Source organism: Somniosus microcephalus, chromosome 18 (genome assembly GCF_052327205.1).
Source record: "Somniosus microcephalus isolate GS21.2 chromosome 18, FLI_Smic_1.0, whole genome shotgun sequence".
Lineage (NCBI taxonomy): Eukaryota > Metazoa > Chordata > Chondrichthyes > Squaliformes > Somniosidae > Somniosus > Somniosus microcephalus.
Genome location: NC_141004.1, coordinates 6319632 through 6522131, shown reverse-complemented (window position 1 = coordinate 6522131; position 202500 = coordinate 6319632). Strand labels below are relative to the sequence as shown.

Sequence of the window (202500 nt, the reverse complement as noted above, 5' to 3'; positions counted from 1 at the left end):
GTGGACGCCGCGGGGAATGACAGCCTGGGACACGGTAGGACCGCCTCATAGCGCCGTGCCACCCCAGCCACACCCCAACAACGGCCCAACTACCGCAGCAGTGTCCCAAGGCCAGACAGCAGTGCCCCAAGGCCAGAAATGCTACTTCTGTGGCCAGGCAAAACACCCCAGAGCGCGCTGCCCGGCGAAAAACGCGATCTGCTCGGGCTGCGGGAAGAAGGGACACTACGCTAGCGTCTGCAGGGCCAAAGCCACCCCGAACCCCAGCAGCGCCGCGTGTGGGCCATGCGGGCCGCCATCTTGGACCTCCCCGGCAATGTGCGAATCACCGGTACAGCAGCCATTTTGGACGCCTCCAGCCACATGGGGATCATGGACGCCACCATCTTGGACGACAGCCGGGACGCAGCAGGCCCCCGACACCGCCTCATCTGATACCCGCAGCGACACACCGACCCCTACGCTGGCATCCGTTACACTGGACCAAGCGAGACCGCACCAACTGGCCAGTTCCACAATGGACATTAAGGTAAATGGTCACGATACAATCTGCCTTTTTGACTCTGGGAGCACGGAGAGCTTCATCCACCCCGACACGGTGTGGCGTTGCTCTCTCCCAGTCCTGCCTGCGCAACAGCGGATTTCTATGGCCTCCGAGTCCCAGTCGGCGGACATCGGCGGCTACTGCGTGGTGACACTCGTAGTAGACGGGACCGTGTACGATCATTTTAAACTTCTGGTCCTGCCTGACCTCTGCGCTGCCGTCCTGCTGGGGTTAGATTTTCAGTGCCACCTTAAAAGTGTTACGATGGCGTACGGTGGACCCCTACCCCCACTCACAGTCCGCAGCCAGCAGCTTCCAAATTGCCCGCCGCGCACCAGGTGCAACCTCTCCACACTCAGAGTCACCCCCCCACCACTGTTTGCTAACCTCACCCCCGACTGTAAGCCCATCGCCACAAAGAGCAGGCGATACAGTGCCGGGGACAGGGTTTTCATTAAAACCGAAGTGGAGCGGCTCCTGAAAGAAGGGATTATTGAGGGCAGCACCAGCCCCTGGCGAGCCCAGGTTGTGGTCGTTAAGACCGGCGAGAAGCAGCGCCTGGTCATCGACTACAGCCAGACAATAAATCGCTACACCCTGCTGGACGCCTACCCACTCCCCCGTATAGCTGATATGGTCAACCAGATCGCGCAGTACCGCGTCTTCTCGACCATTGACCTGAAATCAGCGTACCACCAGCTCCCCATCCGCCCTGAGGACCGCCAGTACACTGCCTTTGAGGCAAACGGCCGCCTCTATCACTTCCTTAGGGTTCCCTTTGGCGTCACCAACGGGGTCTCCGTCTTCCAAAGGGAGATGGACCGGATGGTAGATCAAAATGCGTTGCAGGCCACTTTCCCATATCTGGACAATGTGACCATCTGCGGCCGTGACTTGCAGGACCATGACGCAAACCTCGAAAAATTCCTCCGCACCGCCCAACTCCTAAACCTGACATATAACAAGGAGAAGTGCATATTCCGCACAAACCGCCTCGCCATCCTTGGCTGTGTTGTGGAACACGGAGTCATCGGCCCCGACCCCGACCGGATGCGTCCCCTTATGGAACTTCCACTGCCCCACTGCCTCAAGGCCCTGAAGAGGTGCCTAGGGTTTTTCTCCTATTACGCCCAGTGGGTCCCCTACTATGCGGACAAGGCCCGTCCGCTGATCAAGTCCACCTCTTTTCCCTTGACGGCAGAGGCCCGCTTAGCCTTCCACCGTATCAAGGAGGACATTGCCAAAGCCACCATGCACGCAGTGGACGAATCCATCCCCTTCCAGGTGGAAAGCGACGCGTCCGACTTTGCCCTGGCCGCTACCCTCAATCAGGCGGGGAGACCCGTGGCCTTCTTTTCACGAACCCTCCAAGGCCCGGAGACCAGACACTCCGCTGTTGAGAAGGAGGCCCAGGCGATTGTGGAGGCTGTGCGTCATTGGAGGCACTACCTGGCCGGAAAACGATTTACCCTGCTCACTGACCAGCGTTCAGTTGCTTTTATGTTTAACAACAAGCAGAGGGGCAAAATCAAAAATGACAAGATCTTGAGGTGGAGAATCGAACTTTCCACCTACAACTACGAGATCTTGTACCGGCCCAGGAAGCTAAATGAACCCCCGGATGCGCTATCGCGTGGCACCTGCGCCAGCGCGCAGATCGATAGACTACGGGCCCTCCACAATGACCTCTGCCACCCGGGGGTCACCAGGTTCTTCCACCTCATCAAGGCCCGCAACCTGCCTTACTCTATTGAGGAGGTCAGGACCATGACCAGGAACTGCCAAGTCTGCGCTGAGTGCAAACCGCACTTTTATAGACCAGACAGGGCCCACCTGATAAAAGCCACTCGCCCCTTCGAGCGCCTGAGCGTTGATTTTAAAGGGCCTCTCCCCTCCTCCGACCGCAATGTGTACTTCCTCAATATTATTGAGGAGTACTCCCGTTTGCCTTCCCCTGCCCGGACATGACCAGTGCCACGGTCATTAAATGTCTGAACAACCTCTTCACCCTGTTCGTCTTCCCCAGCTATATCCATAGCGACCGGGGCTCATCGTTTATGAGCGACGAACTCCGTCAGTACCTGCTAACTAGGGGTATTGCCACAAGCAGGACCACCAGTTACAACCCCCGGGGGAACGGACAGGTGGAAAGAGAAAATGCGACAGTTTGGAAGGCCGTCCTGCTAGCCTTAAAGTCTAGGGGCCTTCCAACCTCCCGCTGGCAGGATGTGCTCCCCGATGCGCTCCACTCTATTCGGTCACTGCTCTGCACTGCCACTAACGCCACCCCTCATGAGAAAATGTTTGTCTTCCCAAGGAAGTCCACATCGGGGACATCGCTACCGCCATGGCTGACGTCCCCAGGGCCGGTCCTACTGAGAAGACACGTGAGGACCCATAAAACGGACCCCCTGGTCGAGAGGGTCGACCTCCTCCACGCCAACCCCCAGTATGCTTACATCGCATACCCGGACGGGCGGGAGGACACAGTCTCCATAAGAGACCTTGCACCCTCGGGGGCCGCAGTAACCCACTACCCACTACCACCCCCCCCCACGATCCGATATCCAGCCCCAGCAGACGGCAGGCCTGGGCCCCGCGACCCGCTCGACATCTACGAGGACGACACGCCTGTGCCACAGCCTACGCTGGACTCGACGCCGGAAGCTTCACTACCCCTGCCGTTGCCACGCCGATCACAGCGGCAGACAAGACCTCCGGAGAGACTCCAATACACTAACTTTTAATACACTTCACCCCGCCGGACTCAATTTTAAACAAGGGGTGAATGTGGTAAACCACTGTTTGTATTCCTGTTTGTATTCCACTGTGTACATGCCTGGACATGCCTCGGCTGACTCCTCCCACAGGTCCTAGTATAAAAGGTGACTGCTCCCCAGCCCTTTGTATCCTGGACCGGTCGACCACTCGAGGCAGACCTCCATTCTGTTGTTAATAAAAGCCTTTAGTTACTCTTCTAACTCTCAGTCTTTTATGAGTAATTGATAGCGCATCACCCAGAATAAATTTCACACTAGGAACAACTAAAATTGAACAAACCACTAACTACACATACTTGGGCTTAAAAATCAGCTCTACGGGAAATTTTCATCTGGCTGTGAATGAACTGAAAGAGAAAGCTAGAAGGGCTTTCTATGCCATTAAAAAATCAATCCAAATAGAAATCCCAATTAGCATTTGGCTCAAAAAATTTTAATCAGTAATTGAACCAATTGCACTCTATGGCAGTGAGGTGTGGGGACCGCTAACACAAGAAGAATTTGCAAAATGGGACAAACACCCAATTGAGATCCTACATGCAGAATTCTGTAAAAGTATCCTCCGGACTCAAAGGAAAACCATAAACAATGCATGCAGGGCAGAACTAGGCCAATATCCATTAATAATTACTATCCAAAAAAGAGCCACCAAATTTTGGAAACACCTAAAAATGAGCAACCCCCACTGCTATCATTACGAAGCCCTGAAATGCCAAGAGAGGACCATAAAGAAGAATACCCTCAGTCAACTAGTCCTGGGACTCAGTGAAGTAACTACTAACACTACTAACAATAACCAGCCCCAGGGCAGTGACATCGTAGCACAGAGAATTCGACCCAACACAATTGTCACTAAGCAAAAGGAAAAATACCTGTCATATTGGGCAGAAACAACAAAAACCCAAAACAAACTCAATTGCTACTTGGCCCTAAACAGACAATACAACATGGCTGAATACCTGACCATGGTAAAGGATAGCAAACTGAGAAAAACCTTGACAAGGTAGAGACTTAGTGAACATAGCCTGGCCATCGAAAAAGGCAGACACAGACAGACCCGGCTGCCAAGAGAGGACAGGATATGCTCTCACTGCAGTCAAGGAGCGGTGGAGACAGAGAGGCACTTCCTCACAGCTTGTGAAAAACATCAGGGCATCAGGGAGAATTTCTACCAAAAATTCACAAAAATATGCCCTGAATTCAGAAATTTGAATGACGACCAAAAACTCCCATACCTACTAGGGGAACAGAGAAATTGTGTAACCTTAGCGGCACACTATGTTACAGCTTGCCATAAACAGAGGGACAACCATTAAATCTAAGAAAAGAGTATATACAAATTATACGAATGTATATTTATACACTCGGGGATATATCCGTTTATACACTGTATGGATAGATCTGCGTTTATGTGTTCAACCATAAATGTTTTTCGATGCTTTGGTAACATAACATAAGATGTACCTTGTCATGCCAATAAAGCGATTTGAATTGAATTGAATTGAATTGACAGAGAGAGAGAGACACAGAGAGGGAGAGACACAGAGTGTGAAAATGAAATGGTCTTTTAAAAATATATTAAAAGTGTAGTGACAACATCAGGCCTGTAGAAATCCTGGAATGTCAGTTCTGAGCTGAACCTAACCAGGAATTGACGAGCTGGTGCTAGCCCAGGATGCGGAGGGTTAATCCGAACGCGGTGCAATCACCAGGTACTGATTATTGTTTTGCAAAGTCCACTCGCAGCGACTAATAATAGCCTGATAATGGAGAGCTACGGCGATAGCAAGCAGTGAGATCACACGCACTGGCACGAATCACACACACACTCCACAAGCTCAATTTAACTTCACACATGAGGGGGAAGACTGTGGAGAGCCCAAACCGTCAGTCAGGCAGCACAGCTTCTGGTAGAGGAGAGGACAGTGTCCAACCTAAGATGGTGATGGTGGTTTACACCCATCAGGGAAGGGGGCTGGATGAGAGGACAGCAGGTGTCTTCTCTCTCTCTGTCTCTCTCCTCTGCTGAGGTGCCGAGTCTTGCTTGGATACGGTCCACGTGAACCCCGACAGTGAGGGTCTGTGCAGCGTTCGAACAATCCTCTGCTCAGCCAACGTCCACAGATGTACTTTATGGTGGGGGGGCGGGGGGGGCGGGGGGGTCATAAGAACATAAGAATTAGGAGCAGGAGTCGGCCATTCGGCCCCTCGAGCCTGCTCCGCCATTCAATAAGATCACGGCTGATCTTTGACCGCAACTCCACTTTCCTGCCCGACCCCCATATCCCTTGATTCCGTTAGTGCCCAAAAATCTATCGATCTCGGCCTTGAACACAATCCTGGGGTAGAGAATTCCAAAGATTCACAACCCTCCGAGTGAAGAAATTTCTCCTCATCTCAGACCTAAATAACCAACCCCTTATCCTGAGACTATGCCCCCTGGTTCTAGACTCTCCAGCCAGGGGAAACAACCTGAGCATCTACCCTGTCAGTTCCCCTCAGAATCTTAGATATTTCAATGCGATCATAAGAAGAAATGAGAGCAGGAGTGGGTCATATGACCCCTTGAGCCTGCTCCGCCATTCAATAAGATCATGGCTGGTCATCGACCTCAACTCCAGTTTCCCGCCTGATCCCCATATCCCTTGATTCCCCTAGAGTAAATTAGTTTGGTGGGTTTATGAGCATGTATATTCTGTGGTATGAAAATACTCATCCTTGTGCTGAAATCCCTCCACAGCTTCGTCCCCCGCCCTATCTCTGTAACCTCCTCCAGCCCAAACAATCCTCCGAGATCTCTGCACTCCACCAACTCTGGCAATCCCTCTAAGAATTGTATATGGGTCAGGAGCAGGAACCCGGGCTGATTTCACCCCTCCTTAATCCCAACCCCTCGGGCACTGAGGCCAATTATAGCGCCCCCTACTGTCGACCGAGGCTAGCTGACAATGCAAGCCTTGGACCAAAGCTGGGATCTTCCTGGACTCTATGAACCAGTCCTACACCAATAGTGGGTTTAAGAATCACACTGCCTCACATGCTCCTCATTAATTGAACCTGGGCCAAATACTGAACAGGAATCTGCAAGGAAGAACTATGGAGCCTGAGGGATCTTTAAACCCCCAGGAAGAAGCAGCCAACTACCCACCCCCCCTCCCTTCCCCATCTTCCAAACTCTACTCTGCTGCTCCATTCAGGGTCTGACCAATGACCTTCATCCTTGCTCAGGATTATCAAAGGGGTTTGGCAAAGTTAATCTGGTCAGGTTGTTGACTTTGGAGAAAGGCTTGCATTTCTATAGCACCTTTCCCAGCCTCATAAGGTCCCAAAGCGCTTTACAGCCAATGAAGTACTCTTGCAGTGCAGTCATGGTTGTAACATAGGAAATGTGGCAGCCATTTTTGTGCACAGCAAGCTCCCACAAACAGCATTATGATAACGACCAGGTAATCAAAAACAGCTCATCCAAAGCTCTGCTGCCCAAATCCTATCTAAGTCCAGTTCACTCATTAGCCCTGTACTCACTGACCTACATTGGCAATGCCTCAATTTTAAAATCCATGGCCTCACCCCTCCCTATCTCTGTAACCTCCACCAGCTCTCCAACCCTCCGAGATCTCCAACCCTCCGAGATCTCCGCACTCCTCCAATTCTGGCCTCTTGTGCATCCCCGATTTTAATCACTCCGCCATTGGCGGTCGTGCCTTCAGCCGCCTGGGCCCCGAGCTCTGGAATTCCCTCCCTAAACCTCTCCGCCTCTCTCTCCTCCTTTAAGAGGCTCCTTAAAACCTCCCTCTTTGACCAAGCTTTTGGTCACGTGTCCTAATATCTCAAGTGGCTCGGTGTCAAAGTTTGTTTGATAATCGATCCTGCGAAGCACCTTGGGACGTTTTACTATGTTAAAGGTGCTGTATAAATGTTATTGTTAATTACCAATCGGGAAAGGGTGGGAAGGATTACGAGAGGGGGGGTCAGGAACACCACTTAACTTCCTCCTAAAACAGGAAGCTGGGTTGGATGTGAGTGCACTAGAGAGGGTACAGAGGAGATTTACGAGGATGTTGCCTGGGCAGGGGAATTTTAGCTATGCGGAAAGATTGGATAGGCTGGGGTTGTTTTCTTTGGAACAGAGGAGGCTGAGGGGAGACTTGATTGAGGTGTATAAAATTATGAGGGGCCTGGATAGAGTGGATAGGAAGGACCTGTTTCCCTTAGTGGAGAGATCAATAACCAGGGGGCAGAGATTTGAAGTAATTGGTAGAAGGATTAGAGGGGAGTTTTTTTTAAATCATTCATGGGATGTGGGCGTCGCTGGCAATGCCAGCATTTATTGCCCATTCCTGATTGCTCTTTGATACAACCAAGTGGCTTGCTCGGCCATTTGAGAGGGCAGTTAGGATTCAACCACATTGCTGTGGCTCTGGAATCGCATATTGGCCAGAAAGGCGGCAGGTTTCCTTCTCCGAGGAGAACTTTTTTTTCACCCAGAGGGTGGCGGGGGTCTGGAACTCACTGCCTGAAAGGGTGGGAGAGGCAGAAACCCTCATCACATTTACAAAGTACTTGGATATGCACTTGAAGTGCCGTAACCGACAGGGCTACGGGCCAAGAGCTGGAAAGTGGGATTAGGCTGGAGAGCTCTTTTTCAGCCAGACACGATGGGCCGAATGGCCTCCCGCTGTGCTGTACATTTCTAGGATTCAGCGCTCCCTCTCAGTCCCAGCAAAAGTCAAATCTTAATCCTGAGACAGACACACAAACTTGAAGCTGATCTTCACAACATTAATCACAAACCCTGCCCAGCCGAGGGAACCCATTCACATCGGCAGAAAGAACTCTGCGCCGGTCGGAAGGGAAATGTTTGAGAAGAAACAGAAAGCAAGGCCCGTTGCACACACCCATTGCAGCACTTTGATAAATCCCAGCGGCTCTTTTAAGGGACCGATGTCCAGTTTAAACGCAAGGCGTTTCTGAAATGACAAAGAAAACAGTTTCAATAAAAGGATGAAAGAAATACGCCTCAAAAAATAAAGTTTTTTTAAAAACAAAAAGTTAAAACTTTGCAAACTCCCTGCAGCGTGTCTCTCACCTGAAGTGCGGCCGCTTCCATTCCGTGAAGCTGCAAAACTTATTTTCTTTCTTCCTCTTGTGTGGATCGCAGCTCCTGGCCAGAGAGAGAGAGAGAGTTCAGGGAGACATCAGGGGTCCGAGCACCGCCAATAAACCGTGGACACAGAGCTTCTGAATTCCTGCAACTAACTGAACATCTCCAAAAGCAGTGGCAGCATGTGACTACTAGCAGAAACTGACGCCCAGCAGGGTGTAATCGACCAAAACTCGAGCTCATCTTCCAAATCTCAGAGTCAAATCCAATTTAAAAGGTGGGATATTAAAACCTCTCTATGTGCGGCAAAAAAAACCTTCAAATATCCACACACACCAGGGGATCCCCTGTAAATACTGACACACTCCCGGGGACCCCCTGTAAATACTGACACACCAGGGGATCCCCTATAAATACTGACACACTCCCGGGGACCCCCTGTAAATACTGACACACTCCCGGGGACCCCCTGTAAATACTGACACACTCCCGGGGACCCCCTGTAAATACTGACACACTCCCGGGGACCCCCTGTAAATACTGACACACTCCCGGGGACCCACTGTAAATACTGACACACTCCCGGGGACCCCCTGTAAATACTGACACACCAGGGGATCCCCTATAAATACTGACACACTCCCGGGGACCCCCAGTAAATACTGACACACTCCCGGGGACCCCCTGTAAATACTGACACACTCCCGGGGACCCCATGTAAATACTGACACACTCCCGGAGACCCCCTTGTAAATACTGACACACTCCCGGAGACCCCCTTGTAAATACTGACACACTCCCGGAGACCCCCTTGTAAATACTGACACACTCCCGGGGACCCACTGTAAATACCAACACACTCCCGGGGACCCCCTGTAAATACTGACACACTCCCGGAGACCCTCTGTAAATACCAACACACTCCCAGGGACCCACTGTAAATACCGACACACTCCCGGGGACCCCCTGTAAACACTGACACACTCCCGGGGACCCCTGTAAATACTGACACACTCCCGGGGACCCCCTGTAAATACTGATACACTCCCGGGGACCCCCTGTAAATACTGACACACTCCCGGGGACCCTCGGTAAATACTGACACACTGCTGGGGACCCCTGTAAATACTGACACACTCCCGGTGACCCCCTGTAAATACTGACACAGTCCCGGGGACCCCCTGTAAATACTGACACACTCCCGGGGACCCTTTGTAAATACTGACACACTCCTGGGGACCCCCTGTAAATACCGACACACTCCCAGGGACCCCCTGTAAATACTGATACACTCCCGGGGACCCCCTGTAAACACTGACACACTCCCGGGGACCCACTGTAAATACTGACACACTCCCGAGGACCCCTTGTAAATACTGACACACAGAGCGGGATTAAAGTGAGTATACCTGAACAGAGTGTCTTATTTGGGAATTCAGTGAAGAGGGGGAAGGAGTTGCTGCTTTTTGCCTCCACTACTTGTAGTGCTTTGTGTTACAGGTAGATATTTAATTTCAGTACCCTTAATTTAATCTAGATCAAGTAAGTAGTCAAGAAACTACACTGTAAACTAAGTTACCTAAATACAAAATTTAATTAAATTGAATTAAATAAAACAAGGTCATATAGGGATGGCAGTGCAGGCGGTGTGCCGCAACTGCAGCATGTGGGAGTTTGTGGAGAGCATTGTGATCCCGGACAACCACGTTTGCAGTAAGTGCCTGCATCTTGAGGAACTTCAGCTCAGAGTGTTTGAGCTGGAGTCTGAGGTGCAGACACTGTGGGGCATCAGGGATGGGGAGAGTTACCTGGACACTGTGATCCAGGAGGCAGTCACACCCCTTAGGTTAGGTAGTGGTACAGGTCTGGTTAGTGGTCAGGGACAGGAGGGTGTGACTGCAACTCGGGCAGGTAAGGGGACCCCAGGTGCAGTGCTGGAGGAGCCTCAGCCTTTGCCCCTGTCCAACAGGTATGAGGTTCTTGCTGCCTGTGTGGATGAGGGAAAAGCCTGCAGGATGGATGAGCAGACTGACCATGGCACCATGGTGCTGGAGGCCATTCAAGTGGGGGGGAGTGAAAGGGAATGTAGTTGTGGTAGGGGACAGTATAATCAGGGGGATAGACACTGTTCTCTGCAGCCACGACCGACAGTTCTGAAGGTTCTGCTGCCTGCCCGTTGCCAGGGTTAAAGACATCTCCTCGCAGCTGGAGAAGAACTTGGAGTGGGAGGGGGAGGATCCAGTTGTCGTGGTCTACGTAGGAACCAATGACATAGGTAGAACTAGGAATGAGGTTCTGCTGAGGGAGTTTGAGGAGCTAGGGTCCAAATTAAAAAGCAAAACTTTAAAGTTAATAATCTCTGGATTGTTACCTGAGCCACGTACAAATTGGCATAGGGACAAACAGATTAGCAGTTTAAATGCGTGGCTCAAAGAGTGGTGTGGGAGGAAGGGGTTTCAGTTCATGGGGCACTGGCACCAGTACTGGGGGAAAGAGGGAGCTGTTCCGACGGGACGGGCTCCACTTAAACCAGGCTGGGTCCAGTGTCCTGGCGAATCGAATAACTAGGGCAGTAGACTGGGCTTTAAACTAATGAAGGGGGTGGTCGTGGGACGATTCAGGAAAGAGTAAATTTAAAAGCAGCGAGAGAAATGTCAAGGCTCTAGAGCAGAGTAGAGTTTTGGGTAAAACTAAACAGAGTGGGTCAGGAAGGGACAGAGAGTAACAAAGGGAATAAGGCATCAGTGACTGAGGTGACATCAGGGGAAAAATAGAAATAAGTCAAAGCTAAAGGCACTATATCTGAATGTGCGAAGCATTCGCAACAAAATAGATGAAGTAATAACATAGATAGAAATTAACAGGTTTGATCTAATAGCCATTACGGAGACATGGTTGCAAAGTGGCCAAGGTTGGGAACTTAATATTCTAAGATACTTAACTTATAGAAAGAGATAGGCAAAATGGAAAAGGAGGAGGGGTAGCCCTGATAATAAAGGATGGGATAAAGACAGTAGAAAGGATCTTAGCTCCAAAAATCAAGACGTGGAATCAGTTTGGGTGGAGCTAAGAAGCAGCAAGGGGCAGAAAACATTGGTGGGAGTTGTTTATAGGCCCCCAAATAGTAGTTGTAATGTAGGGCAGAGTATAAATCAGGAAATTAGAGGCGCATGTAACAAGGGTAATACAGTAATCATGGGGGACTTTAATCTACATATAGACTGGGCAAACCAAATTTGTAGTAACAGTGTGGAGGACGAATTCATGGAATGTATGCAAGATAGTTTTCTAGATCAGTATGTTGAGGAACCAACTCGGGAACAGGCTATTTTAGATCTAGTATTGTTGTGGTAAACCACTGTTTGTATTCCTGTTTGTCCTGTTTGTATTCCACTGTGTACATGCCTGGACATGCCTCGGCTGACTCCTCCCACAGGTCCTAGTATAAAGGTGACTGCTCCCCAGCCCTTAGTATCATGGACCGGTCGACCACGCGAGGCAGACCTCCATTCTGTTGTTAATAAAAGCCTTTAGTTACTCTTCTAACTCTCAGTCTTTTATGAGTAATTGATAGCGCATCAATTTTATTAACAACATTTTTATAATGGAGAAGATCCTCACACCAGCATGCCTGGACTTAGATCATCGGGAGGCGGACTCATCCACCAAGTTTACTCACTGGCTTAAGTGTTTCGAAAAATTCCTGACCGCCTCCGAAGCAATCAAATCGGACGAGGACAAACTGGATGTCCTGACCTCCAAAGTGAACCACCGAGTGTACTCGGTCATCCAAGACGCGACCTCGTACGCGGACGCTATCAAGCTCCTCAAGGACCAGTACACGCGCCCAGTGAACGAAGTGTACGCCAGGCACCTCCTGGGGAGTCGTAAACAACAACCTGGGGAATCGACCGTGGAATACCTTCAGGCACTGTCTGTGCTTGGCCGGGCCTGTGGTTGTAAGGATGTAAAGGCCGCCGTGTACACAGAGGAACTTATCCGGGACGCTTTTGTAGCGGGCCACAGATCCAATTACACCCGACAGCGACTGTTGGAGCAGAGTAACCTCGACCTCAACAAGGCCTCTGAACTCGCACTATCGTTGGATGCAGCCTACCAGGGCATGGATGCCTACTCCTCTGCACCGTGGACGCCGCGGGGAATGACAGCCTGGGACACGGTAGGACCGCCTCATAGTGCCGTGCCACCCCAGCCACACCCCAACAACGGCCCAACTACCGCAGCAGTGTCCCAAGGCCAGACAGCAGTGCCCCAAGGCCAGAAATGCTACTTCTGTGGCCAGGCAAAACACCCCAGAGCGCGCTGCCCGGCGAAAAACGCGATCTGCTCGGGCTGCGGGAAGAAGGGACACTACGCTAGCGTCTGCAGGGCCAAAGCCACCCCGAACCCCAGCAGCGCCGCGTGTGGGTCATGCGGGCCGCCATCTTGGACCTCCCCGGCCATGTGCGAATCACCGGTACAGCAGCCATTTTGGACGCCTCCAGCCACATGGGGATCATGGACGCCGCCATCTTGGACGACAGCCGGGACGCAGCAGGCCCCCGACACCGCCTCATCTGATACCCGCAGCGACACACCGACCCCTACGCTGGCATCCGTTACACTGGACCAAGCGAGACCGCACCAACTGGCCAGTTCCACAATGGACATTAAGGTAAATGGTCACGATACAATCTGCCTTTTTGACTCTGGGAGCACGGAGAGCTTCATCCACCCCGACACGGTGCGGCGTTGCTCTCTCCCAGTCCTGCCTGCGCAACAGCGGATTTCTATGGCCTCCGAGTCCCAGTCGGCGGACATCGGCGGCTACTGCGTGGTGACACTCGTAGTAGACGGGACCGTGTACGATCATTTTAAACTTCTGGTCCTGCCTGACCTCTGCGCTGCCGTCCTGCTGGGGTTAGATTTTCAGTGCCACCTTAAAAGTGTTACGATGGCGTACGGTGGACCCCTACCCCCACTCACAGTCCGCAGCCAGCAGCTTCCAAACTGCCCGCCGCGCACCAGGTGCAACCTCTCCACACTCAGAGTCACCCCCCCCCAACTGTTTGCTAACCTCACCCCCGACTGTAAGCCCATCGCCACAAAGAGCAGGCGATACAGTGCCGGGGACAGGGTTTTCATTAAAACCGAAGTGGAGCGGCTCCTGAAAGAAGGGATTATTGAGGGCAGCACCAGCCCCTGGCGAGCCCAGGTTGTGGTCGTTAAGACCGGCGAGAAGCAGCGCCTGGTCATCGACTACAGCCAGACAATAAATCGCTACACCCTGCTGGACGCCTACCCACTCCCCCGTATAGCTGATATGGTCAACCAGATCGCGCAGTACCGCGTCTTCTCGACCATTGACCTGAAATCAGCGTACCACCAGCTCCCCATCCGCCCTGAGGACCGCCAGTACACTGCCTTTGAGGCAAACGGCCGCCTCTATCACTTCCTTAGGGTTCCCTTTGGCGTCACCAATGGGGTCTCCGTCTTCCAAAGGGAGATGGACCGGATGGTAGATCAAAATGCGTTGCAGGCCACTTTCCCATATCTGGACAATGTGACCATCTGCGGCCGTGACTTGCAGGACCATGACGCAAACCTCGAAAAATTCCTCCGCACCGCCCAACTCCTAAACCTGACATATAACAAGGAGAAGTGCATATTCCGCACAAACCGCCTCGCCATCCTTGGCTGTGTTGTGGAACACGGAGTCATCGGCCCCGACCCCGACCGGATGCGTCCCCTTATGGAACTTCCACTGCCCCACTGCCTCAAGGCCCTGAAGAGGTGCCTAGGGTTTTTCTCCTATTACGCCCAGTGGGTCCCCTACTATGCGGACAAGGCCCGTCCGCTGATCAAGTCCACCTCTTTTCCCTTGACGGCAGAGGCCCGCTTAGCCTTCCACCGTATCAAGGAGGACATTGCCAAAGCCACCATGCACGCAGTGGACGAATCCATCCCCTTCCAGGTGGAAAGCGACGCGTCTGACTTTGCCCTGGCCGCTACCCTCAATCAGGCGGGGAGACCCGTGGCCTTCTTTTCACGAACCCTCCAAGGCCCGGAGACCAGACACTCCGCTGTTGAGAAGGAGGCCCAGGCGATTGTGGAGGCTGTGCGTCATTGGAGGCACTACCTGGCCGGAAAACGATTTACCCTGCTCACTGACCAGCGTTCAGTTGCTTTTATGTTTAACAACAAGCAGAGGGGCAAAATCAAAAATGACAAGATCTTGAGGTGGAGAATCGAACTTTCCACCTACAACTACGAGATCTTGTACCGGCCCGGGAAGCTAAATGAACCCCCGGATGCGCTATCGCGTGGCACCTGCGCCAGCGCGCAGATCGATAGACTGCGGGCCCTCCACAATGACCTCTGCCACCCGGGGGTCACCAGGTTCTTCCACTTCATCAAGGCCCGCAACCTGCCTTACTCTATTGAGGAGGTCAGGACCATGACCAGGAACTGCCAAGTCTGCGCTGAGTGCAAACCGCACTTTTATAGACCAGACAGGGCCCACCTGATAAAAGCCACTCGCCCCTTCGAGCGCCTGAGCGTCGATTTTAAAGGGCCTCTCCCCTCCTCCGACCGCAATGTGTACTTCCTCAATATTATTGATGAGTACTCCCGTTTCCCGTTCGCCTTCCCCTGCCCGGACATGACCAGTGCCACGGTCATTAAATGTCTGAACAACCTCTTCACCCTGTTCGGCTTCCCCAGCTATATCCATAGCGACCGGGGCTCATCGTTTATGAGCGACGAACTCCGTCAGTACCTGCTAACTAGGGGTATTGCCACAAGCAGGACCACCAGTTACAACCCCTGGGGGAACGGACAGGTGGAAAGAGAAAATGCGACAGTTTGGAAGGCCGTCCTGCTAGCCTTAAAGTCTAGGGGCCTTCCAACCTCCCGCTGGCAGGATGTGCTCCCCGATGCGCTCCACTCTATTCGGTCACTGCTCTGCACTGCCACTAACGCCACCCCTCATGAGAAAATGTTTGTCTTCCCAAGGAAGTCCACATCGGGGACATCGCTACCGCCATGGCTGACGTCCCCAGGGCCGGTCCTACTGAGAAGACACGTGAGGACCCATAAAACGGACCCCCTGGTCGAGAGGGTCGACCTCCTCCACGCCAACCCCCAGTATGCTTACATCGCATACCCGGACGGGCGGGAGGACACAGTCTCCATAAGAGACCTTGCACCCTCGGGGGCCGCAGTAACCCACTACCCACTACCACCCCCCCCCACGATCCGATATCCAGCCCCAGCAGACGGCAGGCCTGGGCCCCGCGACCCGCTCGACATCTACGAGGACGACACGCCTGTGCCACAGCCTACGCTGGACTCGACGCCGGAAACTTCACTACCCCTGCCGTCGCCACGCAGATCACAGCGGCAGACAAGACCTCCGGAGAGACTCCAATACACTAACTTTTAATACACTTCACCCCGCCGGACTCAATTTTAAACAAGGGGTGAATGTGGTAAACCACTGTTTGTATTCCTGTTTGTCCTGTTTGTATTCCACTGTGTACATGCCTGGACATGCCTCGGCTGACTCCTCCCACAGGTCCTAGTATAAAGGTGACTGCTCCCCAGCCCTTAGTATCATGGACCGGTCGACCACGCGAGGCAGACCTCCATTCTGTTGTTAATAAAAGCCTTTAGTTACTCTTCTAACTCTCAGTCCATGATACTAAGGGCTGGGGAGCAGTCACCTTTATACTAGGACCTGTGGGAGGAGTCAGCCGAGGCATGTCCAGGCATGTACACAGTGGAATACAAACAGGACAAACAGGAATACAAACAGTGGTTTACCACAATTGTGCAATGAGAAAGGGTTAATTAATAACCTTGTAGTAAAGGGGCCTTTAGGGAAGAGTGACCATAATATGATAGAATTTTATATTGAGCTTGAAAGTGATTTAGTTAAATCTGAAACTAGGGTCTTAAATCTCAACAAAGCAAACTACGTAGGAATGAGGGGCAAGTTGACTATGGTAGATTGGAAAACTGCATTAAATGGTATGACAGTAGTCAAGCAATGGCTAGCATTTAAAGAATTAATTCATAATTTATAACAAATATATATTTCTTTAAGGCACAAAAACCCCACAGGAAAAATGGTCCAACCGTGGCTAACAAGAGAATTTAAAGATAGTATTAGATCAAAGGAAGAGGCTTATAACGTTGCCAAAAAGAGCGGTAAGCCTGAGGATTGGGAGGAGTTTAGAATTCAGCAAAGGAGGACCAAGAAATTGATAAAGAAAGGGAAAATAGAATATGAGAGTAAACTAGCAAGAGACATAAAACAGACTGTCAAAGCTTCTATAGGTATGTAAAAAGGAAAAGATTAGTGAAAGTAAATGTGGGTCCCGTATAGGCTGAGACAGGAGAAATTATAATGGGGAATAAGGAAATGGCAGAGAAATTAAACAAATACTTTGTGTTGTCTTCACAGAAGAAGACGTAAAAAACTTCCCGGAAATAGTGGAGAAGCAAGGGTCTAGCGAGAATGAGGAACTGAAAGAAATTAGTATTACTGTAGTTAGAAAATAGTGCTGGAGAAATTAATGGGATTGAAAGCCAATAAATCCCCTGCACCTGATGGCCTGCATCCTAGGGTTTTGATAGAGGTGGCTGTAGAGATAGTGGATGCATTGGTTGTCATTTTCCAGAATTCCATAGATTCTAGAACGGTTCCCGCAGATTGGAAGGTAGCAAATGTAACCCCACTATTTAAGAAAGGAGGGAAGAGAGAAAATGGGGAACTACAGACCAGTTAGCCTGACATTGGTAATAGGGAAAATGCTAGAATCTATTATTAAGGACGTGGTAACAGGGCACTTAGAAAATAATAATAGGATTGGGCAGAGTCAACACGGATTTATGAAAGGGAAATCGTGTTTGACAAATCTGTTAGAGTATTTTGAGGTTGTAACTAGCAGAATAGATAAGGGGGAACCAACATTTCCCAATCTCTCACCATTTAAAAAATACTCTGCTTTTCTATTTTTCCTACCAAAGTGGATAATTTCACATTTCTCCACATTATATTCCATTTGCCATGTTCTTGCCCACTCACTTGGCCTGTCTATATCCCCTTGAAGCCTCCTGGCATCCTCCTCACAACTTACAGTCCCACCCAGCTTTGTATCATCAGCAAACTTGGATATATTACATTTGGTCCCCTCATCCAAATCATTGAGGTAGATTGTGAATAGCTGAGGCCCAAGCACTGATCCTTGCGGTACCCCACTAGTTACAGCCTGCCAACCCTGAAAATGACCCGTTTATTCCTAGGGCTGGATTTTGATACTGGAGGCGTGATGGAGGCGGGACTACAACTTTCGGGGTTGTAGTCCCGCCTCCATCGAGTTCTGGCCAACCCACACGATTTTCACTTGATTGACCTTGTTGACCCCGCCCAGTGGGTTCAGCAGGCGAATTAAGGGCCACCCGGCAACAGGTGACGTCACAGATTGACATTTCATCTGTCAAGACCTTTTGACAGATGAAATATCAGCGTTTGACAGCTCTTTGAAGCTGTCAAACACTGACAATCTGTACACTAAGTTAATTCCTTCCTCTCAGAATGATTTAGAGATCTCTCCAGAACAGAAAACTGAATGCTGCAACTTTTGACAGCTCGCGGCCATTCTGCTTTCTGTGCCGGTGAGATGAGGGACTCCCAAGACCTGAAGGAAGGAAGCCTGCATTAGTAAGTAAAGGTAAGTAAAACTTCTTTAAACACTTTACACACACCAAACACACTTACCTCTTCACTCAGGCACCCATCACTCACCTGAACACCAGACATCTCGACCCCTCCAAGCCCTTCAACCCGACGGCCCGCCTCGCTAACTTGGCGTGGTTTGGAGCCGTCAGGAATCCCACAGTTCAGGAATAAAAATAGGGATTAGGCTAAAAATTGTCACTATTCCCCTTCCCGCCTCGGGGGGGCGGCTCCCAACACAGGTCGGGTATCCGCCTCCTTTTGAAACTGGCATGGAGGCGGGTTGGGGGTGGGATGGGTTCGTGCCCCCCAATTTCGGGATTTTAACCCCCCACACGCCTCCAATCCCGCCTCCACGGCCCAATGAAAATCCTGCCCCTACTCTCTGTTTTCTGTCCATTAACCAATCCTCAATCCATGCTCGTATATTACCCCCAATCCCATGAGCCCTAATTTTGTTTAATAATCTCTTGTGTGGCACATTATCGAATGCCTTCTGAAAATCAAATACACCACATCCACTGGTTCCTCCTTATCTATTCTGTTAGTTACAACCTCAATAAACTCTAACAGATTTGTCAAACATGATTTCCCTTTCATAAATCCACGTTGACTCTGCCCAATCCTATTATTATTTTCTAAGTGCCCTGTTACCATGTCCTTAATACTGTAATAGATTCTAGCACTTTCCCTACTACTGATGTCAGGCTAACTGGTCTGCAGTTCCCCGTTTTCTCTCTCCCTCCTTTCTTAAATAGTGGGGTTACATTTGCTACCTTCCAATCCATGGGAACCGTTCTAGAATCTATGGAATTTTGGAAAATGACAACCAATGCATCCACTATCTCTATAGGCACCTCTTTCTAAACCCTAGGATGTAGGCCATCAGGTCCAGGGGATTTATCGGCTTTCAATCCCATTAATTTCTCCAGTACTAAATACCAACACACTCCTGGAGACACCCTGTAAATACTGACACACTCCCGGAAACCCCCTGTAAATACTGACACACTCCCGGAAACCCCCTGTAAATACTGACACACTCCCGGGGTCCCCCTGTAAATACCGACACACTCCCAGGGACCCCCTGTAAATACTGATACACTCCCGGGGACCCCCTGTAAATACTGACACACTCCCGGGGACCCCCTGTAAATACTGACACACTCCCGGGGACCCCCTGTAAATACTAACACACTCCCGGGGACCCCCTGCAAATACTGACACACTCCCGGGGACCCCCTGTAGATTGTGACACACTCCCGGGGACCCCCTGTAAAAACTGACACACTCCCGGGGACCCCCTTTAAATACTGACACACTCCCGGGGACCCCCTGTAAATACTGACACAATCCCGGGGACCCCCTGCAAATACTAACACACTCCCGGAGACCCCCTGTAAATACTGACACACTCCCGGGGACCCCCTGTAAATACTGACACACTCCCGGGGACCCCCTGTAAATACTGACACACTCCCGGGGACCCCCTGTAGATTGTGACACACTCCCGGGGACCCCCTGTAAATACTGACACACTCCCGGGGACCCCCTGTAAATACTGACACACTCCCAGGGACCCCCTTTAAATACTGACACACTCCCGGGGACCTCCTGTAAATACTGACACAATCCCGGGGACCTCCTGTAAATACTGACACACTCCCGGGGTCCCCCTGTACATACTGACACACTCCCGGGGACCCCCTGTAAATACTGACACACTCCCGGGGACCTCCTGTAAATACTGACACCTTCCCGGGGAGCCCTTGCAAATGTCTGCAATCTCCTGGGACACCCTCCCCTCACTCTACAATGATTGGCATTCACGGGGACCCCTCAGCCCTAACTTCCAGAAGACAGACAGAAATAAATAAATTGTCCTCATTGTAGCAAGTGTTTATTTTTAATTAGTAATCGCTGTAAGTGTCCAAACTGCAGTTTGTAGTTTGCAACCGCCTGCACCCTTGCAATCTGGACCCTGGCGTGTGGAACCTAATCACTTCAGTCCTCCTTGTGTTTATATATCACTCACAGGTTTGTCCTGTTTGACTCCTGTAGGTCTGGAGGTTTTGAAGGGCTGTGGCTGGCACTGTTAACTCATTGGTGGATGAGTCAGAACTCCGAGATCTGTTAGTTTCAGTAACTGGAGAAGAAAACTCGGGGACTCCTGGTTTAAAGCAACTGAATTAACGAGCTGGGAAATCACCAAAGAAAGAAATCTGGTGATCTCATGACATACTGGGAGCCCCCCACAGACAACAACAACAACTTGCATTTATATAGCGCCTTTAACATAGTAAAATGTCCCAAGGTGCTGCACAGGAGTGTTATCAAAATAATTTGTCACCGAGCCACATAAGGAGATATTAGGACAGGGCACCAAAAAGTTGGTCAAAGAGGCAGGTTTTAAGGAGCAACTTAAAGGGGGAGAGAGAGGCGGAGAGGTTTAGGGAGGGAATTCCAGAGCTTAGGGATCAGGCAGCTGAAGGCACGGCCGCCAATGGTGGAGCAAGCGATGGAAATCGGGGACGTGCAAGAGGTCAGAATTGGAGGAGCGCAGAGATCTCGGGGGGGGGGGGTTATGGGGCTGGAGGAGATTACAGAGATAGGGAGTGGCGAGGCCACGGAGGGATTTGCAAATAAGGATAAGAATTTTAAAATCGAGGCGTTGCCGGTCCGGGAGCCAGTGTAGGTCAGTGAGCACAGGGTGTGATGGGCGAATGAAACTTGGTGCGAGTTAGGACACGGGGCAGTGAGCACAGGGGGTGATGGGTGAACGGGACTGGGTGTGAGTTAGGACACGGGGCAGTGAGCACAGGGGGTGATGGGTGAACGGGACTGGGTGTGAGTTAGGACACGGGGCAGTGAGCACAGGGGGTGATGGGTGAACGGGACTGGGTGTGAGTTAGGACACGGGGCAGTGAGCACAGGGGGTGATGGGTGAACGGGACTGGGTGTGAGTTAGGACACGGGGCAGTGAGCACAGGGGGTGATGGGTGAACGGGACTGGGTGCGAGTTAGGACACGGGGCAGTGAGCACAGGGGGTGATGGGTGAACGGGACTGGGTGTGAGTTAGGACACGGGGCAGTGAGCACAGGGGGTGATGGGTGAACGGGACTGGGTGTGAGTTAGGACACAGGGCAGTGAGCACAGGGGGTGATGGGTGAACGGGACTGGGTGTGAGTTAGGACACGGGGCAGTGAGCACAGGGGGTGATGGGTGAACGGGACTGGGTGTGAGTTAGGACACGGGGCAGTGAGCACAGGGGGTGATGGGTGAACGGGACTGGGTGTGAGTTAGGACACGGGGCAGTGAGCACAGGGGGTGATGGGTGAACGGGACTGGGTGTGAGTTAGGACACGGGCAGCAGAGATTTGGTGGAAAATGGGAGGCTGGCCAGGAGAGCATTGGAATGGTCGAGTCCGGAGGTAACACGTGACTCGGATGATGGTTTCAGCAGCAGGTGAGCCGAGGCAGGGGCGGAGGTGGGCGATGTTACGGAGGTGGTCTTAGTGACGGAGAGGATAATAAGATAGAGTGCGGCGGTGATGCACTCCATGACCAAATAGCTCACAGAATGTGACCCGCGATGGTGAACTGCCATCTGGATGAGGGATTGGATGGGATCTGGTGCGGCTTTGGAGAGGAGGGGAGAGACTGGAGAAAGCAAGCTTTCTGTTCGATAAAGGCCCAGGTGAAAAGGTTTTGTTGGGGGACTTTCCTGCTGTGCAAAACCAGTGTTAATAACAGTAGGTTTAGTTCAAGCCTCACTCCAGAGACTTGAGCCTATAATCCAGGCTGACACTCCAGTGCAGTGTTGAGGGAGCGCCGCACTGTCGGAGGAGCAGTACTGAGGGAGCGCCGCACTGTCGGAGGGGCAGTACTGAGGGAGCGCCGCACTGTCGGAGGGGCAGTACTGAGGGAGTGCCGCACTGTCGGAGGGGCAGTACTGAGGGAGCGCTGCACTGTCGGAGGGGCAGTACTGAGGGAGCGCCGCACTGTCGGAGGGGCAGTACTGAGGGAGCACCGCACTGTCGGAGGGGCAGTACTGAGGAAGCGCCGCACTGTCGGAGGGGCAGTACTGAGGGAGCGCTGCACTGTCGGAGGGGCAGTACTGAGGGAGCGCTGCACTGTCGGAGGGGCAGTACTGAGGAAGCGCCGCACTGTCGGAGGGGCAGTACTGAGGGAGCACCACACTGTCGGAGGGGCAGTACTGAGGGAGTGCCGCACTGTCGAAGAAGCAGTACTGAGGGAGCGCTGCACTGTCGGAGGGGCAGTACTGAGGGAGCGCCGCACTGTCGAAGAAGCAGTACTGAGGGAGCGCTGCACTGTCGGAGGGGCAGTACTGAGGGAGTGCCGCACTGTCGGAGGGGTAGTACTGAGGGAGCGCCGCACTGCCGGAGGGGCAGTACTGAGGGAGCGCCGCACTGCCGGAGGGGCAGTACTGAGGGAGCGCCGCACTGTCAGAGGGGCAGTACTGAGGGAGCGCTGCACTGTCGGAGGGGCAGTACTGAGGGAGTGCCGCACTGTCGGAGGGGCAGTACTGAGGGAGTGCCGCACTGTCGGAGGGGCAGTACTGAGGGAGTGCTGCACTGTCAGAGGGGCAGTACTGAGGGAGCTGCATGTGGGAGCTTGCTGTGCGCAAATTGGCGGCTGCGTTTCCCTACATTACAAGAGTGACTACGGGGTGATCTTGCCAGCCCTGGGGAGGCGCGACTGCCGGGAAAATGGCAGAATTTGGGGGCGGGTGCCCAAAAATGGCAGAATTTGGGGGCGGGTGCCCAACCCGACTCCATGCCATCTTCCCAGGAGGCGGATAGCCATCCCGCACCGGTTCCCGTCTCCTTGGAGGTGGGAAGGGATTAAAGTCTATTAACTGCCTGTTAACAGGTAGTTAACAGGCAGAAAATAGGATCATCCCCTTTTTGCCCTCACAAGTGCGGGCTTCCCGACGGCACCAAAACCCGCCAGCTCAGCTCAGCGAGTACTGGGTCTGCGGGGGTCGGGAGGGGTGCAAAAGTGTGATGTGGAGGTGAGTGATGGGTGCAAGTGTGGAGAGGTAAGTGCAAAGTGTTAGTAAAAGTGTACTTATCTTTGTTTCTTCCTGTAGACTTCAGTCGGTGGGTATGAGGAGAGTCTCGGACCTCCGTGTTACAGATGAGAGATGGCCGTTACATTCTCAGATGCAACAACCATCTCATTTCTGTAAAAGAAAGAAGTTTGATGAGCCATGAATTCAAGACCTCATCAAACTGCAGAGATTGTCAGTGTTTGACAGCTTCACAGAGCTGTCAAATGATGACAATTCATCTGTCAAAAGTTTTTGACAGATGAAACGTCATATGTTGACATTCTCTGCAACCGGCTTTCCCTTAATTGGCCTGCTGAGCCCGCTGGACAGGCTTAACAAGGTCAATCAAAGGAAAATAGCGTGGGTTGGCCACAAATCGATGGAGGCGGGTCATCGACCCGACAAGCAGCAGTCTCGCCTCCAATGCGCCCCCATTGACAAAATCGCCCCCTACACTTCAAAAGTACTTGATTGGCTGTAAAGCGCTCTGGGACAACCTAAGGTTGTGAAAGGCGCTGTAGAAATGGGAGTCTTTCTTTAAAATTATGAAGCGGTTTGATAGGGTAGACATCGAGAAGATGTTTCCACTTGTGAGAGAGTCCAAAACTAGGGGCCATAAATATAAGAGAGTCACTAATAAATCCAATAGAGAATTCAGAAGAAACCTCTTTACCCAGAGAGTGGTGAGAATGTGGAACTCGCTACCACAGGGAGTGGTTGAGGTGGTTGAGTGATTTCCACCATTTACAAGGCACAAGTAAGGAGTGTGATGGAATACTCTCCACTTGCCTGGATGAGTGCAGCTCCAACAACACTCAAGAAGCTCCAAGACAAAGCAGCCCGCTTGATTTGCAGCCCATCCACCACCTTAAACACTCACTCCCTCCACCACCGGCGCACCGTGGCTGCAGTGTGTACCATCTACAGGATGCACTGCGGCAACTCGCCAAGGCTCCTTCGGCTGCACCTCTCAAACCCGCGACCTCTTCCACCTAGAAGGACAAGGGCAGCAGGCGCATGGGAACACCACCACCTCCAAGTTCCCCTCCAAGTCACACAACATCCTGACTTGGAATATATCGCCGATCCTTCATCGTCACTGGGTCAAAATCCAGGAACTCCCTCCCTAACAGCACTGTGGGAGCACCTTCACCACACGGACTGCAGCGGTTCAAGGCGGCGGCTCACCACCACCTTCTCAAGGGCAACTAGGGATGGGCAATAAATGCTGGCCTTGCCAGCGACGCCCACATCCCAGGAACTAATAAAAAAAAGAATAGCATTGATGCATGTTAAGGGGAAGCTATATAACACACGAGGGAGAAAGGAATAGAAGGATATGCTGATAGGGTGAGATGAAGAGGGGTGGGAGGAGGTTTGTGTGGAGCAGAAACACCGGCACGGACCAGTCGGACCAAATGGCCTGTTTCTGTGCTGTACATTTGATGGTTCGGGAAATCCAGCAAGGAATGGAGTAAGTGCGCCACATGGTGGAACACAATAGTATAACAGCAGCTGGCAGCTCTTGTCGAGTTATCTCACTGATCAGCCCTCGGTGCTGATCCATCTCCTCGTCCCGGCTGCTTTATGTTTCTCCTTCCCTCCTCTGCCTTGGTTATTCCTCGGATAACAGATGAGGCCTTTGCTAATCCCACCTGGAAGCAGCGATGGGACAAATCAGCGATGGGACAAATCCTCGGCGTTAGATTTTCAGTCATGAGCTGTACCTGAAAACGGGCAGCTGGAAAGTGGGAGAGCGTGAGCTGAGTGTCAGCTGTGGCTCAGTGGGCCGCACTCTCTCTCTCGCTGTCTGAGTCAGAGGGTTGTGGGTTCAAGTCCCACTCCAGGGACTTGAGCACAAAACCTAGAGGTGCCGTCTTTCGGATGAGACGCTAAACCGAGGCCCCGTCTGCCCTCTCGGGTGGATGCAAAAGATCCCATGGCACTATTTTGAAAAAGAGCAGCGGAGTTCTCCCCGGTGTCCTGATCAATATTTATCCCTCAATCAACATCAATAACACAGATTACATAGAAACATAGAAGATAGGAGCAGGAGTAGGCCATTCGGCCCCTCGAGCCTGCTCCGCCATTCAATGAGATCATGGCTGATCATCCAAATTCAGTACCCTGTCCCTGCCTTCTCCCCATATCCCTAGATCCCTTTAGCCTCAAGAAATATATCCAACTCTTTCATGAATATATTTAATGAACTGGCAGAGAATTCCACAGGTTCACCACTCTCTGGGTGAAGAAATTCCTCCTCATTTCAGTCCTAAATGGCTTACCCCTTATCCTTAGACTATGACCCCTGGTTCTGGACTCCCCGGCCATCAGAAACATCCTTCCTGCATCTAGTCTGTCCAGGCCTGACAGAATTTTATAGGTTTCGATGAGATCCCCTCTCAATCTTCTAAACTCCAGTGAGTATAAGCCCAATCGACACAATCTCTCCTCATACGTCATTCCTGCCATCCCAGCTATCAACCTGGTGAATCTTCGCTGCACTCCTTCCATGGCAAGAACGTCCTTCCTCAGGTAAGGCGACCAAAACTGCACACAGTATTCAAGGTGCGGTCTCACCAAGGCCCTGTACAACTGTAGCAAGACATCCTTGTTCCTGTACTCGAACCCTCTTGCTACGAAGGCCAACATACCATTTGCCTTCTTAACCGCCTGCTGCACCTGCATGCTTACCTTCAGCGACTGGTGCACAAGAACACCCAGGTCTCTTTGCACTTCCCCTTCTCCCAATCTATTGCCATTCAAATAATAATCTGCCTTCCTGTTTTTGCCACCAAGGTGGATAACCTCACATTTATCCACATTATAGTGCATTTGCCATTTTTCTGCCCAATCACCCAACCTGTCCAAATCGTACTGGAGTTTCACGACATCCTCCTCACAGCTTACCCTCCCACCCAGCTTTGTGTCGTCTGCAAATTTGGAGATATTACATCCAATTCCCTCGTCCAGATCATTAATATATATTGTGAACAGCTGGGGTCCTAGGACCGATCCTTGCGGTACCCCACTAGTCACTGCCTGCCACTCGGAAAACGACCCGTTTATTCCAACTCTTTGCTTTCTGTCCGCCAACCAGTTCTCTATCCAAGTCAATACCTTGCCCCCAATCCCATGTGCCTTAATTTTGCACGCTAATCTCTTATGTGGGACCTTATCGAAAGCCTTCTGAAAGTCCAAATACACCACATCCACTGGTTCTCCCTTATCTATTTTACCAGTTACATCCTCAAAAAATTCCAGTAGATTAGTCAAGCATGATTTGCCTTTTGTAAATCCATGTTGACTTTGTCCGATCCTGTCACTGCTTTCCAAGTGCTCTGCTATTACATCTTTTATAATGGACTCTAGCATTTTCCCCACTACCGATGTCAGGCTTACCGGTCTATAATTCCCCGCTTTTTCTCTACCACCTTTTTTGAATAGTGGGGTAACATTAGCTACCCTCCAATCCATGGGTACTGTTCCATGTTTATCGAGTTCTGGAAGATGACCAGCAATGCATCTACTATTTCTAGGGCCACTTCCTTAAGTACCCTGGGATGTAGATTATCAGGCCCTGGGGATTTATCGGCCTTCAGTCCCATCAATTTTCCTAACACCATTTATCCTACAAATACTGATTTCTTTCAGTTCCACCCTTTCATCAGACCCTATGTTCCCCGGCATCTCTGGGAGGTTATTTGTGTCCTCCTTTGTGAAGACAGAACCAAAGTATGTATTTAGTTGGTCTGCCATTTCTTTGTTTCCCATTATAAATTCCCCTGATTCTGACTGCAAGGGACCTACGCTTGACTTCACCAATCTTTTTCTCTTCAAATATCTATAAAAGCTTTTACAGTCAGTTTTTATGTTCCGTGTTAGCTTACTCTCATATTCTATTTTCCCTTTCTTAATTAATCCCTTTGTCCTCCTTTGTTGAATCCTAAACTGCTCCCAATCCTCAGGATTATTGCTATTTCTGGCCAATTTATATGTCGTCTCCTTGGATCTTATGCTATCCCTAATTTCCCTTGTTAGCCACGGTTGAGTCACCTTTTTTGTTTTATTTTTATGCCAAACTGGGATGAACAAATTCTGTAGCTCATCCATTCGGTCTTTGAAAGTTTGCCATTGCCTATCCACCGTCAACCCTTTGAGTGCCATTCCCCAATCAATCCTACCCAACTCGCTCCTCAGACCATCGTAGTTTCCTTTATTTAAATTGGGGACCCTAATCTCTGAGTCAACTACTTCATTCTCCATCTTAATGAAGAATTCGATCATATTATGATCGCTCCGACCCAAGGGGCCTCGTACAACAAGATTGCTAATTAATCCTTTCTCGTTACATAATACCCAGTCTAAGATGGCCTGATCTCTGGTTGGTTCCTCGACATATTGGTCCAGGAAACCATCCCGTAAACACTCCAGGAATTCCTCCTCCACAGTATTGTTACTAATTTGGTTGGCCCAATCTATATGTAGATTAAAGTCACCCATGATGACTGCTGTGCCCTTATTGCACGCTTCTTTAATTTCCCTTTTAATGCCATCCCCAACCTCCGCCTTACTGTTTGGAGGTCTATATACCACTCCCACTAATGTTTTTTCCCCTTAGTATTTCTCAATTCTACCCATACAGATTCCACATCATCAGAGCTAATATTCTTCATTACAATTGTATTAATCCCTTCTTTAACCAGTAATGCTACCCCACCTCCCTTTCCTTTTTGCCTATCTTTCCTGAATATTGAATACCCCTGGATGTTGAGTTCCCAGTCTTGGCCATCCTTGAGCCACGTTTCCGTAATCCCAACCAAATTATATTCGTTTACCTCTATTTGCGCAGCCAATTCGTCCACCTTATTACAAATGCTCCTCGCATTAAGACACAAAGCCTTCAGGCTTGTTTTTTTAACGCTCTTAGACCTATTAGAATTATTATTTACTGTGGCCACGTTTGATTTAAACCGTTGATTTCTCTGACTGCCACTTTTGTTTTTCTCCTTCCTATCTTTTGCTTTTATCCCTGTTTCCCTTTCCTCTGTCTCTCTGCTCAGGTTCCCAACCCCCTGCCATTTTAGTTTAACCCCCCCCGAACAGTGCTAGCAAACCTCCCCGCAAGGATATTTGTCCCGTTCTGGTTCAGGTGCAACCCGTCCAACTTGTACAAGTCCCACCTTCCCCAGAAGCAGGCCCAGTGATCCAGGAAACTAAAGCCCTCCCTCCTGCACCAACTCTTTAGCCACACATTCATCTGCTCTATCCTCCTATTCCTATACTCACTAGCACGTGGCACCGGGAGTAATCCAGAGATTACAACCTTTGAGGTCCTGCTCTTTAATCTGCTACCTAGCTCCCTAAATTCTTGCTGCAGGACCTCATCCCGCTTCCTACCCATGTCATTGGTCCCAATGTGAACCACAACCTCTGACTGTTCACCCTCCCCCTTCAGAATGCCCTGGTCATTATCACATTGCTGTTTGTGGGAGCTTGCTATGTGCAAATTGGCTGCTGCGTTTCCCACACTACAACAGTGACTCCACTTCAAAAATTACTTCATTGGCTGTAAAGCACTTTAGGACAGTCCTGAGGCTTTCTTAATCAAGGAGAGGTGCTGGATGGGTAGCAGTGGTGCGAGAGTGAGCGGAGGTGAACCCTTCAGACACTTTGGGCTGGATTTTTCCAACCTTGGTGGGTCCGGGGCGGGCAACGTCCGTGTCGTGTGGGGACCCCACATCTGTCTCGATCCCGACCTCCAATAAGATTTTATGATGATTGGGCTTGTTAAGCCCCGCCCTGTGAGGTTCCTGGCCAATTAATAGGAAGTGGGTCTGATGACATCATTTGATGACGCGTCATCAGCCGGTTTCCTTAAAGGGACCACGGCCAACTTTAATTTGACAGTTGTGCTGTCAGTGTTCTACAGCATTGAGGTGCTGCAAACACTGACAAGCACTGCACAGAGGAGCAGGGCTACACCCAGGCTCTCCCAAGACTCCCTCCATATGCTTATGGAGGGAGTCACAGCACACAGGGAAGTCCTCTTCCCTTCCCATGGGCAGAGAAGACCTCCCCTGGAGATCAACACAGCCTGGCTGCACATTGCAGAGGAGGGCACATGCAGGGATGTGGTCAGGAGGACCTGGGTGCAGTGGCGCAAACCTTTCAATGATCTGAGTAGATCACGAAACGTTAGTACAACGCCACACTCAACATCATCCTGCTGTGCCCATCACATCCCCATCACTCTGCCTTCCCTACCCTACTCCTGCACATCCTTACTCACACAAACTTACCTTGCACCTCCACCCATCCCTCTCTATCTACATTATCACATCCCCATCTCACTAGCCACCCCTCACACTCACCCTCATCCTAGTCCAATCATACCAACTAACAACACACAAGGGTAGGCACTTGGGTGTTTTATCCAATGTTCATATAAAGTTTCTGTTAATGTGCTGTCAAGCATTGAAATCTTTATTGTCACCACTTTGCATTCTTGGACAGATTTATGTGCACCTTTGGAAGTGGCTTAGTGAGTTGCAGTGAATGGTGAGACATAACGGTACCCCCCGCAATGGCGATGAGTGTGAAAGGAATGGCTTGGGCATTGTGGGGATGCTTTATGGTGTTGGTGTGGGGTGGTGCCAACCTGGCGCATCATGTGACAGCCAGGGTGTACAGCGTCAAGTGAAGTAAATCTGGCCATGGTGAGGCCATCCCTGGCCTCCCGGGCAGCAATCGGGTGCTGATGCCCTGTGTCCTGTGCAGCATCAGGTGACTGTGGAGAAGGTTGGTGTTGTTGTTGGTGCTGCTGGTGTGCCTGGTGATGCTGGGGCTGATCGTGAGATTTTTTCAAGGGCACCGATGCTGATGGAATAGATGGCAGGTGAGGTTGAGATGACAGAAGCAATCCGTCAATGTTGAGAGAGGTTGTTCCAAGGAGGTGACAGTGGATAGAGAGATTACTCCAAACACTTCAAAAGTGCATAAAGCTCAAAGGTGGGTTCCAAATACTGAAGGCTGAAGCTTCTGAGAGTGGAAAGTGACCAGCTGTGAAATGGTAGGTTTTAAACCACTTTTGCAGCTGTGACCCTAATGTAACAAATGGAGAGTTGTTCAAAGAACCCAACATACTTACCTGGCCTGATCCCCGAGCGACAGGAATCTCGTGGAAAACTTGGGAAAATGCTTTGTACCTGGTAAAATGGTGATTAAATTGCTTTAAACACCCTCTTAACCAGCACAATCGAATGACCCGCCGCTTAGTGCCGGGTCTGCAAAGCGCAGGCAGAGCCGGCACTGGGGAAACTCACAAGGAGGCGGGTTTAGAGCAGGATACCGCCCCCTTCGTCAATCTTTTGGATTTTGACAGCTGACCTGCCTCTGAACCCGCCCTCTGAGCGCTGGCAAAATTCAGCCCTTTGAGTCCCTTACTGTCTGTCTCACACTGTGAACGGGGGTCGAGCCTTTACTTACCCCTTTCCTCATGATAGCACAGCTGAGCTTTATCCGTCATCGCAGGAGTGTCCACAATCCACCACTGGACACCTGCTTCTCATACTAATTACACAGATAAGGAGGCTTATCTCCATTGCTCAATGGGACTCTGGCCAGGGAGCTGGCAAATTCAGTTCTCTGGCCTCTCTGGTTTGAGGGGAAATCCTGCTCCTGATCCTCCACAATTCTCATCCTCATGTACAAATCCCTCTGTGGCCTCGCCCCTCCCTATCTCTGTAACCTCCTCCAGCCCCACAACCCTCCGAGATCTCTGCGCTCCTCCAATTCTGGCCTCTTGCGCATCCCCGATTTTAATCGCTCCACCATTGGCGGCTGTGCCTTCAGCCGCCTGGACCACAGCTCTGGAATTCCCTCCCTAAACCTCTCCGCCTCTCTCTCATTTAAGACGCTCCTTAAAACCTACCTCTTTGACCCAGCTTTTGGTCACCTGCCCTCATATCTCCTTATGTGGCTCAGTGTCAAATTTTGTTCGAGAATGTTCCTATGAAGCGCCTTGGGACGTTTTACTACGTTAAAGGCGCTATATAAATACAAGTTGTTTCCTGCTAGAGTGTGCACTCAGGTGGACGATCGGTGAGGATTGGATCGGCCTCAGCTGTGATACCAACCTACTCGCCAACCTACTCGCCAACACTCACCGCCAACCGACTCGCCACAACTCACCGCCAACCTACTCGCCAACACTCACCGCCAACCGACTCGCCACAACTCACCGCCAACCTACTTGCCACAACTCACTGCCAACCTACTCGCCACAACTCACTGCCAACCTACTCGCCACAACTCACCGCCAACCGACTCGCCACAACTCACCGCCAACCGACTCGCCACAACTCACCGCCAACCGACTCGCCACAACTCACCGCCAACTGACTCGCCACAACTCACTGCCAACCTACTCGCCACAACTCACCGCCAACCTACTCGCCACAACTCACCGCCAACCTACTCGCCACAACTCACCACCAACCGACTCGCCACAACTCACCTGCCAACCTACTCGCCACAACTCACTGCCAACCGACTCGCCACAACTCACCGCCAACCGACTCGCCACAACTCACCGCCAACCTACTCGCCACAACTCACCGCCAACCTACTCGCCACAACTCACCGCCAACCTACTCGCCACAACTCACCGCCAACCGACTCGCCACAACTCACTGCCAACCGACTCGCCACAACTCACCGCCAACCTACTCGCCACAACTCACCGCCAACCGACTCGCCACAACTCACTGCCAACCTACTCGCCACAACTCACCGCCAACCTACTCGCCACAACTCACCGCCAACCTACTCACCAACACTCACTGCCAACATTCACCGCCAACCGACTCGCCAACACTCACCACCACCCTACTCGCCACAACTCACCGCCAACCGACTCGCCACAACTCACCGCCAACCGACTCGCCACAACTCACCGCCAACCTACTCGCCAGAACTCACCGCCAACCTACTCGCCACAACTCACCGCCAACCTACTCGCCACAACTCACTGCCAACCTACTCGCCAACACTCACTGCCAACATTCACCGCCAACACTCACCGTCAACCGACTCGCCAACACTCACCACCACCCTACTCGCCACAACTCACTGCCAACCTACTCGCCACAACTCACCGCCAACCTACTCGCCACAACTCACCGCCAACCTACTCGCCAACACTCACTGCCAACATTCACCGCCAACACTCACCGCCAACCTACTCGCCACAACTCACCGCCAACCTACTTGCCACAACTCACCGCCAACCTACTCGCCACAACTCACCGCCAACCTACTCGCCAACACTCACCACCACCCTACTCGCCAACACTCACCACCACCCTACTTGCCACAACTCACCGCCAACCTACTCGCCACAACTCACCGCCAACCTACTCGCCAACACTCACTGCCAACATTCACCGCCAACACTCACCGTCAACCGACTCGCCAACACTCACCACCACCCTACTCGCCACAACTCACTGCCAACCTACTCGCCACAACTCACCGCCAACCTACTCGCCAACACTCACCGCCAACCTACTCGCCACAACTCACCGCCAACCTACTCGCCAACACTCACTGCCAACATTCACCGCCAACACTCACCGCCAACCTACTCGCCGCAACTCACCGCCAACCTACTCGCCACAACTCACCGCCAACCTACTTGCCAACACTCACCACCACCCTACTCGCCAACACTCACCACCACCCTACTCGCCACAACTCACCGCCAACCTACTCGCCAACACTCACCGCCAACCTACTCGCCAACACTCACCGCCAACCTACTCGCCAACACTCACCGCCAACCTACTCGCCACAACTCACCACCAACCTACTCGCCAACATTCACTGCCAACCTACTTGCCAACACTCACCACCAACCTACTCGCCAACACTCACTGCCAACCTACTCGCCACAACTCACCGCCAACCTACTCGCCAACACTCACTGCCAACCTACTCGCCACAACTCACCGTCAACCTACTCGCCAACACTCACCACCACCCTACTCGCCACAACTCACTGCCAACCTACTCGCCAACACTCACCGCCAGGCACAAGTTTGAAGAATGGGCAAAGCACCAGAATAATCTCCACAAAAAATGGCCGTTCCCAGCAGTTTGAAGGCATTAAACACAGGAATAGGCGAGGGGAGGAACTGAGTGGCAGCAGTAAAGGGACAGCTGTCTGCCTTTAGAATACTCAACAAATCGCTCTGGTACTTCTGGCTTAACAGTGCCTTGTCTCCATTTCATTTAACAATAAATCCACTCTTGCCATTCCTATTGGACAAGTGTGGATTAATTAAGGAAAGTCAGCATGGATTTGTTAAAGGCAAATCGTGTTTAACTAACTTGATTGAGTTTTTTGATGAGGTAACAGCGAGGGTTGATGAAGGCAATGCGGTTGATGTGTACATGGATTTCCAAAAGGCGTTTGATAAAGTGCCACATAATAGGCTTGCCAGCAAAGCCCATGGAATAAAAGGGACAGTGGCAGCTTGGATACGGAATTGGCTAAGTGACAGGAAACAGAGAGTAGTGGTAAACGGTTGTTTCTCAGACTGGAGGAAGGTATACAGTGGTGTTCCCCAGGGGTCGGTTCTAGGACCACTGCTTTTCTTGATATATATTAATGACTTGGACTTGGCTGTACAGGTAACAATTTCAAAATTTGCAGATGAAACAAAACTTAGAAGTACAGTGAACAGTGAGAAGGATAGTGATAGACTTCAAAGGACATAAACAGGCTGGTGGAATAGGGGGACACATGGCAGATGAAATTTAACACAGAAAAGTGCAAAGTGATACATTTTGGTAGGAAGAACGAGGAGAGGCAATATAAACTAAAGGGTACAATCCTAAAGTGGGTGCATGAACAGAGAGACCTGGGGGTATATGTGCACAAATCGTTGAAGGTGACAGGGCAGGTTGAGAAAGCAGTTAAAAAGCATACGGGATCCTGGGCTTCATAAATAGAGGCATAGTGTACAAAAGCAAGGAAGTTATGATGAACCTTTATAAAACACTGGTTCGGCCTCAACTGGAGTATTGTGTCCAATTCTGGGCACCGCACTTTAGGAAGGATGTGAAGGCCTTAGAGAGGGTGCAAAAAAGATTTACAAGAATGCTTCCATGGATGAGGGACTTCAGTTACGTTGATAGACTGGAGAAGCTGGGGTTGTTCTCCTCAGAGCAGAGAAGGTTGAGAGGAGATTTGATAGAGGTGTTCAAAATCATGAGGGGTCTAGACAGAGTAGATAGAGAGAAACTGTTCCCATTGGTGGAAGGATCAAGAACCAGAGGACACAGATTTAAGGTGATTGGCAAAAGAACCAAAGGCGACAGGAGGAAAAACTTTTTTATGCAGCAAGTGGTTATGATCTGGAATGCACTGCCTGAGAGGGTGGTGGAGGCAGCTCTCAATTGTGGCTTTCAAAAAGGAATTGGATAATACCTCGGGAAAAATTTGCAGGGCTATGGGGAAAGGGCGGGGGAGTGGGACTAGCTGAAGTGTTCTTGCAGAGAGCCAGCACGGGCGCGACAGGCCAAATGGCCTCCTGTGCTGTAACCATTCTATGACACTATGGAGAACTCCACTGCACTACTTTGAATAGAGACAATGGGATCTTTTACGTCCACCCGAGAGAGCAGACGGGGCCTCGGTTTAACGTCTCAGCCAAAAGACGGCACCTCCGACAGTGCAGCACTCCCTCAGCACTGCACTGGGAGTGTCAGCCTAGATTTTTGTGCTCAAGTCTCTGGAGTGGGACTTGAACCCACAACTTTCTGACTCAGAGTTGCGGGTGCTGCCCACTGAGCCACGGCTGTCGAGGCAATGAGCCATTGTGAAGTTGCACGCCAGTGACTTCATAGATAGGGAGCACTGGGCATGGCTGATCTTTCACAGAAAGCAAATATGTCTCGTGGATTGGACCTTGGGTAAAATCAACCAGCACAATTGCCCACAGCCTCTTTACGCATTCCAGCAATCCGTCGATCAGTAAGTGATTGCTAACTCTACATTTTAACTTCCGCATGAAAGGGACAGAGATCAAAGCAACCGGGGAGAACTCCCCTGCTTTTCTTCGAAATGCCATGGGATCCTTTACGTCCACTCCCTCAGTACTGCACTGGACGTGTCGGCCTGGCTTATCGGCTATTGGCGGAAGAAACATACAGGTAGGAGAAATAGTTCTGTTGTAGGCAGATCCAATCCATTAGGCTTGGGAAGCTCTACCCCACCTCTTGTAATGGAAACATCCATTCTTTAGTGGAGTCCGCTCCATATTTTGTGATTGATCCACCCCATGTTTTGTGAGGCGCAGCCATTCCTTCAACAGATTGTTTCCACATTTTGTAACAGGCGCAATAATCCAATAGTTTCTGTAGATTCAGTTCCATGTTTTGCGATAGATCCATTCCGTACTTTGTGCAAACTGCAATCAGCTGGGTGATTGATACAGTGAGTGAGCTGGGACCAAAAAGTTGAGAAAGACAACAACAACTTGTATTTTTATAGCGCCTTTAATGTAGAAAAACGTCCCAAGGTGCTTCACAGGAGCATAAATCAGACAAAATTTGACACCGAGCTACATAAGGAGATAATACGACAGGTGACTAAAAACTTGGTCACCGAGGTAGGTTTTAAGGAGCGTCTTAAAGGAGGAGAGCGAGGCGGAGAGGTTTAGGGAGGGAATTCCAGAGCTTGGGGTCCAGGCAGCTGAAGGCACGGCCGCCAATGGTGGAGCGATGGAAATCGGGGATGCGAAAGAGGCCAGAATTTGAGGAGCGCAGAGATCTCGGGGGGGTTGTGGGGCTGGAGATGATTACAGAGATAGGGAGGGGTGAGGCCATGGAGGGATTTGAAAACAAGGATGAGAATTTTAAAATTGAGGCGTTGATGGACCGGGAGCCAATGTAGGTCAGTGAGCACAGGGGGTGATGGGCGAACGGGACTGGGTGTGAGTTAGGACACGGGGCAGTGAGCACAGGGGGTGATGGGTGAACGGGACTGGGTGCGAGTTAGGACACGGGGCAGTGAGCACAGGGGGTGATGGGTGAACGGGACTGGGTGTGAGTTAGGACACGGGGCAGTGAGCACAGGGGGTGATGGGTGAACGGGACTGGGTGCGAGTTAGGACACGGGCAGTGAGCACAGGGGGTGATGGGTGAACGGGACTGGGTGTGAGTTAGGACACGGGCAGTGAGCACAGGGGGTGATGGGTGAACGGGACTCGGTGCGAGTTAGGACACGGGCAGTGAGCACAGGGGGTGATGGGTGATGGGTGAACGGGACTGGGTGTGAGTTAGGACACGGGCAGTGAGCACAGGGGGTGATGGGTGAACGGGACTGGGTGTGAGTTAGGACACGGGGCAGTGAGCACAGGGGGTGATGGGTGAACGGGACTGGGTGTGAGTTAGGACACGGGGCAGCCGAGTTTTGGATGAGCTCAAGTTTACGTAGGGTGGAATGTGGGAGGCCGGCCAGGAGTGCGTTGGAATAGTCGAGTCTAGAGGTAACAAAGGCATGGATGAGGGTTTCAGCAGCGGATGAGCTGAGGCAGGGGCGGAGACGGATGATGTTACGGAGGTGGAAATAGGCGGTCTTGGTGATGGAGCGGAGATGTGGTCGGAAACTCCGCTCAGGATCAAATAGGACGGCGAGGTTGCAAACGGTCTGGTTCAGCACAGTAATGAACACCCATGCACAATAATTTAAACTTAAGTGTTTTGTGTCATTGATTCATTAGCGATGCCGCCAGCCTGAGCTTGCTTGCTAAAACTATTCTGGGTTTCTGTCATGAACTACTGTTAGGAAATGAGACTCTGCGACTCACAGTAATGGGCTGTTAACCAGAGGGAATGAAGGATATTCTGGCTTGGCTCAGTAATAGAACAGCCCTCTTGTTCAAGCCCCACTCCAGGACTTGCGTGGATAATCTCATCTGACACTTCTGCAACAGACACGATGGGCCGAATGGCCTCCTTCTGTGCCATAAAATTCTATGACATCAGCGTGGTACTGTTGGATGTTGTCTTTTGGATGAGACATTTAAACTGAGGTCTCGTCTGCCCCCTCAAATGGACGGAGAGGGTTCCACCGCACACATATCTCTCAACCGACATCACTAAACCCCTTTAAGACAATTGGCAAAAGAACCAAGGGGCAGGTGAGGAGGATTTGCTTTCAGGCCTATGGGGGGGTGTATGGGGTGTGGAACTAATTGGAGAGCTCTTTCAAAGAGCTAGCACAGGCTCGATGGGCCGAATGGCCTCCTTCGGAGCAGCATGATTCCGTTTCATTGGCCATTTATCTCATTGTTGTCTGTGGGATCTTGCTGTGCGCAGGTTTGGTTGCCGGGGTTCCCTACATTCCAGCAGTGACTACACTTCAACAGTACTTCATTGGCTGTAAAGCACTTTGGGATGTCCTGAGGTGATGAAAGGCGCTATAGAAATGCAACCTTTCCTTTGAGCCCTCGGGACCAGGTAGATGGACCAGTGTGGTCTGTTCCAGGCCCGTGTCGAAACAGCAAGTTGTCCCAGTGGATGAACGCACCACCTGGCATGGAACTGAGCCCCACAGGTGGGATCTGATCCCCGGTCTGTGCCGAGTTAGTCGTTCTCTGATTGGAGGGGGCGGTGAGAAGGGGCCCCACAACTGGCCTGTGGGCCCCACAACTGGCCTGTGTGCCTCAGGACCAGGGAGGAGGAAATCAGCCAGGGGAAGGTGGGCGGGGGGGTCAGTTACTGAGGGCTATCCAATGCTGCAGAATGTGCACTTGGACAATGGAAGACAGCGTGTTATATCCAAGTTTGCTGGCGACACTAAGTTAGGAGGTACGTCAAGTTGTGTGAAATATAGAAATTTACGGCACAGGAGGCCATTCGGCCCATCGTGTCTGTGCTGGCCGAAAAAGAGCTATCCAGCCTTATCCCACTTTCCAGCTCTTGGTCTGTAGCCCTGCACGTTCCGGCACTTCAGGTGGGAGGAGGGAGTTGCAATGGGACATCGACAGACTAAACGAGTGGGCAAAACTGTGGCAGATGGAGTTCAATGTGGGCAAGTGTGAGGTCATCCACTCTGGATCCCAGTATGACAAATCAGAATTTCTTTTTAAATGGCAAGAGACTAGGATCTGTGGAGCAGCAAAGGGAGTTGGGTGTCTACGTATACAAATCGCTAAAAGCTAGTGCACGGGTACAAAAAGTGATCAAAAAGGCTCATGAAATGTTGGCCTTTATCGCGAGGGGGCTGGATTACAAAGGGGAGGGAGCGATGCTCCAGTTGTACAGAGCCTTGATCAGACCAACACCTGGAGTGACTGCGTCCAGTTCTGGGCCCCGCGCCTCAGGAAGGACATACTGGCCTTGGAGGGGGAGCAGCCCAGATTCACCAGAATGATACCCCGGGGGCTTACATTATGAGCATAGGTTTCGTAGACTTGACTTGTATTCCCTTGGAGTTTAGAAGATTGAAGGGTGATCTAATTGAGGTGTTTAAAATGTTAAAAGGATTCGACAGGGAGAAACTATTTCCTCTGGTGGGGAGTCCAGAACAAGGGGGCAGAACCTTAAAATTAGAGCCAGGTCATTGTGAAGGGAAATCAAGGAGCAGTCTTTCACACAAGGGGAAGTGGAAAATCTGACACTCTCTTCCTCCAAAAAGCTGTGGATGCTGGGGTCAATTGGAGCTTTCAAGACTGTAATGGACAGGTTTTTGTTGGGTGAGGGTATCGAGGGATTTGGAGCAAAGGTAGGTAAATGGAGTTGAGGTGCAGATCAGCCATGATCTGATTGAATGGCGGAACAGGCTCGAGGGGCCGAATGGCCTCCTGCTGTTGCTGTGGGCGTTGCTCGGTGATACTGGGCTACAAGGACCAGGTAGACCCCCCCCCCCCCGGTTTGATCACTGGACCGAGTTATCTGATCGACACCAGGGAATGAGTTGGGCAACAGGACTGAACATCGCTCTCCAGTGGCCCCTGCCCGAGAGCGGATGTGCGCGGACAGCACGCGAGGACAGGGCTCGACTGTGATGGCCTCCCGTGACGAATAGCCCATCGGTCACGCGCTGTCGAAGCTTATGCAGAATGGCCGCGTGGAGCTGGTACCAGACAGCAGCCAGGGTCTGTGGATCCGTGGCCCAGCCAGATTCAGGCCGCTTCAGCAGACCCTGGCGGAGCGGACGATTTTCCTGGAGGGTTAGTGAGCATGACTCAATGACGACAGGCGAGACAGGAAGATTGTTCGCTTGTTTTCTGTTAATACGGAGTCTACTGATTGCCGATTACAGGCAGAAGAAGCCTTGGATTAATCTCCAATGTCATTGTTTCCCTGAGTATCGTACCGAGAGGGCTCAGCCTCGCATCGTTCCAATGCTGGGGGTGCTGGAGAACAATCCGAGTCACAGGTAGCGAATGAGAAGCAGCTGTATGTACGCACAAACCTAATTTAAATCAGAGTTTAAACATTTCCGATGAGGTTACGCGCACAAAGGGGTAGATCATGACTTTGTTCAATAGTTTAAAGGGGTGTTAGCGAGTCAGCAACTGGTTTTGCATCACTCCCCATTTTTATTGCCATTAAATGATTCTATTTCCATTTTGTTTTACACTATTGCACCAAATCACACTCTGCCCCAGGGAGTCTGAACCTTGAGTCTCTCTGCTCTTTAATAATGAGAAGGTCCGCCCAGTTTTCGGTGTGATTTCAGACACAGCACACTCCTTCGAATGACGTGGTAACGAAATATAAAGTCACAGCACGACAGTGCCACTCTTTCTCATCACATCCTGTGTCTCGTCTTCAACATCCAGGCCTCAGACATCTTGAGGCTTCTGAACAACACCAAGCCTAGAGACAAAAGCACTCAGTTACTTCACAGCACATCAACCAATAATAAAGTGTGTTATTATATAATATATACAGGAGCGTTATACCCAGTGACGCACGGTGTGTTATTATATAATATACTAGCTGAAGTGCCCGGCGGTGCCGAGGGTCTTTTGAGGGCATGTTGTTGGTGGAAGAGAGAGAGAGAGCGACTTGGGGGGAAGAGAGAGAGAGAGCGACTGGGGGGGAAGAGAGAGAGAGCGACTGGGGGGAAGAGAGAGAGCGACTGGGGGGAAGAGAGAGAGCGACTGGGGGGAAGAGAGAGAGCGACTGGGGGGAAGAGAGAGAGCGACTGGGGGGAAGAGAGAGAGCGACTGGGGGGAAGAGAGAGAGCGACTGGGGGGGAAGAGAGAGAGCGACTGGGGGGAAGAGAGAGAGCGACTGGGGGGAAGAGAGAGAGCGACTGGGGGGAAGAGAGAGAGCGACTGGGGGGAAGAGAGAGAGCGACTGGGGGGAAGAGAGAGAGCGACTGGGGGGGAAGAGAGAGAGCGACTGGGGGGGAAGAGAGAGAGCGACTGGGGGGGAAGAGAGAGAGCGACTGGGGGGGAAGAGAGAGAGCGACTGGGGGGGAAGAGAGAGAGCGACTGGGGGGGAAGAGAGAGAGCGACTGGGGGGGAAGAGAGAGAGCGACTGGGGGGGAAGAGAGAGAGCGACTGGGGGGGAAGAGAGAGAGCGACTGGGGGGAAGAGAGAGAGCGACTGGGGGGAAGAGAGAGAGCGACTGGGGGGAAGAGAGAGAGCGACTGGGGGGAAGAGAGAGAGCGACTGGGGGGAAGAGAGAGAGCGACTGGGGGGAAGAGAGAGAGCGACTGGGGGGAAGAGAGAGAGCGACTGGGGGGAAGAGAGAGAGCGACTGGGGGGAAGAGAGAGAGCGACTGGGGGGAAGAGAGAGAGCGACTGGGGGGAAGAGAGAGAGCGACTGGGGGGAAGAGAGAGAGCGACTGGGGGGAAGAGAGAGAGCGACTGGGGGGAAGAGAGAGAGCGACTGGGGGGAAGAGAGAGAGCGACTGGGGGGAAGAGAGAGAGCGACTGGGGGGAAGAGAGAGAGCGACTGGGGGGAAGAGAGAGAGCGACGGGGGGAAGAGAGAGAGCGACGGGGGGAAGAGAGAGAGCGACGGGGGAAGAGAGAGAGCGACGGGGGGAAGAGAGAGAGCGACGGGGGAAGAGAGAGAGCGACGGGGAGAAGAGAGAGAGCGACGGGGAGAAGAGAGAGAGCGACGGGGGGAAGAGAGAGAGCGACGGGGGGAAGAGAGAGAGCGACGGGGGGAAGAGAGAGAGCGACGGGGGGAAGAGAGAGAGCGACGGGGGGAAGAGAGAGAGCGACGGGGGGAAGAGAGAGAGCGACGGGGGGGAAGAGAGAGAGCGACGGGGGGAAGAGAGAGAGCGACGGGGGGAAGAGAGAGAGCGACGGGGGGAAGAGAGAGAGCGACGGGGGGAAGAGAGAGAGCGACGGGGGGAAGAGAGAGAGCGACGGGGGGAAGAGAGAGAGCGACGGGGGGAAGAGAGAGAGCGACGGGGGGAAGAGAGAGAGCGACGGGGGGAAGAGAGAGAGCGACGGGGGGAAGAGAGAGAGCGACGGGGGGAAGAGAGAGAGCGACGGGGGGAAGAGAGAGAGCGACGGGGGCAAGAGAGAGAGCGACGGGGGCAAGAGAGAGAGCGACGGGGGCAAGAGAGAGAGCGACGGGGGCAAGAGAGAGAGCGACGGGGGGAAGAGAGAGAGCGACGGGGGGAAGAGAGAGAGCGACGGGGGGAAGAGAGAGAGCGACGGGGGGAAGAGAGAGAGCGACGGGGGGAAGAGAGAGAGCGACGGGGGGAAGAGAGAGAGCGACGGGGGGAAGAGAGAGAGCGACGGGGGGAAGAGAGAGAGCGACGGGGGAAGAGAGAGAGCGACGGGGGGAAGAGAGAGAGCGACGGGGGGAAGAGAGAGAGCGACGGGGGGAAGAGAGAGAGCGACGGGGGGAAGAGAGAGAGCGACGGGGGGAAGAGAGAGAGCGACGGGGGGAAGAGAGAGAGCGACGGGGGGAAGAGAGAGAGCGACGGGGGGAAGAGAGAGAGCGACGGGGGAAGAGAGAGAGCGACGGGGGAAGAGAGAGAGCGACGGGGGAAGAGAGAGAGCGACGGGGGAAGAGAGAGAGCGACGGGGGGAAGAGAGAGAGCGACGGGGGGAAGAGAGAGAGCGACGGGGGGAAGAGAGAGAGCGACGGGGGGAAGAGAGAGAGCGACGGGGGGAAGAGAGAGAGCGACGGGGGGAAGAGAGAGAGCGACGGGGGGAAGAGAGAGAGCGACGGGGGGAAGAGAGAGAGCGACGGGGGGAAGAGAGAGAGCGACGGGGGGAAGAGAGAGAGCGACGGGGGGAAGAGAGAGAGCGACGGGGGGAAGAGAGAGAGCGACGGGGGGAAGAGAGAGAGCGACGGGGGAAGAGAGAGAGCGACGGGGGAAGAGAGAGAGCGACGGGGGAAGAGAGAGAGCGACGGGGGGAAGAGAGAGAGCGACGGGGGGAAGAGAGAGAGCGACGGGGGGAAGAGAGAGAGCGACGGGGGGAAGAGAGAGAGCGACGGGGGGAAGAGAGAGAGCGACGGGGGGAAGAGAGAGAGCGACGGGGGGAAGAGAGAGAGCGACGGGGGGAAGAGAGAGAGCGACGGGGGGAAGAGAGAGAGCGACGGGGGGAAGAGAGAGAGCGACGGGGGGAAGAGAGAGAGCGACGGGGGGAAGAGAGAGAGCGACGGGGGGAAGAGAGAGAGCGACGGGGGGAAGAGAGAGAGCGACGGGGGAAGAGAGAGAGCGACGGGGGAAGAGAGAGAGCGACGGGGGAAGAGAGAGAGCGACGGGGGAAGAGAGAGAGCGACGGGGGAAGAGAGAGAGCGACGGGGGGAAGAGAGAGAGCGACGGGGGGAAGAGAGAGAGCGACGGGGGGAAGAGAGAGAGCGACGGGGGGAAGAGAGAGAGCGACGGGGGGAAGAGAGAGAGCGACGGGGGAAGAGAGAGAGCGACGGGGGAAGAGAGAGAGCGACGGGGGGAAGAGAGAGAGCGACGGGGGGAAGAGAGAGAGCGACGGGGGGAAGAGAGAGAGCGACGGGGGGAAGAGAGAGAGCGACGGGGGGAAGAGAGAGAGCGACGGGGGGAAGAGAGAGAGCGACGGGGGGAAGAGAGAGAGCGACGGGGGGAAGAGAGAGAGCGACGGGGGGAAGAGAGAGAGCGACGGGGGGAAGAGAGAGAGCGACGGGGGGAAGAGAGAGAGCGACGGGGGGAAGAGAGAGAGCGACGGGGGGAAGAGAGAGAGCGACGGGGGGAAGAGAGAGAGCGACGGGGGAAGAGAGAGAGCGACGGGGGGAAGAGAGAGAGCGACGGGGGGAAGAGAGAGAGCGACGGGGGGAAGAGAGAGAGCGACGGGGGGAAGAGAGAGAGCGACGGGGGGGAAGAGAGAGCGTGACGGGGGGGGGAGAGAGAGAGCGTGACGGGGGGGAAGAGAGAGAGCGACGGGGGGGGAAAGAGAGAGAGCGAGAGGGAAGGAGAGAGGGAAGGAAAGAGAGAGAGAGGGAAGGAGAGAGAGTGAGGGAAGGAGAGAGAGAGAGGGAAGGAGAGAGAGAGAGGGAAGGAGAGAGAGATAGGGAAGGAGAGAGAGATAGGGAAGGAGAGATAGAGAGGGAAGGAGAGAGAGAGAGGGAAGGAGAGAGAGAGAGGGAAGGAGGGAGAGAGGGAATGAGAGTGAGAGAGAGGGAGACAGAGGGAGGGACAGAGAGAGATAGAGAGGGGAAGAGAGAAAGGGGAAAGAGTTGGGGGAGCAAGGGGTGGGGGAGAAGGGTGGGGTGGGAGAAAGGGGTGGGTGGGGGAGAAAGGGGTGGTGGTGGGGGAAGGGGGGTGGGGGAGGGAAGTGGGAGGGGGGTGTGGGGGGGGTGTGGGGTGGGGGGGAAGGGGGGAAAGGGAGGGGGGGAAGGGAGCGGGGGAGCAAGGGGTGGGGAAACATGAAACTTAAAGTACTTATAAAACATTTTTGGTAAATCTTTCTAACATACACTTTACAACCTCACCAATCTTTTTATTAAAAAAGAGGTCCTCACCTACAGTGTGTTGTATCACAAACAATGGCCGCCGCTTGCTTTTCAGTTGGAAAGATTATGCCCCGCCCACACAGTCGATTGTCTGTCTCGGTCACCAGGACCCGATTTGGAGCACAGATGCCCCACCCACTCTATGTTCCTGTACTAAGATGGCCACGCATGCACTCTGTTACACACTGAATCAAAATGGCGTCGCACTGAAACTTTTCGCCCTCCTTGACAAAGATGGCTGCCATTAACCTGGGGCTGTCAGCAGAAGAAATTTCCTCAGCTGCAAACACAGGATCTTCAGATTATTATTCGGGGCTTGCGACCTACCCCAGTTGCTTATGAAGCCTCCCCACCTTCTGACCCCGGGAATGGAGCTGAGGCAGCACACCCTCTCCCCTCTGCCAGTGTTTGTCTCTGTCTAGGCCGGGAGCCTGGGTCTAGAGTTGCACTGCTGGCAGTTGGAGAAGCCTAGGCCCCGGGCCTGGAAAAACGGTGAAAGGTAGGAGAATTATAGAGGTTAGAGAAAAGATTTACAAATTAATTCACTTTTTTTAAAAACAATTTGTGTTTTAAAAGCAACTTTTTTTTTTGCTGGAAATGTAGATTTGAAAAGAAACACGCAGAAAGTGGGAAAAAGAAATGAAAAGTTTGGAATCAAGATGGCGGCGACTCACCTCGGTTCAGAATGATAAGGCCCGCCCACACACGCACCGATTGGTCAACCATCAGGTCACTGAACTGTACGATTGGTCAATCATCACGTCATTCAACTGTAGGATGGCCCGCCCGCACACACAATGAACCCGCCCCCACTCGATGCAAATGAGCGGATAATGAGAGGAATTTTGAACATTTTTTGGATACCGTCGGCAAAATTTTTGTCCGACCGTCGGCACAATTTTTGTCGGAGCAAAAAGTAAATACACCTACAAGAGTCCCCTAATGATGAGATTTCTTTTGATATAACATATGCGTAGGTACGCTCTATAACTTTTGATTGTATAGCCGGCCAGAGAGACAGAAAGAGAGACAGACAGATAGACATATCCTTTTATATATATAGATACAGGAGCGTTATACCCAGTAACACACGGTGTATTATTATATAATATATACAGGAGCGTTATACCCAGTAACGCACGGTGTGTTATATTATATATACAGGAGCGTTATACCCAGTAACACACGGCGTGTTATTATAGAATATATACAGAGTGTTATACCCAGTAACGCACAGTGTGTTATTATATAATATATACAGGAGTGTTATACCCAGTAACACACGGTGTGTTATTATATAATATAGAGAGTGTTATACCCAGTAACACATGGTGTGTTATTATATAATATATAAAGAGTGTTATACCCAGTAACGCACGGCGTGTTATTATAGAATATATACAGAGTGTTATACCCAGTAACACACGGTGTGTTATTATATTATATACAGGAGCGTTACACCTAATGACACAGTTTGCTATACATATAATAACATCAGCTTGCATTTATTTGACACCTTCAAGGTCGAAGAACATCCCAAAGTGCTTTAGAGGTGCGCACTCTGACAAAAACTAACAGTGAGCCAAGAGAGGGAGCTATTAGGAGGGGTAACCAAAAGATTGGTCAAAGAGGTGGTTTTAAGGAGGGTCAGAGGTGGAGAGGTGAAGGGAGAGAATTCCAGAGCATGGGGGCTAGGCGGCAGAAGGCACGGCCGGCAATGGTGGGACAAAGAGAGGGAGAGATGCACAATGGTAGAGAATCAGAGGAACGGAGAGTGTTGGGAGTTTGTAGGGCTGGTGAACATTAGAGATAGGGAGGGGCGAGGGCAGAAAGGCGTTCAAACATGGGGATGAGAATTTTAAATCTGAGGCATTGGAGGACTGTTTAATAACTTTCAAAAGGGAATTGGGTAATTGGATAAATACTGGGGGTAAAAATTTTCAGGGCTATGAAACTAATTAGATCGCTCTACCAAAGAGTTTTGGATGAACTCAAGTTTACAGATCGTAGAAGATGAGAGACCGGTTACGAGAACATCAGATTAGTCGAGTCTGGAGATAACAAAAGCGTGGATGAGGGTTTCAGCAGCAGATGGGCTGAGGCAGGGGCGGAGACGGGCGATGTTACGGAGGTGGAAGTAGGCGGTCTTTGTGATGGAGCGGATATGGGGTCGGAAGCTCAGCTCAGGGTCAAATAGGACGCCAAGATTGTGAACACTCTGGCTGAACTGGAGACAGTGGCTGGGGGAGGGGGATGGAATCAGTCTCAAGGATATAGAGTTTGTTGTGGGGGGGAGGTGCGGAAGACCATGGCTTCGGCCTTCCCAATATAACTAATAGCCCCGTGAGGCAGTACGGTCTTGTTCACCTTTCGATGATCATGTTGTTGTACTGGAGTTCCCGAGTTACGTCTTCCATCTCCTGCTTGAGCTGCTTCATCCTGTTGGCAATTAAACACGTTCTAAATGAATCACCTTTTCAGCACAAGCTTCGGAACTTCAAGAAGCTGGACCAAGAATGACCATGAACCTTTCTCGCTCTGCACACTTCAAAGCTGTGTGCGCAACTGCAATATTTTGAGACAGTATAAAATAAAATGGTGCTCTTTTTCTGCCCTCCTAGACGATCAATGTCCTGACATGCTGCTCCAGCTTGTAGGACATGGTGATCAAGTTGGTGCAATTTTCCACAACTGGCGTCAGTACCGTGCAATGGGCTGTAACTGGGGTAGGATTTTTTCTTCCTTTCCCCACTGCCTCCATGAGACGGAGTGGCCTCTCCTTTGATTTGGTAAATTGTCCGATCGGGAGCTCTAGTCTCCAGTTAGTGTCACATCCGACAACACAGGGCAGGCTGCAAACGTACACAAGTAATGTGAGACGTGTCATGTGGCGAGTTTGGGAGGAACAGGTGACTCTGGACCTCTGGTTCCCCAAAGCTCTCCCCCACTGGGGGTTTTCCTCACATCATGTCTGGGTCTGTTGGAGACTCATTGATCGAGATTGATCGCTGTGATTGGTCAACAACTTCATTACTATTGTATCATGCGATTGCCAGGATGGTAGAAGGTGAACTAGGTAGACCTTGGTCTTTTCTTGTCTATGAATACAATGCGGTGAAATCGGTTTATGCCAGTAGCGCGAAATGGGCTCATAGCAAATGGGCAGCCGGTTTTACACCACGCCCAATCTACTTTCCACTGTCGTTCACAGCACGATAGTTCAAGCTCATTTTGGAGACTCGGCAGGGAAATGGAGCTGAGCCCAAGATCAGGCCAGCCATGATCTTATTAAATGGCGGAGCAGGCTCGAGGGGCCAAATGGCCGACTCCTGCTCCTATTTTTTATGTTCTTATTCACTGTCGGTTTTACGTGGTTTCAAATGAAAAAATCTCGGCACTATTTTTCAAGTCAATGGAAAATAAAAACTGGCGCGGAGTAGAACGGGCTTCCGATTCGCTATTGCCCGTTTCGTGCGACTGAACTAGACCAATTTCACCCCCAAAATATCTACAAACGCCCCACTGCTCTGAGGTGCAGGCTGTTGGTGTGCAGCTGTGGGAAGGTTTGCTATTTTAAACTCAAGTCTTTTAGTGAGTACAGTGGCACAGTGGTTATGTCACTGGACTAGTAATCCAGAGACACGAGTTCCAATCCCACCACGGCAGCTGGGGAATTTAAATTTAAATAAACCTGGACTATAAAAGCTAGTATCAGTAATGGTGACCATGAAAACTACCAGATTGTTGTAAAAATGCCATCTGGTTCACTGATGTCCTTTAGGGAAGGAAATCTGCTGGTCTGGCCTATATGTGACTCCAGACCCACAGCAATGTGGTTGACTCTTAACTGCCCTCTGAAATGACCCAGCAAGACACGCAGTTGTATTCAAGAAGGCGGCTCACCGCCACCTTCTTGAGGGCAATTGTTGGTGATGCCCACATCCCATGAATGAATTAAAAAAATTGATAATCAGCCTGCAACATGTAGAGAAACAGGTGTCAAACGCAAAGCACTTTGAGTGAGGTGGTAGGTGCAGATCAGGATCTGCTCCCTTGGGATAGAGGGGAAAACTGGAAGGAATAGCCCCACTCCCCCTCCTTCCACCCAAAGAAAGGGGACGGTCCACCTGTGGCTCAGAGGGTAAAACCACCAGCTGACGTGATGCCGACCATGAAAGTCTCAGGCTGCGACCCTAGTCCATGCGGAGGGAGCTGATCTCAGTAGTCCGTGGGTACCACAATTGGCCTTGCTGCCTATGGTTTGGGTGTGGGGGAGGGAATAACTGGCCAGGGTCCCGCATCCATCAGTGCTCTCCCATCTCACCAGCTGGAAAGGGTGTGTGGCGGGTCAGCGGGCGAGGATGCGGCTGTGATACCCCTCCCTACCGTGGATGAATAGTTTCTCGCTGTCTAGGCTCAAGCATGAAGAGCGGCCATTGGGGCGAGGAACTATGGGAGATCCTCCTTAGAGCAGAGACGGTTAACGGGAGATTTGATTGGTGTTCAAAAACATGAAGGGTTTTGATAGAGTAGAGAGGGAGAAACTGTTTCCACTGGCAGGAGGGTCGGTAACCAGAGGGCACAGATTTACAATAATTGGCAAAAGAACCAGAGGGGAGATGGGGAGAAAACCTCTTACGCAGCGAGTTGTTGTGATCTGGAATGCGCTGCCTGAAAGGGCGGTGGAAGCAGATTCAATAGTAACTTTCAAAAGGGAATTGGATAAATACTTGAAGGGAAAATTTGCAGGGCTCTGGGGAAAGAGCGGGGGAGTGGGACTAATTGGAGAGCTCTTTCAAAGAGCTGGCACAGGCACGATGGGCCGAATGGCCTCCTCCTGTGCTGTAAGATTCTATCTTTAGATCCCTAACCAGCGAGAGGGGGAGAAAATTAAAATGAGTAAACTGGAGGGATTGACTCGGGAGAGAAAAGTTGACAATGGTGCACAGACCCCTACAGGACACAAGACGAGAGGATAATTCTGTTTTATATTAAACTAGCTGAAGTGCCCGGCGGTGCCGAGGCTTTTTCGAGGGCATGTTGTTGTTGGAAGAGAGAGAGAGAGCGACTGGGGGGAAGAGAGAGCGCGACTGGGGGGAAGAGAGAGAGCGACTGGGGGGAAGAGAGAGAGCGACTGGGGGGAAGAGAGAGAGCGACTGGGGGGAAGAGAGAGAGCGACTGGGGGAGGGGAGGGGAGGGGAGCGGAGGGGGGGAGGGGAGCGGAGGGGAGGGCGGGAGGGGAGGGGGGAGGGCGGGGGGGAGGAGGGGAGGGGGGGAGGGGAGGACGGGGGGGAGGGGAGGGCGGGGGGGAGGGGGTTGAGGGCAGGGAGGGGCGGGGGGAGGGGAGGGAGGGGAGGGGGGGAGGAGGAGAGAGGAGGGGGGAGGGGAGGGGAGGGAGGGGCGGGGGGAGGGGAGGGGGGAGGAGGGAGGAGGAGAGAGGAGGGGGGGTGGGGGGGAGGGGCGAGGGGAGGAGGGAGGAGGAGAGAGGAGGGGGGGGAAGAGGAGGGAGGGGGGGAAGAGGAGGGAGGGGGGGGGGGGAAGAGGAGGGAGGGGGGGGAGGGGAGGGGAAGGGGGAGAGTCCCCGAGCCCCCTGATCCCCGTCCCCCCAAACTCCCGAGCCCCCTGATCCCCACCCCCGAACTGCCGAGGTTGGCCCCCCGCCTTCTCTCCCCCCCCTCCCCACCAACCCCCGAGGCTCGCCCCCCCCCCACCACCAACCAAGCACCGAACTCCGGAGGCGCGATCTTCCGAGCACCGGCCTCCTGAGCTGGCTTCAAGACCGCCGATCGCGAGACGGCCGGCGGGCCCGGTTGCCAGGGTAACCCTTGACGCTCACCAAGCCCCGCCCCCCGGCCGAGCCAGAGGGAGACGCCGCGTCTCAGCTGCTCCTGCTGCGCGCGCACCCTTTAGTAAGGTAGCGGTGCTGGGCTGAGGCCCGCCCCTCCAGCCTTTGACTGCGGCCGGGAGGTGCCTAGCTCGGGCGTGGGTGCGGAGGAGAGGCGGAGGCTTCGAGGCCTACCTGGAAAAACGGGGAAAGGTAGGAAAATTAATGAGATTAGATAAGTTAATTACTTTGTAAATATTTTTTTTTTAAAACAATATGTGTTTTAAAAGCAACGTTTTTTTTTAAAGACGCAGAAAGCGGGAAAAAGAAAGGAAAAGTTTGGAATCAAGATGGCGGCGACTCACCTCGGTTCAGAAGGATAAGGCCCGCCCGCACACGCACCGATTGGACCGGCGGCACACGCCAGCAACCCGGCGTACGATTGGTCGAGCTCGAGGTCACTCTGTCGCTAATGAGCAGATAATGAGATGCTAATGAGCGGAATGTTAAGGTTTTTCGGATTCCGCCGCGGGCGCGATTTTAGCCCGGACGAAACGTAAATACGCTTAAAACCGTCTCGGAAGCGTAAGCTTTCTTTGGAGGTAACGCGCGCGTAGGTACGCCCTGTAACTTTTGAGCGCATAGCCCGCCAGATGCACACGCGATGACAGACAGACAGATAGAAGGACAGACAGAACGACCGATTTATATATATAGATAGATTGGGAAACATTCTGCACAAAATTCCCCACTGCCTTCAGCCAGGAAACTCCCTGTAAGCAGTCGGTCCCCACCTGATTGTCATTTCCAGACATTTCTGTTCGGAGGATCCAGTGGAAGGCGGTGATTTGGTCACGGATTGTTCTCCTTGGAGTCTAGCAGCTCCCAGGTCTAATATCTGCAATTCAGAAAGAAGGAGCAGGTTTGGGAAGGATGTCCAAATAAGGAAAATGAACAAGACGCCTCCTAAGCTGTGAAAAAACAAGACTTTCTTCGAAATTCATCCTCGTTTATGTAAAATTACATCAAGTCTACAGCCCAGAAACAGGCCATTCGGCCCGACTGCTCCGTGCCGGTGTTTCTGCTCCACATGAGTCTCCTCCCACCCCTCTTCATCTCACCCTATCAGCATATCCTTCTATTCCTTTCTCCCTCATGTGTTTATCCAGCTTCCCCTGAAATGTATCTATACTATTCGCCTCAACCACTCCCTGTGGCAGCGAGTTCCACATTCTCACCACTCTCTGGGTAAAGAAGTTTGTCCTGAATTCCCTATTGGATTTATTAGTGATGATCTTATGTTTATGGTCCCTTGTTCTGGTTTCCCTCAGAAGTGGAAACACCCTCATTACATCCACTCTATCGAAACCCCTTCATAATCTTGAAGACCTCTATCAGGTGCACCCCTCAGCCTTCACTTCTCCAGTGAACAGAGCCCCAGCTTGTAACCTTTACATATCTCTCTTCAGCCTCGGCCCTCCCTACCTGAGCAACCAGTGCCCCCTCTCCTGTGCTTGCTCCCTCCGCTCTGCCTGTTACTGTCTAGGCCACTCACTCCCACCACTTTCTCCTCAAATCCCTCCGCCTTGCTATCTTGCTCACCATTTTGAAAACCCTGCTCAAAATCTGCCATTATCACACCACGGGACCCCTCCCTTAACTCTCTCCTCCTAATGCTTAGAAGTCTGTCTGAGATGTTCTCTATGTTAAAGAGGCTAAAGAGGTACTAGTTGTAGATGATTCTGATGTGCCCAGGCAGGAATGATAGGACCTGGGCCTTCGAGAAACAGAGGACACAGATTTAAGGTGATTGGCAGAAGAACCAAAGGTGACATGAGGAAAAACTTTTTTACGCAGCGAGTGGTTAGGTTCTGGAATGCACTGCCTGAAAGGGTGGTGGAGGCAGATTCAATCGTGGCTTTCAAAAGAAAATTTGATAAGTAGCTGAAGGAAAAATATCTGCAGGGCTACGGGGAAAGGGCGGGGGAGTGGGACTAGCTGAGGTGCTCTTGCAGAGAGCCGGCACGGGCTCGACGGGCCGAATGGCCTCCTTGCGCTGGAACCATTCTATGATTCTGTTTTTTGTTGGTGTTGGTTCGATGGATGAACATTGGCCCGGACACCAGGGGAACACCTGCTCTTTGTCAAAAAAGTGCAGGAATCTTTACATCAACTTGGAGACGGGGCCTCGGTTTAATGTTCCAACAGTGCAGTGCTGCCTCACGGAGGCATCAGCATAGAGAATATCCCATTAACTCCTAGATCTTGAGTGGGGCTTGAACCCAGACCTTCCCAACTCAGAGGTGAGAGCACGACCAGTGAGCCAAGCTGACACCAGTGGTTCAATATCAGGGGCAACTGGTTTAAGTTATACTGGGTTTGAGTTTTAAAACTTCAAGCTTGAAAAGAGGAAGAGACGAATGGGAGGTGGTTCAATATAATTCTATGATTCTAATGCAGGACCACAAGGAAAGGGCGGGGGAGTGGGATTAGCTGAAGTGCTCTTGCAGAGAGCCGGCACGGGCTCGACGGGCCAAATGGCCTCCTTCTGTGCTGTCACCATTCTATGATTCTAGGTGAGGAGTTCCACAGTTTGGGGGCTAGGTGAAATGATGAGTTACTATAGGAGACGGTCCAAAAGTCTTAAGAACATAAGAATTAGGAGCAGGAGTGGGCCACATGGCCCCTCGAGCCTGCTCCACCATTCAATAAGATCATGGCTGATCATCGATCTCAACTCCACTTTCCCGCCCGATCTCCATATCCCTTGATTCCCCAGAGTCCAAAAATCTATCGATCTCAGCCTTGAATATACTCAACGATTCAGCAACCCTCTCAGTGAAGAAATTCCTCCTCATTTCAGCCTTAAATGGCCGACCCCTTATCCTGAGGCTGTGACCCCTAGTTCTAGACTCTCCAGCCAGGGGGAAACAACCTCTCAGCATCTACCCTGTCAATCCCCCCTCAGAATCTTATAGGTTTCAATGAGATCCCCTCTCATTCTTCTAAACTCTAGCGAGTATAGGCCCAATCTACTCAATCTCTCTTGACTTTACCAAATTGAGAATGCAGGGGAGTTTGTAGGACGGGATATTTGGAGCGTAAGGGGAACACGAGAGGTCAGGGAGCCGTGACCATAGACGTATCAATTAAAGAGAGAGCGAGAGGCAAGGAAGTTTGCAGTGGAGAGAGCGAGAGGTTGGAGGCTGGAGATTACACAGGGATGGTCAATCAGGTGCGAAGACTTTTAATTTTTATCCTGTCCAGGAACGAGCCAGGGATCTGGATAAACCTCTCCACATTTGGGAGCAGGACTCAAGTTTTTTTTGAAGGAAGGAGAGGCGCCATTATTCTCACCGTCACTCGGAACAGTTCGAATTCCATTGATGCAAAAAGAAAATCAGGAGATTTACAGAAAAAATATAAACCGTTCTGATAAGGTCGCCAACTCTGGCGACGTATTCTTGGAGGTTTCATCACATGACCTCCTGCCTCACTGACGCACTGGTTGTCATCTTGCTAAATTTTATAGATTCTGGATGGTTCCTGCAGATTGGAGGATAGCAAATGTAACCCCGCTATTTAAGAAAGGAGGAAGAGAGAGAAAACAGGGAACTACAGACCTGTTAGCCTCACATCAGTAGTTGGGAAAATGCTGGAATCTATTATAAAGGATGCAATAACTGGGCACTTAGAAACTAATAGTAAGATTGGGCAGAGTCAACATGGATTTATGAAAGGGAAATCCTGTTTGACAAACCTACTGGAGTTCTTTGAGGATGTAACTAGTGGAGTAGACAAAGGGGAACCGGTAGATGTGGTGTATTTGGATTTTCAGAAGGCCTTCGATAAGGTCCCACACAAGAGGTTGGTGAACAAAGTTAGGGCACATGGAATTGGGGGTAATATTCTAGCATAGATTGAGAATTGGTTAACAGACAGAAAACAAAGAGTAGGGATAAACGGGTCTTTTTCAGGATGGCAGACTGTGACTAGTGGGATACCGCAAGGATCGGTGCTTGGACCCCAGCTATTCACAATCTATATCAATGATTTGGATGAAGGGACTAAATGTAACATTTCCAAATTTGCTGATGACACAAAGCTAGGTGGCAGTGTCAGTTGCGAAGAGGAAGTGAAGAGGCTTCAAGGGAATCTCGACAGGCTCAGTGAGTGGGTGAGAACATGGCAGATGGATTATAATGTGGATAAATGTGAAGTTATCCACTTTGGTAGAAAAAACAGAAAGGCACAGTATTTCCTAAATGGTGAAAGATTGGGGAATGCAGATGCTCAAAGGGACCTGGGTGCCCTTGTACATGAGTCACTGAAAGTGAATGTGCAGGTGCAGCAAGCCATTAGGAAGGCAAATGGTATGCTGGCCTTCATTACAAGAGGATTTGAGTACAGGAGTAAAGAAGTCTTACTCCAATTATATAGGGCCTTGGTGAGACCACACCTGGAGTACTGTGTACAATTTTGGTCTCCTTACCTAAGGAAAGATACACTTGCCATAGAGGGAGTGCAACAAAGGTTCACGAGATTGATTCCTGGGATGGTGGGACTGTCGTATGAGAAGAGATTGAGTAAACTAAGCCTGTATTCTCTTGAATTCAGAAGAATGAGAGGGGATCTCATTGAAGCACACAAAATTATTACAGGGCTTGATAGGGTGGATGCTGGGAGAATGTTTCCCTTGGCTGGGGAGTCTAGAACCAGGGGCCACAGCCTCAGGATAAAGGGTAGGCCATTCAGGACTGAGATGAGAAGAAATTTCTTCACACAGAGGGTGGTGAATCTATGGAATTCTCTACCCCAGAGGGCTGTGGAGGCTCAGTCATTGGGTATATTCAAAACAGAAGTCGATAGATTTCTGACTAGTAAGGGCATCAAGGGATATGGCGATAGGGCCGGTGAATGGAGTTGAGGCAGAAGATCAGCCATGATCTCATTGAATGGCGGAGCAGGCTCGAGGGGCCGAATGGCCGACTCCTGCTCCTATTTCTTATGTCTTATGTTCTTACCCAGTCGAACAGCCTTTTTCCCCCATCTCCAATATTTTGATAACTATTAAATGAAAAAGAAAATGAAAAAAACCCCACAATTTTTGTCTAAAAGTCCCTCTGATTTTTCTCCCGGGTTTTGCTCCCAGATGTGTCCTGGAGATTAATCGTCAATTCCTGGAGACTCCAGACCAATCTCTGGAGGAGTTGGGAACCGTAACTTCAGACCTGATTAAAATATTGAGGAGGCTCTCGATGCCGTAATGTCACTGCCTCTTTGTAGTTCTGATGTCCAGGCCGTTCTTTTATTTTAAGCAAAAGAAGTGGTTTTATTAATTTCCTCTCTAACACGGGATTTTGAAATCGAGGCACTAAAGTACCTCGGCTACACTTCCTGTAGAACTGCTGTAACCGATGGGTTTATAATAATACATCATTTGTGAACTTCCCGAGAAAAATAGGAACCTCATTGTTAAAAAATATTTAGTGTAAACATTCTGATCATTCTTTCATTTAAAAAAACAAGCTTAACTCGGTCCCAGTTAGGACATGAAGCTCTGTTAACTTCACAGCTCCACGGAAAGGAATGATTTATTTCTGTTATGTGGGAAACTACGGCTGTGCCTCTGAGGCAGATGTTTTGATGTTGAACAGTTCACTGTTTAAATTCATATTTAATGTTTGCTGGACTCCAAATAAACACACAACTGATCCAAGGATAATTCTGGTTTCACTGTGAAATTCCAATAGATCCAAACCACTTCCCATTCCATTCCTACAGCGCAGGAGGGCTGGTCCAAGTATAACATTTTGTCTTCTGGTAATAAAACTCTCTCACCTCTCATTGCAACCTTTCCCGTCTCTCTCCCTCGGTTTTATACGACATTTGTACGCTTAACTTCCCTCAGCCACTGCTGCTAAGCTCTGGAAGACAGATTATTATCTGAACGGCAATAGATTGGGAGAAGGGGAAGTGCAACGAGACCTGGGTGTCCTTGTGCACCAGTCGCTGAAGGTAAGCATGCAGGTGCAGCAGGTGGTTAAGAAGGCAAATGGTATGTTGGCCTTCGTAGCGAGAGGGTTTGAGTACAGGAACAAGGATGTCTTGCTGCAGTTGTACAGGGCCTTGGTGAGGCCACACCTTGAGTATTGTGTGCAGTTTTGGTCGCCTTATCTGAGGAAGGATGTTCTTGCCATGGAGGGAGTGCAGTGAAGATTCACCAGGCTGATACCTGGGATGGCAGGAATGACGTATGAGGAGAGATTGGGTCGATTAGGCTTATATTCACTAGAGTTTAGAAGAATGAGAGGGGATCTCATTGAAACTTATAAAATTCTAACAGGACTGGACAGACTAGATGCAGGAAGGATGTTCCCGATGGCGGGGGAGTCCAGAACCAGGGGTCACAGTCTAAAGATAAGGGGTAGGCCATTTAGGACTGAGATGAGGAGGAATTTCTTCACCCAGAGAGTGGTGAACCTGTGCAATTATCTGCCACACAGGGCAGTTGAGGCCAATTCATTAAATATATTCAAGAAGGAGTTAGATATATTTCTTAGGGCTAAAGGGATCAAGGGATATGGGGAGAAAGCAGGGACAGGGTACTGAATTTGGATGATCAGCCATGATCTCATTGAATGGCGGAGCGGGCTCGAGGGGCCGAATGGCCTACTCCTGCTCCTATCTTCTATGTTTCTATGGATACACTGTCCCCTATCTTCCACTCCCTGCCTGTTCACTATGCAGGAATGAAGACTTATCATGCCATTTCGCACTCATTATTTTCTGGGACCTCAAACCTATGGTGGTCTTCACCTCCCTCAGCTTTCCCTACCTCCCGTCCAAATTCTAGTGCCCCAACCAATCAACCACCGCCTTGGCCAAGATGAGCTAACTCAGCATTGACCAGGCATTTACCAGAAACCTCCTAGTTTGTTGGGAGTCAGTACCACACCACAACACTGCCTTTAACCACTCATACTGGAAGGAGTAAACACTGAAAACTACCAGAAGTTAAAATTTTTAATCTGTAAAAAGATTTAATTTTCCTGTCATAACACGCCCGCCTTCAGACAGGACGTCCCTTTAATCCGTCCTTTCAAACGGCGTATTCAATAGGGTCACGAAACGTACCTTGTTCAAATGAGCTTCGTAGTTCCCCAGCTCCTGACTCAGGCTCACACACTGGTTATTGAAGGGCCTCAGTTGTTTCCTGATGTCACCAGTTGTCCTGCAAAGTGCGGCTGTGATTACAAATCCAATCGAGACCTTCGTTCACCATCCCTCATTATCCAGCTCGTTATTCTCTCTCACCTTTTTTTTTTTTTTTAAATGCCAGGTTTCCCGGTCCCTAGCTGTGGGAGTTTTTATTTTATTCATTCTCGGGATGTGGGCGTCGCTGGCAAGGCCGGCATTTATTGCCCTTCCCTAGTTGCCCTCGAGAAGCTGGTGGTGAGCCGCCTTCTCGAACCGCTGAGTTTGATATAACTGAGCGTCTCGCTCGCTCGGCCACTTCAGAGGGCAGTTCAGAGTCAACTATGTTGCTGTGGGTCTGGAGTCACATCTAGGCCAGACCGGGTAAGGACGGCAGATTTCTTTCCCTAAAGGACATTCGTGACCCAGTTGGGCTTTTACGAAAATCCGACAGCTTCAGGGTCACTTTTACTGATCCCAGCGTTTTCAGATTTCCAGATTTTTAAAACTGAATTCAAATTCTCAAACTGCCCTGGTTCTCTGATTGGTCCTGTAACAGAACCACTTCGCTACTGTGTGACAGGGATTGTCTCCCAGGCTGGTCCTCTTCCACCAATGGCACAGCGAGTACCTGAGCCATGTAGACCGCGATGGTCATCTAGCCCTGGTCTGCGGCGAGTCATCTCATCTTAGCTGGGGCAGCGATAGAAGTTCTACAGTTGGGCTCAGCACCCATGGGCCAGGGAGGGGAAGCTGAACTCGAGTGCCATCTCCTGACTGCCACCCAGTGACTCGACTGGAAGATGTGTGGGCATCAGGCGACGACAGGCTCAAGCTTCACTACACTGCTCTCCACCAGCAAGTGGTCTGCTGACGTACTGTTAAGGACAAGGTACCAGAGGGCACCCAGCACCCATGGAACTGGAGTCAGCACCCTCAGGAGAGATGGGGAGAGTTAGGACCGCTGGGCTGACTCTGTCTCTCCATTTGTTGCTCGATTTTAAAATTCTCATCCTTGCAATCAAATCCCTCCATGGCCTCACCCCTCCCTATAACTGCAACCTCCTCTACAACCCTCCGAGATCTCTGCGCTCCTTCAATTCTGGCCTCTTGAGCATCCCCAATTTGAATTGGTCCACCATTGGCGGCCGTGCCTTCTGTTGCCTGGGCCCTAAGCTCTGGGATTCCCTCCCTAACCCTCTCCGCCTCACTCTCCTCCTTTAAGATGCTCCTTAAAACCAACCTCTTTGACCAAGCTTTTGGTCACCTGCCCTAATATCTCCTTATGGGGCTCGGTATCAAATTTTGTCTGATAACGCTCCTGTGAAGTGCCTTAGGATGTTTTACTATATCAAAGGCGCTATATAAATGCAAGTTGTTGTTGCTCATCTTGAATTTAACATTAACGCTCTGCAGTCACACAGTCCAGTGTCTCCCCAACGATGGGATATTCTGGCCTTCTGAAGCTGCAGAGAAAAGCAACCTCTTGTTCATGGGCTTTTCAGAATGGATGAAGATGTCTTCTCCCGTGCCCAAGCTTGCTTGGAACATCAGAGAAATGCAGTGGGCTGTAAATGCTCTTAAAAATAAATAATCAGGAACAGACTGCACCAGTTGGTCGCTTATCCAAACCAGGCTCAGCCTCTGCCCCGAACGGCCTTTGATCACCTCAACTGGCCATCGGCTATCGACCAGCTCTCAGACACGAACCCTAAACCAAGCCTTAGTGACTAACCCCAAGCCAACCCATAGTCACTTACCAAATGGTTCTCAGTTACTCCCCAACTGCTCCTCAGTCACTTACGTCAACTCTTGGCCACATAACCCGACCAGCCCTTTGCTAACGACCCTAACCAACCCTCAGACACTTATCCCATCTGGGCAATCAACCACCTAGCCCAACAGGTCCTCCATCATCTTCTCTGACTGGCTGTCTACGCAAACCGGCGCTCAGTCACCACGTGTCGGCCGGTCTTGGTTACCCACCTCATCCAGTCTGTGGTCAAGGCCAACAGCTTCTGATATTTCTGCACACAATCTTCTCTGACTAACGTCAGCACTTTCTTCGCGTGAATTCCCATTTTGATCCTGGAATATCAAAAGAATACGAAGAAGGCAAGATGTCCCGTCCAAAGAATGGACAATACAAACGCAGGTGAAGGTGCAAAGTTCAGAGTTCAGGACACCAGCAAATTTGGATAGTGAGAAAGACAAGTTGAGATACATTACATAGGATATACGGCACAGAAACAGGCCATTCAGCCCAACCAGTCCATGCCGGTGTTTATGCTCCACTCGAGCCTCCTCCCGTCTTTCCTCATCTAAATCTGTCAGCACAATCCTCTATTCCCTTCTCCCTCATATGCTTGTCCAGCCTCCCCTCAAAAGCATCTATCCTATTCGCTTCAACCACTCCCTGTGGTAGCGAGTTCCACATTCTCACCACTCTCTGGGTAGAGAAGTTTCTCCTGAATTCCCTATTGGATTTCTTGGTGACTATCTTATATTGAAGGCCTTTAGTTATGCTCTTCCCCACAAGTATCCACTCTAATAAAATCTTTCATAATTTTATACACCTCTACTAGGTTTTATAAGATAATGTTTTGCCGTCTTAAACACCTTATTTAATCTAAATCCATCTGTTCTTTACTTCTGCAGCTCCCACAAGGAAGGCAGATAAAGCAAGGCAGTTATGTTAAACCGTTTATAAAACACTGGTTCGGTCTCAGCTGGCATATTGTGTCCAATTCTGGGCACCACACTTTAGGAAGGATGTCAAGGCCTTGGAGAGGGTGCGGAGGAGATTTACTGGAATGGTGCCGGGGATGAGGGACTTCAGTTACAGGAGAGACTGGAGAAGCTGGGGTTGTTCTCCTTAGAGCAGAGAAGGTTAAGGGGAGATTTGATGGAGGTGTTCAAAATTATGAGGGGTTTTGATAAGAGTAGAGAGGGAGAAACTGTTTCCAGTGGCAGGAGGGTCGGTAATCAGAGGACACAGATTGAAGATAATTGGCAAAAAATCCAGGGGGAGAGATGAGGAGAATGTTTTTCACACAGCAAGTTGTTGTGATCTAGAATGCGCTGCCTGAAAGGGCGGTGGGAGCAGATTCAATAGTAACTTTCAAATGGGAATTGGATAAATACTTGAAGGGGAAAAATTTGCAGGGCTCTGGGGAAAGAGCGGGGGGTGGGACTAACTGGAGAGCTCTTTCAAAGAGCCGGCACAGGCACGATGGGCCGAATGGCCTCCTCCTGTGCTGTAAGATTCTATGAAGCTGCAAGTGACCATTTGGCAGTGCCACTCTGCCACTGGCTCTGCAGATTGGCAAGGTTGCCGTGGGTCACCTTGGCTTCAGCAAGAGAAAGAAGCAGCTTCAATTCATACAACACCTCACTGATCTCTCACAAATATCCCAAAACACTTCACATAGTCAGAAATGCAGTAATATGTTATGTAGGCAAATATGGCAGTGACTTTACACACAGCAAGATCCCACAAACAACAATGCAATGAATGACCCGTTAATCTATTTTTAAGTGGTTGGTTGCAGGAAAAATGCCATTCCAATAATTCCATGAGATCTTTAATGTGCAACTGAACCACCAGAACAACCTTGGTTTAGCGTCTCATCTGAAGAAAGGCCCCTCCGATAGTGCAGCACTCCCTCAGTACTGCCCCTCCAACAGTGCGGCGCTCCCTCAGTACTGCCCCTCCGACAGTGCGGCGCTCCCTCAGTACTGCCCCTCTGACAGTGCAGCGCTCCCTCAGTACTGCCCCTCCGACAGTGCAGCGCTCCCTCAGTACTGCCCGTCCAACAGTGCGGCGCTCCCTCAGTACTGCCCCTCTGACAGTGCAGCACTCCCGCCCCTCTGACAGTGCAGCACTCCCTCAGTACTGCCCCTCTGACAGTGCAGCACTCCCTCAGTACTGCCCCTCCGACAGTGCAGCGCTCCCTCAGTACTGCCCCTCTGACAGTGCAGCGCTCCCTCAGTACTGCCCCTCTGACAGTGCAGCACTCCCTCAGTACTGCCCCTCCGACAGTGCAGCGCTCCCTCAGTACTGCCCCTTCGACAGTGCAGCGCTCCCTCAGTACTGCCCCTCTGACAGTGCAGCGCTCCCTCAGTACTGCCCCTCCGATAGTGTGGCGCTCCCTCAGTACTGCCCCTCCGATAGTGTGGCGCTCCCTCAGTACTGCCCCTCCGACAGTGCAGCGCTCCCTCAATACTGCACTGGGAGGGTCAGCCAGGATTTTTGTGGTCAAGTCTCTGGAGTGGGACTTGAACCCACGACATTCTGACTCAGAGGTGGGAGTGCTACCCACCGAGCCAAGCTTACACTTTTAAACTGACATGGGACAAATTATAAAGCAAACTTACTTCTCAAATTTATGGATTTGCTCGTCATTGTACTGAAGTTCTGAAAACACAAATATTGGATGATTAGACCACTGCAAATGCCAATGCTTAATTCAAGCTGAGCCTGCCTCTAATGTAGGGATCATTAAACCCGCTCCCACTGCGACCATCCATTGACTGGGAGGGCGCATTTTTCTTTTTTTTATTTGTTCCTGGGATGTGGGCTTCATGGCAAGGCCAGTATTTATTGCCCACCCCTAATTGCCCTTGAGAAGGTGGTGGTGAGCCGCCTTCTTGAACCGCTGCAGTCCGTGTGGTGAAGGTGCTCCCACAGTGCTGTTAGGGAGGGAGTTCCAGGATTTTGACCCAGCAACGATGAAGGAACGGCCGATATATTTCCAAGTCGGGATGGTGTGTGACTTGGGGGGGAACTTGCAGGTGATGGTGTTCCTGTGCGCCTGCTGCCCTTGTCCTTCTAGGTGGAAGAGGTCACGACTTTGGGAGGTGCTGCCGAAGAAGTCTTGGCGAGTTGCTGCAGTGTATCTTGTAGATGGTACACACTGCAGCCACGGTGCGCCGGTGGTGGGGGGAGTGAATGTTTAAGGTGGTGGATGGGGTGCCAATCAAGCGGGCTGCTTTGTTCTGGATGGTGTCGAGCTTCTTGAGTGTTGTTGGAGCTGCACTCATCCAGGCAAGTGGAGAGTATTCCATCACACTCCTGACTTGTAGATGGTGGAATGGCTTTGGGGAGTCAGGAGGTGAGACACTCGCTGTAGAATACCCAGCCTCTGACCTGCTCTTGTTGCCACAGTATTTATGTTGTGTGGGGGTTGGGTGAAAACCAAGTTTAGGTTTGGCGTTACACCCCGCTCCCCTCCCCCACTGTCAAATAGCCCGCCGACTCATCTTACACAGGTTCCCAAGTGACACTTGGACGAAGTGAGCCAAGGGCAACCAGCGTCTGTGGAACTGTCGCCCAGTACGAGCTCGCGCCTTCAGGGGCAGTTTGGGAAGGCAGAACTGATGCACGGAGCCGAAGACTAAATGAGAAATGGTTGTGAGAAAGAAAGACTTGCATTTCTATAGCGCCTTTCACAACCTCAAGACGTCACAAAGCGCTTTACAGCCAATGAAGTACTTTTTTTGAAGTGTCGTCACTGTTGTAATGTGGGAAACACAGCAGCCAATTTGCGCACAGCAAGCTCCCACAAACAGCAATGTGATAATGACCAGATCATCTGTTTTAGTGATGTTGGTTGAGGGATAAATATTGGCCCAGGACACCGGGGAGAACTCCCCTGCTCTTCTTTGAAATAGTGCTGTGGGATCTTTTCCGTCCGCCTGAGAGAGCAGACGGGGCCTCGGTTTAATGTCTCATCCGAAAGACGGCACCTCCGACAGTGCTGCACTCCCTCAGCACTGCACTGGGAGCGTCAGCCTGGATTTTGTGCTCAAGTCTCTGGAGTGGGACTTGAGCCTACGACCTTCTGACTCAGAGGCATGACCGAAGGGTATGGGCGCCAGTAGGCTTGGTGCCCAGTTGCGGCCGCTGGCCGTGTTTGACACTGCACCACGTCTCCAACGTATTACCCAGCAATGCATCAGCTCCTTACTCATTCTCAGTCGGTCCCTTCTGAGCTGGTGGTGAACAGCAGATACTTTCTCCAGTAAAACTTCCACTTTTCCAATTCTATAAAATAATTAGACAACACAAATATTAATTATTCTTCATTCACAGATCTTCCTCATCTATTCTATTCATCCCTTCATTTCCTCCTCTCCTCCATGCTAGGGACCGACTCTATGACCACTCGGGCCTCAACCAAGTTCCCATTCGCCGTGTGCACGTTTAGACAGCGAGTGTCAGCCGGGTTATCGGAGCGTCACAGCCGAGCTCGACCCTGTCCTCACCCAACATCGACACACAAGCACGTCTTCATGCAATCAAAGAAAGAAAGAACTTGCATTTCTATAGCGCCTTCCACAACCTCAGGATGCCCAAAGCACTTTACAGCCAATGAAGTGCAGTCGCTGCTGTAACGTAACCAATTTGCGCACAGCAAGCTCCCACACAAACAGCAATGTGATAATGACCAGATCATCTGTTTTTAGTGATGTTGAATGAGGATAAATATTGGCCCAGGACACCGGGGAGAACTCCCCAAGCTCTTCTTCAAAATAGTGGCCGTGGGATCTTTTATGTCCACCGGAGAGAGCAGACGGGGCTGCGGTATAATGTCTCATCCGAAAGACGGCACCTCCGACAGTGCAGCACTCCCTCAGCATGGCACCGGAGTGTCAGCCTGGATTTTGTGCTCAAATCTCTAGAGTGAGGCTTGAAACCACGACCTTCTGACTCGGAGGCGAGGGTGCGACCCACTGAGCCAAGGCCGACAGCTCCAAAAAAACAACCAGCTCTAAAAATAAATATGTTCTGTTTAAAAGTGGAGTGAGCTGGCCATGTATCAGTAATATTGTTAAGAAATTCACTTCGATCTGTAGTTGTTTGTTTCTGATTGCCAATCCATATTGTTGGCTGTAATACAACAGCCTGCATCATTGTTGGATTGATTGAGAGCACTTTGGGGGCAATTTTAAGTTTGTTCGTTCATTATGCGCCCCACCCAACTTTGCCTCCGATTGACTTTAACGGAAAGGTAAGTCGGGTGGCGGTGAATATCAGGCGGCTATTTCAGTGTCGCCCGCTTAACACCATCTCCCAAAGTTAAGATGAACCATTTGTCTTAAATATTCATCTGAATCTGACGTCAATTGAACTTGTCAAACTGTAACCTCCTCCATCGCTTCTCACTCAGCCTCTACGCTCCAGCCCACTGGAACTCCCTGCCTCGTCCCCTCCTCCTGCGGACCTCCTTCACTGTTGCCAGGGAGACCAAGGACCTGGTTTGAAGCCCAATTTGCGCCACACACAGTACCGTGGAATACTGTGCCGGTTTGGGCTCCCCGTTACAGAAAGGCGCTAACGTCACGGAGAGCGTCCAGTGATGCCGGGGATGGGAGACTAGAGCGGGGCAGTGGGATTAGTCTGGGATTGATACAGGACTATGGGGAGAGAGCGGGGCAGTGGGATTAGTTTGGGATTGATACAGGGCTATGGGGAGAGAGCGGGGCAGTGGGATTAGTTTGGGATTGATACAGGACTATGGGGAGAGAGCGGGGCAGTGGGATTAGTTTGGGATTGATACAGGGCTATGGGGAGAGAGCGGGGCAGCGGGATTAGTTTGGGATTGATACAGGGCTATGGGGAGAGTGAGTGGGGCAGCAGGATTAGTTTGGGATTGATACAGGGCTATGGGGAGAGAGCAGGGCAGCAGGATTAGTTTGGGATTGATACAGGGCTATGGGGAGAGAGCAGGGCAGCGGGATTAGTTTGGGATTGATACAGGGCTATGGGGAGAGAGCAGGGCAGTGGGATTCGTTTGGGATTGATACAGGGCTATGGGGAGAGAGCAGGGCAGCGGGATTAGTTTGGGATTGATACAGGGCTATGGGGAGAGAGCGGGGCAGTGGGGTTAGTTTGGGATTGATACAGGGCTATGGGGAGAGTGAGTGGGGCAGTGGGATTAGTTTGTGATTGATACAGGGCTATGGGGAGAGTGGGGCAGTGTGACCCAGATTGCCATAACATGAGGAAAAAACTTAGAAAAATATCAAACCAAAAACACAGACATCCAGAAAACGAGGAATTACGCCTTACTTATTGTCAGACACTAACACAATACAGAAACACACTCAGAACCAAAAAAGAGCAATATATTAAGAATACACTCAGCTCCATTGAGGAATCCATTGATTCCAATTGTTTCTGGGACAACTGGAATACATTACACAAAAAACAACACGACGAATTGGCCATTCAAAATGGAGACACATGGGAAAACCACTTTGAAAAATTATACCAGAAAAACACACTAAGGCCAGAGCAACACCAAATATGCAAAAAACTGGAAAAGCTCGAAATGGCCATAAAAGATAACCAAAACCCGCTAGACTCCATAATAACAGAAAAAGAACTTTTTGAAAAACTCAAGGACCTGCGACCAGGAAAAGCTTGCGGGGCAGACGGCATACTAAGCGAGATGATTAAACACACAGACGATAAAATGAAACTGGCTATCCTAAAACTCTTCAACTTGGTTCTGAGTGTCGGTTACTTCCGTGATATCTGGAACAAAGGACTCATAACGCCCATATACAAAAGTGGGGACAAAGTCGACCCAAATAACTATCGAGGCATCTGTGTAAACAGTAACCTGGGGAAGGTATTCTGTAGTATCATAAACAAAAGACATAAACTTCCTTGAGGAGCACAATGTCTTGAGTAAAAGCCAAATTGGATTCCTGCCAAACTATAGAACATCAGATCATATCTTCACCCAACAGACCCTAATCGACAAACACGTTCATCAAAACAAAAGCAAAATCTACGCATGCTTTATAGATTTCCAGAAGGCTTTCGATTCCATCTGGCACGACGGTTTATTCCTGAAACTTATCGAAAGCGGGGTAGGGGGAAAAACATATGATGTAATTAAATCAATGTATACAAACAACAAATGTGCAGTTAAAATTGGAGACAAACAAACAAAATACTTCCCACAGGGGCGGGGGGGTGACGCAGGGCTCGCCAATCTCACCGACACTCTTTAATATTTACATAAATGAATTGGCAAAACTACTTGAACAATCTACAGCACCCGGCCTCACCCTATACGAATCTAAGGTTAAATTCCTCCTCTATGCAGATGACCTGGTTCTGCTGTCACCAACTAAGGAGGGTCTACAGCAGAACCTGGATCTGCTGGAGTCGTACTGCCAGACTTGGGCCCTGACAATAAATCCCCAAAAAACCAAAGTCCTTGTGTTCCAGCAAAGATCCAGACATCAGGGACCCAAAATAAATTTCACACTAGGAACAACCAAAATTGAACAAACCACTAACTACACATACTTGGGCTTAAAAATCAGTTCTACGGGAAATTTCAAACTGGCTGTGAATGAACTGAAAGAGAAAGCAAGAAGGGCTTTCTATGCCATTAAAAAATCAATCCAAATAGAAATCCCAATTAGCATTTGGCTCAAAATTTTCAAATCAGTAATTGAACCAATTGCACTCTATGGCAGTGAGGTGTGGGGACCGCTAACACAACAAGAATTTGCAAAATGGGACAAACACCCAATTGAGATCCTACATGCAGAATTCTGTAAAAGTATCCTCCGGACTCAAAGGAAAACCGTAAACAATGCATGCAGGGCAGAACTAGGCCAATATCCATTAATAATCACTATCCAAAAAAGAGCCACCAAATTCTGGAAACACCTAGAAATGAGCAACCCCCAATGCTATCATTACGAAGCCCTGAAATGCCAAGAGAGGACCATAAAGAAGAATACCCTCAGTCAACTAGTCCTGGGACTCAGTGAAGTAACTACTAACACTACTAACAATAACCAGCCCCAGGACAGTGACAGCGTAACACAAAGAATTCGACCCAACACAATCGTCGCTAAGCAAAAGGAAAAATATCTGTCATATTGGGCAGAAACAACAAAAACCCAAAGCAAACTCAATTGCTACTCGGCCCTAAACAGACAATACAACATGGCTGATTATCTGACCATGGTAAAGGATAGCAAACTGAGAAAAACCTTGACAATGTACAGACTTAGTGAACATAGCCTGGCGATCGAAAAAGGTAGACACAGGCAGACCCGGCTACCAAGAGAGGACAGGATATGCTCTCACTGCAGTCAGGGAGTGGTGGAGACAGAGATGCACTTCCTCACAGCTTGTAGAAAATACCAGGGCATAAGGGAGAATTTCTACCCAAAATTCACAAAAATATGCCCGGAATTCAGAAATTTGAATGACGACCAAAAACTCCCATACCTACTAGGGGAAGAGAGAAATTGTGTAACACTAGCGGCACACTATGTTACAGCTTGCCATAAACAGAGGGACAACCACTAAATATAAGAAAAGAGTATATATAAATTATATGAAAGTATATTTATACACTCAGGGATATATCTGTTTATACACTGTATGGATAGATCTGTATTTTTGTGTACAAACATGAATGTTTTTCGATGCTTTGGTAACATAAGATGTAACTTGTCATGCCAATAAAGCGATTTGAATTGAATTGAATTGAATTGATTAGTTTGGGGATTGATACAGGGCTATGGGGAGAGAGCAGGGCAGTGGGGTTAGTTTGGGATTGATACAGGGCTATGGGGAGAGAGCGGGGCAGTGGGATTAATTTGGGATTGATACAGGGCTATGGGGAGAGAGCACGGCAGTGGGGTTAGTTTGGGATTGATACAGGGCTATGGGGAGAGAGCGGGGCAGTGGGATTAATTTGGGATTGATACAGGGCTATGGGGAGAGAGCAGGCAGTGGGATTAGTTTGGGATTGATACAGGGCTATGGGGAGAGAGCGGGGCAGCGGGATTAGTTTGGGATTGATACAGGGCTATGGGGAGAGAGCGGGGCAGTGGGATTAATTTGGGATTGATACAGGGCTATGGGGAGAGAGCGGGGCAGTGGGATTAATTTGGGATTGCTCCAACAAAGAGCCACACAGACATGATGCTGTAATCCTCTATGGTTCCAGCTCCTGAAGTAAACGGTGCTCACGTATTATCCTCATGATGTGCGTCATTCCTCTTGGACCATTCAACTGCTATCAGATCCAGTTCCTTCTGACTGCTTTGAACACTGTGGGAGGAACTACCCAGGAAATCCAGCGCCTGCAACACAAGATAATTAAACATACACTTTATATATCGTGGGTTGGCCCTGCTGAATGGAGTGATATTTCAGTCTCCCAGGGCAGGTACAGCACGGGTTAGATACAGAGTAAAGCTCCCTCTACACTGCCCCATCAAACACTCCCAGGGCAGGTACAGCACGGGTTAGATACAGAGTAAAGCTCCCTCTACACTATCCCATCAAACACTCCCAGGGCAGGTACAGCACGGGTTAGATACAGAGTAAAGCTCCCTCTACACTGTCCCATCAAACACTCCCAGGGCAGGGACAGCACGGGTTAGATACAGAGTAAAGCTCCCTCTACACTGTCCCATCAAACACTCCCAGGGCAGGTGCAGCACGGGTTAGATACAGAGTAAAGCTCCCTCTACACTGTCCCATCAAACACTCCCAGGGCAGGGACAGCACAGGTTAGATACAGAGTAAAGCTCCCTCTACACTGTCCCATCAAACACTCCCAGGGCAGGTACAGCACAGGTTAGATACAGAGTAAAGCTCCCTCTACACTGTCCCATCAAACACTCCCAGGGCAGGGACAGCACGGGTTAGATACAGAGTAAAGCTCCCTCTACACTGTCCCATCAAACACTCCCAGGGCAGGTGCAGCACGGGTTAGATACAGAGTAAAGCTCCCTCTACACTGTCCCATCAAACACTCCCAGGGCAGGGACAGCACGGGTTAGATACAGAGTAAAGCTCCCTCTACACTGTCCCATCAAACACTCCCAGGGCAGGTACAGCACGGGTTAGATACAGAGTAAAGCTCCCTCTACACTGTCCCATCAAACACTCCCAGGGCAGGTACAGCACGGGTTAGATACAGAGTAAAGCTCCCTCTACACTGTCCCATCAAACACTCCCAGGGCAGGGACAGCATGGGTTAGATACAGAGCAAAGCTCCCTCTACACTGTCCCATCAAACACTCCCAGGGCAGGTACAGTACATCCCCCTGGTACATTAACTCTTCCATTGTGTCTTCTAATTGTATTTTGAATAACCCAAACGCTTTTGTCTCTGCCTGGTGGATCATTCTCTCTCTCTCTCTCTCTGAGTAAAGGATTGTTCTGATATCCTTTCTAAGTTTCATCTCCATTTACCTTCTTTGCTTCTACTTTCCTGATTTACTTTGAGGTAGTAAGAATTTACTTTCTCCATCCTTCAACGAGATTCCCCCTTAACCTTTCTGGACATAGGAACAGGTGGAGGCCATTCAGCCCCTCGAGCCTGTTCCACCATTCAATGAGATCATGGCTGATCTGTATCTTAGCTCCATTGACCCGCCTTGCTTTCGTAAACCTCGATACCCTTGTCTAGCAAAAATCTATCAAGCCCAGTTTTAACATTTTCATTTGACCCCCAGGCTCAACAGATTTTTGGGGGAGAGAGTTCCAGATTCCCACTAGCCTTTGTGTGAAGAAGTGCTTCCTGACATCAGCCCTGAATGGCTAAGTGTGGAATCTGGAGATACCCCAGTGGTACAGAGCAAGGGGATGAGCTGAGGCAATAATTTCCCCAATAGCCTGGGCTCGGGAGATGGGTGTGTGTGTTGGAATTGCTCAGCTCAGCATCTTCATACACCAAAAACGAACGATTGACTCACCGACTGCAGTTTAACATGAAGGTCACCCACTTCCGTCGGATTCATCGGAGGCAGCGGGCCATATCTGTGGGGAAAAGTTTCACGATTAATATACTGACTTCCTATCAGTGTTAGCCGTGACTCAGTGGGCAGCACTCCCGCCTCCGGGTCAGAAGCTCGTCGATTCAAGTCCAATTCCGGACACCTGAGTCCATAACCTAGGCTGCCACTCACAGTGCAGTACTGAGGGAGCGCCGCACTGTCGGAGGGGCAGTACTGAGGGAGAGCCGCACTGTCGGAGGGGCAGTACTGAGGGAGCGCCGCACTGTCGGAGGGGCAGTACTGAGGGAGCGCCGCACTGTCGGAGGGGCAGTACTGAGGGAGCGCCGCACTGTCGGAGGGGCAGTACTGAGGGAGCGCCGCACTGTCGGAGGGGTAGTACTGAGTGAGTGCTGCACTGTCGGAGGGGCAGTACTGAGGGAGCGCCGCACTGTCGGAGGGGCAGTACTGAGAGAGCATTGCACTGTCAGAGGGGCAGTACTGAGGGAGCGTTGCACTGTCAGAGGAGCAGTACTGAGGGAGCGCTGCACTGTCGGAGGGGCAGTACTGAGGGAGCGCCGCACTGTCGGAGGGGCAGCACTGAGAGAGCTTTGCACTGTCAGGGGGGCAGTACTGAGGGAGCGTTGCACTGTCGGAGGGGTAGTACTGAGGGAGCGCTGCACTGTCAGAGGAGCAGTACTGAGGGAGCGCTGCACTGTCGGAGGGGCAGTACTGAGGGAGCGCCGCACTGTCAGAGGGGCAGTACTGAGAGAGCTTTGCACTGTCGGAGGGGCAGTACTGAGGGAGCTCCGCACTGTCGGAGGGGTAGTACTGAGGGAGCGCTGCACTGTCGGAGGGGCAGTCTTTCAGATGAAATATTAGATCGAGGCCCCATCTGTCCTCTCAGGTGGATGTAAAAGATTCTATGGCATTATGTAGGATTAGAGGGGAGTTGAGGAGAACTTTTTTCACCCAGAGGGTGGTGGAGGTCTGGAACTCACTGCCTGAAAGGGTGGGAGAGGCAGAAACCCTCATCACATTTAAAAAGTACTTGGATATACACTTGAAGTACCGTAACCGACAGGGCTACGGACCAAGAGCTGGGAAGTGGGATTCGGTTGGATTGCTTTTTCGGCCGGCACAGACACAATGGCCTAGAAATTCAGTATAGCCACGTTTGGGGCGCTACAGCCGGGCAGCCGCTAAAGTTTGCGCCCGGCGCAACTTCGCGCCACCTTCGCCGATATTCAGTGGCATCGCCCCAAGAGGTTGCTGCTGCGCTAAAGCAGGCGATGCACGACTATCATTAGGCGCTAAGCCGGCGATCCGGGGCGCTAACACCGAGGATGGGCGCAGCGCAGGTGCGGCGAGTTGCTCAATGAAGGCAGACACGCTGGCGCTGGTCAGCTCTTAAAGGGGAAGGGTCGACTTGTTTGGCTGCCATGCCCTGCACACTGCAGCCCTGAAGCAAGGCCTGACCATTGCTGGTTCATCAGTTCCACGCCCTGGACCATGGGGAAGCCCGCTATTCTTCCAAATCCGATTGCACGCTCTTGCTGCTTGTCCAGGGTCATGGGGAAGGAGATGTACTGACGTCTCCTTCTGAAAAGGGCATTGTTCACCTGGCGGATGCAGCAATGTACCGCGAACTGGGAGATGTTGGCAATGTCCCCAGTAGCGGATTGGAAGGAGCCAGTGGCATCGAAGTTGAGAGCCACCGTCACCTTCACTGCCACCGACAGAGACGTCCTGCTCCTCAGCTGTGGCTGCAGATCTCTGCGAAGCAGGTGGCAGATCTCAGTGACCATCTCCTTTCTGAATCGCATCCTCCGAACACACTGCTCCTCAGACATGTTCAGATATGAGAACTGCTGGCGGTATACCCTGGGTGGGTAAGGCCTTCTGTGCCGACGCCTGTTGGCCAATCTCCGTCTGGCCATGACTGGCACTCTCTCACGGCGTCTCTGATCCCTTTGAATGCAATGCAGAAAGCCAACGTTTCCACCCATTGCAGCCCCCATTATATGTGGCGACTCAAGGCTATGGCACTGAAAGTGAAATCCAAGTGCAAAGCTCTGGCCTGAAGCCACAAGTACCTGTGCAAGCGCAGAGTCAAAGCAGAAAGCTCTCTGCCTTTGTCTCTCTCCAAATATCCGTCTCTCACACAGAGGGATTGGCACAAAATGGCTGCCACTTATACTGCAGGAGGAGTCCCCTTTAAATAGCGCCCCCCGCGCCCCGCAGCGACCGGGAACCATTCCCCTCTACCAGTGGCTGGGGGCACCAGGCGCAAAGAAGGGCGGCGCCACTGAATTTCCGGTTCGGGGCGCACAAAGGGCGTTGCACGATGAAATGACGTCAGGATCTGCGCGCGCAGCTGAGCGCGCGCAAAGGCTTTGCGCCGCCGCTAAATCTTTACTGAAGTTGGGGAGAGGCGCAGATCGCGCTGCGCCCGGCCGCTAGCCGCCTAGCGCCACACATCTCCTCCTCCTAAGGCGCTAGCGGCTGGCGCAAACAACTGAATTTCTAGGCCAATGGGTCGAATGGCCTCCTTCTGTGCCGTAAACTTCTATGATTCTTCGAAGAAGAGCAGCGGAGTTCTGGTGACCTGGCCAATATTTATCCCTCAACCAAATTCACTGAAAAAAACTGATGATCTTGTCAATTATTCCATTGCTGTTTGTGGGATCTTGCTGTGCACAAATTGACTTCCGCATTTCCTACATTCCAACAGTGACTACACTTCAAAAGTAATGACTTGGCTGTAAAGCGCTTTGGGACGTCCTGAGGTCGTGAAAGGCGCTATAGAAATGCAAGTCTGTCTTTACTCCTTAAACAGTACGTACGGACACTACCACAAAATACCTGCTGGTGGCGATGCTGAGCTCAGCTGGAAGCTCAGCCAATAAGCAAGGGTTAATTGTAGAGATATTAGTGAGCAGCACCGGCGGAATATACAGAGCCGCTGCTGTCCGTGGCACAGGCAGTTCCTCAGTGAACTCAGCCCCAATTCGTGTCCGAGAGAAAGGTCTACCCAGGAGTGGAGTTATTTTCTCTGCTGCTCTCCTAGAGGTGCGGACTGTTGCTGGGACACTGCTCCGCCAGACTTCAACACCTGGCCAATGGGCCAAGGTACAGGCGTGAGCCTAGAGAGCGAGTGTCGGCGGGATGTTGGACAGTGGAAGGCACCACACGCCTGTACACACACACTCACATGTGCGCACACACACACACTCACACTCGCACACTCGCAAGCGCACTCTCACACTCGCGCACTCGCACACTCGCACACTCGCACACCGCAGCAGGTGGTCACCGGCAATGTTCCCGTGAAGTTGTGCGGCCGAGCAGCGCTCTGGAACTCCTGCGCAGGCCTCTTGCCGGCTTCGCAATTTGTGCATGCTAAACAGCGGAAGCAGCATGCTATAGACAGGGCTAAGCGATCCCACAATCAACAGATCAGATCAAAGCTCTGTAGTCCTGCCACATCCAGTCGTGAATGGCGGTGGACCATTAAACAACTAACGGGAGGAGGAGGCTCCATGAATACCCCCATCCTCAATGATGGTGGAGCCCAGCACGTGAGTGCAAAAGACGAAGCTGAAACGTTTGCAACCATCTTCAGCCAGAAGTGCCGAGTGGATGATCCATATCAGCCTACTCCTGAGGCCCCCATCATCGCAGAAGCCAGTCTTCAGCCAATTCGATTCACTCCACGTGATATCAAGAAATGGCTGAGCGCACTGGATACAGTAAAGGCTAGGGGCCCCGACAACATCCCGGCTATCGTGCTGAAGACTTGTGCTCCAGAACTAGCCGCACCTCTAGCCAAGCTGTTCCAGTACAGCTACAACACTGGCATCTATCCGACAATGTGGAAAACTGCCCAGGTATGCCCTGTCCACAAAAAGCAGGACAAATCCAATCCGATCAATTACCGCCCCATCAGTCTACTCTCAATCATCAGCAAAGTGATGGAAGGTGACATCGACAGCGCGATCAAGCGGCACTTACTCACCAATAACCTGCTCACTGATGCCCAGTTTGGGTTCCGCCAAGACCACTCGGCTCCCGACCTCATTACAGCCTTGGTCCAAACATGGACAAAGGAGCTGAATTCCAGAGGTGAGGTGAGAATGACTGCCCTTGACATCAAGGCAGCATTTGATCGAGTGTGGCATCAAGGGGCCCTAGTAAAATTGAAGGCAATGGGAATCAGGGGGAAAACGCTCCACTGGCTGGAGTCATACCTAGCACAAAGGAAGATGGTTGTGGTGATTGAAGGACAATCATCACAGCCCCAGGACATTGCTGCAGGAGATCCTCAGGGCAGTGTCCTAGACCCAATCATCTTCAGCTGCTTCATCAATGACCTTCCCTCCAACATAAGGTCAGAAATGGGGATGTTCACTGATGACTGCAGTGTTCAGCACCATTCACAACTCCACAGATAATGAAACAGTCCATGCCCGCATGCAACAAGACCTGGACGACGTTCAAGCTTGGGCTGATAAGTGGCAGGTAACATTCGCGCCACACAAGTGCCAGGCAATGACTATCTCCAACAAGCGAGTGTCTAACCATATCCCCTTGACATTCAATGGTGCTGCCATCACCAAATCTCCCGCCATCAACATCCTGGGGGTCACCATTGACCAGAAACTTAACTGGACCAGCCACATAAATGCTGTGGCAACAAGAGCAGGTCAGAGGCTGGGTATTCTGTGGCGAGTGTCTCACCTCCTGACTCCCCAAAGCCTTTCCACCATCTACAAGGCACAAGTAAGTAGTGTGATGGAATACTCTCCACTCGCCTGGATGAGTGCAGCTCCAACAACACTCAAGAAGCTCAACACCATCCAGGACAAAGCAGCCCGCTTGATTGGCACCCCATCCACCACCTGAAACATTCACTCCCTCCACCACCGGCGTACCGTGGCCGCAGTGTGTACCATCTACAAGATGCACTGCAGCAACTCGCCAAGGCTTCTTCGGCAGCACCTCCCAAACCCGCGACCTCTTCCACCTAGAAGGACAAGGGCAGCAGGCGCATGGGAACACCACCACCTCCAAGTTCCCCTCCAAGTCACACACCATCCTGGCTCGGAAGTATATCGCCGTTCCTTCATCGTCGCTGGGTCAAAATCCTGGAACTCCCTCCCTAACAGCACTGTGGGAGCACCTTCACCACACGGACTGCAGTGGTTCAAGAAGGCAGCTCACCACCACCTTCTCAAGGGCAATTAGGGATGGGCAATAAATGCCGGCCTTGCCAGCAACATCCACATCCCATAAACGAATAAATAAATATTAAGAAAAATTAAAACCGTGCTCGTACGGAAATTTGAATGGGCCGCATAGCCCCTTAAAGGGGCCTCGCACGGAAAAAAAAATTAAAGGGCGCCCACAGGCAGCACCCGCCTCTACCGCCAGCAAAGGCCCGGGGAGCCCAGGCCCGGCCGCCCACCTCTCCACGGGGCGCCCGCTACAGGCGGCAGCAGTGAGGCGGCTCCACCCAAAGCCACCTGGTGAAGCCCGTCCATCGCCCAAGGCGTGGACCCTTGAACCCTTCTCGCGGACTCCCGGTGGAGAACCCCTGAACTAGACGGATCTTGGTCTTTGTTTAGCAATTATTACGTTCCGGATTGGGAATGAAAACAATACTCACAACCTCTGAATTCTCATCATGGCGCTCCTGCAGAAACCCAGCTTCAGATTCAAAGTTGTAACTTGCTGAAGAGTCTTCCTGCATTCCTCCTTCAAAATCGCACTGCGAAAATCAATCAATCATTGACCTATCCATCAATCAATCAATCAACAGAACTGTCAATCAATCCATCCGTCAACGAATCTGTCCATCAATAAAGTGATCGTCAGTCTATTACTAAATCTATCAACTCGTCCATCAGCCTGTTAATCAATAAATCTGTCAGTCATCCCGCCAATGGATTGAAAAGCCAGATGGCCAGTCAGTGTCCAAGGTCCAATTTTTAATTGCTCAGGATTAAGATTTTGAAACCGGTTTTAACGTACAGCCGGAGACCCGAATAGCGCAGTTACATTGTGAATCACAAGATAGTCACAGAGGAGGAAGGCCATTTGGCCCATCTTAATCCATCCATTCGGAGAGAAACTACAATCTCCCTCATTGTAGCATCCAATTGTCTCTTAAATGATCCCGGGGTTGTTGCCTCCACTAGAGTGTGTGTGTGTGTGTGTGTGTGTGTGTGTGTGTGTGTGTGTGTGTGTGTGTGTGTGTGTGTAGAGGAAATTCCTGATATCAGTTCCAAAATTACCTTTTAATAGTTTGAATCAGTGTCCTCTCGTTCTACTCCCGCAGTTTAATTTAAAGCAATATTCTGGGTTAACTTTTTCGATACCCTGAACCATCGTATGCCCCTCTATAGAATCCCCGCTCAGACGCCTCCTCCCCAGGCTGAAGAGCCCAAGTTTCCCCGGTCTTCTCCCATCTCGGATCCGGACACTGGGATGAGCCTCGTTGCTCTGCCTCCAGTGCTTGACTGTCTCTCCAGCTTCTTGGCAACCAGAACTGCACTAATTGTTCAAGCTATAGTCCAACGAGAGTGCTATAAAGTTTGATCCAAATTAATTTGTGTCAGTGTGTGCCGAGACAGCGAGTGTCAGCGGGCTATTTAAACATAGGGAGGCATCACAGTCACTGTTCCCTTTCCGCTCTTGCGCAGCCGGCTTTTAAATGGGAAAAACCGCACACGTACCGTATTTTGAATGGGCCGCGCAGAAAAAAAAATGAAAGGGAACATTGATCACAGTCAAACCTGATCTCCTCACCAGAACTCCACCCACAAGAACTTCCCAAGCAGCGATCACTGCAGTGCAGTCGAGAGCGGGAACCCTGGCTGATTTTCACCCTCTCTAACCCAGGGGCACTGTCCCAGTCACAAGTCCGGCCGAGATTAGCAAACTCAGCAAATAGAATCAGACATTTACAGCACAGAAGGAGGCCATTCGGCCCATCATGTCTGTGCCGGCTGACAAAGAGCGATTCAGCCTAATCCCACTTTCCAGCTCTTGGTCCGTAGCCCTGTCGGTTACGGCACTTCAAGTGCGTATCCAAGTACTTTTTAAATGTGATGAGGGTTTCTGCCTCGACCACCCTTTCAGGCAGTGAGTTCCAGACCCCCACCACCCTCTGGGTGAAAAAGGTTCTCCTCAACTCCCCTCTAATCCTTCTACCAATTACTTTAAATCTCTGCCCCCTGGTTATTGACCTCTCTGCTAAGGGAAATCGGTCCTTCCTATCCACTCTATCGAGGCCCCTCATCATTTTATACACCTCAAATCAAGTCCCCCCTCAGCCTCCTCTGTTCCAAAGAAAACAACCCCAGCCGATCCAATCTTTCCTCGTAGCTAAAATTCCCCAGTCCTGGCAACGTCCTCGTAAATCTCCTCTGTACCCTCTCTAGTGCACTCACATCCTCCCTGTAATGTGGTGACCAGAACTGCACGCAGTCCTCTGGCTGCGGCCTAACTAGTTCAAGCATAACCTCCCCGCTCTTATATTCTATGCCTCGGCTAATAAAGGCAAGTATCCCGTATACCTTCTTAACCGCCTTATCTACCTGTCCTGCTACCTTCAGCGATCTGTGGACATGCACTCCCAGGTCCCTCTGTTCCTCTACACTACTCAGTATCCTACAATTTATTATGTATTATCTTGCCTTGTTAACCCTACCCACAGCACAGATTGAACATCCAACTCAGTTGTTCTCTGGTCCTTATGGATCGGTACCACAGACCAGGCAGTCGAGCAGAGCCCTTGTGGAAGCACATCCGGATTATTTAAAGGCACAAAACCAGTTGAAAAGACTTGACTATCCGAACACTCTCCGGGCCGGCCTCCCATCTTTCACCCTCCATAACCTTCAGCTCATCCAGAACTCTGCCGCCCCATGTCCTAACTCACACCCAGTCCCGTTCACCCATCACCCCCTGTGCTCACTGCCCCGTGTCCTAACTCACACCCAGTCCCGTTCACCCATCACCCCCTGTGCTCACTGCCCCATGTCCTAACTCACACCCAGTCCCGTTCACCCATCACCCCCTGTGCTCACTGCCCCGTGTCCTAACTCACACCCAGTCCCGTTCACCCATCACCCCCTGTGCTCACTGCCCCGTGTCCTAACTCACACCCAGTCCCGTTCACACATCACCCACTGTGCTCACTGCCCCGTGTCCTAACTCACACCCAGTCCCGTTCACCCATCACCCCGTGCTCACTGCCCCGTGTCCTAACTCACACCCAGTCCCGTTCACCCATCACCCCCTGTGCTCACTGCCCCGTGTCCTAACTCGCACCCAGTCCCGTTCACCCATCACCCCCTGTGCTCACTGCCCCGTGTCCTAACTCACACCCAGTCCCGTTCACCCATCACCCCCTGTGCTCACTGCCCCGTGTCCTAACTCACACCCAGTGCCGTTCACCCATCACCCCGTGCTCACTGCCCCGTGTCCTAACTCGCACCGAGTCCCGTTCACCCATCACCCCCTGTGCTCACTGCCCCGTGTCCTAACTCACACCGAGTCCCGTTCACCCATCACCCCGTGCTCACTGCCCCGTGTCCTAACTCACACCCAGTCCCGTTCACCCATCACCCCCTGTGCTCACTGCCCCGTGTCCTAACTCACACCCAGTGCCGTTCACCCATCACCCCCGTGCTCAATGCCCCGTGTCCTAACTCACACCCAGTCCCGTTCACCCATCACCCCCTGTGCTCACTGCCCCGTGTCCTAACTCACACCGAGTCCCGTTCACCCATCACCCCCTGTGCTCACTGCCCCGTGTCCTAACTCACACCCAGTCCCGTTCACCCATCACCCCCTGTGCTCACTGCCCCGTGTCCTAACTCACACCGAGTCCCGTTCACCCATCACCCCCTGTGCTCACTGCCCCGTGTCCTAACTCACACCCAGTGCCGTTCACCCATCACCCCGTGCTCACTGCCCCGTGTCCTAACTCACACCCAGTCCCGTTCACCCATCACCCCTTGTGCTCACTGCCCCGTGTCCTAACTCACACCCAGTCCCGTTCACCCATCACCCCCTGTGCTCACTGCACCGTGTCCTAACTCACACCCAGTCCCGTTCACCCATCACCCCTTGTGCTCATTGCCCCCGTGTCCTAACTCACACCCAGTCCCGTTCACCCATCACCCCCTGTGCTCGCTGCCCCGTGTCCTAACTCACACCCAGTCCCGTTCACCCATCACCCCCTGTGCTCACTGCCCCGTGTCCTAACTCACACCCAGTCCCGTTCACCCATCACCCCCTGTGCTCACTGCCCCGTGTCCTAACTCGCACCCAGTCCCGTTCACCCATCACCCCCTGTGCTCACTGCCCCGTGTCCTAACTCGCACCCAGTCCCGTTCACCCATCACCCCCTGTGCTCACTGCCCTGTGTCCTAACTCGCACCCAGTCCCGTTCACCCATCACCCCATGCTCACTGCCCTGTGCCCTAACTCACACCCAGTCCCGTTCACCCATCACCCCCTGTGCTCACTGCCCCGTGTCCTAACTCACACCCAGTCCCGTTCACCCATCACCCCCTGTGCTCACTGCCCTGTGCCCTAACTCACACCCAGTCCCGTTCACCCATCACCCCCTGTGCTCACTGCCCCGTGTCCTAACTCACACCCAGTCCCGTTCACCCATCACCCCATGCTCACTGCCCCGTGTCCTAACTTACACCCAGTCCCGTTCACCCATCACCCCCTGTGCTCGCTGCCCCGTGTCCTAACACACACCCAGTCCCATTCACCCATCACCCCCTGTGCTCACTGCCCCGTCTCCTAACTCACACCCAGTCCCGTTCACCCATCACGCCCTGTGCTCACTGCCCCGTGTCCTAACTCACACCCAGTCCCGTTCACCCATCACCCCCTGTGCTCCCTGCCCGTGTCCTAACTCACACCAAGTCCCGTTCACCCATCACCCCCTGTGCTCACTGCCCCGTGTCCTAACTCACACCCAGTCCCATTCACCCATCTCCCCGTGCTCACTGCCCCGTGTCCTAACTCACACCCAGTCCCGTTCACCCATCGCCCCCTGTGCTCACTGCCCCGTGTCCTAACTCACACCAAGTCCCGTTCACCCATCACCCCCTGTGCTCGCTGACCTACATTGGCTCCCAGTTAAGCAACACTTTAATTTTAAAATTCTCATTCTTGTTTTCAAATCCCGCCACAGCCCTCGCTCCCCTCCCTATCTCTAACCTCCTCCAGCCCCACAACCCTCCGAGATCTGGGTGCTCCTCCAATTCTGGCCTCTTGCGCATTCCCGATTTCCGTCACTCCACCATTGGCAGCCGTGCCTTCAGCTGCCTGGGCCCTAAGCTCTGGAATTCCCTCCCTAAACCTCTCCGCCTCTCTCTCCTCCTTTGAGATGTTCCTTAAAACCGACCTCTTTGACCGAGCTTTTGGTCACCTGCCCTAATATCTCCTCATGTGGCTCGGTGTCAAATTCTGTTTGATAATCGCTCCTGTGAAGCACCTTGGGACGTTTTACTATGTTAGAAGGGACGATACAAATTATTGCTGATCCCTTCACCCAACAACAACAACTTGCATTTGTATAGCACCTTTAATGTAGGCGCAGAATCAGAAAAGCACTGCAAAAAAGGGCTTGCGTCAGTTCTACGGCTGTACATGTCGAATTTCACCAGAGGTGTGGGGCCCAATCACTGACTGTGATGTAGTTCTGTGCTGGGCTTGTAATGAGGTCACAGCACTGCACAAGAGAGCATCGCCACCGTTCGCTACAGGAAAGTCACGAGGGCACAGTTGCTTTTCACCTTCCACAGATACTCACATCATCCAGTATATGCCCCGCAGGATGAAGTCCTGACATTTCATCAGGGATTGTGTGATTCGCAGCAGCTGGTGAACCGCACCAGTCACTGTCTGAAATACAAAACACACACTCAGCAAGTTCAGGCCGAACCAGCGCTCGCGCAGTAACTCGAGGCTTGGCAAAATGCTCTTTATTTTAATTAATCTTTTGCAATCATCAAAGAGAGAGATGTTAGTGATGAGGAATGGAATATTTACCCCATTTCCAGCACACAAGCACCTCATCAAACACTCCCGGGGCAGGTACAGCACGGGTTAGATACAGAGTAAAGCTCCCTCTACACTGTCCCATCAAACACTCCCAGGGCAGGTACAGCACGGGTTAGATACAGAGTAAAGCTCCCTCTACACTGTCCCATCAAACACTCCCAGGGCAGGTACAGCACGGGTTAGATACAGATTAAAGCTCCCTCTGCACTGTCCCATCAAACACTCCCAGGGCAGGTACAGCACGGGTTAGATACAGAGTAAAGCTCCCCCTACACTGTCCCATCAAACACTCCCAGGTCAGGTACAGCACGGGTTAGATACAGAGTAAAGCTCCCTCTGCACTGTCCCATCAAACACTCCCAGGGCAGGTACAGCACGGGTTAGATACAGAGTAAAGCTCCCTCTCCAACTGTCCCATCAAACACTCCCAGGGCAGGTACAGCATGGTTTAGATACAGAGTAAAGCTCCCTCTACACTGTCCCATCAAACACTCCCAGGGCAGGTACAGCACGGGTTAGATACAGAGTAAAGCACCCTCTACACTGTCCCATCAAACACTCCCAGGGCAGGTATAGCACGGGTTAGATACAGAGTAAAGCTCCCTCTGCACTGTCCCATCAAACACTCCCAGGGCAGGTACAGCATGGTTTAGATACAGAGTAAAGCTCCCTCTACACTGTCCCAATAAAGGGCCTCCGCCTCACCCTGCAAGACACGCTCCCTTTCTGTACCTGCGCCCAAGTCCATTCCTCACACCAGCCATTCTGTGGCCAAATTAGCTCAGTGCAGAATTCGGGGCCATTGTGACCCACCTCAACATAGAGGTAACCCAAAAGTATTTACAGGCAGTGGAGAGGAAGGGGACTCCAGCCCATCGGTCTGGGCTGGATTAGGTTTCGGGTCCCTGTGATGAAAGGCCTTTGTCCAAACCACCACCCTGTCCCCTCCCCTTGCGCCCCTCCGCACGCGCCCCTCCCCTCGCGCCCCTCCCCACGCGCCCCTCCCCACGCGCCCCTCCCCTCGCGCCCCTCCCCTCGCGCCCCTCCCCACGCGCCCCTCCCCACGCGCCCCTCCCCACGCGCCCCTCTCCACACGCTCCTCCCCTGCTCCCCCTCCCCAGACCCCATTACAAACTAAGTTACCTTTGCGAGGTTTGCATCGTTGATTATATCAAATTTCGGAGGGAACATAGGCACCTCAGCTGTGAACAGAGTGGACAAGAGAATATTGGTGACAAAATAAGGACCTGAATCTCCTAGAATTCTTTTGCACCGGACCAACTCAGCTCTAAAGTCCCACTCACTTACATCACACACAAAGTGATGTCTTTCCACGGGATGTACATTAATGTAAACAAACAGAAAAAGTTCACCCAAACACGATTTTCATGACAGCATTCTTTAAAGTCTGCTTTACATAGTTATTAAAACAAAAATCCCACTCCAGAGACTGGAACACAAATCTCTACTGAGAGAGCGCTGCACTGTCGGAGGGACAGTACTGAGGGAACGCCGCACTATTGGAGGGGCAGTACTGAGGGAGTGCTCCACTGTCGGAGGGGCAGTACTGAGAGAGCACAGCACTGTCAGAGGGGCAGTACTGAGGGAGCGCCGCACTGTCAGAGGGGCAGTACTGAGGGAGCGCCGCACTGTCCGAGGGGCAGCACTGAGGGAGCGCAGCACTGTCCGAGGGGCAGTACTGAGAGAGTGCGGCACTGTCAGAGGGGCAGTACTGAGGGAGCGCCGCACTGTTGGAGGGGCAGCACTGAGGGAGTGCTGCACTATTGGAGGGGCAGTACTGAGAGAGTGCTGCACTGTCGGAGGGGCAGTACTTGGGGAGCGTCGCACTGTCGGAGGGGCAGTACTGAGGGAGCGCCGCACTGTCGGAGGGTCAGTACTGAGGAAACGCTGCACTGTCGGAGGGGCAGTACTTGGGGAGCGCCACACTGTCCGAGGGGCAGTACTGAGGGAGCGCCGCACTGTCGGAGGGTCAGTACTGAGGGAACGCTGCACTGTCGGAGGGTCAGTACTGAGGGAACGCCGCACTGACGGAGGGGCAGTACTGAGGGAGCGCTGCACTGTTGGAGGGGCAATACTGAGGGAGCGCCGCACTGTTGGAGGGGCCGTTTTTCGGTTGAGATATTAAACCGAGGCCTCGTCTGCCCTCTCGTGTGGGGTACGGGAGTTCTCCCGATGTCCTGGCCAATATTTATCCTTCAACATTTCCAAATTAGGTTCAGTGAGAAAACAGGCATGGGAGAGGCAGCAAGTTAAATCCAGAGGCTGTATCTACACATTACGAGCGGGCAGCGAGGAGTGAACCATCCCCAGCTCAATCTAAAATACTGCTTTGTTCTGTAACTTCCTCTTGCATCTTCAAAGGCTTCGCACAAAAGGACCCGACGTTTTCACGGAAACTTTATCGAGCCTGATCACTACGATGAGAAGGTGCCTTGAGCTTTTGAAATCATCACCACGACTGAATCCTGAACTGAAGCTGGAGCCTCAGCTCGCTCAAACTGGGCAATGGGGAGCCCCTGCTGTAACTCACTCCAGCGAAGCAAACATAGAAACATAGAAGATAGGAGCAGGAGTAGGCCACTCGGCCCCTCGAGCCTGCTCCGCCATTCAATGAGATCATGGCTGATCATCCAAATTCAGTGCCCTGTCCCTGCTTTCTCCCCATACCCCTTGATCCCTTTAGCCTTAAGAAATATATCTAACTCCTTCTTGAATATATTTAAAGAATTGACCTCCACTGCCTTCTGTGGTAGAGAATTCCACAGGTTCACCACTCTCTGGGTAAGAAATTCCTCCTCATTTCTGTCCTAAATGGCCTACCCCTTATCTTTAGACTGTGACCCCTGGTTCTGGACTCCCCGACCATCGGGAACATCCTTCCTGCATCTAGTCTGTCCAGTCCTGTCAGAATTTTATAAGTTTAGAAGCAGCCACTTACGCTCTTTGTACAGGACTCCAATGGGCGCCTTGTGCTCCGCGCTCACCAGGATGATGGGCCTGTCCTCCGTTGTTTTAGGTAGAAATTGCACCTGTTGAGTTAACTGCAGCGCCAAGCAATGGCCCTCGTAAATGAACTCTTGATTCTGAGAGGAGATCTCAGTCTGTCTGAGAATCGCGTCCATCAACAGGCTGGTTCTGCGAAAAACGAAGGCAGGATTTTGATGCTGAGATGATGAGCGGACCGACACTAACCTACCCATCTCTGTCTCAACTCCTTGTCTCTACATATTTTAATCGATGCTTTTATGGTTATTGCTGCTCTCAACAGTCCTATTGATCTAACAGGTTCTTCCTTTGCTCTGTATCCTCCCTGTATTAAAATCACATCTTCAACTTTAACTCATTCTTTCCCAGGGCCTGTGGCACTTCTCATCTCCCTCCTATAACCTATAGACTTTGAAAACTCAAGTTTTGCATCCCTTAATCAATACCTCATCTCTCCTGCTCTACAGGCCTTGGCCCTTTCATCACAATAGTGACCACACTTCAAAAGTACTTTATTGGCTATAAAACGCTTTGGAATGGCCTGAAAGGCGCTATGGAAATGCAAGGTCTTTCTTTCTTACTTGTTTTCTCTAGAATGGATATTGGGAAATGTTAATATCTCATAACTGTGAGTAATCCAAGAGGATCTCAATAGTAAACGAAGATGGGAACAAGGCTATAAATCTAAATGCGGGGGGGGGGGAAATAGGGGGCTGTACCAATATGCTATGCTGTGCATCCTGACATCTGATGTGAGAGCACCTTTGGTAAATATCTATGTCGCTTCTTCGGCAGCACCTCCCAAACCCGCGACCTCTACCACCTAGAAGGACAAGGGCAGCAGGCGCATGGGAACACCGCCACCTCCAAGTTCCCCTCCAAGTCACACACCATCCCGACTTGGAAATATATCGGCCGTTCCTTCATCGTCGCTGGGTCAAAATCCTGGAACTCCCTCCCTAACAGCACTGTGGGAGCACCTTCACCACACGGACTGCAGCGGTTCAAGGAGGCAGCTCACCACCACCTTCTCAAGGGCAACTAGGGATGGGCAATAAATGCCGGCCTTGCCAGTGACGCCCACATCCCATGAAAGAATTAAAACAAGTGTAGGTGTGTGACCTTTGGACTGATGGGCAGTCTATGGTTAAGGTTTCAGATTCCAGGCGATCAAGCCTATAACAACAACAACAACAGCAACTTGCATCTATATAGCGCCTTTAACATAGTGAAACCAACAAATGGTCTTTAGTGACTTTAAGAACATAAGAAATAGGAGCAGGAGTCGGCCATTCGGCCCCTCGAGCCAGCTCCGCCATTCAATAAGATCAGGGCTCATCTTTGACCTCAACTCCATCTTCCCGCCCGATCCCCATCTCCCTCGATTCCCCTCAAGTCCAAAAATCTATCGCTCTCAGTTTATTAGCCAGTCTGCAGAATACAGAAAGAGCGAAGTTACCCAATTCTAGAGAACAGGGAGACTACAAAGGTTTGAGAATGCCCTTCTCCCACGGTCTGTTCTAACAGAGAACAGCCTCGCCGACTATAATTATATCCAGCCCGTTTCTCCCCTTATCTTATTTTTAAACTAGCCTCCAGGCCCCTGTGCTGATTAGTTTTCAGCACTTCATTATTTCCAAGAGTTAATTACACTCTTTCCCGAGGACAGACGCTCCCCCTCTCCACCTATCAGAATTTAAGGGGGAGAAATTCGGTATCGCCCGTTTTGGGGCGCTAATATCGGCCGGGCGCAAAGTTTAACGCCCCGGCGCTAATTATCGCCTCTGACTGCAAAATTCGCCTCTATCGCCCCTGGAGGTGATTTGAGCGTTAAATCAGGCGCTACACACCTCTCTTAAGGCGCTAACCTCGGGGAGCCAGGCGCTACCTCAGTGCGCTAGCAAAGCTCAGGCGATGTCCGTTACCATGGAAGCCAGACAGACTGGCGCCGTCTTGCTAGCCAGCCACTCCCTGCTCATTGCAGCCTTGAATCTAGGCCTGGAGAGACCTCTAAAGCAATTGGGGGAAAAATTCAGTATCGCCCCGTTTGGGGCCATTATTGGCCGTGCGCAAAGTTTAGTGCCTGGCGCTAATTATCACCTCCGACAGCAAACTTGGCTTTTATCGCCCCGGAGGTGATTGGAGCGCTAAATCAGGCGCTTCACAACTGTCTTAAGGCACAAAGGCCGAGGAGCGAGGCGCTACCTCAGAGCGCTGGCGAAGCAAGGAGGGGCAAATCAAAATGAACCTGCAAAGTGCTGCTCAGTACCCAAAACTCCTTCACACAGCGTTGAATCTCTCCAGAAGTCTCTCTCTCTCTCTCTCAGAATGCGTGGTGCAAAAATGTCACCGACAAAAAAAGGCAGGAAGCGGTCGCCTTTAAATAGCGCACCCCCAGTCCCTTTCTGACAGCAAAACGCTCCCCTCAACCTGTCGTTGCTAGCGGTAGGCTTACGGTAAGGCAGGGGGCGCCACTCAATATCCGGTCCGGGGCGCTACCGGGGCGTTGCACACTCAACTGACGTCACAATCTGTGGGCGCAGGACATCGTGGCGGTAGTGTTTAGCACCGCCGCAAAATGTCCAGTTAATTTCGCGAGCGGTGCAAACATCGCCGCGCCCGGGCGCTAGTTGCTTTGCGCCCCATTAGCGCCCTCTTAAGGCGCTAACGGGAGGTGCAAGCAACTGAATTTTTCCCCCAATGGATGCACTAATGGACAGGCCCAGGGAAAGAGCTCGGCACTTAGGAACCTCAAAAGTGGTGCTGAGGGCCAAAACTCCTTAGGACAGCGTTAAATCTTTCCAAACTTCTCTCTCCCTCTCAACCTGCGTGTACCAAAAATTTTGCCGACAAGAAAAGGCAGGAAGCGGCCACCTTTAAATAACGCTCCCCCAGCCCCTTCCCGACTGCAAAACGTTCCCCTCTACCTGTCGTTCCTAGCAGCAGGCGGAAAGGCAGGGAGCGCGACTCAATATCCGGTCCGGGGCGCTACTGGGACGTTGCATGCTCTACTGATGTCACGATCTGCGGGCGCAGGAGATCGTGGCGGTAGCGTTTAGCGCCGCCGCAAAATGTCTGGTCAATTTCGCGAGCGGCGCTAAAATCGCCGCGCTCTGGCGCGAACTTCCTAGCGCCCCATTAGCACCCCTGGAGGTGCAAACGGGAGGCGCTAAGCAACCGAATTTTTCCCCCTAAACGTTTGTTTATCTGCCACCGATGTGCTCGTTATAATCTCATTCGGACCTACGTGCTCCTTTCTGCACGTTGATAAACAGCACAAGGCTATAAATAGTTAATTTGAAGAATTCTCCATTTTGTAATATTGTAATATATCCAGAGGTCAGGATTTCAAATGCCACCGTGGCAAGTCATAGAATCATAGAAAGTTACAGCGCGGAAGGAGGCCATTTCGGCCCATCGTGTCCGCGCCGGCCAACAAAGAGCGATCCAGCCTAATCCCACTTCCCAGCTCTTGGTCCGTAGCCCTGCAGGTTACAGCATCCCAAGTGCACATCCAAGTACTTTTTAAATGTGGTTAGGGTTCCTGCCTCTACCACCCTTTCAGGCAGCGAGTTCCAGACCCCCACAACCCTCTGGGCGAAGAAATTTCCCCTCAAATCCCTTCTAAACCTTCCACCAATTACTTTAAATCTGTGCCCCCTGGTTTTTGACCCCTCTGCTAAGGGAAATAGGTCCTTTCTATCCACTTTATCTAGGCCCCTCATCATTTTATACACCTCAATAAGGTCTCCCCTCAGCCTCCTCTGTTCCAAGGAAAACAGACCCAGCCTGTCCAGTCTTTCCTCATAGCTAAGATTCTCTACTCCCGGCAACATCCTTGTAAATCTCCTCTGTACCCTCTCTAGTGCAATCACATCTTTCCTGTAATGTGGTGACCAGAACTGCGCGCAGTACTCTAGCTGAGGCCTAACTAGTGTTTTATACAGTTGAAGCATAACCCCCCTGCTCTTGTATTCTATACCACGGCTAATAAAGGCAAGCATTCCGTATGCCTTCTTAACCACCTTATCTACCTGGCCTGCTACCTTCAGGGATCTGTGGACATGCACTCCAAGGTCCTTTTGTTCCTCTACACTACTCAGTGTCCTACCATTTAATGTGTATTCCTTTCCTTGTTAGCCCTTCCCAGATGCATTACCTCACACTTCTCCGGATTGCATTCCATTTGCCACTGTTCTGCCCACCTGACCAATTTATTGATATCTTCCTGCAGTCTACAGCTTCCTTCTTCAATATCAACCACGCAGCCGATTTTAGTATCATCTGCAAACTTCTTAATCATACCCCCTATATTCAAGTCTAGATCATTGATATATACCACAAAAAGCAAGGGACCTAGTACTGAGCCCTGCGGAACCCCACTGGAAACAGCCTTCCAGTCTCAAAAACACCCATCAACCATTACCCTCTGCTTCCTGTCTCCGAGCCAGTTTTGAATCTAACTTGACACTTTGCCCTGGATCCCATGGGCTTTTAACTTCATGACCAGTCTGCCATGTGGAACCTTATCAAAAGTCTTGCTAAAGTCCATATACACTACATCAAACGCACTACCCTCATCGACCCTCCTTGTTACCTCCTCAAAAAATTCAATCACGTTCGTCAGACACGACCTTCCCTTAACAAATCCGTGCTGACTGTCCTTGATTAATCCGTGTCTTTCTAAATGAAGATTTATCCTGTCCTTCAGAATTCATTCAAATAATTTCCCCACCACCGAGGTTAGGCTGACCGGCCTGTAATTACTTGGTCTATCCTTTTCTCCCTTTTTAAACAAGGGTACCACATTCCTCCAGTCCTCCGGCTCCACACCTGAAGCCAGAGAGGATTGAAAAATGATGGTCAGGGCCTCTGCAATTTCCTCTTTACTTTGCTTAACAGCCTGGGATACATTTCATCCAGGCTTGGGGATTTATCCACTTTTAAAGCTGCTGAACCCCTTAATACTTCCTCTCTCACTATGTTTATTTCAGCTAATATTTCACACCCCTCCCCCCGATAGCAATGTCTGCTTCGCCCCTCTCCTTTGTGAAAACAGACGCAAAGTATTCATTAAGAACCCTACCGACGTCTCCCGCCTCCACACACACATTACCCTCATGATCTCTAATAGGCCCTACCCTTTCTTTAGTTAGCCTCTTACTATTAATATATATTTTTTTAACATTTTTGGGGTTTCCTTGATTTTACTTGCCAAGAATTTTTCATGCTCTCTCTTTGCTTTCCTAATATCCTTTTTAATTGCACCCCTGCATTTTCTGTGCTCTTCTAAAGATTCTGGAGTATTTAGCCCTCGGTATCTGTTGTACGCCTCCCCTTTTTTCTTTATCCTACCCTGTATGTCCCCAGACATCCAGGGGGCTCTAGATTTGTTAGTCCCACCTTTTTTCTTTAAGGGCCTATATTTGGTCTGAACCCTCCGGATCTCCTCCTCGAATGCCTCCCACTGCTCTGACACTGATTTACCTTCAAGTAGCTGTTTCCAGTCCACTATGGCTAAATTCCCTCTGAGCTTAGCAAAATTTGCTTTTCCCCAGTTTAGAATTTTTATTCCTGGTCTATCCTTGTCCTTTTCCATATCTACCTTAAATCTAACAGAATTATGGTCACTAGCACCAAAATGCTCCCCCACTGATACGCCTTCTACCTGCCCAGCTTCATTCCCTAAAACTACGTCCAGAACCGCCCCCTCTCTTGTTGGGCTTGGTACATACTGGCTGAAAAAAGTTCTCCTGGATGCATTTTAGGAATTCCGCACTCTCTATACCCTTCACACTAATTTTATCCCAGTTAATATTGGGGTATTGAAATCCCCTACTATTACTGTCCTATAGTTTTTGCACTTCTCAGAAATGTGTCTACATATTTGTTCTTCTATCTCCCTCTCACTGTTTGGGGGTCTGTAGTACACTCCCAGCAGTGTGATCGCCCCTTTTTTGTTTTACAATTCGACCCATATGGCCTCGTTTGATGATCCCTCCAACATATCATCCCTCCTCACAGCTGTAATAGTTTCTTTAATCAATACCGCGACCCCCCCTCCCTTTTTACCTCCCTCTCTATCCCGTCTGAAAATCCTGTAACCAGGAATGTTGAGCTGCCATACCTGCCCCTCTTTCAGCCACGTCTCTGTAATAGCCATAATATCATAGTCCCAAGTATCTACCTGTCCCCTCAGCTCAGCTGCCTTGTTCGCTATACTCCTTGCATTGCAGTATATACCATTGAGTACTGGCAAACTTCCTTGTTGACTACTATCGAGCCCTTGATTCCTCTGTCCTTCCAATTTACTTTCTACATTTTTGTTTTCCGAGTCCAGTTTTTCTTCCCTCCCAATGACTCTATACTTAGGTTCCCATCTCCCTGCCAAGCTAGTTTAAACCCTCCCCAACAGCACTAGCAAACCCTCCCGCGAGGATATTGGTCCCGTTCCCGTTGAGGTGCAACCCGTCCGACTTGTAGAGGTCCCACCTCCCCCAGAAACGGTTCCAATTCCTCAGGAATCAAAAGCCCTCCCTCCTACACCATCTCTCCAGCCACGCATTCATCTGCTCTATCTTCCTATTTCTGTACTCACTAGCACGTGGCACTGGTAGTAATCCGGAGATTACTACCTTTGAGGTCCTGCTTTTTAGCCTCTTTCCTAGCTCCCTAAACTCTGCCTGCAGGACCGCATCCCTCTTCCCACCTATGTCGTTGGTACCGATATGGACCACGACCTCTGGCTGTTCACCCTCCCCCCTCAGAATGCCCTGCAGCCGTTCAGTGACATCCTTGATCCTGGAACCAGGGAGGCAACATACCATCCTGGAGTCACGTCTGTGGTCGCAGAAACGCCTGTCTGCTCCCCTGACTATTGAATCCCCTATCACTATTGCTCTCCCTCTCCTCTTCCCCCCACCCCCCACCTGTGCAGCTGAGCCTTCCATGGTGCTGTGGACTTGGCTCTGGCTGCACTCCCCAGAGGAACCAATCGTCCTCACCAGTACTCGGCACCGAATACTGATTGGTGAGCAAGATGGGCTCAGGGGACTCCTGCACTACCTGCCTGGTCCTCCTCTTCTGTCTGACGGTCACCCATTCCCTCTCTGCCTGCACACTCTTAAGCTGCGGGGTGACCACCTCCCGAAACGTGCTATCCACGTAGTTCTCAGCCTCGCGGATGCACAGCAGTGACTGCAGCCGCCGCTCAAGCTCCGTAACCCAGTGCTCAAGCTGCTGTAGCTGGCGACGCTTCCCGCACATGTCATCGTCCAGACCACGGGAGGTGTCCAGGACTTCCCACATGGTACAGGATGTGCATTCCACGGGTGTGAGCTGCCCTGCTATACCTCTAATTAACAGACTATTTACTAACCTAGCTGGAATAAACTTAAAATTTTAAGAAAGCCAAGTAAAAACACACCAGATACTCACCAATCAGCCCCCTCTTTTTGAACGTTTAGTTTTTAATCCCGGCTCTTAATTTAAACCAATGTCCAAGATAATGAGAGAAATACTGACCAACCAATCACTTCCCTGCTTTCCTGTGATGTCACTCCTTGTTTTTGTTGTCGGGTCGGCGGCCTCCGCTCTCGGGCCTCGCTCTGCCGCGCTCTTTATATCCTCAGGCTCCGCTCTTGCTCCCTCTCCGGTCCGCTGCCTCCGCTCTCGGGCCTCGCTCTGCTGCGCTCTTTATATCCTCAGGCTCCGCGCTCTCTCAGGTCCGCTGCCTCCGCTCTCGGGCCTCGCTCTGCCGCGCTCTTTATATCCTCAGGCTCCGCTCTTGCTCCCTCTCCGGTCCGCTGCCTCCGCTCTCGGGCCTCGCTCTGCTGCGCTCTTTATATCCTCAGGCTCCGCGCTCTCTCAGGTCCGCTGCCTCCGCTCTCGGGCCTCGCTCTGCCGCGCTCTTTATATCCTCAGGCTCCGCTCTTGCTCCCTCTCCGGTCCGCTGCCTCCGCTCTCGGGCCTCGCTCTGCTGCGCTCTTTATATCCTCAGGCTCCGCGCTCTCTCAGGTCCGCTGCCTCCGCTCTCGGGCCTCGCTCTGCCGCGCTCTTTATATCCTCAGGCTCCGCTCTTGCTCCCTCTCCGGTCCGCTGCCTCCGCTCTCGGGCCTCGCTCTGCTGCGCTCTTTATATCCTCAGGCTCCGCGCTCTCTCAGGTCCGCTGCCTCCGCTCTCGGGCCTCGCTCTGCCTCGCTCTTTATATCCTCAGGCTCCGCTCTCGCTCCCTCTTGGGTCCGCTGCCTCCGTGGGAAACTGAATTCAGTTTGTGGGCTGGCACCAGACAGAATAACCGGGAAAACTGCCAGATTGTTGAAAAAAAAAACAACTGGTTTACGAACGTCCTTCAGGGAAGGGAATCGGCCACACCTCTACCCGGTCTGGGCCTACATGTGACTCCAGTCCCACACTACATGGCTGACTCTTAACACCCTCCGGGCAACTAGCGATGGCCAAAATATGTGGCCTTTTGCAGTGTCACCCAGATTCCGAGGACAAATATATAAAAAAAATGTCAACAACTCCATTACCGCTGCATCTTGCGACTATCAGGATAGCAGAAGGCAAACTAGACGGACTTTGTCTTTTTATCATCCAGCAACTCCTATGTATTATCATATTTACATAGAAGCCTGTTTAGCAAGCCGGTTTTCTCATTGCTCCATTTATTAGTAGGTTGTGGTGGAGTACAGTAACCTGGGCCAACTAAATGGGTAAGGGGGTCGAGTCTCACCCTCAGGATTTCACAGCAATGCGCTACACTGGAGCAGAGCTGGGCTATGTGTATCTATATATATAAAGCGGTTTGTCTGTTTGTCTGTCTGTCTGTCTGGCCGCTATACAATCAAAAGTTATAGAGCGTACCTACACATATGTTATATCAAAAGAAAGCTTATTAGGGGAGTCTAATAGGCGTATTTACTTTTTGGTCAGACAAAAATTGTTCAGACAGTATACAAAAAAGGTTCAAAAAACGGCAACATTCCGCTCATTAGCGTTGAGTGATGTGATGGTTGACCAATTGTATAGGGGATTAACCTGATGGTTGACGAATCGGTGTGTCACGGCGGGTGTTTCATTGCGTGTGTGGGCGGGCCTAATCCTTCTGAGCTGAGGTGAGTGGTGGCCATCTTGATTCCTAACTCTTGATTTATTTTTCCCACTTTGTGTGTGTGGAGGGGATTTTGGGAGCGAGTTGAGGTGGGGAACGATTTCCCCGGCAACCGGGCCCGGGCCTCTCTCACAGCCTGTAGCCCCTCAGGAGGGCGGGGGTGGGGGGAAGAAGGTTTTCCCCGGCAACCGGGCCCGGGCCTCTCTCACAGCCTGTAGCTGCTCAGGAGGGAGGGAGGAGGGTTACCCCGGCAACCGGGCCCGGGCCTCTCTCACAGCCTGTAGCCGCTCAGGAGGGAGGGAGGAGGGTTACCCCGGCAACCAGTGGTGTCTCACTCTCCCCCCAGTCTCTCTCTCTCTCTCTCTTCCCCGTGCAGCCCAAAAGCCCGGGAGAAGAGGGAAGCGAGCAGGTGAGCGGCGGCGTCTCACTCTTCCCCCCCAGTCTCTCTCTCTCTCTTCCCCGCGCAGCCCGAAAGCCCGGGGGAAGAGGGAAGCGAGCAGGTGAGCGGCGGCGTCTCTCTCTCCCCCCCATCACAGCGAAAGGCGTTCGTCTGCCGCCCGGCCAACCGGGTCCAAAGGCCCGCCGTGTTAACGATGAGGAACCCCGGGCTCGCTTCGGAGCGATGGGCACCCAGCCTCCCGATGTCGGACTGACTCCGTTCTGGTACCGGAAAGGAGGGAGAGACAGGGGGAGGGAGAGGGGGAAGGAGGGAGGGAGGGGGAGAGGAGGGAGGGAGGGGGAGAGGAGGGAGGGAGGGAGGGGAGGGAGAGGAGAGAGGCAGGGAGGGAGAGGAGAGGGGAGGGAGGGAGAGGAGAGGGGAGGGAGGGAGAGAGAGTAAAGCAGGGAGACACAGGGGCAGGGAGAGAGAGAGGGTGAGGGAGGGAAAGAGTGAGGGGGTGGGACAGGGAGGGAGAGCTCGCCTTCTTCCTGCCTTCCTTCCTTCCTTCGCAGGGGTCGATCGGGCCAGGCCTGAGGCGCTCCTCCCCCCCTCTCTCTCCAGGCTAATCCCGAACTAAATCCACCAGTCTCTCTCTCTCTCTTCCCCCCCCCCCCGTCTCTCTCTTCTCCCCCCAGTCTCTCTCTCTCTCTCTCTCTCTTCCAACAACAACATGCCCTCAAAAAACCCTCGGTACCGCCGGGCACTCCAGCTAGTATATATATGTGTGTATAAAGAGCGTGCGGAGATAGCGAGAGGCGAGAGCGCGAGAGAACACGGGCGAGCGAGAGAGATAGAGGTACTGAATGGAGGTCTCCTGTCCTCCTGGGGTTGGAGGGGAGAACCCCAAGGACCAGCCGGCCCTGGATTGTCATTTGCCCAGCAGCCCGAGAGGGGCCTGGGAAATAGAACTAACTGTCGACTTGCCCAGGGGATTGAACATCGTACTGATGCTGAAACAGGGGGAGGCAATTCATTATAAACAAGCACAAGATAACCATTCAGATGTTCTATGATGATAAACGTATGAAAACTGCAAACCACGTTCATCATAAGGAGGGCTTGAGAAATACGATGAGTTAAAACATTGTCCTCTCAGCTCAGGGACTTGGGATCGAAAATGTCACACAGCACAAAATTAGCACTGATTTGCATAAATTGAACACTTGTCTAGTAAAGGTTATTGGTCTATAATTGTGACTGATGCACTTTCTTAAGGCAAAATAGAAGGAACTTTACGTTGCATCTAACACATGCTGTACCTGAAATGGGAGTGCTCGATACAGTGTAAGGAATAACTGTCCTGAAATCTACCAGTGCTATACTATTCCACCACAGACCCAATTCATGTACAAACCGGGGTCAAGCAAGGCTGTGTCATCACACCAATGCTCTTCTCGATCTTCCTTGCTGCAATGCTCCATCTCACCCTCAGTAAGCTCCCCGCTGGAGTGAAGCTGATTTACAGAACAAACGGGAAACTGTTCAATCTCCGTCGCCTCCAGTCCAGATCCAAGGTCGTCCCATCCTCTGTCGTCGAATTACAGTATGCAGACGACGCTCGCATCTGCGCTCACTCGGAGGTCAAACTCCAAACCATCGTTAACACCTTCACCGAAGCGTACGAGAGCATGGGCCTTACACTAAACATCCGTAAGACAAGGGTCCTCTACCAACCTGCCCCCGCCACACAGTACTGCCCCGATTATCAAAATCCACAAGGCCTTGGACAACGTGGACCACTTTCCATACCTCGGGAGCCTACTGTCAACAAGGGCAGACGTCGATGACAAAGTCCAACACTGCCTTCAGTGTGCCAATGCAGCCTTCGGTCGCCTGAGGAAGAGAGAGTGTTTGAAGACCAGGACCTCAAACCCAGCACTAAGCTCATGGTCTACAGGGCAGCAGTGATACCCGCCCTGCTGTATGCCTCAGAGACATGGACCATGTACAGCAGGCACCTCAAAGCACTGGAGAGGTAGCACCAATGCTGCCTCCACAGGATCCTGCAAATCCATTGGCAGGATAGGCGCACCAACGTCAGTGTTCTTGCTCAGGCCAACATCCCCAGCATCGAAGCTTTGACCACACTCGATCAGCTCCAATGGACGGGCCACATGGTCCACATGCCCGATACGAGACTCCCAAAACAAGCGCTCTACTCAGAGCTCTGGCACGGCAAGAGAGCCTCAGGTGGGCAGAGGAAACGCTTCAAGGACACCCTCAAAGCCTCCTTGAAAAAGGGCAACATCCTCACTGACACCTGGGAATCCCTGGCCCAAGACCGCACAAAGTGGAGGAGAAGCACCGAGAAGGTGCCGAACACCTCGAGTCTCTTCGCCGGGAGCAAGCGCAGGCAGCGCAAGGAGCGCACGTCAACCCAAGCACCCCACCCGCCCGCCCCTTCAACCACCGTCTGCCCCACCTGTGACAGAGACTGTAGGTCCCGCATTGGACTCATCCGTCACCTGCGAACTCATTTTTTAATGTGGAAGCAAGTCATCCTCGGTTCCGAGGGACTGCCTAAGAAGAGGATTATTGATTTATCTTTATATTTCAGTAATGTTAACCTATAACCTCTGACTGTCAAGCAAGGAAGTTTGATGCTCTTCTGTTTAAGTCAATTTAAAGTTCCACTGGGCTGTTGGACTGGGGCTGGAGCTGCAGCAATGGTCAGCTTCAGGATGAAATCAGGAGGTTTGATTAAAGACGAGCATTGAATCATTTGCTAATATTGGGGGGGTGGGGGAAACTGCTAGTTCCGCAAAGGAAAACATCTGGGTATACATCATCCTTCTTAACTGGGGTTTCTGTACAAGCAGGAGATTGACTGGAACGGAAAAAAAACAAAGGCAGACTGATCATTAAAAGTTTCACTTGGTGCAGTAGCAATTACATGTAACGAGTGAAACTATCGTTAAGATAACAAAGTTGGGGAGTTGAGCCGGTCGATGGGAAAAGGAGCTTGTTAAGTAAGGAAAACTGAAGGTTTTGATGAGGGAAAAGTCAATTAAATTCTCCTTATATGGAGTTGTATTTTAACTTTTATATCATTGTGTAAGGCAGAATTGTGTGGATTATTTCATGGAGGGAGTGAGAGAAATGTATAAAAACTGGCGGTTTATAATGAGTATTTGAGATTCGTAAAGACCCAAGATACCGAGCTCAGAACTGGAACAACTTTCAATCCCTCTACAAACAACGTGCCAGCTTAGTTATGTCTTTTAGGTCAATGTCTAAGTAACTACTACATGCTTAATGAAATGATGACAACTGATATTCAATGTTTAAGAGCCTTATTGATTTGAGCTTGGAATTATGAATATGATCCCCTCTTCTAACAATTGGCAAGATTAGAAATAGTGTCTCATTCATCAGCACCGACACCGTTACCTCAAATATGGTGCAAATTCACCCAACGAAAGGAGCGGTAAATTCAATGAGTCCACGCTCCCACTGGGGCGGTGGTGGTGGGGGCAGGGTGGGGGCTGGTCTCTATGGTTTGAGATTGGGTGACAGCGACATGGCACCAATTCCCTGTCCCTCGGCCCATCGAACACATCTTCCCCTTGGGAGTGCGGGAATCAGTGAATTTACACTTCAGGGAAAAGAGGAAAAGGCACCGGAGATCCAGAGAATGAAACAGAGACCCTCTGGGCGGACTCGAGACGGTTTCTGAACTTACTATTATTAAGTCTAAAGAGGAGACAAACAAACAGGGAGGCTTACGTGTTGTAGGAGTGCACGTAGACTTTGTGCATCGTGGCTTGCTGCAATGAGAAGATGTGGACCACGGTTCTGTGGAGGATGTCATTGGCTTCTGCAAAAAACTGGTCAAATCCCCAACATTTGGCCTGGTCAGCTTCTAGGATACCGGCGAGGATGGGAACTAAGAGGGCCTTCAAACCCCTGGAGGAAGATAGCGAAGGGGGAAAAGGAACACAGCAGATGAGTTATGCTGGTCTTTGGTTGATAACCTCTGCAGCTACCAAACAGAAACAGAGGCAAGCACAAGACCATTAGAATTAGGAGCAGGAGTCGGCCATGCGGCCCCTCGAGCCTGCTCCGCCATTCAATATCACGGCTGATCTTCGACCTCAACTCCACTTTCGCGCACTATCCCCATATCCCTTGATTCCCCTAGAGTCCAAAAATCTATCGATCTCAGTCCTGAATATACTCAACGACTGATCATTCACAGACCTCTGGGGCAGAGAATTCTAAAGATTCACAACACTCGGAGTTGAAAATTCTCCGCATCTCAGTCTGGTGACTGTTCTGCACGGGTAACAGAGGATTTAACGAAAGTTCCTGTTTGACCTTGACTTTGGTCACTCAAGGAAGCTTTTCCAGTAAATGTCTGTGGAACTGTACCCCAGTGAGAGTCAATGTGTGTGTGGAACTGTACCCCAGTGCGACCAGATTTAGGAACAGCTTCTTTCCCAGGGCTGTCATCCTACTGAACTCCACAAATAAACTCTAAAGCCTGCACATCTGCCAATGCACTTTATTATGGTTATGTTTATGTTAATGTATTACAAGCCAAATGTATGTTGAATGTTTAAATGTCTTAATCTAAATGTACACTCTCGGGAGCCGCAAGCCTACATTTCGTTGTACTGCACTTGTGCACTAACAATGACAATAAAAGTTGATTTGATTTGATTTGATTTGTCAGTGTCTGTGGAACTGTACCCCAGTGAGAGTCAGTGTCTGTGGAACTGTACCCCAGTGAGAGTCAGTATCTGTGGAACCCGTACCCCAGTGAGAGTCAGTGTCTGTGGAACTGTATCCCAGTGCGAGTCAGTGTCTGTGGAACCCGTACCCCAGTGAGAGTCAGTGTCTGTGGAACTGTACCCCAGTGAGAGTCAGTGTCTGTGGAACTGTACCCCAGTGAGAGTCAGTGTGTGTGGAACCCGTACCTCAGTGAGAGTCAGTGTCTGTGGAACTGTACCCCACTGAGAGTCAGTGTCTGTGGAACCCATACCCCAGTGAGAGTCAGTGTCTGTGGAACTGTACCCCAGTGAGAACCAGTGTCTGTGGAACCTGTACCCCAGTGAGAGTCAGTGTCTGTGGAACCCGTACCCCAGCGAGAGTCAGTGTCTGTGGAACTGTACCCCAGTAAGAGTCAGTGTCTGTGCAACTGTACCCCACTGAGAGTCAGTGTCTGTGGAACCCATACCCCAGTGAGAGTCAGTGTCTGTGGAACTGTACCCCAGTGAGAACCAGTGTCTGTGGAACCTGTACCCCAGTGAGAGTCAGTGTCTGTGGAACCCGTACCCCAGCGAGAGTCAGTGTCTGTGGAACTGTACCCCAGTAAGAGTCAGTGTCTGTGCAACTGTACCCCAGTGAGAGTCAGTGTCTGTGGGACTGTACCCTAGTGAGAGTCAGTGTCTGTGGAACTGTACCCCAGTGAGAGTCAGTGTCTGTGGAATCCGTACCCCAGCAAGAGTCAGTGCATGTGGAACCTGTACCCCAGTGAGAGTCAGTGTCTGTGGAACTGTACCCCAGTGAGAGTCAGTGTGTGTGGAATCCGTACCCCAGTAAGAGTCAGTGTGTGTGGAACCTGTACCCCAGTGAGAGTCAGTGCATGTGGAATCCGTACCCCAGTGAGAGTCAGTGCATGTGGAACCTGTACCCCAGTGAGAGTCAGGGATTAGGCTAAAAACTGCCTGTTAACTACCTGCCAACTGAGCCTCACTGACGCTTCAGATCATGCTCTTTGATCCTTATCATTCAGATCAGATCAGATCAGATCAGCCATGATCTCACTGAATGGCGGAACATGCTCGAGGGGCTGAATGGCCTCCTCCTGCTCCTGTGTTCCAGTGCTTCTTGTGGGTCGTTTGCAGGACCACATCTGGCTCCGTTTCCTCATTATGATCAAATTCAGACCAACCCAACGCACTCTAATAGGAAACTATAAAAATCCAGTCAGCTGCCTTATCAAAGGTCAGAGACGGAGGGTGATTCTGCTAATTTAAGACCCATCTTTAGAGGACTTACTGCGAGAGCCGGCAAGTGATTGGCAGCTCATTGCTCCACTCCACCAGGCCACAGTCTCTGTGCTGAACTCCCGCAATCGCTCCCGCCGGCTTCTCTGTTGTGATTTTATACCTGGAATTAAACCATTGAGATGATAAAGAGCTGGCCAATCTCCGAGATAGAGAGATGGGATGGCTGGGAGACAGGAGATGGGGTGGGGAAAGAACAGGGTGGGATAGAAGGATGGGTGAGGGGTTGAGTGGGATAGGTAAAATGGGATTGGATGAAAGAACAGGAAAGAAAAAGACTTGCATTTCTATAGCGCCTTTCACGACCACCAGACGTCCCAAAGCGCTTTACAGCCAATGAAGTACTTTTTTGAAGTGTAGTCACTGTTGTAATGTAGGAAACGTGGCAGCCAATTTGTGCACAGCAAGATCCCACAGACAGCAAGGTGAAAATGACCAGATAATCTGTTTTTAGTCATGTTGATTGAGGGATAAATATTGGCCTGGACACCGGGGATAACTCCCCTGCTCTTCTTTGAAATAATGGCCATGGGATCTTTTACGTCCACCTGAGAGAGCAGACGGGGCCTCAGTTTAACGTCTCATCGGAAAGACGGCACCTCCGACAGAGCGGCACTCCCTCAGCACTGCACTGGGAGTGTCAGCCTGGATTTGTGTGCTCAAGTCCCTGGAGTGGGAGCTTGGACCCACAACCTTCAGACTCAGAGACAAGTGAGCGACCAACTGAGCCACAGGTGACACCATAGGGTGGGATAGAAGGATAAAAAAAAAGGGATGGGAAAAAGGAGATAGAGAAGATGGAATGAAATGAGATAGATGTAATGGGATTGGATACAAGAATGGATGGGATGAGATGGAATGGAGAGGGAAGACAGCTAAAGATGAACCGATAGATCGGAAGATTTGTGGATGGAAAAATGCCCTGATTAATATAAAGAGATGCAAAAACGTTGCTGAGAGTGACGTACATCATCTCCTTGTTCTTGCGGGGTCCCCCGTATGGAATGAAAGGCAGACTGCCGGTCGCTGTTTGGTAAAACGTCACACCGATGCTCCACAGGTCCACGGTGACACCGTACGCCTTGTTCTGTGGTTTCCGAAGTACGGCGCGTTCATACATATCCGGGTGCTGCCGAGACGCAAAGTCAAGCCAGTTAATGTTTGGAGATTGTGGTGGGAAGAAAAGTCATTTCACAATTCAAATCGCTTTATTGGCATGATAAGTTACATCTTATGTTGCCAAAGCATCAAAATACATTTATGGTTTAGCACATAAACGCAGTTCTATTCATACAGTGTATAAACAGGTATATCCCTGAGTGTATAAATATACATTCGCATTGTTTATATATATTCTTTTCTTAGTTTACTGGTTGTCCCTCTGTTCATGGCAAGCTGTAACATAGTGTGCCGCCAGTGTTATACAGCTTCTCTCCTCTCCCAGTAGGAATGGGAGTTTTTGGTTGTCATTCAGATTTCTGAAATCAGGGCATATTTGTGAGAATTTTTGGTAGAAATTCTCCCTGATGCCCTGATATTTTCCACAAGCTGTGAGGAAGTGCATCTCTGTCTCCACTACTCCCTGACTGCAGTGAGAGCATATCCTGTCCTCTCTTGGCAGCCTGGTCTGCCTGTGTCTGCCTTTTTCGATCGCTAGGCTATGTTCGCTAAGTCTGTACCTTGTCAAGGTTCTTCTCAGTTTGTTATCCTTTCAATGTTTCAATGCTTCCCTCCCCCAACCCCCCTCCAATTTTTCTTTCCTTAAGGCACTGACTGTTGCTGGGATATTATTCAATGGGAAATGGCAATCTTCTTTCTGTCTGAGCCTAGACAGGGAATGTCAGCAAGCTATCCAACTTAGGGGGATCGTAGCTGAGACTGACCCTGGGTTCGCCCAATCTCCATGGAGGAGCATTTCCTCAGGAGGTGTCTCTGGCTAGTGAGCAGCAGCGGATTCCCCCCTTCCTCCAGTGGCAGTCAGTTGACATCAGGTAACTTAGAAAAGACCATGGATGCAACCTAGAACCTTCCTGATCTGTATAGCTCCGTAACACTCCGGGTGATGCATTTAACCCCATTCTTTATCAGGAACTTTCTCCCCCATCTCCTGTTGAATCTCCACATGGTCAGTGCCATTGAGCAGCAAGAGTGCACACAGAAAGGCAATCTGTTTGAGGGGCAGGAGAGGGCAGGTGTTATGGTCTCTCAACTTTCCCTTCCGCCTCTGCTCTGCCCCAAGGAAAGGTTCAGGGTTCATCGAAACTACAACAGAAAATGTTGGAAACACTCAGCAGGCCAGGCAGCATCGTGGAGCGAGAAAGATGGTTAACGTTTCAGATCGGTGACCCTTCGTCAGAACTGGAAAAAGTTAGAGATGTAACAGGTTTTAAGCAAGTGTGGGGCAGGGAAAGGGAGGAAATAACAAAAAGGAAGTTCTGTGATAGGGTGGAAGGCAGGAGAGATTAAGACACAAAAGGGATGATGGTGTAAAGCAAAAGGAGATGGTAATGGGACAGGTTAAGAAACAAAAGATGACTCTAGATGAGGTGTAAATGGCGATGGCAGAATCATCAACAGCTGCCACGTGAGAGAAAAAAGAAAATATAGGGGCCGAGGATATAGTCTGTAAATAATGAACTCGATGTTGCGTCCAGAAGGCTGTAAAGTGCTTAATCGAAAGATGAGGTGCTGTTCCTCGAGCTTACATTGAGCTTCATTGGAACAGTGTAAGAGGCCGAGGACAGAGAGGTCTGAGTGGGAGTGGAGCAGAGAATTAAAATGACAGGTGACCGGAAGCTCAGGGTCACGCTTACGGACTGAACGGAGGTGTTCCGCAAAGCGGTCGCCCAATCTGCGTTTGGTCTCCCCAATGTAGAGGAGACCACATCGTGAGCAGCCAATACAGTATACTAGATTGCAAGAAGTACAAGTAAATCGCTGTTTCACCTGGAAGGGGTGTTTGGGGCCCTGGACAGTGGGAAGGGAGGAGGTAAAAGGGCAGGTGTTGAAACTTGAAACATTAACTCTGTTTCTCTCTCCACAATGCTGAGTGTTTCCAGGACTTTTTGTTGTTTCAGATTTCCAGCATCCGCAGTATTTTGCTATTGTATCAGGGCTCAGAGAGTAGGGTTGAAAAGAATTGGAGACAAGATGAGGTAAATCAGGAAACTAAGTTTAGGTGACACCAAACCGAGTTTTTGAAAGCCTGCAGGTTGCAGGAGGAAGCCAAGAGTGAGCTGAGGAACTCCACAGTTTTGAAATGCTGAGAATGAGTTGGGTAGGAGAAGGTGTGATGGGTCTTGATTTCTTCAGTGAGGATTGGAGGGAGGGAGGGAAAATAACAACCACACACCAGAGCACGGGGCAGGTGGATTCCATCTCCTTCCTGGGCAGGGTGTTTCATTTTTCTATAGGTTTCCCATTCAGTGCTGGCAGGAGAGACGGGAATGGGGAAAACTCTTCAAAAGCACGGCCGTTGGAGGGCTCCTCTTGGACCAATGGGAACATTGCTAGACGAAAAAAGACTGAGGTGCCTCTAGTTCTCCTTCTACCATCCTGGTAGTCACATGATACAATAATGGAGTTGTTGACCAATCACAGCGATCAATCTCTATCAACGAGTCTACAACAGACCCAGACATGAGGTGAGGAAAATCCCCAGTGGGGGAGAGCTTTGGGAACTGTTGTGTATGTAATATGTGTGCTACTTTGAACCTATGGACAGGACTGCACTACTTGTAGGGCGTAGTGATACGCAGTACCACTCCTGGCCATAGGGGTATAAATAGTACTGTGGGTACTGATCTCCCCTCAGTTCCCGCCTGTGGGCATGAAGTAAAGACCTACGTATAGTCCCTACCTCCAACCAGTAAAGACCTGTTTTATTGTTACTGATTAAGTCTCAGTATTAATTACTTGAACAACTCACAGATTTAACACTGGCGACGAGTCTGATTCGGACCCTGCGGCAGTCACTCCACGGCAGCTTCGTCCACAGCCAGGACGTTGCAGAGAGGTTTCCACCCTCTCCACCCCACTGGAAGACATCCTGACCTCGGAGCCTCCATCGGCGACCGTCAGCTTCTTCTCCAGCTTGGTGGTGGGTAAGCCGTTGTCTGAGCCGGGCAGCGACGCGACAGGCAGTCGACCGCGTTGGCCGCACGAACGGGGCTGGGGGAGCTGGAGGAATAGGGCGCGAGAGCCACTTCGAGCGGGAGGCGTTTCAACAGAGCGATCGCATCTCCTGATAAGAGCCGAGAGCCGCTTCGCGATCCAGCGATCGCATCCGCTGATAAGGGCCGCACTCGGGCGATCGCGGCGAAGATAAGGGCCGCACTCGGGGGCTGAAGGGAGACGGCGTTGGGGGACGGGTGAAGACCGCCAAGCGCGGGAAAACCGCCATTTTGTGGGCGGAGGACGACGGCAAGAGCGGGAAGCCGCCATCTTGGATAGCAGTAAAAAAAAAAATCTGAGAAATTGCAAATCTACAATGCCTAAACACGGGAATATTAGCACCTTTGATAGTGACCTCGAAGATTGGGCCATATATGTTGAAAGAGTAAAAAATTATTGTAAGGCCAATAAAATCCGTGACCAAGATAAAGCTCTAACATTATTAAATTTAATGGGTGCGAAGACATACGGGAAATTGAAACACCTGTTATCACCAGATGAACCGGCGGATAAGACGTTCGATGAGATTGTTACTGTCCTGAAAGATCATCTAAACCCCACGCCGCTGATGCTAGCGGAACGATTTAAATTTTACGACAGAAGGCAGCTACAGCATGAAAGCAATGCTGATTATTTGCTGGAATTGCGTAAATTAGCGAAATATTGCCAGTTTGGAACGGGACTGACAGAGGCACTTCGAGACAAATTTGTGTGTGGTTTATTTAAACAGGATACACAAAAGCGACTGCTCGAGGAGAATGAGCTGACGCTTGAGAAGGCGGTCACTATGGCAGCAGCACACGAAGCCGCAGCGAGAGGCACGGCAGTAATGCAGCTACGGTCACCGGAGCTCAGTGCACACAAATTGGGTGTGAGTTCTGGCAAATGTTATCGTTGTGGAAAGACAACGCATGATCAGAACCAGTGTTGGTTTAAAAACCAAGAATGTAGAACTTGTGGTAGGCTTGGACATATAGCTAGAGTATGCAGGTCAGCGAAGAAGACCAGCAACAAGAAGTCACCGCAAGGAAAATACGCAAAGGTACACAAGGTGACCGAACAGGAGTCCGATTCAGACGCTAGCAGTAATGAACTGGCTAGCTTAAGCTGTAATGAACTGGCTAGCTTAAGAGTACTCAACGCTGGTAAGGGTGCAGACCTCCAGACAATTTGGGTCACTCTTCAGATAGAAGGAGTCCAAGTAAAACTGGAATTGGACACTGGATCGGCATTGACGGTCATAAATAAGAAAGATTACGGAAAGTTATTCCAACATATTCCCCTACAGGATACGGGGATTATATTGAAAACATACACGGGGCAAAGAGTGTACCCCATCGGGAAAATAGAGGTTGCAGTGGTCCACAAGGGCGAAGACAGTCAAATAATGGACTTATATGTGATATCTGAAGGAGGTTCTCCACTACTAGGACGGGAGTGGATTAGGAAAATGAATATGGGCTGGCATTTCCTACAAACAATAACGAGTGAGAACTCGGTGAAGATAGTCGGCCCAGACTCTGGAACGGATGATGGTAAGCCCAACTCAGGTGCAAAAGACAAAGTTTCAGCACAGAATTCCACTGAGCAACAACAACATAGTTTAACTGTGGATTCTGAGTCTGGCAAGTCTACTGATGTGCCCATTTCTGAGGGACACCGGGCTCGAACTCAACTCCATTTCAAACTACAACAGCAATTAGAACAAATGCTTCGCCGTTTTGAGCAAGAGTTGAATGCAACGAAAGAGTTCTTTGATATAGAGTTGGAGAATCTGGAAAGACAACAGAAGCAGCTGATGGAGAAAATGGAGCAGGAGCACACAAAACATCTGATGTCAGAGGAGTTAACGGTCAGCCAACTCCTGCATATGCTGAAGGACAGGACTCTGAAATGGGAAAAACTTGAACACGAACTTCAATATTCAAACGAAAGGGGTTCGGAGCTCTCAAAGGTTATTGGAAGAGCTGAGGTGGCAACACAGACTGAGATGACTGCAACAGAGCAGCCCTTGGATGCCAAAAGTACGCTGACTCACGTCAACGTAGAACAACAGACCGCTGAAACAGCTGCTCCGGTAGAGGGATTGAATAGTCCGATCAATCAATCTCCAAAAGAAGTTGAAGTAGTAAAATCTCAAATGAGGTCATTAGTAAACGACTTGCTGAAAGCCCAGAAAAAGCTGGATGAAGAGGTACGCATGAAGAAGTCTCTTCAGGAAAGATGTCTGGACTTGGAACAAAAGCTGGCTAACGCCCAGCTGGGTATGGAGGAAATAGAAGACCCTCTCGCTGGCCTAGATCAGGACGACACCGAATATTACTATGTCCTGTCCTGCCCAACTTGTAACTTCGACTCCCACCATACAGAAATCATGGAGGAGCACCGAAAGTCTACGGAACATCGGGAGAAGGTGGCTCTACTACGGAAAAAGGAGGAAGAGAAGGAGGAACTGCGCATGCAGCTGGCAGCTGACAGTGGAGCCCAGAGAGTCTCCAAGAAGCAGAAAAGGAAAAGTCGAAACAGAAGATGACCCATCTGAACCATTATTACCTCTACCAGATCACACACGTGGTCCCTCCGAACGGAGCCAATTCAGTTCGGAAGTTCAAACTGTTAAATCCATGGAAGGACTATTGAATGAGTCACTCCAGCAACGTGAACCGACTACACCACAGAGATTGAATCTGTGAACTGTTTTCCGCAGAGACTGAATCTGTGATCTGTTTTGACATGAAGTTATCTATGTATCTATGTTATTCTGTTATGTAAACCTGAAGTTATATATGTATATATGTTATTACGTTATGTTAAATGGGGAGATGACTGTAAAGCTAGGAAGGGAGGAATGTTGTGTATGTAATATGTGTGCTACTTTGAACCTATGGACAGGACTGCACTACTTGTAGGGCATAGTGATACGCAGTACCACTCCTGGCCATAGGGGTATAAATAGTACTGTGGGTACTGATCTCCCCTCAGTTCCCGCCTGTGGGCATGAAGTAAAGACCTACGTATAGTCCCTACCTCCAACCAGTAAAGACCTGTTTTATTGTTACTGATTAAGTCTCAGTATTAATTACTTGAACAACTCACAGATTTAACAGGAACCAGAGGTCCAGAGTCACCTGTTCCTCCCGAGCTTGCCACACTCACCACACGGCACGTCTCACATTACTCAGATACTGGAGCCCAGAATGGTATTTTCTGAAAGAAATCTATCTCATTTGCACATGAATGAATCGACACTAACTGTTTCCACTGTCTCCCAAGGGAGCCTGTTCCATAGATTGACCACTCGCTCACTGAAATGTTGTTTCCGCAGAATTTACCCCCTTCGAGCGCAGGCCGTGTCCTCTGGGCCTACTGTTCTGGAGAGGGTGAGACAGCTCGTCATGGTCGACATTATCGGGTCCCTTTAGAATCCTAAAAACAGCAATCATCACCTCTTGACCTTCTCTCTTCCAGTGAGAACATGCCGAAGGATGAGGCCCAGTGTGTTACAGCTATATATTATTAATTTTGGAAGGGTACTAACCAAATACTCTTCGGTCCCGTACAGCGACATGAATTTCTCGTCGTCATCTAGTTCCCGAGCTGCTCCAAAATCTGTCAGTTTATAAACCGACTGACCATCTTCTCCAACCACTCGCATGATGTTCCCTGGCTTAATGTCCCGATGGACTACTCCATTCTCTCTCAACTGGTTCATGCCGCCCACTGGTAACAGAGGAAAGAGTGAGTAGGGACAGGGAGAGGCAAAGGAACTCCAGTAAAGGTGTAATTTTGGGGCCTTTCACTTGATGGGACCCGGGTCTGAATCCAGCCTCGACTGGTGAGACAGCTTCTCTCCTGGTTCAAAAGGCGTCCTAAATAAAAATAACTCGGGGCAGTTTCACACCAATTCCTTGCGAGGTTGGGCCTCTCAGCACAAAGCCAACAACATTTGGGGCAATTAGCAGATCAGAGTTTTTTGATGGCGGGAATGTTACATCATGGGAACACCACCACCTCCAAGTCACACACCATCCTAACTTGGGGAAATATCACCGTTCCTTCATCGTCGCTGGGTCAAAATCCTGGAACTCCCTCCCTAACAGCACGGTGGAAGCACCTTCACCACACGGACTGCAGCGGTTCAAGAAGGTGGCTCACCACCACCTTCTCGAGGGCAACTAGGGATGGGCAATAAATGCTGGCCTTGCCAGCGACGCCCACATCCCAGGAACGAATAAAAACACATTGGCCCAGAAATTCGGGTCTCCACGGGTGAGTACGCACGGGGTACTCACCTGTAGGCCCAATGGAAGTGCCGGTTCCGTGCATGCACTGCGCATACGCGGGAAACCGGAACTTCCGTTCCCTTAAAGGTAAGGGTTCAGAGGTCGAACGCGTGCGCGGGAGAGGCAGCGCGTGCACCTGGAACTTACTTTTTTTTGCAGGTTTCTCCGGGAGGGTAAGTCTCCAGGAGTTACACTTTTAAAAAGCAGTCGTAAGGCCTGCTTTTAACAAGGTAAGTAGTGAATTAATTAAAATTAAAACATTTTTTCCACAGGTTTATTATTTTTAAATACTTTAAAGAAAGGTAAGTTTATGTTTAGCCCCGTTAGAAAATGTAATTAATTTTTTCAAAAATTTAAATTATTGTTTAAAATAGTTATTTTATGTAATTTATAGTTATTTTAAAAATGTGATGTTTTTTAAAAAATGTATTTGAAGATTTAGTGATGTTTTGGGGCTTATAGTATTTATAGGTTTGACAGCTCTTCCTGTCAAACTTATGAATGAAGCATTCCCTGCTCCGATTGGCTCCCCATGGTCCACGTGATCCCAGGGGACGCATCGAACTAACTGCACCCCTGGGATACGCAAGCACTGCGCGCCGGCAGTTGGAGCAGGCCCAGGATTGGAATTCCACGCGGGCCCACAGCTCAACGGCTGGCACGCTAGGTAAGTGCAGGTCGGGGGCTTGCACCCGCGGGAAGCCTCCGACCCGAATTTCTGGGCCATTATAATGTATTATTCTGCTGTTGATGTGGAGCTGGGTTCTACCTAAAGGGTTAAATTACGAGGACAGGTTGCATAGACTGGGCTTGTACTCCCTCGAGTTTAGAAGATTAAGGGGTGATCTAATCGAGGTGTTTAAGATGATTAAAGGAGTTGATAGGGTAGATTCTCTGCCACAGAGGGCGGTGGAGGCCAGTTCATTAAATATATTCAAGAAAGAGTTGGATATATTTCTTAAGGCTAAAGGGATCAAGGGATATGGGGAGAAAGCAGGGTACTGAATTTGGATGATCAGCCATGATCTCATTGAATGGTGGAGCAGGCTCGAGGGGCCGAATGGCCTACTCCTGCTCCTATCTTCTATGTTTCTAAACTATTTCCTCTGGTTGGGGGGTGGGGGGGGGGGGGGGAGTCCAGAACAAGGGGGCAGAACCTTAAAATTAGACCCAGGCTGCTCAGGGGTGATGTCAGGAAGCACTTCTTCACACAAAGGGTGGTGGAAATCTGGAACTCTCTCCCCCAAAAAGCTGCTGAGTCTGGGGGACAACTGAAAATTTCAAAACTGGGATTGATAGATTTTTGTTGGGCAAGAGTATTAAGGGTAACGAAACAGGGGTGGACAAATGGAGTTAAGATACAGATCAGCCATGATGTCATTGAATGACGGAACAGGCTCGAGGGGCTGAATGGCCTCCTCCTGTTCCTATGATTTGGCCCATTCTTTTAAGGGCACAAAATCTGATTGTTATAAATGAACACAGTTCAATTGCTGCTAGTGAGAGATTTTCCGGTTCAGTGGTAGCACTTCCACCTCTGGACCGGAGCACCTAATGGCGGCTGACACTGAGGGAATGCCGCATTCTCGGAGATATCTGTCTGCTTTTTCAGGAGGGAGGGACAGATATTAAGTCACTGTTGGGTGAAGCGACAGGTAATGTCCTGGCCAACCCCCTCAACCAACACCGCCAATAATCTGTTGTGGGATCTTGCTGCCACATCGCCGCACTTCAAAGGTACTTCATTGGCTGTGAAGTATTTTGGGATGGCCTGAGGGCGTGAAAGGCGCTATAGAAATGCAAGTTCCTTCTTTGCCAGGTGCTTGTGAACGGTAGCTTCAATCCATCTACAAACCTCCATCAGCCACAGCTTAAACCTGCCATTGCCATTCTGTCTCTTTGGCCACTTTGAAACATGATGAAAACGTCCCGCTGATGGAGACAAGGGGGCGCCGTCCAGGGACTGGGGCTAGGGCACATTGTTGGGACAGTGCAGCTATCTCGCACCCCCCGCCAATTTGCCAGACTCGCCCCGGTGGCACCAAGCCATAAAACAGCCCCCTTGGATGATATCCGGCAAAATGTGGACAGCGTGAAACTCACCGACGCTCTGAAGCACAATCAGGAACTCGGCTTCCGACAGTCCGAAAGCATTTTCCGATTCTTCCAGAACGTTGAGTAGACTGCCGCCGGCGCAGTACTCCATCACCAGGACCTTCTGTTTAGTGACTCCCTAGAGGACAGGCAGACAGAGAAACGTCACAATCCATGGCTGGGGAGTGGGACACACGGCAGCAGCAAGCAGCACCACATCCGGCAACTGCCCACAGACACCAAGGGGCCTGACCATCAGCAACAGTGAGGCCGGCAGGCTAGCAATTCATGGAATCGCCCAACTCTTTGTCGTGTTTAGTGATTCTCAGTGTCTCGGTGGTTCTAGGATTAGGAGGAGGCCATTCAGCCCCTCAATCCTGTTCTGTCATTCAATTTAATCATGGCTGGTCTGTATCTTAACTCCATCTACCCAAGGGGAGTCTCTCACACAAGGTGGTTCTTTGGGGGGGGGGGGGGGCGCGGGGGGAATCTCTGGTCTTACTCTGGAATTCCCTCTGATGAGTGACGGTTCTAATAGTTTGGTCGGGGGGGGGGGGTGCAGATCTCTAGCACTCTCGTGTAATTCCACCGTGCTAGTTCTGAGGGTCTGTCGCTGGTTCTGGTGTTGGGGGAGGAGAGATTTTTTTGTATATTCGTTCATGGAATGTGGGCATCGCTGGCAAGGCCGGCATTGATTGCCCATCCCCAGTTGCCCTTGAGGTGATCCGCCTTCTTGACCAGTAATTGAGAGTCAACCATATTGCTGTGGGTCTGGAGTCACACAGAGGCCAGACCGGGTAAGGGCGGCAGATTTCCTTCCCTAAAGGTCATTAGTGAACCAGATGGGTAATTACGACAATCCGATAGTTTCATGGTTACCATTACTGATACTAGCTTTTTATTTAATTAACTGAATTTAAATTCCCCAGCTGCCGTGGTGGGATTGGAACTCATGTCTCTGGATCAGTAGTCCAGGCTTCTGGCTCACTAGTCCAGTAACATAACCACGGTGCTACAATATCCATCTGGTTCTGGAAAGGGGAGGGTGGGCGGAGAGAAGGTCTCTCCCTGCCCCTGGTTCTGGGGGGAGGGCAGTTTCATGGGAAAAGCCCCTCTGCCGAGGGGGGGATTTCAGTGACCTGGTTCAGACAGTTAGTGACAGAATCGAACACTCACCACTTCCTCCACTGCAAACAGCTTCACAATATTCTTGTGGTTTAATTTCCGCAACATTTCAAACTCCCTCATCTGCACTTCAAAAGGCCGCAGGTAACTGACATGATTAAACACTTTGACCGCGTACTGGTCTCCGGTTTTCTGTAAAGTAGATTTTGAAACTGTTACAGGAAAAGGCAGTCGGCCCAACAAACCTGTCCCTTTTAATTGGATCAAGCCCATCTTCTCACCACGTCTATCTCTCTCTCCAGAAACACATCTAAAGGATGACTCCATTCACAAAGTCCTCCCTGGTAACGTATTCCTCGGGTTGATTAACCTTTGGGTAAAATAGTTCCCCCAATTCCAAACTTCCTCATTTTAACCGTTCCCTGGGATTTGAGTTCCGACCGCAGGGAAGCGTTTGCCTTGGATTTACATTTTTACATCACTTTATTTTTCCTTCTTCACTGGAAGGTGGTGAGCACAGTCCCACAGCGAGACAGATTGGACACCCGTATTAGAAGATTGGGCAGTTCAAGGAATAGTCAGGGAAGCTCTTCCAAACTGCCCCTGGTTGGAAACTATCCAGTCAGTGAGGCAGTGAGCTTTTCACTTCTCTCTCTGGTGGATGTAAAAGATCCCACCGCACTATTTCGAAGGAGTGTTCTCCATGGTGTTCTGGCCAAAATGTATCCCTCAACCAACAAGTGAGATTATCTGGCCATCATCTCAACGCTGTTTGTGAGATCTTGCTGTGCGCCATATCCACCCGCTCACCATATCCCTCAACCCCACACTCTCACCATACCCCTCAACCCCACCCGCCCACCATACCCCTCAACCCCACCCGCTCACCATACCCTACAACCCCACCCGGCCACCATACCCCTCAACCCCACCCTCTCACCATACCCCTCAACCCCACACTCCCACCATACCCCTCAACCCCACCCGCCCACCACACCCCTCAACCCCACCCGCTCACCACACCCCTCAACCCCACCCGCCCACCATACCCCTCAACCCCACCCGCCCACCATACCCCTCAACCCCACCCTCTCACCATACCCCTCAACCCCACCCGCTCACCATACCCCTCAACCCCACCCGCTCACCATATCCCTCAACCCCACCCGCTCACCACACCCCTCAACCCCACCCGCCCACCATACCCCTCAACCCCACCCGCCCACCATACCCCTCAACCCCACCCTCTCACCATACCCCTCAACCCCACCCGCTCACCATACCCCTCAACCCCACCCGCTCACCATATCCCTCAACCCCACCCTCTCACCATACCCCTCAACCCCACCCGCTCACCATATCCCTCAACCCCACCCTCTCACCATACCCCTCAACCCCACCCGCCCACCATACCCCTCAACCCCACCCGCTCACCATATCCCTCAACCCCACCCTCTCACCATACCCCTCAACCCCACCCGCTCACCATACCCCTCAACCCCACCCACCCACCATACCCCACAACCCCACCCGGCCACCATACCCCTCAACCCCACCCACCCACCATACCCCTCAACCCCACCCGCTCACCATATCCCTCAACCCCACCCTCTCACCATACCCCTCAACCCCACCCGCCCACCATACCCCTCAACCCCACCCGCTCACCATACCCTACAACCCCACCCGGCCACCATACCCCTCAACCCCACCCTCTCACCATACCCCTCAACCCCACACTCCCACCATACCCCTCAACCCCACCCGCCCACCATACCCCTCAACCCCACCCGCTCACCATATCCCTCAACCCCACCCTCTCACCATACCCCTCAACCCCACCCGCCCACCATACCCCTCAACCCCACCCGCTCACCATACCCTACAACCCCACCCTCTCACCATACCCCTCAACCCCACACTCCCACCATACCCCTCAACCCCACCCGCCCACCACACCCCTCAACCCTACCCGCTCACCACACCCCTCAACCCCACCCGCCCACCACACCCCTCAACCCCACCCGCCCACCATACCCCTCAACCCCACCCGCTCACCATATCCCTCAACCCCACCCTCTCACCATACCCCTCAACCCCACCCGCTCACCATACCCCTCAACCCCACCCACCCACCATACCCCTCAACCCCACCCCGCCCACCATACCCCTCAACCCCACCCGCCCACCATACCCCTCAACCCCACCCGCCCACCATACCCCTCAACCCCACCCACCCACCATACCCCTCAACCCCACCCTCTCACCATACCCCTCAACCCCACACTCCCACCATACCCCTCAACCCCACCCGCCCACCATACCCCTCAACCCCACCCGCTCACCATATCCCTCAACCCCACCCTCTCACCATACCCCTCAACCCCACCCGCCCACCATACCCCTCAACCCCACCCACCCACCATACCCCTCAACCCCACACTCCCACCATACCCCTCAACCCCACACTCCCACCATACCCCTCAACCCCACCCACCCACCATACCCCTCAACCCCACCCGCTCACCATATCCCTCAACCCCACACTCTCACCATACCCCTCAACCCCACCCTCTCACCATATCCCTCAACCCCACCCGCCCACCATACCCCTCAACCCCACACTCCCACCATACCCCTCAACCCCACCCTCTCACCATATCCCTCAACCCCACCCGCCCACCATACCCCTCAACCCCACACTCCCACCATACCCCTCAACCCCACACTCTCACCATACCCCTCAACCCCACCCGCTCACCATACCCCTCAACCCCACCCTCTCACCATACCCCTCAACCCCACACTCCCACCATACCCCTCAACCCCACCCTCTCACCATACCCCTCAACCCCACCCTCTCACCATACCCCTCAACCCCACCTAAGCAACATAAACGTTCAATCTCTTCTCTCTCCACAAACACATCTAATTGTTCACTCCCATGTCCTTTCGTGGTAACTTGTTCCATTACCACCTGGGTGAAAAAGTTCCCTCGACTTCCCTTGTTCATTCTAACTTCCTAATTTTAACCGTGACGGTTGGTGTTTGAACCCTTCACCGGAGAGGGAAATGTACTGTACCTTGTGACGTGCTTTATATACACTTGCAGTTGCTCCCTGTCCAAGGACATCACTGAGTAACCAGAGGTAATTGGCCGTGCTCTGCATCGCTGGTCTGAGCTACAAGTCTTGCTCGTCGCGCTGTAGAATCAAGATGGCAAAGCATCAGCTGATGGGGCTGGAGCCAAGTCCCAACACTTTCTACTAAATCTCCCACCATGGCTGAGTTGATGCACTGATTGATTGGAACTAAACTACATCGATCAGAAAGGTACCACGTTCCAACCCCAGTCAGTGCAGAGTTAGCTGGAGAGTGGAAGAGGCACGGCAATTGGTCTCCTACATCTCTGGACTATTGAAAGGGGGGAAAAAAGCCAAGGTTCCCTCTCCTGACCAATATCCAGACTCCTCTGCCCCTGTAACATAGAGCTAGGACAAGAACTGGGCTCAGCTGTGACACTCGTCCTCTCGGCTCACACATGGACAATGGCCACTTGGCAAGATGTTGAATGAAGAGGTGCAGGGAGTTCTCACAATGTCCTGGACCAACCAATCACCACCAAAAAACAGATTATCTGGTCATTCATCTCATTACTGCTTATGTGATGGGATAGACAAGAAATGTTGCATTTCTATAGCACCTTTCACAACCTCAGGATGTCCCAAAGTGCTTTACAGCCAATGAAGTACTCTTGAAGTGTAGTCACTGTTGTAATGTAGAAAAGGCAGCAGCCAACTTGCGCACAGCAAGCTCCCACAAACACCAATGTTGGTTGAGGGATAAATATTGGCCAAGGCATCGGGGAGAACTCTACCTGGACTACACGTCCTCTCACCCCGCTTCCTGTAAGGACTCTATTCCATTCTCCCTGTTTCTCCGTCTCCGCCGCGTCTGTTCTGACGATGCCACCTTCCATACCAGTGTTTCCGACATGTCTTCCTTTTTCCTCAACCGAGGATTCCCCTCTACCGTGGTTGACACTGCCCTTGACCGTGTCCATTCTATTTCCCGCACTTCTGCTCTCACCCCTTCCCCTCCCTCCCAGAACCACGATAGGGTTCCCCTTGTCCTCACCTTTCACCCCACCAGCCTCCACATTCATCGGATCATCCTCCGCCATTTCCGCCACCTCCAACGTGATCCCACCACCAAACACGTCTTCCCCTCACCTCCCCTTTCAGCATTCCAAAGGGACCGATCCCTCTGTGACACCCTGGTCCACTCCTCAATCACCCCCAACAGCCCTTCTCCTTCACCTGGCACCTTTCCGTGCAAGCGCAGGAAATGCAACACATGCCCCTATACCTCCCCCCTTCCCACTGTCCAGGGCCCCAAACACCCCTTCCAGGTGAAACAACGATTTACTTGTACTTCTTGCAATCTAGTATACTGTATTCGCTGCTCACGATGCGGTCTCCTCTACATTGGGGAGACTAAACGCAGATTGGACGACCGCTTTGCGGAACACCTCCATTCAGTCCGTAAGGGTGACCCTGAGCTTCCGGTCGCCTGTCACTTTAATTCTCTGCGTCACTCCCACTCTGATCTCTCTGTCCTCGGGCTATTACATTGTTCCAATGAAGCTCAGCGTAAGCTCGAGGAACAGCACCTTTCGATTGGGCACTTTACAGCCTGCCGGACTCAACACTGAGTTCAACAATTTCAAATAATAATCCCTGCCCCCATTTTTCATGCAATATGATTTTGCCATTCCCATTTGCAACATTTTCACAGCATGTTCTTTCAATTCCTTCCTCCCCCCCTAAACCTCCCCCCCCGTCACTGCACCTGCTTAATATCTGTTACATCTCCAGCTTTTTCCAGTTCTGATGAAGGGTCCCAGACCTGAAACGTTAACTCTGTTTCTCTCTCCACGGATGCTGCCTGGCCTGCTGAGTATTTCCAGCATTTTCTGTTGTTACATCGGGGAGAACGACCCTGCTCTGTGTCCTCTGGTTCTCGACCCTTCCGCCAATGGGAACAGTTTCTCTCTATCTACTCTGTCCAGACCCCTCATGATTTTGAACACCTCGATCAAATCTCCTCTCAATCTTCTCTGCTCCAAGGAGAACAACCCCAGCTTCTCCAGTCTATCCACGTAACTGAAGTCCCTCAAAACTGGAATCATTCTCGTAAATCTTTTCTGCACCCTCGCTAAGGCCTTCACATCCTTCCAAAAGTGAGGTGCCCAGATTTGGACACAATACTTCAGTTTATATCGCCTCTCCTCATTCTTTCGACCAAAATGTATCACATCGCACTTTTCTGCATTAAATTTCATCTGCCACGTGTCCGCCCATTCCACCAGACTGTCTCTGTCCTCTTGAAGTCTATCACTCTCCTCTTCATTGTTCACTATACTTCCAGAAAGAGAAAAAGAGAGATAAAAAGGGAGAGCGAGAGGGCGGGCGGGAGGGAGGGCGAGGGCGGGGCGGGAGGGAGAGGGCGAGGGCGAGGGCGGGCGAGAGGGAGGGTGGGAGGGCGGGCGAGAGGGCGGGCGGGAGGGAGGGCGGGAGGGAGGGAGGGAGGGAGAGGGCGAGGGCAAGAGGGAGGGTGGGAGGGCGGGCGAGAGGGAGGGAGGGAGGGAGAGGGCGAGGGCAAGAGGGAGGGTGGGAGGGAGGGCGAGAGGGAGGGCGAAGGCGAGGGCGGGAGGGAGGGCGGGGCGAGGGAGGGCGAGAGGGAGGGCGGGGGCGAGAGGGAGAGGGCGAGAGGGAGGGCGGGAGGGAGGGCGAGAGGGAGGGCGAGAGGGAGGGCGAAGGCGAGGGCGGGAGGGAGGGAGGGAGGGAGGGAGGGCGGGCGAGGGAGGGCGAGAGGGAGGGCGGGAGGGAGGGCGGGGGCGAGAGGGAGAGGGCGAGAGGGAGAGGGCGAGGGCGAGGGCGAGAGGGAGAGAGGGCGAGGGCGAGAGGGAGAGGGCGCGCCTGTGTCCACCTCCATCCGCACTGATTGTCCCTCCACCAGTGGTGACACCCAGTAGCCATTTAAATCACCTGCTACTGTATAGACCTGTTTGCTGTTGCTCCTGGATGCGACACTACAACGACTGAAAGAGTACGGACTCAGAGTTCGTAAAGACAAATGTGAATTCTTTCAGTCTTCAGTTGAGTACCTGGGGCATGTGATTGACGCTACTGGCCTGCATAAGGCGCCGTCAAAGGTCAAGGCGATCGTGGAGGCCCCAGCACTCCAGAATGTGAGCCAGTTACGTTCATTTCTGGGGCTACTTAACTACTATGGGAAGTTTATTCCAGACTTAGCAACATTGCTGAAGCCGTTACATCAGTTGCTATGTCAAGGCAAAATATGGAAATGGACTGAACTGTGCAACGAAGCTTTCGCCCAAGCAAGAAAGCATTGCTGAAATCGGAGGTCCTGACACACTTCGACCCAAAGCTACCCTTGCAGCTAGCATGTGATGCATCACCATATGGTGTGGGAGCAGTCATATCCCACATCATGCCTTCGGGTGAAGAGAAACCTATCGCCTTCGCATCACGCACCTTGAACAAGGCCGAGAGTAACTATGCGCAGATCGAGCGCGAGGCCTTGGGAATCGTTTTTGGAATTCGAAAATTTCATCAGTACCTGTTTGGGAGAAGGTTCACACTCCTGACGGACCACCGTCCATTGACTTCAATCTTCGGGCCCCACACCGGAATTCCGTCTCTCGCTGCAAGCAGGATGCAAAGGTGGGCTTTACTGTTGTGAGGACACACATACGACATCAAATATCGCAAATCAGACTTGCACGGCAACGCAGATGGTCTCTCGAGGCTACCCTTGCCTGTTACTCCCCCAGAGCCTCGTCAGATAGACATCTTCTACTTTAGACAAGTGGAGGGAGCACCTGTCACTGCAGTTCAGGTGCGAAGGTACACCCGCAATGATCCAGTCCTGTCTGAGGTAATGGACGATGTCATTCGAGGGAGAGCTATAGGAGATTCTCCTAGTTTGAAACCTTACGTTTCAAAAAGAAATGAGCGCTCCGTCCAGGCAGGTTGTCTTCTTTGGGGACGCCGTGTCATCATTCCGCCACCTCTGAGGGAACCTATACTGCAACAACTTCATACAGGCCACAGTGGGATGGTTCGGATGAAGGAAATGGCAAGAAGCTACTTCTGGTGGCCAGGTCTCGATGGGAATATTGAGGAGAAAGCCAAAACATGTTCCCCATGTCAAAGGGTCCGGAATGTTCCACAGCTGGCAACCCTACACCCCTGGGATTGGCCTGCAGAAGTGTGGCAGCGAGTACATGTGGACTTCGCCGGTCCTTTCGAAGAGAAGATGTTTATGGTGGTTGTGGATGCTCGTAGCAAGTGGCCGGAGGTCGCTGTGATGAGGTCTACCACGGCAGAGAAAACAATTGAGAAACTTGGTGAGATGTTCAGCCGTTATGGCTCACCGGAACAACTCGTAAGTGACAACGGTCCACAATTTGTATCACAGGAGTTTGCAACCTTCCTGCATGTGAATGGTGTCCAACACATCAGGTCTGCGCCCTATCATCCCTCTACTAACGGCCAGGCAGAAAGGTTTGTGCAAATTTTGAAGTCATCGCAAGGTCAGGGCTCAATCCACCAACGTCTGAACAGCTTCCTGTTGTCCTACAGGAACGAGCCGCATGCCACAACCAAAACCTCCCCCGCTTCGCTCATGATGAAGAGGCAGTTGCAGACAAGTTTTGACTTACTCAAACCTCCAAGAGCAGAACAGGTTGTCCATTGTCAACAACAAGCTCAAGTTGAAAAGAGAGAGAAAAGAGCCAAGGAGAGACGGTTTCACCCTGGAGAGCACGTCCTAGCTCGAAACTACAACACTGGACCGAAATGGGTTCCTGCTACAGTGATCGCGCAGACGGGCCCTGTGTCTTACACGGTTGAGACTGCTGAGGACGTCGTCTGGAGAAGACACACAGATCAACTATTGCTAGGAGCAGAGACAGCCACAGAGGCTCTAACGGCTGGTTGGCCTGAACTGTTTCCGGATGATACCGCAAACCAGCATCCTTTGCCACAGTGCTCTTCTCCAACACAGGAAGTCAAAGAGACTGTTCCACCTGTGCAAACTCCTGACTTTCGACTGACACAGGCATCTTCTCCATCCAGGCCTGTGTCAATGCCTACTGCTGTGGAAGCCAGCGATGACCGCCGGTATCCTGTCAGAGAGCGGCGGCCTCCAAGACGCTTGGATCTGTCGGCTTAGTGACTTACCCACAAGACTGGGGCAGAATAAACCCCAGGGTAAAGTCAGGGTTTGAGGCAGTCTACCTCTACCCTAGGTTCGTTGAGTGCATTGAAAGTAACTTACCTGTTGAGAAATAATGTGGACCTTCCATTTAAGAGGGGAAGAAATGTTATGTATTGTGTGTTCTATTGTGTGTTCTCCTCCCACCTGTGGTGGCGCTGTCACAGGAGATAAATGGTTGGGTGTTCTCTGTTAAGTTTAGCTCTTTGTTCGGAACTTGCCAGAACTTCCTTTCCTTCCAATAAAGCACTTCATGTTTGAATCTCTGAGTTCTGAGTCCTCAATTGTGTCTAGGTAGAAAGGTACCGACACAATAGTCATGACGTCAGAGGTGGGAGGTTCTGAGTTCAGACCTCGTGGAACAAGCTACTGTATCGACCTGTTTGCTGTTGCTCCTGCATGTTTTTGTTTTGTTCACCAGTTTAATTAAATTCGGTTAATTTACTGAACTGACTCGACCTCAGTGATTTAGATAGGAATCCGTTGATTCCTACATTGGTGACCCCGAAGCTTCGCGGACGATTTTCGCGGAGGCAAGCTCGAGAACAAGATGGATGTAAATGCAGCGAGTTTGAAGCTCCCTCAATTTTGGGAACAACAGGTAGCCTCCTGGTTCATTCAAGCGGAGGCTCAGTTCCAACTGCGAAACATAGTGCTGGATCAGACCCGTTACCTCTATGTGGTCTCCGCACTGGACAGCTCGACGGCTTCCCGCATTATCAGCCTGCTGGAGACCCCGCCCGTGGAGAACAAGTACAAAACGCTCAAGGCGCGCCTCATGCAAGTATTCGGTCTCACAAAGGCGGAGCGCGCACAACGCTTGCTCGCACTCCCCGGGTTAGGCGATGCTAAGCCTTCCGAGTTGATGAGCCACATGCTCACCCTCTTCGGGTCTAAGCCGCAGTGTTTTATATTTCGTGAACTGTTCCTGAGCAGGTACAAGCAGCCCTGGCCAGGTCGACGGCTACGGACGGTGTGGCGCTCGCGGCCGAAGCCGACACCATTTACGCGGTGATGCAACAGTATTGTGCCACCTCGACGTGCCCCACCTCCAAGAACCCTGCCTCGGCACCTCCACAGACCGGCCTTTGCTACTACCACGCCCGTTTCGGTCAGAAAGCCAGATGCTGCCAACCCCCGTGTAAATTCGTGCTGCCAGCACCGAGAAAGCAGCAACACCGATTGCGCGACCGCAAGGGAAGCCCCGAGGTCAGTTTCGCCTCCACAATGACAGTTGGTGATTCCGGGAATATCGGAGTCGCTCCGACAGGATTATCCGACCTCCTCTGCGATTGACTTTGATGATTAAAGACACTTCTGGGGGGGCGCATGTGGTAAAACCACCAATGAACTCCTGTACAAATGAAGAACTGTCTTTAAAGCAATGTTACAGCACCTATGTCTGTTTGCTGAGTGTAAACAAGCTTTCTGTAAAAACCCTGAAACAACGCGATGACGTCGTCACTTTGGTCACGTGGTGCCCCGAGTGGCAGGAAACGTGATGACGTCAGAGGTGGGAGGTTCTGAGTTCAGACCTCGTGGAACAAGCTACTGTATAGACCTGTTTGCTGTTGCTCCTGCATGTTTTTGTTTTGTTCACCAGTTTAATTAAATTCGGTTAATTTACTGAACTGACTCGACCTCAGTGATTTAGATAGGAATCCGTTGATTCCTACACAGGGCCGATTCCAAAACACTAACTGCACAGTCACAGCTGCATAAACGGCGCGGCAGCGACATTTATTTTCTGGCTATAGCGGGGGTGAGGAACGAGCAGGCCGCAAAGATCATTAGCGCATTCCTGAGCCGTACACATGGAGGTTTGGTGTTGGGTGCGGGGCTAAATATTCCTGGCAGTCAGTGGCTGCACAGGCAGGCTGAGTGCTAACCTTCGGGAGCAGTCTACCTGCTGTATTGATTTCTTTGTGGGTTCAATGACGAGACATTTATGAAAGAGAATGTCTTTTAATCTAAAGCTTGTTCAACTCTTTTAACAGCATTTACAGGAGACATCATGCTAGTGATGCATCTAGAACGAAACTGAAACTAAACTCAACTGCCTTGCTTGTCTCTGTCACATGCCCTCTGCTGGTCAGGCACAAGCAATCAATACATGCAAACCTGCTGGTAAGGCATCATAATCAAACAGGCAAATACCATCTCTATTTGCTGATATCATTACACCTGCAGCAACAACTTACATTTATATGGCTCCTTCAACTTAGTAAAACGTCCCAAGGTGCTTCACAGGAGCGATTATCGAACAAAATTTGACACCGAGCCACATAAGGAGATATTAGGGCAGGTGACCAAAAGCTTGAGCATAGAGGTCAGTTTTAAGGAGCACCTTGAAGAAGGAGAAGAGGCGGAGAGTTTTAGGGAGGGAATTCCAGAGCTTAGGGCCCAGGCAGCCGAAGGCACAGCCACCAATGGTGGAGCGATTATAATCAGGGATGCTCAAGAGGCCAGAAATGGAGGAGTGCAGATATCTCGGACGGTTGTGGGGCTGGAGGAGGTTACAGAGATAGGGAGGGGCGAGGCCATGGAGGGATTTGAAAACAAGGATGATGACATGAATCAGTCATTCATGAAAGAAAGACTTATGAAATAATACTGAGCGGCCTGCTGGTGGCGCTGTCCAGGGAGAATATAAATACTCGGGCACGGGCCCAGCTTACGCAGGACATTCTTAACAGGAACTAGTGAAGGACACAACTAGACCTCCATGTTGTAAAACAGTTGATTAAAGCTTTGATTAACACTTAGACCAAGTGCCTAGTAGTTTTCTTACGTCAGCTGAGAATTTTAAAATCTAGGCGTTGCTTAACCGGGAACCAATGTAGGTCAGCGAGCACAGGGGGTGATGGGCGAACGGGACTTGGTGCGAGTTGGGACACGGGCGGCAGAGTTTTGGATGAGCTCAAGTTTACAGAGGGTGGAAGGCCGGCCAGGAGGGCGCTGGAATAGTCAAGTCTGGAGGTGAGAAAGGCATGGAGGAGGGTTTCAGCGGTGGATGAGAACATAAGAACATAAGAAATAGGAGCAGGAGTCGGCCAATCGGCCCCTCGAGCCTGCTCCGCCATTCAATAAGATCATGGCTGATCCAATCTTGGCCTCAACACCGCTTTCCCGCTCTCTCCCCGTACCCCTCGACTCCCCTGTAGTTCAAATGTCTATCAATCTCCGCCTTGAATATATTCACTGACTCCGCCTCCACAGCTCTCTGGGGAAGAGAATTCCAAAGATTCACAACCCTCTGAGAGAAGAAATTCCTCCTCATCTCTGTCTTAAATGTGCGACCCCTTATTCTGTAACTATGCCCCCTAGTTCTAGATTCCCCCACGAGGGGAAACATCCTCTCAGCGTCTACTCTGTCAAGCCCCTTCAGAATCTTATGTTTCAATATCACCTCTCATTCTTCTAAACTCCAATGAGTGTAGGCCTAACCTGCTCAACCTTTCATCATACGTCAACCCCCTCATCCCAGGAATCAACCTCGTGATCCTTCTCTGAACTGCCTCCAATGCAAGTATATCCCTCCTTAAATAAGACAACCAAAACTGTACGCAGTACTTCAAGTGCAGTCTCATCAGCGTCCTGTAAAGTTGTAACAGGACTTCCCTACTTTTATACACCATTCCCTTTGCAATAAAGGCCAACATTCCATTAGCCTTCCTAATTACTTGCTGTACCTGCATGCTAACTTTTTGTGTTTCATGTACAGGAAACTTTGGTTTATCCGGAGGTTATATGTCCGGAATACTCGATCTAACGGCAAAAATCAGGAGCCGTTTTCCATAAGTTTTTTTAGTTCTCGTTGCTTTTTTTCCCCCAGTCAGGCACTGCAAGGTCTGTAGCTATAGCAACAGCTTCAGCTAGAGATGCTTGCAGCTGCAGCCGACTGTTTTGAAGCTGTTGCTAAGCAACAGGGTTTGTTGATTCACACGGAGCTTTTCAGCTCCGTATGTTTCAACATTATGCTGGTATGTCCGGCACTTTTGATGGTACGGCACCAGCTCGGTCCCGTCAGTGCCGGATATCAGAAAGTTTCCTGTACTCGGACCCCCAGATCCCTCTGTACCGCAGCATTTTGTACTCTCACTCCATTTAAATAATAATTCGCTTTTTCATTCTTCCTCCCAAAGTGGCTAACCTCACATTTTCCCACATTATACTCCATCTGCCACCTTGCTGCCCACTCACTTAACCTCTCTATATCCCTTTGCAGACTCTCTGGGCTGGATTTTGATACTGGAGGCGTGATGGAGGCGGGACTACAACTTTCGGGGTTGTAGTCCCGCCTCCATCGAGTTGTGGCCAACCCACGCGATTTTCACTTGATTGACCTTGTTGAGCCCGCCCAGCGGGTTCAGCAGGCCAATTAAGGGCCACCCGGCAACAGGTGATGTCACAGATTGACATTTCATCTGTCAAGAGCTTTTGACAGATGAAATATCAGCGTTTGACAGCTCTTTGAAGCTGTCAAACACTGACAATCTGTACACTAATCTTCAGGAGGGTGAAAGCACGGAAGGCAGCCGGCCCAGACGGGGTTTCACCCCGTGTCTTCAAGACCTGCGCAGACCAGCTGGCTCCTGTGTTCACGGACATTTTTAACATCTCATTGCAGCAGTCTGTTGTACCAGTGTGCTTCAAGGAGACAACCATTGTGCCGTTACCTAAGAAGTCCAAGGTAACAGGCCTCAATGACTATCGTCCCGTGGCTCGAACATCCATAGCCATGAAGTGTCTGGAAAAGCTGGTCATGACACACATAAGCAGCATCATATCCGATTCCTTGGACCCGTTCCAGTTCGCATATAGGGCGAACAGGTCTGCAGACGATGCCATCTCCCTAACACTACACACTGCCCTGGAACACCTAGACAGGAAGGACACTTACGTCAGACTGTTGTTCATTGACTACAGTTCTGCATTTAATACTATTATTCCCTCCAAGCTGGTCCTGAAACTGAGGGACCTAGGCCTGGGCACCCCCATCTGCAATTGGATTCTGGATTTCCTGACTGGTAGGCCTCAAGTGGTGAAAATAGGGAACAACACCTCATCCACTCTGGTTCTCAACACCGGAGCGCCACAAGGCTGCTGCCTCAGCCCTTGGCTGTACTCTCTGTTTACACATGACTGTACAGCCATACACAGCAATAATCGGATTATCAAGTTTGCCGACGACACCACAGTAATTGGCCTGATAAACAACGATGACGAGACGGAGTACAGAGATGAGATAGTCCAGCTGATGAGATGGTGCAATGACAACAACCTTGCCCTGAACATTGGCAAAACTAAGGAGCTCATCGTGGACTTCAGAAGCCACCGAGGGAACCATCGCCCCATCAGCATAGACGGGACACCAGTGGAAGTCGTCAGTTGCTTCCGATTCCTGGGGCTGCAGATCTCTGATGACCTGGCCTGGAATCACAACACTGAGGCTATGCTGAAGAAGGCACACCAGCGCCTTTACCCTCTACGGTGCCTGAGGAAATGCGGCATAAGCACACAGTGGCTTGTGAACTTTTACCGCGGCACCATAGAGAGTGTCCTGACGAGTGGTGTCAATGTGTGGTATGGTAACACCACTGCACAGAACAAGAAAGCCATCCAGAGAGTTGTGAATACGGCAGAAAAGATCATCGGGTGCGCACTTCCGTCCATCGAGGAGATCTTCCAGACCAGGTGCCGGAACAAGGCCCGCTCCATCATCCAGGACCCCAATCACCCTGGGCACAAACTGTTCTCCCTCCTGCGGTCCGGACGTCGGTACCGCAGCATCCGAACCAGGACCAGCAGGTTTAAGAACAGTTTCTATCCACAGGCAGTGCGCCTACTGAACTGCTAACCGCACTGCCCCATATATTATAGTTATATGTTTATGTAAATATATATATTATACTCATATTACCATATATTTATCATATTACATTACTATTATTTCCAGTGGCAATTGAGGCTTTTTTGTACTATTCATCATATCCTGCAACTTGGACTGTTATTGCTATACTTTTTGCTTATTTGCTTATGTTTTTATTTATACTTGTTTTTATTTTTTTGCTTTTAGATTATATGCTTGTATTGTGGGAGTGAGTGGGGAGTAAGCATTCCATTGTACTAGTTACATATGGCAATAAAATGATCTTGAATCTTGAATCTAAGTTAATTCCTTCCTCTCAGGCTGATTTAGAGATCTCTCCAGAACAGAAAGCTGAATGCTGCAACTTTTGACAGCTCGCGGCCATTCTGCTTTCTGTGCCGATGAGATGAGAGACTCCCGCGACCTGAAGGAAGGAAGGCTGTAAAGGTAAGTAAAGGGAAGTAAAACTTCTTTAAACACTTTACACAGACCAAACACACTTACCTCTGCACTCATGCACCCATTACTCACCTGAACACCGGACATCTCGAACCCTCCAAGTCCTTCAGCCCGACGGTCCGCCTCGCTAACTTGGCGTGGTTTGGAGCCGTCGGGAATCCCACACTTCAGCAATAAAAATAGGGATTAGGCTAAAAACTGCCTGTTAACTACCTGTTAACAGGCAATTAATTGGCACCAAGTCCCTTCCTGCCTCAGGGAGGCGGGTCCCAGCACAGGTCGGGTATCCGCCTCCTTTGAAACTGGCTTGGGGGCGGGATGGGTTCGTGCCCCCAGATTTCGGGATTTTAACCCCCCACGCGCCTCCACGGCCCAATGAAAATCCTACCCTTTGTGTCCTCCTCACAACTTGCTGACCCACCTATCTTTGTATCATCAGCAAATTTGGCTACGGTACACTCGGTCCCTTCATCCAAGTCATTAATATAGATTGTTAATAGTTGAGACCCCAGCACTGATCCTTGTGGCACCCCACTAGTTACTGGTTGCCAACCGGAAAATGACCCATTTATCCCGACTCTGTTTTCTGTTAGTTAGCCAATCCTGTATCCATCCATGCTAATATATTACCCCCAACTCCGTGAGCTCTTATCTTGTGCAGTAACCTTTTAGGTGGCACCTTATCAAATGCCTTCTGTAAATCCAAATACACAACATCCACTGGTTTCCCTTTATCCACCCTGTTTGTTACATCCTCAAAGAACTCTAGCAAATTTGTCAAACACGATTTCCCTTTCATAAAACCATGTTGACTCTGCTTGATTGTCTTATGATTTTCTAAATGTTGTTACTTTCTTAATAATGGATTCCAGCATTTTCCCAATGACAGATGTTAGGCTAACTGGCCTATAGTTTCCTGCTTTCTGTCTCCCTCCTTTCTTGAATAGTGGCGCTACATTTACGGTTTTCCAATCCGCTGGGACCTCTCCAGAATCCAGGAAATTTTGGTAGATTACAACCAACGCATTCACTATCTCTGCAGCTGAGACAGGGTCGGAGATGAGCGATGTTATGATAGGTACCAACGACATAGGTAAGACAAAGAAAGAGTTTCTACTGAGAGTTTGAGCAGCTAGGGACTAAATTAAAAAGCAGAACCACAAAGGTCATAATCTCTGGATTATTACCGGAGCCACGAGCAAATTGGCATAGGGTCAATAGGATCAGGGAGATGAATGCGTGGCTCAAAGATTGGTGTGGGAGAAGTGGGTTTTGATTCGTGGGGCACTGGCATCAGTGTTGGGGAAAGAGAGAGCTGTTCCGTTGGGACGGACTACACCTGAACCATGCTGGGACCAGAGTTCTATCGAATTGAATAACTAGGGAGGTAGATAGGGCTTTAAACTAAATAAGGGGGGGGGGGGGGGGTGGTCCCGGTGGGGAGAAATCTAGAATGCAAAGAGAAAAGACAAGGAAGCAGTGCAGGAAAGTGATTGGGGTAAGGATAACCAGATTGTGTCTGGAAGGGACAGAGCGTACAAACAAAGGAGTGCACTAACAAATAGGGTCCGGGTAAGAAAAATGGTGTGATAATAATAACAACTTCCGGGAAGTTATGTGTCACTTCCTGTGAACTTTGTACATACATCACTTCCTGTCATACGTCACTTCCTGTTGGACTGGTATAAATACTGAACTGCTCAGTATTGTAAGGGGCTTCTACCAGAGGCATGGTGAAGACCTCTCTTGTATATAGTGTGATTATTATAAGTTGCTTAAAGCTTACTTTAAAGTTACTTGATGTGTGAGACTCCTTTTTCTTACATCAATTTAAGCAACTTAGTATTTACACTCACAAATACTAGACCTTCGGACAAACTTGGAGTTAAGGATCCAGGGAACCACCCATCATGGAAAACATCCTTAAGCCTACTCGTCTGGACTTGGACCCAAACACACCAGCAGCTGGCAGGGTATGGAAGCATTGGTACCGTACTTTTGAGAATTTTCTTGATGAATGTAAAGCGAATGCTCCTACTAAACTGAGGATACTTATCAACTATGTGACCCCAACAGTGTTTGAATATGTTGATGAATGGGATAATTACGATGAGGTGATTCGGGCACTTAAGAAACTGTATGCCAAGACTCCAAATGAGGTCTATGCTAGACATCTACTGGCCACAGCCCGACAAGGGCCAGGGGAATCGATTAACGAATTCCTTCAAGAACTTCACAGGCTCAGCGTAGATTGTAACTTTCAGGCAGCCACAGCTGAGCCGTACCACGAAGAAATGATTCGTGATGCTTTCATCTGCGGGATTGCCTCTCCATTTATACGCCAGCGTCTACTAGAAAGTAAAACACTTGAGCTACAAAAAGCTTTTGACCTAGCTTGTTCTCTGGATTTGGCAAAGAGAAATGCAGACCTCTATCAGCTGCCCAGATCTCGATCTGCTGCTGTAACTGCAACCAGACAATTCAAGTGGTCTCAGGTGAACCCTATCATGGAGGAATCTAATCCTGATAATTCTGATGAAGAAGAGGAGGATGACCCCACTTTAGCAGCCTCTTGGCAATCTAGGAAGGAATGCTTCTTTTGTGGAGATGCTTTTCACCCTAGGAAATTCTGCCCTGCTCGCAATGCGATCTGCAGTCATTGCGATAAAAAAGGACACTTTGCTAAAGTTTGCCAATCAAGAGCCTCTACGAGGGCCTATCCAGCTAAGGCCTACCGAACTGCCCCAATTAGGGCCTATCAAGATGCTCCGGCAAGGACCTATCAAGCTTCCTCTCGAGCTCTCTCCCGAAGAAGCACACCTAGAGTTTCAGCCACTCTCTGTGCAACGACACCAATTACAGCTGCTTGCCCACAGAACCTGTTTCATGCAGCTACAAAAGTTTCAATTAAAGGGCATACCTTAGATGCCTTAATTGACTCAGGAAGTACTGATAGTTTCATTAAAGAACAGATTGTTGTGAAATTGAAACTACATGTCTTCCCATCGGACCAGGCAATTGCGATGGCTCAGTCATCACTTAATACCAGAATCTCCGGCTTTTGTGTTGTTGATATGACACTTAATGGTCGCATGTATCCCTCCACCCGACTTTCGGTGCTCAAGGACTTATGTAGTGATCTCCTCTTAGGGCTGGATTTCCAAAAACAGCATAAGAAACTCACCATTGAGTTCGGCGGATCCAAACCTGGACTTACTATTTCTAATATACCGTCTAAATTACCGTTTTGTGCATTATCAGCAGCTTCACTTGATGAACCCTCATTATTTGCCAGTATTCCGCCTCGATGCAAACCAATAATAACGAAATTGCGGCGCTTTAATCAGGAAGACCAATCTTTTATTGAGGCTGAAATCTCTCGACTTCTAGCAGAGGATATCATCGAACCATGTTCGCCGCCCTGGCGGGCTCAAGTGGTCATTGTCAAGAACCCTCAAACCTCACAAACAACGACTATGCATTGACTATTCGCAAACCATCAATCAATATACCGACTTGGACGCCTACCCATTGCCACGCATTGATGATATGGTTAATAAACTGGCCGAATACAAAGTGTTCTCAACTTACGATTTAAAAAGTGCCTATCATCAGGTACCCTTGAAGGTCTCAGATAAGCAGTAGACGGCCTTTGAGGCTAATGGACGGCTGTACCAATTTCGTCGCCTCCCATTCGGGGTTACTAATGGAGTGGCTGTCTTCCAACGGGCAATGGATGGCCTGGTTAAACAGGAAAACCTAAGGGACACTTTTCCCTATCTTGATAACATTACTATTGCAGGTCACGATCAACAGGAACACGATGCCAACCTCCAAAAATTTCGGGATGCCCTCCATCGCCGTAACTTAACCTTGAATGAATCTAAATCTGTTGAGTCGCAACCGACCATCAACATCCTTGGCTACTGCGTAGGCAATGGTATCATTAAGCCAGACCCAGAAAGACTTCGCCCGCTCCAAGAGCTCCCGTCACCTAAGAATCCGGCTTCTTTACTTCGGGCTCTCGGTCTGTTTGCATACTACGCTAAATGGATTCCTCATTTTTCAGACAAAATCCAACCCTTGCTGCATGCTAGATCATTTCCATTGGAAACAGCGGCTGTTGCAGCCTTTAACCTTCTCAAAAAACAGTTGGAGAAAGTGGCTCTTCACTCCATCGATGAGAATCTCCCTTTCATAGTCGAATGTGATGCCTCGGAGGTGGCGATCTCGGCTACTCTAAATCAGGAAGGTCGTCCTGTAGCATTTATGTCCAGGACCTTACAAGGTGCCGAGCTACATTATCCTCCGGTTGAGAAGGAAGCCACAGCCATCATAGAGGCAGTACGGAAGTGGAACCATTTTCTAGCTCACCAGCACTTTACATTAATCACGGACCAGCGATCAGTCGCCTTCATGCTCGATAATCGAAAACGAACCAAAATTAAGAATAATAAAATACAACTTTGGAGGATGGAACTGGCCTCTTTTGGTTATACCATTCACTATCGACCTGGCAAGGAGAATGTGGCCCCGGACACCCTCACACGGGCATTCTGCTCCACTATGTCGTCCTCTACTCTCATAGATGTCCATAATGGATTGTGTCATCCTGGCGTTACGCGCATGCTACATTTCGTACGATCACGGAATCTCCCTTTTTCTACTGGAGATGTAAAGAAAATATGCTCAGAATGCCGGCTTTGTGCGGAATTAAAACCTCAGTTCTTCCGCCCCTCAGATGGTATACTCATACATGCAACCCAACCGATGCAACGACTTAGCATCGATTTTAAGGGCCCAGTGCCCTCTTCAACTCGGAACACATATTTGCTCACCATGATTGATGAATATTCACGTTTTCCGTTTGCCTTCCCCTGCTCCAATATGCTGGCGTCCACAGTAATCTGCTGCCTTGAGCAGGTATTTTCTCTCTGTGGCATGCCGGCTTATATTCACTCGGATCGGGGTCCATCCTTTATGTCAAGGGAACTCAAGGACTACCCCTCAGAACGGGGAGTTGCTACAAGCAAAACAACACCATACCATACCATCGGAAATGGGCAGGTAGAGAGGTATAACGGTATCATCTGGAATTCCGTACGTCTTGCTTTAAGATCTCGGGGCCTACCAGACCAGCAATGGGAAGCAGTGCTTCCGGATGCATTGCACTCTATACGGTCCCTTCTTTCTACAGCCACAAATACTACACCTCATGAGCGGTTCTTTGGATTCCAGCGTCGCTCATCTCATGGGACATCACTCCCGTCATGGCTAACTACTCCTGGACCTGTTCTACTCCGAAGATACGTTCGGACGTCTAAAAATGACCCTCTCGTAGACGAGGTCGAACTAACCGATGCCAACCCCACCTATGCAAACATATGATATCCCGACGGCCGAGAATCTACCGTATCATTGCGGGATCTGGCTCCCTGCCCACCAGGACCTAGTGGGACATCGGGTGATGGTATTTTACCAGGAAACTCTTGGAACCTATCGGGTACCCCTCTCCAGGATCCTGATCGGACACCAACTAGCTTGGTGCCGGTAGAATCCCGTACTCAAAGTTGCGACTCTCCCAGTACCGCGCACGAAAGTACTGATCCACCACAGACCAGCTCTGCACCTCCCTCTGAACAGAGGCAGACCGACTTTGAATCTATTGGGGCTCGTACACGAAGCCATGATCTCCCCGACCCTTCACAGGGTAATCCAGGCCACAGACTCTGACCAATGGCCAACCGCATGTAAGCGGACCAGCGACCCGCTACGACGGGAACCCAAACGGGTGCGACTCTTCCTCGTTCGGCGGCTGCGGAACAAAAGGAAGACCACAGCCTTCTAATCCTGCAGGAAGGAAGAATGTGATAATAATAATAACTTCCGGGAAGTTATGTGTCACTTCCTGTGAACTGTGAACTATGAACTGAACTTTGTACATACATCACTTCCTGTCATACGTCACTTCCTGTTGGACTGGTATAAATACTGAACTGCTCAGTATTGTAAGGGGCTTCTACCAGAGGCATGGTGAAGACCTCTCTCTTGTATATAGTGTGATTATAAGTTGCTTAAAGCTTACTTTAAAGTTACTTGATGTGTGAGACTCCTTTTTCTTACATCAAATGGTAATAAGACAAATAGGGCCATAGTACAAAAAAATGCTAAGATGTCTAAAAATGTTAAAGACAAATCTAAAGGCAATGTATCTGAACGCACGAAGCATTCGTAATAAAGTAGACAAATTAACAGCACAAATAGATGTAAATGGATACGATATAATTGCGATTACAGAGACGTGGCTGCAGGATGACCAAGGCTGGGAGCTGAATATCCAAGGATATTCGATATTTAGGAAGGACAGGCGAAAAAGAAAAGGAGGTGGGGTAGCGTTGTTATTAAAGGATGAAATCAGAGCAATAGTGATAAAGGATATTGGCTCAGAAAATCAAGATGTAGAATCAGTCTGGGTGGAGCTAAGAAGCACCAAGGGGCAGAAAACATTGGTGGGAGTTGTCTATAGGCCTCCAAACAGTAGTGGTAATGTAGGGGACGGCATCAAACAGGAAATTAGAGATGCATGTAACAAGGGTACTACAGTAATCATGGGTGATTTTAATCTACATATAGACTGGCCAAACCAAATTAGCAATAATACTGTGGAGGATGAATTCCTGGAGTGTGTACGAGGTGGTTTTTTAGACCAGTACGTTGGGGAGACAACGAGGGAACAGGCTATCCTAGATTGGGTATTGTGCAATAAGGGCTTAATTAATAATCTTGTTGTGCGGGGTCCTTTAAGGAAGAGTGACCATAACTTATGTTCATTTTAATGAAGAATTCTAAGAAATAGGATCAGGAGTAGGCCACTTGGCCCCTCGAGCCTGCTCCACCATTCAATAAGATCATGGCTGATCTTGGGCTCAAAGCCATTTCCCCGCCCGCTCCCCATAACCCTTCACTCCCTTATCTTGCAGAAATTTGTTTATCTCCACTTTAAATGTATTTAATGACCCAGCCTCCACGGCTCTCTGGGGCAGAGAATTCCACAGATTTACGACCCTCTGAGGGAAGAAATTCCTCCTCATCTCAGTTCTAAAAGGGCGACCCTTTATTCTGAAACTATGCCCCCGAGTTCTAGATTTCCCCACGAGGGGAAACATCTTCTCTGCATCGACCTTGTCGAGCCCCCTCAGTATCTTATGTTTCAATAAGATCACCTCTCATTCTTCTAAGTTCCAATGAGTATAGGCCCAGCCTGCTCAACCTTTCCTCATAAGTCAACCCCCTCATCTCTGGAATTAACCTCGTGAATCGTCTCTGAACTGCCTCCAATGCAAGTATATCCTTCCTTAAATAAGGAGACCAAAACTGTACGCAGTACTCCAGGTGTGGTCTCACCAATACCCTGTACAGTTGTAGCAGGACTTCCCTGCTTTTATACTCCAACCCCTTTGAAATAAAGGCCAACATTCCATTTGCCTTTTTGATTGCTTGCTGTACCTGCATGCTAACTTTTTGTGTTCCATGTACAAGGACCCCCAGGTCCCTCTGAACTGTAGCATTTTGTAATCTCTCTCCATTTAAATAATAGTTTGCTTTTTTATTTTTCCTGCCAAAGTGGATAACCTTGCACTTTCCCACATTATACTCCATCTGCCAAATGTTTGCCCGCTCACTTAGCCTGTCTATATCCCTTTGCAGTTTCATTGAGTCCTCTGCACAACTTGCTTTCCCACCCATCTTTCGATTAGGCACTTTACAGCCTTCCGGACTCAACATCGAGTTCAACAATTTCAGATCATAATCCCTGCCCCCATTTTTCATGCAGTATGATTTTGCCATTCCCATTTGCAACATCTTCACAGTAGAGCGAGTTGGGTAGGATTGATTGAGGAATGGCACTCAAAGGGTTGACAGTGGATAGGCAATGGCAAACATTCCATGCCAATATATTACCCTAATTCCGTGAGCTCTTATCTTACGCAGTAACCTTTTATGTGGCACCTTATCGAATGCCTTCTGGAAATCCAAATACACCACATCCACTGGCTCACCCTTGTCCACCCTGCTCATTACAACCTTAAAGAACTCCAGCAAATTTGTTAAACATGATTTCCCTTTCGTAAAACCATGCTGACTCCGTTTGACTGCAGTATGATTTTCCAAATGCCCTGCTACTGTTTCCTTAATGAAGGGCTCCAGCATTTTCCCAATGACAGATGTTAGGCTAACTGGTCTATAGTTTCCTGCTTTCTGTCTCCCTTCTTTCTTAAATAGGGGTGTTACATTAGCGGTTTTCCAATCCACTGGGACCTCTCCAGAGTCCAGGGAATTTTGGTATATTGCAACCAATGCATCCACTATCTCTGCAGCCACTTCTTTTAAGACCCTGGGATGCAGGCCATCTGGGCCAGAGGGACTTGTCGTCTTTTAGTCCCATTATTTTACCGAGTACTATTTCCTTAGTGACAGTGATTGTCTTCAGTTTTCCCCCTCCCTGTGGCCCCTTGATTATCCATTACTGGGATGTTGTTAGTGTCTTCTACAGTGAAGGCAGGCACAAAATATTTGTTCAGAGTCTCTGCCATTTCCCCATTCCCCATTATTAATTCCCCAGTCTCATCCTCTAAGGGACCAACATTTACTTTAGCGACTCTCTTCCTTTTCATATACCTGGAAAGTGAAGAAGTCCAATCCGAAACTAGGGACCTAAATCTGAACAAAGGAAACTATGATGGTATGAGGAGTGAGTTGGCTATGATAGATTGGGGAGCTTCATTAAAAGGCATGACGGTGGATAGGCAATGGCTAACATTTAAGGAACAAATGCATGAATTGTAACAGTTATACATTCCTTTCTGGCGCAAAAACACAAGGAAAAGCGGCCCAATGATGGCTAACAAAAGAAATTAAGGATAGTATTAGATCCAAAGAGGATTCATATAAAGTTGCCAGAAAAAGTAGCAAGCCTGAGGATTGGGAGCAGTTTAGAGTTCAGCAAAAAAGGACCACGCGATTGATTAAGAGGGGAAAAATAGAGTATGAAAGTAAACTTGCAAGGAACATAAAAGCAGACTATAAAAGCTTCTACAAGTATGTAAAAAGAAAAAGATTAGTGAAGACAAATGTCGGTCCCTTACAGTCAGAAAAGGGAGAATTTATAATGGGGAACAAGGAAATGGCTGAGCAATTAAACAAATACTTTGGTTCTGTCTTCACGGAAGAGGACACAAATAACTTCCCAGAAATGCTAGGGTACCAAGGGTCTAGTGAGAAGGAGGAATTAAAGGAAATTAGTATTAGTAAAAAAATAGTGCTGGAGAAATTAATGGGCCTGAAAGCTGATAAATCCCCAGGGTACGAAAAGAGGTAGCCATGGAAATAGTGGATGCATTGGTTGTCATCTTCCAAAATTCTATAGATTATGGAACAGTTCCTGCAGATTGGAGGGTGGCAAATAAGAACATAAGAAATATGAGCAGGAGTAGGCCATTCAGCCCTTTGAGCCTGCTCCGCCATTCAATGAGATCATGGCTGATCTTCTGCCTCAACTCCATTCATTGGCCCTATCGCCATATCCCTTGATGCCCTTACTAGTCAGAAATCTATCGACTTCTGTTTTGAATATACCCAATGACTGAGCCTCCACAGCCCTCTGGGGTAGAGAATTCCAAAGATTCACCACCCTCTGTGTGAAGAACTTTCTTCTCATCTCAGTCCTGAATGGCCTACCCTTTATCCTGAGGCTGTGGTCCCTGGTTCTAGACTCCCCAGCCAAGGGAAACAGTCTCCCAGCATCCACCCCATCAAGCCCTGTAATAATTTTGTATGCTTCAATGAGATCCCCTCTCATTCTTCTGAATTCAAGAGAATACAGGCCTAGTTTACTCAATCTCTTCTCATATGACAGTCCCACCATCCCAGGAATCAATCTCGTGAACCTTCGTTGCACTCCCTCTATGGCAAGTATATCCTTCCTTAGGTAAGGAGACCAAAATTGTACACAGTACTCCAGATGTAGTCTCACCAAGGCCCTATATAATTGGAGTAAGACCTCTTTACTCCTGTACTCAAATCCTCTTGTAATGAAGGCCAGCATACCATTTGCCTTCCTAATGGCTTGCTGCACCTGCACATTCACTTTCAGTGATTCATGTACAAGGACACCCAGGTCCCTTTGAGCATCTGCATTCCCCAATCAGGAAATACTCTGCCTTTCTGTTTTTTCTACCAAAGTGAATAACTTCACATTTATCCACATTATATTCCATCTGCCATGTTCTCGCCCACTCACTGCGCCTGTCGAGATCCCCTTGAAGCCTCTTCACAACTGACACTGCCACCTAGCTTTGTATCATCAGCAAATTTGGAAATGTTACATTTAGTCCCCTCATCCAAATCATTGATATAGGTTGTCAATAGCTGGGGCCCGAGCACCGATCCTTGCGGAACCCCACGAGTCACAGCCTGCCATCCTGAAAAAGACCTGTTTATCCCTACTCTTTGTTTTCTGTCTGTTAACCAAATATTACCCCCAATTCCATGTGCCCTAATTTTGTTCACCAACCTCTTGTGTGGGACCTTATCGAAGGCCTTCTGAAAATCCAGATACACCACATCTACCGGTTCCCCTTTGTCTACTCCACTGGTTACATCCTCAAAGAACTCCAATAGGTTTGTTAAACAGGATTTCCCTTTCATAAATCCATGTTGACTCTGCCCAATCTTTATTAGTTTCTAAATGCCCAGTTATTGCACCCTTTATAATAGATACCAGCATTTTCCCAACTACTGATGTGAGGCTAACAGGTCTGTAGTTCCCCGTTTTCTCTCTCCCTCCTTTCTTAAATAGTGGGGTTACATTTGTTATCCTCCAATCTGCAGGAACCGTTCCAGAATCTATAGAATTTTGGAAGATGACAACCAATGCGTCCACTATCCCAATGGCCACCTCTTTCAAAACACAAGGATGTAGGTCATCCGGTCCTTGGGATTTGTCGACTTTTAGTCCCATTAATTTTGCTAGTACTGTTTTTTTTTACAAATAATAATTTCTTTAAGTTCTTCATTCTCGCCGCACTCTTGGTTTGCTCATATTTCTGGGAGGTTTTTTTGTGTCTTCCTCCGTGAATTTTTCTGCCATTTCCTCATTCCCCATTATAAATGTAACCCCGCTATTTAAAAAAGGAGGGAGAGAGAAAACAGTGAACTACAGACCGGTTAGCCTAATATCAATAGTAGGGAAAATGCTAGTCTATTATAAAGGATGGCATAACAGGGCACTTAAAAAATATCAACAGGATTAGACAAAGTCAACATGGATTTATGAAAGGGAAATCGTGTTTGACAAACCTACTGGAGTTTTTTGAGGATGTAACTGGTAGAATAGATAAGGGAGAATCAGTAGATGTGGTGTATTTGGATTTTCAGAAGGCCTTTGTTAAAGTCCCACATAAGAGGTTAGTGTGCAAAATTAAAGCACATGGGATTGGGGGTAATATACTGGCATGGATTGAAAATTGGTTAACAGACAGGAAACAGAGAGTAGGAATAAATGGGTCTTTTTTGGGGTGGCAGGCGGTGACTAGTGGGGTACCGCAGGGATCAGTGCTTGGGCCCCAGCTATTCACACTATATATCAATGATTTGGATGAGGAACCAAATGTAATATTTCCAAGTTTGCTGACGACACGAAACTAGGTGGGATTGTGAGTTGTGAGGAGGATGCAAAGAGGCTTCAAGGCGATTTAGACGAGTGAGTGGGCAAATACATGGCAGATGCAGTATGACGTGGATAAATGTGAAGTTATCCACTTCGGTAGGAAAACCAGAAAGGCAGAGTATTATTTAAATGGTGATAGATTGGGAAATGCTGATGTACAAAGGGACCTGGGTGTCCTTGTACACCAGTCACTCAAAACAAACATGCAGGTGCAGCAAGCAGTTAGGAAGGCAAATGGTATGTTGGCCTTTATTGCAAGAGGATTTGAGTACAGGAGCAAGGATGTCTTACTACAGTTGTACAGACCACACCTGGAGTAGTGTGTGCAGTTTTGGTCTCCTTACCTAAAAAAGGATATACTTGCCATAGAGGGAGTGCAGCGAAGGTTCACCAGATTGATTCCTGGGATGGCAGGACTGATGTATGAGGAGAGATTGGGACGACTAGACCTATATTCACTAGAGTTTAGAAGAATGAGAGGGGATCTCATTGAAACGTATAAAATTCTGACAGGGCTAGACAGACTGGATGCAGGGAGGATGTTTCCCCTGGCTGGGGGGTCTAGAACAAGGGGTCACAGTCTCAGGATACGGGGTAGGACATTTAGGACTGAGATGAGAAGAAATTTCTTCACTCAGAGGGTGGTGAACCTAAGGAATTCTCTACCACAGAAGGCTGTGGAGGCCAAGTCACTGAATATATTTAAGAAGGAGATAGATAGATTTCTATACACAAAAGGCATCAAGGGGTATGGGGAGAGAGCGGGGATATGGTATTGAGACAGAGGATCAGCCATGATCATATTGAATGGCGGAGCAGGCTCGAAGGGCCGAATGGCCTACTCCTGCTCCTATTTTTCTATGTTTCTATGGACATGGTCTTGGTGATGGAGAGGATATGGGGTCGGAAGCTCATCTCAGGGTCAAATAGGACGGCAAGGTTACGAATGGCCTGGTTCAGCCTCAGACAGTGGCCAGGGAGAGGGATGGTGCCACGCCCATTGATGTATCTGCTCTGGTTCCGTGACCTCCGGGTACATCCCACTCGTGCGGGCAGTGATAAGTCACGAGATTGGATTATAAATATTGGGCCTGAAATTGCGATCGGAGGCTTCCTGCGGGCGGGCGGACGCCTCCGACCTGTAAAAAAAATCTACGAATGTACCTGGTGGCCCGTGAGATATGGAGACTCGCGATCCTGGGCCTCTCCGGGTCCGCGCGGGTGGTGCCCCACGTAGCCCAGGGGCGCAGGCGGTTCGCAAGCGCCCCCGGGATCACGTGGGCCGGCCCACCCAATAAAAGAAGGGAATTTCCATTCATTCTTATAGGAGTTCTGTACGTACGAGTGAGTGCGAGTCATCAAAGAGTGCTGTGAGTTTGGGTAAGTGTGAGAGTTCTTTAATTGTTATTTCTCTTTAAATCATTCTTGATAAGATTACTTAAGCAGTTTAAGTAAAGGGGAAAAGTTAAATATTTGGGATTCTGTTGGTTTAAGAAGAGTAAAACAAGGTTACACTGCAGTAGGAGTAAATTGGCACAGCAGGCAGTGGAAACCAGTTTTCTAACCAATCAGCAGGGCTGACTCATTTGGCTGTAAACAAACAAACAGTATAAAAAGACCAGTCCTAGTGCGAGTCATCAAAGAGTGCTGTGAGTTTGAGTAAGTGTGAGTTAGGGGAAGTGGGGTGTTAGGTGCTCTTTTCAAACTTTAACTCTGTGGGTTGTAGTTAATAAGGCCTTTCTGGTGCAGAGTGACTGTTGGTAAACCATTTAACTGGTGTAACTAGAGGGATTGATTTAATTTAAATCCAATTAATTAAAGGGGATCCTAGCATCTAAAATCGGGCAGAGGGTGTCCATAACTAACAATAAAAAATGTAATTAATTACATAGAATGGTGCAGGTGATGTGTTACTGTTGCGAGATGTGGGAGCCGGTGAACCCCATTGAGGCTCACGGTGATTACATCTGTGACAAGCGTCTGCTGCTACAGGAACTCCAGCTCCGTGTTGATGAGCTGGAGTCTGAGCTTCAGACACTGCGACACATCAGGGAGGGGGAGAAGTACCTGGACTCTGTGTATCAGGAGGTGGTCACACCTATGAAGTTAATTAATTCAGATGTAGCCCATGGTCAGGGACAGGACGGTGTGACTACGAGTGAGGCAGGTACGGGGATCCAGGAGGTAGAGCTGGAGGAGCTGCAGCCCTTGCTCTTGTCCAACAGGTTCGAGATTCTTACTCCCTGTGGGGACAGGAGCAGGGACTGCAGGGAGGATGAGCAACCTGGCCACAGCACCGTGGAACGGGGGGCCATTCAAGAGGGGGGAGTAAATAGAAATGTTGTAGTGGTAGGGGATAGTATTATTAGGGGGATAGAGTTCTCTGCAGCCGAGAGCGAGAGTCCCGAAGGCTGTGTAGCCTACCCAGTGCCTGGGTTAAGGACATCTCCTCTGGGCTGGAAAGAAACTTGCAGTGGGAGGGGGTGGATCCAGTTGTCGTGGTCCATGTTGGTACAAACGACGTAGATAGGACTAGGAAGCCGGTTCTGTTAAAGGAGTATGAGCAGCTAGGGGTCAAATTAAAAAACAGAACCTCAAGGGTAATAATCTCTGGATTATTACCTGAGCCACGAGCGAATTTGGCTAGGACAAATAAAATTAGAGAGTTAAATGCGTGGCTCAAAGACTGGTGTGGGAGAAATGGGTTTTGCTTCCTGGGACACTGGCACCAGTACTGGGGCAGGAGGGAGCTGTTCCGTTGGGACGGGCTTCACTTGGCCAGTGCTGGGACTAGAGTCCTGGCGGATCATATAACTAGGGCTGTAGAGAGGGCTTTAAACTAACTAGTGGGGGGGAGGTTCCTAGAGAGCAAATAATAAAAATGACAACAGAGAAGGTCATAGACTTAGGTAGCAGTGGGGAAATTAAAAACCAGAGCGTGTCAGGAAGGGACAGAAGGTATGGAGTAAAAGGTAAAGTAATAAAAAGGGCAAAAGCAGGAACTAAATGTCACAAAACATATTTGAAAGTTCTCTATCTGAATGCACGTAGCATTCGTAACAAAATAGACGAGTTAATGGCACAAATAACTACATATGGGTATGATCTTGTGGCCATTACAGAAACATGGCTGCAGGGTGACAATGCCTGGGAATTAAACATACCAGGTTATTTAACGATCAGGAAGGACAGGCAGGAAGGAAGGGGAGGTGGGGTGGCTATGTTAATAAAGGAAGGAATCACTGTAATACAGAGAAATTATATTGGGTCAAAAGATCAGGATAATGAAACAGTTTGGGTGGAGATAAGGAATAATAAGGGGAAAAAAACACTAGTGGGCGTAGTCTATAGGCCTCCGAACAGTTGCAACTCTGTTGGACGGAGTATCAATCAGGAAATAGTTGAGGCTTGTAATAAGGGAACATCTATAATTATGGGGGATTTTAACTATCATATTAATTGGACAAATCAAATTGGGCAGGGCTGCCTTGAGGATGAGTTCATTGAGTGTATTAGGGATGGGTTTCTTGAGCAGTATGTAACTGAACCGACCAGGGGGCAAGCAACCTTAGATCTGGTCCTGTGTAACGAGACAGGATTAATTAAAAATGTCCAAATAAAGACAGCATGGTGGCATAGTGGTTAGCACTGTTGCCTCACAGCGCCAGGGACCCGGGTTCAAATCCGGCCTCGGGTGACTGTCTGTGTGGAGTTTGCACATTCTCCCCGTGTTTGCGTGGGTTTTCTCCGGGTGCTCCGGTTTCCTCCCACAGTCCAAAGATGTGCGGGTTAGGTTGATTGGCCATGATAAAAATTGACCCGTAGTGTTAGGGGGGATTAAATACGTGGGGATTAAATACGTGGGGTTACGGGGATAGGGCTTGGGTGGGGTGGCTGTCGGTGTAGGGACCGGGTGCTAGGGTTTGGATGATCAGCCATGATCTCGTTGAATGGCGGAGCAGGCTCGAAGGGCCGAATGGCCTACTCCTGCTCCTATCTTCTATGTTTCTATGTTTCTAAAGGATCCCCTTGAATGAGTGACCATAACATGGTTGAATTCCATATTCAATTAGAGGGTGAGAAGGTTGGATCTCAAACAAGCGTGGTAAGCTTGAATAAAGGAGACTATGAAGGTATGAGAGCGGAATTGAGTAGAGTGGATTGGGAAAATAGATTAAAGGGTAAGACGATACATGATCAGTGGTGTACATTTAAGGAGTTATTTTACAACTTCCAAAAAATATATATTCCACTGAGAAGAAAAGGGTGTAAAAGAAAAGACAGCCATCCGTGGCTAAGTAAAGAAATTAAGGATAGTATTCGACTAAAAACAAGGGCATATAAGGTAGCCAAATCTAGTGGGAGGATAGAGGATTGGGAAAACTTTAAAAGACAGCAAAAAATAACAAAAAGATTGATTAAGGGAAGATAGATTATGAAAGTAAATTAGCAAAAATATAAAAACAGATAGTAAGAGTTTTTATAGTTATATAAAAAGAAAAAGGGTGGCTAAAGTAAATGTTGGTCCCTCAGTGGATGAGACCGGGAAATTAATGGTGGGAAATATGGAGATGGCAAAAACACTGAATGAATATTTTGTATCAGTCTTTACAGTAGAGGACACTAAGAATATGGATGTTGTGTTGAAGGAGACGCAGCCCTTGTTCTTGTCCAGCAGGATTGAGGTTCTTACTCCCTGTGAGGGCGGGAGCGGGGACTGCAGGGAGGATGAGCAACCTGGCCACAGCACCGTGGTACAGGGGGCCATTCAAGTGGAGGGAGTAAAAAGAAGTGTTGTAGTGGTAGGGGATAGTATCATTAGGGGGATAGATAGGGTTCTCTGCAGTCAAGAGCGGGAGTCCCGAAGGCTGTGTTGCCTGCCTGGTGCCAGGGTTAAGGACATCTCTTCTGGGCTGGAAAGAAACTTGGAGGGGGAGGATCTAGTTGTCGTGGTCCATGTTGGTACAAACGACGTAGATAGGACAAGGAAGACGGTTCTGTTAAAGGAGTATGAGCAGCTAGGGGTCAAATTAAAAAACAGAACCTCAAGGGTAATAATCTCTGGGTTATTACCTGAGCCACGAGCGAATTTGGCTAGGATAAATAAAATTAAAGAGTTAAATGCGTGGCTCAAAGACTGGTGTGGGAGAAATGGGTTTTGCTTCTTGGGACACTGGGACAGGAGGGAGCTGTTGGGACGGACTCCACTTGGCCAGTGCTGGGACTAGAGTCCTGGCGAATCATATAACTAGGGCTGTAGAGAGGGCTTTAAACTAATTAGTGGGGGGGAGGTTTCTAGAGAGCAAATAATAGAAATGACAACAGAGAAGTTCATAGACTTAGGTAGCAGTGGGGGAATTAAAAAACAGAATGTGTCAGGAAGGGACAGAAGGTATGGAGTAAAAAGTAAAGTACTAAAAAGGGAAAAAACAGGAACTAAGTGTTACAAAACATATTTGAAAGTTCTTTATCTGAATGCATGTAGCATTCGTAACAAAATGAATGAGTTAACGGCACAAATAATGACATATGGGTATGATCTTGTGGCCATTACAGAAACATGGCTGCAGGGTGACCATGACTGGGAATTAAACATACCAGGTTATTTAACAATCAGGAAGGACAGGCAGGAAGGGAGAGGAGGTGGGGTGGCTATGTTAATAAAGGAAGGAATCACTGTAATACAGAGAAATGATATTGGGTCAAAGGAGCAGGATAGTGAAACAGTTTGGGTGGAGATAAGGAATAATAAGGGGAAAAAAACACTAGTGGGTGTAGTCTATAGGCCTCCGAACAGTTGCAACTCTGTTGGACGGAGTATTAATCAGGAAATAGTTGAGGCTTGTAATAAGGGAACAGCTATAATTATGGGAGATTTTAATTATCATATTAACTGGACAAATCAAATTGGGCAGAGCAGCCTTGAGGATGAGTTCATTGAGTGTATTAGGGATGGGTTTCTTGAGCAGTATATAACTGAACCGACCAGGGGGCAAGCAACCTTAGATTTGGTCCTGTGTAATGAGACAGGATTAATTAAAAATGTCCTAGTAAAGGATCCCCTTGGAATGAGTGACCATAACATGGTTGAGTTCCATGTTCAATTAGAGGGTGAGAAGTTTGGATCTCAAACAAGCGTGCTGAGCTTGAATAAAGGAGACTATGAAGGAGTGAGAGCGGAATTAATTAGAGTGGACTGGGAAAATAGATTAAAGGGTAAGACGGTACATGACCAGTGGTGTACATTTAAGGAGTTATTTTACAACTTCCAAAAAAAATATATTCCACTGAGGAAAAAAGGGTGTAAAAGAAAAGATAGCCATCCGTGACTAAGTAAAGTAATTAAGGATAGTATCCGACTAAAAACAAGGACATATAAGGTAGCCAAATCTAGTGGGAGGATGGAAGATTGGGAAGTCTTTAAAAGACAGCAAAAAATAACTAAAAGATTGATTAAGAAAGGGAAGATAGATTATGAAAGTAAATTAGCAAAAAATATAAAAACAGACAGTAAAAGTTTCTATAGTTATATAAAAAGAAAAAGGGTGGCTAAAGTAAATGTTGGTCCCTTAGAGGATGAGACCGGGAAATTAATGGTGGGAAACATGGAGATGGCAAAAACACTGAACAATTATTTTGTATCAGTCTTTACAGTAGAGGACACTAAGAATATCCCAACACTGGACAAACAGGGGGCTCTAGGGGGGGAGGAACTAAATACGATTAAAATCACTAAGGAAGTGGTACTTGGTAAAATAATGGAACTCAAGGCGGATAAATCCCCTGGACCTGATGGCTTGCATCCTAGGGTCTTGAGGGAAGTAGCGGTAGGGATTGTGGATGCATTGATAATAATTTTCCAAAACTCACTGGACTCAGCAAAGGTCCCGGCAGATTGGAAAACTGCTAATGTAACACCCTTATTTAAAAAGGGTAGTAGGCAGAAGGCTGGAAACTATAGACCTGTTAGCCTAACATCTGTGGTTGGTAAAATGTTAGAGTCCATTATTAAGGAGACAGTAACGGGACATTTGGATAAACATAATTTAATAGGACAAACTCAGCATGGTTTCATGAAGGGGAAGTCGTGTTTGACAAATTTGCTTGAGTTTTTTGAGGAAGTAACATACAGTGTGGATAAAGGAGAACCAGTGGACGTAGTGTATTTAGACTTCCAAAAGGCATTTGACAAGGTGCCACACAAAAGATTATTGCTCAAGATAAAAAATCACGGGATTGGGGGTAATATTCTGGCATGGGTGGAGGATTGGCTCTCTAACAGAAAGCAGAGAGTTGGGATAAATGGTTCGTTCTCAGATTGGCAACCAGTAACTAGTGGTGTTCCGCAGGGGTCAGTGCTGGGTCCCCAACTCTTTACAATCTATATTAACGATTTGGAGGAGGGGACCGAGTGTAACATATCAAAGTTTGCAGATGATACAAAGATGGGACGGAAAGTAGTGAGTGAGGACGACATAAAAAACCTGCAAAGGGACATAGACAGGCTAAGTAAGTGGGCAGAGATTTGGCAGATGGAATACAATACTGGAAAGTGTGAGGTTATGCACTTTGGCAGGAAAAATCATAGAGCAAGTTATTATCTTAATGGCAAGAAACTGGAAAATACTGTAGTACAAAGGGATCTGGGGGTCCTGGTGCACGAAACTCAAAAAGTTAGTATGCAGGTGCAGCAAGTGATTAAGAAGGCCAATGGAATGTTGGCTTTTATTGCTAGAGGGATGGAATATAAAAACAGGGAGGTATTGCTGCAGTTGTACAAGGTATTGGTGAGACCGCACCTGGAATACTGCATACAGTTTTGGTGTCCATACTTAAGAAAAGACATACTTGCTCTCGAGTCAGTACAAAGAAGGTTCACTCGGTTAATCCCGGGGATGAGGGGGTGGTCATATGAGGAGAGGTTGAGTAGATTGGGACTCTACTCATTGGAGTTCAGAAGAATGAGAGGCGATCTTATTGAAACATATAAGATTGTGAAGGGGTTGGATCGGGTGGATGCGGTGAGGATGTTCCCGATGATGGGTGAAACTAGAACTAGGGGGCATAGTCTTAGAATAAGGGGCTGCTCTTTCAAAACTGAGATGAGGAGGAACTTCTTCACTCAGAGGGTGGTAGGTTTGTGGAATTTGCTGCCCCAGAAAGCTGTGGAAGCTACATCATTAAATAAATTTAAAACAGAAATAGATAGTTTCCTAGAAGTAAAGGGAATTAAGGGTTACGGGGAGCGGGCAGGAAATTGGACATGAGTCTAGGTTCGGAATGGTCATGGCCCTGTGGCTAGTGGAGTGGGCCCAGGGGCCGTGTAGCCTTGTTCTGCTCCTACTGTGTTCTAATTCTGTGTTAGATTTCAGGAGATGGTTTTATTCCTGTTCCTGGCTGGGGTGGAGATCGCCTTTACAGAAGGTAAGTACTGTAGAAAATATAGGGACAGAGTGATCTCCTGGAAGAATTTCGATCGCCTAGATGGGTCGGAGAGGAATTTCCCAGATTTTTTTCTCCCAAATTGGCCATTGGGTCTTTATCTGGTTTTTCGCCTCTCCCGGGAGATTACATGGGTTCGGGTGGATGCAGAGTGATAGAAGATTTGAGGTTAGGATCAGATCAGCCATGATCTTATTGAATGGTGGAGCAGGCTCGAGGGGCCGATTGGCCTACTCCTGCTCCTATTTCTTATGTTCTTATGTTCTAATATCCCAACACTGGACAAACAGGGGGCTATAGAGGGGGAGGTGCAAAACACGATCAAAATCACTAAGGAAGTGGTACTCGGTAAAATAATGGGACTCAAGGCGGATAAATCTCCTGGACCTGATGGCTTACATCCTAGGGTCTTGAGGGAAGTGGCGGTAGGGATTGTGGATGCATTGGTAATAATTTTCCAAAACTCCCTGGACTCAGCAAAGGTCCCGGCAGACTGGAAAACTGCTAATGTAACACCCTTATTTAAAAAGGGCAGTAGACAGAAGGCTGGAAACTATAGACCGGTTAGCCTAACATCTGTGGTAGGTAAAATTTTGGAGTCCATTATTAAGGAGATAGTAACAGGACATTTGGATAATCATAATTTAATAGGACAAAGTCAGCATGGTTTTATGAAGGGGAAGTCATGTTTGACAAATTTGCTGGAGTTCTTTGAGGAAGTAACATATAGGGTGGATAAAGGGGAACCAGTGGACGTAGTGTATTTAAACTTCCAAAAGGCATTTGACAAGGTGCCACACAAAAGATTATTGCTTAAGATAAAAAATCACAGGATTGGGGGTAATATTCTGGCATGGATAGAGGATTGGCTATCTAACAGAAGGCAGAGGGTTGGGATAAATGGTTCATTCTCAGACTGGCAATCAGTAACTAGTGGTGTTCCGCAGGGGTCAGTGCTGGGTCCCCAACTCTTTACAATCTATATTAACGATTTGGAGGAGGGGACCGAGTGTAACATATCAAAGTTTGCAGATGATACTAAGATGGGAGGGAAAGTAGTGAGTGAGGAGGACATAAAAAACCTGCAAGGGGACATAGACAGGCTAAGTAAGTGGGCAGAGATTTGGCAGATGGAATACAATACTGGAAAGTGTGAGGTTACGCACTTTGGCAGGAAAAATCGTAGAGCAAGTTATTCTCTTAATGGCAAGAAACTGGAAAGTACTGAAGTACAAAGGGATCTGGGGGTCCTGGCGCACGAAACTCAAAAGGTTAGTATGCAGGTGCAGCAAGTGATTAAGAAGGCCAATGGAATGTTGGCTTTCATTGCTAGGGGGATAGAATATAAAAATAGGGAGGTATTGCTTCAGTTGTACAAGGTATTGGTGAGACCGCACCTCGAATACTGCATACAGTTTTGGTGTCCATACTTAAGAAAAGACATACTTGCTCTCGAGTCAGTACAAAGAAGGTTCACTCGGTTAATCCCGGGGTTGAGGGGATGGACATATGAGGAGAGGTTGAGTAGATTGGGACTCTACTCATTGGAGTTCAGAAGAATGAGAGGCGATCTTATTGAAACATATAAGATTGTGAAGGGGTTGGATCGGGTGGATGCGGTGAGGATGTTCCCGATGATGGGTGAAACTAGAACTAGGGGGCATAGTCTTAGAATAAGGGGCTGCTCTTTCAAAACTGAGATGAGGAGGAACTACTTCACTCAGAGGGTGGTAGGTCCATGGAATATGCTGCTACATCATTACATAAATTTAAAACAGAAATAGACAGTTTCCTAGAAGTAAAGGGAATTAAGGGTTACGGGGAGCAGGCAGGAATTTGGACATGAGTCTAGGTTCGGATCGGACATGGCCCTGTGGGTAGCGGAGCGGGCCCAGGGGTTGTGTAGCCTGGTCCTGCTCCTATTTCGTGTGTCTAATTCTGTTAGATTCAGGAGATGGTTCTGTGATAGCGGATTGGCGGTTAGGATCAGATCAGCCATGATCTTATTGAATGGCGGAGCAGGCTCGAGGGGCCGATTGGCCTACTCCTGCTCCTATTTCTTATGTTCTTATGTACGGAAACCCCATAAGTATGAATGGGGATCACTTAAAAAATAAAAAATAAATTATTTCATGTGTTTTTGTGTAATTACATATTTAAAATGAATTAAAATGCCATTTAATTAAATATTTTAAATGAAAATTTAATTTTAAATATGTGTATGTTTTAACAGGGCTAAAAATAAACTTACCTTATTGAACAGGGTTTTTAACGTATAAATTTTACCTAGCGTAAGAATTTCACGGGCATTCAGTGGGCAGAAGTTGGGCAAATAGCGCAACACTCCCCCCGCCGCGGAGGCCCTTCTCCCGGGGATGCGGAGGATCTGTCAAGATGATTCTTGACAGATCGCAAGTTGCGGGTTTTCGCGCATGCACTTCGCCTGCCTAAACCCGGAACTTGCGCCACCTCTACGGGCGCGAGCACACCTCGTATGCACCTGTAGGGGTCGCAAAATACGGCCCATAGTCTACCTCACTCAAACCTGACCAGTTATACTTCACAAGTGACATAGACATACGTAGAAGTTACAACAGGGAAACAGGCCATTTGGCCCATTTGGTCCGTGTCAGCCTTTACCCTCCACATGAGCAAATACTCCCAATCGCATTTACCCGCCCTGTTCCCATATCCCTTCATCCTCCTCTCCAATCTAATCTCGAATGTTGACACAGTTTCTGCCTCAGCCACTGACCCTGGGATTGAATCCCACAGCCTCACAACTCTCTGTGTGAAGAGGTTTCTCCTGCCCCGTGTTCTAAATCTCTTCCATTGAATCTTGTGTCTTTGGCCCCTCGTTCTCGACCCTCAATCACTGGAAGCAGCCTCTATCCACCCTGTCCCAACATTCCAGAATTTTGAACACTTCTATTACATCACTCGTAATCTGCAGTTTTCTAACAAAAAAAGAGATCCAATTTTTCAAATCTTTCTTCATATTTGTGTTTCCTCATACCAGGCACCATCCTCTCTCAAGCCTCAACATCCTTCCTGACAGGGGGAGCCTGTTATTACGCACAGTAATCTGACCGAGGTCTCATTAAAGCTCCTCATTATCTCTTGACTTTTATATCCTATACCTTGACCAGAAACTTAACTGGACCAGCCACATAAATACTGTGGCACCAACAGCAGGTCAGAGGCTGTGTATTCTGTGGCGAGTGTCTCACCTCCTGACTCTCCAAAGCCTTTCCACCATCTACAAGGCACAAGTCAGGAGTGTGATGGAATATTCTCCACTTGTCTGGATGAGTGCAGCTCCAACAACTCTCAAGAAGCTCAACACCATTCAGGACAAAGCAGCCCGTTTGATTGGCACCCCATCCACCACCTTAAACATTCACTCCCTCCACCACCGGCGCACCGTGGCTGCAGTGTGTACCATCTACAAGATGAACTGCAGCAACTCGCCAAGGCTCCTTCGGCAGCACCTCCCAAACCCGCCACCTCTTCCACCTAGGAGGACAAGGGCAGCAGGCGCATGGGAACACCACCACCTCCAAGTTCCCCTCCAAGTCACACACCATCCTGACTTGGAAATATATCGCCGTTCCTTCATCGTCGCTGGGTCAAAATCCTGGAACTCCCTCCCTAACAGCGCTGTGGGAGCACCTTCACCACACGGACTGCAGTGGTTCAAGGAGGCGGCTCACCACCACCTTCTCAAGGGCAATTAGGGATGGGCAATAAATGCTGGCCTTGCCAGCGACGCCCACATTCCATAAATGAATTTTTTTTAAAACTAGAATTCCATTCACTTTCTTCACGACCTAATCAACCAGAGGTGTTGCCTTTAATGTTCTGGTAACCCTGTCCCCCCAAATCCCTCTGCTCTTCCACAGCACCAAGCCCACTTCCATTCACAGTAAAATTACTGCCTTAGTTTCGTTCCCAAAATACATCATGTAACCCACTGCACCATCGTGGCTCAGTGGGTGGCACTCTCACCTCTGGGGTTGTGGGTTCGAGCCCCACTCCAAAGACCCGAGCACAAAATCCAGGCCGACACTGGTGCTGCACTGTCGGAGGAGCCATTAAACTCGGGACCCGTCTGCTCTCTCAGGTGGATGTAAAAGATCCCGTGGCCACTATTTCGAAGAAGAGCAGGGGAGTCCTCCCCGGTGTCCTGGGCCAATATTTATCCTTCAATCAACATCACTAAAACAGATTATCTGCTCATTATCACATTGCTGTTTGTGGGAGCTTGCTGTGCGCAAATTGGCTGCCGCGTTTCCCACATTACAACAGTGACTACACTTCAAAAAGTACTTCATTGGCTGTAAAGCGCTTGGAGACATCCTGGAGGTGTTGAAAGGCGCTATAGAAATACAAGTTTGTCTTCAGCAACAGTCATAAACCACGTGATGACATCACTGCACCCCCTCCACCAGCTTCTCTTGTGACACCACACTGCCCCTTTAATACAGTATCTGTGGCCCATGTTCAGGCTTGTACTGTACCATTAAATAGGGGAAACTGCACCACAGAATCGATTTACACTGAAACCTCTTGTCAAAAACAATTTAACTTCTTTCTGCAAAAGGTAAGTGGTAAGAGATTGCCCCAAAGACAATTCCCCCAAAACAATACTTAATGATTAATATCTGGGGAGAAATCCTTCACATTGAAACATATTTGGATTGGGTTCAGTCGGCAGTCCGTGGGTTAAAAGTCTGAAGCCACACATTCTCCAGATTCAGGGGGAAATGTTTTCCCAGTTCTCAAAGGTACTGAAATCCAACTCACCTGCAAAGCCTGACTCCCAAACAAGGCGGCTGCACTCGGGATCCCCCAACTCGCAGCCCAGCCAACAAAAAGCGGAACTCACCCGAGTCACTTTCGTTTCCTCGCCCTTCCGCATCTCCGTCACCGTCACCGCCTCCTCCCGAGCCACTCCCGGAATCTCCGGCGCAGTACAGGTGCAGAGCGCAGCGCCGACCCTCAGGCTCTGGCCCGCTCCCTCATCTCATGGTCTGGTCTGGGTCCAGGCCAGGGGCAAATTCCAGTCCAGTCCAGTCTCCCTGCTCCTTCAATTCAGGGTTGCTAAACTCTCCAGGAATTATAGGGTTATGGACTCTGCTGCTGCAACTAAATGAAACTTAACTCTTTGAAGTTTTGTTTATTAGATATGAAAATATTGAGATTTTATGGGGGTGGGGTGGGGGGGGGAGGCTGTTTGATTGACAGTCAAGCATCATCCAATGGGGTTTAGGAAGAGTCTGTTTTCTTTCCGATTGGCCGAGGGAAGGCGGTTGGCGAGGAGGGCGGGGGCAGTGGTTGGCGGCAGGTCATGTGATGACATCTCCCACGGGATACGTCCAACTGGAATTGGCAAACTCCAGCTTCCCGCGCCAGTCCCGCGTATCCTCAGAATTTCCTCTCATGCAAAATCACTAAAACAGGTTATCTGGTCATTATCACATTGCTGTTTGTGGGAGCTTGCTGTGCGCAAATTATCTGCCGCGTTTCCTACATTACAACAGTGACTGCACTTCAAAGAGTACTTCATTGGCTGTGAAGCGCACTGGGACATCTTGAGGTTGTGAAAGGCGCTATAGAAATGCAAGTCTTCCTTTCTCAGCATTAGTTGCTCAGTGATGCCCCTGGGCCCTGGAATGCGGCCAATTACAGGAAAGCTGCTGCCAGATCTGTGAAGATTTAACTCAAGGCAGCCTCTTGGTCATAATCATAATCGTAATCATAATCAACTTTATTGTCATTGTTAGTGCACAAGTGCAGTACAACGAAATGTAGGCTTGCGGCTCCTGAGAGTGTACATTTAGATTAAGACATTTAAACATTCAACATTCATTTGGCTTATATATTAACATAAACATAATAAAGTGCATTGGCAGATGTGCAGGCTTTAGAGTTTATTTGTGGAGTTCAGTAGGATGACAGCCCTGGGAAAGAAGCTGTTCCTAAATCTGGTCGTACGGGTGCGAATGCATCTGTAGCGTCTCCCAGATGGCAGGAGGGCGAACAGACTGTGGCTGGGGTGGGTAGGGTCTTTGATGATGGTCCGTGACCTCCGTAAACAGCGTTTCTGGTATATGTGCTCTATGGTCGGTAGCCGGTAGTGGGAATTGAAAGTGATTTAGTTAAATCTGAAACTAGGGTCTTAAATCTAAACAAAGCAAACTACGTAGGTATGAGGGGCGAGTTGGCTAAGGTAGATTGGGAAACTACATTAAATGGTATGCGGTAGACAAGCAATGGCTAGCATTTAAAGAATTAATATATAATTTACAACAAATATACATTCCTTTAAGGCACAAAAACCCCACAGGAAAAGTGGTCCAACCGTGGCTAACAAGAGAAGTTAAAGATAGTATTAGATCAAAGGAAGCAGCTTGAAATGTTGCCAAAAAGAATAGTAAGCCTGAGGATTGGGAGGATTTTAAAATTCAGCAAAGGAGGGCCAAGAAATTGATAAAGAAAGGGAAAATAGAATATGAGAGTAAACTAGCAAGAGACATAAAAACAGACTGTAAAAGCTTCTATAGGTATGTAAAAAGGCAAAGATTAGCGAAAGTAAACATGGGTCCCTTACAGGCTGAGACAGGAGAAATTATAATGGGGAATAAGGAAATGGCAGAGAAATTAAACAAATATTTTGTGTCTGTCTTCACGTAAGAAAATGCAAAAAAACTTCCTGGAAATAGTGGAGAATCAAAGGTCTAACGAGAATGGGGAACTGAAAGAAATTAGTAATTAGTAAAAAAAATAGTACTGGAGAAATTAATGGGACTGAAAGCCAATAAATCCCCTGGACCTGATGGCCTACATCCTAGGGTTTTGAAAGAGGTGGCTACAGAGATAGTGGGTGCATTGGTTGTTATTTTCCAAAATTCCATAGATTGTAGAATGTTTCCTGCGGATTGGAAGGTAGCAAATGAAACCCCACTTTTTAAGAAAGGAGGGAGAGAGAAAACGGGGACCTACAGACCAGTTAGCCTGACATCAGTAGTAGGGAAAATCTACTATTAAGGACGTGGAAACAGGGCACTTAGAAAATAATAATAGGATTGGGCAGAGTCAACACAGATTTATGAAGGGGAAATCATGTTTGACAAATCTGTTAAGAGTTTTTTGAGGTTGTAAGTAGCAAAATAGATTGGGGTGATCCAGTGGATGTGGTGTATTTAGATTTTCAGAAGGTATTCGATAAGGTGCCACACAAGAGGTTATTAAACAAAATTAGGGCTCATGGGATTGGGGGTAATATATTAGCATGGATAGAGGATTGGTTCACGGACAGAAAACAGAGAGTAGGAATAAAAGGGTCATTTTTGGGTTGGCAGACTGTAACTAGTGGGGTACCGCAAGGATCAGTGCTTGGGCCTCAGCTATTCACAATCCACATCAATGATTTGGATGAGGGGACCAAATGTAATGGGCCGGATATTCCGATCCCCAAGGGTGTGTACGTGCTGTGTACCCACCCATAGGGACATCGGAAATGCCGGTTTCAGGCATGCGCTGGAAACCGGCATTTCCAATCTGTCAAGAATCCTCTTGACAGATCGGATGCCTGCCCTGGAGAAGGGCCTCTGCGGGCGGATAGTTCCGCTTTTTGGAGACCCTCCGCCCACAGAAAACACTTACAATTCTTGCGCCTGGTAAAAGCCTGCATAAGGCCTGCTTTTACCAGGATAAGAGTTGAAAAAAGTACTGATTTATCATTTTAAAATGGTACGTTTATTTTTACCCTGTAAAAAACGTTAATAATTTTTTGAAAAATTTTAAGTTTTGTTTAAAATAGTTAATTTATTTGTACTTTCAAGTCATTTTAAAAATGTGATTTTTATCTTTAATTTATTTAAAGTTTTACTATGTTTTGGGGGTGATCTCCATTCATATATTTGACAGGTCTTCCTGTCAAATGTATGAAGGGAGATTCCCTTCTCTGATTGGTTCCCCATGGCCCATGTGATCCCAGGGACGCTGCGAACTACCTGCGCCCCTGGGACACGTGGGCCCTGCGCACCGGCAGTTTGGAGAGGCCCAGGAACGGAATTGTGCGCGTCCCCGCAGCCCTAAGGTAAGGGCGCAGATTTTTCCAGATCGCAGTCCTCCGCCCGCGGGAGGCCTGCGATTGGAATATCTGGGCAAATATATCCAAGTTTGCTGATGATACAAAGCTGGGTGGGACTGTAAGTTGTGAGGAGGATGCAAGGAGGTTTCAAGGGGATATAGACAGGCTCAGTGAATGGGCAAGAACATGGGAAATGGAATATAATGTGGAGAAATGTGAAGTTATCCACTTTGGTAGGAAAAATAGAAAAGCAGAGTATTTTTTAATTGGTGAGAGATTGGGAAATGTTGTTGTTCAGAGGGACCTGGGTGTCCTTGTACACGAATCACTGAAAGTTAACATGCAGGTGCAGCAAGCAATTAGGAAAGCAAATGGTATGTTGGCCTTTATTAAAAGAGGATTCGAGTATAAGAATAAAGACATCTTACTGCAATTATATAGGGCCCTGGTGTGACCACACCTGGAGTATTGGGTACAGTTTTGGTCTCCTTCCCTAAGGAAGGATATACTTGCCATAGAGGGAGTGCAACGAAGGTTCACCAGACTGGTTCCTGGGATTGGGTGATTGTCCTATGAGGTGAGATTGAGTAGACTAGGCCTATATTCTCTAGAGTTTAGAAGAATGAGAGGTAATCTCATTGAAACATACAAAATTCTTACAGGGCTTGACAGGGTAGATGCAGGGAGGATGTTTCCCCTGGCTGGGGAGTCTAGAACCAGGGATCACAGTCTCAGAATAAGGGGTCGGCCATTTAGGACTGAGTTGAGGAGAAATTTCTTCACTCAGAGGGTGGTGAATCTTTGGAATTCTCTACCCCAGAGGGCTGTGGAGGCTCAGTCGTTGAGTATATTCAATAGAGATCAATAGGTTTTTGAATATTATGGGAATCAAGGGATATGGGGATAGTGCAGGAAAGTGGGGATGAGGTAGAAGATCAGCCATGATCTTATTGAATGGCGGAGCAGGCTCGAGGGGCCAAATGGCCAACTCCTGCTCCTATTTCTTATGTTCTTGTGTTATGTTCTTATGAATGCCTTGGGGTGACTCACTCACTTATCCTGCCTCACTCACAGTCAGCGAGCTCTTTGACCAAGCTTTTGGTCACCTGTCCTAAAGTCTCCTTCTTTGGCTCGGTGTCAATTTTAGTCTGGTAACACTCCTGTGAAGCGCCTTGGGACATTCATTAAAGGCGCTATATAAATGCAAGTTGTTGTCTACGAGAAAGCCGGTGCCGTGAGCATGGACCCCAGCGTTCCTTAAACACCAGCCACCCCCACCACCTGCATTAACGGCTAGTAGCAGCAACTTAAAATCAGACAAACCTTGGGATTTCGAAAAGGACAGTGGGACCAACAAGGTGTTCCACTTTTCATAAATCGACGCACTTTCTCCCCACATTCCTCAATCCCACCTACCCACATCTCTCAACCTTGCCTACCCACCTTCTCCCCACATCCCGCAATCCCACCTACCCACCTTCTCCCCACATCCCTCAATCCCACCTTCTCCCCACATCCCTCAATCCCACCTACCCACCTTCTCCCCACATCCCTCAATCCCACCTACCCACCTTCTCCCCACATCCCTCAATCCCACCTACCCACCTTCTCCCCACATCCCTCAATCCCACCTTCTCCCCATATCCTGCAATCTCTCCTCTCTCCAGAAACACATCTAATTGTCTCTTGACCCCATTAAAATGCCCACTTCAACACCTTTCCCTGGTAATTTATTCCCCAACTCTGTCACCAATTTTTGTGTAAAAGCACCCCCCCCCCCCCCTTCCCTCTTCCTCCCTCACTTTCCACTTCTGTCCCTGGGAGTTGAGCTTTCAGCTGCTGGGAACAATTTGCCGGTTCCTTTTATCATCAGAAAACCAACAATGGAATCTCCTCAATCCCGAACTTCCTCAACCTTTCATCACAGCTTAAATTCCCAATGTCAAGAATTACTTCCGTCGTTTGTCTCTGTGCTCTTTATAATAAGAACATAAGAAATAGGAGCAGGAGCAGACCATTCGGCCCCTCGAGCCTGCTCCGCCATTCGGCCCCTCGAGCCTGCTCCGCCATCCGGCCCCTCGAGCCTGCTCCGCCATCCGGCCCCTCGAGCCTGCTCCGCCATCCGGCCCCTCGAGCCTGCTCCGCCATCCGGCCCCTCGAGCCTGCTCCGCCATCCGGCCCCTCGAGCCTGCTCCGCCATCCGGCCCCTCGAGCCTGCTCCGCCATCCGGCCCCTCGAGCCTGCTCCGCCATCCGGCCCCTCGAGCCTGCTCCGCCATCCGGCCCCTCGAGCCTGCTCCGCCATTCGGCCCCTCGAGCCTGCTCCGCCATCCGGCCCCTCGAGCCTGCTCCGCCATCCGGCCCCTCGAGCCTGCTCCGCCATTCGGCCCCTCGAGCCTGCTCCGCCATTCGGCCCCTCGAGCCTGCTCCGCCATTCAATAAGATCATGGCTGATCTGACCTTGGCCTCAACTCCACTTTCCCGCCCGCTTCCCATAACCCTTGATTCCTCTGTTTTTCAAAAATCTGTCTATCTCCACCTTGAATATATTCACTGACTCCGCCTCCACAGCTCTCTGGGGAAGAGAATTCCAAAGATTCACGACCCTCTGAGAGAAGAAATTCCTCCTCATCTCCGTTTTAAAAGGGTGACCTCTTATTCTGAAATTATGCCCCCTAGTTCTAGATTCCCCCACGAGGGGAAACATCCTCTCAGCATTTACCTTGTCGAGCCCCCTCAGAATCTTATGTTTCAATAAGATCACCTCTCATTCTTCTAAACTCCAATGAGTATAGGCCCAACCTGCTCAACCTTTCCTCATAAGACAACCCCTTCATCCCAGGAATCAACCTCGTGAACCTTCTCTGAACTGCCTCCAATGCAAGTATATCCCTCCTTAATAAGGAGACCAAAACTGTACGCAGTACTCCAGGTGTGGTCTCACCAATACCCTGTACAGTTGTAGCAGGACTTCCCTACTTTTATACTCCATTTCCCTTACAATAAAGGCCAACATTCCATTTGCCTTCCTAATTACTTGCTGCACCTGCATGTTAACTTTTTGTGTTTCATGTACGAGGGCCCCCAGATCCCTCTGTACCATCGCATTCTGTCGTCTCTCTCCATTTAAATAATATTTTGCTTTTGGCCCTGCAGCGGGTAGTCAAAACTGCCCAACGCATTACCGGCACCCGGCTACCGACCATAGAGCACATATACCAGAAACGCTGCCTACGGAGGGCACGGTCCATCATCAAAGACCCTACCCACCCCAGCCACAGTCTGTTCGCCCTCCTACCATCTGGAAGACGCTACAGATGCATTCGCACCCGTACGACCAGATTTAGGAACAGCTTCTTTCCCAGGGCTGTCATCCTGCTGAACTCCACAAATAAACACTAAAGCCTGCACATCTGCCGATGCACTTTATTATGGTCATATTTATGCTAATATATATGTACAAATGTATGTTGAAATGTTTAAGTGTCCTAATCCAAATTGTACACTCTCGGGAGCCGCAAGCCTACATTTCGTTGTACTGCACTTGTGCACTAACAATGACAATAAAAGTTGATTTGATTTGATTTGATTTTCCCACATTATAATCTTGAAAACATCAATTCCCGGCATTGTGCAGTGTGTCGATTCCACATGTGTTGCAGGACCAGAGACGGACAATTTCAGGGAGTGTTCGGGAGCGCTGTGGGATCCCAGTGACTGTGGGCAGAAAATCATTTTTTGGAACGCAGATAATGACTTCAATTTGTGGCAATATTTTTAAATAAAAGATTCAAATAAAATCTTCATTTGTGTCAGTGAACACCCCAAGAGATTGTCATCTCAGAACAGGACTCACGCATGCTCCAGTAACTGGGCTTTACAGGTCTGCTGACTTGCTGTGTTGTGACTGACTTTCTGATAACGGTCAGGGGAGCAATGATCTAAAATCAGAAATACAGAAGGGGGGTGGCGGGATATGGTGTCAAGAGAGACTATCAGGCCCATCGCTCACTGTACCCACCAGCGAGAGAGAGAGGGAGAGAGTGAGTGTGGCATCACAGACAGCACCCTCCCTGGTCACTAGTGGTACTAACTCGCGGAGAGCAGCTGTGGCCAATTTCAGCAAATTCTGTCCCGCTAACTTGTAAACCTGTCCCATCCTGCAAACCTTCCTCCTGTCCCATCCTGTGTGATGTACCTGAGCAGGTGTCCACTGTTCAGGGGTTACCTGCTCAAGGATGCTGAGTGGGAGAAGGACCTGGGGGTTAAAGTGGACAAGTCAGTGAAGGCCAATGACCAGTGCTACAAGACTATTGTGAAAGCAAATGGTTCGTTAGGATGTATTGTCAGGACAATGAAACATGAAACTAGAAACACGGTCCTTTCTCTGGATTGGGCCTTTGTCGGCCAACATCTGGAGCACTATGTCCAGTTTGGTCCCTTCACATGTGAGTCATCTGTCCATCTCCTCACTGAGCAAGAGGGAGAGTGACAGAGTGATTAAGAGAGAGAATGAGAGCATGAGAGTGACTGAGAGAGACCAAGTGAGAGAGTGAGAGATAGACAGAAGTTGAGAGTGGTAGAGGGAGACAGAGGAAGAGAGAGAGAGTTTCAGCGAGGCTGAGACTGGGAGCAAGAGAGTGATAGAGAGAGACAATGAGAGACAGAATGCGACCAAGCAACAGAGAGTGAGAGATAGAGACAGAAGGACAGTCAGGGTTAGAGAGAAGCTGAGACTGAGCGTGATAGAGAGACAGAGCGAAAGAGTGAGCGAGAGACAGAAGGAAGAAGATGCTGCCAAAGTCATAGTGAGAGAGGAGGTAGTTGAGATATCCATTCTATGATTCTAATGAGAGAGAGAGTCAGAGCGTAAGAGAAAAAGAAAAGATGGATTTGCATTTATATAGCGGCTTTCATGACCACCGGACATCCCAAAGCGCTTTACAGCCAATGAAGTAATTTTGAAATAAAAACAGAAAATGTCGGAAACACTCAGCAGGTCAGGCAGCATCTGTGGAGAGAGAAACAGGGTCAACGTTTCAGGTCGATGACCCTTCGTCAGAACTGGAAAAAGTTAGAGATGTAACAGGTTTTAAGCAGGGGCAGGGGCTGGGGGAGGGGGGAGGGGAGGAAAGAACAAAAGGGAAGGTCTGTGATAGGCTGCAAGGCAGGAGAGATTAAGAGATGGTGCGAGGCAAAAGGAGATGGTAATGGGGCAAGTTAAGAAACAAAGGATGGCTCTAGATGAAGTGTAAATGGCACTGGCGGAATACGTAAACTCGAGGAACAGCACCTCATCTTTCGATTAGGCACTTTCCAGCCTTCTGGACTCAACTTAGAGTTCAACAATTTCAGATCATAACCTCGGCCCCTAGCCTTTTTTTACCATTTATTTTATTAATTATTTTTTAAATTATTTTTTTCTCTCTCCCACATGGCAGCTGTCTCTCATTCTGCCAGTGCAATTTACACTTCATCCAGAGCCATCCTTTGCTTCTTAACCTGCCCCATTACCATCTCCTTTTGCCTTGCACCATCTCTTAATGGCCCAGAAATTCGGGTCCCAACGCGTGAGTAGGCACGGGGTACTCACGCGTGGACCCGATGGAAGTGCCGGTTTCTTGCATGCACTACGTATGCGTGGGATACCGGCACTTCCGATCCTCTGAACGAAGGGGTTCAGAGGTCTAACGCATGCGCGCGGGAGTCTGCGCGTGCACTTTGAACTTACGTTTTTTTTTACAGGTTTTTCCGTGAGGGTAAGTCTTTAGATTTTAGAAATGTAAAAACCAGGCGTAAGGACTGCATTTTAAAAGGTAAGTGGTCAATTAATTAAAATTAAAACATTTTTTCCACAGGTTTATTATTTTAAAATACTTTAAAGCAAGGTAAGTTTATTTTTAGCCCCGTTTTTTTATAAAATTATTTTTTTCAAAAATTTAAATTATTGTTTAGAATAGTTATTTAATGTAATTTATAGTTTATTTAAAAAGTGTGGATTAAAAAAAAAAATTATTTGAAGGTTAACTACTGTTTTGGGCCCGTAGTATTCATACGTTTTGACAGGTCTTTCTGTCAATCTTATGAATGGGCTTTTCCCTCCTCCGATTGGCTGCCCATGGCTCACGTGATCCCAGCGGACGCATCGCACTAACTGCGCCTCTGGGACACGCCAGCACAGCGCGCCGGCAGCTGGGCCAGGCCCCGGAGAGGAATTCTACGCAGGCCCAGAGCTCAACTGCCGGCGCGCTAGGTAAGTGTAGGTCGGGGGCTTGCACCCGCGGGAATCCCCCGACCCGAATTTCTGGGCCAATGTCTCTTAATCTCTCCTGCCTTCCAGCCTATCACAGACCTTCCCTTTTGTTCTTTCCTCCCCTCCCCCCTTTCCCTGCCACTGCACTTGCTTAAAAACCTGTTCCATCTCTAACTTTTTCCAGTTCTGATGAAAGGTCATTGACCTGAAACGTTAACTCTGTTTCTCTCTCCACCCTGACAATAAACCCCCAAAAAACCAAAGTCCTTGTGTTCCAGCAAAGATCCAGACATCAGGGACCCAGAATAAATTTCACACTAGGAACAACTAAAATCGAACAAACCACTAATTACACATACTTGGGCATAAAAATCAGCTCTACGGGAAATTTTCATCTGGCTGTGAATGAACTGAAAGAGAAAGCTAGAAGGGCTTTCTATACCATTAAAAGATCAATCCAAATAGAAATCCCAATTAGCATTTGGCTCAAAATTTTTAAATCAGTAATTGAACCAATTGCACTCTATGGCAGTGAGGTGTGGGGACCGCTAACACAACAAGAATTTGCAAAATGGGACAAACACCCAATTGAGATCCTACATGCAGAATTCTGTAAAAGTATCCTCTGGACTCAAAGGAAAACTGTAAACAATGCATGCAGGGCAGAACTAGGCCAATATCCACTAATAATTACTATCCAAAAAAGAGCCACCAAATTTTGGAAACACCTAAAAATGAGCAACCCCCACTGCTATCATTACGAAGCCTTGAAATGCCAAGAGAGGACCATAAAGAAGAATACCCTCAGTCAACTAGTCCTGGGACTCAGTGAAGCAACCACTAACACTACTGACAATAACCAGCCCCAGGACAGTGACATCGTAGCACAGAGAATTTGACCCAACACAATTGTCACTAAGCAAAAGGAAAAATACCTGTCATATTGGGCAGAAACAACAAAAACCCAAAACAAACTCAATTGCTACTTGGCCCTAAACAGACAATACAACATGGCTGAATACCTGACCATGGTAAAGGATAGCAAACTGAGAAAAACCTTGACACGGTACAGACTTAGTGAACATAGCCTGGCGATCGAAAAAGGCAGACACAGACAGACCCGGCTGCCAAGAGAGGACAGGATATGCTCTCACTGCAGTCAGGGAGTGGTGGAGACAGAGATGCACTTCCTCACAGCTTGTGGAAAATATCAGGGCATCAGGGAGAATTTCTACCAAAAATTCTCATAAATATGCCCTGAATTCAGAAATTTGAATGACGACCAAAAACTCCCATACCTACCAGGGGAACAGAGAAACTGTGTAACCTTAGCGGCACACTATGTTACAGCTTGCCATAAACAGAGGGACAACCAGTAAACCTAAGAAAAGAGTATATACAAATTATACGAATGTATATTTATACACTCAGGGATATATCTGTTTATACACTGTATGAATAGATCTGTGTTTATGTGTTCAACCATAAATGTTTTTCGAGGCTTTGGCAACATAAGATGTACCTTATCATGCCAATAAAGCGATTTGAATTGAATTGAATTGAATTGCTGCCTGATCTGCTGAGTATTTCCAGCATTTTCTGTTTTTATTTCAGATTTCCAGCATTCGCAGTATTTTGCTTTTGTAGAAGTATTTTTGAAGTGCAGTCACTGTTGCAATGTAGGAAAGAGAGTGAAAGATAGAGGGAGACAGAAGGAGAGGGAGACAGAGCGATCTAATCCCATGGAACAGTCGGTTCGGCGCTGCAGTGTTTGATCTGTTTGGGCTTTGGCTCTGCTCCGATGAACCTTTCACATGTAAATGGTTTCCCTCTGATCCCCAGCTCCCCTCAACACACCTTTGAACACGTCACAAAAGCAAATGCTGGCAATCTGAAACAAAAGCCGAAAATGCTGGAGACACTCAGCAGATCCGGCAGCATCTGCCGAGAGAGCGGAGGAGTTAATGTGCTGGGTGCAGACCTGTCATCAAAACTTTTTCTTTCGGAAGAATTTCATTCAACTCTTGATCCCTGAGGCTCCTGCCAATTCCTGTCTCCCAAGGCCGATTGATTTCTAACTCTGATGATGCAGCACTGAAACAGACCATAATATTACACAAACAAATCTGCTCAAACATCAGAAATTGATTTATTGCTGGAATATTATCCTTCAACTACTGCAATTAAATACTAAAAACACAATTTTATGTAAAAAAGTATTTATCCTCACCCTGTCTCAAAAAAGGGCAGGATTGGGTACTAAATATTCCTGGACATCAGGTGTTCAGGAAAGATATGGAAGGAAAGAAAGGAGGTGGGGTGGCAGTATTGATTAAGGAGAATGTTACAGTGCTGGAGAGAGAGGATGTCCTGGACGGGTCAAGGACAGAATCTATTTGGTTAGAGTTGAGAAACAATAGAGGTGCCATTACACTACTCGGTGTATTCAATAGGCTGCCAACTGGTGGGAAAGGTATGGAGGAGCAAATTTGCAGGGAAATTACAGAGAGGCGCAAGAACTAAAGAGTAGTGATAATGGGGGACTTCAACTATCCTAATATAGACTGGGATAGTAATAGTGTAAAGGGCAGAGAGGGGGAAGAATTTCTGAAGTGTGTTGAGGAGAACTTTCTTGATCAGTACGTTTCTGGCCCAACGAGGAAGGAGGCATTGCTGGATCTGGTTTGGGGAATGAGGTGGGGCAAGTGGAGCAAGTGTCAGTAGGGGAACATTTAGGGAACAGTGATCACAGTATCATAAGGTTGAGACTAGCTATGGAAAAGGACAGAGGGAAATCTAGAGTAAAAATACTTAATTGGAGGAAGGCCAATTTCAGTGGGTTGAGAATGGATCTGGCCCGGGTAAATTGGAATCAAAGATTGGCAGGCAAAACTGTAATCGAACAATGGGCTGCCTTTAAAGAGGAGATGGTTTGGGTACAGTCGAGGTACATTCCCACGAGGGGGAAAGGTAGGACAACCAAAGCCAGAGCTCCCTGGATGACGAAAAAGATAGAGAGTAAGATGAAGCAGAAAAAGGGGGCGTATGATAGATATCAGGTTGAGAATACAAGTGAGAACCAGGATGTGAGTTCAAAGGGGAAGTGTAAAAGGAAATTAAAGGGGCAAAGAGAGGGTATGAGAATAGATTGGCAGCCAACATAAAACGTAATCCAAAAGTCTTCTATAGGCATATAAATAATAAATTGGTAGTAAAAGGAAGGGTGGGGCCGATTAGGGACCAAAATGGAGACCTACGCATGGAGGCAGAGGGCATGGCTGAGGTACTAAATGAGTACTTTGCATCTGTCTTTACCAAGGAAGAAGATGCTGCCAAAGTCATAGTGGAAGAGGAGGTAGTTGAGATACTGGATGGGATAAAAATTGATAAAGAGGAGGTACTAGAAAGGCTGGCTGTACTTAAAGTAGATAAATCACCAGGAGCGGATGGGATGCATCCTAGGATGCTGAGGGAAGTAAAGGTGGAAATCGCGGAGGTACTGGCCATAATCTTCCAATCCTCCTTGGATACGGGGGTGGTGCCAGAAGACTAGCGAACTGCAAATGTTACACTATTGTTCAAAAAAGGGTGTAAAGATAAACCCAGCAACTACAGGCCAGTCAGTTTAATCTCGGTAGTGGAGAAGCTTTTAGAAACGATAATCAGGGACAAAATTAACAGTCACTTGGACAAGTATGGATTAATTAAGGAAAGCCAGTATGGATTTATTAAAGGCAAATCATGTTTAACTAACTTGATTGAGTTTTTTGATGAGGTAACAGAGAGGGTTGATGAGGGCAATGCGGTTGATGTGGTGTGACATAAATCGTGACATTCATGTAGAAATGGCTTATGAAATATACTGGGCAGCCTGCTGGTGGTGCTGTCCAGGGAGAGTGTAAATACTTGGGCACGGGCCCAGCTTGCTCAGGGGCATTTTGTAAACAGGAACTAGTGAAGGATAACTAGACTTCCATGTTGTGAAACAGTCGATTAAAGCCTTGTTTAATACTCTGACCAAGTGCCTAGTAGTTTTCTTACGTCATGGTGTACATGGATTTCCAAAAGGTGTTTGCTAAAGTGCCACATAATAGGCTTGCCAGCAAAGTTGAAGCCCATGGAATAAAAGGGACAGTGGCAGCATGGATACGGAATTGGCTAAGTGACAGGAAACAGAGAGTAGTGGTGAACGGTTGTTTATCAGACTGGAGGAAGGTATACAGTGGTGTTCCCCAGGGGTCGGTTCTAGGACCACTGCTTTTCTTGATATATATTAATGATTTGGACTTGGGTGAACTGGGCACAATTTCAAAATTTGCAGATGACACAAAACTTGGAAATATAGTGAACAGTGAGGAGGATAATGATAGACTTCAAGAAGACATAGACAAGCTGGTGAAATGGGCGGACACATATCAGATGAAATTTAACACAGAAAAGTGCGAAGTGATACATTTTGGTAGGAAGAACGAGGAGAGGCAATATAAACTATAGGGTACAATTCTAAAGGGGGTGCATGAACAGAGAGACCTGGGGGTATATGTGCACAAATCGTTGAAGGTGGCAGGGCAGGTTGAGAAAGCGGTTAAAAAGGCTTACGGGATCCTGGGCTTCATAAATAAAGGTATAGACTACAAAAGTGTGGAAATTATGATGAACCTTTATAAAACACTGGTTCGGCCCCAACTGGAGTATTGGGTCCAATTCTGGGCACCGCACTTTAGGAAGGATGTGAAGGCCTTAGAGAGGGTGCAGAAAAGATTTACGAGAATGGTTCCAGGGATGAGGGACTTCAGTTACGTTGATAGACTGGAGAAGCTGGGGTTGTTCTCCTTGGAGCAGAGAAGGTTGAGTGAAGATTTGATAGAGGTTTTCAAAATCATGAGGGGTCTGGACAGAGTAGAGAGAAACTGTTCCCATTGGTGGAAGGGTCGAGAGCCAGAGGACACCGATTTAAGGTGATTGGCAGAAGAGGGTGGAGGCAGATTCAATTGTGACTTTCAAAAGGGAATTAGATAAGTACCTGAAGGAAAAAAATTTGCAGGGCTACGGGGAAAGGGTGGGGGAGTGGGACTAGCTGAAGTACCCTTGCAGAGAGCCGGCACGGGCTCGATGGGCCGAATGGCCCCCTTCTGTGCTGTAACCATTCTATGATTCTGTGATTCTATGTTATCCCAATTTTCCTCCTCTACTCTCTGCGTCCTACGATAACTTAAATTTTATTTTATACTAAATGAGCCCATCCTCCCCTTCCTAACACAAAAGCAAAATACCACCATGCTGGAAATCTGAAATGAAAACAGGAAATGTTGGAAACTCCATATCGTGGACCACTTTCCATACCTCGGGAGCTTACTGTCAACAAGGGCAGACGTCGATGACAAAGTCCAACACAGCCTTCGGTGTGTCAGTGCAGCCTTCGGTCGCCTGAGGAAGAGAGTGTTTGAAGACCAGGACCTCAAACCCGGCACTAAGTTCATGGTCTACAGAGCAGCAGTGACACCCGCCCTGCTGTATGCCTCAGAGACATGGACCATGTACACCAGGCACCTCAAAGCACTGGAGAGGTACCACCAACGCTGCCTCCGCAAGATCCTGCAAATCCATTGGCAGGATAGGCGCACCAACGTCAGTGTTCTTGCTCAGGCTAACATCCCCAGCATCGAAGCTTTGACCACGCTTGATCAGCTCCGATGGACAGGTCACCTCGTCCGCATGCTTGATACGAGACTCCCAAAACAAGCGCTCTACTCGGAGCTCTGACACGGCAAGAGAGCCCCAGAGGAAACACTTCAAGGACACCCTCAAAGCCTCCTTGAAAAAGTGCAACATCCCCACCGACACCTGGGAATCCCTGGCCCAAGACCGTACAAAATGGAGGAGAAGCATCTGGGAAGGCACCGAACACCTCGAGTCTCTTCGCCGGGAGCAAGCGGAAACCAAGCGCAAGCAGTGCAAGGAGCGCATGTCAACACAAGCACCCCACCCACCCGCCCCTTCAACCACCGTCTGCCCCACCTGTGACAGAGACTGTAGGTCCCGCATTGGACTCATCAGTCACCTGAGAACTCATTTTTAATGGGAAGCAAGTCATCCTCGGTTCCGAGGGACTGCCTAAGAGGAAGAAAACGTCCCAAGGCACTTCACAGGAGCGATTATCAAACAAAATTTGACACCAAGCCACATAAGGAGATATTAGGGCAGGTGACCAAAAGCTTGGTCAAAGAGGGAAGTTTTAAGGAGTGTCTTAAAGGGGGAGAGAGAGGCGGGGGGGTTTAGGGAATGAATTCCAGAGCTTAGAGCCCAGGCAGCTGAAGGCACAGCCACCAATGGTGGAGCGATTAAAATCGGGGATGCTCAAGAGGCCAGAAATGGAGGAGCGCAGAGATCTCGGAGGGTTGTAGGACTGGAGGAGATTACAGAGATAGGGAGGGGCGAGGCCATGGAGGGATTTGAAAACTACGATGAGAATTTTAAAATTGTGGTTTTACTTAACTGGGAGCCAATGTAGGTCAGCGAGCACAGGGGGTGATGGGCAAACGGGACTTGGTGCGAGTTAGGACACGGGCAGCCGAGTTTTGGATGAGCTCCAGTTTATGGAGGGTGGAAGATGGGAAGCCGGCCTGGAGAGTGTTGGAATAGTTAATCATAGAATAGAATCATAGAAAGTTACAGCACGGAAGGAGGCCACTTCGGCCCATCGTGTCCGCGCCGGCCAACAAAGAGCGATCCAGCCCAATCCCACTTCCCAGCTCTTGGTCCGTAGCCCTGCAGGTTACAGCATCCCAAGTGCACATCCAAGTACTTTTTAAATGCAATGAGGGTTTCTGCCTCTACCACCCTTTCAGGCAGCGAGTTCCAGACCCCCACAACCCTCTGGGTGAAGAAATTTCCTCTCAAATCTCCTCTAAACCTTCCCCCAATTACTTTAAATCTGTGTCCCCTGGTTTTTGACCCTCTGCTAAGGGAAATAGGTCCTTTCTATCCACTTTATCTAGGCCCCTCATAATTTTATACACCTCAATAAGGTCTCCCCTCAGCCTCCTCTGTTCCAAGGAAAACAGACCCAGCCTATCCAGTCTTTCCTCACAGCTAAGATTCTCTACTCCCAGCAACATCCTTGTAAATCTCCTCTGTACCCTCTCTAGTGCAATCACATCTTTCCTGTAATGTGGTGACCAGAACTGCACGCAGTACTCTAGCTGAGGCCTAACTAGTGTTTTATACAGTTGAAGCATAACCTCCCCCTGCTCTTGTATTCTATGCCACGGCTAATAAAGGCAAGCATTCCGTATGCCTTCTTAATCAAGTTATCTACCTGGCCTGCTACCTCCAGGGATCTGTGGACATGCACTCCAAGGTCCCTTTGTTCCTCTACACTACTCAGTGTCCTACCATTTAATGTGTATTCCCTTTCCTTGTTAGCCCTCCCCAAATGCATTACCTCACACTTCTCCGGATTGAATTCCATTTGCCACTGTTCTGCCCACCTGACCAATTTATTGGTATCTTCCTGCAGTCTACAGCTTCCTTCTTCAGTATCAACCACACAGCCGATTTTAGTATCATCTGCAAACTTCTTAATCATACCCCCTATATTCAAGTCTAGATCGTTGATATATACCACAAAAAGCAAGGGACCTAGTACTGAGCCCTGCGGAACCCCACTGGAAACAGCCTTCCAGTCACAAAAACACCCATCAACCATTACCCTCTGCTTCCTGCCTCCGAGCCAGTTTTGAATCTAACTTGACACTTTGCCCTGGATCCCATGGGCTTTTAACTTCGTGACCAGTCTGCCATGTGGAACCTTATCAAAAGCCTTGCTAAAGTCCATATACACTACATCAAACACACTACCCTCATCTACCCTCCTTGTTACCTCCTCAAAAAATTCAATCAAGTTTGTCAGACACGACCTTCCCTTAACAAATCCTTGCTGACTATCCTTGACGAGGGCAGTGCGTTTGATGTAGTTTATATGGACTTTTGCAAGGCTTTTGATGAGGTTCCACATGGCAGACTGGTCACGAAGTTAAAAGCCCATGGGATCCAGGGCTGGGAGCAAGCGGAAGACAAGCGCAAACAGCGGAAGGAGCGCACGTCAACCCAAGCACCCCACCCACCCGCCCCTTCAACCACCATCTGCCCCACCTGTGACAGAGACTGTAGGTCCCGCATTGGACTCATCAGTCACCTGAACTCATTTTAAGTGTGGAAGCAAGTCATCCTCGGTTCCGAGGGACTGCCTAAGAAGAAGACTACTCTGTATCTAACCCGTGCTGAACCTGCCCTGGGAGTGTTTGATGGGGACAGTGTAGAGGGAGCTTTATTCTGTATCTAGCCCGTGCTGTACCTACCCTGGGAGTGTTTGATGGGACAGTGTAGAGGGAGCTTTACTCTGTATCTAACCCGTGCTGTACCTGCCCTGGGAGTGTTTGATGGGACAGTGTAGAGGGAGCTTTACTCTGTATCTAACCCGTGCTGTAACTGCCCTGGGAGTGTTTGATGGGACAGTGTAGAGGGAGCTTTACTCTGTATCTAACCCGTGCTGTACCTGCCCTGGGAGTGTTTGATGGGACAGTGTAGAGGGAGCTTTACTCTGTATCTAACCCCGTGCTGTACCTGCCCTGGGAGTGTTTGATGGGACAGTGTAGAGGGAGCTTTACTCTGTATCTAACCCATGCTGTACTTGCCCGGGGAGTGTTTGATGGGACAGTGTAGGGGGAGCTTTACTCTGTATCTAACCCCGTGCTGTACCTGCCCTGGGAGTGTTTGATGGGACAGTGTAGAGGGAGCTTTACTCTGTATCTAACCCATGCTGTACCTGCCCTGGGAGTGTTTGATGGGACAGTGTAGAGGGAGCTTTACTCTGTATCTAACCCGTGCTGTACCTGCCCTGGGAGTGTTTGATGGGACAGTGTAGAGGGAGCTTTACTCTGTATCTAACCCCGTGCTGTACCTGCCCTGGGAGTGTTTGATGGGACAGTGTAGAGGGAGCTTTACTCTGTATCTAACCCGTGCTGTACCTGCCCTGGGAGTGTTTGATGGGACAGTGTAGAGGGAGCTTTACTCTATCTAACCACGTGCTGTACCTGCCCTGGGAGTGTTTGATGGGACAGTGTAGAGGGAGCTTTACTCTGTATCTAACCCCGTGCTGTACCTGCCCTGGGAGTGTTTGATGGGACAGTGTAGAGGGAGCTTTACTCTGTATCTAACCGGTGCTGTACCTGCCCTGGGAGTGTTTGGTGCTGAGAAATTGCCTAAAATTGTTGTGCCTCCCATCACGATTATCTCTTATCTTGATGAGCAGAAGCTTCAGGCAAAGGAACAAATTTTTAAAAATAGTTAAGGGAAATTGTTGCCCTGGTGGAAACGTTCAACTTTCATGTGAAGGAGGTACAGTGACATTGGCACTGAAAAGGCACAGCAGCTTTACCCGACTCCTGTGGCACAAAATGTACAGAATGTGGGTGCAAGTCATAACCAGGCCTTTAGGTGGCAACGTAATCCTTGCCACGAGTAATAATTGAGGAGTGAAAGCAGACAATGCTGGGAGGGAGGGAGTGCGTTCCCCGCTGCATTGTAACTGTCCCCCCCACACCCCCCCACCCCCCACACACCCTGGCCCCCCCACTCCCTCCCCCCAGCCCCTTCCCCCGCCCCCCCCCACACCCTCACTCCCCCCCCACTCCCTCCCCCCAGCCCTACCCCCCCACTCCCTCCCCCCAGCCCCTTCCCCCGCCCCCCCCCCCACACCCTCACTCCCCCCCCACTCCCTCCCCCCAGCCCTACCCCCCCCACTCCCTCCCCCCAGCCCCTTTCCCCGCCCCCCCCCACACCCTCACTCCCCCCCCACTCCCTCCCCCCAGCCCTACCCCCCCCACTCCCTCCCCCCAAGCCCCTCCCCTGGCCCCCCTCACTCCCCCCCACCCATCGCCCCCCCCCTCCCCCCCCCACCACACACCCTGCTCCCCCCACCCTCCCCCACCCCTGCCCCCCCCCCAGCCCCACACCCCACACCCTCACTCCCCCCCACACCCTCCCCCCAGCCCCCTTTGCAATTGTTTCCCAAAAGCCTTTCCCCCACCACCTTTCAGTCTGTTTTCAAAAGTCTCTCAGAAAAACCTCCTTTTCGACCAACCGGATTTGCCCCGCTCAGCATCTACTCCAGGAGTTCTCGGAAACATTTCTTTTACCCCCGCAGCGTTCTGTAAATTAAGTTGTTGTTTTGTCTCGCAGAGTGACGGTCACTCGCTGACTTGAAATGCAAATAGGAAAAGCTCAGCATTTGAGGGCGAGAGAAAACCTCCTCAGAAACTGTCAGAAGCTGTGAATCGTCAACAATCAGTTTTGAAAATATAATCCCTACCAAAGAGTTGTCTGATCGAGCCGCCTATTCCCAGCCCTCGACAGGTCAGGGAAAGCTGAGATCTCCGAGTTCCTCACTTTCTCACAGTCCCGAAAAAGACAGCCTTTATTCGCTGCCGAATCTCCCCGTTCACTTCTTCAACACCAACATCTGACAAACCAGACACAAAGAGCATCTCTGTGACAAAGCACTTTTTCAAAGGCAAGCCAGGTGTGAGGTGGACTTCAAACACTCACACACACAGAGGGACAGTCACTGAGGCACCTGCTCACCAGAGCCCCCGGGATCTGCACAGGCCTCCTGACCCATCCGCCACTGCCGGCAGGATTGGAAGCAGACTAGTGTAAATGGGAATAGCCCCTTAAAGAGAGTCCCCGGCTCAAAACTGAGCTCACTATTGTCAAAGCACCAACTCACGCAGGCACACACTGATACACAGGCATTCCTGAAAGCCCTGACTTACTCTCGGCTACAGTTTCTCTCCCCTCCTACCTCACCCAAGTGGCCATTTGGCATGTGCGTGGGCCTGTACCAGTGCTAACTGAATGATCAAATTCCATTGATATCCTCGGTTTGGGGATCACGTTCTGTGATTCTGTGAAAAGCACAGACCCTGCCCCCGACTGTGATATACAGAGGTTGCAATAAGTTCTATCCCATTTTTATTGAACGGGATTCTGGGGGTTTGGTGATCCCATTTCACAATTCCGGGGGAAACGAGTAACAGCAGCCCGGTGACACCATTCCCACTGGGAGCTTTGCCACAGGCTTCGAGATTTCCAGTTTGTCGCAGGGAAGGTTCACTAACAGGGGCCGTATCGAACGGCCAGCGCTGGAGTTGGGACCTCACATCCCTCCCAACATCCTGTGAATGTTTGTCTTGGTTTGGTTTCAATTGCCAGAGAAAACAAACCAAGTTATGTGGCTGTGGCCTCGGTGAAGTGACACCCTCCAAGTCAGTGATGTTTACACCAATCCCTGAAAGTTGAGTGACATTGCTCTGAAGGTGCAGGAACATCTCCGGTTATGCTCACTCCTTCCCCACTCCCACTGGAAATTAACTCACTTCAATTTTTACTCTTGATTTTTTTTTTTTTTTTAATAAGGTTCCCCATTTTCTCCCCTCCTCCCCTGAAGGTGCAGCCTCCTGGCCAGGATTTGATCCATGGATCCTGGCAAAGTTCCTGGACCTTCACCTGGATGATCTACCTTCACGTATGACCTGATGTAGTGCGTCAGTTGGCGATGTGCTCATGGAGGACCTCACAGCCCAGCCTGACCTGGTCCTCATCTAACCACACTCTCACACCCATGACCAGTGACCACCAGCATCGCCACAGCGGGCACTGAGGCCAAGTGTGGCACCCGAACCGCCACTCCAGCCGAGATCAGCTAACTCCGCGCCAATCTGGAACGGAACCTCCTGCTTCCAATGGCCGAGTACCAGCAGCTTCTTTGGCCTTTTTTCAGGGGAGACGTTTCCCAATCAAAAACCGCAACGTCATGGGAAGACCATCGCCCCCAAGTCCAACAACATCCCGACTTGGACATACATCAGCCGTTCCTCCATCGTAACTGGGTCACCATCCTGGAACTTCCCCACCCAACACCAAGATGGAAGCATCACCACCACATGGACTGCAGTGTTTAGAAGAGGAAGCTCACCACCACCTTCTCAAGGCAACTAGGGTTGGGCAATAAATGCTGGCCATGCCAGTGCTCGATACATCCTAAGAATTGTAAGGTGCTCCTGGATATGGGAACAGTAGCATAATGGTTATGATACTGGACTAGTAATCCAGAGACAATAGCAAAATACTGCGGATGCTGGAAATCTGAAATAACAACAGAAAATGCTGGAAATACCCAGCAGGCCAGGCAGCATCTGTGGAGAGAGAAACAGGGTTAACGTTTCAGGTCCGGGACCCTTCATAGTAATCCAGAGACCTGGACTAATAATCTGGAAACATGAGTTGAAATCCCACCATGGCAGCTGGGAGTTTCCATCCAGTGAATTAAATAAACCTGGAATATAAAAGCCAGTATCAGTAATGGTGACCATGATAACGACCAAATTGTCGTAAAAACCCATCTGGTTCACTAAGTCCTCACCCGGTCTGGCCTACATGTGACTCCAGACCCACAGCAATGTGGCACTCAGTTGCAACAAACCATTACAACAAAGTCACCGTGGGAGCACCTTCACCACACGGACTGCAGCGGCTCGCCACCACCTTCTCAAAGACAACTCGGGATGGGCAATAAATGCCGGCCTTGCCAGTGACGCTGACCTCCCACGAATGAATTAAAATATTAAAAAAAATAAATAGGTCCAATGACCCCTGCCATTCTACCTTTGTTTAATGGGAGCTTTGAGGGAGCATAACCCTTGTTGTATGTTGAGGTGGGGCGGAGGTAGGACCACGTTAATACACCCAGAGCAAGAGCCTGTTAGGGTGCGGTTTAAAGCTGATGAATTGTTTCTGTATCCTCCTCCACAGTGAACAGAATGAAGGTTTGTAAATCTGAGGCCTGATTTTCCAACTGAGCCCTCACCTCAAAATAAATCCAATGTAAATGTGTCTTTTCCTCATTTTAGCAAAAGCACGGTACTTTCCCCTGCTTGCTTTCCCCCTCCTCCCATTCTCTGGCTGGTGAGTCACTTTTTAGGGGTCCCGACAGATGGGACCAGTCCATCAGGCTGTGAGGAGGGGAGGGGAATGAATCACTCATTGAAGCATTTTGAAATAGATAGATAAAAGGAAAGTCTTGCATTTCTATAGCACCTTTTGCGACTTCAGGACGTCCCAAAGCGCTTTACAGCCAATGAAGTACTTTTTGAAGTGTAGTCAGTGTTATAATGTAGGAAACACGGCAGCCAATTTGTGCTCAGCAAGCTCGCACTCCAAGAATAATGACCACAATTCAAGGCAGATGTGGAGACTAATATGAGATTTATTGTTTTGAGACTAACATCTAATATTCTGCACAATACTGTACCAGAAAATGCTGTACCTTACAGTCACTGATGTGTAGTTACATATACACAAATATTCTGTACAATTAATTATTACAGCCTTATTTATGCAGTGGTCCGTATACATAAATACCGTTGGGTATTGACTCCCTGGCCACGGTGGCCCAGACCCATGACAGTGAATGGTATTGGCACGAAGGTTCATGGGGAAGGTGAGACTCTGTGGCAGACAATGCCTTAACGCGGTGCTCCCCCAACACATCCTCCTCAAGCTGCCGACTCCTGCTCGGCTATGGTCTGGCTGCCACCTGGTATCTCGCCCGAGTGGCCATTCTTCATGTGCGAGTCTACAGGCTCTTCCATCACAGGGAGCATCACATTTCACCCAATGCTGTTCTCATTTCACTCCCACACTATCACACGGAACTGAGGCCAATTCCAGTACTCCTCCCACCCCCTGGCTGGGATTGGCTACATCAGTAGAGACCAGGGGTCAAAGCTGGAGCGCTTCCTAGGCTGTAGGGCTCGGTACCACGTTGGAATGGGGGTCCTATATATAATGGGAGTTCCAAACGCCTTGTTGCTTGACCAGCCTGTGCCGAGGTTCTGCCCCCGCTCCCCCGGCACCCCCCTTCAGTGTGGATGGACCCAAACTACCGCTGAACAAATCCCTGGTCGACGAGAAATTTTTCAGGGTGTGCTGGTGAATCTCGTGGTCATGTCTAACTGGAGAACCTTCTGACGTTAAAGTCCTGATTTAAACCACCACCCCCCCCCCCCCCAAATGTGCGGGGGGTTAAAGTAGGGGCAGAGTTCTCACCTCCCTGATCACATCGCACTCCCAACAGACGCTATTTTAACTCCCGTGCCGCCGTGCGACCCCTGCCACGCAATCCTCACTGAGTCACGAACACGGCCGGGAAAGATGGTGGATCCGGGGCCGGGAGAGGCCCAGCAAGGTCAATTTTTATTGGTTTCCTTGTGGGCCAGGAGGATTGACCATGATTGTCCTGACTCCCCTTCTCTTCTTCCCCCCAATGCCCCTGCCAGGGACCGCTCCCTCCGACCCGCAGTCCCCTGAAATCCCGGTCCTGCCCGGCAGCATCCACGTCATTCCCCCCGGGATCGGGCGGGACTCAGCGCTCCAAAACCTAAATAAGGCCCAAGCCTCACTTCGGCCCCCGTAAGATGCACTTACATCCCCAGAGTTAAACTCGGGGCTTAAATATACCTGATGCTCTGCGGAGTGTGGGGGGGGGCACCTGTAGCGAGCCAACACGACTCTCGCCATCGCTGCCCCCACAAACACCCAGGACAGGTTTGGTTGGTCCACCACTCAGCGTGTGTTGACGAGGGCCGTGATTTTAGCAGGTCGGCTATCGAACAGACTGAGTGAGGCAGGACTGGAAGATCTGGAACAGCTAAAACTAACCATCTCGTTGTGTAATGGGGTGGGGGTGGGTTTATTTATTGTAACTTTTTATTGGGGGCGGGGGGAACTCTTCAGGTTGCCTGAGACGCTCGTTAAACACCATGTGCTACGCTTCATGATCAGTTCCTTCAGAAATGCTGATCGTCACAGCTCTAAACCCCGCTTGAACCCCCAGACAAAAAAACATTTTGCATTCTATGGCGAGTGGGGGAGAGGCTTTGGCTCCAGGCACCCCCCAACTCACAGCAAGAGGGAATTCCCGGCCATTCCGACTTCCTGTTGGACGGACAGCCAGAATGCAGCTGTTTAACACGACCCGGCAACCTGACGATGATGATGTCAGTGAGTGAGGAAGGTCAGGGCGCGTGGACGGACCCGTCTGTTGCCTTACAGGAGAAATGCTTAGCTCACCTGGTTTCATCTCGGATAGGCCTATGGGGGCAACGACTCAAGTCATGCCTGTGTGAGCCGTGCTGGGGAATGGAGTTCCACAGGCCCTCTGTATAGTCAGTGCCCGAAGGCCTTCCTACCATGGGGTGTGTTATAAATCTCATCATCAAGAAACTACTTATGAAGTAACGCTGGACGGCCAGCTGGTGGCGCCGTCCAAGGAGTATAAATACTTGGACGTCGGCCCAGCTTGCCAGGGACATTTTGTAAGACAAGGAGCTAGTGAAATACAACTAGGCTTCCATGTTCTGAAACAAGTTGATTAAAGCCTTGCTTTATACTTAAACCAAGTGCATAGTGAGTTTTATTACGTCAGTGTGCATCACCACGGGGGCTCAGCCCGATCCTGCACTCACTCGACAACAACATACGTGCCTTTCCTAGCGGGGAGAGGAGGGGTCCCTGGCTAGGCATTAAGAGTGGGAACCCTGGCTGGTGTTATTTCTCTTCCCTAACCCAGGGGCTCGGAGCCCGATCGCAACTCCCGAGATCAGTTAACTCAGACACACTTCGTGGGGGGGGGGGGGGGGGCCTCTGGTCTCTGGGGTGGGGGTTTGGCTCAGTCAGATACTGAGCTCACAGTCACTGCGACGAGTTTAACGGCGCTTCACATTCAAACACCAAAGAGATAACATGACTCCCTCGGAGATTAGTAAAACATGGAGCACAGGTACATTTTAAACAGGCTGGGATATTTCACAGACAAAAAAAAGGAATTACTGAGAATCAAAATTAATTTAAACATTTCTATGATCACAAAGAAATAAATGGATCAGAGATTCGATAATAAAAAGCCAGTTTGTGGACGGTGCTGTGGAACGTTCACAGTTCAGCCTCCGAGGTCGCCTAGGAGTCGCTCCCCTAAAAATATTATCTGCTAACCTACAAAACATTTCCAGTTTTCAATACCATGAATCTTTCAAAATATAATTCACCATTTACACAGAACTGTTTACAATAAAAGTCCATTAAAAAAAATTTAAAATTAATTGCAGCAATTGTATTTTTTTTTTTTCCTTGTGCTAAACTCTGAAGCCTTTGACAAGGCCTCGCTCCCAGGACGCATGAACGGGCAAGGCCTCGCTTTAAGTTTACTGCAAATGTACTCAGGTTTCAAAAATAAAACTAAAAAAAACGACACAGAGTAAGTCTTGGATTACAATTTCTTGCCGGGGGTTCTGCATATCCCACACGTCGATCGAAGCGTCTTTTTGGTGGTAAATGTCTGAGCCAAGCCAAAGGACCCAAGATACCCGCGTTACCGTAACAGTCACGAGGATTTGACAAAAACAAAAGGAAGTTCCGATCTTTGTTTTCAAGGCAACAAATGATTCCAGTGGTGTTTTGTTTCTCCCTCAGTAACCTAACGCGGATGGCACACAACGAGCGACGGATCCAGTGGGAAAGCGGGCAGGGGTCCGGGAAGCAGTGGATTTCAGAGAGAACATTGGGAAGACTGATGAACAACACATCGACGCACAGATTTATTTGGCTTGCGAGGACTGAAACAGATTTGTTTCCGGTTTCACTGCAAAGACTAAAATATCAGACTGAAGCAAGCTGGCCTCTGCTGGTTGAATGCATCGAGAGACATGGAAGGAAGATCGAGAGTTCATCACGAGGCAGGACCGATTGGTATTCTGGGGGAGAACTGGACCAAACTCCTACTACAAAGCAAGATCGTTTCTCGAGCTGAACATTGATTAAAGACGCCATTTTGGTCCCCTCTCCCGGTTCACGAACAATCAGATGGCACTCACTCAGTCAGTCAGTCGTCCCTGTGCCCGTGCGGAGGGTCTCACACGGTGCAAGACTTGTCTGTTGGTTGCTGCGTGGTTGGGGATCCGAGGCTGGGGGTGGTTGGATTGGTCTTTGGAAAAACCACCGGTTTGGGCCTCAGCGCAGGAGGCTTCACCTGGGCCGTTATTTTCACCGGCTTCACTGGCCTGAAGGTGCACGGCATGTCCCCGGAAGAGCTGGCACTCCTCTGGAGAGAAGACTCCGAGTCCTTCAGAATCCGGGAATGGAGCGGGCTGGAAGGTTCGGATGTGGGGCCCACTGATGGAGACATCTTCATGGGTTCCAGGGTGTCCAGGACCACGTCTGGGGCGTGCTTCACTGTGCTCTGACGCTCCAGCTCACGCAGCTCATTGAGGGCTGAATTCATCGTTGCCTCAATATCCTACAAAACAAAATCAATCTGAAATATTAGGAAATACCAAAGCTAAAGGCAGCACAAGGCGAGGGATTCACTGCAGTCAACAGATAGACTTAAAATGGAGCATAAAACACAAGGACCGATAGGAGCTCATTGCACATTGAAACCTTCTACCCAAGCATTCAACTGTGATTCCAACATCCTATATCGCCAGGATCTCAAACCCAACCCAGATATTCCTCCCCTGTTGTGTGAAGAAGCACTGATCTGATTTGATTTTTCACTAGCATATATTTCTCCTCTGTGGTCCTGCTTTATTTGAAAGCAATATTAAGGATTTACCTATCTAAACCGTTTAATAGTTTAGGTACCAACCAGGACCCCTCTAACACCCGTTCTGACGGAGGGTCATCGGCCTGAAACGTTAACTCTGCTTCCCACTCCACAGATGCTCCCTGACCCGCCGAGTATTTCCAGCATTTTCTGTTTTTATTCCCCTCGAACACCCTTCTCTCAGCACCACAGAGACTCAACCTCTTTAACCACTCCCTCAGTGTTAGCCCAGCTTGATTGGTCGCACTCTCAACTCTGAACCAGAAGGTGGTGGGTTAAAGCCCCACTCCAGGGCTCGAGCCCATAATCCAGACTGAAATATTGAGGGAGTGCTGCATTGTCAGAGGTGCCGTCTTTCAGTTGCGATGTTAAACTGAGGCCCTGCCTGCCTGTTCAGGTGGACGTAAAACATCCCATGGTGCTGTTGGAAGAGCAGGGACTTCTTCCAGCATTTATATCTCAGCTAATATCACAAAAACAGATTACCTGGTCATTCATTTAATTTATACGGGGTCTTTCTGTGCACAAATTGCCTAGATAACAGTGACTGCCTTGAGAATAAAGCACTTTGGAGAATCTGAAAGGCGCTAAATAAATGCAAATGATTTTACATCATGTCATCCCCGACACTTGGAATCAGACTTGTTGCTCTTCTCTGTACCCAGTGCTCATACATTCCCTTATACGCAGGACTGTAGTATTTCCACAACCCCCTTATACACAGGACTGTGCAGAGTTTACACAGGACTGTACAGTGTTTACACATCCCGCTTATACACAGGACTGTACAGTGTTTACACATCCCACTTATACACAGGACTGTACAGCGTTTACACAATCCCCTTATACACAGGACTGTACAGTGTTTACACAGGACTGTGCAGAGTTTACACAGGACTGTAGTGTTTACACATCCCGCTTATACACAGGACTGTACAGTGTTTACACATCCCACTTATACACAGGACTGTACAGCGTTTACACAATCCCCTTATACACAGGACTGTACAGTGTTTACACATCCCACTTATACACAGGACTGTGCAGAGTTTACACATCCCCCTTATACACAGGATTGTACAGTGGTTACACAACCCCCTCATACACAGAACTGTACAGAGTTTACACATCCCCCTTATACACAGGACTGTACAGTGTTTATACGTCCCAGTTATACACAGGACTGTACAGTGTTTATAGGTCCCAGTTAGGCACAGGACTGTACAGTGTTTATACGTCCCAGTTATACACAGGATTGTACAGTGTTTATACGTCCCAGTTATACACAGGATTGTACAGTGTTTATACGTCCCAGTTATACACAGGATTGTACAGTGTTTATGCGTTCCAGTTATACACAGGACTGTACAGTGTTTATACATCCCAGTTATACACAGGACTGCACAGTGTTTATACGTCCCAGTTATACACAGGACTGTACAGTGTTTATACATCCCAGTTATACACAGGACTGCACAGTGTTTATACGTCCCAGTTATACACAGGACTGCAGTGTTTATACGTCCCAGTTATACACAGGATTGTACAGTGTTTATACGTCCCAGTTATACACAGGACTGTACAGTGTTTATACGTCCCAGTTATACATAGGACTGCAATGTTTATACGTCCCAGTTATACACAGGATTGTACAGTGTTTATACATCCCAGTTATACACAGGACTGCACAGTGTTTATACGTCCCAGTTATACACAGGACTGTACAGTGTTTATACGTCCCAGTTATACACAGGACTGCACAGTGTTTATACGTCCCAGTTATACACAGGATTGTACACTGTTTATACGTCCCAGTTATACACAGGACTGCACAGTGTTTATACGTCCCAGTTATACACAGGATTGTACAGTGTTTATACGTCCCAGTTATACACAGGACTGTACAGTGTTTATACATCCCAGTTATACACAGGACTGCACAGTGTTTATACGTCCCAGTTATACACAGGACTGCACAGTGTTTATACGTCCCAGTTACACACAGGACTGTACAGTGTTTATACGTCCCAGTTAGACACAGGACTGTACAGTGTTTATACATCCCAGTTATACACAGGACTGTACAGTGTTTATACATCCCAGTTATACACAGGACTGTACAGTGTTTATACGTCCCAGTTATACACAGGACTGTGCAGTGTTTATACATCCCAGTTATACACAGGACTGTACAGTGTTTATACGTCCCAGTTATACACAGGACTGTGCAGTGTTTATACGTCCCAGTTATACACAGGACTGTACAGTGTTTATACGTCCCAGTTATACACAGGACTGTACAGTGTTTATACATCCCAGTTATACACAGGACTGCAGTGTTTATACGTCCCAGTTATACACAGGATTGTACAGTGTTTATACGTCCCAGTTATACACAGGACTGTACAGTGTTTATACGTCCCAGTTATACACAGGACTGCAATGTTTATACGTCCCAGTTATACACAGGATTGTACAGTGTTTATACATCCCAGTTATACACAGGACTGCACAGTGTTTATACGTCCCAGTTATACACAGGACTGTACAATGTTTATACGTCCCAGTTATACACAGGACTGCACAGTGTTTATACGTCCCAGTTATACACAGGATTGTAGTGTTTATACGTCCCAGTTATACACAGGACTGTACAGTGTTTATACATCCCAGTTATACACAGGACTGCACAGTGTTTATACGTCCCAGTTATACACAGGACTGTAGTGTTTATACATCCCAGTTATACACAGGACTGCACAGTGTTTATACGTCCCAGTTATACACAGGACTGTACAGTGTTTATACGTCCCAGTTATACACAGGACTGCACAGTGTTTATACGTCCCAGTTATACACAGGACTGCAGTGTTTATACACAGCCTCACATTTGATCCACACTTCTGTTGTGTTGCAGACTGAATCCAGCTCCCCAGCCTCTCCCCACGCTCTGCTCATGCCGGGGGCGGGGCGGTTGGTGGGGAGACGCAAATAAATCAAAATCAATAAAGGAGCTCCGGAGAAAACAGTCAATACAAGTTAAACGGAAAGAGCCTGGTGACTCCGTGTCATAACCTTCAGAGTTCGGAATTCTTTGTTGAAGCATAAAAATAAACAAAACAATTATTGTAATTTAAAAGGAAGTTGTTTGGAGTTGGATCACATTACAGTGAGCCAAGAGGCCCATGGCAACACAAGAAGGATTTCTGGATACCAGCGATCAAAGGTGAACTCCCAGCACTATTGGCAGACTCCTGCCGCATCATATTGTTAACACACAGGACAGACAAACAGCTCAATCAACAGGATTGTCCACAGACACAGCTTCGATGAGACATTGCTAACTTTTCCTTGAATCTGCATTTTCCCTGAAACCCAATTCCACCTTTTTCCATCTCCTTTGGAAACTGCGCACAAAGATCTGTTTGACTTCACTTCAAAGCTGACAATTCCCATGTAACGAACCTCGCGTCTCTCTCCAGCCGCTCCCCCCGCCATCGTGAATCACTCGACAATTACTCAAAGGGCCCCAGACAGTAACGCTATCCTCAGGATCGTGTTCCTGTACTGAAGACACATCAATAACCATGGCTTCCGAAGGCTTTTCTTTCTCTCGTGCGAGGAAGCGCGGAGAGGGGCTGGCTTCAGTTCTGTATTGCCTGGTGCATTTTGGTAGGAGGAATAAGGAGGCCACATACTCCTTGGAAAATAAGTCTAAATAGGGTAGAGGAGCAAAGGGATGTAGGGTACTGATTCACAAATCATTCGAAGTAGCAACGCAACTTAACCAGGTGAGAGGAGGCTCATGTGGAGCATTTAAAGAAATATTCCAAAATTCTCAACAAATATACATTCCATTGAGAAATAAAAACTCCACCGGAAAAGTGAGCCATCCGTGGCTAACTAAAGAAGTTAAGGATAGTATTAGATTAAAATAGGGTTATAATGTTGCACAGAATAGTGGTAAGCCTAAGGATTGGGAGAGGTTTAGAAACAAGCAAAGGATGACCAAAAAATTGATAAAAAGGGAGAAAACAGAATGAGAGTAAATTAGCAAGAAATATAAAAACAGATTGTAAGAGCTTCTACAAGTATGTAAAAAGGAAGAGAGTAGCAAAAGTAAGCGTTGGTCCCTTAGAGGCTGAGACAGGAGAAATTATAGTGGGGAACAAGGAAATGGCAGAGGCTTTAGACAAATATTTTGTATCTGTCTTCACAGTAGAAGACACAAAAAGTATATCAAAAATAGTGGGGAGCCAAGGGGTTAATGAGAGCGAGGAGTGACCACCGGATGTCCCAAAGCGCTCTGCAGCCAGTGAAGTACTTTTTGAAGTGGAGTCACTGTTGTAATGTGGGAAATGCAGCAGCCAATTTGCGCACAGCAAGCTCTCACAAACAGCAATGTGATAATAACCAGATAATTTGTTTTAGTGATGTTGGTTGAGGGATAAATATTGGCCAGCCGGGGAGAACTCTCCTGCTCTGTTTGAAATCGTGCCATGGGATCTTTTACGTCCATCTGAGAGAGCAGACACAGCCTCGATTAACGTCTCATCCAAAAGACGGCACCTCCAACAGTGCAGCGCTCCCTCAGCAGTGTCAGCCTAGATTTCTGTGCTCAAGTGTCTGGAGTGAGACTTGAACCCACAACCTTGTGACTCAGAGGAGAGTGCGCTACCACTGAACCACAGTCGACACATAAAGGTATCAAGGGATATGGAGCAAAGGCGGGTAAATGCGGTTGAGGTACAGATCAGCCATAATCTAATGTGGTGGAGCATAAACACCGGCATAAACCAGTTGATCCGATTGGTCTGTTTCTGTGCTGTGAATTCTATGTAATTCTATGAACAGGCTCGAGGGGCTGAATGGCCTCCTCCTGTTCTTATGTTGCCAGTGCATCATAAACAGTAATTTTTGGTACTGTACCTGTGCGATAGACTCGGGGTCCAGCGGCTTGTGGTTACTGAAGCTCTTGGATCTTCCCGCTGCCATCGCCTTACGGACTTGTGGACTGTCGGCCCTGTTTGCGGACGGCCGCCGGGTAATCGAGTTCAGGCTGCTGTGGGTCACCACTGGTCGCTTGTCTGGTGTTTCCTTGGCACTGCTCTGGGTTACTTGCGGAGAGCTCCTGGGGCTGGCCGAGGCTTGGGGCACACCATCGGCGGGCGAGGAGGCCAGCCCGTGGCCGGTGAGACCGTGTCCGTCACTGGTTCGGAACGAGCGCCGGATACTCCCAGACTCCGGTTTCTTCTTCTGCCTGGGTCAACAATGCAAAAGGATCACTCACAATCAGAGAATATTACAGCACAGCAGGAGGCCATTCGGCCCATCGAGTCTGCGCCGGCACTTTCGAAGAGCAATCCAGTTAGTCCCACTCCCCCGCTCTTTCCCCATATCCCTGCAATTTTTTCTCCTTCGAGTATTTATCCAATTCCCTTTAGAAAGCTACTACTGAATCTGTATCCACTGCCCTATCAGTGCAAGCTCCTCTGGGCTCCATCTCCGAGCACAGCCCTGAACAAAACTTTGGGAGTCTTACAACCCTCCGAGCACCCACTCCCCTTGACTTCGGCTGGGAACAATTCCAGAGCCACGGGAGCCCGTCACCCAGGAGCCACTCCTCCATGCGAGTCTGGTTAGGGAGCAGTCAGTAGGGCAGGGACAAGGGCTGTCATCATATTCAGACTGCGGGCTCTAATTTTTAAACAGTGGGTAGTTTCTGTGAAGCGACTCTGACCTGTTTAGGTTTGCTAAGTAGATGTCGGCGACATGTCCTGTTGGTGAACTGACGCTGCTCTTCGACACGGGCTGCTCCGCCGGGGGGGGGGCGCTGCTCGGTTCAATGTCACCTTTTGGGCTCAGTCTGTCAGAGAATGTATCATCACTGAGAGAGGGGGGGGGGAGAGCGAGGGGGGGGGGGAGGAGAGCGAGAAAGGGGGGGAGAGCGGGAGAGGGGGGGGGAGAGCGCGAGAGAGGGGGGGAGGAGAGCGAGAGAGGGGGGGAGAGCGGGCGAGGGAGGGAGAGCGAGGGGGGGAGAGCGAGGGGGGGGAGAGCGAGGGGGGGGAGAGCGAGGGGGGGAGAGCGAGGGGGGGGGAGAGCGAGGGGGGGAGAGCGAGGGGGGGAGAGCGAGGGGGGGGGAGAGCGAGGGGGGGGGAGAGCGAGGGGGGGGAGAGCGAGGGGGGAGAGAGCGAGGGGGGGGAGAGCGAGGGGGGAAGAGCGAGGGGGGAAGAGCGAGGGGGGAAGAGCGAGGGGGGAAGAGCGAGGGGGGAAGAGCGAGGGGGGGAGAGCGAGGGGGAGAGAGCGAGGGGGAGAGAGCGAGGGGGAGAGAGCGAGAGCGAGGGGGAGAGAGCGAGGGGGAGAGAGCGAGGGGGAGGAGAGCGAGGGGGAGGAGAGCGAGGGGGGAGGGCGAGCGAGGGGGGAGGGCGAGCGAGGGGGGAGGGCGAGCGAGGGGGGGAGGGCGAGCGAGGGGGGGGAGGGCGAGCGAGGGGGGAGGGCGAGCGAGGGGGGAGGGCGAGCGAGGGGGGAGGGCGAGCGAGGGGGAGGGCGAGCGAGGGGGGAGGGCGAGCGAGGGGGGAGGGCGAGCGAGGGGGGGAGAGCGAGGGGGGGAGAGCGAGGGGGGGGAGAGCGAGGGGGGGAGAGCGAGGGGGGGAGAGCGAGGGGGGGAGAGCGAGGGGGGGAGAGCGAGGGGGGGAGAGCGAGGGGGGGAGAGCGAGGGGGGGGAGAGCGAGGGGGGGGAGAGCGAGGGGGGAGGGAGAGCGAGCGAGGGGGGAGAGCGAGCGAGGGGGGAGAGCGAGCGAGGGGGGAGAGCGAGCGAGGGGGGAGAGCGAGCGAGGGGGGAGAGCGAGCGAGGGGGGAGAGCGAGCGAGGGGGGGAGAGCGAGCGAGGGGGGAGAGCGAGCGAGGGGGGGAGAGCGAGCGAGGGGGGAGAGCGAGCGAGGGGGGCGAGCGAGCGAGGGGGGGAGCGAGCGAGGGGTGAGAGAGCGAGGGTGGGAGAGAGCGAGGGTGGGAGAGAGCGAGGGTGGGAGAGAGCGAGGGTGGGGGGAAGGGAGGGGAAAGGGAGAGAGAGGGAGAGATAAACATGTAATTAATTTGCCATGGCATATAAACACAAAATACATCAAATTGGAAGTGTTTTAAGCACAAAGGATGAAAAGAACTGGAATTACTTTTCTAAAGATATACTTTCTAGTTTGGGCTGGGGGTCTCGGTAGTTAGTGCATTAACCCAGCACAGGGTTACTGACACTTGAAGCTCCAGCCCGATTTACCCCACTCTGGGAAGTCGGTGACTCCGATGCTATGGGAGCACTCGGACTGCCGGTGCCCGGCGACATTTGCAGCAAGAGTCTGTGCCTAAATATGTGAACGTCCCTGTACGTAATCTCCTGATATAAAATCAAAGAGCATTTAGAAATGCATAGTTTATAATCAGGGACAGCCTGCATGGATCTGCTGAAGGCAAGTCTTGCTAGAAAAAATTGAACAGAGCTTTTTTGTTAAAGAAGTGACTGATTGTATAAATGCAGTTGGTATTTTGCATATGGATTTTCTGAAGGGGTTCAATAAGGTGTCTCTCGCAAGAGCCTTATTAAAAATATTTAGGCTATGGTACAAGAACAAATGTAGTAACATGGGTAGAAAGTTGGTTGACAGAGAGGAAACAAAGAGTTTGGATAAACGGGTGTTGTTCAGACAGGAGCTGGGTTGGACTGGATGCACCCCAGGGGTCAGTGCTGGGCTCTTTGGACAGTTTTGTTCTCAGTATTTACAGATGATTTGGATGTGGCCTAAGGGAAAATAATCTTATAATTTGCGGACGACATAAAAATAGTGTGTTTGGCAAACAGCGAGGAGGATTAGAAAATCCTTCAGGAAGATAGAGACAAGTTAGCGGAATGGGCAGACAGGGGGGCAGATGCAGTTTAATGTGGATAAATGTGCGGTATAACATTGAGAGAGGCAAGAGCAGGAATGGGAGTGTGCAATCAATGGAAAGACACTGTAGGCTGTGGATGAATAGAGGGACCCTGGGGTTCAAATACAGAATTCCTTGAAAGTGCGAGTGTAGGGAGATAAAAATGGCCAACAGCATTCTGGGTTTTATAAACAGGGGCACAAGAGTGAAGAAATTATGATTAACTTGAATACAACATTGCTTAGGCTACAGTTAGAGCACTGGTGCAGTTCTGGGAACCCCATTATAGAAAGGATATTAAAGTCACAGAGCGTAAATTCGCCAGGATGAGGCCAGGGATAGGAAAGTTATAGTTGAGGAGAGACTTCAGATACTGGGACTATGTCCAGTGGAGCAGAGAAGGCAGAGCGGAGATTTAATGATATTTGTTAAATCATGGAGTTTCGATAGAGTGAATAGGGAAAGACTATGTCCTCTGCTTGGGGAGTCAGTGACGAGGGGTCATTATTTTAAAATTGTCACAGAGCGTGAGGAGAGAGGTTAGGAGAGATTTCTTTACACAGAGGGTGTTGGAACATGGAATGCTTTGTCACCGGGAGCGATTGAGGCAGAGACCATTGCAAATTTTAAGGGAAAATTTAATTTTTATTTGAAGCAGAGTTTGAATACATGGTTATAGGGCGAGAGCGGGGCAGTAGGCCTGGCTTTGGAATGCTCTAGCAAAGAGCCAACACAGGCACGATGGGCTGAATGGTCTCCTTCTATGCTGTAAACCGCTATGGCTCTATGGTGTGACCCATGGGCCTGTTGCTCGACCTGTCGCAGACCTATCGTGGCTTTGATGAAAACCTACGTGTCTTGGACCACAATGTACTGATGTGGGACGAGTCCATCTATTCCGTTGTGTCGGCCCTCCCACCAGTCCTCTGAGGCTCTGTGATAGAGCAGCAGACTCGCGCCCTTCTTAAAGGAGAGCTCTCGGGCTGTCCGTCCGGTGTAATCAAACTTCGCAATGGCTTCTATTGGCTCACCCTCTGCAAAAGGAAGAGAAATAAAAGGTTGATTTACAAAATTAGCTATTTCGAATGTCCCCCCACATATTTCCCTGCCCTTTTCTTCTCTTGCTGGGTGGAGGAGGTCAGACATCTCCCGGGACCTTGCCCCAGTCCCGATTCTTCCCTTATGAGCCTCACCTGAACGTTGGCAAGATATCGAACTGACTGGCAACGTAGCCAGGCCTTGTCCAAACCCAACCCAACGCCCACACATGTGCTTTGGGTGGGAGGGGTGTCGCTGGATAGCAGCAAGGAGGGCGAATCATGCCCAGTGTTTCCGAGCTGAGAGCAGTGTGCCCAATAGTAGCAGCACGCACCTGACCCCAGCGGCGATGAAGCAGGGTTTGAGCCGGGGACCCACCTGCTGGGTGTCTACGGACTACAGCAGATGGTGCAAGTCCCAGCTGTGCCACCTGTTGGGGGAGAGGGCCTGTGGAAACTGGCAACACGGGATGATTGGTGTCCTTGGCACCGGACTCAATATCCACCCCCTCTCCCACCAGCACACCATGGCTACAGTGAGCACAATCTAAAGGATGCACTGCAGCAAATTATCACGGCGACTTCGACAGCTCCTCCCTCCCCTACGCCCTCTACAACTGAGAAGGACCAGAGCAGCAATGTCTTGGGAAAACCATCACCTCCAAGTCACACACCCTCCTGACTTGGACATATATCAGCTGTTCCTTCATCGTCGCTGGCTCAGAATCCTGGCACTCCTTCCCTAACAGCACTGTGGGAGCACCTTCACCTTCTCAAGGGCAACTAGGGATGGGCAATAAATGGCGGCCTCGCCAGCGACGCCCACATCCTGAGAGTGAAAATGTTGTTAGCCTTTAGGGTGCTCCATTGAAAAAATCGAAAGATTTGAAACAACCTTTGTTAGTGCTGGGCCAGACAGGTCTGCAGACTGAGCAATGAATAGGTGAGGCATGTTCCCATGGGAGTCTGATGGGAGGCAGGAGTAAGCAGCTGAATGCTGATGACGCGACAGAAAACTGCCGACTTTGTTTCAGTGTGTGGGCCGTCAGCTACAAGTGGCGGTTTGTTTTGCCAAGTTCAGAAGTCCAGCTCCCAACATTCCTCTGCTCAATATTCATTTTGGCAGAAAGAATTCCATTACAGCACACATCAGCATTTGGTGATGGGCTGTACCTACATTCTTTCTGGCTGCCCTCACTCTCTTGGACAGGCTTTCCTCGGCATTAGAGTCAATGCAAAGATGACATCATTGGGGAAAGCTACATGTGTGTAAAATCCATGGATATGGGAAGGTGTCGACAGAGAGGGAAATCCCCTGCTGGAAACAGAAAGTTCGGTGCTGCCGGTGTCTCAATAGGTCCGTCTCCCTGTCAATCTCTCCCCTCCGCTCCCCTCCTTTGATGGGGTCCAGTCTGCTCCCGGATACCTGGTTCCAGCAAACATCTCCATGCGCGAGACTAAGCCACTTGTCCTGGGTCAATATTTATCCCTCAACCAACATCACTAAAAAACAGATTATCATCATTATCACGTTGCTATTTGTGGGACCTTGCTGTGTGCAAATTGGCTGCCGCATTTCCTGTATTACAACAGTGACGATACTTCAAGAGGAGTTCATTGGCTGTAAAGCGCTTTGGGACGTCCTGTGGTCGTGAAAGGCGCTGTAGAGTGTGGGCACACTATGGCCCGTAATTTCCGATCGGAGGCTTCCTGCGTGCAGAGGCCTCCTATCGAAAAAAAATCTACGAACTTACCCGAGGGCTCCCGAGGTCCGGACACTTCCGCTCCTGGGCTCTCCACAGTCGGAATGCGCAGGGCCCAGGTATCCCGGGGCGCAGGCGGTTCGCAGCGTCCCCGGGATCACGTGGGCCGGGCCAGGCCAGCCAATAGGAGAAGGGAATCCTCCTTCATACTTTTGACAGATAGACCCGTCAAATATATGAATGGAGATCACCCCAAAAACACTCTGAAACATTAAATACATTTTAAAAAAACCATCACATTTTTTAAATGAGTTAAAATCACAATAAATTAAATATTTTAAACAAAAATGTAATTTTTTGAAAAAAATAATTTAAGTTTTTACGGGGCTAAAAATAAACTTACCTTTTCTAAAAGTATTTTAAAATTATAAATGAGTGAACTTTTTTAAAAAGCTTTTTTTCAACTCTTATGCTGGTAAAAGCAGGCCTTACGCTGCTTTTACCCGACGTAAGATTTCTAAGGGTTTTCAGCGGGCGGAGGTTCTGCAGAAAGCGGAACTCTCCGCCCGCAGAGGCCCTTCTCCAGGGCAGGCTGAAACGGGCATTTCCAATGTCCCTACACACCCGTAGGCATCGGAAAATACGGGCCTATATATCCATCACCAAAGCCGAAATCAATTCTGTTTTCACCCGACATCCACGGACTTGTATTTCCAAGCAGGAGACCCTGGATGGTGAGGTGGTGGGTGGGAACGCTGGCTGATTCCTCTCCTACCTCGCCAAAGGGGCAGAGGCCAATCTCTGCACCCCTAATGCCATCCCTGGCTTGGACCAGCAACGGGATCTTGCTACTCTGTGCAGCTCAGCCACTGTCTGAGCTGCTCATCGAGATCCCGCCTTAGACCGAGCAGCGCCATCATTTCTGACACGCTGCATTCACAAGGGGGCAGTCAGCCGAAATATAACCGCTGTCGTGTGGAATTGTGGGTTTGTACAGCACATGGCGACAGAAGACCAAATACGATAAGCATCGACCACAAACAGCAAAAAGGAAATGCCAAATGATTATTGATTTTTTAGGTATAGTTATAAATATTTGGGGTTAATTTAAACCTATGCCCCTGGTGGAAAACTGCCATGATCAGATTGGCTGCCCAATTTAAACGCTGTCCCACTTTACATTCCACTGAAATCAATGGCAGCCGATCTGTTTGAACATAAGGAATAGCCTGCTCCGCCATTCAATGAGATCATGGCTGATCTTCGACCTCAACTCCATTCACCGGCCCTATCGCCATATCCCTTGATGCCCTTACTAGTCAGAAATCTATCGACTTCTGTTTTGAATATACCCAATGACTGAGCCTCCACAGCCCTCTGGGGTAGAGAATTCCATAGATTCACCACCCTCTGTGTGAAGAAATTTCTTCTCATCTCAGTCCTGAATGGCCTACCCTTTATCCTGAGGCTGTGGCCCCTGGTTCTAGACTCCCCAGCCAAGGGAAACATTCTCCCAGCATCCACCCTACCAAGCCCTGTAATAATTTTGTATGCTTCAATGAGATCCCCTCTCATTCTTCTGAATTCAAGAGAATACAGGCCTAGTTTACTCAATCTCTTCTCATACGACAGTCCCACCATCCCAGGAATCAATCTGGTGAACCTTCGTTGCACTCCCTCTATGGCAAGTGTATCCTTCCTTAGGTAAGGAGACCAAAATTGTACACAATACTCCAGGTGTGGTCTCACCAGGACCCTATATAATTGGAGTAAGATTTCTTTACTCCTGTACTCAAATGCATCAGTTTCCCATCGGGCGGTTTAGTTTAAAATCACCTCGAGAATATTCCTCGCACCCCAACGATTCCGAGCACCGCAGTTAAGCACTGGACAGGTCAGTCTCCTGTTGGTGAGTCAACGCTTGCAGATTGGCAACATGCACACTTGCACACAGATCTCCGCCCTGCCAACTGACGGGCTAGACAATGTGGAATGGAACTGGGCTGCTAACAGTAACTCATTCACTGTCTGCATCGGGAGAGGAACTAAAGAACACAAACCATGCTGTAGGAAGGTCAGCCTTTCCTTCAGGGTAGGTCAATTAGATGAAAAATCGCCTTGTTTGCACTGCTAAACTGCACGTCAGAACATCACATGGCTCTCAGCACAGTGTAACAGAGCAACTCTGCGCAGCCAGTCAGTCACCCAAAGCATCACAGACACTTGCAAGCACATACTCGCACAGATTCGCACCCCCCCACCCCCACCGGAGACCCCGAGTGCCAAGAGCAGGAAGAATGGAGAAAGGAATTCCAACAATCCCAGGCGGCTTTCAGCAAGAATAAAATTTATAATTCTGAAACTACCGCGGCTTTATTAAAACAAAAGGGAAACAGCCTCGCAGGATCGAATCCCCCTCTCGGCTTCTGTGACGGGACAGCTGCAGAGGAGCCCCCCCATGGCTCTGTGATACCAAATATCCTCAGCTCCTTCTGTGACCCGGGGACTGGGCCAAGTTGTGGAAGAGGCTCCGGGGGATGGGGCAGATCGAGTGGAACAGTAAACCGTCCCAGATATTCCAGTACAACAACAACTTGCATTTCTACAGCCCAGGGCGCTTCACAGGAGCGTAAATCAGACAAAATTTGACACCGAGCCACATCAGGAGATATTAGGACAGAGAAAGAGGTCGGTTTTAAGGAGTGACTTAAAGGAGGCAAGAGAGGCGGAGAGGTTTAGGGAGGGAATTCTAGAGCTTAGGGCCCAGGCAGCTGAAGGCACGGCCGCCAATGGTGGAGCGATGAAAATCAGGGGTGAATTGCAGAAATGCAGAGATCCCGGAGGGTTGTCGGACTGGAGGAGGTTGCAGAGATAGGGAAGGGCGAGGCCATGGAAGGATTTGAAAACAAGGATGAGAATTTTAAAATCAAGGTGTTGCTGGACCGGGAGCACAGGGGGTGATGGGTGAACGGGACTGGGTGTGAGTTAGGACATGGGGCAGTGAGCACAGGGGGTGATGGGTGAACGGGACTGGGTGCGAGTTAGGACACGGGGCAGTGAGTACAGGGGGTGATGGGTGAATGGGACTGGGTGTGAGATAGGACACGGGGCAGTGAGCACAGGGGGTGATGGGTGAGCGGGACTTGGAGCGAGTTAGGACACGGGGCAGTGAGCACAGGGGGTGATGGGTGAGCGGGACTGGGTGCGAGTTAGGACACGGGGCAGTGAGCACAGGGGGTGATGGGTGAACGGGACTGGGTGTGAGTTAGGACACGGGGCAGTGAGCACAGGGGGTGATGGATGAACGGGACTGGGTGTGAGTTAGGACACGGGGCAGTGAGCACAGGGGGTGATGGGTGAACGGGACTGGGTGCGAGTTAGGACATGGGGCAGTGAGCACAGGGGGTGATGGGTGAACGGGACTGGGTGTGAGTCAGGACACGGGGCAGTGAGCACAGGGGGTGATGGGTGAACGGGACTGGGTGCGAGTTAGGACATGGGGCAGTGAGCACAGGGGGTGATGGATGAACGGGACTGGGTGCGAGTTAGGACATGGGGCAGTGAGCACAGGGGGTGATGGGTGAACGGGACTGGGTGAGAGTCAGGACACGGGGCAGTGAGCACAGGGGGTGATGGGTGAACGGGACTGGGTGTGAGTCAGGACACGGGGCAGTGAGCACAGAGGGTGATGGGTGAACGGGACTGGGTGCGAGTTAGGACATGGGGCAGTGAGCACAGGGGGTGATGGGTGAACGGGACTGGGTGTGAGTTAGGACACGGGCAGCAGAGTTTTGGATAAGCTCAAGTTTACGTAGGGTGGCAGGTGAGAGGCCGGCCAGGAGTGCATTGGAATAGTCAAGTCTAGAGGTTACAAAGGCATGGATGAGGGTTTCAATAGCAGGTGGGTTGAGGCGGGGGTGGAGATGGGCGATGTTAGAGGTGGAGGTAGGCTGCAATCAAGGCTTAGTCATACTGCCTCCGACTCCAACTCCCTCCTCTCACCCCTAAACTTGGGAAGTCCTCACCTCGCTCGGCCTTCCCTTCCTCGTCTTGTAACCACCCCATCTTTATTATCCTTACCTTCTCTCTGACTTCGGCCTGTCCTGCCATGGTGCTACTGGCCCTTTAGCAGGCGGTTAAGAAGGCAAATGGTATGTTGGCCTTCGTAGCGAGAGGGTTTGAGTACAGGAACAAGGATGTCTTGCTGCAGTTGTACAGGGCCTTGGTGAGACCACACCTTGAGTATTGTGTGCAGTTTTGGTCACCTTATCTGAGGAAGGATGTTCTTGCCATGGAGGGAGTGCAGCGAAGGTTCACCAGACTGATACCTGGGATGGCAGGACTGACGTATGAGGAGAGATTGGGTCGATTGGGCTTATGCTCGCTGGAGTTTAGAAGAATGAGAGGGGATCTCATTGAAACTTATAAAATTCTAACAGGACTGGACAGACTAGATGCAGGAAAGATGTTCCCAATGGTTGGGGAGTCCAGAACCAGGGGTCATAGTCTAAGGATAAGGGGTAAGCCATTTAGGACAGAAATGAGGAGGAATTTCTTCACCCAGAGAGTGGTGAACCTGTGGAATTCTCTACCACAGAAGGCAATTTTGCCAATTCATTAAATATATTCAAGAAGGAGTTGGATATATTTCTTAAGGCTAATGGGATCAAGGGATATGGGGAGAAAGCAGGGACCGGGTACTGAATTTGGATGATCAGCCATGATCGCATTGAATGGCGGAGCAGGCTCGAGGGGTCGAATGGCCTACTCCTGCTCCTATCTTCTATGTTTCTATGTTTCACTTATTCGCCTCAATTAAAGAAAGTCCTTCCCATGCCCAGTAATCCCTTATCCTTTAGCATATAGGTCGCTATCTCCCGGGCTCTGGACCAGGAGCTCTCTGGAAGAATTGTGATGATGAGAAGAACAACCAAATGAAAGTGCGGGTGACATTTGTATGTACAAAGTGATCCCGTGCTCCCAGCTCAGTGTGCAAATCGTGGTCGCACAGTCCGGATTTCCCAAGTTGCACTCCCCATTGCAGGATCACGCCTATAGTACAGTCACACTGACACGTGCTGGCAAAGCGATCGCACTGTCTCTGGGTCGGGGAGCACTGATAAACCACAGGTTACAGCAGCAGGTTTAGGCCATTAGGATGCACCGTCACCGCTCAATCGCTCCTCTGCCATCCTGCCATTTCCCATAATACCCATCGACTTCATTCAACAACTGATCTGCAATTCTCTGGTCGCAGTCCAGATTCTGGATACTGGAAAGTGTGAGGTTATGCACTTTGGCAGGAAAAATCGTAGAGCAAGTTATTATCTTAATGGCAAGAAACTGGAAAGTACTGAAGTACAAAGGGATCTGGGGGTCCTGGTGCACGAAACTCAAAAGGTTAATATGCAGGTGCAGCAAGTGATTAAGAAGGCCAATGGAATGTTGGCTTTCATTGCTAGGGGGATAGAATATAAAAATAGGGAGGTATTGCTTCAGTTGTACAAGGTATTGGTGAGGCCGCACCTGGAATACTGCATACAGTTTTGGTGTCCATACTTAAGAAAAGACATACTTGCTCTCGAGTCAGTACAAAGAAGGTTCACTCGGTTAATCCCGGGGATGAGGGGATGGACATATGAGGAGAGGTTGAGTAGATTGGGACTCTATTCATTGGAGTTCAGAAGAATGAGAGGCGATCTTATTGAAACATATAAGATTGTGAAGGGGTTGGATCGGGTGGATGCGGGGAGGATGTTCCCGATGATGGGTGAAACTAGAACTAGGGGGCATAGTCTTAGAATAAGGGGCTGCTCTTTCAAAACTGAGATGAGGAGGAACTAGTTCACTCAGAGGGTGGTAGGTCCATGGAATATGCTGCCCCAAAAAGCTGTAGAAGCTACATCATTACATAAATTTAAAACAGAAATAGACAGTTTCCTAGAAGTAAAGGGAATTAAGGGTTATGGGGAGCGGGCAGGAATTTGGACATGAGTCTAGGTTCGGATCGGTCATGGTCCTGTGGGTAGCGGAGCGGGCCCAGGGGCTGTGTAGCCTGATCCTGCTCCTATTTCGTGTGTCTAATTCTGTTAGATTCAGGAGATGGTTCTGTGATAGTGGATTGGCGGTTAGGATCAGATCAGCCATGATCTTATTGAATGGCGGAGCAGGCTCGAGGGGCCGATTGGCCTACTCCTGCTCCTATTTCTTATGTTCTTATGTTCACTTTACGAGCCCATAACCAAGGCTGAGAATTAAAACATGCAGTACTGAGGGGGCACTGCGTCACCAGAGGTGCTGTCCTATTGTAAGATCACCCCCGGAAAAACAGATTCAAATTGAAGCACAAACTAAAGCCCTTCCCCGTGTGTGCAGCAGCCTGAACCCAAAGCCCTTGGTTTTTGGCTCAGTTCCATTGAAAAGCTTCATGTCTGAAGGCGGCTGATTTCCACACACCCCCACTTAATGCGCCAATAAACTCCTCCCGCTGACAGCCTGTGTTTGAAGTCTTTCCCCTTTGTTATTATGGAACACATCAATTTTTTTTTATGTCTTCAGTGAGTGGCCTCTGCTTGGTTTAATGTGCTTCTCATTCAAGGGGTAGGGCACGCATTTCTTTTAACCCTCTCTCACCCGAATGTAGGCAAACGCAGCCAGAAATTCCCAACAAAAATCGAGGGAATGATTCAGGGTCATAGGGACATTAGGAACAGGAGGAGGCCCTTCAGCCCCTCAACCCTGCTCAATGTTCCTTGTAAGCTGCACAGCCAGGGATTCCCCACAGCCGTCTTTTCAATCTAAAAACCGCGCATTCGCGGTATTTTGAATGGTGCACGCAGCCCCTTCGAGGAGCCGCACAGGGCCAAAAACAATTACAGGGAACAATGACCCTGTTCCGCCATTCAATCAGGTCATGGCTGATCTGCACCTCAACTCCATTGACCCACTTTTGCTCCGTATCCCTCGAAACCCTTACTTAACAAAAATCTACCAATCTCAGTCTTGAAAGCTCCAACTGATCCCCAGCATCCACAGCCTTTTGGGGCGGTGGGTGGAAGAGTTCCTTTAGCTATTTTCATTCTGCTCCCTTACACTTTGGGTTTTAATATGAAGTCCAATCCTATCATTAGAGCTCACAGGCCGGGGAATCCCTCGGATTGGCTCCTGTCTCTCTGGAAGGGCCGTGGTAACGGAGGCAAAGAGGGAGCGGATCCGAGGAATTTTCCAGCCACCATGCCCAGCGTCCTTCTCACTGCACCCCGTCCTCCACCACCTCCCAGTTTGGAACCTCTGTTGCAGAGAGAGCACGGAGCGGTGGGATCAGTTTGGGATTGCTCCAGCGAAGTGCTGGCAGAGGCACGATGGGCCGAATGGCCTCCTCGTGTGCTGTAAACTTCTATGGACCTCTGATAACACAGGTTGAATTGTTTGTGTGTTATCTCAGGACTGGGCCATTGGACAGTGAACTGCTCTGGGAGATGTGGCTAAATCACACATTGAGTCCATGCACAAAACAAGGGGATCATTTAACGGCATTAGATACAGGAGCCGTGTAAATAAACAGAGGCTGTGAATCTGACTAACTCCACTCTCTGTTGCCAGAAACTGCAGTTTATTTAGATTTAGAAATGGCATGCGGTCTGTTCCCTCAGTTCTACTGAGCCAGTGCTGAGCACAGAGAGCGAGAGGGATATTACGGAGTTCTCAAACATTCACACAGCACTGGTGTCATCCTGTTTATGCTGCGTGATTTAGCCTGGTCAGGAACTGAGCCATTCCGGTCGACAGCCCCTCCTCTCCCGCAGACCCAGGTCTACACATGGGGAAAAGGCACCCTGTGGGCACTACCCCCTCGCTAAAGAAAATGGAACAGGCAGTGAGAGAGAGAAGGACATCTGCAGCACATCTGTGGAAGGAGAGTTTTGCAGGAGAAAATTTCACGGTGCATGGCAGACAGAAAGGGATCAATAGGAGTGGAGTGGCAACTGGTCTCAATGTCGCTATTTAGGGGGTGGGATGGGGATAAACTGCCTGATCACAGTGTCTCAGACTGGGAAGTGAGCACATGTGAATGGCAGGTGTGGGCAGGAGCAGGGTAGGTTGTGATGCCCAGCACAGTTCAATACCCTGCCGTAGCGGATTAGACCAATGGTTTGCAAACCTGCCTGTGTGGCAAATCCCCAGCAAATACTGTTACTCCCGAGGACCCCCTGCAAATACTGTCACTCCCGAGGACCCCCTGCAAATACTGTCACTCCCAGGGACCCCCTGCAAATACCGTCACTCCCGAGGACCCCCTGCAAATACTGTCACTCCCAGGGACCTTCTGCAAATACTGTCACTCCCAGGGACCTTCTGCAAATACTGTCACTCCCAGGGACCCCCTGCAAATATTGTCACTCCCGAGGACCCCCTGCAAATATTGTCACTCCCGAGGACCCCCTGCAAATACCGTCACTCCCAGGGACCCCCTGCAAATACCGTCACTCCCAGGGACCCCCTGCAAATACCGTCACTCCCAGGGACCCCCTGCAAATACCGTCACTCCCAGGGACCCCCTGCAAATACCGTCACTCCCAGGGACCCCCTGCAAATACCGTCACTCCCAGGGAACCCCTGCAAATACCGTCACTCCCGAGGACCCCCTGCAAATACCGTCACTCCCGAGGACCCCCTGCAAATACCGTCACTCCCGAGGACCCCCTGCAAATACCGTCACTCCCGAGGACCCCCTGCAAATACCGTCACTCCCAGGGACCCCCTGCAAATACCGTCACTCCCAGGGACCCCCTGCAAATACCGTCACTCCCAGGGACCCCCTGCAAATACCGTCACTCCCAGGGACCCCCTGCAAATACCGTCACTCCCGGGGACCCCCTGCAAATACCGTCACTCCCGGGGACCCCCTGCAAATACCGTCACTCCCGGGGACCCCCTGCAAATACCGTCACTCCCAGGGACCCCCTGCAAATACCGTCACTCCCAGGGACCCCCTGCAAATACCGTCACTCCCAGGGACCCCCTGCAAATACTGTCACTCCCGAGGACCCCCTGCAAATACTGTCACTCCCAGGGACCCCCTGCAAATACCGTCACTCCCAGGGACCCCCTGCAAATACCGTCACTCCCAGGGACCCCCTGCAAATACTGTCACTCCCAGGGACCCCCTGCAAATATCATCCAGTACATTTTCCATCTGTATTATATTTCATACTTATATTTTGTTCCTGGGATGTGGGCGTCACTGGCAAGGCCGGCATTTATTGCCCATCCCGAGTTGCCCTCGAGAGGGTGGTGGTGAGCCGCCTTCTTGAACCGCTGCAGTCCGTGTGGTGAAGGTGCTCCCACAGTGCTGTTAGGGAGGGAGTTCCAGGATTTTGACCCAGCGACGATGAAAGAATGGCCGATATATTTCCAAGTCAGGATGGCGTGTGACTTGGGAATATATCGCCGTGTGTGACTTGGGAATATATCGCCGTGTGTGAGGGGAACCTGGAGGGAATGGTGTTCCCGTGTGCCTGCTGCCCTTGTCCTTCTAGGTGGTTTTTTAAAATTACATTTCTGTCAAGCATCCTGGGCAATCGCAAACAGGCTGCCTTGGCGAGATATGGTAAATGGCCCAGGGCGTGCTCGCCTTACTGCTTGGCACTGGTTACACCAGGAAAAACCACAGTGTCCAACCTCTTGAGTGGACCTCCTTGGTGCTCCAACATGCCTTGCCCTTTCCCTCCCCTTCCTCCCCCAGCACCCTTACTCTTCCATCGTGGATCCGAGTATAAAGAGAACGGCCGGCAACGTACCGTCTTCACTGGTGTGAGGTTCCGTTCCAATATCCTGCACAACATCTTCGACGGAGGCAGGGTCCCCATGAGGGCTCTCACTGAAAAATAAAGGCACTTCAAAATTAGTTGAAAATATATCTCAAACACTCCTTTCATGTGTGTGTGTGTGTTGACGCCTTGGCCGTGAGATTAAGGGGAGGATGGGGCGGGTGCGGGGAACCCGTTCGCGGGCGAGGAACCCGCCAAGTCCAGGGACGTGGAGGCCCTGCCGATCTTAAAAACTCTTCACCGACCCTTGCCTGACACCCGGCCAGATTAACTGCCTGGCCGGCAGGAGGCCGCTGCTGGGGACGGTGCCAGGCAGTCAGTGGAAGGAGAGTTTTGCAGGAGATCAGCGAGATCGGGCTGGGAGTGGGAGCGGGTGAGGAGGCTGGGGCTGGGGAGGCCCAAGAACTCCTTGAGGGGTCCGGGAAGGGGGGTGGGGGTGGGGTGGAGGAGGCACAAGGACTCCTGCGGGGGTGGTGTGGTGGGGGGGATGGAGAAGGCACAAGGACTCCTGCGGGGGTGGTGTGGTGGGGGTTGGGGGGGGGGGGGAAAAAGAGCAGATCTTTAATGCCTACCTTGGCCAGTCAGTGCCTCTTGCCTGGGGTCTGTTGCCAGGCAGGAGTCAGCGTGGGACACCCCCGACATGCAGCTAATTCTATGTCGTGGTGACAATGGTGCCATCAGGTCGCGACTTTCGAATGTTAACAAGGCCTCAGCCTGCCTCATCAGTGGCCTGATTTGAGGCTGTAAAAATGTAAAGTCCGGGTAGGCAGCGGTTTGGTGCTGGGGGGTAGAATATTTTAATTTGAACCCCTCCCACACAGCATTCGCACTGGACGGGGTTAGAATCAGGGCCTTGATTCACCTGATGTCCCATTCATGTACACGTTCCCCAGCGGTCATGAGCCAGTGATCAGGAGCGGCAAAGCTGGCGAATTTCCGCCCGGCACGCAGACTAACTGTAGCACCAGCTCCGGTCGAACTCGGCAGAGACTGGTGATCGAGCCTGGGAACTTCCTGCTCCTGTTTTGCTCAGTTACACACTGACTGAGGAGCCCAGGCAAGGGGATTTCCAAACCATCTGAGGGCCAAAGACTCACCAGTAATCCTCTGCCGTCATCCCCCTGTCATACACGGGGCCTTCCAGCTCCTTCTGTCCTGGGAGGATAGTGTCATGGTGCAGAATGATGGACTTTATCAGCTCGTTGACATGGGCCTGGCAGGACACCTGGTCGTGGCCCTCGGGCACTGACATCAGGGTGGGCCCGAAGCAGATGGCCAGGTTGTACGGGTCCATCATGTTTTCCTCACTGAACTGGGACAAGCTTCACAGGAAAAAAAAAACACAGAAAAGGTTTGTTCCCTTTTAAAATGAAATCACTCCATCAATAAAGTCAACTGCTGAATATGAGAGGAGTGGATGGGGAGGGGGGGGCAGGGACAGAGAGGGGCATTGCAACCTATCCCTCTCTGGTAGAGATTGCCACACGTGCAGGAATTCACACACCGGCTACGAGTTGTGAGCGACTCTCAAATTTGTTCAGCTGCTTCTGATTTCAGTTCCAGCTCTCCGACGGTGCCAGAGATGCCAGCGTTACCGTGTGTGCAACACATCTGGCCTCACTGAGAGGGTGCAGAAAGACATGGCACCAATTCCAGCTATTTTAAAAGGATTTTTCTTTATGCGGGAAAACTGCTGGGGAATGGAACACTGTCCCATCAAACACTCCCAGGGCAGGTACAGCACGGGTTAGATACAGAGTAAAGCTCCCTCTACACTGTCCCATCAAACACTCCCAGGGCAGGTACAGCATGGGTTAGATACAGAGTAAAGCTCCCTCTACACTGTCCCATCAAACTCTCCCAGGGCAGGTACAGCACGGGTTAGATACAGAGTAAAGCTCCCTCTACACTGTCCCGTCAAACACTCCCAGGGCAGGTACAGCACGGGTTAGATACAGAGTAAAGCTCCCTCTACACTGTCCCATCAAACACTCCCAGGGCAGGTACAGCATGGGTTAGATACAGAGTAAAGCTCCCTCTACACTGTCCCATCAAACACTCCCAGGGCAGGTACAGCACGGGTTAGATACAGAGTAAAGCTCCCTCTACACTGTCCCATCAAACTCTCCCAGGGCAGGTACAGCACGGGTTAGATACAGAGTAAAGCTCCCTCTACACTGTCCCATCAAACACTCCCAGGGCAGGTACAGCACGGGTTAAATACAGAGTAAAGCTCCCTCTACACTGTCCCATCAAACACTCCCAGGGCAGGTACAGCACGGGTTAGATACAGAGTAAAGCTCCCTCTACACTGTCCCATCAAACACTCCCAGGGCAGGTACAGCACAGGTTAAATACAGAGTAAAGCTCCCTCTACACTGTCCCATCAAACACTCCCAGGGCAGGTACAGCACGGGTTAGATACAGAGTAAAGCTCCCTCTACACTGTCCCATCAACCACTCCCAGGGCTGGTACAGCACGGGTTAGATACAGAGTAAAGCTCCCTCTACACTGTCCCATCAAACACTCCCAGGGCAGGTACAGCACGGGTTAGATACAGAGTAAAGCTCCCTCTACACTCCCGGTAATACTCACTGACTGAGGAATCCAAACAAGTAGCGCATCATGATGATGGTGGGTTTTGGCAAGGCCAGGAGAACTTTGCGGATTTGAAGAGCTCGGTCGGCAAGGTTTTCGATTGCTGTGAAGAGCGGGAACAAAATATGTCACAGAATTGTAGGTTACAGCTGTTAAATCGCTAAAGTTCCAATCTGAATCTCCTGAAGCCGCTGGCTCTCACTGGGGGGGGAGGGGAGGCTCAGCGGGCTGAGGCGACCTCATCCAAGCAACATTGTTCCTGCCAGGGCCCAGACAGTGAATGGCGGTGGGCCATTTGCACATGGGACGCGCATCACGGTTCAACCGGAGCCAGAGCCTGCACCCTGCCCACACACGCACAACCGTGTCCGTCACTGGATAATGATCAGGAATCCTGGCTGATTGGTTTTCCTTCCTTACTGGGATGACACTGAAGCACCCTGAACTGTGAGATCAGCTAATGCAGCTCAGGCAGCAAGGGTCAAACTTGGAGCATTCCAGTTCGCGCGGCTCAGTATCAATCCGCATGAATGGGAGAGAGAAGGAAACAGCGCATTGAACCCTGGCAGCTGGCAGACCATGCACACTCTGTGTACAGAGGTAAAAATTCCAGGACAACAGAACTCTGAGGTTTTTTCCCAATCTCTGACAGGGAAAGAATGACTCTCAGATCTCAATCTAGTGCACGTGACATCCCCACTGCCCCAAACCTGGGGCCAGGCTTTGAAAGCCACTCTTTCTCTTTGCCTTTTACCCCCTGCGCAATGGCCTCTGGTGTCCCCCTCAAACCTTTCTCACCACTATCCATGCTAAACATTCTCTGCTTCCAGTGTCCTCACATAAAGCTTCACTGATCTCCAGAATGCTCAGCTAGATCAGCAATTCAGGCTTCAACCATCAACGATTCATTTAACACATCCGCTTTCCCCTTCTCTTATGAGGCTTCTGCTCAATGTTGCCCTTAAAGAGCCCACAGATCAATGTCTCACTGGCGTTAAAGGTTTGACCCTTTCCTGCTTCCTGCTCTCCCTCCTTTCACATGTCCCCAGGGACTGTTGGACTATGTAGAGACCTCATTACTTCTGGATTGCTGTTATCTACCAAAAGAATTCCTCTTAACCTTCAGCTTAATCGCCTCCTCCTTATTCAGTCCCTTCAGCCTCGCTCCTCCTGCT

General features: G+C 49.8%; 3 protein-coding genes across 11 annotated transcripts in view; all 3 read right to left on the bottom strand.

Moving 5' to 3' along the window:
- The window catches only part of LOC147104992 (synaptophysin-like protein 2), a 28730-nt gene extending 19960 nt beyond the window's left edge, over nt 1–8770 (bottom strand). The window contains exons 1-2 of the mRNA XM_086010988.1: nt 8414–8770; nt 8223–8294 (exon numbers count right to left, since the gene is read on the bottom strand). Coding sequence (XP_085867114.1) covers nt 8223–8294; nt 8414–8434 — 93 coding nt within the window. The 5' untranslated portion in view covers nt 8435–8770. The remainder of the gene's footprint in view (nt 1–8222; nt 8295–8413) is intronic.
- A 30203-nt stretch (nt 8771–38973) lies between these two features.
- On the bottom strand, nt 38974–151315 carry LOC147104991 (serine/threonine-protein kinase TBK1-like). 6 transcript variants are annotated; one of them, XM_086010984.1, is made up of 21 exons: nt 150975–151066; nt 114447–114566; nt 111415–111555; nt 110248–110377; nt 107400–107581; nt 100657–100817; nt 99681–99791; nt 97404–97583; nt 84077–84273; nt 82261–82319; nt 80867–80958; nt 75689–75790; nt 70003–70066; nt 68267–68379; nt 63219–63295; nt 61627–61666; nt 59236–59337; nt 57190–57286; nt 50847–50950; nt 46596–46667; nt 38974–40141 (listed from the first exon to the last, which is right to left on the bottom strand). In XM_086010984.1, the coding sequence occupies exons 2-21, from the start codon at nt 114531–114533 to the stop codon at nt 40108–40110; spliced, it is 2145 nt and encodes a 714-aa protein (XP_085867110.1). In that variant the 5' UTR covers nt 114534–114566; nt 150975–151066; the 3' UTR covers nt 38974–40107. The 6 variants fall into 6 exon arrangements, with proteins under 6 accessions (XP_085867110.1, XP_085867109.1, XP_085867108.1 ...); XM_086010983.1 differs by lacking the exon at nt 38974–40141 and adding an exon at nt 50418–50521 and having other exon boundaries at nt 151057–151315; XM_086010982.1 differs by lacking the exon at nt 38974–40141 and adding an exon at nt 50418–50521.
- Nucleotides 151316–173827: 22512 nt separating this feature from the next.
- Nucleotides 173828–202500, bottom strand: part of srgap2 (SLIT-ROBO Rho GTPase activating protein 2) — a 225786-nt gene continuing 197113 nt past the window's right edge. For 2 of the 4 annotated variants that reach the window (XM_086010977.1, XM_086010978.1), the window contains exons 16-22: nt 201323–201428; nt 199824–200048; nt 198697–198776; nt 187010–187190; nt 183981–184127; nt 183170–183500; nt 173828–177931 (exon numbers count right to left, since the gene is read on the bottom strand). In XM_086010977.1, coding sequence (XP_085867103.1) covers nt 177548–177931; nt 183170–183500; nt 183981–184127; nt 187010–187190; nt 198697–198776; nt 199824–200048; nt 201323–201428 — 1454 coding nt within the window. In that variant the 3' untranslated portion in view covers nt 173828–177547. The remainder of the gene's footprint in view (nt 177932–183169; nt 183501–183980; nt 184128–187009; nt 187191–198696; nt 198777–199823; nt 200049–201322; nt 201429–202500) is intronic. The other 2 variants (XM_086010979.1, XM_086010980.1) reach the window with 2 other exon arrangements.

Bases quoted from the DNA above. Each gene is read 5' to 3' on its own strand.
- LOC147104991 (XM_086010983.1), bottom strand. From the start codon at position 114,533: ATGCAGAGCACGGCCAATTACCTCTGGTTACTCAGTGATGTCCTTGGA. The intron at 57,287-59,235 runs GTGGGTAACCAA...CGCACTTTGCAG, and splicing joins TTGACCACAGACTGGATGAG to GACAACTGGTGACATCAGGA. The intron at 50,951-57,189 runs GTACGTTTCGTG...TCTGAATTGCAG, and splicing joins ACGAAGCTCATTTGAACAAG to ATATTAGACCTGGGAGCTGC.